Source organism: Salmo salar, chromosome ssa25, assembly GCF_905237065.1.
Source record: "Salmo salar chromosome ssa25, Ssal_v3.1, whole genome shotgun sequence".
Classification (NCBI taxonomy): Eukaryota; Metazoa; Chordata; class Actinopteri; order Salmoniformes; family Salmonidae; genus Salmo; species Salmo salar.
The window spans coordinates 10,419,086-10,692,963 of record NC_059466.1 but is presented as its reverse complement, the minus strand read 5'-3'; the positions used below and the strand labels follow the sequence as shown (position 1 = coordinate 10,692,963).

The 273,878-nt window shown below is 42.4% G+C and overlaps 6 protein-coding genes and 1 long non-coding RNA gene across 18 annotated transcripts; 4 read left to right on the top strand and 3 right to left on the bottom strand.

Annotated features, from left to right (window-relative positions):
- Positions 1-49,032: 49,032 nt before the first annotated feature.
- On the top strand, positions 49,033-78,542 carry LOC106586145 (signal transducer and activator of transcription 4). 2 transcript variants are annotated; one of them, XM_014173049.2, is made up of 22 exons: positions 49,033-49,371; positions 49,892-50,020; positions 50,593-50,728; positions 62,558-62,656; positions 63,060-63,231; positions 63,687-63,772; positions 64,343-64,494; positions 64,881-65,039; positions 65,462-65,554; positions 65,673-65,732; positions 66,009-66,029; positions 66,332-66,425; positions 66,700-66,741; positions 67,888-67,971; positions 70,247-70,345; positions 71,026-71,161; positions 71,459-71,511; positions 71,828-71,922; positions 72,965-73,101; positions 73,456-73,647; positions 73,919-73,964; positions 77,251-78,542. In XM_014173049.2, exons 2-22 carry the CDS (start codon positions 49,893-49,895, stop codon positions 77,252-77,254), a joined length of 2,088 nt encoding a protein of 695 aa, XP_014028524.1. In that variant the 5' UTR covers positions 49,033-49,371; position 49,892; the 3' UTR covers positions 77,255-78,542. The 2 variants fall into 2 exon arrangements, with proteins under 2 accessions (XP_014028524.1, XP_014028522.1); XM_014173047.2 differs by having other exon boundaries at positions 49,035-49,371; positions 66,697-66,741.
- A 4,723-nt stretch (positions 78,543-83,265) lies between these two features.
- Positions 83,266-110,822, top strand: LOC106586142 (signal transducer and activator of transcription 1-alpha/beta). 4 transcript variants are annotated; one of them, XR_006761915.1, is made up of 24 exons: positions 83,266-83,448; positions 88,809-88,936; positions 89,878-90,022; positions 92,066-92,158; positions 92,456-92,545; positions 92,731-92,809; positions 94,731-94,834; positions 94,929-95,080; positions 95,208-95,366; positions 100,415-100,507; positions 101,414-101,473; positions 101,653-101,682; positions 101,773-101,863; positions 103,074-103,115; positions 103,243-103,326; positions 103,485-103,583; positions 103,742-103,877; positions 106,938-106,993; positions 107,083-107,174; positions 107,341-107,480; positions 107,825-108,010; positions 108,253-108,328; positions 108,531-108,657; positions 109,156-110,822. XR_006761915.1 is itself a non-coding variant. In XM_014173036.2 (24 exons), the coding sequence occupies exons 2-24, from the start codon at positions 88,809-88,811 to the stop codon at positions 109,177-109,179; spliced, it is 2,244 nt and encodes a 747-aa protein (XP_014028511.2). In that variant the 5' UTR covers positions 83,266-83,448; the 3' UTR covers positions 109,180-110,822. The 4 variants fall into 4 exon arrangements, 3 of the variants coding, with proteins under 3 accessions (XP_014028511.2, XP_014028512.2, XP_014028514.2); XM_014173036.2 differs by having other exon boundaries at positions 108,573-108,657; XM_014173037.2 differs by lacking the exon at positions 108,531-108,657.
- LOC106586143 (glutaminase kidney isoform, mitochondrial-like) lies at positions 109,884-171,562 on the bottom strand. 7 transcript variants are annotated; one of them, XM_014173040.2, is made up of 18 exons: positions 171,101-171,561; positions 152,162-152,258; positions 149,908-150,029; positions 145,874-146,030; positions 145,369-145,448; positions 144,014-144,177; positions 140,454-140,512; positions 130,528-130,560; positions 130,333-130,391; positions 128,331-128,397; positions 126,889-126,939; positions 126,080-126,256; positions 125,052-125,183; positions 122,330-122,422; positions 113,497-113,558; positions 113,205-113,281; positions 112,929-112,992; positions 109,884-112,683 (listed from the first exon to the last, which is right to left on the bottom strand). In XM_014173040.2, the coding sequence occupies exons 1-18, from the start codon at positions 171,418-171,420 to the stop codon at positions 112,533-112,535; spliced, it is 1,965 nt and encodes a 654-aa protein (XP_014028515.1). In that variant the 5' UTR covers positions 171,421-171,561; the 3' UTR covers positions 109,884-112,532. The 7 variants fall into 7 exon arrangements, with proteins under 7 accessions (XP_014028515.1, XP_014028516.1, XP_014028517.1 ...); XM_014173041.2 differs by having other exon boundaries at positions 130,528-130,557; XM_014173042.2 differs by having other exon boundaries at positions 145,901-146,030; positions 171,101-171,560.
- Positions 171,563-183,093: 11,531 nt separating this feature from the next.
- On the top strand, positions 183,094-205,675 carry LOC106586141 (WD repeat-containing protein 75). Of its 2 annotated transcripts, none has more exons than XM_014173035.2 (20): positions 183,094-183,234; positions 183,745-183,874; positions 184,047-184,112; positions 184,208-184,307; positions 184,761-184,885; positions 185,247-185,317; positions 185,683-185,799; positions 185,921-186,009; positions 190,810-190,968; positions 191,308-191,483; positions 191,774-191,949; positions 192,156-192,307; positions 192,540-192,714; positions 199,869-199,963; positions 200,111-200,206; positions 200,438-200,607; positions 202,447-202,506; positions 202,642-202,788; positions 203,230-203,321; positions 205,387-205,675. In XM_014173035.2, the coding sequence occupies exons 1-20, from the start codon at positions 183,149-183,151 to the stop codon at positions 205,595-205,597; spliced, it is 2,493 nt and encodes an 830-aa protein (XP_014028510.2). In that variant the 5' UTR covers positions 183,094-183,148; the 3' UTR covers positions 205,598-205,675. The 2 variants fall into 2 exon arrangements, with proteins under 2 accessions (XP_014028510.2, XP_014028508.2); XM_014173033.2 differs by having other exon boundaries at positions 192,537-192,714.
- A 7,750-nt stretch (positions 205,676-213,425) lies between these two features.
- On the bottom strand, positions 213,426-223,755 carry LOC106586140 (solute carrier family 40 member 1). The gene is made up of 8 exons (XM_014173032.2): positions 223,440-223,755; positions 223,223-223,290; positions 219,048-219,207; positions 218,636-218,751; positions 216,710-216,836; positions 215,712-215,960; positions 214,832-215,476; positions 213,426-214,553 (listed from the first exon to the last, which is right to left on the bottom strand). The coding sequence occupies exons 1-8, from the start codon at positions 223,471-223,473 to the stop codon at positions 214,231-214,233; spliced, it is 1,722 nt and encodes a 573-aa protein (XP_014028507.1). The 5' UTR covers positions 223,474-223,755; the 3' UTR covers positions 213,426-214,230.
- Positions 223,756-243,094: 19,339 nt separating this feature from the next.
- On the bottom strand, positions 243,095-247,586 carry LOC106586091 (uncharacterized). Its single transcript, XR_001324126.2, has 4 exons — positions 247,544-247,586; positions 245,154-245,227; positions 244,849-245,037; positions 243,095-244,733 (listed from the first exon to the last, which is right to left on the bottom strand). It is a non-coding gene; the product is annotated as an uncharacterized lncRNA (long non-coding RNA).
- A 3,712-nt stretch (positions 247,587-251,298) lies between these two features.
- si:ch211-136m16.8 (putative leucine-rich repeat-containing protein DDB_G0290503) lies at positions 251,299-257,538 on the top strand. Its single transcript, XM_014173031.2, has 6 exons — positions 251,299-251,613; positions 251,948-256,066; positions 256,426-256,633; positions 256,786-256,865; positions 256,976-257,082; positions 257,220-257,538. The coding sequence occupies exons 1-6, from the start codon at positions 251,557-251,559 to the stop codon at positions 257,293-257,295; spliced, it is 4,647 nt and encodes a 1,548-aa protein (XP_014028506.2). The 5' UTR covers positions 251,299-251,556; the 3' UTR covers positions 257,296-257,538.
- Positions 257,539-273,878: the final 16,340 nt, after the last annotated feature.

The following is a 273,878-nucleotide window of genomic DNA, read 5'->3' as shown; positions in this document are numbered from 1 at the left end:
CAGTCAAAAGGGAATATTCCCTGATACCATATGGGATCATTTTAATCATGGCGGTCCTTCATGGGCAAATTTTGTCATCAAATGTTGTCATCAAAGTCTGGCATTCTCTGGACTTATGGTGCTTTCAAGACAACTGGGAACTCAAAGAAAAAAACAAGGTTGAATCATGGCGTTAGTGATCTTCAGGTCGGAGCTCTAGAAAGAGGCCCAAGTTCCTGACTTGGAATTCCGAATTTGGATGACCATTCAAAATGGGGCTTGAATTTTCGAGCTCTCCCCGTAGATTTTGCTGTGTCGTAGTGTCCCCATGAGTGACAGAACACTAAGCCAATCACAGCACAACTAGAGAACATTACCAACCCCTATGCTCCGTATTTTCCGCTGGCTGCCCCACCACCACAGAAAGCACTGAGCTAGGCTGAAACACCTGCCTTTTGGAGCTGCCTTACTGAAGAAAGCCAAAAGAGACCATGTTTGTATGCAGATTTATTAACTCAATGATAAAACATTTTTTTACATTGTTTTGATGCCAAAATAACATGCAAAACAGGCAAAAATCGACGAGGAGAGCTCAAAAATTCAAGCCCCTTGGGTGCTGCCATGGAGTTACATTAGAAGTGCCCATCCAAGAAAGCTCAAGGTCATTGGCCACAGATAAAATTGTGTCAAATCCCGTTATTTCTACAGTAGCTTTGATTGGACTGATGTCAACGCCATACTTTCAAATATTTGTTTTATTTGTTTTTGTAGCTAAACAAGTGCGGCTCAAAACAGGTGGGGCAGAATGACGGGTTGCCACTGTTGCACTTATGTACTTTTCTCACTAAATCAACTATACTCCTCCGCGACAGGTAGCCCAGCGGTTAAGTTTATTGGGCCAGTAACCTAAAGGTTGCGGGTTTGAATCCGCAAGCCGGCAAGGTGGACAAATATGCAGTCCTGCCATTGAGCAAGGAAATTAACCCCCAATAACAACTGGTTCCCGGGCGACCGATGTCATGGATGTTGATTAAGGCAGCCCCCCGCACCTCTGATTCAGAGGGGTTGGATTAAATGCGGAAGACATTTCAGTTGAATGCATTGAGTTGTGCAACTGACTAGGTTTCACCTTTCTTTCATCCAGCCTGGTCTCATAGCAGCCCACAGCATCATGGGTAACATCGATTTGGTAGTGCTGATAGGCATTTTCTGGCATTCGATATGTTTGATAACAGTTTTTTCCACAGGTTGTCACTTTCTAAGTAGGCCTACTGTTATGTCTACACTTTCCAAGTGTTGAGTGACCCAAAGGATTTGAAATATCTCTCTCTTATGTGCTCATGCTTAGACAGGTCGTGGCACTCATTTTTCTCGCCCTTTTCTAACCAAACTACTCTCACCATCTCTTATTTCAGTTGAAGTAATCCCCAGCTAGTGTTGGGTGATGACGGGGAAGGTCACTATGATCTTTAGGTAAAAAAAGGGTTACTCAGTAACCAAATAGCTGCAGCCTGTAGCATGCAGTTATCCTCTTTGAAATCTGATATTACTGACTGATTGAATGAATCCACCCACTTTATCAGTTCAACGTATATTTGTGTTGTAAAGCAAGTGTTTTTATGTACCACACCAATCCCATCAGATACATAGTGCAGAGTACAGACCAGCAGTTGATGTGAATATGAGGAGATGAGGTGGCAGTATTGTTAGGAACTCAACTCTTTTAACTAACACATTTTTGGGCTCTGTTTCCTGCAGATCCTGGACTCCTGAGGAGAGGGGCCAGAGAGCGAGAGAATGCCCACTGTAAAGGATTGGATTGGGTCCTCTTATCAAAGCCAGCCACTGGCAAACAGTTGTTTTCTGTCCCTGTGGTTGAAGTGTGTGCTGATGGATTAAATGTAGAGGCAGTGACTGACTTCATGTTAAGTAAAAAAAAAAAAAAAAGATTGACTCCACACTCAATGAAGAATAAAGATTGTTATTACAAAAGCATACCTTCAGAAAATAACATTTATTGATTTAGAATACTCTTGGGGGCCAATGCTGAGTTCCAAAACAATTTCTAGGGCTAATAGAGGGTAAATAAGACTGTTATAAACACCTTTTGTGACTTCAGTACAAATGGTTACCCAACTATTCATTGCATTTTGTGCTCACTATCGTGTTTTAGTAGATAATTCACTAATCTATGCATGGAAGGAGAGAGAAATGACTGTGAAATATATTAGTGGTGCTCACATTGTCTCGAGTGCATGTAAGAGACATTGAAACCATTTCCGTGAAGGCCGTTTAAACGAGATCAATTTGTGATGTTTTCACTCTTATTAGTTGTTTTATTGCCATGCACTATTCTTTCGCACAATGTATAACACATTTATGTTCCAAAAGGTTTAGGAAAAAGTCTGCAGACCCCAGTGTAAGCAGCGGGAGCTTGCAGATAGCATTTAACAATCAGAATACAATCTATGAGCTATTTAGAATACAAATCAGAAGTGTAAACAGCTGTAAGAGGACTCTTTAGTCATGAATGGGTATTAAAATGAAGTAAGAATGCAGGGGAGATAAAGAGAAGAATGAGCCATGCCTTGGAGAGGTTGAGTCAACAATGGTTGTTTTCCAGTCAGAACTCATCCATTGCCCAGAGCAAGTGAGCAAAGAGAACATGTTTGTCATGATTGAAGCGCTGAAATATCACCTACCTTCACTTTTTAAATACCAGATAGAAAATAAGATACACTCTTTGTTGTTGAATCTTACTTTTGGGTTACCCCCTTAAACCCAAAATAAAGGGTTTAAGGTAGCAAATATGGTTTTTATCTCACATCTGTTGGCCTCCTGAATAGTGCAGTGGTCTAAGGCAATGTATCTCAGTGCTCTCAGCGCCACTACAGACACCCTGGTTCGAATCCAGGCTGTATCACAACCGTCCGTGATTGGGAGTCCCATAGAGCGGCGTACAATTGGTCCGGGTTTGGGCGGCGTAGGCCGTTATTGTAAATAAGAATTTGTTCTTAACTGACTTGCCTAGTTATATAAAGGTTAAAAATATAAAAAAAATCTGTAAGGAATGCCAACTTGTTTCAACATATTGAAATGGGTGGTTCTTCAATAAAAGAAATCTACATTTTATTCATTACACAAGATGGTTGTTCAATGGATATTTGTCTTGAATGCATAGTAGGCCTACATACCCATTTGATTGCTACAAAAAAATGATTTGGAATGCAGTCTGGTTTACAGAGCATTTCATTTTCTTTCGGTTTACTATGTTCCCTTTGCCAACAGGTTGATTTAGCAACATAAAACATCTGTTAAAGAGTTTTGTCGATTTTAATTTTAAATTTCACAGTCCAAATCCTGATATTTGCATTGCCATACCCAAACAAAGAATCAAAGGAAGGCGAGCCCATCAATCTTCCTGTTGTCATGTGATTAAGCCTACAATAGTAAGAATTGTGGATTGTTTTGTGCATAAATCTCAGTTGCATTATTTGTTCCAATATGTTTGAACATAAAGGTATTCTCAATATTCATATTAGAATGCACAACACCATTATCTGAAATGATTTTACAGGGGTACAACTGATCTTTGTCTGTGGAGTCTTGGGGGAGGGGAACCTTTTTTTGCCAGCTTGTAGGAGGTAGTCAGGTTGAGCGATCCCTCATGCTTGTTTTTGCCTGCTGCCTGTGCTTTTGTGCAAAGTTTGTCTCCTGTGAAGTGAGATGAGGTGCATTATGGGGTTGCATCAATAGAACATGACACCTATGGAGAGAGGTTCAGATCTGGGACTTATCCCTGCATGTCACCCATAAACAGTGGTGATGTAGACAATTAGTCATAAAAACAAACAGGTTTTGCTTTACGTAGCTCTAAGTAGCTGGAGTTTATCAGAATTCATTCAATTCCTCATGAAATTGTCATTCTTAAAAATCTTAACAAGTCTTTTCACACTGCATATTCTTAGCCCAAGGCTAGACTGGCCCTGGGGTAGCTTAGCCTGTGTTCACACAAGCATTTGTTAACCATGGACTAAGTTTTTTGCCTGGCTACCCACTTTTCACACTGCATTGTTCTTAGCCCCAGGCTATCATAGCCCCATGCTAGACTAGCCCTGGAATAGTTTAGCCTGTGTTCACGCAACCATTTGTTAACCCTGGGCTAAGCTTTAGCCCTGGGCTAAGGATTCACACTTTTATTCCAAAGCCCTGGGCAAACGTGGACAAACACAACATGCGACCAACAAGCATTTCGCGACACTCGCATTAACATCTGCTAACCATGTGTATGTGACCAATAACATTTGATTTGATTTGCTTGTATCTCTGACACGTGACCAATGTTATAAGTAATGAGACATGTGTTAACACATACCCTTTCGCTTCGAGCCTAGCATTTGATTTCCAACCCTAATGGTTTGTATAAAATTGCCGCCTGTCTGTCTGACCTCAGACACAATTGTTTCACTTTTGAAATTCAATTTCACCCAACACCATAGAATTATGTGCACGAACGAGACAACTTTTCTGATTAAGGCGAAATCATGAAGCAATATTATTATCATGGATATATCCAATAAAATGTCAATACAAAAGCTATGAAAACAGATGAAAATTGAGCGTTTGCAAGGATGAAAGTATTTCGTTTTTTGTCCTCAGATGGAAGGATAAAATAGTGTCATGACTTCCGACGAAGTCGGCGGTCGACGTCACCGGCTATCTAGCCATCGCCGCTCCATTTTCCATTTATCCGTTCGTTTTGTCTTGTTCCCTGCACATCTGGTTTTCATTCCCCAAGCACACTACATGTATTTATTCCTCTGTTCCCCCCTCATGTCTTTGTGTGAGATTGTTTCGTGTTACGTGTCATTTGACGCGCTATTTCTGGTGTGCGTTTATTTCCGTGTTGTATATTCACGAGGTATGTTTATTTGTACTTTATTATTATTGTGACTGCGCGTTTTTGCCCATTGGCATATTGGATGGAGGTTTCGACGCAGTGGCGTCTGTCTGTTGGTTTCTCCTGCCTAAATAAAGTGTGTTCCTGTTCACAACTCTCTGACTCCGCTCCCAGTACGCACTCCATTGACAAATAGTATGAATTTGCTTATCAAACTAACGTATAGAGCACATTACAGACATCACGAGCAAATGCTAATTAAGTGACAGTGCAGCTTTTGTGATTGGACAGTGAGCATTCAAGGCATTGTTCTTGACCTTGTTTCACACTGGCTATTTTGGCACTGTTTCTGGGGCTAACCCCAAAAAATCAGTGCTAACCCTGCACCGGAACAGGTCCAGCTAACCCTGGGCTAAGGGGGATGCTAGCCCACTTTAGAATGTGCAAGTGTGAACACATGCTTAGCCCCAGGCTAAACTCTCCCTTAACCCTGTGCTGTGAATGGGCCTAATGATTCTTCTTGTGTAGAAAAAGTCTTTCTGAAAGCTTCCAGAATGCATGTTTAAATAGTTATGATTAAAGAAAGCCCTAAAAATGTGAACAATAGACCCACTATAGCAACAAAGGGTGTCCTTATCTTAGGAAGGCACCTTCAGAAACTTCCTACTTGGGTGTGGGGTGACTGACTGGATTGGCTTTAGGAAAGTTCATCCAGGGGCATCATTGGTCATTATATCCTGGTTAGCAGGACCGTTGCAGTATCTGAATCACCTGTCTGTCAGAAATAAAACTAATTTGTGTAGTTATGTTTTTTTTATCTTCTTAAACAAACATATTAATTGTACTTTATTCAGACAGTTGTACCACACCAAGTGGAGACGGGTAGGTGTAAGAAAAAGTAGGAAGGAAAGACCTGGGGATTAAAGCCAGGGCTCCGGTGGGGAGAAGCATATGTGTAGTTAGAACTGGGGAGTGTTCACTGCTACACCGCAGACTCCGCATGTGAAGTTCAGTCTTGTCAAGTGTGCAGATTCTCCCCCGCCCAAAAAATAAACAGTATAAATCTAATAAAATGTTATTTGTCACAGGCGTCCGAATACAACAGGTGTAGACTTGCTTGCTTACGAGCCCTTCCCAACAAAGCAGTTAAAAAATAATAGTAAAAATAAAATAGTAACACAAGAGGAATAAAATACACAAGAATTGAGCTATACAGGGAGTACCAGTACCAGATCAATGTGCAGAGGTATGAGGTATTTGAGGTAGGTATTACATGAAGGCAGGGCAAAATGACTAGGCATCAGGATAGATTATAATGCAGTGGCTTGCAAAAGTATTCACCCCCCTTGGCATTTTTCCTATTTGGTTGCCTTACAAACTGGAATTAAAATAGATTTTGGGGGGATTTGTATCATTTGATTTAAACAACATGCCTACCACTTTGAAGATGCAAATTATGTTTTATTGTGAAACAAACAAGAAATAAGACCAAAAAAAATGAAAACTTGAGCATGCATAACTATTCACCCCCCAAAGTCAATAAGCTTGGCACATCTAGCCACTGGGATTTTTGCCCATTCTTCAAGGCAAAAGTGCTCCAGCTCCCTGAAGTTGGATGGGTTCCGCTGGTGTACAGCAATCTTTAAGTCACACCACAGATTCTGAATTGGATTGAGGTCTGAGCTTTGACTAGGACATTCAAAGCCATTTAAATGTTTCCCCTTAAACCATTTGAGTGTTGCTTTAGCAGTATGCTTAGGGTCATTGTCCTGCTGGAAGGTGAACCTCCATCCCAGTCTCAAATCTCTGGAAGACTGAAACAGGTTTCCCTCAAGAATTTCCCTGTATTTAGCATCATCCATCATTCCTTCAATTCTGACCAGTTTCCCAGTCCCTGCCAATGAAAAACATCCCCACAGCATGATGCTGCCACCACATGCTTCACTGTGGGGATGGTGATCACGGGATGATGAGAGGTGTTGGGTTTACACTTAAATTGACACTTAAATTGCACACAGGTGGACTTTATTGAACTAATTATGTGACTTCTGAAGGTAATTGCTTGCACCAGATCTTATTTAGGGGCTCCATAGCAAAGGGGGTGAATACATACTGTATGCACGCACCACTTTTCCATATATATATATATTTATTTTTAAACAACTTATTTTTTTCACTTCACTTCACCAATTTGGGCTATTTTGTGTATGTCCATTACATGATATCCAAATAAAAATCTATTTAAATGACAGGTTGTAATGCTACAAAATAGGAAAAACGCCAAGGGGGATGAATACTTTTGCAAGGCAGTGTATTAGTATAATAAAGAACAGAGTAGCAGCAGCATATGATGAGTGTAAAAGTTTGTGCCTGCGTGTGTGTGCGTGTGTGTGTGTTTGTGTTGTGTATGTGTGTGGGTTTTGTGTGACAGTGTAATGTGTGTGAGTGTGTTTATAGTGTGTATGTCACAGAAAATGTCGTCTTGTTGAAGGGAGGACCAATACGCAGCGGGAATGTGGATGCTCATCTTTTAATTACTTTAGAATAAAGCATTCACGGGAAAAAACAAGAAACACGACAGTACAACAGTCTTGCAGGCTATACTAAACGCAGTGCAAAAACAACTTCCCACAAAACACAAAGACAAACACACCCTACTATATAGGACTCCCAATCAAAGGCAACTCAACACACCTGCCTTCAATTGGGAGTCCAACCCCAATTAACTATACATAGAACCACAGACATAGACCAGTGACAAACCCCATACACATACATCAACTCCCCTCTGCCACATCCTGACCAAACTACAATAACCAAATATCCTCTATACTGGTCAGGACGTGACAGTACCCCCCCCTCAAAGGTGCAGACCCCGGAATGCACCTACACAAAACACAGAAAAACCCCCCAAAACAACAACAAAAAAATCCCCTAAACAACAAGGGAGGGAAGGGAGGGTGGCTGCCGTCAACGACGGCACTGTGCTACACCCCCCCTCCCCAACCCACCTATATAGGAGGCGGCTCAGGTGCGGGACATGGACCTCGCTCCACTTTCGGCGTCGCCCACTTAGGTGGCGTCGATGGCTGGGCCGGAGGACAGGCGGGCCACTCGGGCTTGGCCGGAGGGCAGGCGGGCCACTCGGGCTGGGCCGGAGGGCAGGCGGGTCACTCGGGCTGGGCCGGAGGGCAGGCGGGCCACTCGGGCTGGGCCGGAGGGCAGGCGGGCCACTCGGGCTGGGCCGGAGGGCAGGCCGGCCACTCGGGCTGGGCCGGAGGGCAGGCCGGCCACTCTGGCAGCCCCGGGCAGTCGGGCCACTCTGGCAGCTCCGGCTCAGGATTCACCAGGCTGGGGAGACATGAAGGAGGCCTGGCTCTGGGCGCAGGCCCTGGACTCACCAGGCTGGGGAGACCCGCTGGAGGCCTGGTTTGAGGAGGTGGCACAGGAGAGACCAGGGTGGAGGGATCCACCGGAGGACTGGTCCTTGGAGGAGGCACAGGCTTGACCAGGATGAGGAGACCCACTGGAGGACTGGTCCGTGGAGGAGACACGGGCTTGACCAGGATAGGGAGACCCACTGGAGGACTGGTCCGTGGAGGAGGCACGGGCTTGACCAGGATAGGGAGACCCACTGGAGGACTGGTCCGTGGAGGAGGCACGGGCTTGACCAGGATAGGGAGACCCACTGGAGGACTGGTCCGTGGAGGAGGCACTGGTTTGACCAGGATGGGAAGACATGCAGGAGGCCTGGTTATGGGCGTAGGCACAGGACGTGCAGGGCTGGGAAGACATGCAGGAGGCCTGTTTCTGGGCGCAGGCACAGTCTTCACCAGACAACGAGCACGCACCTCAGGACGAGTATGGAGAGCTGCCTCAGGTGAAATCATTTCATCGACACACTCCGTAGGGCGAATGCCGTGCCTTATGCACCAAACTAGCAGCTCTCTCATCTCTCTCTCCTTTAATCTTCCCATTAATTCCTTCACAGTCTCTGCCTCGTACCCCTCGCTCACCTCCAATGTCAGCCTGGCTGGCTCTGGTTCCGACCTCGGCTCCGCCGACTGTCCCGTGTGCCCCCCCCAAAAAAAATTATTGGGGCTGCCTCTCGTGCTCGTTGCGCTCTCTCTCCTCATAGAATCGCCTCTCCGCTCTCGCCGCTTCAATCTCCCACTGCGGGAGGCGATAATCCCCAGCCTGAGTCCATGGTCCCTCTCCGTCCAGGATTTGTTCCCATGTCCACGAGTCCATAACGCTGTACTCCTGTTGCTCCTTCCTCCTCCGCCGCTTGGTCCTGGTTTGGTGGGTAGTTCTGTCACAGAAAATTTTGTTTTGTTGAAGGGAGGACCAATACGCAGCGGGAATGTGGATGCTCATCTTTTAATTACTTTAGAATAAAGCATACACGGGAAAAAACAAGAAACACGACAGTACAACAGTCTTGCAGGCTATACTAAACGCAGTGCAAAAACAACTACCCACAAAACACAAAGACAAACACACCCTACTATATAGGACTCCCAATCAAAGGCAACTCAACACACCTGCCTTCAATTGGGAGTCCAACCCCAATTAACTATATATAGAACCACAGACATAGACCAGTGACAAACCCCATACACATACATCAACTCCCCTCTGCCACATCCTGACCAAACTACAATAACCAAATATCCTCTATACTGGTCAGGACGTGACAGTGTATATATAGTATTGTGAGTGTGCATAGAATCAGCGCAAGAAAGGGTCAATGCAGATAGTTCAGATAACCATTAATTAACTATTTAGAAGTCTTATGGCTTGGGGGTAGAAGCTGTCTCTGAGCCTGTTGGTCCGAGAATAGATGCCCTAGTACCGTTTGCTGGATGATAGCAGAGTGAACAGTCTATAGCTTGGGTGGCTGGAGTCTGGAAATTTGTCGGGCTTTCCTCTGCAGTGGTGTAAAATACTTAAGTAAAAGTACTATAAAGTACTACTTAAGTAGTTTTTTGAGGTATCTGTACTTTACTTTACTATTTATATTTTTGACAACTTTTACTGTTACTCCAATACATTCCTAAAGAAAATTATGTACTTTTACTCCATACATTTTCCCTGACACCAAAAAGTAGGCCTACTCGTTACATTTTGAATGCTTAGCAGGACAGGAAAATTGTCCAATTCACGCACTTATCAAGAGAACATCCCTGTCATCCCTACAGCCTCTGATCTAGCGGACTCATTAAACACAAATGCTTAATTTTTTATTATGTTACAGTGTGCCCCTGGCTATCCTTTAATTAAAAAAAGAAAATCGTGCTGTCTGGAGGAATTTGAAACGATTTATACTTTTACCTTTGATACTTAAGATTATTTAAAACCAAATACTTTTACTCAAGTAGTATTTTACTTGGTGACTTTCCCTTTTACTTGAGTCATTTTCTATAAAAGTATCTTTACTTTTACTCAAGTATGACAATTGGGTACTTTTTCCACCACTGTTGCTCTGACACCGCCTGATATAGAGGTCCTGGATGACAGGGAACTCGGCCCCAGTGATGTACTAGGTTGTCCGTGTCAGCTCTGTAGCGCTTTGCAATCGAGGAGTGGTTCATTTGCCATACCAAGCAGTGATCGGCTATGGAGAGCGTAATCACACAGTCGTCCGGCATAGCTGGTGCTCTAATGCATGATTCAGTGTAGTTTGCATCGAAGCAAGCATAGAAGACATTTAGCTCATCTGGTAGGCTTGAGTCACTGGGCAGCTCGCAGCTGGGTTTCCCTTTGTAATCCATGATAGTTTGCAAGCCTTGCCACATCCAACGAGCATCAGAGCCAGTGTAGTAGGATTCGATCTTAGCCCTGTATTGACTCTTTGCCTGTTTGATGGTTTATCGCAGGGCGTAGCGGGATTTCTTATAAGCGTCTGGATTAGAGTCCCACTCGTTCAAAGCGGCAGCTCTAGCCTTTAGCTCAGTACAGATGTTGCCTGTAATCCATGGCTTCTGGTTGGAATATGTGCGTACGGTTACTGTGGGGATGACCTCGTCGATGCACTTATTAATGAAGCCTGTGACTGATGTGGTAAACTCCTCAATGCCATCGAATGAATCCCAGAACATATTCCAGTCTTTGCTAGCGAAACAGTCCTGGAGTTTAGCATCCAATTGAGATTTCGTCATCTGTGGATCTGTTGGGGCAGTATGCGAATTGGAGTGGATCCAGGGTGTCTGGGATGATGGTGTTGATGTGTGTTATGACCAGCCTTTCAAAGCACTTCATAATTACAGATGTAAGTGCCACAGGGCGAAAGTCATTTAGGCAGGTTTCCTTGGAGTTCTTATGTACAGGAACAACAGTGGTCAGCTTGAAACATTTTGGGATTACAGACTGGTACAAGGAGAGATTGAAAATGTCTGTGAAGACGCTTGCCAGTTAGTCTGCGCATGTTTTAAGAACACTGTATTCACTGTATTCTGCTGTTTTATGAACAACACCCTTTTTGTGTAAGATCTCTACATAGAGTAATACCACCCAAACTTGTGTAAACAAAAATAGGTTTTGGTTTCACCACCTGTTTAGGGTGAGGCCTGTCTATATAATGCTTAAAATCCAGTTCCTTGTTGCTGCTGGCTTTGGAACAGCCAGACAGACTCTTAGGCGATGTTTACAGCTCATTGGTAATAAACCTAACACACTCAGAGTAACTCATTGTTAAAAAGTATTTTATCATTGTATTTTTCTGTGCTAGCAGTTGCCTACATCAGAACAGGCAGTGAAAGTACAAGTGACGTGATGACTGTGTCCATCCTTTACTACATGCTTATAAGCTGTCATTAGCTTTTCTCATACAGAAATATCAATAGACCTGTATAAAGTCAGCAAACACAACTTTCTCTCTAAAGGCGGGTGAAACAGGAAGTGGTAGGTTTTAGAACATCTCTACCCTGCTGACGTGTGCCCTGACACGGGTTCACTCAGTAGTAGAAATTTGAAAAAAGGCACAAGCCAATAAAAATGTAAATGGGTAAAACTTCCCTTGGGGCTGTTGGGGAAATGCATATCCAATTGGCTCCGAGCCCAAGTACAAGCGACAAGAGCGGTTGAGAAACACATTGTTATGTTGTATAAGGGAAGGGTGTTTTTTTCTGTGTGCCCATGATATGCAACACGGGTTCCCTTTCCTTTGCTCCTAACGGCTAAATTGTGGTTTGCTGTGTGCAATAGCCTTAACAATAATCCAGAGAAGGCGCCAAGTCTTGTTTTTTGAGATCTCTGATACTGTATGTACAGTTTATACTATTTAAACAGACCTGATGCTCTAACCGTTTTGCATGTAGGCCTACACTTTTCAATGTAATCAGAAGTTTCAGTGGTTGATACAATCATTCTAAATGTAGTTCATTTTTTGTGCTCTATATGAGAACTGTTTTAGGTGTCAATGTTCAATGAAAGACGGGTGATTTAGCATATCATTCAATAGCTCCCCTTCAGTCTGAATGCTCCTCCTTCAGTGCTCCTCTTTCCATGGGCAGGGGGAGAGCTCTTTGCGGCACCTATTCATGACAGAAGGCACTGAAAGGGATCACCACAGGCTGCCTTTCAAGCTTTCACTGGTTTGAGACCATCCATTTGGCTTCGGTGGCTTTTAAAGGAGAAGGATGACCCCATCCAACGTATGGGCAGGTCAGCACTGCCTCACTGCCTTGATCTACCTGGATAAGAGGAACTATGGTCCAGATGACAGTAAATAAGGTTTATAGACAGTCTGAGTAGAACAAGTCATAAACCTGCTGTTAATCCAGATTGAATTCAAATCCACTGCATTAGCAATCAGTGAGATATCAACATGTGAATAAGCATCACTATTGAATAAACGTATATCTTTATTATTAATTATAATTATTACAGAATACGCCAAATGATGCTTTACTTATTGAAAAGGGAAGACATATGTTTCAGTAATATATAGAGGACAAAAATAGCTTATAAACATGCGGTGAACATGGATGAAAAACATCAGACAATTACCACATAGTTTTACATTATCCCCCTAGAGTTGATGCGTCAATTTAAATTATATAACCAAAAAAAAAACATCAAAATCAATCAGTTTAAGAGATATCAGTTTATTTGCACTGGATGCGTCCAATTCACCGCAGTGTCGCACTTCCGCATCTGTGGTAAAAGGTGGCAGAGCTAGCGTCTGTCTGTAGCGTCAGAACGGTTTGACCTACAAACTATTATGACCACTCTATGGAAATGGGAGACTCTAACGTGTCAGGAGACTCTCAAGTGAAGTCGGTACCATAGATGGGCCAACTTCTGTTTCGTAGTGTCCGAACTATTTGGGCTACAAATGAATGGGCTCTGCGACCCCACAAGCATCACAGGACTCATCTGAAGGTAAACGGTACTGGTTTAAAAATATGAATGGAAGTATGAAGGTAGTTTTGTGCCTATCCAAAAAAAGGGTTTAAATGTGTAAAAAAAATATATACACAACCGGTCAAAAGTTTTAGAAAACCTACTCTTTATTTTCACTCATTTCTACATTGTACAATAATAGTGAAGACATCAAAACTATGAAATAACATATATGGAATCATGTAGTAAGCAAAAAAGTGTTAAACAAATCAAAATATATTTTATATTTTATACTATTCAAAGTAGTATAAATTTTGCCTTGATGACAGCTTTTGGCATTCTCTCAACCAGCTTCACCTGGAATGCTTTTCCAACAGTCTTGAAGGAGTTCTCACATATGCTGAGTACTTGTTGGCTGCTTTTCCTTCACTCTGCGGTGCGACTCATCCCAAACCATCTCAATTTCGTTGAGGTCGGGGGATTGTGGAGGCCAGGTCATCTGATGCAGCACTTCATCACTCTCCTTCTTGGTAAAATAGCCCTTACACAGCCTGGAGGTGGGTTGCGTCATTGTCCTGTTGAAAAACAAATGATAGTTGTCACACCCTGATCTGTTTCACCTGTCTTTGTGCTTGTCTCCACCCCCTCCAGGTGCTGCCCATCTTCCTCATTATCCCCAGTGTATTTGTACCTGTGTTCTCTGTTTGTCTGTTGCCAGTTCATTTTGTTTCCCCGTGCTCCTGTCTTTCTCTAGTTCCAGTTTTGACCATTCTGCCTGCCCTGAGCCTGCCTGCCATTCTGTACCTTGTCACACCACCCTGGATTACTGACCTCGGCCTGCCCTGACCCTGAGCCTGCCTGCCGTTCTGTACCTTTCGGGGTCTGCTCTGGATTACTGACCACTGCCTGCCCTTGACCTGTCGTTTGCCTGCCCCCCCTGTTTTTGTAATAAACTTTTGTTACTTTGAAACTGTCTGCATCTGGGTCATTTGGGACAATAGTACCACTAAGCCCAAACCAGATTGGATGGTGTATCACTGCAGAATTCTGTGGTAGCCATGCTGGTTAAGTGTGCCTTGAATTCTAAATAAATCACTGATAGTGTCACCAGCAAAGCACCTCCACACCATCACACCTCCTCCTCCATGCTTTACGGTGGAAAATACACATGCGGATATCATCCATTCACCCACACCGCATCTCACAAAGACACGGCGGTTGGAACCAAAAATCGCAAATTTGGACTCCGGACCAAAGGGCAAATTTCCACTGGTCTAATGTCCATTGCTTGTGTTTCTTGGCCCAAGCAAGTCTCTTCTTCTTATTGGTGTCTTTTAGTAGTGGTTTCTTTGCAGCAATTCGACCATGAAGGCCTGATTCAAGCAGTCTCCTCTGAACAGTTGATGTTGAGAACTGTCTATTACTTGAACTCTGTGAAGCATTTATTTGGGCTGCAATTTCTGAGGCTGGTAACTAATGAACTTGTCCTCTGCAGCAGAGGTAACTGCATCTTCCTTTCCTGTGGCGGTCCTCATGAGACTCAGTTTTTACAACTGCACTTGAAGAAACTTTTAAAGTTCTTGAAATGTTCCGTATTTACTGACCTTCATGTTTTAAAGGAATGATGGACTGTTGTTTCGCTTTGCTTATTTGAGCTGTTCTTGCCATAATATGGACTTGGTCTTTTACCAAATAGGTCTATCTTCTGTATACCCACCTACTTTGTCAAAACACAACTGAAGGAAAGAAACTCCACAAATTAACTTTTAAGAAGGAACACCTGTTAATTTAAATGCATTCCAGGTGATTACCTCATGAAGTGAGTAGGTGTTCTAAAACTTTTGACCGGTTGTCACGTGTGTTCCCTCTCCGGTCTCTAGGTCACCAGGCTGCTCGTTATGGCGCACACCTGTCACCATCGTTACGCGCATTATGACACTCACATGGACTACATCACCTCCTTAATTACCTGCCCTATGATATGTCACTCCCGTTGGTTCCTTCCCCAGGTGTCATTGTTTCTATTTCATGTCTGTGTGCTGTTAGAGTTTCTTGTTTTGGATTATGGTCCGTTTATTTCTTAAAACGCTCACTCCCTGAACTTGCTTCCCGACTCTCAGCGCACATCGTTACACCGGTAGTGTGTATATATGTATTTCCAGATTAAAAAAAAATATCTCCTAGATTTAGAAAATACACTTCAATACCTTGTATCTTATGATATATTTTTGGAATGCCATTTTTGCCATTTATGAATGTGTTATTCAATGTGTTTCTATGGGCTTTAGTAGTAACGGCCAAAATCAATATCTTATCAAATCATTTTTTCATATTTTTTTAATACCTAAATGGGTCCTAAAATGCTAAATCAAATAACTAAATGAACCATAGTATGACCATTTTAAAACAATTCCATTTGTTATCTTAGCACCCAACCTCCCCCAACGTCTTAGACTCTAAGGAATTACATCACATCCTCATTAGCTTTGTAAATGTTACGTAGGTGGAGCATTTTTAACATCCTCTCGGCCAAGACACTTAAAGTTGCATAAAATCTGTCGCCTCTGGCATTTGCTTTTAGGCCTGATTTATATGACCACTCAACACATTAGGACTGATGACATTAACTATTTAACTCTGTATATGATCCTTTCTGTCAATGCATGATCCATTCAATGAGTAGATAATTGGAATATACTGTACTAAATCATGGATCTGTACAGAGGGACAAGTCCCAAACAGTAGCTAAGAACAAAGTACCGATGGATGGATATCAGTCCAGCCAGAGGGACACTTTTTACTACTCTCTGGTGCCTTGAAGTCTGAAAGACGACACCGAGGGGCCTTCTTGCAAATACACTGAACAAAAATATAAACACAACATGTTAAGTGTTTCATGAGCTGAAATAAAAGATCCCTGAAATGTTCTATATGCACAAACACCTTATTTCTCTCGAATTGTGTGCACAAATTTGTTTACATCCCTTGTAGAGAGCATTTCTCTTTTGCCAAGATAACCCATCCACCTGACAGGTGTGGCATATCAAAAATCTGATTAAACAGCATGATCATTACACAGGTGCACCTTGTGCTGTGGGACAATAAAAGGCCACTAAAAGGTGCACGTTTGTCACACAACACTATGCCACAGATGTCTTAAGTTTTGAGGGAGTGTGCAATTGGCATGCTGACTGCAGGAACGTCCACCAGAGCTGTTGCCAGAAAATGGAATGTTAATTTCTCTACCATAAACAGCCTCCAACGTCATTTTAGTGAATTTGGCAGTACGTCTAACCGGCCTCACAACTGCAGACCACGTGTATGGCATCGTGTGGGCGGGCGGTTTGCTGATGTCAACATTGTGAACAGAGTGCCCCATGGTGGCAGTGGGGTTATGGTATGTGCAGGCATAAGCTACAGACAACGAAGACAATTGCATTTTATCCCTTTGTTGGAAGTTGTTGTTTGCATATGTAACAGTGTAGGTTCTGTCCCTCTCTTCGCCCCAACCCGGGCTCGAACCAGGGACCCTTGCACACATCAACAACTGACACCCCACGAAGCATCGTTACCCATCGCGCCACAAAAGCCGCGGCCCTTGCAACGCAAGGGGCAACCCTACTTCAAGTCTCAGAGCGAGTGACGTCACCGATTGAAACGCTATTAGCGCGCACCACCGCTAACTAACTAGCCATTTCACATCGGTTACACATAGCTGTGTGTGTGTAGCCTGCAATCCTGTTTGTGCGATCGTTTTGTTTAATTTTGTGTTCAATAAAAGTCACTATGAGCACTCGACCCGCTGCGCCTTGGTCCACTACGTACAACAACCGTTACAGAACTTCCCACCAAGGGACACGTGAAAACAGGGTTACTTAAGTATGACTCTCAATCAGCAACAACGATGTACAGCTGTTCCTGATTGAGAGCCATACCAGGCCAACAAAGAAATACACAACATAGAAAAACATAGAAATACAAACAAGAACATTACCCCAAAACCCCGAAACACATAAATCAAACACCCCTCTTACATAAATACATATCCCATTAAACCCCGAACCACATAAAACAAATACCCCCTGCCACGTCCTGACCAAACTACAATAACCAATAACCCCTTATACTGGTCAGGACGTGACAGCTGTCTTGTGCTTCCAGGGTGCCAGTATAAATAGGTTGCCAGTTGGAGTTTATGTTTGAGTCGGAACAAAAGCAGTTACTCAGATTTATTATTGGTAGTGTTTGTTATTTTAGAAGATTTCGTGCCGGGAAGGTTGACGACGGATGTGACCATTAATTTAGGTGTCCTTTGTAGAAATCAAACTATTAGAAACACACAGGGGAATGATATAACACTTGATTGCTGTATTCCAGGGGAAAAAATCTGATTAAGGGAGTTTCCCATGAGAATATTAAAGTTGGTGGGTTTTAAAACAAAGTAACCAACACTCACTCCCCAGTGGTATAGTTTTGTCACCGTATAGTCTCTGTGGACATATCCTAAAAGATCTCACTCAGGGCCCGTGGGCTATGTATTCTACTGGCTTTAAGTTTATTTTCCCATAGTTTGAGGCACAATTGAATTATTTTCTTTCCAAAGACAGTTAAAGACTTAAGATCCCTTTGCTGATATGGAGTGTTTATTTTCCTTGCTTGCTTCCCGGAATCCTTTGAGGATTGTTTTTGAGTAAATAAAGATCAGGGCCCAGATTCACAAAACCTTCTTAAGAAGAAATGTCTTCTTAACTGCCATTTCTTCCCTTAACTATAGACCTATGAAGAAAGTTAAGCAAAGTTTATATTGCTCACAAAGGTTATTGGAAATGTTCTTTCACTATTTCTTATGTTTCTCCTTAAGAAAAAGTTCAGAAGAAATTTGATTCTTGGAAATAAAGTTATTGGATTTGTTCTTAATTCCAAGATAGCTAAACCCTTGTCGTGAAATCTGGGCAGTGAGAGCGTAAGCTCATGAAAGCAATTGAACACGATTCACTCACAAACTTCATCTGAAAGTTTCAGTATTGATTATTTTAAACCCAAGAACATGTTTTGGAACAGTAATCTCAGTACGAAATATGCTAACATGACTGCCATAGCTAGCTAAATCGGTTGCTTAGCAACAAACATTTTATGAAGATATTTAAGAAGTTTGTAAGAAGATATTTGAGAAGTTCGTGAAATCTTAAGATTTTGTTGAGGAATTGCACTTACGAATTATCTTATGAACTTATTTTTTTTGTTCTTCCGAAGCTTCTTAATTTTTGTGCAAGAAGTGTTTTGTGAATCTGGGCCCTCATGTAAATAATATATTTGGGTTTACCACTCATTGATCAGTGTCCTGTCTACCTTGTCTCTTTTTATGGAAAGCAAACATAGCCCTTTAATGAGTCAGAGCTTTTTCTTTGGTGGGGTAATTGTTTGGAGGTGCAATATGCAGAAGATAAAGCTCACTCAGTAATATTGGCAATATTTGTGTGAAATGTATTTTCTGAAGGAAATCTGTTTTTACTCAGATGTGAGGTGCAAGTATTTTGAGAAGGAAAATAGGACTGTCTGGAAGTTCGCCATAGATGCTTTGTTGAACTCTGCTTAATTAGACTTGTGAGTTTATTGTGGGGATGAAATGATCTTTTATCTAAAACTATCTTTCAACTTGAAGATAAGCAAGTTGACAACAACCACGTATAAACGGATACTGTATAGACTGATTGTCATCTTTCAAGGACCCGGACACTTGAATGTTTGCTTTGAGCTAAGGCAGTGCCAGAGAAATTTTCAGACCACAAGCTTTTCAAAATTCTCAGCAGCAGACGCTCTGGGTTCATCTACCTTGCTGTAAGAGCTGCGTACTTCAGTTATATTTGTCAGTGGTCATTTGTTTACTTTGGTCCTATATCAAGATAAGCCTTGAGTATTTGGTCATTTTTTTACATACAGTGGCAAGAAAAGTATGTGAACCCTTTGGAATTACCTGGATTTCTGCATAAATTGGTCATCAAATTTGATCTGTTCTTCATCTAAGTCACAACAATAGACAAACATAGTATACTTAAACTAATAACACACAAATTATTGTATTTTTCTTGTCTATATTGAATACATAATTTAAACATTCAGTGTTGGTTGGAAAAAGTATGTGAATCCCTAAGCTAATTGGAGTCAACTAACCTGTAGTCCAATCAATGAGACGAGATTGGAGATGTTGGTTAGAGCCCTATAAAACACTCACAAAATGTGAGTTTGCTATTCACAAGAAGCATTGCCTTATGTGAACCATGCCTCGAACAAAAGAGTTCTCAGAAGACCTAAGATTAAGAATTGTTGACTTGCATAAAGCTGGAAAGGGTTACAAAAATATCTCTAATAGCCTTGATGTTCATCAGTCTACGGTAAGACAAATAGTCCATACGCACGCACAGTCCAGTGCGAGTTATTCCAGCCCCTCGCAGATGCCGTGCTAGAGTGGGCATCCAGCCTGGTAGGAGGATGCCTGCGCGTCTGGTCGCCGGTACGCCTCCTAGGACCAGGCTACCCTACTCCCGCTCTACGCACGGCAACCATCAGGCCCCTGCACAGCCCAGTTCGCCCTGTACCAGCCCTCTGCACATACAGGGCTACTAGTTCCATCCAGCCAGGACGGGTTGTGCAAGAGGTGCGTTCAAGACCACCTGTGCGCCTCCATGGCCCGGTGTTTCCAGTTCCTGTCTCTCGTGCTGACCCGGAAGTGCGAACCCCTAGTCTGGCACGTCCAGTACCAGCACCACGCATCAAGCTTCCAGAGAGTCAGCCTAGTCCTACTCAGCCTGTTCCCGCTCCTCGCACTAGCCATGAGGTGCGTGTTCCCAAACTGGCACTTCCAGTACCAGCACCACGCATCAGGCTTCCAGTGCGTAATCCCAGTCCTTTCTCGGCCGATTCCTGCTCCCCACACTAGCCATGAGGTGCGTGTCTCCGGGCTGATACCTCCAGTACCAGCACCACGCATCAGGCTTCCAGTGTGTCAGCTCAGTCCAGAGTATCCGGCGACAGTGTCCAGTCCAGAGTATCCGGCGACAGTGTCCAGTCCAGAGTATCCGGCGACAGTGTCCAGTATCCGGCGACAGTGTCCAGTCCAGAGTATCCGGCGACAGTTCCCCGTCCAGAGTATCCGGCGACAGTTCCCCGTCCAGAGTATCTGGCGACAGTTCCCCGTCCAGAGTATCCGGCGACAGTTCCCCGTCCAGAGTATCCGGCGACAGTTCCCCGTCCAGAGTATCCGGCGACAGTTCCCCGTCCAGAGTATCCGGCGACAGTTTCCCGTCCAGAGTATCCGGCGACAGTTCCCCGTCCAGAGTATCCGGCGACAGTTCCCCGTCCAGAGTATCCGGCGACAGTTCCCCGTCCAGAGTATCCGGCGACAGTTCCCCGTCCAGAGTATCCGGCGACAGTACCCCGTCCAGAGTATCCGGCGACAGTACCCCGTCCAGAGTATCCGGCGACAGTACCCCGTCATGAGTATCCGGTAAGAGTATTAAGCCCGGAACCGAGTGAGACGGCCTACAGTTCGGAACCAAGGGAGACGACCCACTGTGCAGAACCGAGTGAGACGGCCTACAGTTCGGAACCAAAGGAGATGGCCCACTGTGCAGAACCGAGTGAGTCTGCCTGCGACCCGGAACCGAGTGAGTCTGCCTGCGACCCGGAACCGAGTGAGTCTGCCTGTGGTCCGGAACAGAATGAAGTTGACAATAACTGTGAATTGTGTGAGTCTGCTTACAGCTCAGAACTGAATGAGTCTGCCTACGACCCGGAACCGAGTGAATCTGCCTACGGTCCAGAGAAAAAAGAGTTTGCCTACAGTCTGGAGGACAGTAGGCCAGAACCAGAGCCACCTCCAGTATAGGTGGGTTGGGGAGGGGGGGGTGTAGCACAAGTGCCGTCGTTGACGGCAGCCACCCTCCCTTCCCTCCCTTTAACTAGGGGTTTATTTTTATTATTATTATTTTTTTTTAGGTGCATCCGGGGTCTGCACCTTTGAGGGGGGTACTGTCATGTCCTGACCAGTTTAGGTATTATTTGTATTGTAGTTTGGTCAGGACGTGGAAGAGGGTATTTGTTTTGGTTGGTTCGGGGTGGTTGGTTGTGTTTAGGGTGTGTGATTTGTTAGTTCTGGGTGTTGGGTATGTTCTAGGTTGTAGAAAATACATTCTGTCTAGTTTAGTTTTTCTATGTTTGGGTGTGGACTCTCAAATGGAGGCAGGTGTTTCTATTTTCCTCTGATTGAGAGTCCTATATATAGGTATGTGTTTGGGGTTGTGTAACGGCTGTCTTCTGTGGAAATGGACCAAGGTGCAGCAGGTATGTGAATACTCATCTTTAATAAAAATAAAGGAGTAGAGCATCCACTTAACAATACAAACAAAATATAAGACAGGAACAGTTTTGCAGGCACACAATACGCAGTGCAAAAACAACTACCCACAAAACCAAGTGACAAACATACTCCTACATATATGACTCCCAATCAGGAACAACGATCCCCAGCTGTTCCTGATCAGGAGTCACAAGACCAACACAGAACAATCACACACACAAGACTGCCACGTCCTGACCCCAAAACTACAACAACAGCTCCATCTGCTGGTCAGGACGTGACAGGTTGTTAATTGTGGGTAGTTGTCTTTTGCACTGCTAGTAGTTTAGCCTGCGAAACTGTCTCCTGTCATGTTTTGTGCATTTCTTGTTTTTCCGTGGTCAACGTATTTAATAAATATTATGTTGAGCACGCAACCCGCTGCGTATTGGTCCACTTTCTCCGACAGTGATTTATCTTTATCAGACGATGAAGAACGTGACAGCATCATGGTTTGGGGCTGCTTTGCTGCCTCAGGGCCTGGACAGCTTGCTACCAGACAGAAAAAAAGAATTTCCAAGTTTATCAGGACATTTTGCAGGAGAATGTTAGGCTATCTGTCCGCCAATTGAAGCTCAACAGAAGTTGGGTGATGCAGCAGGACAACGACCCAAAACACAGAAGTAAATCAACAGAAGAAAATACGCCTTCTGGAGTGGCCCAGTCATAGTCCTGACCTCAACTCGATTAAGATGCTGTGGCATGACCTCGAGCAGTTCACACCAGACATCCCAAGAATATTGCTGAACTGAAACAGTTTTGTAAAGAGGAATGGTCCAAAATTCCTCCTGACTGTTGTGCCGGTCTGATCCGCAACTACAGAAAACGTTTTCTTGAGGTTATTGCTGCCAAAGGAGGGTCAACCAGTTATTAAATCCAAGGGTTCACATACTTTTTCCACCCTGCACTGTGAATGTTTACACGGTGTGTTAAAGACATGAAAACGTATAATTGTTTGTTAGTTTAAGCAGACTGTGTTTGTCTATTGTTGTGACCTAGATGAAGAGATTGGCAGCGTAGCCTTGGACTAGTAACCAAAAGGTTGCAAGATTGAATCCCCGAGCTGACAAGGTACAAATCTGTCGTTCTGCCCCTGAACAAGGCAGTTAAGCCATCGTTGAAAATAAGAATTTGTTCTTAACTGACTTGCCTAGTTAAATAAAGGTAAAATAAAAAAAAGAGCCGATAGAATTGTATACCAATTTATGCAGAAATCCAGGTATTTCCAAAGGGTTCACATACCTTGTCTTGCCACTGTAGCTACTTCATACAGTATACATCTGTGTCATTCCCACAGTAGAAATATCTGTATCAAAACATTTGTGTGACTGTTTTAAGCACAATGCCCCAAAGGGGTCCTGTTTGGCAATGAATTGCACAGAAATTGTACATATGTAGTTACAGCCATTTTTTTTTTTGTTCATGAAAAAGTGGTTCATTTATATTTCACACTTATTTGTACAAAGGGTGATTGTTCAGAACAGGCTGCCCGCCAACTTACAGTTCCTCAGTGAAACCTCTGGACACTCATCATTCAATCATCGTTCACCTCTCCAACAGAGGTCACAGACGTCGGCTTTCACTCTTCCTTCAAATCAAATCAATGTCTGATCCATCATGGAGGCCCAGGGGCTAGTAGGAATCAATCTGCAGGGTGGTGTCTGTCCACCAGCTAGCTGCTTATATTTGGGACTGAGGCACGTGTGTCTGTATACTAATTGAATTATCAGGGGTAGTTTGCTCCCTTGGGATGTTTCCATCTGGTGTCATATGTATCTGACAGGATTAGGTTATAGATACATCAGAACATGCAGTTGTTGCTCTGTCTTAGTGGAGCTTCTCAGTGCATATCAGGAGTCACAGTCCTTAGACATTATGAAATGAGTGACATTATGATCCCAAGGGGATCTTTAATGTACACTACATGACTAAAAGTATGTGGACACCTGCTCATCGAACATCTCATTCCAACATCATGGGCATTAATATGGACTTGCCTCCACTCTTCTGGGAAGGCTTTCCACTAGATGTTGTAACATTGCTGCAGGGACTTGCTTCCATTCAGCCAAAAGAGCATTAGTGAGGTTGGGCAGTTCAGGGTTCTGCGCAGGCCAGTCAAGTTCTTCCACAGCAATCTCAACAAACCATTTCTGTATGGACCTTGCTTTTGTGCATGGGGCATTGTCATGCTGAAACTGGAAAGGGCCTTCCCCAAACTGTTGCCACAAAGTTGGTAGCACAGAATCATCTAGAATGTCATTGTATACTGTTGCGTTAAGATTTCCCTTCACTGGAACTAAGCAACACGAGAACCATGAAAAACAGCCCCAGACCATTATTCCCCCTGCACCAAACTTTACAGTTGGCACAATTCTTTCAGGCAGGTAGCGTTACCCTGGCATCCGCCAAACCCAGATTCGTCCGTCGGACTACTCCAGAGTCCAATGGCGGGGACCTTTACACCACTCCAGCCGATGCTTGGCATTGTGCATGGTGATCTTAGGCTTGTATGCGGCTGCTCAGCCATGGAAAACCATTTAATAAATCTCCCGACGTATAGGTATTGTGCTGATATTGCTTCCAGAGGCAGTTTGGAACTCGGTAGTGAGTGTTGCAACCGAGGACAGCGGATTTTTACGCACTTCAGCACTCAACAGTCCCATTCTTTGAGCTTGTTTTTTTTATTTTATTTTTTATTTCACCTTTATTTAACCAGGTAGACTAGTTGAGAACAAGTTCTCATTTGCAACTGCGACCTGCCAAGATAAAGCATAGCAATTCGACACATACAACAACACAGAGTTACACATGGAATAAACAAAACATACAGTCAATAATACAGTAGAAAAAATAAAACAAAAAAGTCTATATACAGTGAGTGCAAATGAGGTAAGATAAGGGAGTTAAGGCAATAAATAGGGCATGGTGGCGAAGTAATTACAATATAGCAATTAAACACTGGAATGGTAGATGTGCAGAAGATGAATGCGCAAGTAGAGATACTGGGGTGCAAAGGAGCAAGATAAATAAATAAATACAGTATGGGGATGAGGTAGATAGATGGGCTGTTTACAGATGGGCTATGTACAGATGCAGGGATCTGTGAGCTGCTCTGACAGCTGGTACTTAAAGCTAGTGAGGGAGATATGAGTCTCGAGCTTCAGTGATTTTTGCAGTTCGTTCCAGTCATTGGCAGCAGAGAACTGGAAGGAAAGGTGACCAAAGGAGGAATTGGCTTTGGGGGTGACCAGTGAGATATACCTGCTGGAGCGAGTGCTACGAGTGGGTGCTGCTATGGTGACCAGTGAGCTGAGATAAGGCGGGGCTTCACCTAGCAGAGACTTGTAGATAACCTGTAGCCAGTGGGTTTGGCGACGAGTATGAAGCGAGGGCCAACCAACGAGAGCGTACAGGTCGCAGTGGTGGGTAGTGTATGGCGCTTTGGTGACAAAACGAATAGACTGCATCCAATTTGTTGAGTAGAGTATTGGAAGCTATTTTGTAGATGACATCGCCGAAGTCGAGGATCGGTAGGATGGTCAGTTTTACGAGGGTATGTTTGGCAGCATGAGTGAAGGATGCTTTGTTGCGATATAGGAGGCCAATTCTAGATTTAATTTTGGATTGGAGATGCTTAATGTGAGTCTGAAAGGAGAGTTTACAGTCTAACCAGACACCTAGGTATTTGTAGTTGTCCATGTATTCTAAGTCAGAGCCGTCCAGAGTAGTGATGCTGGACGGGTGGGCAGGTGCGGGCAGTGATCGATTGAATAGCATGCATTTAGTTTTACTTGCATTTAAGAGCAGTTGGAGACCATGGAAGGAGAGTTGTATGGCATTGAAGCTCGTCTGGAGGTTAGTTAACACAGTGTCCAAAGAGGGGCCAGAAGTATACAGAATTGTGTCGTCTGCGTAGAGGTGGATCAGAGAATCACCAGCAGCAAGAGCGACATCATTGATGTATACAGAGAAGAGAGTCGGCCTGAGAATTGTACCCTGTGGCACCTCCATAGAGACTGCCAGAGGTCCGGACAACAGGCCCTCCGATTTGACACACTGAACTCTATCAGAGAAGTAGTTGGTAAACTAGGCGAGGCAATCATTTGAGAAACCAAGGCTGTCGAGTCTGCCAATAAGAATGTGGTGATTGACAGAGTCGAAAGCCTTGGCCAGTTCGATGAATACGGCTGCACAGTAATGTCTCTTATCGATGGCGGTTATGATGTCATTTAGGACCTTGAGCGTGGCTGAGGTGCACCCATGACCAGCTCTGAAACCAGATTGCATTGCGGAGAAGGTACGGTGGGATTCGAAATGGTCGGTAATCTGTTTGTTAACTTGGCTTTCGAAGACCTTAGAAAGACAGGGTAGGATCGATATAGGTCTGTAGCAGTTTGGGTCTAGAGTGTCACCCCCTTTGGAGAGGGGGATGACCGCGGCAGCTTTCCAATCTTTGGGAATCTCAGACGATACGAAAGAGAGGTCGAACAGGCTAGTAATAGGGGTTGCAACAATTTCGGCACATGATTTTAGAAAGAGAGGATCCAGATTGTCTAGCCTGGCTGATTTGTAGTGGTCCAGATTTTGCAGCTCTTTCAGAACATCAGCTATCTGGATTTGGGTGAAGGAGAAATGGTGGGGGCTTTGGCGGGTTGCTGTGGGGGGTGCCGGGGCAGTTGATTGGGGTAGGGGTAGCCAGGTGGGAAGCATGGCCAGCCGTAGAGAAATGCTTATTGAAATTCTCAATTATAGTGGATTTATCGGTGGTAACAGTGTTTCCTAGTCTCAGAGCAGTGGGCATCTGGGAAGAGGTGCTCTTATTCTCCATGGACTTTACAGTGTCCCAGAACTTTTTTGAGTTTGTACTACAGGATGCAAATTTTGGTTTGAAAAAGCTAGCCTTAGCTTTCCTAACTGCCTGTTTATATTTGTTCCTAACTTCCCTGAAAAGTTGCATATCACGGGGGCTATTCGATGCTAATGCAGAACCCCACAGGATGTTTTTGTGCTGGTCAAGGGCAGACAGGTCTGGAGTGAACCAAGGACTATATCTATTCCTAGTTCTACATTTTTTGAATGGGGCATGCATATTTAAGATGGTGAGGAAGGCACTTTTAATGAATAACTAGGCATCCTCTACTGACGGGATGAGGCATTCCAGGATACCCCGGCCAGGTCGATTAGAAAGGCCTGCTCGCAGAAGTGTTTTAGGGAGCGTTTGACAGTGATGAGGGTTGGTCGTTTGGTCACAGACCCATTACGGATGCAACCAATGAGGCAGTGATTGCTGAGATCTTGATTGAAAACAGCAGAGGTGTATTTGGAGGGCTAGTTAGTTAAGATGATATCTATGAGGGTTCCCATGTTTACGGATTTGGGGTTGTACCTGGTAGGTTCATTGATCATTTGTGTGTGATTGAGGGCATCAAGCTTAGATTGTAGGATGGCAGGGGTGTTAAGCATGTCCCAGTTTAGGTCACCTAGTAGCATGAGCTCAGAAGATAGATGGGGGGCATATGGTGTCGAGGGCACAGCTGGGGGCAGAGGGTGGTCTACAGCAAGCGGCAACAGTGAGAGACTTGTTTCTGGAAAGGTGAATTTTTAGAAGTAGAAGCTCGAATTGTTTGGGTCCAGACCTGGATAGTAAGACAGAACTCTGCAGGCTATCTTTGCAGTAGATTGCAACACCGCCCCCTTTGGCAGTTCTATCTTGGCAGAAAATGTTATAGTTAGGGATGGAGATTTCAGGGTTTTTGGTGGTTTTCCTAAGCCAGGATTCAGACACGGCTAAGACATCCGGGTTGGCAGAGTGCGCTAGAGCAGTGAGTAAAACAAACTTAGGGAGTAGGCTTCTAATGTTAACATGCATGAAACCACGGCTTTTACGGTTACAGAAGTCAACAAATGAGAGCACCTGGGGAGTGGGAGTGGAGCTAGGCACTGCAGGACCTGGATTAACCTCTACATCACCAGAGGAACAGAGGAGAAGTAGGATAAGGGTACGGCTAAAGGCTATACGAACTGGCCGTCTAGCACATTCGGAACAGAGAGTAAAAGGAGCAGGTTTCTGGGAACGATAGCATAGATTCAAGGCATAGTGTACAAAGGTAAGGTAGGATGTGAGTACATTGGAGGTAAACCTAGGCATTGAGGAATGATGAGAGAGATATAGTCTCTAGAGACGTATAAACCAGGCGATGTCATCACATATGTAGGAGGTGGAACAACATGGTTGGTTAAGGCATATTGAGCAGGGCTAGAGGCTCTACAGTGAAATAAGACAGTAATCACTAACCAGGACAGTAATGGATGAAGCACATTGATATTAGAGAGAGGCATGCGTAGCCAAGTGAACATGTGGGTCCAGTGAGTGGTTGGGCTGGCTGGAGACACGGCGATTCAGACAGTTAGCAGGCTGGTGCTAACAAGCTAGCAATTAGTCGGCCGGGGCTAACAAGCTAGCAGTTAGCAGACCGGGGCTAACAAGCTAGCAGTTAGCAGACCGGGGCTAACAAGCTAGCAGTTAGCAGACCGGGTTGGCAAGCAAGCTAGCAGTTAGCAGACCGGGGCAAGCAAGCTAGCAGTTAGCAGACCGGGGCAAGCAAGCTAGCAGTTAGCAGACCGGGGCAAGCAAGCTAGCAGTTAGTAGACTGGGGCTAGCAAGTTAGCAGAAGGGCCTTTGGGGGACGTTGCAATGGAGGTAAGTCTGTTTTTGCCTCTTCGTGCGCTGATGTCAATAGACCAGTCGTGGATTAGTAGGGTTCCAAGTAGCTCTAGGTAGCTAGCAGGCCGCGGTTAGCAGAATGGGCCTTCAGCGGACGTCGCGCCTGAAGGGCCTGTTGGAATCCTGAGGCAGATTATGTCGGTATTCCAGTCGTAGAGGATCGGCGGGGTGCCGTGCCCCGTACCGGCAGTAGAAGGGAGTGGGCTTCAGTGGTAGCCCAGGAGCCCTAGCTAGGCTAGCTTCAGGCTAATTGGTGCTTGCTCCGGGATGGAAACGCTAGCCAGGAGTAGTCACCCAGGATTGCGATTAGAAGATCCAGATGAAAATGTTCAGAGTTTGCGGTAGGAATCCGGGGATATGGAGAGAAAAAAATAGGTCTGTTATGCTCTGGTTTGAGTCACGTTGTACGAACTGGCGAGAGCTTTCCGAGCTAAAGGTTAGCCGATGACTGCTAGCAGTGGTTTGCTGACTGATAGCTGGTAGGTTGTTAGCTGGCTAGCTTCAGTTGAGGGATTCCAGATCCAAAGTAAATAGAAATACTTTAGAAAAAAAACAGATCCATGCCACATTGGGTGAGGCGGGTTGCAGGAGAGTATTTAGAAGTTGAGGTTTAGGAAAATATTTTAAAAAGATATGCGAAGAAAAATATATAAAGAAATATATACAAGGGACACGACATGACAAAGACAAAGACATCTGACTGCTACGCCATCTTGGATTTCCATCTTGTGTGGCCTACCACTTCGTGGCTGAGACGTTGTTGCTCCTAGACATTTCCACTTCACAATAATAGCATTTATAGTTGACTGGGTTAGGTCTAGCAGGGAAGACATTTGATGAAATGACTTGTTGGAAAGGTACCATTCTATGACGGTGCCACGTTGAAAGTCACTGAGCTCTTCAGTAAGGCCATTTTACTGCCAATGTTTGTCTGTGGAGATTGCATGGCGGTGTGCTCAATTTTATACACCTGTCAGCAACGGGTGTGGCTGAAATAGCCAAATCCACTAATTTCAAGTGGTGTTCACATACTTTTGTGTATATATAGTGTATTTCAAACAACACTGTTGCTATTGTTGTCTTCTGTGACCTTCAACACCCAGTAGCTCAGTCTGTACATTAGACTTACTCATCTAACAGCGTCTATGTTCCCTGACAGAACTACAAAAATAGTTACTCAACTACAGACTCACCACTTTTGCCTCTACCTCGACCGTCACTCATTTCCAAGCTATTCTCTTAGACATGATTCATTAGATTTAGTACTTTTAGTGCCGACAGGCAAATTTTCATAGTAGGCAAAATAAAGGTTGTTTCTCAGGCTATTTTCTCCAAAGGGATTGTGATGGCATATTCCCTTTGTAACTGAGAAAGTTGACTACAATATTTCACATCATAAAATGAATCAATTTTGTATTGAGTTTTATAGTCTTAGACAACTATTTCCCTCTACGCATTTCTACTGCTGCAAAATGCTAATCTAGTGTTGTTTAACATTGGATCAGTGTGGTAATAAATAATTCTTTCCAAACACAAAGTTTGATATTCAACAGGCCAAAGATACAAAGGCCAGAGGAGCAAACAGGCGTTTTATTTCAACATGCAGTTGTGTGGGAGCATAAACACATTACAACCCTTTTGTGCTCAAACAAGCAGACGAACCCACAGTGAGTTATGCCTCAAGATGGGTGCAGACATGCAGCTTTTCTCTTTTACGGTATTCTCTTTACATAACTCCTACCAAACAGTCAACACCTGTTACGTTGACGACAGTGGTGTGCCATTGTCAGAAAGTGTGAACTCTAACTGAACCTGTCCAGCTTGCTGTTGTTGTCTGTCTGCTTCATCATCACACAACAACTCTGTCTTTACTTCCCCTGTCTGTCTGTCTGTCTGTCTGTCTGCTGAATGAGGTGTGTTCCTCTACATAGATGAGCCAGACGCTGAGAGCCGAGGGGGCTGCTGTGAAATCAATAGACCTCACAGATTGAGTCACTATCTCACAGACTCATCTGCTCACACCAGTCGCACTTCCCTGATCTCGGTTTGCGTGAGAACTAGGAGAACAAGAAAGACGAAGTGAGTGCTCTTGTTTCTGTGTCTGCTGCATGCACCCTGCCGAGCTGACGCCGGATTGTGTCAAACGGTCAAAAACACTGTTCCTCTTGACACATCATTCATTTGTAACCTTGGGACTATAAGGTTATATCTGCGCAAAGCAGAGTTCTGAGAAAATGAGCTTCAAAGTTTTCACATCTCAGAACTGTTTTGCAATGAATTCTTATTTACTCACCTTAAAGGTATCTAAAGTGCAGATATCAAAATCCTAATACATTTGTAAACCAGTTTAAACACTATTTTAAAAACATTAGTTTATCAAGATAGAGTCAGAACACATCATCAAATACATTAAGCTAAAGATATCTGTTTATTTGCATTGGATGCGTCTCAATCCACAGCATCTGCCGATGTCACACTTCCGCATCTGCGGTGAAAGGAGGCAGAGCTAGAGCGGTGTTTGTCAGACCATGAGACATCCTGAAAATGAGTCTTCTCATGAAAACGTCTGTAGCGTCCGAACGGTTTGACCACTCTATGGAAAGGGGAGACACTCACGAACACGATGGTGGTCTCTGTTTCGGTGTGGAAGGATTTGACTGACCTGCACAGAGCCCTGACCTCAACCCCAGAAAAACGCCTTTGGGATGAATTGGAAGGCTGACTGCGAGCCAGGCCTAATCGCCCAACATCAGTGCCCGACCTCACTAATGCTCTTGTGGCTGAATGGAAGCAAATCTCTGCAGCAATGTTCCAACATCTAGTGGAAAGCCTTCCCAGAAGAGTGGAGGTTGTTATAGCAGCCAAGAGGGCACCAATTAATGGCCATAATTTTGGAATGAGATGTAGACGAGCAGGTGTCCACATACTTCTGGTCATGTAGTGTATGTGTACAAGAAAAAACATTATTTTACTGTCTTTTTTTTGCCATTTATGAATGTGCTGTTATTCAATGCGTTTCTCTGGGCTATAGCAGTAAAGGCCAAATTCAATATTTAATCAAATAATGTTATAATGATATTTTCTTATACCTAAAATTCGAAATCTAAAAGCTAAATGATCCATAATATGATCCTCTTAAAACAATTCCATGTCAGCTCAGACCCTTATAGACAGAGACACTGGATAAATATTTAACGCCTTTGAAGTCCCCCTCATTAGTGCATTCCATTGATTTGGTCAGCGTGCATGTGCCGGGGAGGGGGAGGGGGGGGGGGTGAAGTGTGCCTGGTCAGTAGTCAATGGCCAGTGCTTAGCTCAACAGGCCAAAGACAAAGGCCAGAGGCGTAATGGCGACGTCAGGGTGCTTTATGGCTCTGGACAATGCAGGACGGCACATCTGGAGCAGGGCCATACTTAGCTCCGTGTGGCAACCCTCCTACTGAGAGGCTTTACACCATTAGCTGTTCATTGGGCAGAAAAAGGGCATCTCCAAGGGTTATGTTGCTACCAGATGATTGGGGAGTGTTACGTGTCTTTGTTCGACTGAAATTCTTTTAGTATTAGGAATACTCAGTAGACACACATTCGAGGGACTACAGAAATTAGACACTCAGAAAATACACACCGTTCAAGCATTTGTTTTGGACCTGTCTGGTGACAAATGGCTCTGTGATGGTTAGGGAAAGTTGACCCTGGCTGACCCTTTCAGAGATTCTTTGTTTACTCATTGTGTGTCAAGTCATTAGAGCATCTAACACGCTCTCACAGGTGCCTAACCCTAGCCCTCATAAGTACTTGAAGTGATCCGCAAATAAGTAAAACAGTCAACTTTTTTAAGCACATCAATCCTTTACAGATTATATTGCCCTCTAATTTGTAAAAAAAAAAAGACATACTGTCAGACCTCTGGTTTTTGGTTTTGAATTAGTGATATATAACACCACAGGAAAATAGATAATAATTCAAGAGGTGGTTTAGCTCAGATTAATCACAGTAAAGTTGCGTAGGCCTACTATTTCCTGACAGTAGGACCATTGCGGTTGACAGAACTATCATCGTTAAAATACAATTGTTGGTAGAACAAGAACTGGGGTGGTTTTACAGTTGTTGTTTTTTCAATTGTTATTAGTATGTTGTGAATTTGGTAACTGGTAACAGTAACACTTGTAACGCAGCAAGTCTTACATTCAAAACCTTTTATTGTGCTTTCATCTTTCACCACACAACCAGTGATCCAAAATAAGCTTACTGTGAAATATCATGAGAACATTGATTTAATCACCGTAACATAATGATATCTTCTCAATTGATGTTGTTTTAACAACCAGTTAATTCAATAACAAAGAAAATGCTAGATACATGTTTAAAAATTGCCCTGTGAATGTAATAGGCTACAGTACTATAAATGACAGTACATTACACTGTTTTCACATTAGGCAATACACTTGCGCTACCTATCAAAATTGACCCATACATTTGTTTAAATCAAATTTCCATCATTTCTATCCCGTGTGTCACGTTCTGACCTTAGAATGAGGTCATTTTTCCATAGTAGATTGGTCAGGGCGTGACAGGGGGGTGTTTTTGTCTATGTATTTTGGGTTTTCTGTTTTCTATGTGGGTTGTCTAGATTGTCGTTCTATGTAGTATTTTCTATGTTATGGCCGGGTATGGTTTCCAATCAGAGGCAGGTATTTTTCGTTGTCTCTGATTGGAAGCCATACTTAGGCAGCCTGTTTTTCATGGGGTTTTGTGGGTGGTTGTTTTCCGTTTCGTTGTTTGTACCTGACGGGGCTGTTGGTCGTTTTGTTATTTTGCAAAGTGTTTTCATTAAGTAAATATGAGCACTTCACACGCCGCATTTTGGTCTCCTTTAGACGACCCTTATTACACCGTGTGATCAAAGGTGTGATCTTTCACAATCATTGATGCAAAAAATATATGTATTTGTTCAGGTATATTTACAACATAGGTCAACTGTAATCAAATGAAACATAATGTTTTGCAGGCACTAGTTTGCATCAAGCCTTGAGCATTTGGCCGTAGGTTCTCATTGATGTAGCAGTAAATGTCCTCATATGTCATGCAGCTGGCGAAAAACTTTTTGGGATGGTGAATCCAAGCCTGGAGGAGGGTGGCACGCTCATGGGGATGGTGATCATACACCTTCCACCCGTACTGTAATCATGTATTGTATTTTACAGTATTGCGTTGTAATTATATATTGTAGGGGTCATGTGTGGCTCAGTTACTAAGAGCGTGGCACTAGCAGCACCAGGGTGGTGGGTTTGATTCCCAATGGGGTCACATGCAGATATGTGTGGACTCACTGTTGTCATTTAGGATAAAAACGTCTGCTACATAAATGGCATATATTACACTATTACAGTACTGTTATGGCCAATGCAATTTTAGGAAAGCAATGTTTTGTGTGGTACTTAGTTATTTGAAAATGTGCTTAGAATTTTTAAACGACTGCATTTTTGATGACCTCTTTTGAATTTTGTATTAAGCGTTGCTGTAACGGTCGTCGTAGGAAGTGGACCAAAATGCAGCGGGTACGTGAATGCTCATATTTATTTTATTACGAACACTACACAAAAACGAAAAACGAACGACAGCTAACAGTTCTGCAGGCTAAACATAGCAGTGCACGAATACAACTTCCCACAAAGGGACAGGTGAAAACAGGCTACCTAAGTATGACTCTCAATCAGCAACAACGATGTACAGCTGTTCCTGATTGAGAGCCATACCAGGCCAACACAAAGAAATACACAACATAGATAGAACCTAGAATACGACACATAGAACATACCCCAAAAACCCCGGAATACTCTAACCAAATACCCCTCTACATAAACACACACCCCGAACCACATAAAACAAACACCCCCCTGCCACGTCCTGACCAAACTACAATAACAAATGACCCCTTTACTGGTCAGAACGTGACAGTTGCGAAAATGTTCTCCATACCTGTGAAAATTGCACCAAAGCGATTGAAAAAAAATGTACGAGAGCATAAGTCAAAAACACAACTAAATCTTTCACTTAGAAGTGGAACCAACACATTTTTTATTTAAAAGGTATTTAATCAGGCACTTCATTTCTAGTGTAGTTGACTTGGCATTTCTTTTAAACTCTGATTTCAGAGAAACACAGTGTTTTAAAAGGTTCAATGCTGTTTTTGAGTTTTATTCTTTAAGGACAATTATCTGGTTTCAGCTGAAGCAATCTGCTGTCACTTTACATTCTAATTTAAGTTGAATTTATTACCTAGTAAATAAGGTTGTGAGCCTCCCTCTCGGTCACTCTAGGGTTGGACATATGACACATTGACCATAAATCTCTGCCCCAGCGACCCCTTGTCACTCTCTAATGCCTGTGATTGGTTAACAAAGACAGATCAGGGTCAGACCTGGTTGTTTTGACTTCAGTGATAAAATGACTCTGCCTGTTAGAGTTTACCCCTCCCTACCTGCTCCTAGTCACACAAGAAACATGTGCAATACCAGTTGTTAAACTGTCTATTGCATCATCGTGTGTGCCCTGTCCTGTTTTTTTTGTTTGTGTATGCATCCACATACTTCTCGCTTTCTGAACAGAAGCATCAACTACACAGACAACTAAATGAAAAGCTGGCAGGGAAAACTGGTATTTTATGACACCTACGCCTCTGTTGTAAAAGATAATCCTGTCTGTTCATTGAGTGCTTTCCTATTCACCTCAGTTTTTTCATGTAGATTACTTGGAGGGACTGACTGTTACAGCACAAGTTGCCTGTATTCTCCATTGTATCAGATGTGAATTATGTTTTAGGCCTTAAAGAGAAAAGCCACCAGATGGTGCTCAGCACATCCATACCATTTAGTTATTTATTTATATACTGATTTAGTATTTCCATACTTTTTCTAACCTATTCATTTAAGATATGTAATATTAGAAAACTTCATCTCTCTGATTATATGTTTGAGTGCTAGTGTATATGTTTGAGTGCTAACATTATGCGTGTCTTTTTGATGAATGACTGTCATTGTTAAATGTTTTACATCGGATACGATTTTGTAATGTCTTTATCACCATTTTCTATTTCTTTGAATGTCTTAAACTGAAAGTATATATCAGAAACCTTATTGGGTCATGTCACTACAGATTTGTATACTACTTTGTAAACTCCAGAATGAAATGAGAGGAGCTCAAACCCTGATAGAGGGGATAGGGAGAATAGGGGGGAGAGGGTCAAAATAGCATTACACTAAAGAGTAAACAGCTCCTTCATGCTCTCTCCTACGCTCATCCCTCCTGCCACTCTGTTTGGCCACGGACTCCATGCTTTCTCCTGTTTCCTTGTGATGAATCCTTGGACCTCTCCCCTTGTTTTACTGGCCTCTTTTCGCCATAAATCAAGAGAGGAATTGTACCAACTCCAAGATAGAGCTCCTGTTATGCCCTGCAGCCATGACAGGCACTCTGCACTCCAGTGACATAGTATTCCCATGTGTATCTGTGCATGGATCCTTGGGTAGCTGCTGCCAAAATAAACAAAAGATGGCTTGTAATGTTGTGACCAAGTGCCCAAAGGCTAATTTGTAAGAAAAAAGGGACTTTCATTCAAATATGTGTATGAGAGGCCTTGGGAGGCAAATACATAAAATTGATGAGCAATATATGTCTTGACACTAAGTAATGAATTAAATGTTCTCTCTTTCTCTCTTGTTCAATGACAAATACAATGCACATCATATCCAGGCATTTATTGAGGTCCGCTATGTAAGGGACAGCAGAGTTCTACTGAAGTCCACTCATCTAATATTCTAAGTGAGTATACTAGAGAAGACACTGTTGAAGGATTTCACTGTGACACCTTTACAGATGATAGCGTGTAAAACAGTCTGCTGGACAAACCACTTCCTGAATTGGATAGAACATATTGTGCTTTGCCATGTTGTTATTTTTCCCACAACAGAACAATTTTTTTGGTCTCACATAATGCTTTGTCTATGCAATGTAAACAACTACTTTCTACTTCAGGAATTGACATCTAATACACAGGTGGATCTGATAATTGATCAAATTCTAGATTATTTTACTGAATAATTTCCCCTCACTTTTCTCACAAACTGTGTACAATACAAAGGCTACTATCAAATCGCATCTGTTTCTATCTCCTGTTGGGCGAGGGTAGATTCAAAATAAGCTAGTCTGCGCACATTCAAAACATTTAATTTAATCTTTCACTATGTAGTTGAAAATGGATATTAATGTATTTATGGGAGGATAGGGATGATTGCATCAAGTGTCAGAGCTCAACTTCACAATAAATGTTTTTACTTGGTATAAGGGCCATCTAGTGGAAAGACAGCTGTCATTACACAATGGGTGCACCCTACAATGTTTGCTTAGTTATTTTCCTAAATGTTAATGTAATTTTCTCAGAATGAGTGTGAAATGTTTCCAGTCTTGTGTTTTCTATGAACAATTGGGAACCACTCCGATAAAATCCCCAGAGAAAACAAAGCTATGTTGTGACTCTCAAAACAGACACATCAAAATGCGATACTATTAGGTTACAGAGGGACAATAGCTAGTTAGTGGTGAAAAGGTTTGTGAGCAGAAAATTAGATATCAGTTGAATAAACTACCTTAATGGTTGGATTGAATAGCAGATCAGAAACTCAAATACAGTAAATTAGAATTCAAATTGTAATTGATTTACTAGTATTTATTATTAATACTTTTTTAGGGGGTAGATAAGCTTTAATATTGCATGTAGATTGTCGCTTCCATCAATGTAATTGTCTGCATAATTTCCAATCCCCTATATTTTACAATATTACATTTACGTTAGTATTCAGACCCTTTACTCAGTACTTTGTTGAAGCACCTTTGGCAGCGATTACAGCCTTGAATCTTCTTGGGTATGACGCTACTGTCACGACTTCCGCCGAAGTCGGCCCCTCTCCTTGTTTGGGCGGCGTTCGGCGGTCAACGTCACCGGCTTACTAGTCACCACCGATCTATGTTTCCCTGTTCGTTTGGTTTTGTCTTAATTGTACACACCTGTTTATGATTCCCTGATTATGTTCATTATTTAACCCTCTGGCTTTCCTGTTTGTCTTGTCCGTGATTGTTTCCTGTTTTGTGGTTGTTGGAGGTGTTTCTCCCGACCCTGTATTATTGCTGTGGGAGAAGTTTTATTGTGGTTTTGAGTAAACACGTTTTGTTTGCACTCATCCCTGTGTCCTGCGCCTGACTCCGCCCTCATCTCCTGTCTGACTGGTAAAGCCCTGGAGTGGGCCAAAGCCATCTGGTGAAGGGAAGGCCCGACTCTGGATAACTACGAGGACTTCTCCCGCCGCTTTCGGGCAGTATTTGATCATCCACCGGAAGGGAGAGCGGCGGGGGAGCGCTTGTTTCATTTAAGACAGGGGATGAGGAGCGCTCAGGAGTTTGCGCTGGACTTTAGAACTCTGGTGCGGGATGGAATGAGCGGGCCCTGATCGACCACTACAGGTGTAGTTTGCGAGAGGACGTTCGTAGGGAGCTAGCCTGCAGGGACACCACCCTCAACCTGGACCAGCTGGTGGACTTATCTATCCGGCTGGATAACCTGTTGGCCTCCCACGGACGTCCGGATCCGGGTCCGTTGGTTCCATCCCCCAGCTGGTACGAGGGAGACCGGAGGGGGGACCATTCCCTGCACTAGCTGTGGCCACAGAGGGCACACTGCTGGTCGGTGCTGGGGAGGTTCTCCAGGAAGTCGAGGTGGTAGGCGGAACACTGGTGGTTCATCTCAGGTGAGTAGGCACACGACTCACCCAGACCCCCCTGTTGCTCATATGTGGTTATCTATAGGATTTCCGGGGTTTTCCCCGCATTCCCAGCATAAGGCGCTAGTAGATTCAGGCGCAGCTGGGAACTTTATTGATCGGTCCTTGGCCTATAGATTAGGGATTCCTATTGTTCCCGTTGATGTTCCCTTCCTTGTACATGCCCTGGATAGTTGTCCTTTGGGGTCGGGGCTAATTAGGGAGGTCACAGCTCCCATTGCTATGGTAACGCAGGGGAGTCATGAGGAGAGAATTAGTCTCTTTCTGATCGACTCTCCTGCGTTTCCCGTTGTGTTGGGTCTTCCCTGGTTGGCTTCTCATGATCCTACTATTTCGTGTCAACAGAGGGCTCTCAAGGGATGGTCCTGTCAGTGTTCAGGGAGGTGTGTAGGTGTTTCCTTAGGTGCCACTACGGTGGAAAGTCCAAACCAGGTTTCCACCATGCACATTCCCCCCGAATATGCCGATTTGGCAATCGCCTTCTGTAAAAAGAAGGCGACTCAATTACCACCCCATCGACCGGGGGATTGTGCGATAAATCTCCGGGTGGGCGCTGCACTTCCCAGGAGTCACGTGTATCCTCTGTCACAGGAGGAGACGGCGGCTATGGAGACATATGTCACCGAATCTCTGGGACAGGGATACATTCGGCCCTCTCTAACTCGAGTTTCTTTTTTGTGAAGAAGAAAGATGGAGGTTTACGCCCGTGCATTGACTATCGGGCGTAAACCTCCATCTTCACAAAATTGGACCTCAGGAGCGCGTACAACCTGGTGCGTATCCGGGGAGGGGATGAGTGGAAGACGGCATTTAGCACCACTTCTGGGCACTATGAGTACCTCGTCATGCCGTATGGGTTAATGAATGCTCCATCTGTCTTCCAATCCTTTGTGGATGAGATCTTCAGGGACCTGCGCGGACGGGGTGTAGTGGTGTATATAGATGACATTCTAATATACTCTCCTACCCGCGCTGAGCATGTGTCCCTTGTACGCATGGTGCTTGGTCGACTGTTGGAGCATGACCTTTACGTCAAGGCGGAGAAATGTCTGTTCTTTCAACAATCCGTTTCCTTCCTAGGGTACCGTTTGTCCACGTCAGGGGTGGAGATGGAGACTGACCGCATTTCAGCCGTGCGTAATTGGCCGACTCCAACCACAGTAAAGGAGGTGCAGCGGTTTTTAGGGTTCTGCCAACTTCTACCGGAGGTTTATCCGGGGTTTTGGCCAGGTGGCGGCTGGCCAAAATGACCTCCTTGCTGAAGGGGGGACCGGTGCGACTGCGGTGGTCGGCTGAGGCGGACAGGGATTTTGGTAACCTGAAGGCTCTGTTTACCACGGCTCCAGTGCTGGCGCATCCTGATCCCTCTTTAGCGTTCATAGTTGAGGTGGACACGTCCGAGGTTGGAATAGAGGCTGTGCTATCTCAGCGCTCGGGTAAGCCACCAAAACTCCGCCCCTGTGCTTTCTTTTCGAAGAAACTCAGCCCGGCGGAGCGAAACTATGATGTGGGGGATAGGGAGTTGTTGGCTGTTGTTGGGGCTCTGAAGGCGTGGAGACATTGGCTTGAGGGGGCTAGACACCCTTTCCTCATTTGGACTGACAACCGAAATCTGGAGTACATTCGGGCAGTGAGGAGACTGAACCCTCGCCAGGCAAGATGGGCCATGTTTTTCACACGCTTTGTTTTCACCCTTTCCTACAAACCAGGTTCCCAGAACGTGAAGGCAGACGCACTGTCCCGGCTGTATGATACAGTGGAGCGGTCCACGGAGCCGACTCCCATAATTCCAGCTTCTTGCCTGGTGGCACCGGTGGTATGGGAGGTGGATGCGGACATCGAACGGGCGTCACGTGCAGAACCCACTCTCCCCCAGTGTCCCGTTGGGCGCGTGTACTTTCTGTTTGATGTTCGCGTTTGTTTGATCTGTTGGGCCCACACATCACCCTCCTCTGGTCATCCTGGTATAGGTCGGACGGTGCGCTGTCTTGCGGGGAAGTACTGGTGGCCCACGTTAGCTAAGGATGTGAGGGTTTATGTCTCTTCCTGTTCGGTATACGCACAGTGCAAGGGACCTAGACATCTGCCCAGAGGGACATTACAACCCCATCCCGTTCCGCAACGACCGTGGTCACACCTATAGGTGGATTTTGTGATGGATCTTCCCCCGTAAACGGGGTAACACCACGATCCTGGTTGTTGTGGATCGGTTTTCTAAGTCCTGCCGTCCCCTTCCTTTGCCCGGTCTCCCTACGGCTCTACAGACTGCGGAGGCTCTATTCACCCATGTATTCCGGCACTATGGGGTGCCTGAGGACATAGTGTCTGATCGGGGTCCCCAATTTACGTCTAGAGTCTGGAGGGTGTTTATGGAACGCCTGGGGGTCTCGGTCAGCCTTACCTCGGGTTTTCACCCCGAGAGTAACGGGCAGGTGGAAAGAGTCAACCAAGAGGTGGGTAGGTTTCTGCGGTCCTATTGCCAGGACCGGCCAGGGGAGTGGGCGTTGTTTATCCCCTGGACGGAGATGGCCCAAAATTCCCTACGCCACTCGTCTACTAATCTTACCCCTTTTCAGTGTGTGCTAGGTTATCAGCCGGTCCTGGCATCATGGCATCAGAGCCAGATCGAGGCTCCTGCGGTGGATGAATGGTTTCGGCACTTGGAGGAGACATGGAACGCTGCCCATGTACGACTTCAACGAGCCATCAGGCGGCAAAAGGCGAGTGCCGACAGCCACCGCAGTGAGGCCCCGGTTTATGCACCGGGGGATTGGGTCTGGCTCTCGACCCGAAACCTGCCCCTTCACCTGCCCTGCCGTAAGCTGGGTCCGCGGTGTGTGGGGCCATTCAAAGTCCTGAGGAGACTGAACAAGGTTTGTTATAGGTTACAACTCCCCCCTGATTATCATATTAACCCCTCGTTCCATGTGTCTCTCCTCAGGCCGGTGGTGGCTGGTCCGCTCCAGCAGTCTGAGGTGCGGGAGGTTCCTCCGGCCCCTCTGGACATCGAGGGGGCCCCGGCGTATACAGTGCGAGCCATTATGGACTCTGGGCGAGGGGCCTTCAGTACCTCGTGGAGTGGGAGGGGTACGGTCCGGAGGAGCGAAGCTGGGTACCGGCGGATGACATCCTGGACCCATCGTTAATCCAGGAGTTTCACCGCTTCCGTCCGGATCACCCTGCTCCCTGTCCTCCGGGTCGTCCCCGAGGCCGGTGTCGGCACGCTGCTGGAGCCGCGCGTCGGGGGGTACTGTCACGACTTCCGCCGAAGTCGGCCCCTCTCCTTGTTCGGGCGGCGTTCGGCGGTCGACGTCACCGGCTTACTAGTCACCACCGATCTATGTTTCCCTATTCGTTTGGTTTTGTCTTAATTGTACACACCTGTTTATGATTCCCTGATTATGTTCATTATTTAACCCTCTGGCTTTCCTGTTTGTCTTGTCCGTGATTGTTTCCTGTTTTGTGGTTGTTGGAGGTGTTTCTCCCGACCATGTATTATTGCTGTGGGAGAAGTTTTATTGTGGTTTTGAGTAAACACGTTTTGTTTGCACTCATCCCTGTGTCCTGCGCCTGACTCCGCTACTTCTCTAAATTAAATCATTACAGCTACAAGCTTTGTACACCTGTATTTGAAGTTTTTCTCCCATTCTTCTCTGAAGATACTCTCAAGCTATGTCAGGTTGGGAAGCGTCGCTGCACAGCTATTTTTTTTACATTTTAGTCATTTAGCAGACGCTCTTATTCAGAGCGACTTACAGTAGTGAATGCATACATTTCATACATTTAATTTAATTTCATGCATTTTTTTTTTTGTCTCTCCAGAGATGTTCGATCGGGTTCAAGTCCGGGCTCTGGCTGGGCCACTCAAGTTCATTCAGAGACTTGTCCCGAAGCCACTCCTGCGTTGTCTTGGCTGTGTTCTTAGGGTTGCTGTCCTGTTGGAATGTGAACCGTTGCCCCAGTCTAAGGTCCTGAGTGCTCTGGAGCAGATTTTCATCACGGATCTCTCTGTACTTTGCTCTGTTCATCTTTCCCACGATCCTGACTGGTCTCCAAGTCCCTGCCGCTGAAAAATCATCCCCACAGCATGAAGCTGCCATCACCATGTTTCCCTGTAGGAATGGTGCCAGGTTTCCTCTAGAAGTGACGCTTGGCATTCAGGCCAAAGAGTTCAATCTTGGTTTAATCAGACCCGAGAATCTGATAGTCCTTTAGATGCCTTTATGCAAACTCCAAGCGGGCTGTCATGTGCCTTTTTACTGAGGAGTGGCTTCCGTCTGGCCACTCTACCATAAAGCCCTGATTGGTGGAGTGCTACAAAGATGGTTGTCCTTCTCGAAGGTTCTCACATCTCCACTGAGGTACTCTGGAGCTCTGTCAGAGTAACCATCGGGTTCTTGGTCACCTCCCCCATTGCTCAGTTTGGCTGGGCAGCCAGCTCTAGAAAGTGTCTTGGTGGTTCCAAACGTGTTACATTTAAGTATGATGGAGGCCACTGTTCTTGGGTTCCTTCAATGCTGCAGACATTTTCTGCTACCCTTCCCCAGATCTGTGGCTCGGGTTTTGAGCTGACATGCACTGTCAACTGTGGGACCTTATATAGACAGGTGTGTGCCTTTCTAAAACATGTCCAATCAATTGAATTTACCACAGGTGGACTCCAATCAAGTTGTAGAAACATCTCAAGGATGATCAATAGAAACAAGATGCACCTGAGCTCAATTTTGAGTCTCATAGCAAAAGGTCTGAATACTTATGTAAATATGATTTTTTTTTAAAGAAATTAGCAAAAATGTATACAAACCTGTTTTCACTTTGTCATTATGGTCTATTGTATGTAGATTGATGAGGGGGGGAATGATTTGATCCATTTTGGAATAAGGCAGTAACGTAACAATGTGGAAAAAGTCAAGGTCTGAATACTTTTTGAATGCACTGTATTTAACCCCTTTATTTTGGGTAGGCACAACTACCTCCATACACCCATAAATGTTTTAAATGTATACCGGTTACCAGACAAGTCCTGACACTTAGTTTGTACGGTTCGGACGCTACAGATGTTTTTGTGAGAATACCGATTTTTGGGATGTCTCATGGTCTGACAAGCACCGCAGTAGCTCAGCCACCTTCCACCGCAGATGCAGAAGGCCACCATAGGCGTATAGGGAGGATTAAGACGTAGCTCAGCAAAAAAGAGGTATTTCTATCTTAAATTTAAGATTTTGATGGGGATCTTTTTATTATGTTACTTACAGTAGATTCACACACTGGTGCGTCAATAGACTAGTGGTTAATGGCAATGTGTGCCTTGTTGCAAGTGTTGTTACCAGGTTACAGTTTATTAAGATCCACATATCATATCAACCCTGGGACTACGTGGCCCTGTGTAGTTACATGTTTGGCATTATTAACATGGTAATTCACAGATGACTTTCAGCACGTGTAATTACAAAACATATTTGTTTCATAGCGGAACAGGAAAATGTGTAATAACATGAAATAGATCATGAGTAATTATACATGTGCTTGCTGGTGTGCCCACCCTCAGACCTCAATTCACACTGGAGGGAGAGAACGTCACCATGAGCTGCTGTCACAATTTCAAAGAGATCCCATTGTGGTGTGGTACAGTTGGACAACCAGACGGCAAGAACTCATCATGGACTCACTTTACCCAACCAAACTTGGGGGAGATCCTTGGGCGGGACTTTGCTCAAAATGAATTGCAAATACTGCACAAGTGTTGAGACAGCAGATGCAGTTTTGCTTAAGATTAACCTGTTTGGGATAGGGGGCAGTATTTTCACGTCCGGATAAAAAACGTACCCGATTTAATCTGGTTACTACTCCTGCCCAGAAACTAGAATATGCATATAATTAGTAGATTTGGATAGAAAACACTCTAACGTTTGTAAACCTGTTTGAATGGTGTCTGTGAGTATAACAGAACCCATATGGCAGGCCAAAACCTGAGAAGATTCCATACAGGAAGTGCCCTGTCTGACAATTTGTTGTCCTTCGGTTGCATCTCTATCGAAAATACAGCATCTGTGCTGTAACGTGACATTTTCTAAGGCTTCCATTGGCTCTCAGAAGGCGCTAGAAAGTGGAATGGGGTGTCTGCTGTGTGTCAGCCTGGGGACAGTGACACTGGAGATGCGCGGTCACGAGACTACTCCATTTTTTTCTTTCAGCCTTTGAATGAATACAACGTCGCCCGGTTGGAATATTATTGCTATTTTATGAGAAAAATTGCATAAAAATTGATTTTAAACAGCGTTTGACATGCTTCGAAGTACGGTAATGGAATATTTTGATTTTTTTTGTCACGAAATGCGCTCGCGCGTCACCCTTCGGATAGTGACCTGAACGCACGAACAAAACGGAGCTATTTGAATATAACTATGGATTATTTGGAACCAAAACAGCATTTGTTGTTGAAGTCCTGGGAGTGCATTCTGACGAAGAACTGCAAAGGTAATCGAATTTTTCTAATAGTAATTCTGAGTTTAGGTACATATAGCCTACAGTACAAAATAAAAACTCTTATGTTTTAAAAATAATAATAATCGTATTCTGTTACCTAAGACACAATAAACACAATCAAGGGATTATTTGTCCAATAGCATATATGAAATTGATTTATTGGACTGTTAGAATGTTGATGTCCAAAAGATGCGTCATTGGCTCAAAGTAGGGTCCCTTGAGACCTGGGACTTTAGGTGTTAATTAACATGGCATAAGTCATGGCAAAATGTGTAGAATTTCTGGAAGTTTGCTTTAAAACTGCAACAAATGATCTCCACCTGTGCAAATGATTCTCTCCGCCCCATGGTAAAATGTATAGATTTGCAGAAAACTTGCTTGAAAACTGCAACATTTTCTATACGCCCCATGGCAAAATGTGTAGAATGGCAGGAAATTAACTTTAAAACATAAAATCATTGTCAATGGACAATTTAAACATCTCCACCTGTTATGAGAATTCTGTTCCCAATGTTCATAAACTGAACTTAAATTAAACTACTCAGTCTGCACCCCAGAGTTTGTAAGATTCTGGTTAAATGACACAGACGGAGGCCCAGCTTACAATAGTCAACAATGTTTATTCACGAGGGCTCTGAAATTCATACAATGTACACAGCCTTTTATACCTAACATTTGGTCATACCATATGCCATACCCCTTACAAATGCCCCTCCTCTTCTTTAACACTGTCAATGCTTATTTACAAGTCTTCTCCATCACATACATTGCTTATCATATCCTGCCCCATGTTACATAATCTACTGCAAGCCTAAAGGTTTCTCCCCTCCCTGGGTGGGGAGACCTTCCTGTTTATCAGTTTCACAGTAGTCACAAGTTGTCTGCTGTCTGTAAACAGTTTCCCTTTTCCTTGAATGTCTTACTTACATTGCTAAATCATTAAGCTTAAACTTTTACTACACACACACATTAGTACATTCATCTTATAATCACTCGGTTATACATTTTCAGGGTGAAATCATTTAGTCAAACCTTTAATCATATCATTTCCATTACACCACCTTACAAATTATTATAGTTACATTTGACTGTTTTTGGTACAGTAGGCTTGTTGTGTAAGGATCAATGATGGTAGAGACAAGAAGCAGGTACAGGGAGTGAACATTTAATGGCAATGGACATAGAACAGGACAGCTTCTGGACATGAACACATAACAACATTAATGCCGACACAGGGAACAAACGGGAGCAGACAGTTGTAGACGGGGCAATCAACAAAGGGAAGGAGTCCAGGTGAGTCCAATGAGCACTGCTGCGCGTAATGATGCTGACAGGTGTGCGTAATGAAGGGCAGCCTGGCGCCATCGAGCACCAGGGAGGGAGAGCAGGCGTGACAAGTTGTATATTTGGGAATATTTTGCTTATTGTGTTGACTCTCATCATTGACATGCATCTTTATTCCATTTATTTTCAATCACTTTGTTGCTATTTTACAAGTATATGGTGAATTTTCTAAACTCAGTACAAAACTCCAAACTGGTAACACAGCAAGTCTTATATCCAAAACCTTTTAATGTGCATTCATTTTGTTTGGAGATAAATTTCCATTTCGATCCCATGTGTAATCAAAGTGATCATTGCAGACAACTTTCACAATCGTTGATGTAAAAAATAAATGTCTTGTTCAGATATAATTAAAATGTACAGTACCAGTCAAAAGTTTGGACACTAACAGAGTAACTCATTCAAGGTTTTTTTTATTTTTTATTTTACTTTATTTTATACATTTTAGACTAATAGTGACTACATCACAACTATGAAATAACACATATGGAATCATGTAGTAACCAAAAAAGTGTTAAACAAATCAAAATAGATTTTAGATTTTTCAAAGTAGCCACCATTTGCCTTGATGACAGCTTTGCACACTCTTGGCATTCTCTCAACCAGCTTCATGAGGTAGTCACCTGGGATGCATATCAATTAACAGGTGTGCCTTGTTAAAAGTTAATTTGTGGAATTTCATTCCTTCTTAATGCATTTGAGCCAATCAGTTGTGTTGTGACAAGGTAGGGGTGGTATACAGAAGATAGCCCTATTTTGTAAAAGACCAAGTCCATATCATGGCAAGAACAGCTCAAATAAGCAAAGTGAAACAACGGTCCATCAGTACTTTAAGACATGATGGTCAGTCAATCCGGAAAATGTCAAGAACTTCTAAAGTTTCTTCAAGTGCAGTTGTAAAAACCATCTAGCGCAATGATGAAACTGGCTTTCATTAGGATCTAAACAGGGAAGGAACACCCAGAGTTACCTCTGCTGCAGAGGACAAGTTCATTAGAGTTACCAGCCTCATAAATTGCAGCCAAAATAAATGCTTCATGGAATTCAAGTAACAGACACATCTCAACATCAACAGATGAGACTGTGAATCAGGCATTCATGGTCAAATTGCTGCAAAGAAACCACCTCTAAAGGACACCAATAAGAAGAAGAGACTTGCTTGGGCCAAGAAACACGAGCAATGGACATTAGAACGGTGGAAATCTGTCCTTTGGTCTGATGAGACCAAATTTGAGATTTTTGGTTCTAACCGCCGTGTCTTTGTGAGACGCAGAGTAGGTGAACGGATGATCTCCGCATGTCTGGTTCCGACCGTGAAGCATGGAGGAGGAGGTGTGATGGTGTGGGGGTGCTTTGCTGGTGACATGGTCGGTGATTTATTTAGAATTCAAGGCACACTTAACCAGCATGGCTACCACAGCATTCTGCAGCAATACGCCATCCTATCTGGTTTGCATTTAGTGGAATTATCATTTGTTTTTCATCAGGACAATTACCCAACACACCTCCAGCCTGTGTAATGGCTATTTGACCAAGAAGGAGAGTGATGGAGTGCTGCATCAGATGACCTGGCCTCCACAATCACATGACCTTAACCCAATTGAGATGGTTTAGGATGAGTTGGACTGCATAGTGAAGGAAAAGCAGCCAACAAGTGCTCAGCATATGTGGGAACTCCTTCAAGACTGTTGGAAAAGCATTCCAGGTGAAGCTGGTTGAGAGAATGCCAAGAGTGTGCAAAGCTGTCTTCAAGGCAAAGGGTGGCTACTTTGAAGAATATAAAATATAATATATATTTTGATTTGTTTAACACTTTTTTGGTTTCTACATGATTCTATGTGTTATTTCATCGTTTTGATGTCTTAACTATTATTCTACAATATACAAAATAGTAAAAATAAAGAAAAACCCTTGAATGAGTAGGTGTGTCCAAACTTTTGAATGGTACTGTACATTTTACAGGCACAGTCTATTTTACAATAGTTATATTTGGTTTGTTTTTACTCCTGTCCTTCCTCTCACCTCAACCATCTCTTTCTTTCACAAAAGTTCTGAACCTATACGTTTTACATACACAGTATGTTTTACATTAGTAATCTTGTTGTTATTAGTTATTATTCCCAACCTTCAGCTCCATTCAACCCCTCCCATATGTCTCTTTACACCATCCATATTGGATTTCAATTTGCCATATATTTTCAAATGTGCTGTGATGTTTCACCAAAGTTCTGAACCTTTCTATTCTCATAATTTCTACAGATTGTAAATAAAAAATACAACATTTTCTTAAAAGTATTATTATATTAATAATCGATTGACTATGACTTTTCAGATCACCCCGTAGTGCTATCTGCAGAGTTGGATCCAGGTAAAGGTTGCAACTCTTCAGCCATTCCTGGACCTGTGACCAAAAACAAGCTACATATGGACAGTACCAAAACAAATAATCTATTGATTCTTTCTCTTCGCATCAAAATCTGCAGAGCTGGGAATGTTGTGTCCCCCATATATATAACACTCTATTGGTTGCAATAAATATGTAGTTGAAAAGTCGCTATTTATATAACACTCTATTGATTGCAATAAATAAGTAGTTGAAAAGTCGCTAATTATATAACACTCTATTGGTTGCAATAAATAAGTAGTTGAAAGTCGCTAATTATATAACACTCTATTGGTTGCAATAAATAAGTAGTTGAAAAGTCGCTATTTATATAACACTCTATTGGTTGCAATAAATAAGTAGTTGAAAGTCACTAATCATATAACACTCTATTGGTTGCAATAAATAAGTAGTTGAAAAGTCGCTAATTATATAACACTCTATTGGTTGCAATAAATAAGTAGTTGAAAAGTCGCTAATTATATAACACTCTATTGGTTGCAATAAATAAGTAGTTGAAAAGTCGCTAATTAGCTAAAATTGTCCGTGATAAGATTTGGACTCTCAACCTTTGGGTTGCTAGACATTTGTGTTATACAACCACCCATCCACCTGTCTTTTCGCAATCATATGAAATCGAACACATCATAAGAAACGGGTTTATATACAGAACAATACGAAATGTTCTGAGACCGGGTTGCGTGGGAAGGAGTGAAGAAAATCTGTAGGGCAGGCCTATTACGTGACGATCAACGTGAAAGTTACCATCACTGACGATCAACGTGAAAGTCTCTGGTTGGAGTTCACGAAGGCTTCAAGAGGAAACGACTGAAAAAACATTCTCATGACTGGTGTACGGTGGATATTTATGTGATAGAGCGCCGAGTCGAAAGACACAGATAGGCTTTCACAAACAATTATGTTTTGATAGTCAATGACTACAGTTTTTTTTTTAAATCCAGGTCCGCTACAGAAATAAAGGTAAGAAAAGCTAATGCTGCTGTAAAATGGGAATTACAAGAAGTCGGAAGTGATGGTAACACTGCTGATACTCGCTGTTTGTTTGTTACCTATGCATAGTACCTTTGCCCCCACCTACATGTACAGATTACCTCAACTAGCCTGTACCGGTGCCCACGTACCTGTATATAGCCTCGTTATTCTTATTGTGTTACTTTTTATTATTACTTTTTATTTTAGCCAACTTGGTAAATATTTTATTCTCCTTGAACTGTCTTGTAAGTAAGCATTTCACGGTAAAGTCTACACTTGTTGTATTCGGCGCATGTGGCAAATACAGTTTGATTTGATACGTAAATGAAACAATATGCAGCACCGTTTTATAATAGGTAGACTATTCAAAAAGAGCACAATCATAAACTATTACGTATCTGGACAAAAATAAGCGTAATTCTACAAGCACTGCTCCTTCAATGACCCTCTCTGAAGTGTAATTGATTTTGCGTTTTTAATATGCTTTTGTGTTTGCATTGTACCACAGAATGAGTCAATGGAAACAAATTCAACAGCTCGAGTTCAAATACCTGGAGCAGGTGGACTATCTTTATGATGACAACTTCCCTATGGGGATTCGGCAGGTGCTTTCCGACTGGATTGAAAGCCAGGACTGGTGAGTGTCTGTGAATGTGTGTTTGCACACATGTATGCATTTGGTTTGGAGTGTCAAAATACTACACTACAACACTGGAATACTGTGTCTTAATTTCAATAGGTGCATTAACTGGGATGTGTACAATATTTATTTTTTGATGGGTACTTTACAAATATTATCAGGTCCCACAGCTATGTCCCTGATCTCTGTTTCTAAAATGTCTGTTTTATACATAATGTTTATGTTCACCTGGGGAGACTGCAGCTGTAAATTATCTGTCAGCGAAATCTGGTGCAAAACATCACCTTTTTATAACCCCCCCCCCCCCCCTCAATTGCTTAAAAATCACTCATTAACCTGTCTCCTCCCCTTCATCTACACTGATTGAAGTTGATTTAATAAGTGACATTAATATGGGATTATATCTTTCATCTGGATTCACCTGGTCAGTCTATGTCATGGAAAGAGCAGGTGTTTTGTGATGTTTTGAATACTCAGTATATCTTCTACATTTTCTTATTAATCACATTTGGATTAAACACAGTGAAATTGGATACAAAGCTAAGAGAAAGTGTATGTGCCTTTTTCAGGGATATGGCCGCAAACCATGAGTCCATGGCGACAGTTCTCCTCAGCAATCTCCTGTCTCAGTTGGACAGGCAGTGTTCTCAGGAACAGAACTTCCTACAAAGACACAACCTGAAGAACATCAACAAGCAGTTACAGGTGCCGCAACAACCTCCCTTACAATACCATACACCCAGGGCAAAAATCGACACCAAAAAAATTATTGGTAGCACTGGTGCTTCCAACTTAAAATTAGGCGCATAACATTCAGGAGCATCAGAAAAGCGGATTTGTACATTGATTTAGATAAAGCCTTTATTGGGCCTATATGAATTCTAGCTACGTTTGAAGCACATGCTGTGCCCTAGAAACTAATAACCCTTCAAATACATTGTTTATTATAAAAAGCTCAAATGTTGATGCAAATACCTGCATGCTGAAATCCACTGCTCCGATTAGTTTACACTTAATTTTTTTTTTTTTACATAAGCCTATGCAACAAAAACCTATTAAAAACAATCCTGTAGCAATGAGGTTTGTGCAGTAGGCTATAAGCCCAATACATTATCACTGCACATTGGCTATGCTTGAAATGCCCTGCCAATGTTGTTGGCAAGGTAGTTTTTTTAATTCTTTCAAAACTTGAGGTATATGATCACACCGGTAATGGCTCCATTGTATTACTTGAGTGAGCATACATGTAAATAATTATAATTTTTTTCACTGGACTGATGGTGCCTGCATCTGATGGTCAGGTTCAGCGGATGGGGGGAGAGAGCAGCAGAGGGTCCGCCTCTCACCATCCCTCCACTGATAATAACAATGCAAGCCTTTTGATACACTCAACTACTCATTCATTGCAGCTGCAGTTCTGGTTGAAGTGCGAGTGGAAGAAGCACATTTTATGTCTTCAAAAAGTGTTGACAGTGCTGACTAAAAACATTAAAGATGAACTCACTCATAAAAACAGCAGCTATTTGCTGTATTAATTGACGGTCTCTAGTCATAGTTTTAGAAGTTTAGAAATCTCACAGTATACATTTTGCTGTGTGCTCGAGGACGCTGCAGACACTGTAATTTGAGCTAACTGATTGGCCAGCCGTATGCCTATAAGTGCAATTGATTGCTGTGTCCGGGACCGTGGTGTCTGGCACTCAGTGTCAGCGGTACAGCGAATCCTAATTGTACCAAGAATGATTCTGGGTGATATATATAATATACTTTTTTGTAGTCCCACTAGTACTCTCAAAATAAAACTCCAAGTCGCACAGCAAATGACTTAGGAGCATATGCGACCAAAATGGTCGTACTTTAGAGCCCTGCATACACCTAACCTAGTTAAAACCCGACTGAATGCTGCGCTGAATCAGTTTGCCAGCCTACCATACACCATGCATATCCAACATTGATAAGTCTCTCCTTGAAATTGATGCATTGAAGCATTGAGGTGATTTAGTACAACCTAGGGCTGTTGCGGTGACTGTATTACCGCCACACCCCGGCGGTTACGAGGCAGTCAAATTCAACGGTAATTAGGCTTCTCCAACCTCTGGTCATTAGTAGCCTACCAAACTTGCTAACTTCCTGGTACTCAGCGCTCTAGGTTCTCAACAGTCTGTTGTCCCTCTAATCACTCTGACGTCAATGCAAATGCGATGGGAAATCTAATCAAACACACATGAGTGCTCATATTGCTCAACTTTTCAATAGGCTATGCAATTGCGTGAGAAAACAGTGATTGCCTCTGCTAAAAAGAGGATCTGCTTTCTATAGGCTAGGCCTACTATATTTATTTTTCAACTGTCCTAGTATTAAGCACATTGCTTATATTTACCTGAGTATAGCCTACCTGGCTGGCATAAAAATAAACCACGGAGAAAAGCGTCCTCCATTCACTATTTAAGTGCATAGATGACGTATTGTTTTCTGCTGCCCCTGTTTTTCGATAAAGGTGCATGATAATGGTCCATTCTAAAACAAAATTCACAAATATATGATTTAGTATATGTAAAGACAAGATTAAATCAAGAATAGTCTGATGCGTGACTATCACTTGTGAATTATATATCACTTGTAAATGATGCCTAGCATAAGAAACAATGTAGCCTAGCCCATAGGCCTATATGTTTCAATAAGGTTTGTATCACAACTAAAGTGGCCAAATAACTTATTAAAATTAAGCACAGTTAGGCTCTACACCCCTTGTAAAGCGGATAACTGGCATACATAAGCAGCATGTGAGTTTCAAGTTTGGGGAAGATCATTTTCACCATAAAAATGCACATTTATAATAAAAGCATTACGTGCATAATTGCATTTGATAATGGTGTTTTCCGCTAATGGAATATTCACGCGTATAGCCTCCTACCATGTGCTTATAATGTGAAGAAATAGCCTAATAATTTATCAACATTTTATACAACGGGTGGGTCTAATCCTTAATGCTGATTGTTTAAAAGTGCATTCTAACTGGTGTCTATTCCACAAGTTACCACCGGCTAAATCTGACATTTAAATGCCTATTTACTCTGTTCCATCTGACTGCACAATCCACTGTCTCATCAGCCCAGTAAGGGAAGTTATAAAATTGATCTCCACTATAAAAAGCATCTCAACCTTATCTCACATTTCTTTTAGTTTAACAGTGGAGATTTGTATAAACCTTACTGTCTGTCTTTCCGACATTTGAAACATTTTTCAATATTCAAATTCGATCTCCAACTGTCCCATAGTAATGAATGTGTAGGGGACGAGAGAGAGGCAGGCAGCGTTTCTCAGCCAGTCGAAATCATGAATCCACTGGCATCATTTTTATACATACATACATACATACATACATACATACATACATACATACATACATACATACATGCATAAAGAAATGGCAATTAAAAAAAGGTGCAGCTAGTTTGCAGTCTTTCCAGCTTCAGTTTGAAGTTGTTAGCTGTGTTGTTGGCTAGCTCCTCTGAACAACAGTGTCTTAACGAGCGAGCACATTTTCAATGCCAGGCGAAATCGTGCCTCATTAGCTCATTGTTATGGATATATCCAAATAAATGTCACTAGAAAATAGCTGCAACAAATGCAGCTATGGTTATTCTGTCTGCACTGTTTGACATGACTATAAGTTAGCCATAGTTGGCTAGCTAGTAAGCAAGGGATAAGAACGTTGCCAGCCAGAATGGCAATGGAACACATAGAACGAACGAGTGGGTCGCGTCTCTAGCAAACCTAGATTTGTGTCGGGACTATATCTTGTGGAAGGATGAAATGGTATGAATAAATTAATCAAAATAACATTTTTAATCAAAATATGTTCATCATTATTTGAACATGTTGGTAGCCCATTGTATAAAAGCGATAATGCCCTTTATTTCTTGCAGAGAACAGAATAGGTCAACCTTTGTACTATGGGGGACAGTAGATTGACATAGGCTAGTACTTATGCTGTTTGTTAGGCCTACTCATCTTGTTGGCTGACGAAAAGTAAATGTGAACAGTTTTTCCAATATCTTCAATATGCATCTTGGAATTGGATAAGGACGCGAGCAGTTGCCTCCCCGACGTGTCTGTCTTCACTTGTAGCCTGCGAGAAAGACCCGATCACGTGATGGAGCACGCAGCACTGGAGGAGAAGGGCACAACAGCCACTGGCCACAAAAGGCTTTATTTTTTTAAAAAATTTAAGGGTGCATTACGGCCACACAAAGGGGATGCCGCTGTGAAATTCTAGGCATTACCAAGTGCTTGTCAAATTGTGAATGAGAGACTGATGTAGTGTGTACAACCTGCGCAAAAAAAACAAAGCAGAGCTCATGTCTTTCTAGCAACTTTTTTCAAATCATCATGCAGCCTTACAATGTTTTAAAAATCTTAACATATAGTCCAACATTTGTAGAACAATTAAAGTTACATTAACTCTAAATTAAGCATATAACAATACCTATTTCTTAACCATTCAACACAGAATAGCCACGTGTGCACACTCCCTCAAATCGTTTGGCGAAAACATCCTATTTTATTCAGCTTTGTTCAATTGTATTCTTCCTAATATAAAATAATGCCAGGAGATGCTAAATGTGTTTGTTAATTAACGGTCAATTACCGTGAGACTGACAGTTATTTGCTGGACAATCACCGGCTGACAATTTTGTGACCACCAGACCTAGTACAACCAACCCATAACTTCCTGCTAATGGTGGTTGCACTGTGTTGTCCACGGTTAATCAACTACTATTTGAAAAGGTCTGGTCACACATCCCCTAGATGGCAAAGGTCCGGATGGATGTTGTTGTTTATCAGCTTAGTAACAAACTCAACCTATGTGACCCAAACTGTTCAAACCGTTCCTACCCCTCTTGTTGGCGGAGAGAACATTTTGACGTTTTTAAAGCTCATTCCCTGCAATTCTACACATTTTGCCATGTCTTATGTCTGTTATGATATCTGAGTCAATGGGGGTCCTCTCGGGGTCGAAGCCCCTGGGCACGTAATCTGCCCATGATGACTACAATATTTAGATGCCCATCTAGCTAACATGGCCAGTAGTTGATAAACTGGACACTTCTGATAGACAGATATTTTTTTACCTAAGGTCTGTCAGTGAATGACAGAGGAAAACTGCCCATGCCCTACCAAATTTCTAAATTCATCCTTGTGCATTCTACTATAACAACTCTCAGTAGCATTAAGTTAAAGGGATACTTCAGGATTTTGGCAAGGAAGCCCTTTATCTATTTCCCCAGAGTCCGATGAACTCATGGATACCATTTTTATGTTTCTGTGTGCAGTTTGAAGGAAGTTGCTATCTAGCGTAATGGCTGTAAGTCTATGGTAACAGCTGTGCTAACGCTAGTAAGCACTGACTCGCAAAACTACCTCTAACTTACTTCATACTGGATGTAGAAACATACAAATGGTATCCATTACTCCATCTGACTCTGGGGAAGTACACTACCGAAAGTATGTGAACACCTGTTCGTCGAACACCTCATTGCAAAATCATGGGCATTAATATGGAGTTGCCCCCCCCCCTTGCTGCTATAATAGCCTCCACTCTTCTGGGAAGGCTTTCCAGTAGATGTTGGAACATTTGCCGCAGGGACTTGCTTCCATTCAGCCACGAGCATTAATGAGGTCGGGCACTGATGTTGGGCGATTAGGCCTGGCTCGCTGACTGCGTTCCAATTCATCCCAAAGGGGTTAAGGTCAGGGCTCTGTGCAAGCCAGTCAAGTTCTTCCACACCGATCTCTACAAAACCAGTTCGGTACGGACCTCGCTTTGTGCACGGGGGTATTGTCATGCTGAAACAAAAAGGACCTTCCCCAAACTGTTGCCACAAAGTGGAAGGCTCAGAATCGTCTAGAATGTCAGAGTTCCCTTCACTGGAAAGATTTTTACACGCTTCAGCACTCTGTGGTCCCATTCTGTGAGCTTGTGGCTTACAATTTCACAGCTGAACCCTTGCTGCTCCTAGACGTTTCCACTTCACAATAACAGCACTTACTGTTGACCGGGGCACCTCTAGCAGGGCAGAAATTTGACAAACTGACTTTTTGGAAAGGTGGCATGCGATGACGATCCACGTTGAAAGTAATTTGAGCTCTTCAGTAAGACCGTTCTACTGTCAATGTTTGTCCATGGAGATTGCATGGCGGTGTGCTTGAGTTTATACACCTGTCAGCAACGGGTATGGCTGAATCCACTAATTTGAAGGGGTGTCTACATACTTTTGTGTCTGTATAAGTATTAAAAGCCCGACTGAGTTCCAAAAAAACAAAATTCTGCTTCCGGATCCTCTGTTAGTGTGTGTTCAGTATGGATAGGGAAGTGAAAGATGTATTTTTTCTTTTTGTAGCTTTAGGGATTGGCTTACACGTGTATTGGTCTTCCTCATACTGAGCATTCTTTCACTGATAAGTGTTGTCCCAGTCATAATTTGACCTCTTACCCTATTGAGGCGAATCAAAGAAACATGTTCAGAGTCTTACTGAGGTCTCAGGACACTGACTGGTGGTAGTATATTTCTTAGATTCTCTAAGAATTGTACCTTTAAAACACTAACAGGAATAGAAAATGGCTGTTTGAGGTTGATGGGCATGGGGCCATATTTCTGTGTTACACTAACTGATGTAGGAAAGACATACCTCAGCAGAACCTTGTGGTTTCCACACTTCCATTTCATGTGTGTGCTGATCGTGTTATGCTTCTCAGAGGTAGTAGTAGCACGAACATTGAGAGGTTTGACTTGGAGGTGGTGCTTGGCGATGTGCGTTTTGTTGTTTAGGTGTAGTCTATGACGTACAGAGGACAGGCGGAAAATAGCTCTTTCCAGACAATAATTTGTGCTGAGTGTTCCTTGAAGGTATGTAAGCATTATTTGGGGTCTGTTCTTTTGAACTCAGTCAATTTAGGGAATTCTATGGAAATGCATTTTATGAATCGAAAAAACCCTTCTCCAATGTTTCATACCTGAATTGCATTTTGTTGTGATGGCATTGACCCACTGAATGAAGAATGCATTCAACCCACTATGCAAATCTATTAGTACTGGAAATCAAGATTGCAGTGCTTATGTTTCATCTAAAGCGACACTCTTAAAAAAAAAAAAGGTTACAAAATGTTTCAGCATAAGAGAACCATTGCCATTTTTTTTAATTTAATTTTTTTAGATTTGAGTCATTTAGCAGATGCTCTTATCCAGAGCGACATACGGGAGCAATTAGGGTTAAGTGCCAGATATTTCACTTAGACCGCTCGGGGATTCAAACCAGCAAAATCTTGGCTACTGGCCCAATGTTCTTACCCACTAGGCTACCTGCCGCACCAGCCAAGTTCCAGGTAAAACCCTTTTCCCCTTCTAGTTAGAACCCTCTCTGAAAACCAAAAGGATTCTTCAAAGGGTTCTCCTACAGGGACAGCCAAATAACCCTTTTTAGGTTGTAGATAGCCTTTCATACACTCTTAGAGCCGAACACTCGACACTATTTTTCTAAGGGGATTTCTCTTGATCAGCTAACAAAGTCAGAGGGATGATAGATGGGGGTTTTACTGTCTTTCTCTGAATACAGTAGGCTGAATTACACTGCTGCGCTGACGTTGTTTGTTTGTGCTGTAGTTGTCATTGTGATTATTTAAAGGGTATAGTGTGGGTTTTTCAAGACTGAATCACCCTCCTGAAAGAGAAATCAGGTTTCACATGTTCACATCAAAACTTTCCGTTTTGTCACAGAGGCCTTGAGAGAATCTGCGGCATTTTGCAAAACCAGATAAAATATGGAAAGATACGTGTGGTGTTTGAGATACGTTTTGCACAGAACTGGGTTCAGATCACAGAGACCGCTAAAGCTAACGAAAGGAACAAATTAAGGGGTACAGAGGGCAAGTCCATTCATGGTTTTGTTCGTTAGGATACACTGATAGCAAAACAAGCATTTCTTATTGATTTAAGTTCAGCTAATACCTCCCTGTTTCTCTCTTTCTTACATTCTGTGCCTAATGAACACGGCCCATGCAGGCCTGCTCTTTTTACAGTACATGTTTCCTTGTTCAAACTGTCATAGTAGATTTAGGTTTTTTGCTGATGGCAGACCTGATACTTCACACACACACACACCTGATGGCAGACTTTCTCTGTGTGGTGTGTCGGTTGTGGTGGAATTATTCTAATCAAAGACCATTTTACACTTCCTCAAAACAAACTTTATTAATTAATTACTGCAGTAAAGGAGCTTGTCAACGAGCCCAACCAGCAGGACCAAGCCACAGCATTTTATAGCAAAGTCCATCCTCTTGAATGTTCATGATTTCACAGATAAGAGAATATATACAAAGGTACATTGTGCTCTCATGCAACAGACATCAAGATTTACATGGCACCAAATATCTGTCTCTAGTTCATTTACTGCTTGCTTATACAGGAATACTAATGCAACAGACACTACTAGGTCCTTTCCTTTAAATAGACTGGAGGTTGGGTCTCCCTGGCACTGACAGACAGGCACACACACTAATCATGGAATGTTGTCTTTATCACCAAGCTGTCGTAGATCTGTCAACGTTAAATCTGAGGCTTCTCTCTCTTCACACGGATACATAAGAGTTCTAAGAACTTTTTTCTGTTGCCTCCAAAAATAATAAACAAAGAGTACTAGTACGAGATTACATTCTAATATAAGAGTAATGTGATTAACATGATGTTGTAATTCTACGACACGGAGGAGAGCAATGACAGTACAGTGGGTTCAGGTTACTCAAGGATGTACAGCGTCTTGGAAAAACCCCTTTCAAATTAAATACTTCCCTATTGGTTACTACACTGCGTGCACATTTATTAGGCAAGTGAGTATTCTGATCATTGTTTCTATTCACATTTTCGAACTCCAAACCATATAAACTTGAATGCTTATTGGATTTAATCATTTTCAGGTGATATGTATTTGTGTAATGAGGGAGGGTGTGGCGAAAGTGAATAACACCTTATATCAAGGTGTGCGTAATTATTAGGCAGCCTCATTATCTCAGGTAAAATGGGCCCAAAAATAAATTTAACTGACACTGAAAAGCCAAAAATGTAAAATGCCTTTCAGACGGATGCGACACTCTTTAAATAGCTAAACTATTGAGGTGTGACCACCGGACATTCAAACGTGTTGTTGCGAATAGTCAACTGGGGCGCAAAAAACGCATGGGGAAGAAAAGGAGCAAATTAAGTGCAAAAGACTTGAGAAGAATTAAACGTCAAACCCATTATCCTCCAGTGCCACCGTATTCCAGAACTGCAACCCACCTGGCGTGTTCAAAAGTACAAGGTGTCAAGTGCTCAGAGACATGGCCAAGGTCAAGAAGACTGAAACAAGACCACAAGTTGAAGCGTCAAGATTGGGCAAAGAAATACCTGAAGACAGATTTTTCAAAGGTTTTATGGACAGATGAAATGAAAGTGACTCTTGATGGACCAAATGGATGGGCCCGTGGCTGGATCAGTAATGGACACAGGGAACCACTTTGAGTCAGGTGCCAGCAAGGTGAAGGAGGGGTACTGGTATGGGCTGCTATCATTGAGGATGAGGTAGTTGGACCTTTTCAGGTTGACGATGGACTGAAACTCAACTCCCAAACCTACTGCCAGTTTCTGGAAGATTCTTTCGTCAAACAGTGGTACAGGAAGAAGTCCTCAGCATTCTAGAAGGCCATGCTCTTTATGCAGGACAATGCTCCATCACATGCATCCAAGTACTCCACTGCTTGGCTAGCCAGCAAGGGCCTCAAAGATGCCTGAATAATGACCTGGCCCCCTTCCTCACCTGACTTAAATCCTATATTGAGAACTTGTGGGCCCTTCTCAAATGTGAGATTTACAGTGATGGAAGACAATACACCTTTTGTAACAGCAGTTGGGAGGCTGTGGTTGCTGCTTCAGTGCAAATTTATCGTGAACAGATCAAGAAACTGACAGCCTGCATGGATGGAAGGCTCATGGCAGTTATTGAAAATAAGGGTGGCTATATTGGTCACTGAATATTTTTGAAAGGCCAAAAATGTTATATAATTGTCATTTTGTGTTACTTATCTGTTACACTTACTCTAAACATTGAGAATAAACAAGTGAGTTGAGAGAAATTATTTTTATAATTTAGTTGCCTAATAATTCTGCACACATATATTTTCCTGAGAAAGACACAACTCACTTTTCCTTTGTTAAACATTCAGGTTTGAGGTTCAATAACATTTTGGATTGACTGAGAGCATTGTTTGTTCAACAATAAAATTAATCCCAAGGAATACAATTTGCCTAATAATTGTGCACGCAGTGTATACATTCTAAGGAGAAAGTAGGGCAAACCTAAAAGGCTCTGCATGGTCAATCCGGATCTGCGTTTGGCCGTACAGCAGAGCTGTTGTCAAGGAACTGAGTTTGTGTTTATGCGGGAATTCTCGCCCCCACCTACCATCAACCAATCATGTCAATGCGGAGCTATACGGAGCCCTCCGCATTGTTACAACATTTGGGAGGCACGCCATCGCCGTACAAAGCTCGATTTTGGCCTCCGGATGCTCCACAATTGCGTCACACCCTCTGTACGGAGCCTCCGGAACGTGTTGGCGGATCAAGCATAAATCCACTATTAGCCTCCATGTTCTCCCCATGCTCTTTGTGTTTCTGAGAAACCACCATATCTTGAGAGGACACGCTTTCAAAAACCTCTTGGAGTAAATCACTTTATTTAGTTTTCACCTTTTATCCGTTTGAAAAATTTAAGTTTGTTTAAAAGTATTTTTATTGACAGGATGGACATTAAATGAGAGGGAGACAGAGATACCCACTGGGCACACCACGTCATTTCAACATGAACAATATTTGGTTGAGTCGTTGAACAATGAGATTACAACTTATATTCACCCACTCAAAAAGACAGCCAAAAGTTTGTTGAATTTCCAATGTGCTATCACCAACCATCTTAAAAAGGACAACCAAATTCCAATGGAAAAACAATGTCAGATTTTTGGCTTAGTTGTCACCCAAATGCCTAACACTGGGCTTTTTTTTTCCTTTTTTTTAAAGCACATCAAAGTTCAAATGGGAATACGATGTCTTATTTTGTTTATTTATACAACAGATTGTGTTGTCCACTGTGCTTAATCTAATAGCAAAACCAAATGACCTGGATTGCAGTTGAGATTACGTTAAATACATGGTGCAAGTGATCAATGCCGTTCCAGATTCTACGCATTTTACAGCAATTGTGAAGATCTCCACAGACCTGCTACACTCTATGCATGCTATCGTGAACATGCAAGCTTTTATATGATTATATAACATGACTTTTATAGTTTCAGTAACCTCAATATGGCCATGGATGTGTTACTCATTTTAAGGTTGACCATTAGATGACTTAATATTATTGAATTGTGTTTGGTTGACAACGCCAAAAAAAATCACAATTTTTAAGAAGATGTATCTACTGCTGTCCATCTGAGCAACTGGCTTAGTCCTATTCTTTTAAGTTCGATTTTTGGTTGAGGTGGTGACATGAATCAAACTTTAAATGATTCATTTGAAAACAAACTGAAATTATAGCTAGTCAACGGTACAGATGGCACTATGCAAGCGGAAGATATCTCATTCAAATGTTGATATTTGGTTGCGTTGTCAACCAAACACAATTCAATAATATTCAGTAATCTAACGTTCAACCTTAAAATGAGTAACACATCCATGGAACTATTGAGGTTTATTAAAACTATAAAAGTCATGTTATAAAATTCCATATCCTATAATTTTAAATCAGAGCTTGAAACACTAGGCCTATGTGTGGTTAAAAAAAAAATATTTAAACAATAGCTGTTGATGACTTTTAGTCCTAAATAGAATCATTGATATTTGAGTGATAAAGTGATAAAGTATGGTCACATTTAATTTGCTCTGTTAAACCTACCCTTTGGCATGACTTCGATAGCAACAGTAAATATATTTAGTTTTTATGTGTTGATTGCTCCACAATCATTCTCACTATAGTGCATTGGTTTTCGTCAGTGACAAAAATAGCTAAGCAAGGCTGGGTTTGATTATTTATTTATTTATATATTTACACATATACTTCTGATAGTGGATATATATATATATTAAAGATAAAATGTTGAATTTGTACAAGGTTTGTCTGTACTGAAAATTGGTTACCATGATATAATCCTGTGGTTGAAATGTTACCCTCAAAACAACAGTGTAAGTTAAATATGTTGACAAATTACATTGAAACCGTGTTGATTCAACAAGTTTGTGCCCAGTAGAAGTGCGGTGGGACCGGGTTTAGATCGCATGCAGGCAGGGACCTGCATATGTCAAGCGGTGTAGACTGCAGTAGCATAATATTGCAGCGAATTCAGGGGGTTAGCCTGCACCAGAACTCAAACCCAGGTCCAGCGACTGTCAACCCAACACATTAGCAGTTTCGCTAAGAGATTCAAATATCGTGTGTGTGTTTCAGATAAAATACAAAGCCTACCCTCTGCTCATGGCCGCGGTCATCTCAACTAGCCTCAGAGAGGAGCGTCATATCATCGCCACAGCCAGCATACAGGATCAGGTGTGTCACTCTGTTATTATGTCACCAGGAAACCTCCATGATTTTCCCTCATCTCTTTCCTCAAAATACCTGGGAAAACAGAGGCAGTAACAGGAAGAGTTAAGACTAAAGTGCAACAGAAAGGCCTGTGTGTGCATACAGATGTAGCATCTTAATTTGATCACCCTGTTGCTGGAGAACTGCAATGCAGGAAATGTTAAATTTGTAGTGTATTTGAGGTTTAAAAGGCTTCAAAAGTTTGTCATTATTCTTTACGAAAAATGTATCGACCCCCATTAATTATAATCCACATAATAATTCACATCCTGTTGCTGCAGGATTATTTTCCTGCTGTAGGAAACTGGCTCAAATTTAAGATCCTGTGTGTGTGTGTGTGTGGTTAACCTCAATATCTTCTTGACAGGGCCCGTTGGAGAAGTGTCTGCAGAATTCCGTGGCCTTCGAGAGACAGAAGAACATGGACAACAGGGTGGCAGTGATCAGGAGTAATGTGCAGCTGCTGGACCAGGCAGTGAAATGTCTAGAGGACATGCAAGATGACTTTGACTTCCGCTTCAAAACGATCCAGTCTCGAGGTCAGCTATATGGCCAATCTGAAATCAACTTCCAGCTCCTATCCCCTATGGAATCCCCTAAGATCTGAGATGATTTGATAGCTTTCATATAATATCGGATAGCTGTAAGTAATATGGCAATAGCTGTGCCTTGCCCTCTGGTGGCCTGATGTGGTGGAATTATTGAATAACTAAGGGTAAGACTTTTCTTAAGCCCTGCAGGTATAATGCATTGTGATGTGGTTATAATGCATTGTAAGACTTATCGTGAGCATATAGCCTTAAAATTGGCAATTTGGGATTTGAAAAACATGGCGATCGCCCCACCTTTTGTTATATTCTTCAATAATCAATGGCTATACTGCATTAATTTGAAAGTCTCTAAAAATGTACATACAAATCCCAGATTGCCCCTTTAAAGTGTTACCACAGATTGTTTTCCCCCTGCTGTCATATTAGATGTGTTTGTCCCTCAGATCCGGCGGACAGGAACACAGAGCTGATGAAACCGGAAGTGACCCGCCTGCAGGAGATTCTCAACAACCTGGACTTTAAGAGGAAGGTGTGGGGTCACTGTAACATGCATGCATACATTTAGATAAACCAGCAATCAGCTATGTTTGTCAGCTACACCTTTTTACTCGCTATGGTTGTTACTATAAGCTTCCTGTGAAGCGTGTAAACAGTCAAAGCCCTTATCTGGGAGTGAATATGCGTTTATTTGAATTGGTGCCACCATTTGTAACTGTGTTAGGTACTTATGCAATTGCTGTCTGATACAGTTTAAGTCTATACAACTCTATGAATATTTATCTACAGTATTTAGATACGATTGTTAAAGACTTTCCTTTTTGGGGGCCTGCGACATGTGGAGAGCACTGAGGCATCAAGCACAATACTGCAAGTTTGATTTAACACTGCAAAACAGTTCAGTGAGTTACGATATCAAAGAATATTAATTGCATTTGCTTCGGGCTTATACCACTTACATCAATTAGTGGAATACATAATCATATGGATTGGCCCCAGTGGGAATCACACCCACAACCCTGGCGTTGCTCGCACCATGCGCTTGCCAACGGAGCCGCACAGGAGACCGGACCAGCATTGAGATTTTATTGTTCCGCCACAGGAGAACCTGTCTAAAATGAGTGACGTGATAAAAGAGATTGACGATCTGATAGCCTCCCAGCTGAACCCAGAGCTGATGGAGTGGAAACGCAGGCAGCAGATCAACTGTATAGGTGGCCCACTGCTCACTGGACTGGACCAGCTCCAGAACTGGTAAAACGCACATGTGCAGGAATGCACACACACATATACAGTACACACTAGTAAAAGCCCTAATAAAGACACTGAACACACACGCCCTAGTTTGAATCCCAAGAATCAGTCATTTTCAGATCAGCTTTATCACTAAAGGGTTGGGAAATTCCAGTCCTTGAGGGCCTGATTAATATCAGTTTTTCCACAGCCCCAGCTAACACACCTGACTCCAATAATCACCTAATCTTCAGTTTTGAATGCAATTTGATTAATCAGCTGTGTTTGCTAGGGATGGAGAAAAAGCGTGACACCAATCAGGCCCCCGAGACACTGTTCTTAACTCATAACTCTATCTCCTAACTCAATCCTAAAATACAGTAACTTGAGACCTCTCTCTCTCACAGGTTTACTCTGACAGCCCAGTGTCTGTTCCAGATGAAACGTCAGCTGGACAAACTGGGAGAACTTATCCTGAAGGTGACCTATGCGAGCGACCCCATCTCCTTGCAGAGACCGCAGCTGGAGGAGCAGGTCAAATACCTCATCGGCCACCTCATCAAAAGGTACCAACCTCAACAAAACCACACACCTCTGGTCAAATACCTACCTAATCTAACTAAATGCATATATCAGACTACTTTAGAGTCAGCGGCACCAGTTAAAACAAAGCATGAACTGTCTGCCGGTCTCCCTTTGGTTAAATGACTACACTTGTGAATTTAGAAAAGCTTAATGTAAATGGAAGGCCTGCGAACTTTAAGATGCAACTACACTTGTAAATACAAATAATTAATAAAATATCCATCACAAAATAATTATCCAAAAAACTGGACGCATAGGGAAGCATTAATGGTCTTGTTGACAGGGAAATGGACTTGACTTATATTGCCTCCACACAAATCTAGGTGGTGTACACAACTGCTATCATGCTATTGTCGTTCTCTTGTGTGCCATCTTTGTTTCATCCTTTGTGCAATGTCCACAGCTCATTTGTGGTGGAGAAGCAGCCATTGATGCCAACCCACCCCCAGAAACCTCTCATCATCAAGACCGGGGTACAGTTCACCACCAAAGTCAGGTACAGTATGTGTATCAAGATCCAACACAACTTAATTGTATTTATCAATTCGTTGTGTGGGTGCATATTAAATGTGTTTTTAGTTAGTATTTCTGTTTTGATCACATTGTATATCCAGATTGCTGGTCAAACTCCCAGAGGTGGATTATCAACTCAAAGTGAAGACGATATTTGACAAGTGAGTAAGACATCCGCAGAAGCATTTTAATCTCCATCTGTTAGCCAATGTTTGTACACGGGTGACAATGTAACCCAGAAATATGTGGCACATTCACTTTGAAGGGTGAGCGAACCAGTGGTTGCTCTTTGCAAGTTCTGTTACACATACTGTGTGTTAACATGTCACGGATATACTGTGTTCTATAAACAATGTTTCATAGACATTCATTAGCAAGCTGGCACTACAATACTGAGTAATTTTGCTATGTTCTATATTATTTTCCCCTGTGTGTAGGGACCTCCCCCCTGGCAGAGTGTGAGTATACTTGTGTGGGCTGTTCAGTGGGAATTTCCTTCTACTGTTATTTAGGGCAATATCAAGTGACGTGTGTAGGGATGAGGTAGAACAGTGACCAAAAAGAGAGATACGAGAAGCCATTTTTGATTACAAATCAGATGACCCGGTTTTAAGTGAGCAGAATTATCAGTTGCCTGGAATTCTTCTTAAATTTGAGTTGTTTTTAACCTCTGCATGCGTCTTAGCTCTTTTTGTGTGTGTGTGCGCGCGCTTAGTTCAGACTATTAACGATGGCTTTTACCGCATCCCTCTCCATTCAGACATCGTCAGTTCTTCATCCTGACTTCCACCACCAAAGTAATGGACGTGGAGGAATCATCTAATGGCTGTCTATCTGTAGAGTTCAGACACTTGGTAACCTCTCACCTTCACTGTCCCCACTAACATATTCATAATAATGTAAAACTCAATCTGTTAATCCACAGGTTTAGTGGAACATTTTAGTGGACTCAAACTAATTTGGTCCAATGGGGCTGGCTGCAGCAGCCATACTGTACGTTTGCAACTGTTTGCAATGACCCTGTTATATTGCAAAAATGATTTATTATGATCGCCCTGGCCTAGCTGTTCATAAAATGAACTATTCATACAATTTCATTATTAATTTCTGTATATTTATCTTCAGCAGCTGAAAGAGAAGAAATATGTTAACGGTACCAAGGTGAACGAGGTGAGGGGAAATATGACAGTTGAACAATACTTTTTGTTTCTCCCTAAATGATGGTTAAGTGTCAGTGATTCAAGCCTATCAAAAGGTTACACTCTAGCACAGTGAACTTTAGGAAAGCTTGACCTTCGAAACTTGACCTTCAGATTTGTTTGCGGTTGACACTAGTTGCCACAAACTCATAAATGCTGCCTATTTCTTCTTAAAATCTGATTTGAAACCTAACCCTACCATTAACCACACTGCTAACCTTAAGCCTTAAATTAAGCAAATATTTGTTTTTATGAATTTTTGCGATATAACCAAATTTGACTTTGTGGCTGTGGTCACTAGAGCAAACCTTTTTGTTTTCCATGTTAGTTTCTCCCCAAAGCAGTTCTAAAAAGGCTAAGTCTTTAAATGACAACTACAAAAAATATAAATTCTGGTCAACCAGAGGTCATTTAATTAAAGTCATTGGACACTGAGGTCAATTAGGAGTTTAATAATTCCGATTTTATTTAGAGGTCAATTACTTTGCCTGAGGTGATATCTTTAAAAAAAAAAAAACGCAACTCAAACACTTCCATTAAGAAAAGGTAGTTGCTTTCTTAAAACAGTAGAGGGCAACATTACCATGGATTTAAAGTTTTCCCCTCAATTTGAAGTTAAACATTTTTTGTACTCCTTTTCAGGACAATGGTGCGTTTGTGTACGTTTCAAGATGGCACCATAATTTTAACGCAGATGAAAAACCTTGTTAACTCTTTCTGAGTTTTTTAAATCATAAACTCATTTTTGTATATTTAATCTATTTGACTTTTTTTATTTATTCACATGACTCAACAAAACTCAGGTCAACCCTTCCCTCACATGCTTTAAACCTTAGGATACAGAAATTGACTTAGCGGTATTCATTATCAAACTTAGCCCTATTACTCATATACTGAAGAGAAAATATTATTACTTAATTGGAGATAGTTTTCCCAGCCTGTTCTTTGTTTAATAGGACAAATTCCTTATCCTGTTGATAGTTTCACATTGAAATGTATGAAACTTTTTAGTGGGTCACTCACTGAACAAAAAAGGTTTTGTAGTCCTTGGCTATTGTATTTAATGTATTCTGAGGAAAAGGTTTAGGAAAGTGTGTGTGTATTCTGCTGGTTCCAGGGCCCTCTCTCTGTGACGGAGGAGCTCCACTCCCTCAGCTTCGAGGCCCAGTTCAACATACAGGGCATTAACATCGACCTGGAGGTCAGTCAGTCTACACACTCCTTCACACATCCTGTATATGACACAAACACTCCCACACACACATTCTTCATTCTTACAATACTCCACATATAGTCCCTCACACACCCCTCATAACCCCCACATAGTCTTCCTGGCATACATTGTCAGTTATTATTAGTCCTTGTTAAGGAATATGTTATGTAGTTAAGGTCTTAGGAGCATGACTAGATGCTTCCGCAGCACCAACCGGGTCTAAATGCTGAGCCAAGCCTTTATAATCCCACAAGTGCAGGCAATCAAGGTGTTTGTCAGTCAGCCGTGAGGCTGCTTGTTTCTTTGGCGGACATGAGGCCTTTCGTTTGGTTTTTAATCTGTTTGGGCATGCCTGTCTCTCTCTAGTTTTCCCTTTTGTATGTTTGTTTTCGTCACCATCTGAACAAATTATAATCTGCTTGGGCTGGCCGACCAAGAGGTCAAGACGGAGCTGGCCCTGAACTCTGTACTTTTGCTGTCTCCTGGGTACATGCATTCAATACCTGGTCGCGTATGCTTACTTCTCATATTAATGCATACACAGTCAGGTTACAGAACAATTAGGCAAGCCTAGGGCCCCTAGACACAGAGTAGGATGTCTATTCAGTTCCGTAACAGCAAGCATATACTTTCTGTGTGCAGTCAGGTCCATAATTATTGGCCTCCTTGCATGCTCAAGAAAATGGAAACATTTATATTTTATACTAATACAATTGCTCAGAGAAAGATGTTGTTTAACAAGTAATAAACTCTGCAAAAAAAAGAAATGTCCTCTTACTGTCAACTGCATTTATTTTTAGTGAACTTAACATGTGTAAATATTTGTATGAACATAAGATTCAACAACTGGGACAAACTGAACAAGTTTCACAGACATGTGACTAACAGAAATGGAATAATGTGTCCCTTAACAAAGGGGGGGGTCAAAAGTAACAGTCAGTATCTTGTGTGGCCACCAGCAGCATTAAGTACTGCAGTGCAGCTCCTCCTCATGGAGTGCACCAGATTTGCCAGTTCTTGCTGTGAGATGTTACCCCACTCTTCCATCAAGGCACCTGCAAGTTCCCGGACATTTCTGGGGGGAATGGCCCTAGCCCTCACCCTCCGATCCAACAGGTCCCAGACTTGCTCAATGGGATTGATATTTGGGCTCTTCGCTGGCCATGGCAGAACACTGATATTCCTGTCTTGCAGGAAATTGCGCACAGAACGAGCAGTATGGCTGGTGGCATTGTCATGCTGGAGGGTCATGTCAGGATGAGCCTGCAGGAATGGTACCACATGAGGGAGGAGGATGTCTTCCCTGTAACGCACAGCGTTGGGATTGCCTGCAATGACGACAAGCTCAGTCCGATGATGCTGTGACACACCGCCCCAGACCATGATGGACCCTCCACCTCCAAATCGATCCCGCTCCAGAGTACAGGCCTCAGTGTAACTCATTCCTTCAACGATAAACGCGAATCCGACCATCACCCCTGGTGAGACAAATGCGACTCGTCAGTGAAGCACACTTTTTGCCAGTCCTGTCTGGTCCAGCGACGGTGGGTTTGTGCCTGTTGTTGCCGGTGATGTCTGGTGAGGACCTGCCTTACAACAGGCCTACAAGCCCTCAGTCCAGCCTCTCTCAGCCTATTAAGGACAGTCTAAGCACTGATGGAGGGATTGTGCATTCCTGGTGTACATTGGGCAGTTGTTGTCGTTGCCATCCTGTACCTGTCCCGCAGGTGTGATGTTAGGATGTACCGATCCTGTGCAGGTGTTACACGTGGTCTGCCACTGCGAGGACGATCAGCTGTCTGTCCTGTCTCCATGTAGCGCTGTCTTAGGCTTTTCACAGTACAGACATTGCAATTTATTGCCCTGGCCACATCTGCAGTCCTCATGCCTCCTTGCAGCATGCCTAAGGCACGTTCACGCAGACTGTGACCTTAATTGCCTACCGTCGGTAAGCTGTTACTGTCTCAACGACCGTTCCACAGGTGCATGTTCATTAATTGTTAATGGTTCATTGAACAAGCATAGAAAAGTGTTTCAACCCTTTACAATGAAGATCTGTGAAGTTATTTGGATTTGTATTAATTATCTTTGAAAGACAGGGTCCTGTAAAAGGGATGTTTCTTTTCTTTTTTTGCTGAGTATACTAATTATTGCCACCCCTGTTTTCAGTACTCTAGCACTTTAGCCTTGCAAGGATAACGCAGCATTTTTAAAAACTGTTTTATGAGATTGGGAGGGATTGTGTGTGTCTCTCTCTTTGCAGACCTGCTCTTTTCCTCTGGTCGTCATCTCCAATGTTAGCCAGCTGCCTGGAGGCTGGGCCTCCATCATGTGGTACAACATGCTGACTGACGAACCCAGGGTGAGCTGAGGAGACACACTACCATTGTTTTAGGTGTTATTTTTTTATGCTGCTCTCTAACCCTCCCCCTCTGCCTCTCTTGCTCTCTCTCTCAAAATTCTCTCTCAAGGGGCTTTGTTGGCATGGGAAACATATGTTAACATTGCCAAAGCAAGTGAAGTAGATAATATACAAAGTGAAAAACAATAAATGAACAGTTAACATTACACTCATAAGTTCCAAAAAAATAAAGACATTTCAAATGTCGTGTTTGTGTGTGTTTTGATGAAAATATGACTTAACATTTTAACAAACACCATATCCTAAAAACAGGACTGGTCCAAAGAAAATGGACAATATTAAACTAGACTACTCACGACTGCTAAATTGTCATGATAATCAATGATTTCAAGTTTGGTATTGTCTTTTTTTTGATGAGCTGATTCATAGCGAACACTGCATTTCCCCCTGTGTGTGTATATGTTTTTTTTATATATATATATATATATATATATTAACTATGTGCAAATGGTTAAAGTAGAAAAGGGAAAATAAATATGGGTTGTATTTACAACGGTGTTTGTTCTTCACTGGTTGCCCTTTTCTTGTGGCAACAGGTCACAAATCTTGCAGCTATGATGGCATACTGTGTTATTTCACCAAGTGGATATGGGGGTTGTTTTCGAATTCTCTCTCTCTAGAACCTAGACTTCTTTGCCAGTCCTCTGCGGGCCAGTTGGGGCCAGCTCTCTGAAGTGCTGAGTTGGCAGTTCTCGACTTTCACTGGGCGGGGCCTCAACAGAGAGCAGCTGTGCATGCTGGGAGAGAAACTCATGGGTACAGCAGCCTAGTTGTACACATTTCATTAGAGCATAAAACTCTTGGCATACATACACCATTCATTTACCCAGTTCATGAGGAACGGCGCACCGTCGCAAATATTTTCAAGTTTGACAGAACAGCAATGTGAATTATCAGAGATTTGTTTAGAATCTCTGACTTCCAAGTATGAAATCGTTATATATTATCTAAGGATTGTTATTTTTTTTACAATAATAGCTGAATATTCATAGTGTATGAATGTGTACTGGTTAGTTGATAATCAGAATTATATATGACTAATCTTCACTGTAGGTCAGCAAGCCTCCCACAATGAATGTCAGGTATCCTGGTCCACATTCTGCAAGGTAGGTCAAGCAGTCCTACTAATTCCTATAGTCCTACTACTGCAAGTCTTAAACACACAAGGTGGATGATGTCATGTCTTAATAACAAATACTCCCTTTATGTAGAAGCTTTCATATACATACTGTACTGTTTTTCTCCATCTTGACGGACTTTTTCATTTCAGCTCCTAGTGGAGTCCTTCTCCAACAAAATAATCACCTCACTTCCTCTTAGCCTACTTCCAGTGGTCAAATTAAATTGATAAGTTTATGGCATCTTTCAGTAAAAAGTTAAGGGTAATTCTCATCTCTTTCAAATTCCGTCTGCTTTTTCCAGGAGAATATTCCTGGGAAGCCTTTCAGTTTTTGGACGTGGCTGGATTTCATCCTGGAGCTCATCAAGAAGCACCTGCTTCCCATCTGGAATGACAAGTGAGACTTGTGGCCTGTCCTGAAACAACCCCTATCCCCTTCCCCTTAGGCCAGGGCTGGCGCGCCAATTAAGTAAGATTAGGTGGCCGCCTAGGGCCTCAGATTGACGAGGGTGGCATTTTGCTAGCTAAACTCGCCAAGAAGACGCACTTCCAACAACGCATAACACCTCACATAATTCTGCCCCAAAACAATGAACTTTTCTCACCCATTGTCATATGGGCTATTTAGGTGAGTGCTGATTCCACCCAATGATAAGCAGCGCTTACTTTGCCAAAGGCAGGGACTCAAAAATATTTAGCTTGTCAATGCCCAGCTCGCCTAACCAGGGCGCTGTTGGAGAGATGTGGCGCTCTACCAACGAACACTCTGAAGTAGCTTTTGTGTTTTTTTCTGTAGCCTAGACTGGAGAAAAAATTCATGACAATGTCATGTGACAGACACTTTTTACATCATTAAATAGCCTAAATGGCACCCCATATCAAATAAAAAATAAAAGTGCTTTGATGAAAATATGACTTAACATTTTAACAAACACCATATCCTAAAAACAGGACGGGTCCAAATAAAATGGACAATATTAAACTAGACTACTCACGACTGCTAAATTGTCATGATAATCAATGATTTCACATTGGTATTAAGTCTTTTTTGATGAGCTGATTTCATAGCGAACACTGCATTTCCCAGTGTGTAAATATATCAATTATCATTGCAAATTGTCTCCAGATAACTCCTGATGTAACTTGGGTAGCTGATTTTCAGATCTTAAATAGGCAAAATGATTATAGCCTAGTCTTTAAGCTTTTGTCAGGAATAAATCAAGCCAATGCAACTACCTGTTTTACAAACGGTAGTCGTCATAGAACTGTATAGCGGGCCTACACTATTCCAGTTTTGCGGGAATCAGGAAATGAATCATTAGGTTCAGTTCCATTTGAATGGATTTACTCAGAGGTCTTTGGAACAGTGTACTTCATTACATTAGTGGGTGTTACTGCATAATGTAACTGATGGTGTGGTTTGCTTGTGTTTCCTTCAGCTGCATCATGGGCTTTGTCAGTAAGGAGACAGAGAGGGCCTGTTTGAAGGACAAGGAGCCTGGGACATTCCTGCTGCGCTTCAGTGAGAGCCACCTGGGTGGGATCACTTTCACCTGGGTGAAGCAGTCCGACAGTGGTGAGGCCCGCTCGGTTGTCAATTACTGTGGCGACGTGAGAAATTGACCTTAGAGGCTATATGGAACTTTTGCATCTGCTCTTGAGCCAAAAAGGGGTCCCCTTCATGGAGATAAATATTGTCCAGAAAGGACCTCATTAGACATAAAGGGTCACACCTCCCCACACCATTTCCTAAAACAAATGATTTGTGTTGTTTCATAAAATATGAATCCATTTCTTATCTGAACCGTGCGGTCAACATTGAAATCCCAAATTTGACATAAACAATTAGCACCTAAACTTCCAGTGTCTTAAAATGTATTCCGTAAACATCCAACTCTGATTGGCTCTTTGGTTGTGTCTGTGTCAACAGGAGAGGCTAAGTTGGTCTCGGTGGAGCCATACACCAAATCACGCCTCAGCGCTCTCCCGTTCGCCAACATCATCCGGGACTACAAGGTTGTCGCAGACGGAGAGGTCCCTGAGAACCCGCTCAAGTTCCTCTACCCCGACATCCCCAAAGACCAGTCCTTCAGACGACATTACAACAGTCAGCAGAGCAAAGGCAAGACGGTTACCAAGACACGTTTATGATAGAGGGGTTTGACTTGTACTTTAGATATAGGAATTCTGACCACCTAGGTTCCAGCAACTTCTCTGTGAATGAGAGTAAGTATGTTATGGGGGTGCAACATTTTCTCATTGTTTTGTGGGGATGTTTACGTGTGGTACCTAGTTACTGGGGGAGGGGACAAGGGGGCTGGTTGGTACACAACATGCAATTATCAATGGTTGTTTTACTAAAATGCCTATATTCTCTTTTTATCTTCTTGCAGTCTTTCCATATATATCATCTACATGGATCCCCATCTCCACTTTGCAGTACGTACACAACAGTTTGTTATGATCTTCTAATTTGTGCAGACCAGACATTGCATGCAGACCTGTGCCAAAGATGTGTATTTGAAATGTACCAATTGTAGGCTATATTAGATATATAAAGATACTTTTTTGTGTATATATAGTGTGTGGAACACCCCTTCAAATTAGGGAATTTGGCTATTTTAGCCACACCCGTTGCTGACAGGTGTTTAAAATTGAGCACACAGCCATGCAATCTCCATAGCCAAACATTGGCAGTAGAATGGCCTTATCGAAGAGCTCAGTGATTTTTAATGTGGCATCATCATAGGATGCCACCTTTCCAACAAGTCAGTTTGTGAAATTTCTGCCTTGCTAGAGCTGCCACTGTAAGTGCTGTTATTGTGAAGTGGAAACGTCTAGGAGCAACAACCGTGAAGTGGTAGGCCACACAAGCTCACAGAACGGGACCGCCGAGTGCTGAAACGCATAGCGTGTAAAAATCGACTGACTCGGTTGCAACACTCACTACCAAGTTTCAAACTGCATCTGGAAGCAACGTCAGCACAGGAACTGTTCACCGGGAGCTTCATGAAATGGTTTCCATGGCCGAGCAGCCGCACACAAGCCTAAGATCACAATGCCAATCGTTGGCTGGAGTGGTGTAAAGCTTGCCGCCATTGGACTCTGGAGCAGTGGAAATGCGTTCTCTGAAGTGATGAATTACGCTTCACCAGCTGGCAGTCCGACGGTCGAATCTGAGTTTGGCGGATGCCAGGAGAATGCTGCCTGCCCCAATGCATAGTGCAAACTAAAGTTTTGTGGTGGAATAATGGTTCGGGGCTGTTTCATGATTAGGGCTAGGCCTCTTAGTTCCAGTGAAGGGAAATCTTACGCTACAGCATACAATGACATTCTAGACGATTCTGTGTTTCACCTTTGTAGCAACTATTTCAGTATGACAATACCCCCATGCACAAAGTGAGGTCCATACAGAAATGGTTTGTTGAGATCGGTGTGGAAGAACTTGACTGGCCTGCACAGAGCCCTGACCTCAACCACATCGAACACCTTTGGGATTAATTGGAATGCCGACTGCGAGCCAGGCCTAATTGTCCAACATCAGTGCCCTACTTCACCAATGCTCTTGTGGCTAAATGGAAGCAGCAATGTTCCAACATCTAGTGTGAAGCCTTGCCAGAAGAGTTGATGCTGTTATAGCAGCAAAGGCGGGACCAACTCCATATTAATGCCCATTATTTTGGAATGAAATGTTTGACGAGCAGGTGTCTACATACTTTTGGTAATGTAGTGTATGTTAGTCAGGGGAGGACCATCCTCTGAATTTCTGAAAAATGTGAATAGTGAAACATTAGTTAAAACTATACTAAATATATTCATGTCACCAAATAATTTATTGAAACAACGTTTTGCAATAAAGATCTACAGTAGCCTCAACAGCACGCTGTAGGGTGGCACCATGGTGTAGCCGGAGGACAGCTAGTTTCCGTCCTTGTCTCGGTAAATTGACTTCAATACAAAACCTAGGAGGCTCATGGTTCTCATCCGCTTCCATAGACTTACACAGCAATTGTCAACTTCCGGAGGATGTCCTCCAACCTATCAGAGCTCTTGTAGCATGAACTGACATGTTGTCCACCCAATCAAAGGATCAGCAAATAAATCTAGTACTGAAAGCATGAGCTACAGCTAGTTAGCACTACAGTGCATAAAATGTGGTGAGTAGTTGACTCAGACTAGTTGAACAGTTTTGAAATTCATTTCTTAAATAAAGTGAGGGCTAGAGAGCTAGCTTTATTTATTTTAGTATTTTTTTCAGTTAGTTAGCAGATGCAGCTAGCTAGTTTAGCCTACTCAAACACCCGTTTGAAACAGAGGGATGCTATGTTAGCTAGCTATGGCTATCCAACACTGAAACTCTTCTAAGTCTAGGCTTTTGATTTTATTAATTTATTGCCATTGGGGCCGCCAGTGTAACTGCTTACTGACTGTACTGCATGATTTTAGTGGATTTACTAACGTGTTAGATCTAGTAGATGTTTCCTATGACGTTTGCTAATATGGTGACAGCCATGTACAGTAGGCTGTGTGTAGAGGTTAGCAGTTATGATATGAATTTTTTTTAATGTTTTTTTTATTTTTACGCCTGGTCAGACAGCTTATGTTGTGCACTGAAGTCCACAAGCAAAGGGAAAAGATGAGAGGAGGAGAGCACATAGATGCAAGAAGGAATTATACAATGGGCAAAGTGATCCTGCTGGCTGTATGTGGCTGCTATGAAAGTGAACTGTCCGCATGTGATCAGGGGTGTATTCATTCTGCCGATTCTGTTAAACGGAAGCAAATGTAATGAAACTGCGATTAAATGTACCTGAATTTGTCCAATATAAATGATTAGTTGCAACTGTTGGACTAATGATTATACCCTAGATCAGCTAGATGCCGGTAAGTGTGCAAGGCAGTATCGAATGTGCCAGTGTCACCTAGATTACTCAACAATTTCTCTCAACCTGTGCACCTATGTTGTCAACTTTTTTTTTATTCATAGGCTCGGTTGTAGCAACCTCCATGATGGATATAGGGAAATTGATTATCATGTAGTAGCTTAAACCTATCGATGTTACATTGAGCTGGATGACTGACCGTCATCCCGAGTGGCGCAAGGCACTGCCTCTCATTGCTAGTTGCGTCACTACAGACACCCTGGTTCGAATCCAGGCTGTATCACAACCGGCCGTGATTGGGAGTCCCATAGGGCGGTGCACAATTGGCCCAACGTCGTTCGGGTTTGGCCGGTGTAGGCCATTGTAAATAAGAATTTGTTCTTAACTGACTTGCCTAGTTAAATAAAAATATATCTAATATGCTGTAATAGAAATAAGGCCATGCTCATAAAACAAATAATCGTCCTCCCTCATCTTAAATGGTGCTGACCGCCACTGTTAGATATATTATTTTAAATATCCTTTTTTTCTCTAGTCTAAATCATTCCCTTGGCTTATGTCCCTATCGCTTTCTCTCCACTGCTGCCGCCCCCCATTGCCTCCCCCCCACCTAAAGACACACTGCCTAGTCCCATACTGTAGGCCTATCTCTGCAATGATGGATGAGTTGGCTACAGTAGTAGCCAACTCATCCATCATTGCAGAGACGCAGTTGCGCCTCTAAGCCAGTCTCCAAATAACAATGGACTGAACCTGCTGAAAGTCAAAATAATCTTTATCTTTTAGTTGCATTGTCATCAGTTAAGCATTTGTCTGACTTTTACTTCCCTATTGATATACAGATGAGTTCTCCGTACTCCGAGTAACACAAGATGACCTGCAGAGTATGCCAAGTAACTCACTCCTCTACGACTTGTGTTCCACTGAGGGCCACTGGATCTGGCATTTTCTCTTACATCTGATCACAATATATTGATTGCTCTTCTATCCAACTGCTAGTATTGTCTTTGAGCCCATTGTTATGAATACAAATGTATGTTGTAAATGTAAAGTAGATATTACATGCAGTGGTATATCACTTCTCATAAATAGATGTATTTAATTGTGTGTTTTATGAAATGTATTGTATTGTGCTGTTGCTTTCTGTTTGGCTCTGTTAGTCTAAAACTTCTCTATCAAGAACCAAGGTTTGTACAAAGAATAAATGTTTTATCTTATTATTTTTCATTAGTTTAGCTACCAATTTGATATTTTTGCACTTAGTTTAGCTACCAATTTGATATTTTTGCACTAAGAGCCCAAGGCCTCTCAAGTAGGAAAAAGGGTTTAACTACGTAAGATTTCCCCTATTGTCTTTACTACTGAGTATAGCCATGATCAACAGAGGATGGATAAAATATTGTACTGGACAAAGCAATATTTTATCAGATTTTCTCTCCTTGAATAGAAGAGTTCTGACCTATGTGGAATAGTAATTTGTTTTTATTAATTGACTAATGACTGCTTATCAGATTGTAACCCAGGGTTAGATTACTAATTTAACAGGTAGCCAAATTCCCAAGTATTTGGTTTTTTGACATGCTCTTCAGAAGTGCAACGTTTGCTCATATATTGAAATATATTCATATGGCAATACCTGATTCTCATTTTCTCTTGGCATTTGATCTGCTACATTGTTGGCGTCATGTGGCAACTGTACCTCCCTTCTATTGTAGTAAAATGGGAAAGTACCTTGGGCTGTCTAAGTTACTGTTTTCCCTTGAAGTAAGAGGTTGCTTCCTTATTTCAATGATCAGCGGATCTACAGTAGTTTATGTCAAGACTTGTGTAAACACTAATTTACAAGCTTTACTTCGCAAGACAGTGTAGCATGATGTGTTGTGAGCCTACTTTGGGTTTACGGCTTCTTCCAATGGTTTGTGGCACAGGTGGTTATTCACCCAAAAAATCTAACCACTTCATCTGTCATTTAAACAGTAAAGTATGAGAACCCGGAGGATTATCATGAATTACACACGACGAAGGCTGTTCTCAAACGCCTGGATGCGGCACTTGGAGTGCCTAGGTTCGAGTGCCTGTTAAACGGTTGCCAACATACAGTACATAAAAATAAAAAATTGTTTGACATTGACAATCAAACCACTTTTTTTTCTACTTAGCCAGAGTCAGATGAATTCATGGGTACCTTTTTGTATGTCTGCGTGCAATTTCAAAGACGTTGAAGGTCGTTTATGGAACCATTGCTAATGCTAACTAGCGTTAGCCCAATGACAAAGTCTACAGGAGCAGCTAGCGTGCTAAAGTGAATAGTTTGGGCAAAAGCCAGTAGTTCAGAGGTTCTGAAGTTGCTAGCCAAGCGGACTGGTGGTCCATTTTAAGCAACAACAAAAAAAGGTTGATATGCAGACTGGCCAACTAAAGCTAACACACAATCACATCAAGCAGCTGAAATTAGGTGTGCATTTTAATTTGTTTTACCTTTTTTTTTCTATTTCCATTTCTTTGGATATATCTCCATAACAATGATGAATTCGCCTGGCTCAGAAAAGCTGTCAGTCTTGTCTGGACACATTAATACAACGGGCGAGTCTATTCCTGGATGCTGTTTGGTTAAAACCACATTCCAACAATGATCTATTTCACAACCCACTACTGTTGTGAAATAACATAACTAATTTCTGCATAGGTCGGAGAGGCAGGCAGCAAGGTTCAGAGTTAGAGGACTCATCGTGGATATGACCCAATTTAGCATGGACATTGCCATTGAGGGCTTCTGTAACAAACAGTGTAGGTTCCGTCCCTCTGTTCGCCCCAACCCGGGCTCGAACCAGGGACCCTTGCACACATCAACTGACACCCCACGAAGCATCGTTACCCATTGCGCCACAAAAGCCGCGGCCCTTGATTGACTGTCTGCATTGTACCATAATCTTGGCATTAATGTTTTTTAATCATTATCTCTCTTGTAGGCCTCATTCAATCTTGTAGGCCTCGTCCTAATATTTAAATATTTCTTAACTCCATTCTTTTACTTTTCGATTTGTGTGTATTGTTGTGAATTGTTTGATATTACTGCACTGTTGGAGCTAGGAACACAAACATTTCGCTACACCCCAGTAACATCTGCTAAATACAGTGGGGGGAATAAAGTATTTGATCCCCTGCTGATTTTGTATGTTTGCCCACTTACAAAGAAATGATCAGTCTATAATTTTAATGGTAGGTTTATATGAACAGTGAGAGACAGAATAACAACAAAAAAATCCAGAAAAACGCTTGTAAAAAATGTTATAAAAGGATTTGCATTTTAATGAGGGAAATATAAGTATTTGACCCCTCTGCAAAACATGACTTAGTACTTGGTGGCAAAACCCTTGTTGGCAATCACAGAGGTCAGACGTTTCTTGTAGTTGGCCACCAGGTTTGCACACATCTCAGGAGGGATTTTGTCCCACTCCTCTTTGCAGATCTTCTCCAAGTCATTAAGGTTTCGAGGCTGACGTTTGGCAACTCGAACCTTCAGCTCCCTCCACAGATTTTCTATGGGATTAAGGTCTGGAGACTGGCTAGGCCACTCCAGGACCTTAATGTGCTTCTTCTTGAGCCACTCCTTTGTAGCCTTGGCAGTGTGTTTTGGGTCATTGTCATGCTGGAATACCCATCCACGACCCATTTTCAATGCCCTGGCTGAGGGAAGGATGTTCTCATCCAAGATTTCACAGTACATGGCCCCGTCCATCGTCCCTTTGATGCGGTGAAGTTGTCCTGTCCCCTTAGCAGAAAAACACCCCCAAAGCATAATGTTTCCACCTCCATGTTTGACGGTGGAGATGGTGTTCTTGGGGTCATAGGCAGCATTCCTCCTCCTCCTCCAAACACGGCGAGTTGAGTTGATGCCAAAGAGCTCCATTTTGGTCTCATCTGACCACAACACTTTCACCAGTTGTCCTCTGAATCATTCAGATGTTCAGTGGCAAACTTCAGACGGGCATGTATATGTATTCTTGAGCAGGGGGATCTTGCGGGTGCTGCAGGATTTCAGTCCTTCACGGCGTAGTGTGTTACCAACTATGGTCCCAGCTACCTTGAGATCATTGACAAGATCCTCCCGTGTAGTTCTGGGCTGATTCCTCACCGTTCTCATGATCATTGCAACCCCACGAGGTGAGATCTTGCATGGAGCCCCAGGCCGAGGGAGATTGACAGTTCTTTTGTGTTTCTTCCATTTGCGAATAATCGCACCAACTGTTGTCACCTTCTCACCAAGCTGCTTGGCGATGGTCTTGTAGCCCATTCCAGCCTTGTGTAGGTCTACAATCTTGTCCCTGACATCCTTGGAGAGCTCTTTGGTCTTGGCCATGGTGGAGAGTTTGGAATCTGATTGATTGATTGCTTCTGTGGACAGGTGTCTTTTATATAGGTAACAACCTGCGGTTAGGAGCACTTCCTTGGGGCTCCATGCAAGATCACACCATGCAAGATCTCACCTCGTGGGGTTGCAATGATCATGTGCTCCTAATCTCAGCTCGTTACCTGTATAAAAGACACCTGGGAGCCAGAAATCTTTCTGATTGAGAGGGGGTCAAATACTTATTTCCCTCATTAAAATGCAAATCAATTTATACAATTTTTGACATGCGTTTTTCTGGAAATTTCTGTTATTCTGTCTCTCACTGTTCAAATAAACCTACCATTAAAATTATAGACTGATCCTTTCTTTATCAGTGGGCAAACGTACAAAATCAGCAGGGGATCAAATACTTTTTTCCCCCACTGTATGTGTATGTGACCAATAAACGTTGACTTGATTTTGATGGTTTTGCATACGTGATCAAGCTTCTGTGTATGTGTGCAGGGGCAAGGGGCCAGGCTTTTTCCCCTTGACTTGAGGGATAAAGTTTTATTGTATATATTTCAGAAAGTGATCAATATAAGAAACAACTCAATATATAAAATAGGCAGACTAAATCATGATTTATGTGGTTGGCATATTTAGAGACAAAGTGCATTCAAAGTATTCAGACCCCTTGACTTTTTCCACATTTTATGTTAGTCTTATTCTAAAATGTATTAAATACATTTAAAAAAAAATCCTCATCAATCTACACACAGTACCCCATAATGACAATGTGAAAACTTTTTTTTATTTTTTTACATTTTTGGAAATGTATTAAAAATAGAAAACAGATATCTTATTTACATAAGTATTCAGACCCTTTGCTATGAGACTTGAAGATGAACTCAAGTGCATCCTGTTTCTATTGATCATCCTTGAGATGTTTCTACAACTTGATTGGAATTCGCATGGTAAATTCCAATTGACTGGACATGTCTATATAAGGTCCCACAGTTGACAGTGCATGTTAGAGCATAAACCAAGCCATTAGGTCAAAGGAATTGTCCGTAGAGCTCAGAGGCAGGATTGTGTCGAGGCACAGATCTGGGGAAGGTTACCAAAAAATGTCTGCAGCATTGAAGGTCCCCAATAACACAGTGGCCTCCATCATTCTTAAATGGAAGAAGTTTGGAACCACCAAGACTCTCCTTAGAGCTGGCCACCCAGCAAAACTGAACAATCGGGGGAGAAGGGAAAGAGAAAGGGGGATACCTAGTCAGTCAACTGAATGCCTTCAACTGAAATGTCTTCCGCATTTAAACCAAACCCTCTGAATCAGAGAAAGACCTTGGTCAGGGAGGTGACCAAGAAATCGATGGTCACTCTGACAGAGCGCCCGAGTTCCTCTGGAGATGGTAGAACCTTCCAGGTCAACCTCTGCAGCACTCCACCAATCAGGCCTTTATGATAGAGTGGCCAGACGGAAGCCACTCCTAAGTAAAAGGCACATGGCAGCCCACCTGGAGGACCTCAGACTAGGGTGATTGTACACCTTCCCACAGGACAACGACCCTAAGCACACACCCAAGACAATGCAGGAATGGCTTCGGGACAAGTCTCTGAATGTCCTTGAGTGGCCCAGCCAGAGCCCATACTTGAACCCGATCAAACATCTCTGGAGAGACCTGAAAATAGCTGTGCAGACACTCTCCCCATTGAACCTGACAGAGCTTGAGAGGATCTGCAGAGAAGAATGGGAGAAACTCCCCAAATACAGGTGTGCCAAGTTTGTTGCATCATACCCAATAATACTTGAGGCTGTAATCGCTGCCAAAGGTGCTTCAACAAAGTACTGAGTAAAGGGTCTGAATACTTATGTAAATGTGATATTTCCGTTTTTTGTTTTTAATACATTTGCTAACATTTCTACAAACCCGTTTTTGCTTTGTCATTATGGGGTATTGTGTATAGATTGATGCGCGGAAACAATGTAATCCATTTTAGAATAAGGCTGTTACAAAATGAGGCAAATGTAAAGTGGTCTGAATACTTTCCGAATGCACTGTACGTTCCTGAAAAAAATACTGACTTGGAATTTGAGCATGTTAAGTTTCAGGCTGTTTCCTATCAGTGGAACTGCACCATCTACTTTCGCTTTCTCGGAAACCACATGGTTTCTACACAGCCGTTCCATCATTTTCTGCCACTCCCGCCGACAGAACCTGCAGAGCACTTGCAAAGATAAATGAAGATACGACTGTTGAACTTTGCCAAGCAATTGTAATACATGCAGTATAGTCAGCAAGACAGCTTTTTGAGTTATGAATTAGCTTTTTAAAATGTTGAACATTCCATTGCAGTACAGGATGAACTACCCAAAAAATGTGACAATGCTTTTTTTCAATAATATCTTAGGTTTCTATTTACGGTCTGAATGAGTTGCGTTTTAAATTGAAGTTTCTGATTTCATGCTGATAAGGGAGGTTGCCCGATAGAAAGAACAGCGCCAAAACGCGCACTGGATTTTGATTGGTTCTGTACTGAACCTACGCAAAATCTTAGCTGCGATAAGCTATACAGAATTTAAAAGCCTACCTAAATGTTCACACGTTTTCCGAAGCGCAGGGCAGGGGTTGTTAGTGGAGGAACCTTTTCCCATCTATCTTGACTTCACCTTTTTGTACCGTTTTCAACATTAATCAAGGTAGGTACAGCTTACTGTACCTGGTAGTTACTGTAATCAATAAATAACAGTTAAAATACGCCCAAAAAAGCAATTGTGCATGCAGGGAATTTTGTGTAATATATTATTGAAACGGTAAAATATTGTACGTATTTCAAATGATTGTCACAAAATAGATTGTCTGTTCACAGAATTTGGTTCTGTAAGGAAAAATATAATTTCTGCCATTTTCTTGTAATTATTTTTTTGAATAATTTAATTTGAAAATTGTATTAGGTTTCCCTGGCAGCTGCTGGCACATACATTTTTGCATAGCGTCACTTGTGCTGATTAATTTGGCAACAGTGAATAGGCCACCAAATAATTGCATACTGAATCAATGCATGTGCAATAACTACAAGTGTGGTACAGTAGATTACCATATTTGTATCATGTTTTTCTTTTCTTTTTGTCTAGCAATGCTGTTTTCAGAATGTATTTGCTTGAACCGTCATCATAATCGTATAAAGACACTTCAGTTGATTTTACAATGCTTCAAAGATCCAGGTTTAGAAAAATCACACCACCACAACCATAGCTGTTGACTGAATATCATTTGCTTCAGTCAATCAGCATGTGATAATGGTTGTATATTCTTCATTTGGAACAGGAAACTCGAATTAGAAATATATCTTGATAAGAGACACAGGATACTCAATGGTTCAATGCCTAATCTAATCTATAGATGAAAAAACAACAACTGTTCATCAGTGCAGGAAAGGTTGCAGTATTGTCCCTGGACATCGCTTGTAACCAGTGATGGAAAAAGTATCCAATTGTCATACTTGAGTAAAAGTAAAGATACCTTAATAGAAAATGACTCAAGTAAAAGTGAAAGTCACACAGTAAAATACTACTTGAGAAAAAGTTAAAGTATTTGGTTTTAGATATACTTAAGTATCAAAAGTAAAAGTAGAAATCATTTCACATTCCTTATATCAGTGGTTACCAAACTTTTTATAGTCCGTACCCCTTCAAACGTTCAACCTCCAGCTGCGTACCCCCTCTAGCACCAGGGTCAGTGCACTCTCAAATTTGTTTTTTTGCCATCATTGTAAGCCTGCCACGCACACACTACACGGTACATTTATTAAACATAAGAATGAGTGTGAGTTTTTGTCACAACCCGGCTCGTAGGAAGTGACAAATAATAATATAATAATAATCAATCATTTTGCTCTTTATATAACCATCCTACATATAAAACCTTATTTGTTCATCGAAAATTGTGAATAACTTACCACAGGTTAATGAGAAATGTGTGCTTGAAAGGATGCACATAACTCTATAATGTTGGTTTGTATTGGAGAGTCTCAGTCTTAAATAATTTTCCAAACACAGTCTGTGCCTGTATTTAGTTTTCATGCTAGTGAGGGCCGAGAATCCACTCTCACATACAATTGAAGTCGGAAGTTTACATACACTTAGGTTGGAGTCATTAAAACTCGTTTTTCAACCACTCCACAAATTTCTTGTTAACAAACTATAGTTTTGGCAAGTCGGTTAGGACATCTACTTTGTGCATGACACAAGTAATTTTTCCGTCAATTGTTTACAGACAGATTATTTCACTTATAATTCACTGTATCACAATTCCAGTGGGTCAGCAGTTTACATACAGTAAGTTGGCTGTGCCTTTAAACAGCTTGGAAAATTCCAGAAAATGATGTCATGGCTTTAGAAGCATCTATAGGCTAAATTACATCATTTGAGTCAATTGTAGGTTTACCTGTGGATGTATTTCAAGGCCTACCTTCAAACTCAGTGCCTCTTTGTGTGACATCATGGGAAAATCAAAAGAAATCAGCCAAATTGTAGACCTCCACAAGTCTAGTTCATCCTTGGGAGCAATTTCCAAACGCCTTAAGGTACCACCACGTTCATCTGTACAAACAATAGTACGCAAGTATAAGCACCATGGGACCACGCAGCCATCATACCGCCCAGGAAGGAGACGTGTTCTGTCTTCTAGAGATGAACGTACTTTGGTGCGAAAAGTGCAAATCAATCCCAGAACAACAGCAAAGGACCTTGTGAAGATGCTGGAGGAAACAGGTACAAAAGTATCTATATCCACAGTAAAACGAGTCTTATATTGACATAACCTGAAGGGCCGCTCAGCAAGGAAGAAGCCACTGCTCCAAAACCGCCATTAAAAAGCCAGACTGCGGTTTGCAACTGCACATGGGAACAAAGATTGTACTTTTTGGAGCAATTTCCTCTGGTCTGATGAAACAAAAATAGAACTGTTTGGCCATAATGACCATCATTATGTTTGGATTAAAAAGGGGGAGGCTTGCAAACCGAAGAACACCATCCCAACTGTGAAGCACGGGGGTGGCAGCATCATGTTGTGAGGGTGCTTTGCTGCAGGAGGGACTGGTGCACTTCACAAAATAGATGGCTTCATGAGGCAGGAAAATTATGTGGATATATTGAAGCAACATCTCAAGACATTAGTCAGGAAGTTAAAGCTTGGTCACAAATGGGTCTTCCAAATGGACAATGACCCCAAGCATACTTCCAAAGTTGTGGCAAAATGGCTTAATGACAACAAAGTCAAGGTATTGGGGTGGCCATCACAAAGCCCTGACCTCAATCCCATTGAAAATTTGTGGGCAGAACTGAAAAAGCGTGTGCGAGCAAGTAGGCCTACAAACCTGACTCAGTTACACCAGCTCTGTCAGGAGGAATGGGCCAAAATTCACCCAACTTATTGTGGGAAGCTTGTGGAAGCTTAGCGGAAACGTTTGACCCAAGTTAAACAATTTAAATGGAAATGCTACAAAATACTAATTGACTGTATGTAAACTTCTGCCCCACTGGGAATGAGATGAAAGAAATAAAAGCTTGAGCTTGAGTTCATTTGCACACAAAAAATCATACAATGATGGAAAGACCTGTCACGTTTGTTGAAAGGAGGAGCGGACCAAAGTGCAGCGTGTGTGTCGTTCTACATTTTATTTACACTGTGAAACTATGCAATACATATAAATAAACTGAACGAACAAACCGTGACACAGAGTAGAAACATACACTAACTCAGAAACAATCTCCCACAAACCCAGGTGGGAAAAAAAAACCCTACTTAAGTATGATCTCCAATTAGAGACAACGAGGACCAGCTGCCTCTAATTGGAGATCATCCCAAACAAAACCCAACATAGAAATACAAAACTAGAACCTGACAACATAGAAAACTAAACTAGAAAACCCCCCTGTCATGCCCTGACCTACTCTACCATAGAAAATAACAGCTTTCTAAGGTCAGGATGTGACAAGACCTGTGTGTTGTCCTTGTTAATGCAGACAGAAAAGAGCTCCAACTTCTTAATCATAGCCTCAATTTTGTCCCGCACATTGAATATAGTTGCGGAGAGTCCCTTTAATCCTAGATTCAGATCATCACCCAGATAGGCCAGTCGTGTGAGAAACTCATCATCATGCAAGCGGTCAAACAAGTGAAAATTATGGTCAGTAAAGAAAACTTAAATCTCTCAATTCCAAAAAACGTGTCAATACTTTGCCCCTTGATAACCAGTGCACTTCTGTATGTTGTAAAAGCGTTACTGTGTGGCTCAGTTGGTAGAGCATGGTGTTTGCAACGCCAGGGTTGTGGGTTCGATTCCCACGGGGGACCAGTACGGAAAAAGATGTATGGAATGTATGCATTCACAACTGTAAGTCGCTCTGGATAAGAGCATCTGCTAAATTACTAAATTAAAAAAAAAAATGTTACATGGTTGCTGCCCATATCACTGCATAATGCAGAAAATACACTAGAGTTCAGGGGCCTTGCTTTAACAAAGTTAATCATTTTCACTATAGTGTCCAAAATGTCTTTCAAGCTGTCAGGCACTCCCTTGGCAGCAAGAGCCCCTCGGTGGATGCTGCGCCAAGTGGCGTCAGGAGCAACTGCTTGCACGCGCGTTACCACTCCACCATGTCTCCCTGTCATGACTTTTGTGCCATCAGTACAGATACCAACACATCTTGACCACCAAAGTCCATTTGATGTCACAAAGCTGTCCAGTACTTTAAAAATATCCTCTCATGTTGTCCTGTTTTCCAGTGGTTTGCAGAAGAGGATTTCTTCCTTAATTGATCCCCCATAAACGTAACTGACATATACCAGGAGCTGTGCCAGGCCCGCCACATCTGTTGACTCATCCAGCTGTAACGCATATAATTCACTGGCTTATATGCAAAGCAGTAATTGTTTCAAAACATATCCTGCCATGTCACTAATGTGTCGTGAAACGGTGTTGTTTGATGGAGACATTGTCTGTATAGTTTTTTGGGCCTTTTCCCCCAGCATTGTCCCAGCCATATCCGCGGCAGCAGGAAGAATTAAGTCCTCCACAATAGTATGGGGCTTGCCTGTGCTATCCACTCGGTAGCTCACCATATAAGACGCCCCTTCTAGCCCCTTCTTATTAATGGTATCTGTTGCTTTTATATATGTCTTACTACTCGAATGTCATCTTTATTCTCGTGGCTTATTTTTGAAATTGTCATGTTTCGTTTCCAAATGTCTGCGCAAGAGTGAAGGTTTCCGGCGAGAGAGTAACGGTTAATGTGATTGGATGTTAATTATTTCACTAGGCTACCTGTATTTGACATTGTGTTGTTATTTCGCTGAACACTAGATGGTTGAATTTTATTTTTGGCAGTGAAACGAGGCTGCTTAGGCGAGAGAAAAAACCTCACCCAAATGTATAGCCCCGTTGGAAAATATAAATGTACTGTTTGAAAATGTGAAGAATAAAAAAAAATATATTATTTTTTTTTTAAATGTGAATCACATGTTTATTTGGCGTACCCCCAACGGCATTGTGTGTACCCCAGTTTGGGAATACCTGCCTTATGTTAAGCAAACCAGACGGCCATTTTTTTTTTTTTGTTTATTTGGAGTAAAAAGTAATAGTTGTCAAAAATATAAATAGTAAGGTAAAGTACAGATAACCCCCAAAACTACTTAAGTAGTACTTTAAAGTATTTTTTACTTTTACACCACGGCTTTTTTACTTTTACACCACGGCTTAAGTTGTGACACTGTAGGAGAGTGAAATGCACTTCAATTGAATTCCAGTCTAGCTACTTTTATAGCTTGTTTAAACTATATCCCTTTACCGAGTTACACAGAATGCAGTAAAAAGATAATGGAAAACAGTTCAGCCATTATCACATTAGGCAACATTGGTGTAACCCAGCAGCACTATAGAGCAGCTGACTCTTCCTCAACCCTTCAAAAACTAAAGAAGCTTATAGTTGACTGTATGTGCCTATGGAATGGTACAGGGGGAAACAATGATTGCCATGTCTCTGTACCTGGTTCCTAGATGGCCCAGTGGTTCCAGCTGCAGAAATTAGACTCCAAGTACCTGGAGCAGGTGGACCAGCTGTATGATGATACTTTCCCTATGGAGATCCGCCAGTACCTCAGTGCCTGGATAGAGAGCCATGACTGGTGAGTGAGCAGCAGTGGCTGACTAGGTCTGTCATTTACACAGTCAGTATGTGTAGATGTTTTCAAAGGCTGTGTACTGTTCTCATGATTTAATGTGCTGCTGTTTGTTAATCTAGGTAAGGGGTGGGCAACTGGCGGCCCGTGGATCAATCCCCCCAAAAAATATGTAAACTTACTGTTGAGAGTTAGAAAAGTATAAAATGCACAAGGTGCAATTTAAAAATGTGTTTGTGTAAAAGCAGATTCTCTTCTTATTTCTGTCAGTGACAGTCATTCAATTAGCCCATGTCAGCAACAATTTTTGTGGATTGGTCAATTAGCTGGTAAGTTAGCTGGCCGCTAGACTATCTAAACTTGTCACTCTCACTCAAATATCATATTAAAAACTGCAATAACTTCTCTCCAGCCTATGGCAAAATATGTAGAATGTAACGAGTGCGCTGAGAGACGGGAAGCAAGTACAGGGAGTGAGTGTTTTAATAAGTAAAACAAAAAACACACAAACCACAAACAACACACCGACATGAAACAGAGTCAATAACACCTGAGGAAAGAACCAAGGGGATTGACAGATATAGGGAAGATAATCAAAGAGGTGATGGAGTCCAGGTGAGTGTCATGAGGCGCTGGTGCGCTTGACGATGGTAATAGGTGTGCGGGATAATCAGCAGCCTGATGGCCTAGCGGTCAGAGAGGGAGTATACGTGACATAGAATTGCAGGAAATTAATGGGTAGATGAAAGCCTGCGCCAACTACTCTAAGAAGGAAACTGAAAGTAAAAGTAAGAGATGTATCAAGGTTGACACTTTCGTTGTTGTTGATGTACAGTTGTCAAACTCTTCACCTTCTAAGATACTGTGTTTCCGTGGTCTGGTTGCTATCATTTTAAATGATAACGATAGATTTCAAAATCCCGCCCCTTTTGGTTGACGCCCTGCAGGGACACGGTGGCAGCCAGCGTTTCCCTGGCGACGGTCCGTTTCCATGACCTCTTGGGCCAGTTGGACGACCAGTACAGCCGCTTCTCCCTGGAGAACAACTTCCTGTTGCAACACAATGTACGCAAGATTAAACGCAAACTGCAGGTAAGGCCAGGGTGGAATGTGGTATTAATTTGTAAGGGTTGACATTCATTTACAAGGTATAAACATTCAGGCATTGGCTATTGAGTATTAATCCATAAAACTGGTGCTTCGATTCTAAGAATGCTGCTCTGGAGATGTTATTTTATTGTCAGATCAGGGCCAGTCAGGATCGAGGGTATCAACAATGTTTCAAGCTGATGTAATGACACAAATGACGCTACATGACCAAAAGTTTGTGGACACCTGCTCGTCGAACATCTCATTCAAAAATCATGGGCATTAATATGGAGTTGGTCAACCCCTTTGCTGCAATAACCTCCTCCACTCTTCTGGGACGGCTTTCCACTAGATGTTGGAACATTGCTGCGGGGACTTGCTTCCATTCAGCCACAAGCATTAGTGAGGTCGGGCATTGATGTTGGGCAATTAGGCCTGGCTCGCAGTCGGCGTTCCAATTCATCTCAAAGGTTTTCAATGTAGTTGAGGTCAGGGCTCTGTGCAGGCCTGTCAAGTTCTTCCACACCGATCTCGACAAACCATTTCTGTATGGACCTCGCTTTGTGCACGGGGGCATTGTCATGCTGAAATAGGAAAGGGCCTTCCCCAAACTGTTGCCACAATGTTGGAAGCACAAAATGATCTAGAATGTCATTGTATGCTGTAGTGTTAAGATTTCCATTCACTGGAACTAAAGGGCCTAGCCCAAACTATAATAAATAGCCCCAGACCATAATTCCTCCACCAAACTTTACAGTTGGCACTATGCATTAGGGCAGGTAGCGTTCTCCTGGCATCCACCAAACCCAGATTTGTCCTGTCGGACTGCCAGGTGGTGAAGCGTGATTCATCACTCCAGAGAACGCGTTTCCACTGCTCCAGAGTCCAATGGCGGTGAGCTTTACACCACTCCAACCGACGCTTTGCATGCGCATGGTGATCTTAGGCTAGTGTGCGGCTTCTCGGCCATGGAAACCCATTTCATGAAGCTCCCGACGAACAGTTCTTGTGCTTCCAGAGGCAGTTTGAAATTTGGTAGTAAGTGTTGCAACCGAACTTATATCATTTTACGCGTTACTCACTTCAACACTCTGCAGTCCCGTTCTGTGAGCTTGTGTGGCCTACCACTTTGTGGCTGAGCCGTTGTTGCTCCGAGACGTTTCCACTTCACAATAACAGCACTTACAGTTGACCAGGGCAGACATTTGACAAACTGACTTGTTGGAAAGGTGGCATCCTATGACGGTGCCACGTTGAAAGTCACTGAGCTCTTCAGCAAAGCCATTCTACTGCCAATGTTTACTTATGGAGATTGCATGACTGTGTGCTCGATTTTATACACCTGTCAGCAACGGGTGTGGCTGAAATAGCCGAATCCACTAATTTGAAGGGGTGTCCACATACACAAAAGTATCTTGAGGTTCTTTAAGCTAATCATTAACCATTGTATTGCTTGAGTTTTCAAACAGGATACTGGCTATCCAGTCCTTTGTTACATAAGGCTTTGATTTAGCAAGCTTAAAGCAGCTATATGTACGTTTTTGGGCGACCCAACCAAATTCACATAGAAATGTGAGGTATATATCTGTCATTCTCATTGAAAGCAAGTCTTAAGAAGTGGTGGAGCTGTTCTGTGTGCGCTCTTTCTATGCTTCTCATTTACAAGTTTAGTTTTAGCTTATTTTTATTTTGGATTTGTATCCCAGCTTCAAACAGCTGAAAATACAATATTTTTGGTTATTGAAAAGATATTTCACAGCGATTTAGATGGTACAATGATTATCTATACTTACTTGTTTTGCCACAAACTGAAATTAGAATTATAGCAACCAGGAAACAGTGGCACAATTTCTGCATATTGCACCTATAATGTTTTATCTGGTTTGGTTTACAGGTTGTTTATAATCAGCATAGCAGTGACATTTCCTTTTTATAAATTACATTTCCAAGAGCAACTAGCAAGTATATGAAAAATAACAGTGGTCCTGGAACAGAACCTTGAGGAACACCCATTCGACTTTTAAAATTGATTAACTGTCTTCCCAGGACCACTTTCAGGAGGACCCTTTGCACATGGCCATGACTATATGTAAATGTCTGAAAGAGGAGAAGAAAATCCTGGCCGCCTTAAAAAAAGAGGTGAGACACTGATCTTGCCTTTTTCATACTGCCTTATGGAAATGTGGAAGCATAGTCTGTTGCAGTATGTGTACTGAATTGTGATTATGACGCATTCTTTTGTGTTTCCGAGAAAAGTTATTGCATGGACAATTTAGCCATGAACTGATTTTTCAGCAAATTTATTAGCAGAATATTAATTTATAATGTGTTAAACAGCCTCTGATAGGATGTATTTTATGTTCAATCATTGCTGCAACAGAAGTAGCATTTCAGAGTGTGAAAGAAGACCATATTGTCTGTAACTGTTTTTGCCAGGAAAACGTTTGGTCCACACAAATCAACGTGGTGTTGGAGAAACAGAAAGAGTTGGACAACAAAGTCAAAGACCTGAGAAATCAAGTACAGGTGCGCTCATTTGGCCAGTACCATGTGATATTGGTTGTGTTTTTTTGTTGTCATGCAGACTACTACGGCATTGTCTATATGAAAATAGCCAGTTGAACAGTCTGGAAGAGTAGGACAGAAAATGTTTTTCACAAACACCATCGATGTCCATGAAAAACCAATAGTGTGACTTCTGTCCTCTTCAGGATGCAGAGCAGAAAATGAAGTCACTGGAGGACCTACAGGATGATCATGACTTTAAGAAGAAGGCCCTGCAAAGCCGAGGTACAGTATGAGTTATAGCCTCTGAGCCTGGTCCTAGTCTAGTTCAACAGCCTGGGTCTGGGACACGAGACTAGACTGGTCCTAGATCTGTTAATGCTATATGTCAGGGTTCCCCAACTGGCGGCCCACGGGTGGTTTTATTTGGTCCCCCAAGTTATATTGAGCCCCCCAAAAATATATAGAGTGCTTTCGGAATGTTTTGTTACGTTACAGCCTTATTCTCAAATTGATTAAATCGTTTTTCCCCTCAGCAATCTATACACAATACCCCATAATGACAAAGCAAAAATAGGTTTTTAGAAATTTTTGCAAATTTATTACAAATAAAAAACGGAAATATTACATTTACGTAAGTATTCAGACTCAGTACTTTGTTGAAGCACCTTTAGCAGCGATTACAGCCTCAAGTCTTCTTGGGTACATTATTTTCTGCAGATCCTCTCAAGCTCTGTCAGGTTTAATGGGGAGTGTCGCTGCACAGCTATTTTCAGGTCTCTCCAGAGATGTTCGATTGGTTTCTGGCTGGGCCACTCAAGGACATTCAGAGACTTGCCCTGAAGCCACTCCTGTGTTGTCTTGGCAGTGTGCTTAGGATCATTGTCAGCATCATCCCCACAGCATGATGCTGCCACCACCATGCTTCACCGTAGGGATGGTGCCAGGTTTCCTCCAGATGTGACGCTTGGCATTCAGGCCAAAGAGTTCAATCTTGGTTTCATCAGACCAGAGAAACTTGTTTCTCATGGTCTGAGAGTCTTTAAGTGCCTTTTGGCAAACTCCAAGCGGGCTGTCATGTGCCTTTTACTGTGGAGTGGCTGCCGTCTGGCCACTCTACCATAAAGGCCTGATTGGTGGAGTGCTGTAGAGATGGTTGTCCTTCTGGAAGTTTCTCCCATCTCCACAGAGGAACTCTGGCGCTCTGTCAGAATGACCATCGGGTTCTTGGTCACCTCCCTAACCAAGGTCCTTCTCCGATTGCTCAGTTTGGCCGGGCAGCCAACTATAGGAAGAGCCTTTGTGGTTCTAAACTTCTTCCATTTAAGAATAATGGAGGCCAATAGTGTTCTTGGGGACCTTCAAATGCAGACATTTTCTGGTACCCTTCCCCAGATCGGTGCCTCGACACAATCCTGTCTCGGAGCTCTATGGACAATTCCTACGACCTCATGGCTTGGATTTTGCTCTGTCATGCACTGTCAACTGTGGGACCTTATATAGACATGTACAATTTACCACAGGTGGACTTCAATCAAGTTGTAGAAACATCTCAACGATGATCAATGGAAACAGGATGCACCTGAGCTCAATTTTCGAAGTCTCATAGGGTCTGAATACTTGTGTAAATAAGATACTTCTGTTTATTATTTTTAATACTTTTGCTAAAATCTCTAAACTTTTCGCTTTGTCATTATGGGCTATTGTGTGTAGATATCTGAGGAATTTTTATTTATTTAATTCATTTTAGAATAAGGTTGTAAAAGAAAAAAATGTGGAAAATGTCAAGGGGTCTGAATACTTTCCGAAGGCACTAATATCTATATATATATATATTTTTTAAATAAATTAATACAAAAAATATTGGACTTGAAAGACTGTAAAAACACCAGGATATCCGCTCCAAGTGAAGTATTCCTATGCATAATAGAGAAACACGTGATCGTATACAAATGTAAGCAAGGTTTGAAATTATTGTTTGACTAATATTATATCTGTTTGGGCCTCTTGCGGTCATCATCTAGTTGATGATCCCTGGTCTATGCTTTAGCCAATGTGAAGGTACTGAAATAACAACTTACTCCTACTGTACTAAAAACTACTTTCCAGACTGAAATATCTGTGCTGTAAAATTCCAGATCTTTCTATTAATATCATATTGGGAATGCTTAACGCTATATCAGTTGTGACTCTATGTACTTGTCAGTGGAACAAGAGGTAAATGGGATGACACCGGTGGTACAGAAAGAGATCCGTGAAGAGGAGATGGTCATCAGAGCGATGTTCATCAAACTCAACATAACCAGAGAGGTGCGTGTGTGTGCGTCCGTGTGTGTGTGTACGCTGTATGGTTAGCTTGTGGTGTAAGATTACCTTGTGGTGTTTGTTTTCTCCCGACCTGTAGGTGGTGGTGCATCAGATAACTGACATCCTGAACTTGGCCGAGCAGATTCAGTGCACCCTGGTGATGGAGGAGATACCTGAGTGGAAGCACAGACAGCAGATTGCGTGTATCGGTGGTCCACCTAATGCCTGCCTAGACCAGCTACAAACCTGGTCAGCCCTGCCTCCTGTCCACCTTAGCTCCAGCCCCTGCCACTACACATAACCTTAGACCCTGTTCAGATATTTTCAACAGCACACTTTCAACCATAACCCTGTGTGTGTGTGGGGGTGTGTGCAGGTTCACTGCGGTGGCAGAGGGCTTACAGCAGGTACGACAGCAGCTGAAGAAGCTTCAGGAGCTGGAACAAAAGTACACGTACGAGAACGACCCCATCACTCAGGGCAAAAGCACTCTGGAGGAACGCGCTCTCGCCCTGTTCAAGACCCTCATTGTCAAGTGAGACCCCGCTCTATGTCACCTATATCTATGTTCTTGTAGCGATCACATACACATTAGGGTTTAACCAGTATACCGGGACTTACCGACCAAGCTCCTTCCCGATTCCCAAGAAAAATATTGACGGGTTCCGTGAACCGATGCTATACACATTTTATGCAGCACTAATGCAAAATATGCTTTGCGAATTGCTGCATGAATGAACCGGACATATCAATATCTGGCTTCACTCATAGCCTACATTAGACTAGTCCTCACATCGCTAGCAGCCTACCATATTTTGCCTACTCAATGTAAAGTCCCCAATAGAAAACATCCCTTCTATAAATTGCATTGCTGACTATCAATAGTAGGCTACACGCAACCTCTCGACGCAGTTACTGAAGGCTATCTCCATCTCACATTCACAAATCTCCAAGCTATCTTTGTGGCACTGGCAGAGTCTCAAAATATAAACTGCACCTACTCACTGTTATCAAAATGTCTGGTACGTTGTGTCCACAAATGTGCTCGAGGAAATAGACATTGGCAACATTGATCCATAATGTTACAATAACAAAAACGGTGCACGTATGCTATCCTTGTTGCTGAATCGCCACTACTAGGCCTATTTGCATGTCTGTTTAGCGGAGAATCGGATAAGTTGTTCCCTGTGATAAAGTCACCATATTACCACAACCTTACAAAATCCCCCCGATAGCCAGGTGCAAGGGGATGGGAAAGGGCCAACCAGCTGGCTGACATGTAAAACCAATGACATGTTCACTAGGCTGTAGGCTAATAACCTCATCATATTTTTGCTATGTCTCCTGGGCTTCATAACCACGTCTTTATAACAATTCAATAATGATGAGACTGGAGACAGGAATGTGTTCAAAAATGTATCTAGAACGTGTTCGGTCTCAACATATGCATCCCCATGATGCTCTGTGGCACAACCCCAATACACCACATCTCCTCCTTTCCTACTTAAATTGTCCCCATTTTGAACAACAGTCCTGAGAAGGTGACTGTGAGCCCCTAGGTGACGACTGCTGGGTCAGGGTGTCACCCAGTAACAGTTCTGGACCACTCACGACTGGTGGTTCTGTCGGTGTGGCTTTACTCAACATAAACTGATATGTGTGCCTTTTCCAGATGACGTCCCCTGCAGTCTGGACAGTGTAGGACACAGGACCAGTCGGAGCAATGACTGTAGCAGGAACCCACTTTTGTCCGTCGAGGTAGTTCTTAGCTAAGACAGTCTCCAGGATTAAAAGCTCTGCCCTTTGCTCTCAGTTCATAACGTTTGAGATGACTGTCCTGTTGAAGTCGCACTGCCTCCTTTGAGTTCGGAGGTTTGAGTAGGTCGAAGCTTGTGCGTAACTCTCTCTTCTTGAGTAGCGATGCAGGCGAAGCCTTGGTGGTTGCGTGAGGCGTTAGCATTAAGCTGTTCAAACATTGTTGCAGTGTCCCTTGACCCTGAAACACTTTTAAGGCATGTTTCATGGTCTGTACGAACCTCTCTGCCAGCCCATTGGTAGATGGATGGTACGTGGGGCGGACCTGCTGTACGCCATTCACATGTAGGAACGTAGTCATTTCTTAGGACACTAGCTGCGGTCCGTTGTCGCTAACGAGTTGGAGTGGCGATCCGAACTGACTAAACACTTCTCAGCAGTAGTAGGCCTCACCATGGCAACCTCTGGCCACTTGCTGTGAGCATCAAAGACCACAAGAAACATTTTGTCTTCGAATGGACCTGCGAAGTTGACGTGTACGCGTTGCCACGCTTCCTTCGGAAAATCCCACAGATGAAGTTGAGGTACGTTGCGAACCTTCTGACACGAGGAGCATGTTTTTGCTTTCTCCTCAATGCTTCCATCCAATCCAGGCCACCAGAAGTAGCTTTGTGCAATTTCCTTCATGCGAGCCATTCCACAATGACCCGAGTGTAGCTGTTGCAACACTGGTATCCTCAGCGAAGGCGGAATGATAACTCTCCTCCCCCACAGCAGACAACCAGATGTACTGACGGCTCAGTTCTCCTGGAAAGGTACGGTTCAAGTTCTGGAGTATCTCCTGCAGCTTTACTTTTGATGACAATGTCCATTACTTCAAATAACACTGAGTAATTTCTAGTGTTTCTTCGCACTTGTGTTGAAGTGACTGGTGCATTTTCCACTTATCTGAAGTAGAAGATGTCCACTTGGGTGACTCCGGCTTGACCACAGGTATTGGCAACCTGGAAAGTCCATCTGAGTTGCAATGCAGTTTTGACTTGCGGTACTTGATATCGTAGGTGTGTGCTGACATTAACAAAGCCCACGTTTTGCATTCTGCTTACAGAATACCAGAATGCGGTCCAATGATGCTCGTCAGCAAACAATGATCTGTAAGAAGGGTGAACTTCCTCCTGTACAGATACTGGTGAAACTGACGCACTCCAAAAACGATGCCTAGGGTTTCTCGTTCTATCTGTACGTAGATATTTTTGCATTGTTCAATGCTCTCAATATGAAATCGATCGGCTTCTCTTCACCTGAAGGCATGATATGGGACACGACTGCTCCCTCACCATATGGGTTTAGCATCACAAGCTAGTTGGATGGGCAATGACGGGTCGAAGTTTGTCAGTGCTTCAGATTTCAATAGTGTTTCCTTGGTTTTCATGAATGCTTCCTCGCATTGTTCTGTCCATTTCAATGTTTTGTCCTGACAAAACAACTGATGCAGCAGTTTCAGCTTCGTTGCTAAGATTAGGACAGTGACCCCAGGAAAAAACGTAGTTGGCTCACGTTCTTAAGAACTGGGGTGTCCAAAATATCCTTGACCTTGGATGGATCCTTGTGAAGGCCTGTGGCGTCGATGACCTGTCCAACGTATTCAACTGATGATTGGAAGAATGCACATTTGACCGTACGAACTCACAGGCTGCAGTCCTTCAATCTATGCAAGGTCGCATCCAAGTTCTGGAGGTAGTCCTCTTCGTCTTTCCCAGTAACGAGGATATCATCCAGGCAGTATTGTATTCCTGGAAATCCACTCAAGATCTGGTCCATCTCCCTCTGGAACAGTGCTGGCACACTTGAGATTCCAAACGGTAGATGACAGTACCTGAAGACCCCCTTATGTGTCATGACGATCAGCAGTTCCTTTTGACTTTTCATCCATGTGCATCTTAAAGTCGACTTCTGCGAAGTCTATTTGTGCTGAACTTTTGACTTCCAGCTAAACCCGCAAAAAGGTTGTCAATGTGTGGTAGCGGATACTGCTCAGCAGACAACCCAGGGTTAACTGTGACTTTGAAGTCTCCCATATATCCTGATTCCACCATTCTTTTTAAAGGGATACCTCAGGATTGTGGCAATAAGGCCCTTTATCTACTTCCACAGAGTCAGATTAACTTGTGGATACCATTTTTATGTCTCTCTGTCCAGTATGAAGTAAGTTGGAGGTAGTTTCGCGAGCTAGTGCTAGTTAGCGTTAACCATAGACTTCCAGTCATTGCGTTATCTGCTATCATGCTCATTTATTCTAAAGTTTGTCTTCACAGTTTAATAAATGTCCTTTCCTTTACTCACTGTATATTCCTCCCTTTTATCATGTTGTTTTCCCACTCCAACGTCAGTCTCAAATCCTTTTCTGTCATCCCATGACAATTCTATCTCGACTATGCACTTGCCTCTGTTAGCAATACACCGTGCAGCATGGGAAATAACATTTTTAAATATGTTAAAAAAACGACTTCGTCCAGACAGAATAGTTCCCGTAGGTTCAGACTTACACGTCGCCTATCTTTTATGTCTTGTGGGTTTCATAACCACGTCTTTATAACAATTCAGTCATTTTAAGACGGGAGACCGGAGTCAATTCAACCATTTATCTAGAACATGCTCGGTCTCAACTGTTACGTGCCTCCTAAGAGGAGGGAGGTGCAGGAATCAGGAGCAGGAGAGCAAGGAAGTCCCAGTGGCACAATCGTTTATTAAGGAGTCCCAACTCAACAACAACATGGGGGGAAACACGCCCAAACGAAGTCGCCACACATAGGGAAGTAAACGCAACACACCGAGGAGAAACGTCTACTCCTAAACACATACCAAAACGGTACAACTACTGTGAGAAAAGAAAACCCTGTGGTGCAGACAAGCACCCCTAACAGAGTAACCACAGCAAACAATCCCGCACAAAGACTAGCAGGCAGCGGAGGTAAAAAAACCCACCGAAATCAACTAATAGGACACAGGTGTGAACAAAACAGACAGACACAAACGAAAAGGAAAAATGGATCGGTGGCAGCTAGTAGGCCGGCGACGACGACCGCCGAGCACCGCCCGAATAGGGAGAGGAGCCACCTTCGGTGGAAGTCATGACATCAACACATACAATCCCCATAATGCTCTGCGGCACAACCCCAATACACCAACATTTTAGGCCTAGATTTAAACTAGGTTAAATTAACAAATTGTGTTGTGTGGTGACTTTTTGAATGAACTTTGAGTTGATTCAATTGTGACTAATATAAAACAAGAAACCATGAAATTCCTGTCCATATTTATACATTTTTAAAAAATCACTGGTATTATATGATTTTAAATAGCTTTTCCGGTTTGAATGGGAATATAACCGGGATGATTGCAATTTTCTCAGAAATATAAATGTGTAGATTTTCAGGAAAAAATTAAACCCTAATACACATGTTTAGTAAGTTTCTTTGGACAAAAGCGTCTGCTAAGTGGCATTATCTATCATTATTATGTAGCAGAGTTGGTTCAGTGAACTACGCTCGCATGAAAGGTAACCTTGCCTGAGATTTGGGGTGTGATCATTAGTCCAAACCGTTACAAACGGAAAACATTTTGCTGTAAAAACTAGAGTTTCTGCTGGACAAATTCAGGTAGGTTCCTCCCTGTTTGGTTCCGTTTGCTTCCGTTTGGTTCCTAATACATCCCAGAAGACTTGAGTTAACTCCCAGAGTTAATGTCTAGACTAGGCTTTAGTGGAGTGCCATAGGAGTGTGACTATCAGATGATTGAGAGTATGTTTCTGTGGTGTCTGTCTTTCAGTTCTATCGTGGTGGAGAGACAGCCCTGTATGCCCACTCACCCCCAAAGACCTCTGGTGCTGAAGACTGGGGTGCAGTTCACTGTCAAAATCAGGTGGGGGCACCAGTGACACACACACTTCAAACTCAATGTGAAATACTGTATTGATAGTTTGTAGAATCAGCTGGGTTATATGTTTTCAGGTATGCTGAATGTCCCCTCTAGGACCCACATAGGGGTACAGGAGTTCTGGGAGGTGGGCTTGTTGCCTTTGGACTCCAGAGTGGACCAACTTAAACTTTAATCATGTGTTTGACATCTGAAATGATCATGCCCCAGGTTACATGGAAAAACCACATCGATATGGTATATAACCAACACAGTCACAATACCAGAGCTAGTGTTACGTCTTGTAAAATCCAATAGTAAACAGTACTGCGAGGGGCACGTTTTTCCATGCAGGCATTTGTCTATGGAATAGCCTTCCCTTGGAGATCAAGCAAATAAAAAGTAAAAATAGCTTTTAAAAAGCAGGCAACGTTTTTTTTCTTTAGGACAAGGTTGTCTACGTAAGGGAAACCACTCCACTGCCCCTTGTGCTCCCTACTCCTGGTCAGGTGTATTTATTTGAAGGATCAATATGATGTGCAATTAATAGATTGTTTTAATGTGAAATGAATATGGTTGATTTATTATTATTTAATTTTTTTAATTTTCAGGAGAAGTGCAGTGAATAGTGGCAATTTTTAGGATGTCAATATAAATGAATGTATTTATGGTTATTTGTTATTTTGTCTTGTCTTTTAATCATTATATGTGTTATTGTTTTTATCATCGAGGGCCACTTTGGAAACATGCATTTTCAATTAATACTTTCAAGTGATATCCTCTGGTTCCACATTGTGCATTTTGTTGTATATGTCAAAGTAAATTCAATCCAATTCAATAGCAGGGCTGGAGCAAAAGCCTGCAAACCTGAACAACCTTATTTTAACAATCTTGTGTCAATGTTATCCCCAGACTGCTGGTGAAGCTTCAGGAGTTCAACTACCAGTTCAAAGTCAAAGCTCTGTTTGACAAGTAAGTGAATGAGTGTGTGTTATAGAAGTGACCTGCCCTGAGAGTATACTTGATTCTGTAACCTTTTACCTCGAAGGCCCTGTATTAAGATGACGCCGCACGTTCAGAAGTAATGAATTCTATTTTATCAATGACAAGGGTATAAGCTTGAGTCATTGATGTGGGTTGTCTTTCTTTAGGGACGTGACTGAGAGGAATACAGTGAGAGGGTAGGACTTAATTTGCTCTTCATTTTACAACCTATACCTGAAAAAGCCTCGAAGTGATTACATTTCCTCTAAATTGATGTCATTGTCCAGGTTCCGGAAATTCAACATCTTTGGAACTAATTCTAAGGTTATGAACATGGAGGAGTCCAATGGGAGCTTGGCAGCAGAATTCAGACACCTGGTATGAATTGATACAACGTCGTTGTCATATCCTGTATTTAATAATTGTATTATTTGTCAGGGACCATGTACAACATGCCATTGCACCAGATTTAGCTAGATAGCTCGTTTTCATCTGTAGTCCCTGGGCAGAAAACAATCAACATCAATATGTCATTACAATGCTGCAATATAACACACTATCAATATATACAGTGTATATATATAACAATCTAAATATGCACCAATAAACAATATAATTATAATATTACATAACAGTTTAAATGTCCCTTGGTCCTACAGTAGCTGGCATCTTAAGAGTCAGAATGTCTTAATTTTCACATGACTGGTTTGCCTTTAGCCACTTTCTCAGGTTTGCCTTGAAGCTTTCAAAGGTACTGCACTCGGTCACACTGGTTGGCAGGGTGCTCCATAATCCAGACGCTCTGACTGGAAAAAAATTGTCTGGCCAAATTGTAGTGGTCGTTAGTCTGTTACGAACTCTCTTAAGAGAGTGGGTTGTGGTAAGCGTTCTTGTCTTGGGGTCAGGTGACTCGGTTTGGAGTCCCCTAATACTGTACCTACCACTGGTCACAGCAATATACACTGAGTGTACAAAACATTAAGAACACCTTTTTAATATTGAGTTGCCCGCCCTTTTGCCCACAGAACAGATTCAATTTGTCTGGGTATGGACTATACAGGGTGTCGAAAGCATTCCACATGGATGCTGGCCCATGTTGACTCCAATGCTTCCCACAGTTGTGTCAAGTTGGCTGGATGTCCTTTGGGCGGTGGACCACTCTGGATACACACGAGAAAATGTTCAGCGTGAAAAATCCAGCAGCGTTGCAGTTCTTGACACAAACCGGTGCGCCTGGCACCTACTACCATACCCGTTCAAAGGCACTTAACACTTTTGTCTTGCCCATTCACCCTCCATTTACCCTCTGAATGGCACATGCACACAATCCATGGCTCAATTGTCTCAAGGCTTAAAAATCCTTATTTAACCTGTCTCCTCCCCTTCATCTACACTGATTTGAAGTGGATTTAACAAGTGACATCAATAAGGGATCATCGCTTTCACCCGTATTCACCAGGTCAGTCGACGTCATGGAAAGAGCAGGTGTTCATAATGTTTTCTACACTCAGTGTCTACACTGTAAATGTCATACCGATATTTGTGTGCTGCAGGTGGCATCTCAACTCCCAATTATTTTCTTCCCCAGCAACTAAAGGAGCAAAAGGTTACAGGCAACAGAACAAACGACGTAAGGAAATGTAACAATTATTTTCATTTGAATCATTATACGTGTGGTAATGCTGTATCTAAGCTAAGCTACAGTCTTGAATAGCTTATCATCGTTGTCAAAGGAACCTGCATGTGTGTCCACTCAGGGTCCTCTCATAGTGACAGAGGAGCTCCACTCCATCAGCTTTGAGACACAACTCACTCACCCAGGACTCCAGGTCAACCTGGAGGTGAGAACAACAGTCTAGTTTGTGGAGCTTTTACTAAACATGGTATACAGTCATGGTAGCAGTGTTTAGAAATAGTACATACCAAGGTGCCTTACTGTCTACCGATGTCCCTTTTCCCTTCTGACTGTGTGTGTGCGTGAATGTGTATGTGTGTCCAGACGACGTCCCTGCCCATTGTGGTCATCTCCAACATTAGCCAGCTGCCCAGAGCCTGGGCCTCTGTCATGTGGTACAACATGCTGACCAGTGAGTCCAAGGTACCCAACCCCTCTCACCTCACAAAATATTTCCTTTCCTGCTTTCTTCCGTCATGTGATCCACGGGCTGCCAATTTCTGAAGAGCTACTGGATGTGCAGGCGTTTTGTTCCACCCCAGCTCAGCTGATCATCTCTGTCCCTCTCTTTCCTCCTTCAGAATCTGTCGTTCTTCCTGAGCCCTCCCCAGGCCACCTGGAGCCTGTTGTCGAAGGTGCTGAGCTGGCAGTTCTCCTCCGTAACCAAGCGAGGCCTCAACGACGAGCAGCTGAGCATGCTGGGAGACAAGCTCCTGGGTGAGTCTGGGCGAGGGGAGTTCGTATTGTGACTAGGAGTGGTTTTGTGCCACGACACAGCCACCGCTAAGCCGTCTGTGGTATAAAGGTGCGCTTGTTGGTTAGACATACATACAGTTGAAGTCGGAAGTTTACATACACTTAGGTTGGAGTCGTTAAAAGTTGTTTTTCAACCACTCCACAAATTTCTTGTTAACAAACTATGGTTTTGGCAAGTCGGTTAGGTTATCTACTGTGTGCATGACACAAGTAATTTTTCCAACAATTGTTTACAGACAGATTATTTCACTTATAATTCACTGTATCACAATTCCAGTGGGTCAGAAGTTTACATACACTAAGTTGACTGTGCCTTTAAACAGCTTGGAAAATTCCAGAAAATGATATCAGGGCTTTAGAAGCTTCTGATAGGCTAATTGACATCATTTGAGTCAATTGGAGGTGTACCTGTGGATGATTTCAAGGCCTACCTTCAAACTCAGTGCCTCTTTGCTTGACATCATGGGAAAATCAAATAGAAATCAGCCAAGACCTCAGAAAAAAAATTGTAGATCTCCACAAGTCTGGTTCATCCTTGGGAGCAATTTCCAAATGCCTGAAGGTACCACGTTCATCTATACAAACGATAGTATGCAAGTATAAACATCATGGGACCACGCAGCCGCCATACCGCTCAGGAAGGAGACGCGTTCTGTCTCCTAGAGATGAACGTACTTTGGTGCGAAAAGTGCAAATCAATCCCAGAACAACAGCAAAGGACCTTGTGAAGATGCTGGAGGAAACCGGTACAAAAGTATCTATATCCACAGTAAAACGAATCCTATATCGACATAACCTGAAAGGCCGCTCCGCAAGGAAGAAGCCACTGCTCCAAAACCGCCATTAAAAAGCCAGACTACGGTTTGCAACTGCACATTGGGGACAAAGATTGTACTTTTTGGAGCAATTTCATCTGGTCTGATGAAACAAAAATAGAACTGTTTGGCCATAATGACCAGCGTTATGTTCGGAGGAAAAAGGGGGACGGGGGTGGCAGCATCATGTTGTGGGGGTGCTTTGCTACCGGAGGGACTGCTGCACTTCACAAAATAGATGGCATCATGAGGGGGGGAAATTATGTGGATATATTGAAGCAACATCTCAAGACATCAGTCAGGAAGTTAAAGCTTGGTCGCAAATGGGTCTTCCAAATGGACAATGACCCCAAGCATACTTCCAAAGTTGTGGCAAAATGGCTTAAGGACAACAAAGTCAAGGTATTGGAGTGGCCATCACAAAGTCCTGACCTCAATCCCATAGATAATTTGTGGGCAGAACTGAAAAGGTGTGTGCGAGCAAGTAGGCCTACAAACCTGACTCAGTTACACCAGCTCTGTCAGGAGGAATGGGCTAAAATTCACCAAACTTATTGTGGGAAGCTTGTGGAAGGCTACCTGAACGTTTGACCCAAGTTAAACAATTTAAAGGCAATGCTACCAAATACTAATTGAGTGTATGTAAACTCCTGACCCACTGGAATGTGATGAAAGAAATAAAAGCTGAAATAAATCACTCTCTTAACTATGATTCTGACATTTCACATTCTTAAAATAAAGTGGTGATCCTAACTGACCTAAGACAGTGAATTTTTACTATGATTGAATGTCAGGAATTGTGAAAAACTGAGTCTAAATGTATTTGGATAAGGTGTATGTAAACTTCCGACTTCAACTCTCGGTGAGATAGCCAATAGTTTTTTTTGACACTTATGTCTGGCAAGTGAGTTTAGGTGGCCAATTGATTTAGCTAACTAATCTTAGATAATAGCTAACAATGCAATTGTTGCTTAAGATCTATTCACCATATAAAAAAAGGAACATCAACATTCCTCACTTCCCTCAACTCATCTCTGACCACTGGTTGCGTCCCCTCTGACTTCAGAATGGCCCGAGTCGTTCCCCTCCTCAAGAAACCAACACTCGACCCCCTCTGACGTAAAAAAACTATAAACCTGTATCCCTTCTTTCTTTTCTTTCCAAAACACTTGAGCGTGCTGTCTCTGATCAACTCTCTCACTATCTCTCTCAAAACAATCTTCTTTACCCTAACCAGTCAGGCTTCAAGACGGGTCACTCAACCAAGACTGCTCTTCTCTTTGTCACGGAGGCTCTCCACACTGGCAAAGCTGACTCTGTCTCCTCTGTTCTCATCCTCCAAGATCTATCCGCTGTCTTCGACACCGTGAACCATCCGATCCGCCTCTCCACCCTTTCAGGGCTGGGCATCTCAGTCTCTGCACACTATTGGATTGCATCCTACCTGTCAGGCAGCTCCTACCAGGTGACATGGAGAGGATCTGTGTCTGCACCACATACCCTCACTACTGGTATCCCCAGGGCTCGGTTCTAGGCCCTCTCCTCTTCTCCTATACACCAAGTCACTCGGCTCCGTCATATCATTGCTATGCGGATGACACTCCACTACTCCCCCCCCTTCTGACACCCAGGTGGCGACACGTATCTCTGCGTGCCTGGCAGATATCTCAGCTTGGATGTTGGCCCACCACCTCAATTGCAACCTAATCCAGGCAATTGTCATCTCCTGCCATCAAACCCCTGCAACTTATCCAGAACGCTGCAGCCCGCCTGGTTTTCAACCTTCCCAAGTTCTCCAATGTCACCCCGCTCCTTCGCACACTCCCGATGCCTTCCAGTCGAAACTCATATCCACTACAAGACCATGGTGCTTGCCTACGGAGCAGCAAAAGGAACTGCCCTCCTTACTTTCAGGCTATTCTCAAATCCTACACCCCAACACGAGCACTCCGTTTTGCCACCTCTGGTCTTTGGCCCTCCCACTCAGCCCAGTCCAAGCTCCGGCCCCCGTGACCCACCGAGCTAACTTAAGATGAATGCGCTTAACTGTAAGTCACTCTGGCTAAGAGTATCTGCTAAATGACAAAAAATGTCAAGTGTTATGCAAATGTAAACAGCTTATGACGTGTCCATGTAATGCTCATAAGTGTAAGCTAAGGTCATTCCATTAAAGTGAACCAATAATAATAGGACGCTCCTGTGACAGGTCGAGAGGCTGTAGGAAATCCTAATGGGCTCATCCCCTGGACAAGATTCTGCAAGGTGAGCATCACACCTTAAGTTTGGCGTTTTGGCCAACCCCTGTGTGTTTTACTATGAGCTGTGTAGTAAGTGCGTCTTTGCCTGAGCAGAATGTGAATGAGAAGAGCTTTCCATTCTGGCTGTGGATCGATGGAATCCTGGACCTGATCAAGAGACACCTCCTGTGTTTGTGGAATGACGGGTAAGAGCTTTGATTTTCACATTGTCTGAATACGTCTAGAGTACCTCACCAACACACCGCTCAAACTCGCATTTCTTCAGTATGCCTTTCTGAAGCCTAGGTCAACATTGCGTTTTGTGAAAAGTGACTTTATTGTGCTATAATCCATTGAATCTCTGGGATGTAGGTGTATCATGGGCTTTGTCAGTAAGGAGAGAGAGAAGGCCCTGCTGAAGGACAAGGAGCCTGGGACTTTCCTACTGCGTTTCAGCGAGAGCAGCCAGGAGGGTGCCGTCACCTTTACCTGGGTAGAGCACCGCAATGACGGTGTGTGTGTGTGTGTGTGTGTGTGTGTGTGTGTGTGTGTGTGTGTGTGTGTGTGTGTGTGTGTGTGTGTAGCTATTCTGTAACATTTATTTAACCTATATTTAAGTAGGCAAAGTCAGTTAAGAACAAAATCTTATTTACAATGATGGCCTATACATACATACCCATGCACAGACAGACAAAACATGTTTCTGTTGTTTCTTTAACACATTATGAATGTGTGTCCGTCTGTCTCTCCTCGTAGATGGGTTTCCGTTTGTATTATTTTACCAGGTAATCTGACTGCGAACACATTCGCTTATCACATTCTGTGTGTTCATTTATGTATAACTATGAACATGCAGGCGTCCATTTCCACACGGTGGAGCCCTACACTAAGAAGGAGCTGGCCGCCGTCTCCTTCGCTGACATCCTCCACAACTTCAAGGTGATGGCTGCTGAGAACATCCCTGAGAACCCTCTGGTCTACCTCTACCCCAGGATCCCCAAAGACAGCGCCTTAGCACGCTACTACAGCCACCCCACAGAAGGTAACTAACACTCGACCGCAGCCCTAACGTATGTATTTTGAGGAAAGATTGAGTAGTTGAAAAGGTCAAAATGGTGTTGTGGACTTCCAATTCCAGTCAAAGCTATTTATACACAATATTCACTGCATACTTTTTTCATGTTTTGTTGTGCCACAATTTTTCCCATTTGAAATACTGGCCACTGGTAATGTCTTGGTTCTGATTTATGATCCCTAAACGTGTATAACCTTTGACCTTCCCAGCTGCTGAGCCAATGGAGTTGGAGAGTGAGTCTGATGCTGTTTACGTTAAGAGGGAGCTTATCTCTGTGTCTGAATTGTAAGTGGGATTCTTGTTTTGAAACACCTTCTAGTGTTTTCATATAGGCTTTCATTGGTTTTAGATCACACACACACACAGCCCAAAGTACAATGAAAGGTCAAATGAAGGTGTAAATAAATAATGACATCACAAAGGTACAGTAAATGCCAAATTACCTCTAGATTTGAGTTTTATTGATTTGAGTTATTCACGTTCAAAGTTGATATTTTCTGCTGGTTGGGCTTCTCCTCGGCCACTCCAGACTACAGGACACCATGATCCCCATGAGTCCTGAAGTGTACGGAGAGCTGACCAGGATTATTAACCCTGCTGAGATGGATACTGTGGTAGGTTTCAGCCAGCCAGACAGACGGCACCAGCCGCACACATAGAGACGTTGGGAAGATCAAAATTGCATACTCTCTCCTCAAATCCTTCTCAAAACCCATTGGATGAGAAAGCCAGTGTCCCAACTCCCTGACCTTCTCCTCCAATAGGTTTTGAGGAGACAAGGAGAAAGAGGGTGCAATTGTTGTGGTAGGTTACAATAAGGGAAACACCAGCCGACCTATGGTAGGTTTCAACCAGACAGCACATCCGCACACTGAGTGTGGTAGGTTAGAGCCAGACAGAACACATGTCTAATCATCAGAACACAGCTGGACTAGCATCATAGCTGGAGTATGCATTTCCAAACATTTCATGCAAGGGTAGGGATAATTCATGCATTTTTACAATGTGACAGTACACACTCAATGCAATCACAAAAGTGCAGCATTCCACTATTGAGATGCAGCCCATTATTGTCCCTGATTCTGGTATTTCTCATGTCCCTCTCCCTACAGATGTGCAAAGCTTTCCCAAACTAACCTGCCCTCTTCAGGCAGCGCCCCTTGAAAGACGTGTTACCCCCCCGCACCGAACTGATCTGAAGACATCCCAGAAAAAGGATGTTGATTAAGTTGAAGAGATTTGTTGGGTTTCCTTTGTAAATACAACAGTCTGTCGTTTTAATGTACATGCATGAGATTTTGGGGCTTCAAGTCCAGCTGTTTGTATTAAGGAATGTCATTCTGTGTGACTTGTGGGAGAGGATAATATTTTGTGAATGCATATCTAGTGTGTAATAACTTCAGGTGAAATGGTTAAGCTGTTATACAGTGAGCTTCAAAGGTATTGGGACATTTTGACATATTTTTGTTGTTGTTTTAACTCTGTACACCAGCACCATGGGTTTGAAATGATACAATGAGATTAAAGTGCAGTCTGTCAGCTTTAATTCGAGGGTATTGTCATACATATCGAGGGAACCGTTTAGAAATTACAACTCTTTTTGCACATAGTCCCTCCATTTTGGGGGACCAAAAGTTAATGTGACAAATTCCCTTACGTGAATTTAAGTAGTGAAGTTTAGAATTTGGTCCCATAATCCTAGCACGCAATGACTCCAAGCGTGTGACTCTTCACACTTGTATGCATTTGCTGTTTGTTTGATTATTTTGTTCCCAATAGAAATGAATGGTACATGTTTAGACATCACTGTTTTAATTTAAGGACAAAGAGGGCTCAGACATGCCTGAATAGCTTTGCTTTATTTAACCTTGTTTATTAAAATAAATATATCATATATATATATGTGTATATATTCCACTGCCAGGAGAAATCGCACATTTGCACATCAAGTATGCCCTAAAATATGAACAGAAAAGGATATCCGTGTTTAGCAATACATTCAGAACTGTCTTTAGTTGGAACTTTAGACTGGTCTGCAACTACTGGTGACACCTGACTTGAACCATCTGTCCATATGATCTACAGGGGTTCAAACTCAGGTCTCCTGCAAACCACAATATTGTGTTAGCCCTCTGAGCTAAAGCCTAGGCAGCAGACAAGTTATCAGGTCACAGGCAAGGTTACCTTTCACTGAATCACCAATCCATTACAACAGGCATAGTATAACAATAGCAGAACCAATGTCACATTTTGAGACCTTTCCTGTACGTCACGGATACGACAGTGTTATGGAGGTGATTGGTTGGAGGGTTCAAGTCTTGTGTTTCCCGGACTACGGGGAGTGGTGAATGAGGTTGAATTTCTGTGGCAACATGTTCTGTTATCGTTCTCATTCTTTGGCTTTCACTTGAACATTTTTCCATACACAATGTTACCGTCTCAGACGAACAGATCTGGGGAGTTGCTGAAAACCCGGTAATGTTGCCTTACAGAGACCAACAAGTAGTGGTAGAGATGTTATGTACATAGAGGACAGGGTTTTCCAATCCACTTGATATTCCATCTGTGTATTCATTATCTATCTGGATTAGAACGTTGCGTAAGGTTATTGTGGTTACACTCCATTGTGTCAATGAAGCTGTTCTTTATGCTACATAGGTCTTATGGGGAAAATTACTACCACTGTTGTTCATTTATAATTTGATCTATTGTACAGTATTGCTTCATGCGATCTTAACATTCGCATCAATTTAAAAAATAAAAACAGGTTGTAAATTGACTGCAAGTGGTTATGTTTTTGGTATCGCTCATGTCATACTGTGCGTCATTCCTCAACTGGATGGATTTGACATTCATATTGGACCTCATGAGTGGCTATGCACAAAACTGACATACTAAATCACTCAACTGTTTTTGCACCTGTCAATAATACAGGATACAATGCTACTGTGCATATTCAAGTAGCAAAGCATAACATACAAATACAATAAGTCATTCAGGACTTTCCATTCATCTCTTACTCTTTGGAAATTAAATGGAATTCGACTATGCTATAATTCTAATCCTGAATTAAGCCTTGTTTATATTGTGTGATATGGTCCTTTACACACCAGCTGATCTTTACTACTGTGGGAAAATTGATTCCTGCCCACAGGCACACGCTTATTCATAAAAGATGACACCTAAGAGGATGTTTTTGGACAATATTCATGTCAACTGCCATATGTTTATATATTTAACACGTTAGCCCACTCTTTCACACAAACATGTCCAATTGGTTTCCTCCTTTCAGAAAAGTGCTTCCGATGAGGAGTGGGTAGATGGTTTACTTGTAGGCTTTAGTCCTGTTGTATTGGTTTGATAGAAAGTATTCTGTATGACATCAGACAAGTGATGGCAGACTAGTGTTTTATCATGGGGACACAGGTACTCCCGTTCTGTCGGCGGTTCCTGATTTAGCTACCTCCTCTCTACAGACAACCACAACCGCCTGTGTTGTGCGCATTACATACAGTATTTAGCTATAGGGAAGTACAACTCCACTTTTATAAATGAGAAAATACAGAAAAAGGACAAAAGAAATATATATACAAATGAGGGTCTCATCCCAAACAAAGTCAAGTACAGAAAAATTATATTGAAATGAAAGCTGAAGGGCATATAGTTCCTATGCAGTAGGGTTGATAAAAATCAAGACAAGTTTGACCCGAAGTAGTGGAAGCATAGGATGTCTGGTAACATCTGGCATCCTTTACATGTGACTAAGAAGGCTACAGGACCATATATAGTGCCTCTACCCTAGTGGAGGCCCATCATGTCCTACCGTTTATTTGAACTGTCCAACCAGCCATTAAAAGAAGCACTGTAGCTAGAATGGTACAGAGTGACATTAGTGCCAACATAAAATGTCATTTCAGATTCAACATCATATCACTACATAGAGAGTGCCTGATTTGGCCAAGGATTACTGGACATTGTGGCCCTCCAGGAACAAGACCAAACTGCTAGATGATCTATTACATTAAATTACAGTAAGTATTGGTCCTTGATATCATGAAATTCATTAACTTTCAACAGTACATAAATATACAATTTACATGTAGGAGAATATGTATAATAATATCACTTTATATTGTACACCATTGTCACAAAGATTCAATCAGATTGTGCACTTCGATTTGGGACCCTAACACACACTTGGTGATGGAAGAGAGAGACGAAAGATACAGCAAAAGTAAGCAACACGGTCGCAAAAGGAGCAAAGCGTACGACGAAGGTAAAGCAAAAAAGCTTACGGTAAAACAACGGAGTATAAAAAATATATATAAAAAAAAAAAAACATGTTCAATCAAACACACAGTTCAGAAATACGACATCATACAAAGTCGACAAAAGTCACTCCAAAAAGCGCATCCCACCACAAAAACAGCAGTCTAGTATAGATGATATAAAAACAGTGTGGCGCCATCTGCTGGCTCGCGAGGCTACACTACAGCAGGCCGTCCAGGTTGTTCTCCGTCGTCTCCTTGACCTTCTTGGGGATCTCTTGTGGGTTGTACTTGTTTTGATAGTCCTGGAGGATGGTGACCACGTCGTGATGGCCAAAGTGCAAGGCCTCCTCCATTGGAGTGTTGTCCCACCTATAGGGAAAGATAACGAGCGTGACTGACTGGGGTTAGACTGGCCTACAAAGGCATAGTTCTGGGAGCTAACACTAGTTGTTGTGAAAATGACAGGGTACAAACAAAAGTGTTATTTTGGAGTGGGAGTACACTTGTATTGTAGACGCTTACTATCACTCGAGAGACGGTATCATATACTTGTCTACCCACACAAAAAGAAACACCTAAAAAAACAAGGCAGACAGACAAGTTTGTTGGCTTACCTATCCCTGGGAACAGGGTTCACCTTGCACGCCTCTAAGAGGAAGCGCACCACCTCTGCATGTCCTGAAAGTAGAGCAGATGGCGGAGTTACGTAAGAAACAAAAAACACACACACTGCAGCAAAGACGTCACACACTTCGCAATGCAGCTGCCAAGGGACAGCAAATTAACCCCTACGAAACAGAGGGGGCTGAGTCTGCCAATCCCTCCCAGAGGACCCTGACATACACAATTTGTCCCCGTGTGTGACAGGAAAGGGAGGCTGTGAGACGCACCTTCTGCTGCTGCAACATGTAGAGCTGTCCTGGAGTCATAGTCCCTCTGCTCCATGTCCATGGAGGAGAGGGCAAACCTGCAGACACACCGACAGAAAGGTCAGCAGTGTCACAGAGATGGAAGATAACGGGCAGAGAAAGAAGACAGAAGTTATTCAGAGATACAAAAGAAGACGGATCATTACGAACAAAGGTATAATTACTCAAGTATTATGAATTTAACATGATTTTGAACATGAACGTGTGTGTCAGTGTGTGTGTCATCTGTGTGTAAGAGAGCTGCGTACTGTACCTCCTTAGTGCTGAGACGTCTCCGGTGTAGGCGGCAAACAGGAGATTGATGACAGACTTGACCTGGAGAGAAGGAGGAAAGCAGTTTGTGGAAACAGGCAAACACACACGCATGGGGTGGGGGATATGTGCCCTACCACAGTCCTTAACCAGCTAAAAGAGAAGCGGAATCTGCCAAACATCAATCAGGACTTCTGGATCCCAATCAACTCCTTACAAAAACCCCATGGCAATGGCAGTATTATTAATTATGTAGAATGTAATGCAATGTAAGACTTGCCAGGAGGCCTTTTTACCCCCTTATGTCTAAGCATCTCTCATTGTGACTGACTGAATAGCATCTATTCATTCTTTTGAGAAATGGCAGCGTGAAAATAGGCTACATCCTATATCATAAGCCTTGAGACATTGAACACGATCATATATGACCTGTTAACTTTGGTGTTGTCAAAACATGACTCAAGGCTCCTTAAGAATCATCTTATTAACTGGGTGGCAGAATAGAGAACCTTCGCTAATAAAGCTGTCAATATTTAATATTGTCCCAAAATATATATGTATTTTTAAAATTCTACTAGCTATTTGTGTGCAGTGAGACCACTGTGAGCAGTTAGTAAGACCAATAGGTATGTTTGTGAGTAGTGAGTGTATTAGGAGTGATTTAGGAGTTAAGAGTGAGTTCTCTAGCCCCAGGCAAACCGTGAGTCCTGGCTCAAGCTGTAGGCTACAGGGGATATTGACAGATTTATTAGCCAAGGTTCTCTATTCTGCCACCCAGTCAATAAGATACTTCTTAAGGAGCCTTGAGTCATGTTTGAGGAGCTACCAGTATTGACTACAGACCAGATACTATGGTTGGATTATGGCAGTGTTTTCTAAAGAGTTGATTGGAGAAATAAAAAAGGTAGAGATTCACATATTGGGAGTAACACTATGGCACTAGCATAGAAATAGAATACAATTTGAGCGTATTCTCTTGTGGTCCATTTACTAACTTGAAGCTTTAGCAGACTATGTGTGGCTTATCTGCTGCATTGCAGGCTATGGGTCTGTGGTAGCTTTCTCTAATCTAATCATCAACCACTAGAGGGTGCTGAAACATTCCTGAAGGCATAGTGACATTGCCTTCAGTAAATGGTCTCATGTTTTTCCCATTTGGGTGGCGGTGGTATTGTGGGTAGAGCTTCAAAGCGTCAAAGTCTAATCATGTGAACTACTGTTTGGATCGGAGTTCGATGCTTTAGATACTCAACTGTGCTGGAGTGAATTAAAAGAGTGAATAAAAAAAGTAAAAAAATAAAACAGTCAACAGTGCTGGGGTATCAAAAGCATAAAACCCTTGATTCACATTCACAACAAACCAGTAAACCAATCAATTAATGCATTAATCAGTTAATGACAATATGGAGTTATTACCAATTTAGATGTTGTTTTTTTTGCTTGGGGAGGAACAGTTGTACAGTATTTCTGTAACATCTCAGAATCATTTTGATGATGCTGCAGAATTCAGAGACAACTGCCCAAAACAGAACATATCGGAGCTCCACATCACAGTAAAACACCAATCAGAACAGAATAAAGCAGGGCAAAACTCAGCATAGCTGTAAGTAGCATAGCTGGCAGAACTGAACCATGTAGAATAGAGTAGAGCAAAGGCATTTAGCAGACCAGTGTCACAACTCGGTAGCAGAAAATAACTACTTAGACAGCAGAGCGCAAAGCAGAGTCGTTCCATATCATTTCAGCAAGCCCTGACACCCATCATCTCAGAATGTTCTGAAATCGTATTTTTTTTGTAGTTAGAAGCAGATAAAATGTGCATTTCTGCAACATTATTTTCTTAAAATGGAATTTGATCTGAGAAATTAAGCTAATTGATTGCAACCAATTTGGCCCTTTCAGATTTATAGGATTCATATAATATTCAATAAATATAGTAACTAACATCCAATTTGGACTCAACTTCTTCTTACTATTGAGTAAGACATGAGGAAACTAATACAATGGTTAAAAGCCACCCACGGACCCCCCACACCAATCCCACCCCAACAACCAGTATACAGTATCAGTTCTGTCTGACAAGTAAGTATGGAGCTGCGGCTTGAAGTATTGCTTCTTCATCTTATGTGATGTATTCCTGTGAATCTAAATATCCCCCCCCCTCCCCTCCCCGTTCAAAGAAATTAGCCATTGAAGTCACTTGCATTATTTACCACAAAAAGATAGCATCCTTTTCCAACCCACAGTCATCAACAAACATGGGCTATGTAGGCTAGTTTTGATATAAACACAAAAGTACACACCCAATGTGTGGCAGAGAATCTCTGAACCACGCTGTTCATATGGGGCCAGGAAGGCGGTTTGGACCGAGATTCTTTTGACTATTAAGAGGCTAGACACGGACATGCCACTTAGACACGCCCAGTCTGAAAATTGTGCCAATGGGGGAAATGTAACACCATTGGCATTTGACCAAAATTGCCACTGCCATAGAAATATAAGTAAATCGTATAATTCTATGGCAGTGACTACATCTCCCCCACACAGGTATTATAATGTGTGCTTGAATCCAATCTGGCCTATATCAGCCCAGCCCTACACAGACACAGGTCACTGTAGGTTAGAACACACTGCAACACACAACAAGCGAGCACAGCATGTCAAGGGTAGTCCAGCACATTCCCATAAAAAATGTCTAGACTGTATACAAAAGTGTATACAATTCAACCTATTAAAACAGAACTGGCTCAAAAGAGGCCAATTTTGATTACTAAATAACTTAACTACTTTGATAGTTATTACCCCCCTTATCACCCTGAAGCCGAAAACAGTGACTTTTCAGTCACGTTTGTTATATGTGTGATGGATGTTCCTTGACAGACTGAAAAAGAATGGCTACAACAGAAATACAAATCACTAACCATACTATACAGACAGACATAGTACAGCAAGGAACACAGTTGCCAGCAAAGAGAGCACACTTGACTTAACTCACCAAGTAAAAACTGGTTCAGAACAATGACCGGAGCGCGAGCATACAGACCAAGCTCACACAGATCAAGCACAATGCATTCTGGGGTCTCTTCTGATTGGTTCCATCAACTCTGAAAGGATGCACTGCACTGCATACCACACAAGACCCCTCCCCAAATCACCCACCCCCCTCACCTTTCTTTTACCTGCTCAGGTTGAACTGTGACCAGAAGAGTCAAAGCTAGCCACAGAAACTGCACTTTCAAAGTATTTATCACACAGACATGATCAGGTACAGTATTTACTTGGGAATTATATGGTAAAATGGTAATTACATAAGAATAACCAACTAGTTAACATTAAATTACTGATTGTTACAGATTGTTTAAGATTCATTAAAACCTCTAGGCACCGTTTAGTACATACCAGATACAAAATTACCAATTGTGTTGAAAGTAAGTATCAAAAACTACCCATTGATACCACAATTTCCTAGTAAGCGAATACCAGTGGAAACAATATAACAAAGTGCTATCACAAAATCTGTTAACTAATAAAACAACAGGGCTAAACCACTTAGTTTCAATTGTGGTAATTTGACAAACAGGTATTTGTTGGTTATAGTACTTTATTGGTTTATAACATGGGGCAGCAAGGCAACATGGTTTCAACAAGTACTTCACCTGTCATTGCAACACACTTCTAGCATTACAACTACTGAAGCTCTTTGCTTGTATTTGCAATACTGGCCTCTTGTAGAACTACAAGGTTCTACATGACAAATACCTAGTGTTCTCATCCAAACCAAGAGTCAGTGTCTTTACTATGAGGAGAAAGCAACACCCTTTTATGCCCAAGACACCAAAACCAGTTTGAGTTAGAGTAATAAATCAAAATTCCAGGTAGATCCGGTTAAGATCTGAGGAGCTCACGAGAAGTTCACATTAAATGCACTGATACACATTCTCAATAAGTTATCAGTGTAGGCTGCTGGTGTGTTTAGTGTATAAGACTTGGAGGGCTATAGCTGTTTTCCCCAAGGCACAGATATGGAATGAAACAGAAAATAAACATGCAAGGAGGACTAAAATGAACTTTAAAATATCAAGGGGGGGATTCAAACACATTTATTAAATCATACAAAAATATGCCATTTGAAAGAAACAGTAAAATAATGACATTGTGGGAAACAAACATGTTGCTGTGAAATCATAAATTGTAATGAAAATACTGGTACGGCATTCAAAAAAACCCTTGTGTAAAATTTGATTGGGGTTATTAGTCACATTTTGCAGTAGAGTAGAAAGGTTCAGTAAGCCACATAACTTCCTCCTGTAGCCTCTAACGACAACCTAACTCCTAAGTCTTGCAAGCTTTCAGCCCCTGCATTCTCCATATTATGTCAACATGGGCAAGACATTAGAAAACCCACTCAAATGTGTTTCAGAAAACACAAGTAGCAGAAAACAAAAATATACATTTTCAGTACAAATAAATAGGATTGATTTAACATAACTTATTATTTGGTAAATTAGCATTAGCAAGCAAGTTAACATTAGCTGCTAGGCTAGCTACAGCTAGCTTCACTCCACAGTGACAGAGGCTTGTGAATGCTTTGCACCACACACTGACTGACATCTCAAAGGCCTACACTTAAAAAAAAACATCCTTAGTGAAATAGTAGTCCTAGTTCCAAATCACAATTTTAAATGAAGTCGAAGCATATAGACATGACAAAACAACAAAAATATATTTTAAGTAAAAGTCTGATACTAAAAAAAGCTAAAAACAAACTAAAAGTATATGGGATAGGGTGGGGTCAAGTCAGTCAATTCAGGAATTCCAATTCAATTAATAAATTCCAATTCAATAATTGAAAAACAGGGCATCTATGTTCAATAATTTGTCAACAAACTGAAAGGGAAGCCATGTATCTTTCAAATTCTTTCCATTTACGAATTTCACATTTAAATCACTTCCTGAATTGACTTCAATTCAAATTGACCTCAACCTTGGCCGGTATGGGACCCATAGACTTACATGGACCCACGAGAAGAGCACATTCATGACGAAGTCATGGGTAACATAGAGCTACTACAGTGTATACCAATTCAACAGTTCCGTTTCAAGCATGATTGGATAAAAACATTGAAAGAAAAACAGCAGCCCCAGCAGCAGGACACCCAAGGCCTTGACTGACGTACATGTGCAAATGTGGCCAACGTTTGTGAAATAAGTTGATTCCCTTGCCGTTCTGCGCTGCTGTTGAGTTTCATCAAGCTTACTGCAAGATAACAATCCCCCCAAAACACACGCACGTCAGGCAAATACAGTCTTTGGGAAAAAACTGTAGATACTGTACAGTGCATATGGAAATAAACATGATGCATTCTTAAGCTACAGTATAGATAAGAGGACTGGTTTCCCCTTCCTCTTTAAGGGTAGCTAAGCGTCATTCACAGTAATAATACGGATTAAATATAATTGGTAACAATGTGTGATCCCACTTTCTCTCAACGGTATACTGACTTGTACAATACATATTCGTACATATACGTATGACCTATATAACCATGATATGCCATCCGACATATACATACTGCAACTGCCTATGGAATAGATCCAGCAGGATTCTACTAGGCTATGTCATGAAAACTAAAGGCTTGTGCGGTGTCATGTCTGTCTGGGCCAGGGTCAATGTCCCCTCAGCATGCGTCACAGCTTAGATCAACACGGTACACACACACACACCTCAAATACAAAAAGGCGCCCACACACACAAAAGGGGGTGGAATGAATCACCTTTCACGTCCTTGATGAAAAGCTTTGGTCCACTCAACAGCAGTTGAGAAATCGGCTCATGTGAGATGCGTTGCTGGTATGTGAAAGGTAAAGCACTGGTATGCGAGTTAGAATGGTCCGACTGATATTGTGTCCGTGTCATGCCTGATAAGTGCCTTATCGTTATAGGCTCAGTTTGCTCTTCTAAAAGCATACTACAAGCTCTATGCAGACGCGAATATCGAAGTGTCGCAATGTCGTTTTCATCACAAAAGGGGCGGCTCCTTGTAAAAAGGTCTGGCGTTCGGTGTACTGTTTTACTACCTGAAAATTGAGACATGCAGTATCATTACTTCTGCAGCCGTGGGGGCAGTATTATTGCTTGATTCCTTGATCTGATATATATATATATATATGCGATTCATCAAAGTAGACTATTTTGCATTGATAACCAAATATAAGCTCAGCAACTGTTCAAAAAGTAAACCAAAAAAAGAATCCACCCAAAACGGTATTTGTTTAGAAATAATAACTAGTGATTACAGGCTACTGTGAAATGGTAGAACCTGCTGTAGCCAACTTGCTAGCCATGTGCTTTTTTACTCCATGACCAAAACATGCTTTTCTATTTTTAACTGATATGGGAATGAATACACAAGCACTATATCAAACGGGGATAATGTTTTAGGTTACACCAGCAAGTAGAAGAATATTTGCCAGGGCATATTTCTAAATGATAAATCTGATTATTTCACATGGAGATGTGGGAAGCTAAAAAGACTAGCTAGCTTGCTATGTTTTAGCCAGGTTAAAGCCAGCTAGCTCCTATAAGCAAGGGAAGGCTACTGTTCCTTGTTTTCCAAAAAATGAAAAGACCAAAATAAAAAAATAAAAAATAAAGGGAGGGACCGGAAAGGATATCCTGTTGCCAAAAGGTGTCCTCTACTCCACCCACACACATAGATCAACCGAGTTACGCTTGTAGTAACCTTAAGAGCCTGTCAACGCATACAAATATAATGACATTATATTTCTATGTGTCAAAGCACAACACTCCACATCTTCCCTTGGCTTTTGGCTTGAGAAAACCTACAAAACAAAAACATTACAATGGGCCTAATACCCACACTGGCATGTTTGACAGATACAGGACTTCAAACCTGTCAGTAGATATTGAAGCACACATGAAATGATGAATCAAGTCTACATGCAAAGCCTCAATCTGAGCCAGGCAATCCCTTCAGGCCCCTAAAGTCTGACATTCTAGACAGGCAGCCGGAAGGGCTTCCCTCAGCTCTGCAGGGACACCAAGAACACAAGGGATGCATTTCAAACTCATAAAAGACACACCCTCGTCCACTTACCCTCGCCTTATTCCCTAGGGGGAATCCCCACAGCCATATTTGTCATCGGTCCAAATGATTAGCCAAGCAAAGGAAGTTTGCAACGTAAGCCCCTCAGCCCTCGTTTTTAATAGAGTTTGCGAGTGTACAATTATGTTCGCGTCAGGGTCTGAGACACCCCATAATTCAATTCGCGATGATTGTACATCCGCTAAGAAAAGTCCGCCAAAACTTAAAACCTCAACGTCAATATGGAGTCAACATACAAGTGTAAGTAAAAACGAATGTAAAGAAGTTACAAATTGTGCTACACAAACATGTCTCGTAAAAGTAATGATGTTTTTGTTTGGTTATCTTTTGGAAATTGTAGAAATAAAATATTTTCCTTCTTCAGAAGATCCAGCTAGACATGCTAACGTTATTTAGCTAATTCATTTGTTAGCTATGATACAGTAGGCATATTTTAATAATTATGTAGTTAATATAAGTAGACATGCACTCATAATTGGCTGTCGCGCATATAAAGCACCCACAAGCTGATGTGGGTGAATGAAAACCCAATCGTTGCGGGATGAACGAGTGAACGAATTTCCGGGCAAGGGCGGTCCATTTAAAAATCATGCCTTCCTCCCTCGCCCTGCAAGTGTATACTTGTCAGACGTCATGGGCGTGTCTGTTAAATGTTTGGATTGCAGCCACGGACACACAAATAAAAAATAAAAAAATTACAGTAACCCAGGTAGGATCAATTATCATTCATCACCAGTACATAATGTGACATTACATTATGTTAAAAAAAAATAAAAAAAAATTATAGAAATAAATAATCCTCTTGATAATTTATATAAATATATGAAGTCATATATGGGTGTAGAAAGGGGACAGGAGAAGGTGGGAGGTAGGGAGGTGAGGGGGGGTCCTAGTTGCGCTCCCCGACACTCTCCATCCTATAGACTACAGTGGTGGAGCTGTCCTCGTGGCAATCAGTGGGCACCACCTTTTTCCACAGAGAGTCTTTGAGAGCTAGCTCTTGCTGAAGGCTCTCGTAATCCATTGGTCCGAAGGTAAACTGCTGTTTCAAGCAACATGGGATAACAGATTAGTCGGGTCTGCCTGCACATGCCACGAGTGCGGCAGCTCTAGGGATGTGTGTGTGTGTGTGTGACTATCTATGCGTGGTTGGTAATGTGTTAAGTTCTGTAACTATGTAATGGAGAATGTGTCGGCCTTTCTTTATTGTGTCTATGACTGCTTGGCGTGTGTCTATGTCTGGTTTGCTCTGACAGAGATGCCACTTGCCTCTCAACATACTGATTAAAACACTATTAGACCAAAAGGAAAGGATAATTCAAAATGAATCCTAACCTTTCATTAATATTTGTTAACCAAGCATGCCAAAGCTTACTGACCTTGAGATTAAACAAAATTAAAATGACAATCCCCTCCAAAAGGGCAAACCAGATAAACAAGTGAATTCCCCAAAAAATATCTAAAATTATCAAACATCCACAAACATAATCCAAATGTCAATAAATTAGAGTGTACTGTAGCTATCTAAATAACTAGGGCAACAAATTTTCTTTAGGAACTCTCATTAGCGGCCCTTAAGGTATTTGGCTACAGCCAATTTAGCACCATTAAAATCAGGCACATTCTGTCATTCTGGGAAGGTGTGGTAACAATGGAAGAGGGGTGCGTCTGTGTGTGGAGGGGATGGTTGTTTCTATGTGTACTCACCCTCTGGTCGCCTCCCTCCCTGCGAGGATCGTGCTTCTTGGCAAAGTGCCTCAGGTTGTCGTAGTTGTGGAAGTTAAAGAGAGACACCAGGTCCTGAAACGCATAGAATGAGAGAGGGTCATGTTCAGAGGGAGGGAGGGAGACACAGAGAGAAAAAGACAGACAGAGTGACAGACAGAGAGAGCGAGTGAGACAGAGGGTGAAAGAAACAGAAAGAGAGAGCTCGGACTAAAAATCTAAACTCGAGTGTATCAGAATAGCGGTGGGGCCCGGGATTCGATCCTCATGCGGACATGTCCGTACATGTCATGTGCTGAAGGCGGTGACGCTAACCATTTGTCTAGTGGCAATGCCAGGTCACATGAGTAGGTAGAGTTAACACCAGAATTAGTACCAGCTAGAGAACACCTGGCCTTGATGGACCCTCCTTCCAGCCAATGACGCATCAGCATTCTAACAGTCTAATAAACACATTTCATATATGCTATCGGAAGAATAATAATTTGGTTGTGTTTATGAAGGTCTTACGTAATATTAGAATACTAAAAAACTATTACTTCAAATAATAATTGTATGAGCTTATGTTACTCTAGTCTATAAATAAAAACGAAAAACCACTAATTCAAGAGTTAAATCCATCATAACGGAATCATTATAATTTCGTTTTTGCAGGTTTAAAGAAACATTGTGATAATAAGAAAATGTATATAAAAAAAAAAAACAATAGCATATTTTAATGTATTATGTTACTAGTCTTTGCTTAGTAGCCAGAGCAATGCTGCCTCACAAGTGGCCATATGCTGAAAGTATGGACAACCCAGACATTCTTGTAAAAAGTGATATTTGGAAATATTTATTTATTTGACAACGGTAATTGTCATAAACGGCAGAATATGCCTTTCTGAAACTATATAGAAATCAAAATGTTTTACCTGCATGTGACTCTGAAGGATGATTTGATAAGGTGATGGTCCTTTCCCTGCATCTGTCATTTCTAAGCTATGTCCATCTCTTCATGTACAATTTTACAACTGATAATATTGTCACTCAGACTATTGTCAATTTAATCTTATCTTTAGGCTAACTCTTATTACGTATGAAATTAGTTTCGGTATAGTTGATGAGCCGGCTGTGCAGGCTGACTGGCATCGTTTGCTTCCCCGCGCTCATCAACTTGGATAGAGTCAAGGATATGTTTTGCATTATTCTAAAGGCCTACTGCAACAGCATGTTTTCATTTCCCTTACAATAAATTGGATTAGCAATAGAGTAATAGTAAATAAAACAGTAACAGCTTCTTTTTACAAAGTAAAACATGAAAGAGAATGATATCAACCCGCAAGGCGCGCATTCAAATTATCTGGTATAAACATGAGCGCCAAGGCTGATAAATAAGCATAAAACTCATCATTACACTATTGTTGTTCCAAATTAAAATCAACCTCTTCTCCCTCCTTGTCGTTCAGCTAGGCCTAATTTTGAATTCAATTGGGAAGTAAAGTGCACAATTAATCGCCCATTCATCCATTTGTCCATTCAGTGAGGAGAGAGAGACTCATTAGCACGTGGCTGAGTAAAGGCTCTAAATCATTTTCTGTTTGTGATTAATAAAAATAAAAAAAATAATAATAAATTACAAAAAAATAAATAAATTATCGGACAAATGAGCAATACAAAACAAACATTTTGAAACAAATAAAAAATAAATCAGGGAAGGAGCAGGAGGTTTCTTTTCTTTAAAAAATAAATAAAATCAAAACATCAGTGGCCGTTGGCCTATGGCAGTTCTAGTGTTAAAGAACATTGCGTTCTTGAACTACATGTTGACAGTGATCCCTGCATTGTTTTCCAGCCATGCGATCTAATCAATCATCACTTTGTTATTAAGGAGCAGACTAGCGTGGGGCCTCTCTCTTCGGCTCAGAGCTGTATCTGTATGTAACCTCACCGCCAATGACTGGGCCTCAATGAGAAAGCACCTACTAGTTCACTATGGGATATCACAAGTAAACATACATCTTCATACAGTATGTACCATTCATAAATCTTGTTATGCAACACAAGTCATACTGCATACCATTGTGTGAAATGCCATAACCAGCTTAGTTGGCGCAAACAGAAACTAGCATCCATCCAATTTTTTTTATACTTGTTTGAGTAGAGTAGACAGTAGAGAGTAGAGTATTACTTTATTGATCCCAACTTGGGAAATTGTTTTATGCGTCTGTGTCTATGTACTCGTCTGCACAATGAGTTTCTTTGCAGGAACAATAAAGTTTGAATTGTAGCATGAAGAATAGCTTAGGTTCCGAATCAAACTGTATGCATTCACTTCCCCCGTGACGCAGCAAAATAGAGGAGTCAGACAGTGACTTATGAATTAATAATGCCTGGCGGGGAAGGGATAAATGACTAGGGGGGAGAGGAGAGAGATGACGAAGCTACTTGGGCCCGGAAATGCACTAAATAAGGTGTTTCTGTGAGGCCTTGTCAGATGCTCCAGGAGGACTAGTTGGCTAGGCTAGCTCATTTCTGATGGTAGAAGAATTAATATGCAGTGGCGGCTCAGGGAGCGGGAGATAAGAAAGGGCGATATATAATAAGATGTAGAAATATGATCATGTGTGAGGGTGGTAGTAGTAATGTGTGTGTGTGTGTGTGGGGGGGGCTGAGTATGTCTATGCGGAGGTGTCAATGTGTGTTTGTCAGTGTGTCCCCGTACCGTGCAGAACTGAATGCCTCTGACACTGTTGCCCAGCTTGTCCAGTGGGGGAGACCAGCACATGATGCCCATGACGTTGGGCACCACCAGAAGGATGCCCCCTGCCACGCCCGACTTGGCTGGCAAGCCCACCTAGAGACACAAAGATGCAGGGAGAGGTTACCCACAACTCTGTGGACATCAGGGCCCAAAATGTAAGAAGTGCATTATCTAGGATAAGCTCCTCTTATTCATTATGATCTAAGACAAAAGTGATCCAATATTAACAATCATACTCAGACTCAAGGTGAATACAGGCCCAGGGCATTATACACACTAAGAGTAAGTGACAGACAGACACACAGAGTGAAAGCAATGAAGGAAAGCACAGCAGGGATCAACTAGATTCAGCCGCTGGGCCAATTCTTTTCTTGAGAGGATGGTCTGGGGAATAATTTGTAGACTGCAAATTGACCGCAAGAAGCCCAAACAGATATAAAATTTGACTAATACATAACCATTTCAAACCATGTTTACATTTGTATATGATCACGTGTCTCCCTATTATGCGTGGGAATACTTGATTGGATAATCGCGCAACATCTGATTGGATAATCCTCCATGGGGGCTATAGGTAGACCATTGACCTGGTTTGTTCTGGCAAGGACAGGGACTGGAGCCCAGTGGAGGGCAATTGGGGACATTGTGGGGCAGAGACAGGCTGGATGGGACTAAAAGGGTCATATTGGGCAGGAGGAAAAGGCAGATTTTGTCAGAGAGTGGCAGTATTAGGCAGAATAAGCTGTGCTTTAACTGGACCACAAAAGTCAATGTTGTGGACTGACACTCAAGGTGCATCTCAATAGTGTAAAATGGCTTCCTTTTCTTGTCTCCTCTTTCATCTGCACTTTTCTGAAGAAAAAAAAACAGGCCAGGTGAAAGCAATTTTTTTTGTCAGAGCAGATAAAGAACGGGAGACTGTGGAACATTTATATACAGCAGTGTTGTGGTGCTATATGAGCTATGGCGGTGAGGGACAGTATACTCACGTGGAAGGCGAACTGGCCAGAGAAGTCGTACATGCCGCAGGAGTGCATGAGGCTCAGCGTGTCACGCACTGCCTCCGGGCTCAGCACGCGCTCACCCGTGATTGGACAGAAGCCGCCGTTGGCCAGGGTGGCCGCCATGACACTGGCGCTCTCGCAGGTCACCTCGATGGAGCATAGCTGGAGGGACACAGACAGTTACAACACAAATGTAAGATCAAGCCAAACAGTTATAGTGATAGAAATATATTAATATAGAACTGTGAGTCTAGGGCATTGCGTACTCAATTCTTCTCCTGTCACAATATTGCCCCCAATCTGGATGAAAACATACTACAGTATAATCAAAATAGAGTGTATGCATAGAAAATTAAAACAATATACTATAATCAAAGTATATGCATTTACATGGAGTATAATGTACCCAGTACAACTACTCCTCTCTCTTGTCCTTCTATGGTTTTAGGAAAGGCTCCAGGTTATGCGAGTTCTCAGTGGGCCAAGGCAAACATTACCAAAGGACCAGCATGACCGGAGCCTATAGGTCAGTGGGCTGCCAACGCGACACCAGAGAAGAAGGCTGTCAACACCTAAAGGGATGTGACGTCAACACAGCTATCCCATTACACACATGCGTGCGCATACACACATTTCCCTTCTCAGCCAGAGAAGCACATGAACAAAGTCAGTCACCAGACCCAAAAAGAGAGAGGGGGAGGATTCACAATCCAGCCATTGCAATAAGCCTGTCCTCCCCATTTCTCCCTCCACTGGCAGTGTGTAGTTGTTGTGGGCTGTCTGTCTGTATGTACCTGGAAGTAGAAATCCAGAATGGACGTCATGTCTGTCCCCTCAGGAAAACACTGCAGAGAGAGAGAGAGGGGGGGAATAGAAAATGAGGAATGAACAGACAGATTACATCCATGCAATATATTTTGACATGACTGACGTGCTGTTCTGTATTTCAGCAATCTTAGATTATACATTGGACAGAGATAGAGAGCGAGATGGCTTAAGTTCAGTTACTCCTTATTAAGGAAAGATAGAGTAGCTCCTAAATCAAAATAAATACAGTTGAAGTCAGAAATGTACATACACCTTAGCCAAATACATTTAAAACTCAGCTTTTCACAATTCCTGTCATTTAATCCTAGTAAAAATTCCCTGTCTTAGGTCAGAAGGATCGCCACTTTATTTTAAGAATGTGAAATGTCAGAATAATAGTAGAGAGTGATTTATTTTAGCTTTTATTTATTTCACCACATTCCCAGTGGGTCAGAAGTTTACATACACTCAATTAGTATTTGGTAGCATTGCCTATAAATTGTTTAACTTGGGTCAAACGTTTCAGGTAGCCTTCCACAAGCTTCCCACAATAAGTTGGGTGAATTTTGGCCCATTCCTCCTGACAGAGCTGGTGTAACTGAGTCAGGTTTGTAGGCCTCCTTGCTCGCACACGCCTTTTCAGTTCTGCCCACAAATTTTCTATAGGATTGAAGTGATGGCCACTCCCAATTCCTTGACTTTGTTGTCCTTAAGCCATTTTGCCATGATGTCAAGCAAAGAGGCACTGAAGCTGAAGGCCTTCAAATACATCCACAGGTACACCTCCAATTGACTCAAATCATGTCAATTAGCCTATCAGAAGCTTCTAAAGCCATGACATAATTTTATGGAATTTTCCAAGCTGTTTAAAGGCACAGTCAACTTAGTGAATGTAAACTTCTGACCCACTGGAATTGTGATACAGTGAATTATAAGTGAAATAATCTGTCTGTAAACAATTGTTGGAAAAACTACTTGTGTAATGCACACAGTAGATGTCCTAACCGACTTGCCAAAACTATAGTTTGTTAACAAGACATTTGTGGAGTGGTTGAAAAACGAGTTTTAATGACTCCAGCCTAAGTTTATGTAAACTTCCGACTTCAACTGTAAATAATTTCCACCTACTAGCACTGACTTTGCTGCTAGCTAATTAATTTTTTTAAATGTACTTTCTATGATTGAGATATGTGGCTTTCTGATTGAGATATGTGGCTTTCCCCCTGGCTACAGTATCTTAAGATGAATGCACTAACTGTAAGTCGCTCTGGATAAGAGTGTCTGCTAAATGACTCAAATTTAAACGTAAAGGCAGCTCTCCGACTTAGCGAGTTGTACAATGCGAACAGCAAACAGTGCCAAGTAAGAGAACAGGGAGGATAAGAGGAAGTGGAAAGATGAGAGGGAGAGATAGCATCACGGTTCTGACCTTCTTTTCTTTCAGGTAGTAACCGATAGCGAAATTCCTGTCTCCTGACTCACGCTCCGACTGGAACCTGGGTAACAAAGAACACATCAAGAGTTAAGTCTACACCCATGTGAATTGGTGTGTTTTCTTCCACCACATTCCTTCATTGCGTCAAAATTAAAAGCCCTCTTCCAAATGAGATCATGAGCCTACTGTGATTAACTTCTGTAAACATCCAGACTTTAGACTGCATGCTTGCAGTCTAAACAATGATGAATCATGGAAAGGAGAAGGAGGCCACACAAAGGGGCTGCATCTGAAATGGTGTCCTATTACCTATTTACTGCATTACTTTTGACCAGGGCCCACACAGTGCACTGTATACAGTGCATTCGGAAAGTATTCAGACCCCTTGACTTTTTCCACATTTTGTAACCTTACAGCCTTATTCTAAAGTGGATTAAATAAATGTTTTTACCCATCAATCTACACACAAAACCCCATAATGACATAATGAAAACAGGTTAATTTTTTTTAAACAAATGTATTAAAAATTAAAAACAGAAATACCTTATTTACATAAGTATTCAGACCCTTTGCTATGAGACTCAATTTTGTTCAGCTGCATCCTGTTTCCATTGATCATCCTTGAAATGTTTCTACAACTTTATAGGAGTCCACCTGTGGTAAACTCAATTAATTGACCATGATTTTGGAAAGGCACACACACCCGTCTATATAAGGTACCACAGTTGACAGTGCACGTCAGAGCAAAAACCAAGCCATAAGGTCGAAGGAATTGTCCGTAGAGCTCTGAGACAGGATTGTGTCGAGGCACAGATCTGGGGAAGGGTACGAGAAATGTTTTGCAGCATTGAAGGTCCCCAAGAACACAGTGGCCTCCATCATTCTTAAATGGAAGAAGTTTGGAACCACCACAACTTTTCCTAGAGCTGGCTGCCCGGCCAAAGTGAGCAATCGGCGGAGAAGGGCCTTGGTCAGAGAGGTGACCAAGAACCCAATGGTCAGTCTGACAGTGCTCCAGAGTTCATCTGTGGAGACAGGAGAACCTTCCAGAAGGACAACCATCTCTGCAGCATTCCACCAATTAGGCCTTTAATGGTAGAGTGGCCAGACGGAAACCACTTCTCAGTAAAAGGCGCATGACAGGCAGCTCGGAGTTTGCCCAAAGGCACTTAAAGGACTCGCAGGCCATGAGAAACAAGAATCTCTGGTATGATGAAACCAAGATTGACATTTTTGATCTGAATGCAAAGCGTCACATCTGAAGGAAACCTGGCACCATCTCTACGGTAAAGCATGGTGGTGGCAGCATCATGCTGTGGGAATGTTTTTCAGAGGCAGGGACTGGGAGACTAGTTAGGATTGAGGGAAAGATGAACGGAGAAAAGTCCAGAGAGATCCTTGATGAGAACCTGCTCCAGAGTGCTTAGGACCTCATACTGGGGCGAAGGTTCACCTACCAACAGGACAACGACCCTAAGCACATAGCCAACAAAATGCAGGAGTAGCTTCGGGACAAGTCTCTGAATGCCCTTGAGTGGCCTAGCCAGAGCCCGGACTTGGACATGATCAAACTTCTCTTGAGAGACCTGAAAATTGCTGTGCAGCGACACTCCCCATCCAACCTGACAGACCTTGAGAGGATCTGTAGAGAAGAATGGGAGAAACTCACCAAATACAGGTGTGCCAAGCTTGCAGCTTCATACCCAAGAAGATTCAAGGCTGTAATCGCTGCCAAAAGTGCTTCAACAAAGTACTGAGTAAAGGGTCTGAATACTTATGTAAATTAGATATTTCAGTAATACATTTTATTTGTAATAAATGTGCAAACATTTCTAACAATCAGTTTTTGCTTTGTCATTATGGGGTATTGTGTGTAGATTGATGAGGGGGAAAGAATGTTTTAATACATTTTAGAATAAGGCTGTAACGTAACAAAATGTGGAAAAAGTCAAGGTCTGAATGCACTGTAGGGAATAGGGTGCCACTCTCTACTTACGTGGCGTTGCTGAAGCCTACATACTCATTTCCTGCCATCTTATTCAGGAAGTTCATGACCTGGAAATGAAACAACGAAATCAGTTAAAACTTTTTTTCTAACATACATTACCTAAAACAACCACAAAATACCCCATACAACTCCAAACAGCTGCCACAATGCACAAAAAGTTGTATTAAACTTGAGTTTACTTACATAGTCAAACTTCTCAGCATTGCTCGCTCCCTGCTGAAAAGTAATAGAAAAGGTATTAAGTCAAGTTTGTTGGACAAAGAGAAAATATTTACAGCAGAATGAAAGTAAATACATAAGCCTTGGCTTAAATAATAATGCTGTCATACACAAAAACGAATGATCAGTTTGATGCATTATAAATGCAAAGTTAACTGAGCTTCGGTGAAACCTAGACAAACATACACAATTCAACATGGATGAAGAGAATCTGACGGGTGTTAAATAGTTAAAGAGAGAAGTATAATGAATTTATAGAGTCAATAGACAGTTAATGAGTGGGCTTTGGTTGGAATCAAATTAATGAAGATGATCCGTCATAGTCACATTTTGTATTTTTGTATATAAATGTAACACTAGGTCTGGCACAATTACATATAACCGTGTAACCGACGGTCATGGTTACCATATAACCAATGGTTATGGATGAATTATAACCATCATAACCATTAAAAAATAGAATATATCAGTTATAGTTATCAGAATATACACGTTCTTTAAAAAAAATGTTTTGGGGGGCGCATTTGTGCGGTTGAGTCCGTTTCTGCCATAACAACTTTTTTGCCCCTTGCTGAAGCAAGAAAGGTGTTGTAGCAAACGATGAATAAATGTTCTTGGAACATCTAACCCTGGCAATAGGTCATACTTGCATAACTCTGATGAAAGAGATAAATGTGCGCAATTGTTCTGCATGGAATAATCGGAAATGGGTAGTTCTGACAATGCTCTTCAACAGGTGATGATATTAAAACCAAAATAGTTAACATTTATTTAATAATCCTTTGAAAGTGGCACGTAGCTACCTGTCAATGGTTTTAGCGGATCCTGGGGTCTCCTTTCACCCTAGCAGCCAAGTTGTACACTCGGCACCATATTGTGACGTTTTATTGATAACCTATTTGCCTGGTAAACTCATGGGTACACTCGTAATAGCTGCCTGGTATTGTGACGCAATAATTTCCATGGTAATGTAGAATGTTCATTGAATTTATGTTAAAGATGCACTATGCAAAAGTCGCTCCGCCATTTCCTGATTGCTACAATTCTAATAGTTCTCCTAATTTCAGTTTATGTGACAAAACAAGCAAATATAGTGTATAGTAAAAGACGCAAAAACAAAAACTAAAGAACGGGAAGCATAGAAATAACTCACAGTAGCACAGATCTACCACTTCTTTATGAATTTGGTAGGGTCGCCTAAAAGGTTACATATTGCAGCTTTAAATGTGGCTCATGCAATGGATATTTTGTAATGTCAGTTGAATCAACAAATCACACTTCCTATTTGAACGGTTATTACAGAGACTGCAGTCATTTGGCTGTCCAATTATTTTCATCCAAAATTCCATGTCCGTCACAGCCCTATTTAACACTTATTTTAGTGCCGTGCAGTGTGTGTGTGTGTGTGTGTGTGTGTGTGTGTGTGTGTGTATTATAGGCTAACACGTGTCCTGTGAACAGCTCTGTTGATAGCCTGGGAGACTAAACAGAAGAGCGGGAGGTAGAGAGGGAGCAAAGGAAGGCGCAAGGGAGGAAAAAAATTAAACGATCTTCCTTGTCACTTGATCTAGTATGCTCTTATTTCTTTACTATTACTGGCTTTGCTAGACATTGTCAAAACAAAAAAGGCATGCATGTCTATTGACTTCAGCCTGCTTCATATATTCAGAGAAAAATACTTTGCTTCCAGACAGCATTCTAACATATGTATCGGTACACATAACCAAGTAAAACAAAAAATTACAGTGGTATGTTGAAAGAGATGCTAAATGGGGCTATCGATGCATCTTTTCTATCCGGGCTTGTTCAATGGGAGGGAGAAAAGGAAGAAAAATGACCAACGTCATTTACCAACGACATGGCAGTGGTGGTCATAATATCCCACCGTTCCTAAGTCTGCAAAATATGCAACAACATACACAAAAAAAAGACACACGAAGCCATCAAAACCATGGTTACATAGTCGGGGTGTGGCCCCGGTGGCGTTGTCATGGACACACAGTGGGGTGTGTAAGCCCAACATATTTCCTGTGAGTGGTGTAATCAGCTCTACACTATGCTATATGATGCACATGCGGGTACATACTGAGAGAGACAGGGCATTGAGAGGGACACAGACATAGTTATCTATTAAGTGACACATAGACGACAAGTAAAGACAAAACCACTGGATTTTTCGATGTTTCACAGGCAAAATGTATGAACAGAAAGAACCCACCCACATATGACCTTGTCAATGAATGGAGGAGAATGCAGCTTGCTCAGGAGTAGCTGTTATACTCGCAGTGCCTGTGTAATGTTGTGGAAAAAACTCACATGGGAATAAAATGGACACCCAGACAGAGTAACAACACCTTTCAAATCAACTCCATGCGTGGCTTAACCCAATAAAAACATGTACCTTTCAGTGTGTGTGTGTGTGTGTGTGTGTGTATAGTATGTGGTGTGTGCTCCTGTTTCCATGTACAGGTATGTGAAGGCGTAGCCTCTCCGTGGGGGGGTGTGTGCATACTCTGTATACACTTAGCTGCTTGGTAGGCCAACATGCGGGTCTCGATTTCCATAGCCGATTCGTGTCCATCAGTCACACACCACGAAGTCTGGTAGGACATACACGAGCACTTGGAAAAGTAATGGACATCTCCATCTGTTTATCATTTGGTGCATAATATTTCAACGAAAGGGGGGGGGGGGGTCAGTATAATGGATGAGTTGTTTCACGAAATGGCGCCGGAGGCTTGACCAATTGTGCACATAATATTTCTGCCACCGTCTCTTATGACCGAAAAGAGCTTCTGGGTATCAGGACAGCGATTACTCTGCTCGTACTGGACGAACATTTTTTCTTTAACGAATCAGACGCAAAGGATTTACTTCAGGCACCCGACAAGGCCCAAATCCCCGTCATTCGCATGAAGAAGAGACAGCGATATCGGGGACGTAGGTCAGGGTGCCTTGTAAAGTTCCGAAGGCGAGTGGGTAATCTGCCTCTACTATCAGTCCTATTAGCCAACGTGCAATCATTGGATAATAAAATGGATGAGCTCCAATCAAGACCATCCTACCAACAGGACATTAAAAACTGTAATATCTTATGTTTCACTGAGTCGTGGCTGAACGACGACATGGATAACATACAGCTGGCTGGGTATTCGGTGCATCGGCAAGATAGCACAGCTGCCTCCGGTAAGACAAGGTGTGGCTGTCTGTGTCTATTTGTAAATAACAGCTAGAAATCTAATATTAAGGAAGTCTCAAGGTTTTTCTCGCCTGAGGTAGAGTATCTCATGAGAAGCTGTAGACCACACTATTTACCAAGACAGTTTATCTATATTTGTCACCACAAACCGATGCTGGCACTAAGACCGCACTCAACAAGCTGTATAAGGCCATAAGCAAACAAGAAAATGCTCATCCAGAGGTGGCGCTCCTAATGGCAGGGGACTTTAATGCAGGGAAACTTAACCTCTTGGGGCTAGGTGGGACGCTAGCGTGCCACCTGTGGTGCACTCCATCAACAGCAGGTGCATTTCAAGAGCGGCAAATTTGAATCCAAATAAATGTCAAAATTCAAATTTTTCAAAAATACAACTATGTTACACCATTTGAAAGATAAACATCTCCTTAATCTAACCACGTTTTACGATTTCAAAAAGGTTTTACGGCGAAAGCATAAATTTAGAGTATGTTAGGACAGTACATTTACAAGAGTTGTGTGTAATGTTTTGTCAAGTCAAAGACAGGGTCACCAAAACCATAAAACCAGCTAAAATGATACACTAACCTTTTACAATCTCCATCAGATGACACTCCTAGGACATTATGTTAGACAATGCATGCATTTTTAGTTCTATCAAGTTCATATTTATATACAAAAACAGCGTTTTACTATGGCATTGATGTTGAGGAAATCGTTTCCCTCCAATAACCGGCAGTCAAGTCAGCGTCAGAAATTAAATAATTAAAATTAGAAAACATTGTTAAAATATTATATTGTCATTTAAAGAATTATAGATTTACATCTTTTGAACGCAATCAACTTGCCAGATTTAAAAATAACCTTACTGGGAAATCACACTTTGCAATAATCTGAGCACTGTGCCCAGAAAAATACGCGTTGCGATACAGACTAGACGTCATGTTGGGGAGATCTAAAATCGAAAATACTATGTAAATAATCCATTACCTTTGATTCTCTTCATCAGATGTCACTTCCAGGTATCACAGGTCCATAACGAATGTAGTTTTGTTCAAAAAAGCTCATCATTTATGTCCAAAAATCTCCGTCTCGTTAGCACATGATGTAAGCCAGCCGGACTTCTCGTCATGAACGAGGGAAAAAATATATTTCCGTTCGTTCAAACATGTCAAACGTTGTATAGCATAAATCATTAGGGCCTTTTTTAACCAGAACATGAATAATATTCAAGGTGGACGAATGCATAGCCTTTTATAACGTATTGGAACGAGGGTACCCAACATGAAGTAGCGCGCCAGGTGTCTAATGGGACATCACCGTTCCATGGCTCTTGTTCGGTCAGATCTCCCTCCAGAAGACTCAAAACACTTTGTAAAGGCTGGTGACATCTAGTGGAAGCAATAGGAAGTGCCAAAATATTCCTAAACCCCTGTGTCTTTCAATGGGATAGCTTTAAAGTCAATACAACACATCAGGTATCCACTTCCTGTCAGAAAATGTCTCAGGGTTTTGCCTGCCAAATGAGTTCTGTTATACTCACAGACACCATTCAAACAGTTTTGGAAACTTTAGAGTGTTTTCTATCCATATATAATAAGTATATGCATATTCTAGTTACTGGGTAGGATTAGTAACCAGATTAAATCGGGTACATTTTTTTTATCCAGACGTGCAAATGCTGCCCCCTAGACCCAACAGGTTAAATCCGGTTGACCCATTTTCTACCAGCATGTTACATGTGCAACCAGAGAGAAGAAAAAAAATCAAAAATCAAATCAAAAACTCTAGACCACCTTCACTCCACACACAGAGACGCGTACAAAGCTCTCACTCGCCCTCCATTTGGCAAATCTGACCATATCTCTATCCTCCTGATTCCGAAAGCAGGAAGTAACAGTGACCCGCTCAATATAGAAGTGATCAGATGACGCAGATGCTAAGCTACAGGACTGTTTTGCTAGCCCAGACTGGAATATGTTCCCGGGATTCATCCGATGGCATTGAGGAGTACACCACATCAGTCACTGGCTTCATAAATAAGTGCATCGATGACGTCGTCCCCACAGTGACCGTACATACATACCCCAACCAGAAGCCATGAATTACAGGGAACATTTGCACTGAGGTAAAGGGTAGAGCTGCCGCTTTCAAGGAACGGGACTCTAACCCGGAAGCTTATAAGAAATCCCGCTATGCCCTCCGACAAACCATCAAACAGACAAAGCATCAATACAGGACTAAGATCAAATCGTACTACACCGGCTCCGACGCTCGTCGGATGTGGCAGGGCTTTCAAAATATTACGAACTACAAAAGGGAAGCACAGCTGCGAGCTTCCCAGTGACACAAGCGTACTAGACGAGCTAAATGACTTTGAAGCTCGCTTCGAGGCAAGCAACACTGAAGCATGCATGAGAGCATAGCTGTTCCGGACGACTGTGTGATCACGCTCTCAGCAGCCGATGTAAATAAGACCTTTAAACAGGTCATCATTCACAAGGCCGCAGGGCCAGACGGATTACCAGGACGTGTACTCCAAGCATGCGCTGACAAGCGTCATCACTGACATTTTCAACCTGTCACTGACTGAGTCTTTAAAACCAACATGTTTCAAGCAGTACACCACAGTCCCTGTGCCCAAGAATGCTAAGGTAACCTGCCTAAATGACTACCGACCCATAGCACTCACGTGTGTAGCCATGAAGTACTTTGAAAGGCTGGTCATGGCTCACATCAACACCATTATCCCAGAAACCCTAGACCACCTCCAATTTGCATACCGCCCCAACAGATCCACAGACGATGCAATCTCTATTGCACTCCACACTGCCCTTTCCCACCTGGACAAAAGGAACACCTACGTGAGAATGGTATTCATTGACTACACCTCAGCGTTCAACACCATAGTGCCCTCAAAGCTCATCACTAAGCTAAGGACCCTGGGACTAAACACCTCCCTCTGCAACTGGATCCTGGACTTCCTGACGGGCTGCCTCCAGGTGGTAGGGGTAGGTAACACATCCGCCACGCTGATCCAAAACACGGGGGCCCCTCAGGTGTGCGTGCTCAGTCCCCTCCTGTATTCCCTGTTCACTCTTGACAGCAAGGCCAAGCACAACTCCAACACCATCATTAAGTTTGCAGATGACAACAGTGGTAGACCTGATCACCGACAACAATGAGACAGCCTATAGGGAGGAGGTCAGAGACCTGACAGTGTGGTGCCAGGATAACAACCTCTCCCTCAACATGATCAAGACAAAGGCGCTGATTGTGGACTATTGTAAAAGGAGGACCGAGCACGCCCCCCATTCTCATCAACGGGGCTGTGGTGGAGCAGGTTGAGAGCTTCAAGTTCCTTGGTGTCCACATCACCAGCAAGCGATCATGGTCCAAACACACCAAGACAGTCGTGAAGAGGGCACGACAACGCCTATTCCCACTCAGGAGACTGAAAAGATTTGCCATGGGTCCTCAGATCCTCAAAAGGTTATACAGCTGCACCATCGAGTGCATCCTGACTGGTTGCATCACCGCCTGGTACGGCAACTGCTCAGCCTCCCTCTGCAAGGCACTACAGAGGGTAGTGCGTACGGCCCAGTACATCACTGTGGCCAAGCTTCCTGCCATCCGGGGCCTCTATACCAGGTGGTGTCAGAGGAAGGCCCTAAAAATTGCCAAAGACTCAAGCCACCCTAGTCATAGACTGTTCTCTCTGCTACCGCACGGCAAACGACACCGGAGTGCGAAGTCTAAGTCCAAAAGGCTTCTTAACAGCTTCTACTCCCAAGCAATAAGACACATGAATAGCTAATCAAATGGTACCCGGACTCTTTCTGACAGTGAGTGGCGGGTCAACAACAAGCCTGCTCCCAGATCTGTTTGTGCTTTCTTGCCAACTCCTATAGTCGATGTCACGCAAATGACCATAGGAGATGGGGAGACCGCACAAACAGATCAGACCAAACAACATACGTGTCCTATAGTCCCAGAAAAAGTAGCCTAATCCTCAGAGGAGCTCCTAGAACAATGGTCAATTCCACAACAAAACAAGCCTCACATTAATGTTCAACGAGTCTCAACAAGCAACGAGAACAGACAATCACTTCTGTGATGTTTGCATTTACTCTGTTCCTATTGGTCCATCCTCTCCAAAGAGCAGACAGATGAGGTGACACCCTCCTGTCCTCAGGAGTCGAGAGACGACAACAATGAGAAGATGAGAGAGACAGTTTATTAGGTCTAGACAGGTGTGGAGAGGCACAGAAGACTGGGGTTAAGCTAATGACTACACAACTAGAAAAAAAGGGTTCCAAAAGAGTTCCTCAGCTGTCCCCATAGGAGAACCCTATATTTTGGGTTTCATGTAGAACCCTCTGTGGAAATGGTTTTACATGGAACCCAAAAGGACTCTTCCCTCGAACCAAAAAGGGTTATCCTAAGGGGACAGCTGAAGTATCATTTAAGGTTCCTAGTATCTTTTTTTGTAATAGTGTAGCAAACCTCTTAGAGGGACACCAAAAGCTAGCACTAGCTTCTCCGATTGACCAGCTCAGGATCAATGCCTGTTTAAAGAGGAAAAATTGTTTCCATGAAGAAAAGAGAGTGAACCAAATAAGTAGATGGAATAAGTTTAGCGGCTTTTGAAATATATTTGACAAGTCATGCTTATTTAATGGAATTAAATTGGTGCGTGAGTAAATTCGTTATGCATTTTATTTAATCACACGCGCATATCATACAGATGCAGCGCCTTTGAGTGAAAAATCTGTCAGACAGCACGATAGTTGCTGCTCTAGGTCCTCAAACAGCTCTTTCCTTGCTGCTGGAGTGAAAGGTGCTTTTATAAACCCAATCATTGCGTAACAACTCTAAAGGCAATCACCTTTAGAGTTGACTATTATTAGTCAAGGCAATCACCTTTAGAGTTGACTATTATTAGTCAAGGCAATCACCTTTAGAGTTGACTATTATTAGTCAAGGCAATCACCTTTAGACTATTATTATTTCTCAACTAGTAATTATTCGCCTGTGCATAGGTAACAGAAGGCAGGTTTCATTCACGCGTCACACGACTTTGCAATGAGCTGGAGGCAGTATGCATTTTGAAAACATGTACTTAATTGTTTGAAACCTGAACGTTTTACTACATATTATGTATCCGACCATATCCGTGGCATTTGGAAGTCTTCCATATGCCATTGAAAGCAGTAGCCTATTTGTCTCATGTTCTATTCGTTTTCAAATCAACTTTATTTAATTGTCCAGTAGCCAAAGGCACAATCCTAGTCATATTAGCAACCCATGCTAGTCTTTGCATCTTTAGATCTCCCCTCTTTCTACATTTCTAATGGATATTTTCATCTCTGTGGTTTCCCACTGATTGCATAATGGAATGAACATCCGCGCCTAGCCTACTGCCTTGTCTGCATTGCTGCGCTTATAATGTGAAGATAATAGTTTATCAACATTTTAAGCTAAATGTTCTGATCTGTTGTATCAGCCTCATTGCTTTTTAACGTTGTTTTATGGAGCCTACTGGTTGTATTACTTTGGGATCTATAGTCCCACAACTGTCCCAGAGTCAGTTTGGAATAGGCTATTTCTTTCTTGCCAAGCTGACCAATAAAATAGGTCAACTTTTCTACCATAGGGGACAGTAGATTGACAGACTAGTGATTTGACTATTCGTTACTCGTCTTGTTGGCTGAGGAAAAGTACATGTGGACAGTTACTCTTCAAAGTGCGCATCGGAATTCGGTAAGAAGGATGCACGTCGTTGCATCCTCGAGTTGCATGTTCTGTTAAGATTAATTACCCTAATCTAAATGGGATTTCTGTACTTCTGAGCACCGTGGGTAGACGGCCTAACCAAGTTACGCACCCAATGCATATGGGGTCTGATAAATTGAAATGCTGCCAGGCAAATGTCCAGTGCCGCAATTTACTAACGAAAACCCTGCTTGGCGGGCTCAGCTAAAGCGCTCCATGATCACGCTGACATAGCTTTGTCTGTTTGTGTGTGTGTGTCTGCCTTTCTGTCTGTCTGTATGTGTGTGTGTGTGTGTGTGTGTCTTTCTGTTTGTCCATCCAGGTTATTAACACCGGGGGCGGCAAAATCATGTCCCAGTGTGCCTGCCCTAAATCCCTCTCAGGGAGGATTACGACAGGCCTTAATCGCCATGGCAATCACCTAGCAGTCAACTTCATGCCTCTCTGTTAAGTCAAGAGGTGTTCTCTCAGACAAACATACGATGATGATGACAAACTAGGTTAACCCCCCTTGAGGCATTCCAAACATTATCTGTCTACCACACTGACCCTGACTCTGTTTATCAATATCGCAAGCAATAACAGACTAAGCTAATTTTGTACATACCTACAGTAAAAAAGAGAAACAATCTACCAAATCTATTCATTTATAATGTTTATTACTTCTCCCTGCCATTATCATTCACCTAATTGCTAACACATGATGGGGTCCCTGGGTCGCCGGTGTGCCATGACTGGGGCCCCTGGGCAAGAAAAGGTTGAAGACCCCAGTGTTAGATCGCGGCGCTCGTCACTAATCAAATATCGACGCTGGGACAGAGTGAACAAGGCAAATGTACCTTATCTGGGCCGGAGGTCATTGGTATGAACTATGAATGAGATACAGTAAAAATACACAGAAACACAAGTGGATTCTTACCTTTATCAGTGAGGTGCAAACAATAGCGCCGGCGTTCACCATGGGGTTGTGGGGCTTATCTGGAATAAAAAAATGGAAAAAAATATACACCAACTTAAAATATTGATTACAAGTCTCAAAGACCTAAAGTGGGAAGGATTCCTTGCAGAGCCTTTTCAAAAATGTACTAAGGTATCGGTTATAAATGCTTGCTACGAAGAATGTCGGAGTGACGTGGCTTTCATTGTAAAATGATATACAAATTCATAGAACCATATCAAACACAGACCACTGTCGACACTAGAAAATCCATAAATAATTTAGCAAACCTTTTTTAAATGTATTGTAATGAAATGGATATGCAAATGTCATTTGGCATAGAGCGCTGAGAACAGACGCAAGCCTGCACTTGAATCAATCAGGTTTGTTATTCAAACATGACAGACCAACACTTTCTCTCTGACTACTTAGATACTAATGAGATTTGTCAGGGTTAGGGGCAAAGTGAAATGAACACTAAACAAACAATATGATCTGGGTCCTGCTCAATGTCCAAATGTCAAGGCTACTTCTCTCGCTGCAGTGAGTCTTAACCTCCTTACATAACGGTCACCAAATTGACATAGCTATCCTGGCACCTGCACCAGGCCCACATGGCCCACGCAGACAGGGGATGATAAAGACCAGGGCCCGTATCCACAAAGTGTCTGAAAGTAGAAGTGCTGATCTAGGATCTGTCCATATAAAAATCGCATTTATTATGATCTAAAAGGCTAAACTGATCATAGATCAGCACTCTTACTCTGAGAAGCTTTGAGGATATGGGCCCAGACTGCTCCGCAGATGTGCACCAGCGCTAAGGATTATGGGGTTTCAGTGACTGTGAACGCAACCCTGAGACAGTTAGTGCCTTCAGATAGTATTCATACCCCTTGAATAATTCCACATTTTGTTGTTACTGCTTGAATTAAAAATGGATACAATTTATATTTTTACCACCCATTTACACACAATACCCCATAATGACAAAGTACATTTTTTGTTGTTTAAAATTTTGCAAATGTATTGAGAATGAAATAAAGAAACACCTCCTGAGTCAATACTTTGTAGAAGCACCTTTGGCAGCGATTACAGCAGTGAATCTTTCTGGGTAAGTCTCAAAGAGCTTTCCACACCTGGATTGTGCAATATTTTCACATTAATCTTTTCAAAATTCTTCAAGCTCTGTCAAAATTGATTGTTGATCATTGCTAGACAACCATTTGTAGGTCTTGCAATAGATGTTCAATTAGATTTAAGTCAAAACTAACTCAGACACTCAGGAACATTCAATGTCTACTTGGTAAGCAACTCCAGTATATATTTAGCCTTGTGTTTCAGGTTATTGTCCTGATGAAAGGTGAATTAATCTCAGTGTCTGTTGGAAAGCAGACTGAACCAGGTTTTCCTTTAAGATGTTGCTACTGAAAAACTCCCCAGTCCTTAACGATTACAAGCACACCCATAACATGATGCAGCCACCACTATGCTTGAAAATATGGAGAGAGGTACTCAGTAAAATGTTGTATTGGAATTGCCCCAAACATAGCATTTTGTATTCAGGACAAAAGGTTAATTGCTTTGCTACTTAAAAAAACAAAACAGTTTTACTATAGAGCCTTGTCGCAAACAGGATGCATTTTTAGGAATATCTGACAATTAGGTTAGTATTGTGGAGTAACTACAATGTTGTTGATCCATCTTCACATGTATCCTATCACAGCCATTAAACTCTGTAACCGTTTTAAAGTCACCATTGGCCTCATGGTGAAATCCCTAAGCGGTTTCCTTCCTCTCCGGCAACTGAGTTAGGAAGGACGTCTGTATCTTTGTAATGACTGGGTGTATTGATACAGCATCCAAAGTGTAATTAATAACCTCACCATGCTCAAAGGGATATTCAATGTATGTAATAAGTGCCCTTCTTTGTGAAGCATTTGAAAACCTCCCTAGTCTTTGTGGTTGAATCCGTGTTTAAAATTCACTGCTTCACTGAGGGACCTTACAGATAATTGCGTGTGGGGTACAGAGATGAAGTAGTAAAAAAAATCATTTTAAACACTATTATTGGACACAGAGTGAGTCCATGCAACTTATTATGTGACTTGTTAAGCACATTTTTATTCTGGTATTTACACATTTTTATAATTTTTTATCCATAACAAAGGGGTTGAATACTTACTGACTCAAGACATTTCAGCTTTTCATTTTGAAATAATTTGTAAAAACAATTCAGGCTATAACACAAAACGTGGAAAAGGTCAAGGGGTGTTAATCCTTTCTGAAGGCACTGTAGAGTACGTCATTACATACTGTATCTTTCTTATGACGAGTGCAAATTTAACAGAGTTGTCAAAATGTCAGTAGGAACTAAATGGGAGAAAACGTATTGAAATGGAGGAGGTAATACCTGAACATATCCAATAAAAATGTAGCGTTTTTTAATGTTTGCTCTGATTTACCAGCACAGGCATATCCCATTTCTTGGGGTGAGGAGGACAGTGAAATGTATCCTCCATTTGGTAGTCAAATGTGTTGAGGGAATGAAGGTCACCTATACTTTGACTACATAATGTGTGTGTAGGAAAACATTGAGGTTTCCATATGGCCAGCTAGGACACACACACACCTTTGGGACTCTTGACAGGTTCTCTTTCTTCTATTCCTGGGTCACCATTGATCTTTCTATTGGTATTCTGAGAGGGAGCTAGACGTAGAATCATAGGTGGAAAAGCAAGCAGGAGGACACTGAGCCCCCCCCGACTCCTCATCATACGTCAGCCCACCCCTACTGAGCAGAGGGAGGGAATGGCCTCTGAATCATTCAAGTTTCACCCTGTCGCCATAGCAACAGTTGTCGAAAAGGCCAAGTTGGATTGAAAATAGACTAAGGCGGTTGGGGTTGGTGTGTTGCAAGTAAGGGCCTCTCCCCACTCTTTTTATTGGCGATGTCAACATTTACAACTAAGCCTTGTATTCCGTGGTGGATGTGTCATCAGCTGGAGAGACCTTAGAAAGCAGTGGCATCTATAACCGTGTTGGATGGATGATGACGCTCGAGGCATCGATGTGTAGACAGAGGGGACTGGGGAAAGAGACATCACTTGTGGGCTATTCATCAAAAGCACTTAAGAGGAGAAATAATCAAACAAAGGGGATGGCGAGAGGACAGGGGCGTTCAAAGGCAAAGTGGCTATGGCGTACGTTGATCTATGACCTAGCTACGTCATACTGCTCAGAAAAATATATTTATTTATTTATTTTAGATGTCTGGACACAGGTGGGAAAAAAACTGTCCACTGCAACACAGTGATGCTGTACCTGCCTATTTACCTGACCTGTAATGATTTGAAATAACATTTGATGACAGGGATACAGAATTTAACGGTGTGATTTGGATTCAACATTATTGTGATTTGGATTCAAACTGGTCCCTGGCGTGATCTGAGGGGCTTTCCCCATTCTGGTCATTCTAGTCTAATTCTGTGCCCCAGCAGGATCAGCTCTGAGAAACAAAGCTGTGTGTGTCCCTCCCAGCTCACCGTCCTCGTCCAGGAAGAGCTTGTTGAAGCGCAGGCCGCTGGGCTCCTTCCCGATGAAGCGGTGCACGTACTCGGTGCCGTGGTCGTGCACCGCGATGGCGTACTTCAGCGGCTTCACACACGACTGCAGGCAGAAGGGGACCTTAGTGTCGCCTACCGTGTGTCTGAGGAGAAACAAAAGCAGGCTTAAGTACAGGTTAATCAAGTCCTGCTTCACTGTTCTTTAAGGCTTCCTACACATCACAAACCAGGTGCACCTTAATTGACTTTACGTGTCATCACGTCACATGATAAACTGATGTGAGAGAAGCTCTGTTAAGGTAATAATGACACTGATATCACAAGAACGGCTTGAGGACAGTTAGAAATTGTTCATAAAAATATCATTTCAATGCAGATATTGGCCTCAACTCTGCCAAGAACCGCTGTGTGCATGCAGGAACTATTCAACTGGGGAGGTGTTCTTGCTGAGGCTGAATACTAAAGCAGTGTGCAATATCTGGAGCGCATCATGTGGGGGAGTAGTGAGCGAGTTAACATATTGTTACAGAAGGTCACTATGACCAGACATCGTCCCTCATGGGGCGTCATTAAAGGAGATGGGGAGGGGAGACACTGAAAAGTGAGAAGCTCAGAAGGGGGTGGAAGAGAGTGAAAAAGAGGTAGGAGGAGAAAGACTGTGGCGGATGGAATACAGACAGAACAAAAAGAGACAGGATAGAAGGAAAGAAAGATGAAGAACAGAAATAGAGAAACAGAGAGGACGAGGTAGGTTGAAAGAGAGAGGGAATAGATAGACGGAGAAAGACAGTAAGAACGACAGAGAAAGAAAAGGAGAGATGCTAAGGGGCATCCAGATAACTGCCCCTCCCTATTTAGTGCATCATGGTGTTTCAACATGCTGTAAATCAGAAATCATGAAAACCAAACATAACAAAACACCTCATTCCAATGTTATCTTTACAACTTTCTATCCTACAGCAAACATCATAAAGCGGAGAGATAGTGTCATTTACAGACATATAAACACACAAACACCCCCTAAGATTGGTTGTTATTTTACGATATCTATTATCAATGAGTACACCAGAACTAAACTGCGGACCCCACATCGTAATGTTTGGCTTCTACTGGAAGTTTAGCTGGCCCTTATCCCAGTTCAGATGGCCTTGAGATATCCTATCACTGGGTAAATTTGCAGATGTTAAATAGCGGAAGCGTGTGCATTTTCAGTGTTGCCAACTGTTGACCAACTTACCAACTGTTGGTCTTAAAGATAATAATAATAACCTTGTCTCAATCACATGATAAAAACTTCATGAGTACATAATGGTGTGGTGAGGCGCGAGTCTAACCTTTGTCCATCCACGGTACACAGAGACACGGCCCACAGGTCTGGGCTAAATTTGGCAAGCTGGGGAATGTAGTCTGCAACCTGCGGTGGAGAGAAAAATACTTCCAACACCTGTTTCGTGTAAGACTGCCAACTCCCTTGACAAAAATACATACAGTCTTAGGGGGAAAAAAAGGTGCCGTCTAGAATCTAAAAACGGTTCTTTGGCTGTTCCCATAGGAGAACCCTTTTTGGTTCCAGGTAAGAACACTGAGTTAATGTAAAACCCTTTCCACAAAAGGGTTAGGCATGGAACCAAAAAGGGTTCTCCTATGGGGACATCCGAAGAACCCTTTTTTCTAAGCGTGTACAGGTAAGCGAACACAGAAGAAAAGGATACATAAGAAAACTCCAGCTACACACAAGAGCTATCATTGACGATACCACAGAGGAGGTGGAAGACAAAAGGAAAAAAAAGGTGAAAGAGGCAGACTACAGGAACAACGAGAAGGATGGCGTCCACCCACCTCCCCCAGGATGGGCTGATTACCAACCTGGCCTTCGGTCAGATTTTTGGCACTCTCGTAGAGCTCGTCGATGTGAGAAGAGAAGGACTGGAAGTCGGGGATGACAAACTTCTTGCGGAAGGCCTGGGTGAGCAAGACTATGTTGCTCTGGACACACCTGGAGGCAGGAGGGTGGTAGAGGTTATTTGGACATTGCATGACTTGAGTCCCTCTTAGCTCAGGTAGTTCGCGTGGAGCTAACATAGCCATGGTGAGCAACAAAATAGACACTAAACTGACAAACTGTTTTTTTATCATGATGAGTTCTGACTTCTAAACTTGAAAATATAAAATATCCTCATTCATGTCACTGAGGGAGAGAGAGGAATGTAGAATGTTTACATTCTGTCAGAACATGTTATTGTTAGACATCAGGGATATATGGGAAGGAAAAGGACCACAGTCTGGGACAAGTCAGGAATTTGGGCCGAGGTCAGGTCAGATGGATGTGAGAAAGAACATGCTTCACTAAAGTCCTGTATAGCAACAGAGATGTACTGGCTGTTCAGATGTGTAAGGAGGAGACTCAGTATAGGAGGAACATTTAAATACCAGTGATGGTGTAAATACGTATTTGTCTTATGCAGCTGTGACCCAGTGGGTGAGTTTGTGAGTTTGTACTCTTTATTTAGAACCTAACAATAGCCTGGGGCCACAGGATGAAATACTAATTGATAGTCAAACAAAAACACATGAACGCGTCGCATGCACACACACAAAAACATTATGGGTAAGTGCATACATTCCATGACTGTAAAGCAACAACCACACCAGTAGGAGGGGAAAAACTCCAGCAGTCCCAACATAGGCCTAATATAAGTATTCCCAGATGCTCTCAGTTAACACCATGGTCACGTGCCTGGTTAACTTAAGATAAACAAAACTCACTTACTGTAGCTTTGTGAGTGCTACATGAACGTTCATAAAAGATGCTTATCTCAATGACCACGGTATATGGCCTACTAAAAAGAAAAAGTGAGGTGGCAACTAGGGCATGTTTATCATTTTATTTTTTAGTTCATTTGACCCTCATCTAACTCAGTTAAGAACAAATTATTGTTTACAATGACGGCCTACACCGGCCAAATCCGGACGACGTGCGCCGCCCTATGGGACTCCCAATCACGGCCGGTTGTGATGCAGTCTGGATTCGAACCAGGGTGTCTGTAGTGACGCCTCTAGCACTGAGATGCAGTGCCTTATTCCTAAAGATCCTTGGGACCTTGCCTCGCTCTTCCATCCTTGAAGAACAAATAGATAACCATACTGTATCTAAAAAGGTTTGAATGCATGGTTTCTTGTAGGATACTGTTTTTAAAGTGCCGCCAGGCCACAGGAGAGCGTTTCTAGCCAATATTAGCATTTAACACATTGAAGGGTATAACACCCAGGTGTGTCCAGGAGACAGAGACATCCCATAGTTCCATCGCCATCCCTCTGCTGCAATCATTTACATACACGTCCCTCAGGGAGCTAGAGGCCTTGGAGACTCAGCGAGCAGGCTGCAGTTACAGAAATGTTCTAGGGACAAACTATTTTTGGGGGGTGGTGGTAAATAACGGAAGGGTTGTCTTTAGGGAACCAAGCAGCACTTCTTCTAGATGCAGATGAAAACAGGAAGACTGGCATGGGCATAACTGGGCACGGCGTGTAGATATGGAGACCAGTTTGGCTCCGGACAGAGGGAATAGTTTCAGTGCGACTGTATAGCAGTGTCATCACTCGTTTCCACCTTGCCCCGGTGTCTTAAAAATAGCTGGCCATCGCCACACACATAGATATTTGACATTTCATTTGTGGTGATGGATGACGCTGTGCAGAAAAGCAGGCAGCAAACACATGACACGGCACCAGCCGAGCAATCGTGAGCTCTGCACAAGACATTACCATCTGCAATGTTCAGAATGCAACCCTGGGTCGTATTCATTAGGCAACAAACGTTAGAAACATGGAGGGACTACCTGAACTTCTCCAATAAAGAAATGTTTTCCGTTACAAAACGGTTTGATACAGTGTTCCCTAATGAATACAACCCTGATGTTGCAAGCACCGCACGCCAATCAAATGAGTCATTTGAGCCTTCGGCCAAACACTGCAGTACATAGACTTTCTGTGGTTTGGCTCTGCTACTCCAGGAGGTCCTGGGTCCTGGAGCCCTGTCTAGTCTACCGTCCATCAGCAACGGAACGAGTGGACAGAGCCTATGGTTTTACACAGTGCCCTGTCAATGTTAACCTGGCCAGCCTACTACCACCCACAATGTATTCAGCGGGTGACAACAGAGAGAATGAAAGTGCTAGGTCAGTGGTTCCCAAACCCCTCTTTTTTTTTTTACTCAGTCCGGCTTTCATCGTACTCTTGAAAGTTGTAATAGTAGAATGCACAAGGTGACATTTCGAAATTGGATCGTGCATCGTCAGTTCCTCTTGTCACGTCAGTCATTGCAAACCTTAGAGCTATTTATAACTTGTCAGAAATGATGTTAGGTAAGATGAGGAAGGGAGAACGAATGAGTGTACTCATGCACTGCTAAGTCATTTCCCTTCGCCACAGCTTAGAAATAAGACGCACCGCGTTGGCCGCTAATGGCAACTGTCAGGCCCAGTGTGTGCATGTGCGTGGCTGTAAACAAGCTTGTTTGTCTTTGAGTAAGATGGGGGACAGGTGTGTGTGGGGGGGTACACGCTTGGGCTGGGAATTGCCAGGGACCTCACGATCCGATATTATCTCGATACTGCGATTCTATATGGATTGCCATTCGATACCGCAAGTTCCTTGCGATTTGATGTTCCAAACATATTGCTCACTGTACCAGTCAAGGGTTTTACTTTGTAGAATAATAGTGAAGACATCAAAACGATGACATAACACATGCTGCAGAGAGCACATGATGTCCTGTGTCATGGCGCTATACGTGAGCCTGACGCTTTCTGCCTGAACGACACGACATCCGATTGGCTCTGGTGGGGTCTCTGTCTGATAGAACCTGTTCTGGAAGGATTTGGGGTAACGCTCTCTGTAAGCCACCCCGTTATAATGCATTATGAATGCACTTTAGATGGCCTATTATCATACCACGTTCACTATGGCATAGCGGATGATAAGACCTCCGTAAGCATTCATAACAGCTCAGGGCTCATCTTCACAGCCTTTTGTGGCCAAAAGACAACAACTGCATTCATATAGCATTACTCAGAGGTGGTAATATACATTATAGACATGCTATAAGCATTCATAATAGCTCATCATGGCTCATTGTAAGAAATTCTAACAATGCATAAATACCTATAATGTATTTAAAATGCATAAATACCTATAATGTATTTACAATGCATAAATACCTATAATGTATTTAAAATGCATAAATACCTATAATGTATTTAAAATGCATAAATACCTATAATGTATTTAAAACGCATTTTAAAACATGTGGCTCATAGAAACAAAGTGACATCACCGGGATTAGTTAGTTTGCCTTGAGGTGACAAGGTTCAGGACAGGATGTCAACAATTAGGTTCGATCTGGGCCGTGTGACATTGTGGCAGGAAGTAGATCACTGGGTCTCCTCTAGCTTGGCACAGGCGGGCGAGACGTGAATAATGGATTCCATCTTAACCCAGAGAAGAGACGGGCTGAATGATTCATGAGCTAGAGCTGTTATGATGAGGAAAACACACAGGAACTGGAGCTCTGTCTGCACAGACACTACGACTCGCAGTCATGATTCAATCATCCCTCATTAGGGCTTTCACACTACTGAGACGAGCCGAGCTAAACTGAGCTGGTCAGGTTAAGCATCCACCATAGTTGCTTGAACAGTGCTGAAAGAGACCATGTGAAAAGAAAATATCCAAGCCAGCCTTGTTCGGGTGGGTACAATATTGTGAAAAGAGTAATACATGGCCAACAGCATATTCACGCCCCACTCTCTATCGATCCATATATCGTTAACACTACTGAGCGTCTCTGATTGGCATCGGGGAACAACACTTACTTCTTGAAGAGCTGTCTGTCCAGCATGACTCCGTCCGAGGTGTTCTTCAGGGTGACTTTAAGGGTGTCCATGCATTCCTTCAGCCGGGGATCTCCTGTGCGTAATCCTGTGGCCTTTAGTGCCTGCAGAGGGAGAGGGGGGTGGGGGTCACACAACTCTGGTTTAGCCATGGTGGGCCCGCACTGAGCAGTCACAGAAACTCTAGGTTAGCCTTGGTGGGCCCAAAGCGGGGAAGGAAAAAAATAATCCTTGGTGTTGAAAGGCGTATGAAAAGCAGCCATTCCTGGTCTCTCCTCGTTTATTAGCACTGATCAGACCTGATTAGCTCTCTGTGATCGTGAAGGAAAGGAATCAAGGAAAGGAAGCTATTCAAGCGGCCTGGGAGAACAGTTACAGGAGACGGGAAAAGTTCCTAAAAAATAAATAAAACTGTATATAGCCCGAGACTGTATATAGCCCGAGACTGTATATAGCCCGAGACTGTATATAGCCCGAGACTGTATATAGCCCGAGACTGTATATAGCCCGAGACTGTATATAGCCCGAGACTGTATATAGCCCGAGTTTGTGCCATCATGGCAACTCGTCACTGATTGTCACGCCAAATAGCAACGAAGTTGGCAAGAGCACAACCAGACCTGGGACCTAGGGACCAATATTATCAGCCGATATTGGCCTTTTACTGATATCGGCCGATTATTCCACCGATAATCGATAAATAGAATAAAGGCAAATATGTTCCTTTTTTTCCAACTTCATTGTTACAGTTCGGATGCTCAAACACGAGGTTACCACATGATTACGGGAAGTCGCTTTCTCAGCAAAACCTCTCACAGACCTAGCCTGGTTCAAAATCCACATGTGCTTCAGGGAAGAGTACAGAGCTGTGAAGTAGCAGAGTCACGAAGCTGTGTTTCTGCCGTAAAACCCAGGGGCTAATATTTGACTGTGTGTACATGTTTGTAGTCACCTAGTGTTCCTAATATTGTGTCAGAATCGGTGTGTGTGTTTGGGTGCGTGAGTGTGTTTAATCATATGCTGGTCCTCAGATCTTCTCCTATGCCATTACATATGCCGCCGCGTTGGGAAAAACTGTCAGGAAAATAGTTTCCTCTCCATAAGATTTGTTTCATGAAATTGTGAGAAATAAAAATCTATGGCTATAAATATAGGCAAATATGATTCTTGGCATCATAACAACGATAGTCAGACTGCAAGTTCCAACAGAATCACCTATATTCACAACAGCCCTATTTTCCTGACAGTTTTTCCCTTGGCACACAGCAGAAACGTTTGGAGTTTTAGAACTAGATGTTCATGCACTTGTTTGAGGACGTTACAGCAGATCATCACACCCACCAGCGGGGAGAGCCCGCTGTAGCTGTTATCCCAATCATCTACAGTATGGCTAAATTGGTTCAAACAACTCATTGATATACTATGAGGCTATGACTCAATCCAAGCTGGGCACAGTTCTTAACCCAATATCCCTGGTTAAGAAGATGGGCACAGTTCCTAGTTCCCTAAAAAAAAAAAAAGGGATTGTGTAGGAGACACAGGAGAACGTTGGAGAATGTTCTACCACAAAAAACAACAACGTGTGCAAGGTTTTGTTACGCACTCCTCCTACCCAGGGAAGGGTGTTAAAAAAAAGCAGTGAAGAGGACACTGGTGATAAATAGACCAATAAGATCAGATAAGCTGGAGTAATAAAGCACGGTGTGTGTGTGTGTGTGTGTGTGTGTGTGTGTGTGTGTGTGTGTGTCTCAACAACCTTTTGGCAGCGCCTCAATCTGTGATGTGTGACACAGAGGACAAATGGCTAAATGTCGTGATAGGGCCGGAGGGGGGGAAAATAGATTTCACACCCTTCAACCACCTCCCCATCACTCTGTCTGAGGACTCACTTCTATTATCTCTAGACAGGAGACAGGGCAGCAGCAGTGATCCAACTCATTCATTATCACGGCGAGTTTATTTCATATGGCAATAATATGATCGTGTGGATGGCGACAATGGAAAACTGTGTGGGTGGTGCCGAAGTATGTAGCATGATCAGTGTAACCTTAAGTAGTTTTAATGTTATTAAAATGTCATTACGATAGTGACTGTCGCTCTGAATATGATGTTGTAAATATAATAATGCTGATAACAACAATGATAATATTGATGAAGATGGTTACAGCATCAAATAATCTGAGAACAACGGTGTCTAATAATGAAAATGGATTAGGATGGTGTGTGTATGGCTCACTGTGAGAAATTTGTGGACGGGGATCTTCTCCTGGCCCTCTGCGATGGTGTAGAAGAGCAGGTCCTCCAGACTGGGCAGGATGCCTGCCTTCCTTCTCCTGTAGGGGAGGAACACACAGGAACACAAGATGTCAGAGAGCAGTACCTTTAGTAACACCTTTAGAAATACAGGGTGGTTGTCACTTCCATAACAGAACTATAATTCATAGAAAGGACATATCCCCTTCAGACCACTGCAATTGAGCTGGTACATCATTGAAATGTAAATTGATGTACCGAATTACTACCACAAAGATGGCCGCCGGAGCAACCACCGAATGTCAACTTACATGGAAATGTCTTTTCTATTATCTATATTTCTATGATTCCAATAGGTTTCCTATGGAAGATTGACAATATAATTTAAAACAACTGATATTCCCCATTCAAGTCAACATGCTCTGATCCATTTGAATGTAGAAATGTCAATTTTACTCCCATTTTAGTAAATGAATCAGCCAAACACGACACCCATCCTGCATTGAAGAGCATGCTGTGTCAACACAAACACTAGGGTCCGGCATCTCTGTTTTGAACTGTTTCGTTCCGGAACCTATTTGCCAGGATGCAGTACCTCTCGTGATGAGATATATATTTATTTTACTGTTCGCAATGAAAAAAGTCTAATAAAAGCAATCAGAGTTCATGTGAGTTGCCTCTAATTCCCCTGCCCCGTTTTATCAACATCCAAATAGGCCTATTGAGCAAAAAGCATTGTTTTACAGAGTAAAACAAAAGAGAGATAGGTTTTTGGCACGGGCACACATTGGCCATCGCCGGTGAGTGAGCTGATCATCATTGGGTGAGTCAGTGAAACTGGAAAGTTTGTTTTTAGGACTATCCTTTCCTCCTATTTAACAATGTGTGTGTCTCCACACACCTAGGTCTAGGCTACTGACGGATTCAAGACAGGTTCGTTTTTATTGATCTCAGATTCTCAATTTGACAGTGTCATTTCAAATCATTTGTGCGCTATTAAAAAGAAGATTCTGCTAAAAGACTCCAGTCATGGAAAATGACGACCCTCAGACGACTTGTTGGAAGATTTGGCTAAACCAGACATAACAGTTCCACTAGAATTTGAGTTACATGAACCAAAGGAAATGGAAGAAAGAAAAAAAAAGAGCAGAAGGTCTGTCAACCAGTTTGTTTGTGTGTTTCCAGAGCCATTCTCGCCAGGTTAAATAAAGGGTTTATCTAGCGGCTGTTGATGTGGTATTATCACATTTGGGGAGGGATTTCTGAAGCTCGTGTTGGAAGGCCTGAATGTGTGGGAGCGTCGTTAAATAAAGTGGTTACCTAACCCTGTTGATGTTCTATCCCTGTTATCACATTAGAGCGGGCTTACGGTTGCCTGCACTGGCAAAGCAGAGTGGGATTGCCACCTGTAGCTCAGCGACTGACTGTGTATGGCAGTGGCACAGTTACCAGGAGCAACAGACGAGTCTGCCACTTTCACGGCGTCCGTCAAAACACAGTCACTTGCCAGCCGAGCTACCACCGTTTAAATACAGTCTCGAAAAGGGTGTCTGTACTTCAAAGTCATTACTGCTGGTCACAGTTGAGGTAATGTTTTTTTTTACATGGCAGTTATGAGTACTTCCTGTAGTTTCTGGGTGTCTGAGAATAAGTCACATCTGGTTTTCAGGGCATGGCTAGTGTTGCAAGGTGATGGGGGGGGTTGGGATTCTTTGGATCAAATTTCTGACATCCCTTCTGGATGTCTGATCCATAGGTATGCAGTGCAGTGAGAAACTGGGAAATACATCACACAAATGTCACAGATAAGAGGTAAACAGGGGGGGGGGCAGGATGTAAGGTAGAGGAGAACGAGGAAGCGAGAAAAACGATATCTACCTGTGAGAGACAAAAATAGTAATATACTTACAGACACAAATGTAAAGCAAGCAGGACGATGGAGAGAAAGAGGGGGAAAGAAAACAGGCAAAAACAAATGAGACATTAACACACAAAACAGGAACCCAACTCTTTGTCATGCTCCTGGGAATAACCATTGGTGTCATCATCATATTCTCCCTAGAGGTACCACTAGTTATGGATACCCCACCACTGGAGAGAAACATCCATGCCCTGGAAGAGTTAGAAAAAAGCAGAAACCTGAGAATCCTCAGGAAGGCCTATGTTATGGGTCAATTGTGGCTACCAAAACATACAGGAGGTAAATACAGTTAAACAAATATTCTCTCTATGCATGCTATTAGTGGAAATAACACATTGAGCAATTATTGAGTTTTGAGTCATAAAGTTCCATGCATCATCCTCATTAGACTAAGAAATTAGTATTGAGTAAAGAATGAGAAGAGGGAGAGAGAGACAAAAAAGAGAAAAGAGCGGGAGACGAAAAAAGAACAGAGCGAGAGAAAAGCGAGACAGAAAGAGGGAGGACAACTGCACTGAGCCTGCTGGTTTTAATTACATTTCCTGCTGTCTGCAGTGGGGTGACTAAGGACACACTCGCCTCTGTAGGTCAGACTGACACACACAGTATCCAGCCTACTTTCTCAGCATTGGCTCCCACTGAGTACAAAACACAAAGCAGATCGAGTCACACACATCCCCACTGAGAGTATAGGCTACACACACACACACACTGTCCAGTTCTCTCCCTCACTCAGAGTTTACACACAGCATGCTGTTCAGCACACACAGCCTACCATCCCCACTGATCTGGGATTGCCAGTTGCCAATGGAGCTCGCCAGCTTGTATAAAAAAAATTGCGGAAATTAGTAAGCAGCCATTCCTACGGGGGAAATTAAATTGGGAAAGAACAGGGTTTTGGGATAAACGGCAAAAATAAGGTCTGAGGTTAACACATGCTTAGGAGATCTTATACATTTCGTTCTATTAGAGGGGCTTCCCGAGTGGCGCAGTGGTCTAAGGCACTGCATCGCAGCGCTAGCTGTGCCACTAAAGATTCTGGGTTTGAGTCCAAGCTCTGTCGCAGCCGGCCACGACCGGGAGACCCATGGCGTGGCGCACCATTGGCCCAGCGTCGTCTGGGTTCGGGGAGGGTTTGGCCAGCAGGGATGTCCTTGTCCCATCGTGCACTAGCGACTCCTGTGGTGGGCCGGGCGCAGTGCACGCTGACACGGTCGCCAGGTGTACAGTGTTTCCTCCGACACATTGGTGCGGCTGGCTTCCGGGTTAAGTGGGCATTGTGTCAAGAAGCAGTGCAGCTTGGTTGGGTTGTGTTTCGGAGGACGCACGGCTCTTGACCTTCGCCTCTCCCGTGTCCGTACGGGAGTTGCAGCGTTGAGACAAGACTAACTACCAATTTGATACCACGAAATTGTGGAGAAAAAGGGCTAAAAATGTTTTGATAATATCAGTCAGTTAACATGACCTTTATGAATTCTTTGTGGGGGTTTTTATTACATAAATGCTTACAAATTCACCAAAAAAGTGACGTTAGCTGATAAAAGATTATCTCAGAACGAAGCGTATGAGATCTCCTAAGCCTCTGTTTACCTTATTTTTGGCGTTTATCTCAAAACCCTACAAAAACTCCATTCATTTCGTGGTATCCAATTGGCTTTGTCCAACCAACCATGGCGGAGCTAGTGCCAACAAAAAGACATAAACTATTGCTCCCTACGCTACACACTCCAGCAGCGTCAGAGTGCAGCAGCCACATTCCTGGAATGCCCCCGCCAGTCCCGCCCCCCCTGATGGGATTAATAAAGACAACATCCTGGTCTCGTTCACACGCCACTAACCACACCACAGAGCCAACTCAGTCCAGACCCACCGGCTACAAACTACCAGGCAGACATACATTATTATATCATCTACTGCAGAATCCAGAACCCTTACAATGGTGGGACTGGCACACAACTGCTACAAGGAAGGCACTGATTGCCCTTGCTCAGAAGATATGGTAACTGTCCTTTCATCAGCCTTTGACTAAAAACCAGCATGGCTCAAATGCTACATCTCAGATGGATCTCTTCCCACCAGCAGAAAAAAAAACTTGCCGAGTCACAATATCAAGATAGTAATTCACGTTGACTGAACATACAACAGTTTTGTCTCAGTTTGCCCCAGGTTTACGCCAAATCTATAATAGTGTTCCAAGGTTTGTTTGATTTCTAATTCAATTGATGTTTGTTGACAACCGAATCGCGTATCAATCAAGACTTAACGTTTATCTGAAGTCTTTGCCCCAGATGGCTGCGTCTTCCTAAGAAGACAATCCAACGGTTTCTTGCACCTCAGCAGTTAAGAACCCTAACACAGCATCGCCAATAGATCAGCCAGAGACATCCAAACCATCAGATTGCTGAGTCACAAAGACACAGATGCCAGAAATAGCCAAGAGCTGGCTCACGTCAAGGTGACTATGGTCATGTTTTAGTTGAAGAATTCCATTAGAGGATTAAAATACAGTGTGTGGAGAATTCATTTATGATCATTCAGGATGGGATTCAGACAATCATTTCACAGGGTTCACTAGGGAGGTTTGCCGCCATCGACTACAGGTACAAATTGAGTAACTAAATCTGGCACATTTACAGAAATCATGATCGATGTGCATTATCCCTGTCAAATAAATCTAAAAGAGTAAAAAAGTCATCTTAAGTGGCAGGTCACTGACTCCAGGTCCAAAGCACTGAATCCTGTTGGGGTAATGCCATCCAGTCGTAGGTTGATCCTAGATCAGCACGTAGGGGGATGTTCTGCTTGGAGCAAGTCCAACAGGGCTGCGCCAGACAGACACAGTATTGACTTTGCCCAATGCCAAGGATACGCCCAGTAATAAATGCTAATGAAAATATTGTTTCTCTCGGTCTCTCTCTCTCAAATGCATGGGTATTAGGCTATGGGCTAAACAGTTTTTTTTTTAAATTATAATTTATATACGGACACTCCTTAACCATCTTGTGTCTAGCTGTTTAAAAATAAACTTTGCCTATATTCCCTTTGTTCTCCATTCGATAAGCAATGAATGTGACTGAAGGCTACGCTTCATTGTTTTATGCATGGCTTTCTCCTGAGCAAACAATGAATGTAACGGATTTCCATCTCAAAAAGTTATTTGAATAGCCTAGAAACGTAAGGTAGCCAGAGGACTAAGAATGAGAAAGAACAAATAATATCAATAGCCTATAGAAAAATCAAATGACAAGTTTAATCAAGTTTACCATTAAAAAAATATACGTGTCAAATGTTGAGCTTAAATTTCACAGGCGAAACCCCACATCACATGGAATTGCAAGTTCACATGTGTAAAACAATCACTTGAAAATCAAAATTGCAGTTTCACATGTAAGAAAACTGTGGTTGAAATAATGTTATTCTCACATGTGAAAAGGTGGCGTTAACATATTGCAGTAGCAATATTTGAGAGTGGTTGCAGTCCTCCAGCCTCATCCCTCAGCTTTTTACTGAAACTGGTGGGGAGAACACTTTGTTAATGTTTCAATTAAGGATCGCTGCTTTAAAACACCTTCAATAGGGTAGTGTTATTACATCCTCTAGTTGGGACCACTTCCCCTCAGTGACGTGCAGTCAGGGTAGGGAGTGCTTACCCTGTGATAATCTAAAAAAGAAATGCTGTTATGAACAGCCAAATATAATAATTTATGTTTTTTCCTCAATGATTATAGCGTTTTTTATGCTATATAAATTTTAAAAAACATCAAAAACTGCATCAAAAACCTTAGGAAATTCTCCTGGGTATTCACGCTTTCATTTCCAGCCATTCAAATGCATTCGAATTGATAATGCCGCAGCCGTTCCTGAGTCCAGTTACTGTTAATGGACAGGGTCAGCATAGGCCTCGCTCTTTTGCCTAGCTTTATTTAGCCGATTTCATATTTTGCGCATGCGTATTGCCCAAACATGTTGTGTTGGTATTGCGTGGGATAAACTGTGCATATTAGGGCGTGTCTACACCATTTGGCATTCGCATCCATTTAACTGAACAAAGCTAGCATAAATAACCTGACAAATGGTCATTATTGCACCTGAAATGTTCTCAGTTGGAATAATGTAACTCATCGCTAAGGAGGGTTTGAAGAAGTGATGGGGGACAAAAATCGATACAGCTACATATAGTGATCTTTTTCTTGGACAACATATCGATATTTGACACAAAGTATTGATTTAAAAAAAGTATCTCACACACACAACCGTTGACAAGTTTGGGGTCACTTTTTTTTTTTAAAGACTGGTGTTATATAGTACCAGTCAAAAGTTTGGACACACCCACTCATTCGAAGTTTAAAAAAAATATATATATTTTCTACATTGTAGAATAATAGTGAAGACACCAAAACTATGAAATAACACATTTGGAATCATGTCGTAACCAAAATAAAAGTATACTGCTCAAAAAAATAAAGGGAACACTTAAACAACACATCCTAGATCTGAATGAAAGAAATAATCTTATTAAATACTTTTTTCTTTACATAGTTGAATGTGCTGACAACAAAATCACACAAAAATAATCCATGGAAATCCAATTTATCAACCCATGGAGGTCTGGATTTGGAGTCACACTCAAAATGAAAATGGAAAACCACACTACAGGCTGATCCAACTTTGATGTAATGTCCTTAAAACAAGTCAAAATGAGGCTCAGTAGTGTGTGTGGCCTCCATGTGCCTGTATGACCTCCCTACAACGCCTGGGCATGCTCCTGATGAGGTGGCAGATGGTCTCCTGAGGGACCTCCTCCCAGACCTGGACTAAAGCATCCGCCAACTCCTGGACAGTCTGTGGTGCAACGTGGCGTTGGTGGATGGAGCGAGACATGATGTCCCAGATGTACTCAATTGGATTCAGGTCTGGGGAACGGGCGGGCCAGTCCATAGCATCAATGCCTTCCTCTTGCAGGAACTGCTGACACACTCCAGCCACATGAGGTCTAGCATTGTCTTGCATTAGGGGGAACCCAGGGCCAACCGCACCAGCATATGGTCTCACAAGGGGTCTGAGGATCTCATCTCGGTACCTAATGGCAGTCAGGCTACCTCTGGCGAGCACATGGAGGGCTGTGCGGCACCCCAAAGAAATGCCACCCCACACCATGACTGACCCACCGCCAAACCGGTCATGCTGGAGGATGTTGCAGGCAGCAGAACGTTCTCCACGGCGTCTCCAGACTCTGTCACGTGCTCAGTGTGAACCTGCTTTCATCTGTGAAGAGCACAGGGCGCCAGTGGCCAATTTGCCAATCTTGGTGTTCTCTGGCAAATGCCAAACGTCCTGCACGGTGTTGGGCTGTAAGCACAACCCCCACCTGTGGACGTCGGGCCCTCATACCACCCTCATGGAGTCTGTTTCTGACCGTTTGAGCAGACACATGCACATTTGTGGCCTGCTGGAGGTCATTTTGCAGGGCTCTGGCAGTGCTTCTCCTGCTCCTCCTGCTCCTCCTCCATGCTCTGGACACTACGCTGACAGACACACCAAACCTTCTTGCCACAGCTCGCATTGATGTGCCATCCTGGATGAGCTGCACTACCTGAGCCACTTGTGTGGGTTGTAGACTCCGTCTCATGCTACCACTAGAGTGAAAGCACCGCCAGCATTCAAAAGTGACCAAAACATCAGCCAGGAATCATAGGAACTGAGAAGTGGTCTGTGGTCCCCACCTGCAGAACCACTCCTTTATTGGGGGTGTCTTGCTAATTGCCTATAATTTCCACCTGTTGTCTATTCCATTTGCACAACAGCATGTGAAATGTATTGTCAATCAGTGTTGCTTCCTAAGTGGACAGTTTGATTTCACAGAAGTGTGATTGACTTGGAGTTACATTGTGTTGTTTAAGTGTTCCCTTTATTTTTTTGAGCAGTGTATTAAACAAATAAAAATATTTTAGATACTTCAAAGTAGCCACCCTTTGCCTTGATGACAGCTTTGCACATTCTTTGCACACGCCCCAGTCTGACAACTCCAAGCGGACTGTCATGTGCCTTTTACTGAGGAGTGGCTTCCGTCTGGTCACTACCATAAAGGCCGGATTGGTGGAGTCCTGCAGAGATGGTTGTCCTTCTAGAAGGTTCTCCCATCTCCACAGCGGAACTCTGGAGCTCTGTCAGAGTGATCATCGGATTCTTTGTCACCTCTCTGATCAAGGCCCTTCTCCCCTGATTGCTCAGTTTGGCCGGGCGGCCAGCTCTAGGAAGAGTCTTGGTGGTACCAAACCTCTTCCATTTAAGAATGATGGAGGCCACTGTGTTCTTGGGGACCTTCAATAATGCAGAAATGTTTCAGTATACTTCTCCAGATCTGTGCCTCGACAATCCTGTCTCAGAGCTCTACGGACAATTCCTTCGACCTCATGGCTTGGATTTTGCTCTGACATGCACTGTCAACTGTGGGACCTTATATAGACATGTTCAATTTACCACAGGTGGACTTCAATCAAGTTGTAGAAACATCTCAAGGATGATCAATGGAAAAGGATGCACCTGAGCTCAATTTTGAGTCTCATAGCAAAAGCTCTGAATACATATGTAAATAAGGGATCTGTTTTTATTTTTAAATAAATTTGCTAATATTTCTAAAAACCTGTTTTTGCTTTGTCATTATGGGGTAGTGTGTGTAGATTGATGAGGAAAAACATTAATTTAATACATTTTAGAATAAGACTAACGTAACAAAATGTGGAAAAAGACAAGAGGTCTGAATAGTTTCCGAACGCACAATATGCAAATTCTACCAATTAAATGTGTCCATATATTGCTATTTTAGTGGCATCTATCAGTTGTATCTGTGGATGCTATGGCTGAGCTGAGTAGAGCAATATTTCATTTTGTCGGATGATATGAAATATGCCGACATTGAAGGCTATCGCTTGTGTATCTTGGCTACATTGCTATTTACCAAGGATGTAACGATTCATAGGACCCTGATTCAAAATGTTTAAGATATGACTGCATCGGTCCGTGGACTCCAAACCGATCAAAATGTAGCATGCAAAAGGTCAGAAAATGGATTCAATTACTTTCTTCCTACCTTACGAAAATACCTAATATTTTGTGACAACTGATGCGTCTTCTTCCGTGTCGAACTAAGCATGTAACTGTGTTGACAGTCATTGATCTACAAGTAATTTTGCCTGCCGAACAACCCTAGTCAAACTGTGCACTGTGCCCAGCATCACGCGCTGACCAAACGCATGGTAGGCGGCCTGTTCCTGATCTTGCACATCTGCGCTGCACCTTCAGCATTCAAATGCTAAAATGGCTTGCGTGATTTTAGGCTTTATTAGTTGAGTCACAACGTATGTAATTTGTTAGGTCATTGTCATCAATGCGCTGTTGAAAACTCTGTTTTACAGGGGAATAAAAGTAAGCTCTCATCTGGCTATACCTACTGAATGGGCTTACAATATAATTTATTTAGATTCTTCAGGTTCACCATCAGCATTAGTCTTGGTAATAATCAGTGTATATGGTCATTTTTTGATATAGAGGGTAACGTTGATAATTTCATAACCACTAATCACTTTTGCGAGGCAATTTGCATAGCCGAAGCTGGAGGAGAAAAGAAGCTTGCTGAAAACTACCAAACTGTCAAAACCATTCGATTTTCAGATGGGGGTGAAATCCCACGTTGTGATAGATAGCCAATGAATGAATGAATGACTGAATATATATATATGTCATAGCTAATTTGTAAACAATATTGATACACTACTAGCTCAAACACTTAATGTGCAAAAATTACAAGTTCATTAGTGGTTAATGGTAATTTCAGAATCAAAGTGGGGGGGACAAAAAACAGCCTACATTGCTGCCCCCCCCCCTAATTTGATAGTGCTTACCCAGCCACCGACCTAATCGCAAGTCACTGCTTCCTGTCTGAGAGGGGAAGCAGTGACTTGCGACCCACAGAGAGCTAGCCACTGTAGCCAGACAGACCAAAGCAATGAACGAGAAAATGGATGACCACCAAAAGAGATGAACAGGCCAGTGAGACATGAGGAAAGAATGTCAGAAGAAAAACAGACAGGGCAGAGATTTTAGCAATGGTAATTTCTTAAAACACACTACAATGTTGTTTGCAATATGTCCGTTTTTTTTCTCCCCCACAACAGACAATTAACTTACACAGTAGGAAGCAAAACAAACAAAAGATCGAAACGACAAAAACCACGACTCGACGACTAAGTGCAAACGCAGAGGCCCGGTTACCAGGAAACGGAAGGTGTTTTGCTTTTAATTTGACCAGCGAGCGGTCACTTGGAAGTAAACGCATTCAACCATCTGCCTTACGTGAGGGGACCTCTGCTCCAAAATATGGGAGGTAAAAAAAGCAGGGGAAAGTAGAAAGTGCTAGGGCGGAGGACGTGTCCTTTCTCGGAACAGGGGCCCAGGTTATTTTACACAGGCACTGCACTAAGTGCCTCTCTCCCCCCTCGAGCATGGCTGAGGGCAGGGTGTGTTCACACCGGACTGGCATGCTTCACTTCCTCCCTGGGTCCTGCTTGGTTCCTGCCTGGTTCTTCCTGCAGTACTATGGGCCACAGGCCATCGCTTCCACCATCCACACACCTACACCTCACTCTGACTCACCAAGCTCACGTGTTACAGCAAGTATTGGAGATTGCCGATTGTGTTTTCGATGCTTTATGAAATTAGATATATATAAGGAAACAATGACAAACTGTCTGGCATTAATATCCTAAAAGCTTTTTTTAGCTGTTATTTGTCTGACTCAGAAGTTGACAATGTTACGTAAAACTCAGACTCTCGGTAATTGTACCAGAGATCAATCTCCTACCCAACAGATGGGCGATGTTTTAACGACAGATGTTAGGTCAATAATGTCGGCGTCTAGATTAGGCTACAGTGGATGGATGGCCTGCTAATCGACCGGGCCTGAGAAACTATTCCAGTGTGTTTGCCCATCTGAGGACGAGGTTGCCTGGGCGCAGGCTCGAGTGTTTATTCTTTTAGAGTGAATGAGAGTGAATGAGAGAGAGAGAGAGAGAGACACTGTATTCTAGAATTAGAACTGCTGATGCAGGCATTCTGCTTTAAGGCTACACACAAACAGCGGTCTGAGAAAACCTCTTCCACACAGCAAACACCTGCAGTAGAAATGCAGTGGATTAAAACGCACTCCACGTCTAAAAACGGGAGACGTGGACAAGCTTTCTGACGTGGTCACAGACAGATGAGGGAAGTGCATGTAAACTTTACTGTAGGGCCGGGATGATACCAGTATCGCGATACTCGTTGGTATCGTGTCAAGGAAACAAAACACGAAGCGGGTTTAACTTCTTTAGGAAAACAGCCCTAATGTTGGAAACAAACATTATGTTGTCATCCAGAGTCGCAATTATTTATTTTCCAAGCCATACCACACAATATTTTACATACAGCAGGTTTTTAAAAAGGACAAAAGTGTTCGGTCTGCTTTGTGTTTTAATTTTTCCCATGGAAAAAAAGATTGCTATACTGGTATCGTCCTGGCCCTATATTACTGCATATCATACTTTCCATACTTCTGTGGCCAATATTACTTTTCCTTTGAGCTGGCCCAGGCAAAGGCCAACTGGGGCAAACAATTTCAACAAACCCTAAATAGCCACCATGTGTCCTAATACACACGTTGTTATTATGGAACATGTCATTCCTCCAATAGAAGACTTTGGGCATTGTAACATTGCATTTGCTCAAATCCACTATGAGCAATACAGAACAAAAACGGGCGGCAATGGCCACTCTGCCAACACTCCTTCCTCGCATCATTTCCCTCCATTATGGCTTCCCCATTAATGCCACAATCCTCTATTCTTACTCCTGTTCTCTGGGGCTTTCACCTCTTCCTTCCCTCTTTCACTGACGCGGGTCCCCGGGCACCTGCGGAGATCGGGTTCCAAAAGCTAGGACTCAGAAGCGGCTGGGTAAGACAGCGCTCACCACCGCCACACTCCACTGTAAATAACTCTGCTCACCTGACCCAGCCTGCCACACCTCACTTAATGCTATAATGACTGGTTTCATTTCCAGTCTAAGCCTCTGACTTCACCACTATTGTATTGTGAGTTTATCATGACAAATTGCTCTCAGAGATGTTTCCCAATTTGGGCTGTAGCTGAGAATAGTTTGTGTTGGGAAAGAAATAATTGTGCATCCTGTGTAGTAGGCACGTGTTTGGATGCTTGCATGTTTTAATGGATGTACAGAATGTGTCTGTGCAAATGTTTTGTCTGTGTTTTTATGGGTTGTATGTGATTTTACACTATGCCAACTTAACTGGTTTATTACTTCCAGTAGAAGGCATGCAGGGTGACTCAGAGCTAACGGCTTTATCCCCTCATCTTTAGTACTGTAATAGCTTCCGGTCCTGTAGCATAAATCTAGCTTCCTACCAAGCCTAATCCCTTACTATAAATGGGACACGGGTCACATCATGGCGGAAGGAACCAGGGGAAGCAAACGTAAACACAAACATATTAAGCACTGTATGAGCTGTAGGCTAGATGGCAACCAGGCTAGCTGGCCTCTAACTGCGTAGCTATCCACCGAGTCTGTTGGAGGAAAAAAAAAAGAGGGGAAGAGAAGGAAAAAAAAAGAAAAGGAGGGAGGGAGCCTCTGGGGATGCCAACAAAGGCCAGTCTAGTCTTCACACTCAGTTGCCTCTCACACAATGAGCAGTGTGTGTGTAGGCCCGCTGTCATACACACTCCTCTCATTAGGCGAAAGAGCAGCAGTCCACCAGTCAAACCACCCCCCACCCCCGACCCGGCTAGTCTACAGCATCCTGGGAGAACTGATACTACGCTAATGACCTCCACACGGCACTACACAGAACCGTATTGCTCAGTCAAGCAATCTCCACCAGAGTACATTTATGGAACAAAAAATGTTCACTGCTCAAGAGGATTATTCGACTTGATTCAATAGTCTGAAGAATCTCCTGTAGGCCCGGTCATTCCGAGTAGTTTTTGTGGATCTCTTTGAGAGAGCACACAGAGGAACCTGGAGGAGGTTTGTTCTATTTAAAACTTACTTAGGCATGTTCCACCAATGTTCAGGTTGACTTATTTGAGCACCCGGGAAGTTAGTGACCTTAACTACTCACCCAGCTAGCGTGTATATGCCGGCATAAGTGTATCCTCTACAAGTATGTATACTGCACAAGTGTTTATACTGCACAGATATTACATAAGTGTGTGGGTACGGCACAAGTTTGTGTAGCACAAGAGTGTATACGGCAAATTATGAACGCCTACACAAATGTGTATTCCACATAAGTGTGCATTTTGCAGATAGCCCCAGTAAGACTGCCATTCTGCTCCAAGGCTCTTATCCTGTACCAATGCTCTGTAGTGGACAAATACTTAGCCAGGCTGATAAGGAAATATTACACTGACCTTTCTGGTGCTACAAACAGTACTGGGAGAAATACAAAATGTTGGATGTTTGTCTCGTCATAAGAAATAGCCCTTACACTGATAGGAGAATGAAACCATTAGATAAGCATAGCAAATTGTAACCAACAAGTGTTGCTTTTATTTAATCAATTTTAAAATAAGGCTGTAACGTAACAAAATGTGGAAAAAGGGAAGGGGTCTGAATACTTTCGGAATGCACAGTGTCTTGCTAAAGTATTCACCCCCCTTGGAGTTTTTCCTATTTTGTTGCATTACAACCTGTAATTTAAATTGATTTTTATTTGGATTGCATGTAATGGACATACACAAAATAGTCGAAATTGGTGAAGTGAAAAAAATTACTTGTGTCAAAAAAAATTCTAAGCGGAAAAGTGGTGCGTGCATATGTATTCACCCCATTTGCTATGAAGCCCCTAAATAAGATCTGGTGCAACCAATCACCTTCAGAAGTCACATAATTAGTTAAATAAAGTCCACATGTGTGCAATCTAAGTGTCACATGATCTGTCACATGATCTCAGTATATATACACACACACACCTGTTTTGAAAGGCCCCAGAGTCTGCAACACCACTAAACCAGGGGCACCATGAAGACCAAGGAGCTCTCCAAACAGGTCAGGGACAAAGTTGTGGAGAAGTACAGATCAGGGTTGGGTTATAAAAAAATATCTGAAACTTTGAACATCCCACGGAGCACCATTAAATCCATTATTAAAAGATTGAAAGAATATGGCACCATAACAAACCTGCCAAGAGAGGGCCGCCCACCAAAACTCACAGACCAAGCAAGGAGGGCATTAATCAGAGAGGCATCAAAGAGACCAAATAAAACCCTGAAGGAGCTGCAAAGCTCCACAGCGGAGATTGGAGTATCTGTCCATAGGACCACTTTAAGCCATACACTCCACAGAGCTGGGCTTTACGGAAGAGTGGCCAGAAAAAAAGCCATTGCTTAAAGAAAAAAAAATAAGCAAACACGTTTGGTGTTCGCCAAAAGGCATGTGGGAGACTCCCCAAACATATGGAAGAAGGTACTCTGGTCAGATGAGACTAAAATTGAGCTTTTTGGCCATCCCATCACCTCTCATCACCCCAAGATTAACATCCCCACAGTGAAGCATGGTGGTAGCAGCATCATGCTGTGGGGGATGTTTTTCCATCGGCAGGGACTGGGAAACCGTTCAGAATTGAAGGAATGATGGATGGCACTAAATACTGGAAAATTCTTGAGGGAAACCCGTTTCAGTCTTCCAGAGATTTGAGACTGGGACGGAGGTTCACCTTCCAACAGGACAATGACCCTAAGCATACTGATAAAGCGACACTCACGTGGTTCAAGGGGAAACATTTAAATGCCTTGGAATGGCCTAGTCAAAGCCCAGACCTCAATCCAATTGAGAATCTGTGGTATGACTTAAAGATTGCTGTACACCAGCGGAACCCATCCAACTTGAAGGAGCTGGAGCAGTTTTGCCTTGAAGAATGGGCAAAAATCCCAGTGGCTAGATGCGCCAAACTTATAGACATACCCCAAGAGACTTGCAGCTGTAATTGCTGCAAAAGGTGGCTCTACAAAGTATTGACTTTGGGGGGGTGAATAGTTATATACGCTCAAGTTTTCCATTTTTGTCTTATTTCTTGTCTGTTTCACAATGAAACATATTTTCCATCTTTAAATTGGTAGGCATGTTGTGTAAATCAAAATGATACAAACCCTCAAATAAATTTAAATTCCAGGTTGTAAGGCAACAAAATAGGAAAAATGCCAAAGGGGGTGAATACTTTGACAAGCCACTGTACTTTATAAAATAGTTTAACCTGCCAGTGTCTAGTCTTGCCTTCTATGAGCTGAATCCTCACATGAGATCTGCGCGCCATCTTTACCCAGATGCTGCTGTTGCTGACAGCTAATCACCCCATCCGCCTGCAACATGCACCACACACACACTCTTCTCATCTGCTCTTTCTTTCGCATCTCAGTAACCCATTTTTGTTACATAAATGCAATGTGCCGAGTCTAGGGAGTTTGTGAATCTGCATTTACATGCATTGCCTGTGACGCAGTGGATTTTAGTCAAATCCATGAACTACAGGACAATTGGAAGTTGCTGCGGCTACGATAAAAATTAATAAAGCATTGGCATTGGGGTAAAATGCCACCATTGAGGCCTGCGGTTTTCTGCCTTCATTAGAAAACGAAGTACTGTCCTTGTAAGCCACATGTGACGCACATGTTGAGGCTGTGAGAGAGATGTCTGTCTGTGGAGCAAGCAATCCCCTTTAAAAGGACTAGTGAGCATCACTGACTCATTGCATCACTGACTCATTGCATCACTGACTCATTGCATCACTGACTCATTGCACTCCTGATTCAGAGGGGTTGGGTTAAATGCGGAAGACACACTTCAGTTGAAGGCATTCAGTTGTACAACTGACTAGGTATCCCACTTTCCCTTTCCCATTTTCTCTGTCAGAGTGACAGAGACAAACTCTGCCACTTCAGTTTCATGCACCGCAAACCAGCTTCTCAACCCCATCAACAGAGCTCACATTACACATTCTTTTGGGGGTAGAGCTCTAAAAATAGTTAGTCTGAGGTCTGAACCGATGTTATATTTGTAACAGTTAAAGTATTTTTATGGCCCTAGTTCAGGGGTCTCCAACCTTTTCTAGCATGAGAGCTAATTAAAAAATAAGCACATTCTTCTCCTCTACCCTGAAACTCTTCCCCTTGTCCTAGGGTACAATATATGCATTTTCTGTCAATATACCTGGTAACATAATGGTTAATAAACAACTCTAAGGGGGCCCCATAAAATTAGCAGTTCTTTGTTTTATTTTTCCTGCCATTTTATTAATTACTCCCAATATAAACAACAAAAACTGATGTTCTGCATCATGTCAATGCTTAAATCACATCAGAAGACCAACTTTGAGGTAAAAAAAAAAAACGACCACAGATTTTTTTTCTTTAAGTCCCCTTTAATTGTGCATTAACTAGACTAGGCTATACGACTAATGCCAAACAGTTACCTTACTTTACAAGCGAAAAACTATTCAAGCATTGTAACGTGCTACTTGACCGTGTGTAATAAACAGTCACTAACTTCTTGACTGCACCCTCTTTACTGTATAAGTCGTAGAACGGCATTTGCTTTAGTTCCTCCTTTTCTTTCCAGATTTCAATAACATCCTTGTCTCACGAGGTCTCCTCAGTAGGATCCAACTGTACATGTAAAGCCTGCTCTATGTACTGCAGCTGTGAACAGTTGGAGCAGTGAGGAGCATGCTCATATAAGTTCACTATAAAACATCCACATAGCACTAACGTCATACCTTTCTCACATCATATCCCTCATGACCCCCCCCCCCCTGCTAGTACTAATACCATGAAAACATACATCTCTTTCTCTCCCTCCCTCCCCCTCTCTCTCTCTCTCTCTCTCTCTCTCCCTCCCTCCCTCCCCCTCCCCTGGGCCTCTATGCAGTCCATAGTCTAAGTAAACGAGGACTGTGTGCATTGATTTCCTGGGGATGAGTCTGGAACATGACCTAGGCCACGGGTAGGGTTCCCTGCCTGAGGTGGAACGGACCTCTCAATGGGCACATCCCCTCACTGTGTTACAGCAGCAGCAACTGTAGGCGAGCGTGTGTGTGTGTGTGTCTGTATTTAGGCCAGGCAATGCCCATATTTACAACACTCCTATGCAAGTGTGTGTGTGTGTCACCTGACACTGGCACTCAATAGATCAGGCGTTTATACTGTTCTTACGCCACCAGCAGCCCATCCCAGCCCACCCCCAACATGCTTATCAAACACACACCTTGTGTGTCTGCCCTCTCAACACACACACACACACACACACACACACACACACACACACACACACACAAAGAAATGAGGCCACTGATTAAAACGCATCACACACTGGCTTACAGGCATTAAGAAAAAAAAAAGTTCTTAAGATTAGGCATTAACTTATTTATAACCCTATACAAACGGTCAATCAAGAACACCTTGTGCCCTCTCCTCCCAGTCGAAACTTCAAATGGAGTGTCTACTTCGAGATAAGTACATTACAGTTCCTCTTTGGCTATAGATAAACTATGGTGCCAAGTAATCTTTCATATGAGCAACTGTTGTTTCACAAGTTGTTGGTGAGTCATTTAAAAAGGTTAAGTATTAAGTGAAAAGTGTAGCGGAAAGAAGAACAGCAGATTGACGCCAGTGTTGCCGTAGGCTACAATGCATTCTTTAGTAGTGAGTCATGCTGGAAAAGGCGTTGCATAGGGATCCATGGGGGAGGCATCTGCAAAGATGAGCTAAGTCTGTCAGCTAATACTCGAAAGCCACTTTCCACTATGACTCCCATTCTACATGTCGAAGTATGTGTATTTCCACTCTTTATGAAAGCGTCATAATTCAAATGTACCTGTATCAGGAGTAGGCCTTGCCTATCATGTCACTTGTTTGCAATCAGGCGTCATGGAAAAACACAATTTTTCTGTTTTGGCAGTAAGATAAACAACTTTTTCTTTCTATGGGCTGTGTTTATTGAAAGGGAATGACAATTGACATTCCTAAGGTGCCATGTTGACAAAGTCAAAGCCAATCTTGGACTGGAGCCATTTGATAACAGCTATGTAGCTATGTTGTAGTCTTGGGTCTCTCTTTATGTAATGTTGTCTCTCTGGTTGTGATGCGTGTTTTGTCCTATATTTTTATTTAATGTGTTTTTATTTTTAATCCCAGCCCCCCCATCCCCGCAGGAGGCCTTTTGCCGTTTGGTAGGCCGCCATTGTAAATAAGAATTTGTTCTTAAACTGACTTGCCTAATTAAATAAAGGTGACTTTTTTTTTTTAAATACAAAAACAAACGTACACTTCCCACGAGGGAAACAAACGTGCGCTCTTACAGAGGCCTTATCGAGGTAAGCATGCTACACTGTAAGAACTGAAAAAGTGGATACACGTTCGACAACGTTTGTTATTTGATGTAGAATTAACGAGCCCCTAAGTTATTTTACCACCAAAGTGTATTACATGTTTATAAGGACAGTATGGCGGCAGGCAGCCTAGCGGTTATAACATTGGACCAGTAACCAAAAGGTCGCTGGTTCGAATACTTGAGCCGACAAGGTGAAAATAAATCTGTCGATATACCCTTGAGCAATGCACTTAACCCTCATTTGCTCCAGGGACACCGTACTACTATGGCGGACACTTTTTAAAAAAAAACATTTAGTTACACCTTCAATAACGTCGGCAAAATATTTGTATGCGACCAATAATGTAACGTTATTTGATTAGAGTGGCTTAGCCCAGGATCGTGACTGGCTAGCTAATGGAATAATTAGCCTACGCTTTGTAATAAATGAAATATAAAGCCACCATTAGGCGCGCCTTGTTCTAAAAAATAGCAGGCTACGGGCAAATATTCATAGGCTAGTTTAGACTATGACAAATTCTACAATTTGTGGATAATGTGGAGCCCACCCACATGCCTTCAACTTACTTCTCCGTCGCTGCTTCTTTGGCAGTCTCATCTTTCTTCTCCTGGTCGGTCACCGGTATAGCACTTTCGGTCACAGGTATAGCAGCACCTTCGGTCTTCGTGCAGTAGGTCCGGGTCCCAGGTGCGGCGCAAAGCAAAGGGCGGTGGACACCGGCATGGAGAAGCTTCAATTTGAAGCTGACTTTGACATCAAGAGAGGCGTTGCTGGAGCAGTAGTGGATTGGTAACGACGTTTTATTTCTTGTAATACCTGTCAAAGGGCGCTTTAGGTTGGATTGAAACAACTCCTTCAGCACTGCCGAAAACCTAAACTGTAACATTTCAATCCTTTCGAGCAAGTTGAGGAGAATTTCTGCCTGAAAAATCCTAAAACCCGAAATTGAAAGATAGGCAAGTCACTGTACCACGTTAACATTCAGAGTGGGCGATGACTAGCACTGTAATGTACTGGCGTTGTAAAATGAATAAAACCCCTTATTTTACGCCCCCCAAATATCCTATTGGTGGAAGTGTCTTTATGGCGGATTGGCTGGTCTTGGTTTCTATCATAATTTTGTCCTGCATCATTTCCTCTGACGAATTGCTGTTCCCTAGCGGCGGGGAATATTTTAATTATTCAACGGCGTTGATGAAAGTTATTGCGCGTGCCGAATACCGATTTATTTCCCAGAATGTATGTGAAACTTTAATCACACAATTCATAAAAATACTGTTCAAAACAAGGATGACGTCCCATGTGGAGGTCATTCAGTTAGTATAGAAAATGTTACGGTAGCTAGGTCTAGCGTAGCTTTAATTGCTCTTTTAATTGTAACTTAATTTATGGATATCTTGAATGACTTTCAATAAAACATAGATGATGAATGGAAACAAATGTACATTATCTAATGATAGGCTTACATTATTAGACTACGCTCAGGAGTAAAACATAAAAGCTCAGCTATTATCCTTCAGCCATGGAGCAGTAGCAAATCATTCTAATCAAGTTGTGACAACAAACCCTTGTCTACTGGGAGAGACAGATTGATGCAGACTCTCGTTCCCCCAGCTGGACACATACAGTGTCAGTTCCCATCCTTAACCTTGGAATGTGGCATACTTAGATTGACATTTTAAATTGGACAATACTCTGTCAGCACCAAAATATCTTAGGAATTTATTGGACAGTCTTGTTAGCTCACTGTTAAAGTGCTGTGTGAGAAACAGAGAAGAGGCTTCTATATTGTTCAGTCAGCCCTCTCATAGAAGGAAAGGTTGACTTCTATTTCACTGTACTTGTGCCGGTGACAATAAAACTTGACTGAATAATGAACAGTATGACCTTGATGACCATCCTATACATCACACATTCTCTCAAATTACGTGACATTGGCTGGATCAGTCCCACGGGATCACATTCCTGATGATGTATTATATAGCTTTGCCTCTTGCTGTGATGGCAAGGCAGCACCACTGGAAAACACTACATGCAGATGAGGTGCCCAAATTAGGAAACTGGATTGCTGACCGTTTTAGGGCAACGCCTCTTATCACTGATGGCTGTAGAAGAGAAAAGGGGAAGGATGGCGAGAAGGAGAGGCACTTTACTTTCAAATAAGGTGTTACTGTATTCTCTCCCCCCACCACACACCTTTCTCACTCTTTCTTCAGTGTGCAATAAAGTGCACTTCCTGTCTAGCTACTATCAGTTGATCAGCTGATATAGTGAAAGTTAGTGTTGGAGTTAAGTTCTCACAGTGCCAACTCATCACTGGGTTAGAGTCTCATACTATGTGGGCTGGAACACTGCATGAACCATTATTCACCACCATAAGGGTGTATATTTTACTACCTTATAAAACCTAAGATCAACTAACCCATTTCTGTCAATGGAGAGAGTAAGGGAGACGATTTAAAGGGGTTTCCTTTTGAAAGAGTACTCTCACACTGACACTATGAGCTCATTTGCTTCTGTGGTTACAGAGTTCTGAGGCATGCGTCACATCCGTTCCTTTTCTAGAAATATCTCACTCCTTTGCCATTAAATTCTTTCCGAGGGTGCCACTAACTGGTATGTATGTGATTAGAGACAAAAGGGTGCCCCCTCTCCTTTAGAATAGGTACTGCAATTACTTTAAATGTAGATATTGTAATGGTCTCGCACTGCCATCTCACAGGGAAATGTGCATATATCTATAAGCACACTGTTATAACCCTGATTCGGATGACCATCCTACCCATGCTAGATTACGGTGATGTAATTTATAGATCGGCAGGTAAGGGTGCTCTCGAGCGCTAGGTGTTCTTTACCATTCGGCCATCAGATTTGACACCAATGTTCCTTATATGACACATCACTGCACTCTATAAACTGGTCATCTCTGTATACCCATCGCAAGACCCACTGGTTGATGCTTATTCATAAGACGCTCTTGGGCCTCACTCCCCCCTATCTGAGATATCTACTGCAGGCCTCATCCTCCACATACAACACCCGTTCTGCCAGTCACATTCTGTTAAAGGTTGCCAAAGCACATACATCCCTGGGTCGCTCCTCTTTTCAGTTCGCTGCAGCTAGCGACTGGAACGAGCTGCAAAAAACTCAAAATCTCTTCATTCAAAGACTCAATCATGGACACTTACTGACCGTTGTGGCTGCTTTATGTGATGTATTGTTGTATCTACCGTCTTGCCCTTTGTGCTGTTGTCTGTGCCAAATAATATTTGTACCATGTTTTGTGCTGCTACCATGTTGTGCTGCTACCATGCTGTGTTGTCATGTGTTGCTGTCTTGCTATGTTGTCTTAGGTCGCTCTTTATGTAGTGTTGTCTTGTCGTGATGCGTTTTGTCCTATATTTATTTTTAATCCCAGCCCCCATAGTCGATCTTTTGGTAGGCCGTCATTGTAAATAAGAATTTGTTCTTAACGGACTTGCGTAGTTAAATAAATATAATGCTACAATGGTTTTTGTAGCAACTATACTACCACTACTACCCCCCAGCTAGTCAAATAGTGTCAATTCCCATCCTGACATTTTAAAATTGGACAATACTCTGTCAGCACCAAAATATCTTAAGAATGTACAATACAGTCTTGTTGGCTCACTGTTAAAGTGCTGTGTGAGAAATAAAAAGAGGCCTCCTGTACTCCCTGTTCACCCATGACTGTGTGGCCAAGCACAACTCCACCACCATCATTAAGTTTGCAGATGACAACGGTGGTAGGCCTGATCACCGACAACGATGAGACAGCCTATAGGGAGGAGGTCAGAAACCTGGCAGTGTGGTGACGGGACAACCGCTCCCTCAACGTGATCAAGACAAAGGAGATGATCGTGGACTACAGGAAAAGGAGGGCTGAGCACACCCCCATTCTCATCAATGGAGCTGTAGTGGACCAGGTTGAGAGCTTCAAGTTCCTTGGTCATCACATCACCAATAAACTATCATGGTCCAAACACACAAAGACAGTAGTGAAGAGGGTACGACCACACCTATTCCCCCTCAGGAGACTGAAAATATTTGGCATGGGTCCTCAGATCCTCAAAAGGTTCTACAACTGCACCATCGAGAGCATCCTAACTAGAACATAACATAGAAAAACTAAATTAGAAAACCCCGCTGTCACGCCCTGACCTACCATAGAAAATAACAACTTACTATGGTCAGGACGTTACATGGTGTCTCCCTGGGCATATGTGCATTCAAAAGTCCACAAATGTGAATAATTAGTATTGTATTATTCATTTAAATTTTAATATTCTACATAATTTACAAATGTATGTAAGAAACCCTTGAGCATCTTGTTTTTGAAGGAGGACTCAAAAACATACAGAACATATTTTATCTCCTAATGTAGATGCTGCGATACTGTAACAATTGTGCCTATAAGCTAAGGCACACCCTCAATTTATGAGAAGTTCATTTGAGTGTATTGATGTACCCGTTTCACTGACTGCAGAGGTCTGGTTCTGGGAAGTTGGAGTGCAGTGGTTCTTGTTGACCTTTGTTTGTTACCCAGCTTTCAGTCATTTGTACAGTGGGAGAAATCGCACACAAAATGCATAGCACTAGTGTTTACCATCATACTATCTATATATTTTTATGACTCATGTATCTTTGGGTAGAGTCCACAGAGAAAGTTGGATCTTGCTCCCTTTTCACCAGTCGTTGGAGGCCCAGAATGACCTACCTCAATGCCAAGTGCATTGTCTCAGGACAACGGAGTCATGGAGGAAGATGAAGAGCTAGCCTTATTGCATTTGGTTAGTAGTTCCCTAGTTAATGACTTGACCTGGGCGTCATAATGCAGAATCCGTTGACTTCATTGCAATCTGGAGCATCTTCTGACCCAAATTCTTGAAGAAGCCCTTTGGAGACAGTCTTGAAAAACTTACATTTTCCAGAGATTCTGGGGGTAGGCTTGAGTTGGTTCAAGGCCTGGGGTGCCACAGAACTGACAAAATCATATTTGTTAGAACTGTTGATGTTTCACCAATGTCAAAGGATTCCAGTAATGTGACAGGACTAATCTTCGACAACAATCTAACAATCAGTAAAAGGATCAAAGAGGTGTAGTCATTGCTTGTGGCGTCAAATGGCAGATTTGGGGAAGATGCATCATTGGCATTGTCTCGGTTGCTTGAAGTCATATTTGTGGCAGAGTCCATGGCAGATGGTTGCAGAGAGACTAGACATCTCCACATCTTTGTCATCAATCTTGGATTCCACTTCTCCTAAAACATCAATATCCAAAGTTCCACAATTGGGTCTGCTACTGCCAGTCAGAGAGGGCCTAGGCAATGATTTGTCACTAGACCAACGCCTAGTGGTCATGTGAGCCTGACTTCCAGAGTCAGGTGTTCCAGCATCAGTTGGGGAAGACCCATTGATTCTTTTAATCAACTCTGCTAATTGCTCTGTTGAATCAGATGCTACTGACCAGGCATCTATGACCTGATTGACCATTATATTGGTGAACAAGCTCTGTGTCACAGTAAACCTATGAGGATATAATGGAAATGGCAGAACTGCTAATGATAAGACAATAACTTTCAACAGGCCACTCATTGGGGACTGTAGTGCCTGGCCGAGAATTCAAAATCCTTCTGGGAACCTCTGGCTTTGGCAGAGTTGATGGACAGGGAGGTCTGTGGATGACGTGTGATGTGTCCCCAGGTCATGCCTACTGTCTGTACTCACCATGTCAACATCCTCCAACATGGAGCCCACGATGGAACAAGTCAATAGACCTACCTCAGACTTGGACACTCCTCTGGATTGCCAATAGAATCTGACCTATTAAGGGTTTGGAATGAGTTGCCATGCTGTTCTGGCTGCCTTCATATTCACTGCTACTTAGTTGTGTAGGAGTTCTGCACACAGATTCAGCATGTTTGGGGGCCTCAGACACATTGTCTAGGAGGAACAGTTGTTGCTGGGCAAAGAAATTCCTTGACCTTGGTGAACACACAGTTGAAAAGGTTAACAGTGCCTGGCCAAATTTTCTTTCACATTGGCCCTGTTGTGAACATTGACAGGAAGGCTTGAAGCTGACAGGGGTCTCTAACTGGCCAGACACTACAACAGACAATTTAGTCATCTGGGTGAAGCGCAAGGTCTTTAGCGAGGGTTATGACAGTGTTGGAGGCTGCAGAATGGGTGTGAAGAAGTAGATGGTGTTACAGGTCTTTTGAAAGATTGACATCTATAGCATCACCATTATTATTTGACTCTGCACAAATCCCTGCACTTCTACCATGAAGGCTCATATTTAGAATGTCAAGCAACCCTGATTGAAGGATTCCACCCACCACATGAAGCTTTAGTTCGAAACGCCTCAGTGAAGATTTTATCAAAGGCTGCGGATACTTTCCCTTCATTATTGTTGATCTCACCATGCAAAGAGGCCTGTGTATTGACAGCACAGCCATCAAGAGGTGAATATGATCTGGATGCAGCAAGGAAGTGAATCCGAGAAACAACATAATCCAAAAGCTTAGACGGGTCTTCTACGTCGCTTTTTATGCATTCCTCCATGGATTCCTCAGCGGATACAGAGTGAGGATCTGACTAATGAGCTCCTTGGTGCAGGTTTGAAGGTCTGGTTTCCAGAGAGTCACTGCTACAAGACACCTGATAATCTAAACTCACTAGGAGCCTGTTTGGGAGTCTCATCATCTTTACAGACTGTTGGCAGGGAGTGAGAAACCACCTCAGCATTTCTCAAAATCTGTGATGTATAATATGAGCAGCAGAAAGGGTGCTCACTTTGAAATTCTGAGATTGTTCAGGTCATACAGGCACATGACTGACAGTAGTCACCACATCTGTCACAAATATGTCCAGTAATTTAGAAGCTTCAGAGTCTCCCAGTAAGCTTTTTGTAGAGTGGTTGACAGATCTCAGGTCTTCACTTACTGCCATTCTAGCCTTTGTCTGGAACCACAGAACGGGCAGTTCCTTAATATTTATAACTGGAAGACTTTGGGTAGATTCACAGACTGATCTTTTAGCTGTGCTGTCCTGCAGACCAAGTGAAGGAGTTCAGAGGGACATTGCTCACTGTCAAACTACTAAGATGTAAGGGGGAACAAGAACTGGTGAAATCATTCAAGTCAGACATGATGTCATCCACAAAAATAATGGCCTCCAGAGACACTTCAGAATCACTCCCTTCAACAGAAGATGAGTATTCCTCCGTCACCTCAATATTATACAAAAGCAGAACCTGGCAGGCAAGCTCTTTTGTGGTGTCAAGGAGAACTTGGTCTTGTAAATACTTTGAGAGCCAAGAGAGGTTGAGCTGACATTGTCCTTTTTGTTCATTCATGGATGAGGACACGCTGGGCGTTATGAAATGATCAAGTGGTTTACAAGAAAGAGTGATAAGTCAGCCTCACCATTACTGGAATGACCGACATCCGGGCACAAAGTTGTAGCCTTTGTTAAAATAATATATTTTGTGGGCTTCACAAATGTACATAAGAGATCCCGTTTTTCTGGACAGGTAAGAAGCCTCTTCAGCGTATTCTTCATGTGGTCGTTACAACCATTAGTGCTAGACCAGATCTTTGATGGTTTTCAATAAATATCTGCTCACTCTGTGCTGGAGAGCAGGATGTTCTGATGGACTGTGTAAGATTACCTTTTGTTTCCAACATGGACACTTATCAACTCAGAGGCCTCAAGGTCAATTACAGCAGACCTGCTTTCCATAAGGTCGCCAATCTCTCCTATACTAGGAGTTGGACTAGATGACAGAACCAGAACATGTACAACCCCTGAATCTTTTGACAGTCTTCTTGATTGTTTCAGTGGCCTTGGTCTGAAATTCCTCAGTGAGTAGTGTCCATACTTTGTTGACAGACTAATGCTAGATTTGGCACCTTTGATATTGCACTCGGTTTTATCATCTCAAAACTTTTACGAGATGCGAAGAGCTTCATATTGTCAGCACCACCACAAAGCAGTTCCCTCTTCTCGGGATCATTTTCCTCCTTATCGCTGCAGATCAAAGTGTCACTGAGGGCTGTCATGACATGTTAAATATGTAATATCCACTTTAACATCATCCTCTCTGAAAACACTCTGCTCCATGCACTGTTCATTAGTTAGCATCTGAAAGGTCAAGAAAACACCAGCTCCTCAACCACCTTGGTGCTGGAGAAACCACCACTGGCAAAAATGAAAGGGGACATTCACCCAGAGATGGGAGTTGATGGCCACCGAGATTATGGCGTTCGCCTTTGACACGTCACCCGGGATAGAGTTGAGTGTCTAACTGGCCTTCTCTTGGGATGCCAAGGACATTCAGTGACTTTGAATGAATCCTCAACACTACGGAGGAAACTGTCCTCAGTGATCCCCAAAAAGTCACTGAGAGACTCAGATGATTTACTGAACACTCATCTCCCAGTGTCCTTCGCAACACTTTCTGAAACCTTTGAGAATACAAATACAGCATGACATCTTCAATAGACACTGTAGTCACATTAATACATCATTCAATAATATTGGTCATTATGAGAAAAATGTATTACAGATAAAACATTTTCCCAAAATTGGCATCTGAATAGTTAAGTGAAACATAGTCCCCATTAGGTTACAGAACTATTGAACATACCCATTAGGAGAGGAGCTTAATGTGGGCATAAGAGACCTTGAGATGGACTTGTCGCTGCTGTAACGTGTACGCTAAGAAACAGGACGCAAGTACAGTGAGTGAATTTAATAAATATCGGCACATAGCCCAAAACAAGAGTAGCGTACAGACATGAAACACAGAGTCAATAATGCCTGGGAAAAGAACCAAAGGTAGTGACAGATATAGTGGAGGTAATCAGGAAGGTGATAGAGTCCAGGTGAGTCTCATGAATCGCAGGTACGTGTAACGATGGTGGCAGGTGTGCGTAATAATGAATAAACTGGCGACGACGAGCGCCGGAGAGGGGGAGCGGGAGTAGACGTGACAGCTGCCCCTTTTGCAGACCTTCAGGCTTGTGCTAGATGATCTCCTTTCAGAGACTTAACAGATACTGGAGATATCCGTACAAAACATAGAATTGCAGGGATTATGACCTCCAGGATGGCCTTGGATATAAACCGTACAATCTCCATGCACATTTCTGCAAGCAGTGCCTTTATCACATGTGGGACAGAATCAATGTAGATAGATTACTCATAGCCGGGCTCTGCAACCAAGCTCCTCAAAGAGATACTCATCCTTAAAGAGGAACTATGCAGAAAATCACTCTGTCATTTCCAGGTTGGTAAGATTCTAATAGTTCGCCTAATTTCAGTTTATGTGACAAAACAAGCAAGTATAGTGAGTCATTGTACCATCTAAACCGCTGTGAAATATATTTTCCTTAACCAAAAATATTATATATTCAGCTGTTTGAGCTGGTGTACAAAACCGAAATTAAAACACGCAAAATCAAAACTTATCAACGGGAAGCATAGAAATAGCGCACATAGAATATATCTACCACTTCTTAGACTTGCTTTCAATGAGAATGACAGCTCTATTACACACATTTCTATGTGGATTTGGTCAGGTTGCACAAAAAGTTACATATTGCCGTTTTAAGAGTATATTGACGCACCTGTGTCAATGTAATAAAAAAATAAAAAATCCCTATCAAAATTCATCAGTTTGGCCTCCCGAGTGGTGTAGTGGTCTAAGGCACTGTACCGCAATGCTAGCTGTGCCACATGAGATCCTGGTTCTGGTGCATGCACACTGACACGGTCGCCAGGTGTACGGTGTTTCCTCTGACACATTGGTGTGACTGGCTTCCGGGTTAAGCGGGCATTGTGTCAAGAAACAGTGTGGCTTGGTTGGGTTGTGTTTCGGAGGACGCACAGCTCTCGACCTTTGCCTCTCCCGAGTCCGTACGGGAGTTGCAACTACCAATTGGATACCACGAAATTGTGGAGAAAAAGGGGTAAAAGTAATATATATATATATATATATATATATATATATATATATATATTATTCCATCAGTTAAAGCTAGATAACTGTTTTTGCATGGGCTGCGTCTCAATCCATCTCATTCGCCTATGTTGGCCTTCCGCATCTGTGGTGGAAAGTGGCAGAGCTACAGCGCTCTTTGTCAGACCAGGAGACATTCTGAAAATCGGTCATCTCACGAAGACATCTGTAGCGTCCGAAATGGTTTGTCCTACAAACTAACGACCCCCACAAGTGTCACGGGATTCATCTGAAGGAAACCATACATACTGTATGAATGGAAGTATTGAGGTAGTTTTGTGCCAACAAAAAGAAGGGGTTAAATATATATATACAGTATCTCCTAGATATAGGACAGACACTTCAAAACCTTATACCTTATGATTTATATTTGGACTATCTTTTTTGCCATTGATGAATGTATTATTCAATGCTTTTCTATGGGCTATAGTAGTAAAGGCCAAATTCAATATTTTATCAAATAATAAAGGCTTACTTTAAGAGATTAAGGGACTTACAGGGTCCATCCTGCCAACTCTTAACTGCCTCCATTGCATCATTTTTTTTACCACAAGAAAGCACACCAACACACATAACATTTAAAAACTCATTCACATGACATTGCATACTAATACTCCAACAGAAGTTTGGACATAGTCCTCAGTAATTTTCTTTCAGACACAGGATGATAATCGGGTTGAAAGCATGTCAAGAGCCCTGGTCTGACAGGCCTTTGAGACACTCACTCTGGATCTTTTCATAACATTGCCACTGGTGAGATATCCCCTGAGCTTCCATCCCAGTGAATTCCACATATGTGAAGGGACCTGTGTGAAAAGCACAATTAAAGAAAAACAGAATCCCAAAATCTTTGACATAGTCCCAAAATGTTTTGTGTCACAGCAATCAAGTTTTCAAGATATAGTGCATTCGGGAAGTATTCAGACCCCTTGACTTGTTCCACATTTTGTTACGTTACAGCCTTATGCCCCATGTGCAGCCCTCACCTGCCCACTGTCCCGAGACACCTCCCCTATGGCGAACTCCACCCGCTGCCGGTTCCACAGCGACCCTGGTCCCATCTCTCCGTGGACTATTTCACAGACCTTCCCCCATTGGAGGGGCACACCACCATCCTGGTCGTTTGGACCGGTTTTCCAAAGCCTATCCTTTGATTCCTCTCCCTATGGCCTTGCAGACCGCGGAGGCTCTCTTCTCTCACGTCATACGGCACTATGGGATCCCAGAGGACATCGTGTCTGACCATGGTCCTCAGTTCACCTCCCGTGTCTGGAAGGCCTTCATGGAACGACTGAGGGTCACAGTCAGCCTCACCTCCGGGTACCGTCCCCAATCAAATGGGCAGGTGGAACGAGTAAATCAGGAACACCAGCCTTCGCTTTGGCTCCCCCTCCTGTCCAGCTCAGGCGTTCAGCGTCACCAGCCTTCTAGCTGCTGCCGAATCTACTGCTAGCAAACACCCTTCACTCCTCAACCCCAGACTTGTATCGTCATCATTACACACACCCGGTTCCAATCCCCACTCTATCACTGTATTAATACTCCCTCTGCCATTAGTCTTTGTCGATCATTGTAAATGTTACTTGTTTTCCTGAGTACTTTATATTTTGCACTTTGGGTTCGCTCTCTGCCTTTTTGTTTATGAAGATATATTTTGTTTCATCCCGATCTATGGTGCTTAAATAAATGTAGTAATTCTAAACCTGCGACTACTCCTCTCGACACCAGTGACTCTCATGAGGACCGCCACAGGAAAAGAAGACCCAGAGTTACTTCTGCTGCAGAGGATAAGTTCATTAGAGTTACCAGCCTCAGAAATTGCAGCCCAAATAAATGCTTCACAGAGTTCAAATAACAGACACATCTCAACATCAACTGTTCAGAGGAGACTGTGTGAATCAGGCCTTCATGGTCAAATTGCTGCAAAGAAACCACTTGCTAAAGGACACCAATAATAAGAAGAGACTTGCTTGGGCCAAGAAACACGAGTAATGGACATTATACAGGTGAAAATCTGTCCTTTGGTCTGATGAGTCCAATTTTTAGTTCCAACCACCGTGTCTTTGTCAGATGCAGAGTAAGTGAACGGATGATATCCGCATGTGTGGTTCCAACCATGAAGCATGGAGGAGGAGGTGTGATGGTGTGGGGGTGCTTTGCTGGTGACATTTAGTGATTTATTTAGAGTTCAATGCACACTTAACCAGCATGGCTACCAGTGTGCAAAGCTGTCATCAAGGCAAAGTGTGGCTACCTTGAAGAATCTCAAATATAAAATATATTTGTATTTGTTTAAGACTTTTTTGGTTACTACATGATTACATATGTGTTATTTCATAGTTTTGATGTCTTCATTATTATTCTACAATGTAGAAAATAGTAAAAAAATAAAGAAAAACCCTTGAACGAAGGGTGTCCAAACTTTTGACAGCTACTGTATATACATATACATATGCAGTAATTTATGTAGAACGCTTGAGGGCGACTAAGCACCAGTTCTGAATAAACAAGAACAGAAGATAGCCACGTGTGGTTCAGATGCGAAGGTTCATAGTTGAAATTCGGAAAGATGGTGGAGCACGCAGAAATCCGCGTGGTTCACCGTGGTGGCAGCAAAATAAACTTTAGGGAGCCAGTTATTACAAATGATTCCAGGTACGTATGTATTGATTGCAGCAGACCTGAACTAAATATATGTCACAAGTATGGATGCAAATTGTAGTCATGGTTAGCTTCTGTGGCTAGCTAAGTTGTTACTGTGTTAACATGAGATAGCTATCAGTATTCCAAACGTCAGAGAAACATGTATTTTACTTCAGAATTCTAGAACGCCACGGATTCAAGGTTAGCTATCTGGCTACTGAACTATGAATCAGCATGTAACGTTAGCATACGTTACCGGTATGTTTTTTTTAAACCTTTATTTAACTCGGCAAGTCAGTTAAGAACCAATTCTTATTTACAATGACGGCCTACCTGCCTTGTTCAGGGGCAGAACAACAGATTTTTACCTTGTCAGCTCGGGGATTCGATCTAGCAACCTTTCGGTTACTGGCTCAATGCTCTAACCACTAGGCTACCTGCCGCCCCAATCTAGCTAACGTTACATTGAATCTGGAATAACCGTAGTCTGTAAACTGATTTCAATCCGGTCGTTTTCGGCAGGTTCCTTTTGTGTGCCGCGGGGGAGTCCGTGAACGTGTACAGTACCAGCACAGAGGAATACGTCCATGGTTTGCAGGGACACACAGACCTGGTGACAGGCGTTGTCCTCAACCCTTCAAACCATCTGCAGGTTTGTCAATACAGTTGCTACATATACGTGTCTGCAAACTTTGTCTGATCAGCAACATGTTTATGTCTAAAGAAACATGGTTGGGTGTGGCTCCGATGGTTGGGTGTCTGAGGAGTGTTTGCCCATTGCGATGTTTTGAGTGTAGAAGTGACATTGTCGCACTCTCTTGCAGGTATACTCGTGCTCAGCAGATGGCACTGTCCGATTGTGGGACTTCACGGATGGCATCCTCATCAAGGTACTGCCACAGCAGCATTCTTTACCAAAGTCAGTTTTAATCACTGCTTCCTGTTTGCTTCATGTGCTTAAATGACTTACTATGATACTTTTCAGACCTTCATTATCGGGTACCCAATCTACTCCATTTACATCTCGGAAAAACATGGAGGAGTTGTTTTTGTCGTCGTTCCCATGGCAAATTACAAAAGCTCTGGTAAGTATAGCTACACTTTGAAAAGGTTATGTGAACGCTTCTACAGCCGTTACACAGTAGGTAATGTAAAGCACAGCACAGAGAATTTTCGACCAACCTTGGCGATACTTCCTCAAATCCCGACTTGTCTAAACTTCCATGTCTAGTTGCAAGGGGTTTGTTAGAATTTAGAAAATGATCCGTTATTACATTTTAAATCCATTGAGTAATCCAACAATGTGTACGCTGCTATCTTGTCTGTTTCATATCGTCTCTCATTGATTGAGACAACTGGGTGTCCACCCCAAAGTGCCAAATGTCATGTTGACACTCACCTCGTTCAATGAGAAAATCTGAAATAGACAAGATGGCGTTGTTCTTTTAAGTCAAAGGTGGTTTCTATGTAATTGCTCAACAAAATGGTGCAGAATGTTGAAGAGGGTGACCTCTGACCCATATGTGGTGTGTCTTCAGAGCTGTTCCAGCTGGTGGCTGTTCATCTGCCCCGCAGTGGGGACCAGGAAGTGGAAGCGCGAGAGCTGTCGATCGTGCTCTGTGATGTCAGCCCCCACCCTGGGGCTGCCTCCTTTGGCAGAGAGGTACATGTAATAGGCCTATACTTCATGTACCAGGTACTCCAGTAGCGAACAAGTCTCTGGCAGCAAACGACTTAGCCAAGGGTAACACTTAAACCATAATGATTGCTTTTGCAGGAGACGTTACAACAATCTTTATGCACACTCTTGTCATAGTTTGCACATTGTTGATTTTAGCAAAAGACATGACATGTTTTATTATCGCCTTCAATATTGACACCAGGTTTTTACTTGAAACCTTGGGTGTACTCCTAGGAAACAAACAGGCTGAAACGGGGAGGGACCCTCCTGAACACCATTTACAACAATGTGCACTAATGAATATAATGCACCTCCTTGTTTCTTCCTCCACTCTTTCTCACAGGGTGAATACATAGCTGCTGTCAAAGGTTTACAGCTCGAGGTATTTTTCTTCAAAAAGCAGAAGTCCTACAGGTAAACACCATTCTCGCACATCGGGAGGCTGTCCCCTTCAATGACAGTAGGCATGAATGGTAATTTGTGGTTTTGTCTCTCTGGCTAGTGTTTGAGCAACACAAGTCCAACCACACTGAACGGCAGCTTATCTGTTGGATGAGTGGCCTTTCTGCTCGTCTGTAGTCAGGAGTGGGAGTTCAGCCAGCCCTCTCCATTATTTTGGGCTACCCCTTATCTGTAAAAGGGAACTAATAAGCATCATAAGGATTCATTACATTACAGTATTTTTGACATTGTCCATTATTGACATTGCCCAAATAACATTGCTCATGACTTTGTCATAGTACTCATTCAATTGTATTGTTTGTTTCTGTGCCCCACAGGTTTTCCCTGAAGCCAGGGATGAAGAAAGGGGCCAAGAATGCCTTCACCTGTGTTTCGTGCCACCCTAAAGAGGACTGTATTGCCACAGGTCACGCAGATGGCAAGATTCGCATGTGGTGAGTGATGTTCGAAGAACTTAGAGACCATGCCCAAAACATGGCCTCACCAAAGACCAAATCTAGGGGAAACGCTTGATTGGCATCACTCACAGTCAATGTTCTTTCCCTGTCTTCATAGGAGAAACTTCAACCAGAAGAAGGAGTACACATACTCCACCTTGCACTGGCACCACGGTGCTGTCAACACACTGTGCTTCACCCCAGAAGGTAATATAACCACTGAACCCATAACTGTTGAATTATACCTAGACATATCATCTCTGATCACTCTATGCCAGGGTTCCCCAATAGGTGGCGGGTGATATATATATATATATATATTACATACAGTTGAAGTCGAAAGTTTACAACACTTAGGTTGGAGTCATTTAAAACTCATTTTTCAACCACTCCACACATTTCTTGTTAACAAACTATAGTTTTGGCAAGTCGGTTAGGACATCTACTTTGTGCATGACACAAGTAATCTTTCCAACAATTGTTTAGACAGATTATTTCACTTATAATTAATTCACTGTATCACAATTCCAGTGGGTCAGAAATTTACATCCACTAAGTTGACTGCCTTTAAACAGCTGGGAAAATTCCAGAAAATGATGTCATGGCTTTATAGGCTAATTGACATCATTTGAGTCAATTGGAGGTGTACCTGTGGATGTATTTCAAGGCCTACCTTCCAACTCAGTGCCTCTATGCTTGACATCATGGGAAAATCAAAAGAAATCAGCCATCTGTACAAACAATGTTACGCAAGTATAAACACCATGGGACCACACAGCCGTCATACCGCTCAGGAAGGAGACGCGTTCTGTCTCTTAGAGATGAACGTTCTTTGGTGCAAAAAGTGCAAATCAATCCCAGAACAACAGCAAAGGACCTTGTGAAGATGCTGGAGGAAACGGGTACAAAAGTATCTATATCCACAGTAAAACGAATCCTATATCGACATAACCGGAAAGGCCGCTCAGCAAGAAAGAAGCCACTGCTCCAAAACCGCCATAAAAAGCCAGACTACTGTTTGCAACTGCACATGGGGACAAAGATCATACTTTTTGGAGCAATGTCCTCTGGTCTGATGGGGGAAAAAAATAGAACTGTTTGGCCATAATGACCATTATTTTTGGCGGAAAAAGGGGGAAGCTTGCAAGCCGAAGAACACCATCCCAACCGTGAAGCATGGGGGTGGCTGCATCATGTTGTGGGGGTGCTTTGCTGCAGGAGGGACTTGTGCACTTCACAAAACAGAAGGCATCATGAAGGAGGAAAATGTATGTGGATATATTGAAGCAACATCTCAAGACATCAGTCAGAAAGTTAAAGCTTGGTCGCAAATGGGTCTTCCAAATCGACAATGACCCCAAGCATACTTCCAAAGTTGTGGCAAAATGGCTTAAGGACAACAAAGTCAAGGTATTGGAGTGGCCATCACAAATCTCTGACCTCAATCCCATAGAAAATTTGTGGGCAGAACAGTAAAAGTGTGTGCAAGCAAGGAGGCCTACAAACCTGACTCAGTTACAATTTAAAGGCAATACACTAAATTAGTGTTTGGTAGCATGTAAACTTCTGACCCACTGGGAATGTGATGAAAGAAGTAAAAGCTGAAATAAATCATTCTCTACTATTATTCTGACACTTCACATTCTTAAAATTAAGTGATGGTCCTTCTGACCTAAAACAGGGAATTTTTACTAGGATTAAATGTCAGGAATTGTGAAAAACTGAGTTTAAATGTATTTGGCTAAGGTGTATGTAAACTTCCGACTTCATCTGTAAATGAAAACCTAATTCTTTGATTATGTTTTACTGGTAATGGGGACGTACGTAAATGCCAACAAATACGTTTTTGGTCAGTGTGTGACCTTTATTTAAACTAGGCAAGTCCGTTAAGAACAAATTCTTATTTACAATGACGGCCTAACCCAGACGATGCTGGGCCAATTGTGCGCCGCCCTATGGGACTACCAATCACGGCCGGATGTGATACAGCCTGGATTCGAACCAGGTACAATAGTGACGTCTCTCGCACTGAGATGCAGTGCCTTAGACCGCTGCGTCTGTGTGTTAACTATTTAACTGTACTAAAATGTTAAATATTGGTATCGGTTTTTTTTGGGCAAGGAAAATATTGGATATCGGTATCGGCCAAAAATGTCATATTGGTGCATCACTATAATTCAACCATGAAGGCCTGATTTCACGGTCTCCTCTGAGCAGTTGATGTTGAGATGTGACTGTTACTTGAACTCTGACGCATTTATTTGGGCTCCAATCTGAGGTGCAGTTAACTCTAATGAACTTATCCTCTGCAGAGGTAACTCCGGTCTCCGCCTTTCCTGTGGTGGTCCTCATGAGAGACAGTTTCATCATAGCACTTGATGGTTTTTGCGACTGCACTCTTGAACGTTCTTGACATTTTCCAGATTGACTGACCTTCATGTCTTTAAGTAATGATAGACTGTCGTTTCTCTTTGCTTATTTGAGCTGTTCTTGCCATTATATGGACTTGGTTTTTAACCAAATAGGGCTATCTTCTGTATGCCACCCCTACCTTGTCACAACACTACTGATTGGCTCAAACGCATTAAGAAGTAAAGATATTCCACAAATGTAATTTTAACAAGGCACACCTGTTAATTGAAATGCATTCCAGGTGACTACCTCATGAAGCTGGTTGAGAGAATGACAAGAGTGTGCAAAGCTGTCAAGGCAAATGGTGGCTACTTTGAAGAATCTCAAATATTTTGATTTAACACTTTTGTTTACTACATGATTCCATATGTGTTATTTCATAGTTTTGATGTCTTCACTGTTCTACAATGTAGAAAATAGTAAAAATAAAGAAATCCTTGAATGAGTAGGTGTCCAAACTTTTGACTGGTACTGTGTGTGTGCACACAGTGCATTTGGAAAGTATTCAGACCATTCCCTTTTTCCACATTTTGTTACATTACAGCCATATTCTAAAATGGATTACATTATTTTTTCCCCCCTCAAGCTACACACAATACCCCATAATGACAAAGCAAAAACAGGTTTTTAGAAATGTTTGCAAATGTTTTAATAATAAAAACATACCTTATGTAAATAAGTATTCAGACGCTTTGCTATGAGACTCAAAATTGAGCTCCGGTGCTTCCTGTTTCCATTGATCATCATTGAGCTGTTTCTACAACTTGGAGTCCACCTATGGTGTATTCAATTACATTTACATTAGTATTCAGACCCTTTACTCTGCACTTTGTTGAAGCACTTACAAGCTTGGCACAACTGTATTTGGGGAGTTTCTCCCATTCCTCTCTGCAGATCCTCTCAAACTCTGTCAGGTTGGATGGGGAGCGTTGCTGCACAGCTATTTTCAGGTCTCTCCAGAGATGTTTTGATCAGGTTCAAGTCCAGGCTCTGGCTGGGCCACTCAAGGACATCCTGCATTTTCTTGGCTGTTTGCTTAGGGTTGTTGTCCTGTTGCAAGGTGAACCTTCGCCCCAGTCTGAGGTCCTAACCTGCTCCAGAGCGCTTTTTATCAAGGATCTCTGTGTACTTTGCTCTGTTCATCTTTCCCTCGATCCTGACTAGTCTCCCTTTCGCTGAAAAACATCCCCACAGCATGATGCTGCCACCATGCTTCATCGTAGGGATGGTATTGGCCAGCTGAGCGGTGCCTGTTTTCCTCCAGATGTGGCACTTGGCATTCAGGCCAAAGAGTTCAATCTTGGTTTCATCAGACCAGAGAATCTTGTTTCTCATGGTCTGCAAGTCCTTTAAGGTGCCTTTTTGCAAACTCCCTGACCAAGGCCTTTTCTCCCCTGATTGCTTAGTTTGGCCCGTGCTGCCAGCTTTAGGAAGTCTTGGTGGTTCCAAACTTCTTAAATTTTTAAGAATGATGGAGGCCACTGTTCTTGCGGACCTTCAATGCTGCAGTAATGTTTTGGTACCCTTCCCTAGACGTGTGCCTCAACACAATCCTGTCTCGAAGCTCTACGGACAATTCCTTCGACCTCATGGTTTGGTTTTTGCTCTAACATGCACTGTCAACTGTGGGACCTTTTATATAGACCGGTGTGTGCCTTTTTACAAATCATGTCCAATCATTTCAATTTACCACAGGTGGACTCCAATCAAGTTGTAGAAACATCTCAAGGATGATCAATGGAAACAGGATGCACCTGAGCTCAATTTTGTGTCTCATAGCAAAGGGTCTGAATACATATGTAAATAAAATGTTAGTTTTTTTAAATAAATTTGCACAGATTTCTTAACCTGTTTTTGATTTGTCATTATGAGGTATTGTGTGTAGATTGATGAAAAAATGTAATTTCATACATTTTAGAATAAGGCTAACAACATTTGGAAAAAGGGAAGGGTTCTGAATACTTACATACATACATATTTCGTTGATGGACATAAGACTAAAATCAGCAGGAAATGAGCTGAAAGTGATTTTAATTTAGGAAATCTGTTCCTAAGTATTCTGACACATAATGGAGGCATTCTAGCCACTCCCTACTGCTTCAAGTCCCCAAGACACGTCTCTGAACTATGGGGGACCGAGGCTTCTGCTCCCTTGTGCCTCTCCTATGAAATGCTCTCCCTGACCATCTGAGAGCCACTCGATCACTGCATTTTTTTAAATGGCCTTAACCCACTTCTATATACTCTTTCATAGTTCCAATCTAAAATGTATTTAGTGCCTAGCCCGCTATGGCTATTTTACCTGCCTTGATTCTAAATGTATATATTTTGAGAACAAATGAAAAGCGCTATACAAATTGTTGTATGCGTTCGTATCCCAATGTAATCAAGGTTTGAAATGATTTGTTTTTGTCATAATTTGCGATCAAATTTGGAGTGTACAAGTTATTCATGACGTTCCACGCCCCCGACCATCCACTCAAGAAAAAATCTTCCCGCGGCTGAATGTAGTTGGGGACCACTGCTCTATGCCAACTGTTTTCATGGTGGAAGGATTCTGACCAGTGGCGTGACTCTTTGCTTCCTTTTCTGTAGGCACTAATCTTCTGAGCGGGGGCATAGAGTCCGTGCTAGTCCATTGGCATTACACACAGGAGAACCAGAAAGACTTCTTGCCGCGCCTGGGCGCTGCCATCACACACTTGGCCGTGTCACCTGACGGTTCCTTGTTCTGCACCTCGCACTCTGACAACAGTAAGGACTATTACAGCCTGTTACAAGAATTTCACGGTTCATCTCTCCTCTCTCCCTTGAAGTAATCACTAATCTGACATGACTGGATTGGTCATTGCTGTGTGCCGAATCCATGCTTGCACCTATCCAATCATGTTAGATCAGTGATTCTTCAAGGAAGGATGCTTAAATCTGTTCAGAGTCCTAAGTCTCACATTTACAAGGGACAGTGGCCATATGTATTCATTCTATGCATGTTCCTTTTGTCAACTGCTAGAAAGATTTTAGGAATATTCAATCTGTAGACCTAACCCTTTCTGGGTTTTTTTCCCCTCCCTTTTTCTCGGTCCCCCTCTCAAGAGATCACAATCATTCAGAGTTGTGTCAAAGTGTCGGCCGTCATCCAGGGGCTGGTTAAAGGCGATGGTGTGTGGACAAACCTAATTATCGACCCGCGCAGTAAAGCTTTGGTGCTCAACGGGAAACCAGGGCACCTGCAGTTCTACTCTCTCCACCGCGACAAGCAACTCTACAACGTAAGCACGTCTTTTTATCTACAGGAACTGTCAATTAAAAACCACCAAACACTGTCCTTGTAAACTTGGGCCAGGCAGCTACCTAGGAATGTCCTTGAACTTTGTCACATGACTTGTAGAAATGGAATGACTAGAATGGGTATTTATATCATTTTATTTCTATGGCCTGAGTCTTGAAGGTCTGGCTTCGCTCATTTGTCATGAACAAAAAATGTAACTATTTGATAATGAATAAATTCTTATTGAGTAAGTTAATGAAAATTATTTTACTATTTCTCTTCTACCTTCAGTTGGACATAGTACAGCAGGAGTACATCCACGAGGAGGGTCTGGACCAGTTTGAGGTGGTCAAAGCGGCATTCGACGCCCGCGGCGACTGGCTTGCTACCGTGGAGGAGAGGAGAAAAAAAGGCGCTGAGCTGGAGATCAATTTGAAGCTGTGGGAGTACGACAAGCTAACTCAGGGGTACTATTTATTTTTAAGCCTGGTTGCATGTTGTACGTGTCTTCATATCAACATGTTGTGGCATTGTTTTCATGCTCGTCAATAACAAACCCCTTAGTTATTGCTGTTCACACATTTGGCTGTAACGCTGCTCCATTTGTGATATGTTTAAGTATGTGGTTTCCATCTTTCACCCACTCTCCACCCTACCTCGTCCCCCTCTGTAGTTTTGTGCTGAACACCACAGTGACAGCTCCCCACGAGGACCGGATTACAGCCATGTTTTTCAGCCCCTCCCCAGAGACCACCATGCTGGTGACCACTAGCCTCGACGGCCACTTCAAAGCCTGGCTGCTGGCAGACCACTCAGACACCAAGGGTAAGTAGTCCCGAGGTGGTTCTTTCTATGGGTTTGGATTTTTGGTTTGGATTGTTGAGCCTGATGGCCAGGATTTGACAAGTCTTCCTATATAATAGGTCTTTGAGACCTGCTAGTTATTATTCACCGACACATGATTTGCCAAATCAAGGTACCAATGAGCCAAATCAAACTGGTGCTCTAACGTTGTCCCTGGCTTTTCCTTTCTCTGTATGCGTATGGCGACCAGCAGAGGGCTTTTGGGCATGTGACTTTGTGGGTGGGTATCATCTTCTGAAGCCCGGTTGCTGCTCCTTCTCGGCTGACGGCTCCCTTTTGGCCGTGGGCTTCCAGGAGGTGGTGACCGTGTGGAGCCCCGCTTCCTGGGAGCTACTCACCACTCTGTCCCAGCCCCCAGGGGCCATCAGGTCAGAACACACACACACACACACACACACACACACACACACACACACACACACTTACAAACATTCACACACTGATACAAGTATACACAAACACACACGACCATTGAAACGAGCAGTCGTTTCAACAACTTTGCTAACATAAAACTAATGTTAGCAGATATAGCAGTCTGTCAACAAACAAGATGGCCTAACGCTAGAAAAGCCTAGGCTTCGTTGGACCACCGGCATTTTTAATTAGTTTATGTACAAACGAAAAAAACACAAACGCCACAATTCAAGTGTTAAAATCTATTAAATAAACACCATAGCAAAGCTCATTCATTATTTATTCGTTAAGGGCAAGTCTTCAGGAACAGTATGCATTTCAAAAGGACAGAGTGGCATAATGTATTCTGAGTCCAAGTATATTACTATGCTTTGGAGTGTTGCAGTGCACACCGGGAGCGCATGAAATCGTGGTAATTCTGCCAAAAAAGTTAGATTTTGAAATAGAGCTGAAGGGGTCATTTGTAAGAGTTGTTTGGCAAGGAGAGGTGATTTAGAAATGGCACAACCTGCTCTTTCTGATACAGTATAGTCTTACCTGCTTTTGACTCTGTAGAATAATGTCCCTTTTTGCTGCTGCAATTCATGTCTATTCCAAGCTGTGCTGTTCATCAGATTCTTCATATACAACTGAATATATTCTTTCCCATTAGACTATTGTTAATTTAGTCTTGTCTGTAGGCTAACTCTGTGTGAAATTTAGTTTCGATGTAGTTTAGGTTTAGTGTCAACGGGCCATCAGCTGGACAGGCTGACTACCAGTGAAATAACTGGCTGTAAATCACATGTCCTCTTAACTGCTTATAACACTTTCTGTTGGTGATATTACAATTCTAACAACGACTGTGTGTTATATAGACTTACTTAGGAAAAGTCAAGGACAGGAGGACATGACTTAAACTTAAGTCCATTTTGAGTCAATTAAACTCTTGACTCTCCTAGTGTTAAACCAACCGTTATGACTCGTGATATGAACTTAGGTTCACATTTCCGTTGTTTACTTGTGTAACACCCTCTGTGGTACTTACAGTTCCTTCAGAAAGTATTCGTACCCCTTTACTATTTCCACATTTTGTGCTACAGGCTGAATTTAAAATTGATTAAATTGCGATTTTTGTGTCACTGGCCTACACACAATAGCCCATAATGTGTAATTATGTTTTTAGAAATGTTTACAAATTTAATCAAATGACAAAGTTAAATGTCTTGAGTCAAAGCATTTAACCCCTTTATGGCAAGCCTAAAGTTCAGGAGTACACATTTGCTTAACTCAAATAAGTTGCATGGACTCACTGTGTGCAATAATAGTGTGTAACATGATTTTTGAATGACTACCTCATCCCTACCCCACACATACAATTAAGGTCCCTCTGTCGAGCAGTGAATTTCAAACACAGATTCAACCACAAAGACCAGGGATGTTTTCCAATGCCTCGCAAAGAAGGGCACCTATTGGTAATGGGTAAAAGAAAGAGAGAAAAAACAGATATTGGATATCTTTTTCAACATGATGAAGTTATTAATTACACTTTGGATGGTATATAAATACACGGAGTCACTGCAAAGATACAGGCGTCCTTCCTAACTCAGTTGCCGGAGAGGAAGGAAACCGCTCAGGGATTTCACCATGAGGCCAATGATGACTTTAGTTAGAGTTTTTAATAGCGGCGATGGGAAAAAACTGAGGATGGATCAACATTGTACAGTCGTGGCCAAAGTTTTGAGAATGACACAGATACTCATTTTCACAAAGTCTGCTGCTTCAGGGTCTTAAGATATTTTTGTCAGATGTTACTATGGAATACTGAAGTATAATTATAAGCATTTCATAAGTGTCAAAGGCTTTTATTGACAATTACATGAAGTTGATGCAAAGAGTCAATATTTGCAGTGTTGACCCTTCTTTTTCAAGACCTCTGCAATCTGCCCTGGCATGCTGTCAATTAACTTCTGGGCCACATCCTGACTGATGGCAGCCCATTCTTGCATAATCAATGCTTGGAGTTTGTCAGAATTTGGGGGGTTTTGTTTGTCCACCTGCCTCTTGAGGATTGACCACAAGTTCTCAATGGGATTAAGGTCTGGGGAGTTTCCTGGCCATGGACCCAAAATATTGATGTTTTGTTCTCCGAGCCACTTAGTTATCACTTTTGCCTTATGGCAAGGTGCTCCATCATGCTGGAAAAGGCATTGTTCGTCACTAAACGGTTCCTGGATGGTTGGGAGAAGTTGCTCTCGGAGGATGTGTTGGTACCATTCTTTATTCGTGACTGTGTTCTTAGGCAAAATTGTGAGTGAGCCCACTCCCTTGGCTGAGAAGCAACCCCACACATGAATGGTCTCAGGATGCTTTACTGTTGGCATGACACAGGACTGATGGTAGCGCTCACCTTGTCTTCTCCGGGCAAGCTTTTTTCCGGATGCCCCAAACAATCGGAAAGGGGATTCATCAGAGAAAATGACTTTACCCCAGTCCTCAGCAGTCCAATCCCTGTACCTTTTGCAGAATATCCGTCTGTCCCTGATGTTTTTCCTGGAGAGAAGTGGCTTCTTTGCTGCCCTTCTTGACACCAGGCCATCCTCCAAAAGTCTTCGCCTCACTGTGCGTGCAGATGCACTCATACCCGCCTGCTGCCATTCTTGCTCTGTACTGGTGGTGCCCCGATCCTGCAGCTGAATCAACTTTAGGAGACGGTCCTGGCGCTTGCTGGACTTTCTTGGGCGCCCTGAAGCCTTCTTCACAACAATTGAACCACTCTCCTTGAAGTTCTTGATGATCTGATAAATGGTTGATTTAGGTGCAATCTTACTGGCAGCAATATCCTTGCCTGTTAAGCCCTTTTTGTGCAAAGCAATGATGGCGGCACGTGTTTCCTTGCAGGTAACCATGGTTGCCAGAGGAAGAACAATGATTCCAAGCACCACCCTCCTTTTTAAGCTTCCAGTCTGTTATTCGAACTCAATCAGCATGACAGAGTGATCTTCAGACTTGTCCTCGTCAACACTCACACCTGTGTTAACGAGAGAATCACTGACATGATGTCAGCTGGTCCTTTTGTGGCAGGGCTGAAATGCAGCGGAAATATTTGGGGGGGATTCAGTTCATTTGCATGGCAAAGAGGGACTTTGCAATTAATTGCAATTCATCTGATCACTCTTCATAACATTCTGGAGTATATGCAAATTGCCATCATACAAACTGAGGCAGCAGACTTTGTGAAAATTAATATTTGTCATTGTCAAACTTTTGGCCACGACTGTAGTTACTCTACAATACTAACCTAATTGACACAGTGAAAAGAAGGAAGCAAGTATAGAATATTTATATTCCAGAACATGCATCCTGTTTGCAACAAGGCACTAAAGTGTAAACCTGCAAAAAAAATTGTGTTTGGGGCAAATCTAACAAAACACATCACTGAGTTTCACTCTTCATATTTTCAAGCATGGTGGCTGCATCGTGTAATGGGTATGCTTGTCATCAGCAAGGACTCTAGAGTTTTCTAGTAAAAAAATGGTCTGCTTTCCAACAAACACTGGGAGACATTCCCCTTTTAGTAGGATAATAACCTAGAACACAAGAGTAAATATACACTGGAATTGCTTACCAAGACAACATTGAATGTGGCCTAGTTACAGTTTTGACTTAAATTGGCTAGAAAATCTATGGCAAGACTTAGCTGAAAATGGCTGTCTAGCAACCAACTTGACAGAGCTTGAAGAATTGTGATAAGAATGTGCAAATATTGTACAATCTCTTAGACTTAGCCAGAAAGACATACACAGCTGTAATCGCTGCCAAGGGTGTTTGTAACATTTTATTTTTTATTTTATTTTACCAGGTAAGTTGACTGAGAACACATTCTCATTTACAGCAACGACCTGGAGAATAATTTCAGGGGAGAGGAGGGGGATGAATGAGAAAATTGTAAGCTGGGGATGATTAGATGGCCATGATGGTATGAGGGCCAGATTGGGAATTTAGCCAGGACACCGGGGTTAACACCCCTACTCTTACGATAAGTGCAATGGGATCTTTAATGACCTCAGAGAGTCAGGACACCCATTTAACGTCCCATCCGAAAGACGTATGTCAACATGTATTGACTCGGGTGTGAATACTTATGAGATTTCTGTATTTCATTTTCAATAAATGTGCAAAGATTTCTAAACATATTTTCACTTTTTCAATATGGGCCATTGAGTGAAAAAAAAAAAAAGATCTAATCCATTTTGAATTCAAGCTGTAACAACATTGTGGAATAAGTTGAGGGGTATGAATACTTTCTGAAGGAACTGTAAGTCTAATATTTGCACCAAACGAGTGCACTTCATGGCAACAGATCGGGAACATACAAAAAACGAAGTTATATTGGCCAGCCATGTCAACTTGGGAGACAGAATATGCTGCGCAATGTTAAGTGTCAGCCTCTACTACAATATCTTGCCAAGTCAGCCCTCCCCCCCTTAGGTCAGTGAGTGCAAACAATTTGTATTTGGTGTGTTGTCTTATTCAATTGCATGCCAAAGCTTCTTAGCTGCAGCCTGAAAATGACGACAAACTGGTCTTAGTGCTGGTATTCACAATGGCCCCAAGCCATTGCATACAGTGATAGTCAACTATACATCACTCTCAATTCTTTTACATCTTTTACCTAAAATGAGGATGTAATTTGCTCCCTTTCTGATTTTCTCTATTTTTGCATAATTTTGATACTGAATTATCAGCTCTTCAACCAAAACTTAATATTAGATAAGGGAACGTGAGTTTACAAATAACAAAACAAATTGATACTTATTTTATACTGAACAAAAATATAAACGCAACATGCAGCAATTGCAACGATTTTACTGAGTTACAGTTCATATAAGGAAATCAGTCAATTAAATTCATTAGGCCCTAATCTATGGATTTCACATGACTGGGCAGGAATGCAGCCACCGGTGGGCCTGGGAGGGCATGGGCCCACCCACTTGGGAGCCAGGCCCAGCCAATCAGAATGAGTTTGACATGGGCACACCTGGTTGTGAGGCCGGTTGGACGTAGTGCCAAATTCTCTAAAATGATATTGGAGGCGGCTTAGGGTAGAGAGATTAATATAACATTCTCTGGCAACAGCTCTGATGGACATTCCTGCAGTCAGCATGCCAATTGCTCGCTCCCTCAACTTGAGACATCTGTGGCCTTGTGTTGTGACAACTGCACATTTTAATGGCCTTTTATTGTCCCCAGCGCAAGGTGCATCTGTGTAATGATCATGCTGTTTAATCAGCTTCTTGATATGCCACAGGTGGATGTATTATCTTGGCAAAGGAGAAATGTTCACTAACAGGGATATAAACACAGTTGTGCAACCAAAATTGAGAAGCTTATTGTGCGTATGGAAAAATGCTGGGATGTTTTTCAGCTCATGAAACATGGGACCAACACTTTACATGTTGTGTTTATATTTTTGTTCAGTGTATTTATTTATTTATTTAAATAAGTTATGCAACACCCAATTCCACTGTGTGAATTTCCCCCTTACACTCAATAAGTGGTTGTGCAACCTTTTGCTGCAATGACTGCAACCAAATGCTTCCTGTAGATGTTGATCAGTCTCTCACATTGCTGTGGAGGAATTTTGGCCCACTCTTGCTTACAGAACTTCTTTAACTCTGTGACATTTGTGGGTTTTCAAGCATGAACTGTTAATTTCAAGTCCTGCCACTAGATCTCAATTGGGATTAGGTCTGGACTTTGACTAGGCCATTCCAAAACTTCAAAATTGTTGCTTTTTAACCATTTTCATGTAGACTTGATTGTGTGTTTTGGATCATTGTCTTGCTGCATTACCCAGCTGTGCTTCAGCTCACTGTTGGATGGCCTGACATTCTCCTGTGGAATTCTCTGATACAGAGCAGAACTCATGGTTTCTTCTATTAAGCCAAGTCGTCCAAGTCCTGAGGTAGCAAAGCATCTCCAAAACATCACACTACCACCACCATGCTTGACCGTTGCTATGAGGTTCGTACTGTAGAATGCTGTGTTTGGTTTTCGCCAGACATAATGGGACCCATCTCTTCCAAAAAAGTTGACTCAAGTTTGCCAAAAAGAAACTGGCTGATCATCAAGACTCTTGGAAGAATGTTCTATGGACAGATGAGTCAAAAGTATAACTTTTTGGATGACATGGGTCCCATTATGCCTGGCGATAACACCGCGTTCCACAATAAGAACCTTATACCAACAGTCAAGCATCAAATAAAATTGTTGTTCACATACACATGTTTAGCAGATGTTATTGTAGGTGTAGCAAAATGCTAGTGGCAGCTCTGCTTCTCTGCATTGTGGTGGTAGTGTGATGTTTTGGAGATGCTTTGCTTCCTCAGGACTTGGACGACATGCCTTAATAGAAGGAACCCTGAATTCTGCTCTGTATCAGAGAATTCTACAGGAGAATGTCAGGCCTTCCGTCTGTGAGCTGAAGCTGAAGCGCAGCTGGGTCATGCAGAAAGACAATGATGGAAAACACAAGTCTACATGATTTGAAAATGGCTAAAACACAATTTTGAAGTTCTGGAATGGCCTAGTCAGTCAAGACCTAATCCCAATTGAAATGATGTGGCAGGACTTGAAACAAGCAGTTTATGCTTGAAAACCCACAAATGTTGCTGAGTTAAAGAAGTTCTGCATGGAAGAGTGGGCCAAAATGTATCTGATAACATTCAGTATGCAAAAGTAGAGAATTAGAAAGGGGGCAAATACTTTCTCACAGCACTGAATAGGGATATCTCTGCCTCGTATGTACTCAGAGGGATGTAGGCAATTGCTGGTACAGATGGCTGTGGAAGTCAAGCACTGGGACTCTGCACTGTTATTCCAGCTGCTCATAGTCCGTTGTGTAACCACCTATGGATTTTTCTGTTTGGTGTTTACATGTGGTCTGAACTGAAATGATTTCAGGTGACTGCATTTGTAGTTGGAGCTCTGGTGTGGAAAAGCTTCTTGCCACTAATCCTGTGAAATATGTTTTTAGGGTGGGTGGTGGTATGGTCAGGTGGACTTTGACAGTACGGTAAGAGACGGGTGACATGGTTTGAAGGTTAAGACTCTTTTGATCCAACAGGGACCTTTGTTTTGGACGGTTAAGCTGTTCCAAGTACCTGTTGGGGACCAGCACCAAGAGCCAACTCTGCTGCTGGAACCTCCTCACCTGCTCACGTAAGACAGTGGCCCTCTGACATGTGTGCTCGTGTGCAACTGTCCTATAAGCAACACATCCATGACTAAAAAATTAAACTAATCTGTTCAATCCGTAAACTTTTCTCTTTCTACATTTGTTTCTCTCTTTCCTTCTCTCTCTCTCAGTGGAGTGGAGTACCCCCATGGACGTAAGCCTGCTCCAGACCGACCCGCTGTCTGAGAACATGGCTGCCTTCTGTAGTCAATCTGGCAGCTCTGACTGTGAGTGCTACCTAGTGTCTGGTTCTAGCTGCCAGTACCAACATAACTATTTTGCCTCATTTGGTTTAGATTACTTTTGCCACACCCACTCCAAGGGCCCAAAGCGTAGCCAATTGCACATGGCAGGGTCCCCTTAGGTATTGTATAATATGTGCTGTAGCCATGCCGTACGGTAGACCCAACCAAGTCTAAATGGGCTTCACTCCTCAATATGCTCTCTGCTCCCACCAGTGTTTGTGTTCAAGCCCAGCGAGCCACGGCCCCTCTACTCCCAGAAGGCTTTGTGCACGGGCAAGGTGCAGCATGCAGTCTTCGCGCCGCGCGACCAGATGCTGGAGAGCTGCGAGGAGCGTACCCAGTGGCTCAACAGATCCCAGCTCTACTTCCTCACCCAACACATGGTGAATATATATACACTGCTGAAAAAAATAAAGGGAACACTTAAACAACACATCCTAGATCTGAATGAAAGAAATAATCTTATTAAATACTTTTTTCTTTACATAGTTGAATGTGCTGACAACAAAATCACACAAAAATAATCAATGGAAATCCAATTTATCAACCCATGGAGGTCTGGATTTGGAGTCACACTCAAAATGAAAGTGGAAAACCACACTACAGGCTGATCCAACTTTGATGTAATGTCCTTAAAACAAGTCAAAATGAGTCTCAGTAGTGTGTGTGGCCTCCACGTGCCTGTATGACCTCCCTACAACACCTGGGCATGCTCCTGATGAGGTGGTGGATGGTCTCCTGAGGGATCTCCTCCCAGACCTGGACTAAAGCATCCGCCAACTCCTGGACAGTCTGTGGTGCAACGTGGCGTTGGTTGATGGAGCGAGACATGATGTCCCAGATGTGCTCAATTGGATTCAGGTCTGGGGAACGGGCGGGCCAGTCCATAGCATCAATGCCTTCCTCTTGCAGGAACTGCTGACACACTACAGCCACATGAGGTCTAGCATTGTCTTGCATTAGGAGGAACCCAGGGCCAACCGCACCAGCATATGGTCTCACAAGGGGTCTGAGGATCTCATCTCGGTACCTAATGGCAGTCAGGCTACCTCTGGCGAGCACATGGAGGGCTGTGCGGCCCCCCAAAGAAATGCCACCCCACACCATGACTGACCCACCGCCAAACCGGTCATGCTGGAGGATATTGCAGGCAGCAGCACGTTCTCCACGGCGTCTCCAGACTCTGTCACATCTGTCACGTGCTCAGTGTGAACCTGCTTTCATCTGTGAAGAGCACAGGGCGCCTGTGGCGAATTTGCCAATCTTGGTGTTCTCTGGCAAATGCCAAACGTCCTGCACGGTGTTGGGCTGTAAGCACAACCCCCACCTGTGGACGGCGGGTCCTCATACCACCCTCATGGAGTCTGTTTCTGACCGTTTGAGCAGACACATGCACATTTGTAGCCTGCTGGAGGTCATTTCGTAGGGCTCTGGCAGTGCTCCTGCTCCTCCTTGCACAAAGGCGGAGGTAGCGGTCCTGCTGCTGGGTTGTTGCCCTCCTACGACCTCCTCCACGTCTCCTGATGTACTGGCCTGTCTCCTGGTAGCGCCTCCATGCTCTGGACACTACGCTGACAGACACAGCAAACCTTCTTGCCACAGCTCGCATTGATGTGCCATCCTGGATGAGCTGCACTACCTGAGCCACTTGTGTGGGTTGTAGACTCCGTCTCATGCTACCACTAGAGTGAAAGCATCGCCAGCATTCAAAAGTGACCAAAACATCAGCCAGGAATCATAGGAACTGAGAAGTGGTCTGTGGTCACCACCTGCTGAACCACTCCTTTATTGGGGGTGTCTTGCTAATTGCCTATAATTTCCACCTGTTGTCTATTCCATTTGCACAACAGCATGTGAAATTTATTGTCAATCAGTGTTGCTTCCTAAGTGGAGAGTTTGATTTCACAGAAGTGTGATTGACTTGGAGTTACATTGTGTTGTTTAAGTGTTCCCTTTATTTTTTTGAGCATATAATATACACGGTCTCCAGACTCATGGTGTCCTTTCCTCGTCTCCTTTCCTTTGTCACCGCTAGTAATTGAAAGGACTGGACACCCAACATGTTCTGTTCATTTCTAACCTTGAAGTTCCTCCAAACTACTAAATGACATTGAAAGTAAAGGAACTGTTAATCTGGGGGTGTTGGAGCATGCTTGAGTTTGACTTCTTATTCCACTGGCAGGTAACTAACCACAGAGGTTCTGTCTGACATCCATTTGTAGGATTTGTTGACTTTTAGCACCAAGACTGAAGAGGACAGACTGTTGGCATCCAGTAAACAGGTACAATCCCACTTTGTTCCAAAACGGTTGCGGAAAACGTACTGTCATTCATTTTAGCAAATTTTTTTTTTTCTGTGACAATGTATAGCATTCTCTGCATCAGTTCTGACTCTTTGTTTTCGGGGTGTTTTTCAGCTCATGGTAGACGACAGTGTTGCCGTGACGCCGTTCTACCTGTTGTTAGGGAAACACAGACGGCAGCAACTGGACAAGCAGGAAGCGCTGACCAATCCCATGGCAGAAAGGACTCAGCTCCCACAGGGCTCCATTGCCATCAAGGAGGTGTGTTTGTGTGTGTATTCATGCAATGTTCACTGGCTGTTAATTTGTTGAACTGTAAATAAATCTTGTGTTTCTACATTCTGCAGTGTTGGTCCTCAAAGTTCATGTTTAGCTTTGCTAGAATGCTTAAATAATGCATGTGCCAAGTATTTGTATACTTCCAAGCAGTGAACTACTGAATATACTGAGCTCACATTAGATGCTAGGTGAGACGAATTGGTCAGCAAACATTCCCAGAATGTATCAGAAAGTTAATCCAATAAATGTTTTATTGTCTAATAATTGTAAAGGTAAACGGGGAACACTTACTTGATTCTCTCAAGAACCCAGCTTAACTTTTTAGACCAGGTTATTGAGCATTGCCCTGAAGGGCATAGTCAGTGAGCAATACGCATCAGGACCTCTGCATAACTCACTCCTCTCTCACTCTCTCTCCCTCAGCTGCTGCACACCCCAGCCCACGTCCTGCCTTCAGCCTCGTTCCTCTGCGCCATGTTTGTCCGCTCCCTGCTCATCTCCAGCTCTTCTGCCAGGTGAGTCCAGTAACTAGTAGTTTGTTTATTGTTCCAGACAAGATAATGGTTTGTGGCATACAGTAAAAAAAATAACAAAAAATAAAAAACAGTATGTTGACATAGAATCACAATGAATAGGTTAATCTACATTCCCCTGAAAAAAATGGAGAGGTCAAAGTAGTATGGTGACGATGACCTTACACCCTAGCACAGTGTTTTCCATCCATAGTCTTTGAGTAACCCCCAACAGTACACATTTTATCAGTGTGTGTGTGTGTCGGGATGTAAGTATGAGTGTGTGGGTAGAGTTCAGTTCGTGGACTCCCCCAGGTCATTGTTTTTAAGTAAGAATTTGTTCTGTCAATATAATCTTAAACCTAAAAGGTTATATACAGTGCGTTTGGAAAGTATTCAGACCCCTTGACTTTTTCCACAGTTTGTTACGTTACAGCCTTGTTCTAAAATGTATCTACAATCTATGCACAATACCCCATAATGACAAAGCAAAACATTTTTTATTAAAAATGGAAATATCTCACTTGCATAAGTATTCAGACCCTTTACTCAGTACTTTGTTGTAGCACCTTTGGCAGCGAATACAGCCTTGATTCTTCTTGGCTATGACCCTACAAGCTTGGCACATCTGTATTTGGGGAGTTTCTGCAGATCCTCTCAAGCTCTGTCAGATTGGATGGGGAGCGTTGCTGCACAGAGCTATTTTCAGGTCTCTCCAGAGATGTTCGATCAGGTTCAAGTCCGGGCTCTGGCTGCACCACTCAAGGACATTCAGAGACTTGTCCCGAAGCTAATCCTCCATTTTCTTGGCTGTGTGCTTAGGGTTGTTGTCCTGTTGCAAGGTGAATCTTCGCCCCAGTCTGAGGTCCTGAGCGCTTAGGAGCAGGTTTTCATCAAGGATCTCTCTGTACTTTGCTCCATTCATCTTTCCTTTGATCCTGACTAGTCTCCCAGTCCATGCTGCTTTAAAACATCCCCATAGCATGATGCTGCCACCACCATGCTTCACCGTAGGGATGGTGCCAGGTTTCTTCCAGACATTATGCTTGGCATTCAGACAAAATAGTTCAATCTTGGTTTCATCAGACCAGATAATCTTGTTTCTCATGATCTGTCATGTGCCTTACTGAGGAGTGGCTTCCGTCTGGCCGCTCTACCATAAAGGCCTGATTGGTGGAGTGCTGCAGAGATGGTTGTCCTTCTGGAAGGTTCTCCCATCTCCACAGAGTAACTTTGGAGCTCTGTCATTGACCATCGGGTTCTTTGTCACCTCCCTGACCAAGGCCCTTCTCCCCCTATTTATTGCTCAGTTTGGCCGGGCAGCCAGCTCTAGGAAGCTTTTTGGTGGGTCCAAACTTCCATTTAAGAATGATGGAGGCGACTGTGTCCTTAGGGACCTTCAGTGCTGCAGAAATGTTTTGGTACCCTTCTCCAGATCTTTGCCTTGACACAATCCTGTCTCTGAGCTCTACGGACAATTCCTTCAACCTCATGTCTTGGTTTTTGCTCTGACATGCACTGTCAACTGTGGGACCTTTTTTTTTAGACAGGTTTGTGCCTTTCCAAATGATCTCCAATTGAATTTACAACAGGTGGAATAGAAACATCTCAAGGATGATCACTGGAAACAGGATGCACCTGAGCTAAATTGAGTCTCGTAGCAAAGGGTTTGAATACTTATGTAAATAAAACAGATACTTTATTTTTTATAAATGTGCAAATATTTCTAAGCCTGTTTTTCGCTTTGTCATCATGGGATATTGTGTGTAGATTGCTGAGGATTTTAGTATTTTTTTTTTAGAATATTACATTAGTCTTAATGTGGAAAAGTCAAGGGGTCTTAATACTTTCCGAAGGCACTGTAGGTGCAGTAACAAATGCTACATCTCACTTCCTTGAGAATGCGGGCTGATATGCGCTTTGGGTCAGAAAATTCCCTCCATATGCTAGACAGTACTGTGGGAAATCAAATTTTATGTTGACTGTTTTAATATTTTGGAATACTTGCTTAGTCATATTTGGTCACAAGCCCCCCACTTACACGTGTTTTTTTTGTAAATTGCTGAAGAGAGGAAAAAGAACATGAAGAAGAGGAAATGGAGAGAGAGAAAGAGGAAGAGAGCTCCGAAGGGGAAGCAGACCCCCGTCTGGGGGAATCGGCAGCATGGGGCACACCCGAGGAGTTTGGGGCACCAGCTCTCACCAAAGCCCAGGAGAGGGAACTGAGGAAAGTTAAAACATTTGACCACAGCTGGCTCAGCAGCCTCCTGGACTGTTAAGCTTGACTAAGCCCAAACACACACACACTTTTCCAAAGGCTGTATTTTCATGTAATAAAATATATTTCTGTTTTCAAATGTGCTGTATCATGCTTGTTTCTGGCATTGCCCCAAGAATGTTTCAGTTTTGCTGGATTAAAACAAAACTATTTTAAAGTAAAAAAATATCATTTTGTATTATGTCTAGCTCCGTACTGTAGTTTGTTTTGCAGAGTGATTCACTTATCAAAGTCCATCTAGTGCAATCAATTGTATTCATACTGTGTGTCAAGGTTGCTGCCATATACATTTTCCAGTTTGCCTATACAGTACCTTCATGGATGAACCCATCATGGGGGTCTGGTAGCCTAGCAGTTAAGAGCAGAACGGTCGCTAATTCCAATCCCCGAGCCTACTGTGAAAAGTCTGTGCCCTAGAGCAAGGCACTTAACCCAAATTGCTCCTATAAGTGCCTGCTAAATGACTGTAAATGTACGGTGACTTCAGAAAGTATTCATACCCCTTGACTTATTCTACATTTACAGCCTGAATTCAAAATGGATTAAATAGATTTTCTCGCCCATCTACACACAATACCCCATAATGACAGTGAAAAACTTTTCTTTTTTTTTGCAAATGTATTCAAATAAATCCAGAAATATCTAATTAGTGCATTCGGAAAGTATTCAGACCCCGTCACTTTTCGCACATTTTGTTACGTTACAGCCTTATTCTACAATGTGTGTGTGTGTAAAATCAAACTACACACAACACCCCATAATGACAAGCAAAAACAGGTTTTTAGAAATTATTGCAAATGTATTAAAAATAAACATCTTATTTACATAATTATTCAGACCCTTTGCTATGAGACTCAATTGAGCTCAGGTGCATCCTGTTTCCATTGATCATCCTTGATGTTTATACAACTGGATTGGAGTCCACCTAAATTCAGTGGATTGGACATGATTTGGAAAGGCACACATCTGTCTATATTAGGTCCCACAGTGCAAGTCAGAGCGAAAACCGATCCATGAGGTCCAAGGAATTGTCTGTAGAGCTCCGAGACAGGATTGTGTCGAGGCACACGTCTATGGAAAGGTACCAACAACAAAAAAGGTCACCAAGAACAGTGGCCTCCATCCATTCTTAAATGAAAGAAGTTTGGAACCGCCAAGATTCTTCCTAGAGCTGGCCGCCCAGCCACACTGAGCAATCGGGGGAGAAGGGCCTTGGTCAGGGAGGTGACCAAGAACCTGATGGTCACTCTGAATGAGCTCCAGAGTTCCTCTGTGGAGATGGGAGAACCTTCCAGAAGGACAACCATCTCGCAGAACTCTACCAATCGGGCCTTTATGGTAGAGTGGCCAGACGGAAGCCACTCCACAGTAAAAGGCACATGACAGCCCGCTTGGAGTTTGCCTAAAGGCACCTGAAGGACTCAGACCATGAGAAACAACATTCTCTGGTCTGATGAAACCAAGATTGAACTCTTTGGCTTGAATGCCAGGCGTCACGTCTGGAGGAAACCTGGCACCATCTCTACGGTGAAGCGTGGTGTTGGCAGCATCATTTTGTGGGGATATTTTTCAGTGGCAGGGACTGGGAGACTACGAGGGAAAGATGAAAGGAGCAAAGTACAGAGAGATCCTTGATGAAAACCTACTCCACACTTCACTGGGGTTCACCTTCTAACAGGACAAAGACCCTAAGCACACAGCCAAGACAACGCAGGAGTTGCTTCGGGACAAGTCTCTGAATGTCCTTGAGTGGCCCAGCCAGAACCCGATCATACATCTCTGGAGAGACCTGAAAATAGCTGTGCAGCGACGCTCCCCATCCATCCTGACAGAGCTTGAGAGGATCTGCAGAGAAGAATGGCAGAAATTCCCGAAATACAGGTGTGCCAAGCTTTTAGCATCCTACCCAAGAAGACTCCAGGCTGTAATCGCTGCTAAAGGTGCTTCAACAAAGTACTGATTAAAGGGTTCGAATATGTATGTAAATGTGATATTTCAGTTTTTTTATACATTTGCAAAAAACAGTTTTTGCTTTGTCATTATGTGGTATTCTGTGTAGATTGATTAGGAAAACAACAATTGTAATACATTTTAGAATAAGGCTGTAATGTAATAAAATGTGGAAAAAGTCTGGTCTGAATACTTTCCAAATGCACTGTAAGTATTCACACCCTGAGTCAATACATGTTAGAATAACCTTTGGCAACGATTACAGATGTGAGTCTTTCTGGGTAAGTCTCTGAGAGCTTTGCACACAACATTTGCCCATTTATTATTTTCAAAATTCTTCAAGCTCTGTCAAATTGGTTGTTGATCGTCGCTAGACAACCATTTTCAAGTCTTGCTTCATACCTGCATTAACTCGGCCACTCAGGAACATTCACTGTCATCTTGGTAAGCAACTCCAGTGTATATTTGGCCTTGTGTTTTAGGTTATTGTTCTGCTGAAAGGTACATTTTTCTGGAGGAAAACATACTAAACCAGGTTTTTCTCTATAATTTTGACTGTGCTTAGCTCCATTTAGTTTAGTTTATTTTTTATCTTGAAAAACACCCCAGTCCTTAACAATTACAAGCACACCCATAACATGATGCAGCCACCACTATGCTTGAAAATATGGAGAGTGGTACTCATTAATGTGTGTTATTGGATTTGCCCCAAACATAATAATTTGTATTAAGCACAAAAAGTTTAATTGCTTTGCCAAATTATTTGCAGTATTTCTATAGTGCCTTGTTGCAAACAAAATGCATGTTTAGAAATATATTTTTATTCTGTACAGGCTTCCTTTTAACTCTGTCAATTAGTTTAGTAGTGTGGAGTAACTACAATGTTGTTGATCCATCCTCAGTTTCCTATCACAGCCATGTAACTGTTTTAAAGTCACCATTGGCCTCATGGTGAAATCCATGAGTTTGCTTCCTCTCCGGCAACTGAGTAAGGAAGGACGCCTGTATCTTTGTTGTGACTGGGTGTATTGATACGCCATCCAAAGTGTAATTAATAACTTCACCGTGCTCAAAGGGATATTTCATGAATTATTTATTTATTACCCATCTACCAATAGGTTCACTTCTTTGCAAGGCATTGAAAAACCTCTGGTCATTGTGGTTGAATCTGTTTGAAGTTCACTGCTCGACAGATGGGACCTTATAGATCATTATATGTGTGGGGTACAGAGATGAGGTTGTCATTCAAAAATCCTGTTAAACAATATTATTGCACACATAGTGAGTCCATGCAACTTATGTGACTTGTTAAGCACATTTTTACTCCTGAACTTATTTAGGCTTGACACAACGAAGGGGTTGAATACTTATCGACTCAAGACATTTCAATGTTCATTTTTCATTAATTAGTAAATAATTCTAAAAACATAATTCCAGTTTGGCATTATGGGGTGTTGTGTGTAGGCCAGTGACCAACAATCCCAATTTAATCCATTTTAAATTCAGGCTGTAACACAACAAAATGTGGAAAAAGTCAAGAGGGTGTAAATACTTTCTCGAAAGCACTGCAGTTCCTAGGTCAGTTCTTCAAGAGGAAGAATGAGCTAAATGCCTCGACTAGGCACCGAAAGAGAGTTTACATTTATTTTCTGTTCCTCCAGTTCAATAAGACAAAGCGTGTCAATATTAGGCAAGTGTTCTTAATGTCTGGTATTCTCAGTGTGTAATAGGTCACGGAAATGACAAGTGTACCGTTAGCAGGAAATATAAAGAAAACAAGAGGATTTGTATCTGTTGGGGGAGAGTGTCACTACAATGAACCAGGCTTCTTGGAGAGCTTGTGAGCATTTGGGGAAAGCCAGCCAACACCTACTGGCCACAGTCTTATCACTCATGTTGTGTGAAACCAGGTCACTCTTTGTCTTTTGCCCCTGAGCACACAGGTCCAGATCATACAGCTCAGTCAGTCTTCTGGGGCAAAACAATTGTGACTAACCCCTCTATGGAATGGGACCCTTAACAGTGGTGGCCTGGCTCGAGAACAGGTGACTAGCAACTGAGGTAGCCTCTCAAAATGGCTGCCGTCTTCTTGTACAGTACAATGACTTGGGTTCCTGTGATTCATAAAAAAAAAAAACACTAACGAGACAGAATGTATAAACATTTTATTTTTAATTCAGAGCTCATGCAATACAAGCTGTATAAACGTCCTCCACTATAATGGAGTGTGAAGTGATTCTTGCATATTACATTTAAACAAAGATTATATCAAACAATGGTTTTAATGTATTTTACAATGATGGGAGATTATAGACAGTATGGTCCATTGGCATGTTGTACTCATGATTTTCTTGGTTTATGCATGACAGCATTGATTTCTACACACGAGGCAGAGAACAATTTTACAAGCAAATTGTTCAGAAAACTTCTCAATTAGCATCAACTGTTAACACTAGTATATAAAAACATTTTAAAGTTGTAAAAAAAGACTTCCAACATTTAAAGACGACAACATAATCTGATAATGTCATAAACAAATTATTTTACATCCAGTACAGTGTATGTATTGATTGACGGCTATTGTTACTTCTATGAAAAAGATATGGCCTTGTATGAAATATTCCTGAATAAATGTTCTGAACAAATGCTCTGTTCTGGAAAATGTGCTTACTTTACATTTTGGGGGTAATCCATGCCAAACATTAACATTGAGCTCAGTTCCTGGCATTTCTCTATAGAACACCAGCTGTAGTTCCCCAAACCTGCAGACCTGTCTGACTCCACATCAGCCTACAGGAGCCTTTAGCACAACCGCCCAGGGCTAAAGAAAGGCCTCACTGTTCTCTTCAAGTGCCGTGTCTATTCTCTCCAACCATAATATTTTCATTACCAAATCACCTCCGTGGCATAGGTCAGCAATGGTTTTCATAGGCAGAGGTAATAACCATGAAGTCTGTGCGTATTACATCGAGTCGAAGCATGTTTTAAAAATAAAGCTTCTGCAAACCTTCACAGTGGTGTTGGAGAGCTCCAAGAGCTACAAACCTACAGTTTTGCCTGGCTACAGCACGGTTGGTGTAATTGCAGTTAGTGGCCAGCTAAGACAACCTGAAGATGATGACTTTCTACTGTGGCAAAGGAACACACTGGTGGGGAGGTCTGCTGGACGGGGAAGAAGGAAACCTGAGGTAAACTTGGCAGGATTTTGAAAGCCGCCCACAGGAAAAAGGGTGGTATGGTTTTCCATGCTCACACCTGGTGTCTGGGTTTAGGATTGTGCTGTGTGCGATTTTGAGGCAAAGATTAGCGTAATGAGTAAATGCAAAGTCCTTCAGCTCAGCCTTGTGCAAAATGCAGTAGCAATGCCTGAAGGTGTTTTCGTTATTATGGACATAGTAGAATCAGTTAAAGTGCCTGTGTAACAATCACGATTAAAAATCACCTTTGAAGACAGATAAATCAATGATGACAAACAACTACAGTATAACAATTGCAAGGGGGTTAGAGATCTGTACACGAGGTGTCTACAAAAGCGTTAATGAGCCTATACGAGTTTCATTTTCACTTCACATCAAAAAAATTATTGGAATGCTCATAGAGAAAACAACAGGTTTACCCTCACTTCCTTTTAAGCTGTATAAGAATGTCCACTTTGGTCATTGAGAGCGTTGTTAATGTGAATGCATAGTTTTCTAGTTGTTCGCTATAACTAGCATATCAGCACCACCATGGCTGAGAGACAATACTGATGATACATTGAGAATAGTATATATATATATATATAGTACCAGTCAAAGGTTTTGGTACACCTACTCATTCCAGGAGTTTTTATTTTTACTATTTTCTACATTGTATAATAATAGTGAAGACATCAAAACTATGAAATAACACATATGGAATCATGTAGTAACCAAAAAAGTGTCAAACAAATCAAAATATATTTTATATTTGAGATTCTTCAAAGTAGCCACCCTTTGCCTTGATGCCAGCTTTGCACACTTGGCATTCTCTCAACCAGCTTCATGAGGAATGCTTTTCCAACAGTCTTGAAGGAGTTCCCACATATGCTGAGCAATTGTTGTCTGCTTTTGGTTCACTCTGCGGTCCAACTCATCCCAAACCATCTAAATTGGGTTGAGGTCGGGTGATTGTGGAGGCCAGGTCATCACTTAACAGGTGTGCCTTGTTAAAAGTTAATTCGTGGAATTTCTTTCCTTCTTAATGTATTATAGCCAATCAGCTGTGTTGTGACAAGGTAGGGGTGGTATACAAAAGATAGCCCTTTTTGGTAAAGAACCAAGTCCATATTATGGCAAGAACAGCTTAAATAGACAAAAAGAAGGTCAGTCAATCTGGAAAATTTCAAGAACTTTGAAAGTTTCTTCAAGAGCAGTCGCAAACACCATCAAGCGCTTTGATGAAACTGTCTCTCATGAGGACCGCCACAGGAAAGGAAGACCCAGAGTTACCTCTGCTGCAGAGGATAAGTTCATTAGAGCTACCAGCCTCAGATTGGAGACCAAATAAATGCTTCACAGAGTTCAACAGACACATCTCAACATCAACTGTTCAAAGGAGACTACATGAATCAGGCCTTCATGGTTGAATTTCTGCAAAGAAACCACTACTAAAGGACACCAATAAAACTTGCTTGGGCCAAGAAACACGAGCAATGAACATAAGACCAGTGGAAATCTGTCCAAATTTGAGATTTTTGGTTCCAACCGCCGTGTCTTTGTGAGACGCAGAGTAGGTGAATGGATGATCTCTGTATGTGTGGTTCCCACCGTGAAGCATGGAGGAGGAGGTGTGATGGTGCTTAGCTGGTGACACTGTCTGTGATTTATTTAGAATTCAAGGCACACTTAACCTGCATGGCTACCACAGCATTCGGTAGCGATACGCCATGCCATCTGGTTTGCGCTTAGTAAGACTATCATTGACCCAGAACACACCTCCAGGCTGTGTAAGGGCTATTTGACCAAGAAGGAGAGTGATGGAGTGCTGCATCAGATGACTTGGCCCCCACAATCACCTGACCTCAACCCAGTTGAGATGGTTTGGGATGAGTGAAGGAAGTGCACAGCATATGTGGGAACTCCTTCAAGACTGTTGGAAAAGCATTCCAAATCAAGAAAAACCCTTAAATGAGTAACTGTGTCTAAACTTTTGACTGGTACTCTTTGTGAATACAGAACAAAAATATAAATGCAACATGCAACAATTTCAAAGACTTTGCTGAGTTACGGTTCATAGAAGGAAATCAGTCAATAAAAAAAATGATTAGGCCCTAATCTATTTATTTCACATAACTGAGCAGGGGCACAGCCATGAGTGGGCATAGGCCCACCCACTTGGGAGCCAGCCAATCAGAATTTGTTTTTCCACAAAAGGGCTTTATTACAGACAGACACTCATCCGCACCCCACCTCACCCCCTCTGACGATCCCGCAAGTGAAGAAGCCGGATGTGGAGGTCCTGGGCAGGCGTGGTTACACGTGGTCTGCGGTTGTGGCGTACTGCCATATTCTCTAAAACAACGTTGAAGGCGGCTTATGGTAGAGAAATTAACATTAAATTATCTGACAACAGCTCTGGTGGACATTCCTAAAGTCAGCATGGCAATTGCACACTCCCTCCAAACTTGAGACATCTGTGGCATTGTGTTTTGACAAAACTGCACATTTTAGAGTGGACTTGTATTGTCCCAAGCACAAGGTGCACCTGTGTAATGATCATACTGTTAAATCAGCTTCTTGATATGCCACAACTGTCAGGTGGATGGATTATCTTGGAAAAAGAGAAATGCTCACTAACAGGGATGAAAACAAATTTGTGCATTTTTGTGCATATGGAAAATGTCTGGGATATTTTTTTTCAGCTCATGAAACATGGGACCAACACTTTACATGTTGCGTTTATATTTTTGTTCAGTCTATCTATCTATCTGTATCTGCACTCCTTGAATAAATAATTTGCATAACCCTTATAACCATGTATTAAAGAGACTTTATCCCATGCTCGTTAAGCAAAATAAGTAAGAACCTGTTTCTCACTGGTAAAACCGGTAATCTAAATCATTGTCAATTACTAAAGCTTAAGTAACTTAGACGTTTGAAATGCTAACATGAATGGCTATAGTAACAATGAACTACTGAGAAACAAATGTGGAAATGAAAATCCCGCGGCTGATGCAGAGCTGTAATGAGATGCAAACACCACTAGAATCACAGAACATACTTAAGTAGTATGCAGCTGTAACCGTAGTAACTGCAAGAAATACCTGCATTTTTCCTCTCTCATTTACTGTAGCTTTAGCTGCAGCCCCTTGAATAACAAGACAGCTAGATTGAAATATTGGAAGTAGGGAGAAGCAATGTTTATTTTTTGACACCTTTTCTATAAGGCCTCATTCAAGCTGAGCTTTTTGTCTGTGAGGGGCTGCTTTTCTGTGTCTGTGGCCGCACTGCTCTTCCCCCTTCCGCAAAACGGCTAATGCTATATCACAATGGCAAAGGACAGCCCGTGCTAGGGTTAGGTGCAAAAGTAGATACATTAGCGCTGTGGGGGCTAGACGCAAGCATGTTTAGGTTGATAGCTAGCGGGCAGGAGGAGGAGTGGACAATAGTGTGCCCCGCAGGCTGCAGGTAGAGCTATTAGCAGGGACAGCGTCTCTTTAATGGGCTACACGGTGGTGGGAAGCGAGGAGGGAGAGTCCGGGAGGGCCTGGGCCTTCTGCTCTGGCGAGCAGCAGAGGAAGAGGCGCCGCCCGAGGCTCTTGAAGGCAAACCTGAAGTACATGATGTGGCCAATGGCCACAAAGGAGACGGAGAGGATGACGAGAAGGCCGAAGGCCTCAGGGTTGGGCGCCAGAATCACCATGATAAAGTGCAACAGGTCCAGGAGGTAGTTCATGGAGTTCTGGACACCATTAATCACCCCCCTCTCCGACTCGATCACATTCTCTTGGATGAGCTGGGTCACGGTCAAGTCAAAGGACCATAGACCTACAGAGGGGAAAACATGAGCACAGCAGTCATTTAGAATGGCATTTTTACGACCACATAAAAATGATATAGGAACAGGCAATCACCGCTATGACTGTAATTATCAGCTGATATTGGAATCAAAGGTTGACAATATTGCTCTGTGGAGACATTAACACCGGATCTGAAGCCGACTTCCCTCCCTGCTGGTGCCTGCCTTTTGTAACAAAGTTCATACGCTAACTGTTAACACATGACATAGCAGCACTTTTCCCAGTGTGGACTTTTGAGTTACTCACCAATTCTAGCAGCAATAACCCCTGAAAACAGCAGGCTGACTGACAGGTAGGACTGCAGAGGTGGCAGTTCTTCAGCAGGCAGTGCGGTCGAACCGTTGACCAGCAGACCATCGATGTTTAACATGCTAGCCGGATGGTCGGCCTCTGGTAAGTTGCCGCCGTTTCCGGTCAGGTGGCTGTAGATGTCCTGGAAGGGCGAAACGCTGAGGTCGAAGGGGCTGCCCGGTGCGAAGACGGACGCCACGCACAGAATTAAGCAGGAGAGTTGCACCACACCTGAGATGAAGCCTGTGCGGATTAGGCCACACTTCTTGCGAACCCAGGTGAAGGCCACCGTGCCACAGATGCCTGACACGGCTGAGGCACCCATCAGCAGGCTGAGCACAGAGCCGTTGAGGCCCTGGGTGTAGGCGTAGCCCGTGGTGATGCAGTCAAATCCAAGCACCGTCATGTAGAGGAAGGACAGCGACATGCCTGCGAAAAAGATGGACTGGTTGTAGTAGGCCACCCAGCCGTCGCGGATGGTGCGCAGGGGCTCTGTTATCTGGTAGCAGCAGCTAGTCTTCTTGGGAGAGTCGGCCTTGACGACAGCCATCTCGTTCATGAGCTGGGAGCCCTCTACTGTGCCCTTGCCGTTTTCTAGCTCTACAGACCACAGGAGGAAGAACAGACATACATGAGTGACTGTTTTGGGGCCACAAGACCGTACACAGATAGAGAAATACTAAATGATGAGATCTAAGTGAGGGCCAGCCCAACTAACCACCTCAACAACAGATGTATATTTGACCAAAGAAATTGCAAGATCTTACAAGAAGACTTATGTTCATTGACATTAATACATGTCTGTCAGTGATGTTCATTGAGGGCTAGAACATACCGTTCGGGAAGTTAAGTTGTTTCAGTTCCTGGTCATCATCATCTTTTTTGCCAGCCTTCAAGGCCAGTGCTGGGGTTTTCTGGTAGACCTTCCATAGCAGACCGTACTCAAGGCACATAGAGCACAGGTTCCAGCCCGCAATAAAGCCGCAGCCAATGAAGTTCGAGCCGAAAGCCATGATCTGGCCCACCAGCATGGGAGCTAGGATGTTGGTCAGCTGGTCGATGATCCGCACTGTGGCGTTCATGTCTATTAAAAGAAGAGCATAATTACATTACTGTCCATTGTCCACAGGAAACGTAAATTCATATTTTACTTTACCCTGTCTAAGCTTGGGTGGTATACCATATACCAGGGTATTTTGAAATAACGACGGTATGATTTTCAATACTGTGAAAAATAATCATAACATTTTTGGGGTTTGGGGCATCCTAGAGGGCATCCTAGAACCCTGTCTTAAGTTACACGTTCTCCTGAATTACAATATTTGCTGACAGAAGAAGTTCAAGGAGTCAAACATGGCTTCTAATTTGTATCTGCTTTCCTTATGACCTTATCTGAAAGGACTTGATTGACAGCTTTAAGTAGAGAAGCTGCTTTAAGTGACTGTGACATGATAGGACAGGTTTTTCCACTAATTCATGTCAAGGATTTTTATAGGTTTCCTTAAGGTTATACAGTGCAATACACTTCAGGTTAATTGACTTCACTGGTGCAGACAAGCAACATGTAGCACACAGCTCTGGTCATTCAGGAACTGTTAGTCTTTATGGCGTGTATGGCCTCATTCCTTTGAGATTATCTGTGCGGAAGTGTTGCATTTTTACTGTAAAAAAATCTGATTTATAGCTTTAGTGAACCAAGGTGAAATGGACAGTTCTAAAAGAAAAATTAGTGATTTAGCTGTGATTGGGTTCAAAGGTCACGCCACTGCAAGGCGATAAAGGTCCGTTCACATGAGCCCTATTGATTTGGGCTGGTTTCCCATGGAGACTGACCTGCCAACTTGCTGCTGTCCTGTCCAGCCACAACCACCACCCAGTCTCTCTGGATGGTAATTGACATGGCAGTACTGGCCAAATTAGCAATGTTGGCTATGGAGATGACCAGGATATAGCAGCATGTCTGAAAACCAAGAAAACTATACATTTTTGTTTGCTTTGGTAAAAACAAAACATAAAAACATTTTTAAGGTGTACAAATTTACTTTCTACAATGGAAATGTTGGCCTCGACATGTGTTCTTACACACAACAACAACAATGAGCAAAGCATATCATTTAATCTAGAAACCGCTTACAACCATAATCCAGCGTGAGACTGAAATAAACAGGCCTGCTGTTTTTTTTTGTGTACATTATAATTGCAGCTGTTCTGACCAGAGATGGACTGGCTCAACTGGCCAGGCAGCATTTCGCTCCCTCACATGACGGCCCTAGAAGAACCTGCTGACTACACAGTCGTGAACAAGACACTCAATCTTCTGTTTCACCACCACCTTCAGAAAACTCACAGCCCCCCCCCCTTAAAATCCAAAGGCCCCTTCACAAATGCGTGATTTGTCCCACAATACACTGACTACACCACGTGAGAGACACTTTGTTCATGATCCTGATAGTGTAGCAGCCAGCAGATTGTAACATTCGCTATTGCAACAGTCTTCTTCTATCAACCATAAAAACAAGGCGCTATAGTAATCAACGGATATTCCTAACTTTGAACAAGCATATCTCCTGTCCCGTTTGAGCTACAGTCATGACATTTTGTGCATATATGCATGTCCTCACGAGCAACACATTTCCCGTAAGGACCTATAAGCTGAGCCCATTACATTTCCCGCAAATGGAGACTTTTTGTCCCCCACCAAACTTTGAACAAGCATATCTCCTGGGGCCTCATTTATAACAGTTGCGTAAATTTCACACTACATTTCTGCGTGCGCCACTTCTGAAAAGTCTGCGTACGTCATTTTTTTTATTGAGAGTTACAAATTTGCCGCATGACATACATACGGATGTTTCCCGTTATAAATCAGACAGGTCGTATAAAACGGTGTGCGAATGAATGCTACAGCCCACACTTCTATGCAAAAGACAAATTGTTGTTACATTTTTTATTTATCAATAGATTAGTGGGTTTCTTTGTTCTGCCTTGGTGTAGGCTCTGAGATGAAATAGTACAATGATGTCGCGCTCCTACTGCACACCAACACTGTAGCTTACCTAAACTGTCAAATATTTTATATAAGCTACTGGTCTATTTACTCTGTTGGCAGAATGCAATTTAAAAAAAAAAATTATAATAAGGACTGTTAGTTTCTATAGAAGAAAACAATTTGTATATACACATGCATCTCCTCATGAGAAACAAGTCTCCCATAAGGCTCTTTAAGCTCTGCCCATTCACAAAAGGTGAACATATTTAAAGGGCGTGTAGACTATATATACAGGCACTGTAATTCCATACAGATACAGTTGACAATTAAAGGAAAACTATTTTGGTATTTGTTTCATTAGTCCATTGTTGATATAGTCCCAAAATGTTTTGCGTTTCAGCAATCAAGTTTTCAAGAGATATAACTTATACAGAAACACAGCCAGTCTGATGTTGACAATGTTTTTTTTCTCTTTTGCATTAATCCACGTAAAGTAAATTTGAATAATATGACTAATTGGCCCAAGGAGGGGGCGCTGCATCATTCATGCGGGACGACATGTTTACTGTTGCCTTGTTCAATGTGTAGGCTAGGCTACTGTCCAGAAGCTGAACTGATATGTAAAGGTTGTTGAAATGACACACTTGAATTTCACATCATAGTAGACTTAGGTTAGAACATTGTACTTGTCAAATGGGTAAAATGCTTTCGCTGCAAATGACCACTTAATGATCATGACAGTATGAAAAGTCTAGGAAATGCAATCTTACCAGAATCCATCCATTGTATAACTCTGCAATCTGTTCTTTGAGCTGGAAAACCACCATCAACAGGATCCCACACAGTATGACAGCAAAGTTCTGGACAACCAGCGAAGTCTGGGCCACTATCAATGGGAGGATAAGCATTAGAGACATAGTCACAAACAATTTATTTATGTCTGAGTAAATCACTTAATTGGAGACTTCCCTCAAGACACAATGGGTTCATTGAATGGTCTCGAATAGAGAATTATGCCAATTTCCATCTAAATTAACCCATTCCCCAAAAACTCTAATCCCAAGCAATTAAAATGAATGATCAAGTAATGTTTTGACTATGTATATTGTTCATTCCTGTTCAGTGTATTCAGTTCTGTTCAGAAACACTGACTTTAAAGTAGGCCTAATTATGGCTGCATACCTTTGAGTCTTGGGTTTTTGTCAACCCAGTCACCGATAATGGCTCCAAGGAGCAGCACTGACCCCGCCACCACCAGTCCGTACACAGCCGTGAGCAGAAGGCTGTTGCCATACAGCCCCACCAGAAATACGGCTACAGCAAAGTTCCACATACGATCGCCCTACAAAGACACGCATGTTAACTTTTGTTGTTTCAGCCAGCTGTTAAAATGCACGGCACACTAGGCTATAGCTGATGAATGATGCTTGCAGAAACATGATCCTTGTCTACTACTAAGCAGGGCCGGCGCCAGAACGAATCAGTTGGATGGGCATTTGATTTCAGTAGGGGGCACATTTAAAAAAAAAAAAGGTTTTTATAGTAAATACATGTAATTTAACTGTCAACAAAATATTACTTTTTAAATGTGGCAAGAACACTTTTTTTTAAATGACTTCATAATTTCACAATCAGAGTTCGTATCGACAGATGTAGCCTATTGAATATCATTGTAGAGTAGGCCTATGCATAAAATGCATCGTCCAATTGCAACGTCTGCCTATGCCCACACATATTATCTCAAGAAAATGTTTATATTTTTAATACCCTCAAACACCAAGTTAGGCATTGCCTATCTAATTTTAAAATAGGCCATCATCAGTCATCACTGTCAATTGCAAAGGACAATTCTTCACGTTTTACCGGTGAAATGTCCAAACTGCATGCCAATCATTTGATCTCAATCAGTTTAATGGGAATATGCATTTAGATCTTCTTGAATTACTGTTTTGTGAGCAAATTAAAGCAGATGGTATTAACAAAATGTTAGCCTTTCTTGTAGGCCTTCCTATGTATCCGCTGCTAAGGTCACTTTCTATCACTCTAAATTTCAAGCTTCTACCGCTAACCCTAGGAAACTCTTTTCCACCTTCTCCTCCCTCCTTAATCCTCCACCCCTCCCCCTCATTCCTTCCTCTCTGCGGACAACTTTGTCTACCACTTTGAACAGTAGGTTGACGACATCCAGTCCTCACTCACTCAGCCTATTGTGTCCACTGGTCCTACTGACACAGAACTATCCCACGCCTTGACCACTTACAAAACTATATACCTGTATCCCTTCTTTCTTTTCTTTCCAAAACACTTGAGCGTGCTGTCTCTGATCAACTCTCAGAACAATCTTCTTGACCCCAACCAGTCAGGCTTCAAGACGGGTCACTCAGCCGAGACCGCTCTCCTCTGTGTCGCGGAGGCTCTCCGCACTGCCAAAGCCGACTCTCGCTCCTCTGTTCTCATCCTCCTAGATTTACCCGCTGCCTTCGACACTGTGAACCATTAGTTCCCCCTCTCCACTCACTCAGGGCTGGGCGTCCCAGGCTCTGCACACTCTTGGATTGCATCCTACTTAGCAGGCCGGTCCTACCAGGTGACGTAGAGAGGATCTGTTTCTGTACTAGGCTTGGGCAGTATGCTGTATACTGGAGTATTTGTAAATAGCCACGGGATGGTTTTTCAATACCTGCAGATCACATTCTTCATTTCACCTGTCACATTATTTTACATTATGAAGCTTATTGTAGTTCCCCAGAACAGTTGAGCCAGTCATGTGTTTGTTTGTACAGCGGGAGAAAGAAGGCACCAGGTGAGTCCAGCTGTGTATTGACAGGGGTTGCGTTTTATAAGGAAAGTCAACAGTGTTATTTATTCTTCAATAGAGTGACGTGCAGGGATGTGCAACTATAGATTTCCTTCACAGAAAAGACATTGCAACGCATTCGGCAGAAAATAGCTTCATTTTCAGAAGTGCAACGCTATTTGGATGGCAGCCACAAGTAAATTAGTTTACAAAGAATAAGCAAGGTATTTTTTTGCAAAGAATTATGCATGGCCATCATATTTCTAATGTTCATCATAGAAAGAATGTAGCCAGCTACATTTCCTAATATTTTGCTTAAAGTTAATCTTGCATTTTATTGGAGAAAAGTTGGCTGGCTACACTGAGAAAAGAATGCTTGTTCGTTAATTCTCATCCAAGTGGAGAAGTGCAACTGAAGCACAACATTTGTCAAGATGCCAAAATTACAATAGGAAGCATTTTACATCTGCATTTACAAAACACAGCAAGATATTTCTTATGTGTTTTGTCTTTTTTCCTTAAAGGACATCACCATAACCAAGTGGTCCCATATCGTTTTGGGTCCCACTGCGCAAGAGTGGGTCCGTGGAGTTTTATGAACATCAAGGCAGACGCGGTGAATTTGGATCCTAGATTTCGTCGGTGGATCAGTTTGTCTGCATATGCATTAGAGGTGGTACGTTTCTGTAAACTAAGCACACAGACAGCAGGGCGAGTTCAAGTGCGTCATACATGAGCCCAAACTTTTGAGGACAGCCGGTTTAGCAACCCCTGGTAGTCTTTTTTGTCTGTGGCTGTTTTTGTTACAGCTCGAAGTGATCAGGTTTTCATGGAATTATTGTGGTAATTATACTGAACAAAACATGTAAAGTGTTGGTCCCATGTTTCATGAGCTGAAATAAAAGATCCCATAATTTTCCATACGCAATTTTTTTTTATTTCTCTCAAATGTTGAGCACAAATTTGTTTACATCCCTGTTAGTGAACATTTCTCATTTGCCAAGATAATCCATCCACCTGACAGGTGTGGCATATCAAGAAACTGATTAAACAGCATGATCATTACACTGGTGCACCTTAAAAGGCCACTAAAATGTGCAGTTTTGTTACACAACACAATGCCACAGATGTCTCAAGTTGAGGGAGCGTGCAATTGGTATGCTGACTGCAGGAATGTCCACCAGAGCTACTGCCAGAGAAATGAATGTTAATTTCTCTACCATATGCCGCCTCCAACGCCATTTTAGAGAATTTAGTAGTACGTCCAACCGGCCTCAACCACAAACCACGTGTAACCACGCCAGCTTAGGACCTCCACATCTGGCTTCTTCACCTGCGGGATCGTTTGAGATCAACCACCTGGACACCCGATGAATCTGAGGAGTATTTCTGTCTGTAATAAATCCCTTTTGTGGGGGAAAAACTAATTCTGATTGGCTGGGCCTGGCTCCCGAGTCATATGAAATCCATAGAATAGGACCTAATGAATTTATTTCAATTGACTGATTTCATTATATGAACTGTAACTCAGTAACATCATTTTAATTGTTGCGTTTATATTTTTTTGTTCCGTGTAAATGTCATTTATTTAGAATGTATCTGAATTAATTCTCCAGAAATATTTTTACCAGCTCCGTGTATTCTCAAATTGATAAAAAGTGAGGGAACACCGGCTGCCCTGCTCCCCGCGCTAAGGCACCATTTCATCCCTGTTCAATTCGCAAGTGGCTGAAACTGTCACCGGAGAAAGCATCCGAGCGAGTGAAACAGCTCCCCTCTGTGTAACTATGTGTAGCCAATGTATCTGATGCTGTCTGGACAAAAATAAGTATGACATGCCATATAAGTATGATACCAAGCTGTTCTCAGAGCATTTCGTATTATTTTGTACGTAAATCCAAGACACTCCATTTAGTATGATATGTTACGTTTCGTATGGGATGTATTTACATGTATTATGTTGTGTCTAGTCTATCAGACCAGGCCGGGGCTACAAATACTGAGACTGATGAGCCCTGTTTCGCTCGCTCAGATGCGTCTTTGTGTCGGCGCGCATCTCCTCAAATAAATTATGAATATTTAAATGTTTTATCAGGATGGACAAGGAGGTACGGTAGGGCCCCCTAAACTCGCCCATAATACCGACCTTGCAACTGAGCCTAAAGTGATCATACACTATATAAATTAATAACGGTCTACTGCCAAGGACTGTTACACAAAATAAACATTACCTAAACAAATGCATGCACCTGATTTACAAATACCATAACAGAACAACTATTGTATGCATGGACTATTACACGCTATATCGAACCATCCATGGGTCCACCGATCAAGCATTTTTTTTAGCAACACTTTTTGTCAAGCCAGACTAAGCGCGCGCAAGATGCGCCCCACTGGATGGGAAAAAGCCTACAGCTCCTTCAATTGTGTACCTATTCTTAAACATAAATGGGCTAAAACATTTTGTCAAATGGCCCTCCACCATGAGCAATAAGGTGATGGCCTACCTACTCCTTATTTTACTTTAAATGGTTTATCTTGGCTTCGTTTCACTTACCCATGTCGAGAGGCCATGTCCCAGGTAAATCAGGAACTTTGGTGATGTGAAGAACTCCTGGACAGATTCTGCAAGGAAAAGGATGTTTACGACTCGTTGTTATTAATATCATATGGCCACCTGTGTGGTCAATACATTCGGCAGCCACAATTTATTGATCAAATATGCCATTTAAATGAGTCCTTGTAAAATAACTGAAAACATAAAATTGACCTACCACAGCAACGTTTCTTAGATCCAGCGTTATCCATTGTAATACTTTGCCGGAAATAATTAACGTTTGCCCAATATTTATTTATCTTCGTAATGCAAGGCTATCGATGGGAGACGCTCTGTGCATAAAATGTTCGGCAAACGCACGCCAAAGCTCCCCTTTCTCCTTTCCAAACTTAGCTATCACTGTAGCTGAAGTTGGAAACAGATATCTTAGCCGAAAAGCCCTTTTAGTTCAAATGCAAAACAATAAAATCTCCCGAACAGCTACAGCAACCTTCTCTCGTCTTTTCTGCACTGCCAACAGCGTTTATGTCACTGGTCAATATACAGTAGCCCGAAGGAATACGTCACAGTCACATGACTCGAGCCTCACAGCCTATACAGATGCATTCAAAACAAACAAAACAAAGCCCTTGTGGCGAACTATTATTTACGATGCATTGTTGCAATAGATCTGACATTATCCATGGTTTTGGTGGTTGTTAGAATGTTATTCATTCTAATAATAACTGCTTATATCGGGAGGGAGGGGGGATGGGGAGGTAGTTAGTAACTATGTTCAGTACCAGTAAAAAGTATGGACACACATATATATATATATATATATATATATATATATATATATATATATATATATATATATACCACAGGCGGTTGGTGGCACCTTTATTGGGGAGGACTGACTCGTGGTAATGGTTGGAGTGGAAATGTGGAAGTTTGGCAAATACATCAAACACATGGTTTCCATGAGTTTGATGCCATTCCATTTACTCAATTCCCGCCATAATTATGAGACGTCCTCCCCCCAGCATCCTCCACTGATAAATATATATATACATACACAGTACCAGTCAAAAGTTTGGACACAGCTACTCATTTAATTAAGGGTTTTTCTTTATTTGTACTATTTTCTACATTGTAGAATAATAGTGAAGACATTAAAACTATGAAATAACACATATGGAATCATGTAGTAACCAAAAAAGTGATGAACAAATCAAAATATATTTCAAAGTAGTCCCACATTGTCTTGATGACAGCTTTGCACACTCTTGGTAATCTCTCAACCAGCTTCATGAGAAATGTTTTTCCAACAGTCTTGAAGGAGTTCCCTCATATGCTGAGCACTTGTTGGCTGCTTTTCCTTCACTCTGCGGTCCAACTCATCCTAAACCATCTCAATTGGGTTGTCGGGTGATTGGAGGCCAGGTCATCTGATGCAGCACCCTCCCTCTCCTTCTTGGTCAAATAGCCCTTACACAGCCTGGAGGTGTGTTGGATCATTGTCCTGTTGAAAAACAAATAATAGTCCCACTAAACGCAAACCAGATGGGATGGTGTATCGCTGCAGGATGCTGTGGTAGCCATGCTGGTTAAGTGTGCCTTGAATTCTAAATAAATTACTGACAGTGTCACCAGCAAAGCACCCCCACACCATCACACCTCCTCCGCCATGCTTCACGGTGGGAACCACACATGCGGAGATCATCTGTTCACCTACTCTGCATCTCACAAAGACACGGCAGTTGGAACTAAACATCTCAAATTTGGACTCATCACACGAAAGGACAGATTTCCACTGGTCTAATGTCTAATTGCTCGTGTTTCTTGGCCCAATAAAGTCTCTTCTTATTATTGGTGTCATTTAGTAGTGGTTTCTTTGTAGCAATTCGACCATGAAGGCCTGATTCACACAGTCTCCTCTGAACAGTTGATGTTGAGATGTGTCTGTTACTTGAACTCTGTGAAGCATTTATTTAGGCTGCCATTGAGGTGCAGTTAACTCTAATAACCTTGACCTCTGCAGCAGAGGTAACTCTGGGTCTTGCTTTCTTGTGGCAGTACTCATGAGAGCCAGTTTCATCATAGCGCTTTATGATTGCTGCAACTGCACTTAAAATTTTCCAAATTGACTGACCTTCATGTCTTAAAGTAATGATGGACTGTCATTTCTCTTATTTAAGCAGTTCTTGCCATAATATGGACCTGGTCTTTTACCAAATAGGGCTATCTTCTGTATACCACCCCTACCTTGTCACAACACAATTGATTGGCTCAAACGCATTACGAAGGAAATAAATTCCACAAATGAACTTTTAACAAGGCACACCTGTTAATTGAAATGCATTCCAGGTGACTACCTCATGAAGCTGGTTGAGAGAATGCCAAGAGTGTGCAAAGCTGTCATCAAGGCAAAGGGTGGCTACTTTGAAGAATCTCAAATATGATTATTATTAGTTTATTTGTTTAAACTTTTTTGGTTACTACATGATCCCATATGTGTTATTTCATAGTTGTGATCTTTTCACTTTTATTCTACAATGTAGAAAATAGTAAAAAATAAAGAAAAACCCTTGAATGAGTGTCCAAACCTTTGACTGGTACTGTATGTAATGTTAATTTTTTTATTGCAGGGGCAAGTGTTACTGATGTGGACTACCCCTATCAGACAGTTCGAAATAACAAAAGTTTATTACAAAAACAGGGGGCAGGCAAATGACAGGTCAAGGGCAGGCAGAGGTCAGTAATCCAGGGCAGAGTCCTTAAGGTACAAAACGGCAGGCAGGCTCAGGATCAGGGCAGGTAAGAGGAGACAGACGGCTGTGAGACAGAGGTTTAATTATTGATACATGAAACGTGGGACGTATACGGAGGGTGCAGGGCAACAGAAGACAAACAGCAGAGGGGCTAAGGATAATGGAGATGGGGAAAGTGCCAACAAACAGGGGGAAAGTTTGCGGGACTCTACCCAGAGGACCAGATCCCGAGTGGACAGCCATACCCTCTGCCCAAGATGAAAGCGGGGAGCCGGGGTCCGGTGGCGGTCTGCTTGTCGAGGATACCTGGAGGTGGTCTTGAGAAGAGCGGACCGAGCTCTCTTCCAGGTACGCTGACAGGGGCGGACGAACATCTGGGCCGAGGGTATGTTCACCTCTTCTTCTGGGAAGAGCGGAGGCTGATAACTCACGGAGCAGCGGCCAAGCAGGGAAGGGTGATCCGGGCGTACTCCACCCACATGAGTTGCTGGCTCCAGGTGGTGGGGTTGGCTGACACGAAGCACCAAAGAGTTGTCTCCAGGTCCTGATTGGCACGCTCTGACTGGCCGTTGGATTCAGGATGAAACCCAGAGGACAGGCTGGCCGATGACCCAATGAGTGTGCAGAACACCTTCCAGAACCGGGACGAGAACTGAGGACCACGATCGGAGACCATGTCCACCAGAAGTCCATGGATCCAGAAGACATGCTGCACCATCAGTTGGGACATCTCCTTGGCAGAAGGTAGTTTGGGGAGGGGATTGAAATGGGCGATTTGGAAAACCTGTCCACCACCTTGAGGATAGTGGTATTGCCATCAGACGAAGGGAGACCAGTGACCAAGTCCAAGGATATATGGTGAGGGACAGGAAGAGGTTAAATGAGGCCAGCCAGAGCTTGCAGAGGATTCTTGTTCTGAGTACTGACAGTGCAGGCGGCGATGAACACATCAGGGACCACGGTGGGGCACCAAAAGTGTTGTCGCACAAAGGCCAGGGTCCGATGGGAGCCAGGGTGACAGGTAAGCCTGGAGGAATGATCACATTCCAGGACCGGGGAGCGGGCAGCCAGGCATGCGGTAGGATGGATGGTCTCAGGGTATGAGGGTGTAGAGGCGGGGCTAAAATGGCGTGAAAGCGCATCCGGCTTAACATTCTTAGACCCCGAGCGGTAGGAGATGTTGAAGTTGAACAACAGGGCCCATTGAATTTGCCTGGAGTTGAGACGCTTGGTGGTGTGAAGATATTCCAGGTTCTTGTGGTCCGTCCACACTATGAATGGAAGTTCCAACCCCTCTAACCAGTGTCTCCACTCCTCCAATGCCATCTTCACTGCGAGTAGTTCCCGATTCCCCACATCATAATTCCTCTCCGTGGCATTAAGACAATGGGAGAAGAAGGCGCAAGGATGCAGCTTAAGGTCCAGGACAGAACGCTGGGACAGGATGGCCCCCATTCTGACATCCGACGTGTCTACCTCCACAACGGACTGACGGGATGGATCTGGATGGATCAATATGGGAGCTGTGGTGAAGCGGTGCTTAAGATCCAGGAACGCTCAGTCAGCAGCTGGGGACCACGTGAACGGGAACTTGGGAGAGGTGAGTGCTGACTGAGGGGAAGCCAAGGTGCTGTAACCCCGGATAAAACGGCGATAGAAATGGGCAAATCCTAAGAAGCATTGCAGCTGCACTCTGGACGTGGGTTGGGGCCAATCCACCACCGCTCTCACCTTTCCGGGATCCATCTGCACATTCCCAGCAGCGATGATGTATCCAAGGAAGGAGATGGTGGAGCGATGGAATTCGCATTTTTCACCTTTGACAAAAAGATGGTTCTCCAGGAGATGCTGGAGGACCTGTCGGACGTGGAGAACGTGTTCTTGAGCCGGGCGGGAAAAGACGAGGATGTCGTCGAGGTAGACGAACATGAACCGGTTCAACATGTTGCAGAGAATGTCAACCAAGGCCTGGAACACAGCAGGAGCATTGGTCAGACTGAATGGCATCACCAGGTATTCATAGTGTCCGCTAGCAGTGTTGAAGGCTGTCTTCCATTCACCACCTTCCCGTATCCGAACCAGGTGGTAGGCCTTTCTCAGGTCCAACTTAGAGAAGATAGTGACCCCATGGAGCGGCTCGAAAGCCGAGGCGATGAGTGGTAGAGGGTAGCGGTTCTTAACCGTGATGCCATTGAGGCCTCCGGTAATCGATGCAGGGTTTTGTCCTTTTTCTCCACAAAGAAGGACCCTGCGCCGGCGAGGCAGAAGGACGGATACCCCCTGCAGCCAGGGAGTCCTCGATATACGTCTCCATAGCCTTGGTCTCCGGACACGAGAGTGAATACAGAAGGTTGATCCTGCAGTCATTGGGTCAATGCGGAGGAAGCGAAGTGGTCCAGGCCTTGCTGAAAACCTCCCGAAGGTCCGGATACTCAGCGGGAATGGCGTAGAGGTCCGAGGCTTCTTCCGAGCCCACAGGAAGACGTCCTGGGGCAGGCCGCACCAACTCCAGGCAATGGGCGTGGCAGAACGGGCTCCAGCCCATGATAGTCCAGTTGATAAGGGGATTGTGGTGCTGGAGCCAAGAAAACCCCAATACCACGGGAACCTGAGGAGACTTGATGAGCATAAACATTTACATTTACATTTTAGTCATTTAGCAGACGCTCTTATCCAGAGCGACTTACAGTAGTGAATGCATACATTTTTTTTCTCCGTACTGTATAGACTCACTGTGGTTCCAGGACACACACAGGTGGATAGGAGTAGTATTGTGGGTGATCCTGTCTATAGAGTGCCCATCCAGTTCTCTAACGTCCATGGGAATGGAGAGGGGCTGAGTGGGGATGCCCAGCTCAGACACCAGGGTGGCATCCATGAAACTCGCATCAGCCCCAGAGTCAATGAGAACCCGGAGAAATTTGGCTCACCTGAGTACATGTACCTACTGATGAGCCTGGTCTTTTAATGGACAGGTAGACACATAATTGCAGTTCTGCAATACAGACAACTCTGAGTGTTAAGTCTGTGTAAGCGTTCAGCTGGAGACAGCCTAGCTCTGCCGAGTTGTATCGGCTCCGGAAACGGTGAGTCGGCAGACCTCGGAGACTATTGGGGAATCAGACCTCCTCTCCCTCCTACATTCCCATAGCCGCCCATCGATCTGGATGGTCAAGGTGATGAGCGAGTCGAGATCCGTAGGCAGCTCCCGGGCTGCGAGTTGGTCCTTAACAGTGTCAAGAGGTTCAGAATGGCAGGCAGGCTCAGGGTCAGGGTCAGGGCAGGCAGAATGGTTTAAAAAAATGGGAGAACTAGAAAACAGGAACTAACGAGAAACAGGAGTACGGGAAAACGCTGGTACGCTTGACGAGACAAGGAGAACTGGCAACAGACAAACAGAAAACACAGGTATAAATGCACATGGGATAATGGGGAAAATGGGTGACACCTGGAGGGGTGTGGAGACAAGCACAAGACAGGTGAAACAGATCAGGGTGTGACAGCCCCAGATAAATTAATAAAGTTAAATGCACAGTTGGCTACAATGTATCCATGTCTTTACCTGTCAGGAAGTAAACAGACAAAAAGACGATGAACATTCAGTTGCTTGTGGTATGATTGCATCCTCATGACATAAGCCTACCGTGACAGTCATTATGTTGTGTAGCATGTGTAAGTAGTCTTTATGGAGTGTTAAAAACAGCCCTGCATGTTTCTGTTCTATGCATGCATGCGTATAAAATTGATCAGTATGTATTAGCAGCAATAGTGGCCTAGACAGAACCCACATTCTCTCCAAGAACACTATCACGTTTTGTCCAGGCAATCTCATTGTCATAAACTGATGATTTTAGTCAAGATGCCATATTCTGTGGGGTTATTCTGCAGTCTCTGGTCATAAACTGATTATATTGTCAAGATTTCATGGAAACCACATTGCTGATAAGCACTAGCCAATCACAGGGATAGAGGGTGATCAATCCAGACCCTGTCATCTTTGAGAAGAGTTTAGAAATACTGTGAGTTGCAGATCTGGCGTCCCACAGTCTTCTGTTTTATGATTGACCAATGTGTCGAGGTACAACCCAAAACATTTTTTATTTCAATGATTTCCTATTTGGAAAAGGATTCAGCTCTGGGTGGCTTATCTCTACCTTAAGACTGAATCCCATTATAGTCTAGATTAATTGAAAAAAAATAAACATGCATTATACGTACGTATACGTAAATTATTGATGTACTATTGAATGTGAAAATACTTCAAGAAGTTGAGTTTTGAGTTATAGAAAATGTTGTGGCTGGTCAGTATATACATACACAGTATGCATAAACGTATACCTACTCAGGCTTTTTCTGTGACAATAGTTCCTTGTACTGTATCTCTTTTTTTAACCTTTTTTAAAATCTTTTACCTCGACCTGGGCAGGAGCTCACCGGAGCTGAGTACCGGCACTCTTATAGAATATTAGCTCAAATGTATTTTGGAGCTCCTCCACTTAAATACAAACAGTACCGGCATCCAAAATGAGTACCGGCACCAAGTCAAGCACTGTGCATTTGTGACAGCCAGACTGTGCCAAACCATAAGAAACAAAGTGTGGCTGTCACCCAATACTCTGTACCTTTTGCAACACTGGCTATATGATGTGAACTTCACTGTATACAGTCCAAAAGTCCATATACTTTGTTCATACATTTTCCACAAAATCTTTTTGGATCATCCTACATCATTTGAATTTATGGGTTTTTATGTCGTCATACCTGCATAGAAATACAAATTAATTTGTGGCACATTTCTGCATGATTGGGTGGACTGTTTCGGCATTCAACAAAGCTTCACTCTTAATTTGTCAATCTCTTTGGCAAGACAGCATCAACGGAGTTGGCAAAAGCCATATTGTAATATCCCCGACATACAATCTCCAAAAGTTCTGAATAGTCCCATAGTTTGGTCAAGACGTCGCAGACACCGACATCTTGCTTCCGGACAAGCTAAACACCTTCTTCACCCACTTTGGGGATAAATCAGTGCCACTACCATAGACTGTGAGCTCTCCTTCTCCGTGGCCGACGTGAGTAAGACGTTTAAGCGTGTTAACCCTCGCAAGGCTGCCGGCCCAGACAGCATCCCTAGCCACGTCTTCAAAGTTTGCGCAGACCAGCTGGCTGGAGTGTTTACAGACATATTCAATCTTTCCCTATCCCAGTCTGCTGCCCCTACTTGCTTCAAGATATCCACCATTGTTCCTGTACCCAAGAAAGCAAAGATACATGAACTAAATGACTATCGCCCCATAGGACTCACTTCTGTCATCATGAAGTGCTTTAAGAGGCTAGTTAAGGATTATATCACCTCTACCTTAACTGACACCCTAGACCCACTTCAGTTTGCTTACTGCCCCAATAGATCCACAGACGATGCAATCGCCATCGCACTGCCCTATTCCATCTGGACAAGAGGAATACCTATGTAAGAATGCTGTTCATTGACTATAGTTCAGCATTCACACCATAGTACCCTCCAAGCACATCATTCATCTTGGGGCCCTGGGTCTGAACCCCGCCCTGTGCAACTGGGTCCTGGACCTCCTGACAGGCCACGACCCAGGTGGTGAAGGTAGGAAACATCACCTCCACTTTGCTGATTCTCAACACTGGGGCCCCAAAAGGGTGCGTGCTCAGCACCCTCCTGTACTCCCTGTTCACCCATGACTGTGTGGCCACGCACGCCTCCAACTCAATCATCAAGTTTGCAGACGACACAACAGTAGTAGGCCTGATTACCAACAATGACGAGACAGCCTACAGGGAGAAGGTTAGGGCCCTGGGAGTGTGGTGCCAGGAAAATAACCTCTCACTCAATGTCGACAACACAAAGGAGCTGATTGTGGACTTCAGGAAACCAGAGTGAGCACGCCCCTATCCACATCGACAAGACCGCAGTGGAGCAGGTGGAAAGCTAAGTTCCTCGGCATACACATCACTGACGATTTGAAATGGTCCTGGTCCACCCACACAGACAGTGTGGTGAAGAAGGTGCAAAAGCACCTCTTCGACCTCAGGAGGCTGAAGACATTTGGCTTGGCACCTAAAACTCTCACAAACTTTTACAGATGCACAATTGAGAGCATCCTGTTGGGCTGTATCACCACCTGGTACGGCAACTGTACCGCCTGCAACCGCAGGGGGCTCCAGAGGGTGGTGCTGTCTGCCCAATGCATCACCGGGGACAAACCACCTGCCCTCCAGGACACCTAAAGCACCCGATGTCACAGGAAGGCCAAAAAGATCATCAAGGACAACAACCACCCGAGCCATCACCTGTTCACCCCACTATCATCCAGAAGGCGAGGTCAGTACAGGTGCATCAAAGCTGGGACAAAGAAACTGGAAAAAAATATATATCTCAAGGCCATCAGACTGTTCAATAGCCATCACTAGGCGGCTTCCACCCGGTTACGTAACCCTGCACCTTAGAGGCTGCTGCCCTATGTACATAGACTTTAAATCACTCGCTACTTTAATAATGGAACACTAGTCACTTTAATAATGTTTACATATTTTTGTTGTACTCATCTAATATGTATATACTGTATTCTAGTCTACTGTATTTTAGTCTATGCCACTCCGACATTGCTCATCGTAATAGTTATATATTCCTTAACTTCTATGGGCTAGGTGGGACGTGACCGTCCCACCTGCGGGACACACTATTCAACAGCCAGTGAAATAGCATGGTGCGAAATACAAAACAGCAAAAATCTCATAATTTCATTTTCTCAAACAATCAACTATTTTACACCATTTTAAAGATAAACTTCTCGTTAATCTAACCACATTCTCCGATTTCAAAAAGGCTTTACGGCGAAAGCATAAAATTAGATTATGTTAGGACATAAACTTCACAAGAAAAAACACATAGCCATTTTCCAAGCAAGGACATGCATCACAAAAACCAAAAATACAGCTAAAATATTCACTATCCTTTGATGATCTTCATCAGATGGCACTCATAGGACTTCATGTTACACAATACATTTATGTTTTGCTCGATAAAGTTCATATTTATATCCAAAAACCCCATTTTACATTGGCGCGTGATGTTCAGAAAATATTTTGCCTCCAAAACTGCCGGTGAATCAGCACAACAATTTACAAAAATACTCATCATAAATGCTGATAAAATATTAAATTGTTATTCAAAGAATTATAGATAAACATCTCCTTATTGCAACCGCTGTGACAGATTTCAAAAAAGCTTCACGGGGAAAGCACACTTTGCAATAATCTGAGTATGGCGCTCAGAAAAATACATCAGGCAATACAGATACCCGCCATTTTGGAGTAATCTAAAATCATAAATAGCATTATAAATATTCACTTACCTTTGATGATCTTCATCAGAAGGCACTTCCAGGAATCCCAGGTCCACAATTTATAAATGTTGTTTTGTTTGATAAAGTCCATAATTTATGTCCAAATACCTCCTTGTTGTTTGCGCGTTCAGTAAGCTACTCCAAATGTAGGAAGCGCGCCGAAAATTTCACGCCGAAAAGTCAAAAAAAGTTATATTTACGTTCGTAGAAACATGTCAAATGTTGTATAGCATCAATCTTTAGGGCCTTTTTAACATAAAACTTCAATAATATTCCAACTGGATGATTCCAATGTCTTGAAAAACTTTATGGAACACAGCTACCTCATCATGTAAATGCGTGCCAATGAACTCATGTCATTTTCTGAGTCACCAACTTCCCGGCCTTCTTGTTCGCTCTCTGTTCACTGCAAAAGCCTGAAACAAGGTTCTAAAGACTGTTGACATCTAGTGGAAGCCTTAGGAAGTGCAAAATGAACCCTAAGTCACTGTGTGTTAGATAGGCAATGACTTGAAAAGACTACAAGCATCAGATTTCCCACTTCCTGGTTGGATTTTTCTCCGGTTTTTGCCTACCATATGAGTTCTGTTGTACTCACAGACATCATTCAAACAGTTTTAGAAACTTCAGAGTGTTTTCTATCCAAATCTACTAATAATATGCAAATATTTAACTCTGGGCCCGAGTATTAGGCAGTTTACTCTGGGCACGCTTTTCATCCAAAAATGAAAATACTGCCCCCTATACCTTAAAACGTTAATTACATTCTTTTACTTTTAGGTTTGTGTGTATTGTTGTGAACTGTTATATATTACTGCACTGATGGAGCTAGAAACACAAGCATTTCGCTACACCCTCATAACATCTGCTAAACATTTGTATGTGACCAAAACCATTTGATTTGATTTGATTTGTATTGCTGTTTTTGTGTGACAATGTATTACCACAAAGATATTTGGAAAAATGGCTGCTGTTTTATTGTCCCTAATAAGATCCCGATATATTGTCAATGAAAAAGACCTGAGTGGAAAATTTGCGATGGAGTTTTTATAGGAGGAGTTGAAGTGGTCAAAGGAATCAAGGACTATGCTCTTGTTTGCACTTGACATTGTTTATCCTCTTAGTATTCCTGCCATAAATCAGCATATTTCTCTGTGCAAATGTTTCTAATCAGCGACCTACTTTCTGAAAACAGCCCAATTCTCCATGATGTTTTATTGTGTAACTCTAATAGTACTCTTTGTAATTAATAAAATCATGATGTTGAAACTCAGCCTGTCATTGCTCCAATGGGAGACATTTTGGTTGAGGGCCTAGACCTAGATTCTATGCAAATGCTGATCTGATGAAACAATTAAGCCAGTTCAGTCCTCTTATATTCTTCAGTAGTTACAGTATACAACGAATCAAAACATTAGAGAGTCAGTTTATCAGTGATATCTTCCTTTCAACTGTCCTTAAAATTATGGCCTCCCTATCTCTCTTGCCATACTGTGTACAATAACATACTTGGTTTTATCAAAATTAGTAGCATGAGTAACATAACATTGTTTTTTCAGAAAGCTTCAAGTTTTCAATATAAGGTATTTATGGTCAAACACTTGGTTACATCTTCGACCACCAGTAACAAGCACGCTGCTCAGTCTCATTGTGTGGGGTATATAGGACTCCAACCTCACACTGTGTTTACAAGCAATTACTTTTGTGCTGTGCGGTCACAGAAGGAATCCCTCACATAGATTGATCTATTCATGGTTAAGTCAGAGGGGGGAGAGATTTTACCTGGCCCTATTGAAGCGGTAAAAACATCTGACCTATCCTTATTAGTGGGCTGTTATTGTCGGCTGGCTGAGGTGTATATGATCAGTGGTCAGGCTTTTGCTGTGTCATTTTGTGGTCGCATGACTTGGAGGTACGCCTCACTGAGATCTTCTCCCAGGCTAACAGTGGAACAACATCTCTGTTTACATCTAAATTCACACCCCTGGTAGGAACACAAAGAAACTATGACTTGTGAGTGTCTTCAATCGTTCTGCTTCACACTTCACAATCGACTCAGAGCAGGTTATTGTGACAAGTAAGAGTGTCGTCCCTTATATTTGAAACATGTTTGTACAATTTATTCACTTTTCTCTCCCTCTCTTCATGTCTGAATGTTTGTAGTTGGTGACCTCGGTACTGCATGTCTTACTCATTGCAGCCCTCGCTGTATAATTCTATCCTTCCCTCTTTTTTAAGTTGCTGAAGTTACATCTTTACACACCTATTCCACCATTTATGTTGGTTGAGTGATCAGACAGCACTTGGAGTTAAACAGACAAGTCATCCTAACCTCTAATAAAGGATATATCCAAGGAAATACAAAAACATACAAAAATATCAGAGTTCAGCAGACACGTGAAGCCAAACTGTTTGTCTGTCACATTACTGGCAGCTGAGAGTGTGGGTTGTGTGCAGGGGCGGAATGGCAAATGCCAGATGTGCTGTTAGCCCAGTGGGCCTATCTAAATTGTATTTGTTTTTTTGCACCAAATTATCTGGCTAATAATGGGGGCCTCGAGGAAAAAAAATTGCCAGTGTGGGGGCATCGAGGAACAAAATGGGCCGGTATGGGGTCCTCAAAGAAAATAATGGTCTGGTGTATTAAAAATGCAAGGGCCGATTTTTGGTCCCAGTCCACCCCTGGTTGCTTGCCTGGCCTCTCATGCTTTTACATGTGGATCAAAATTAACATTTGTCTGTAAGTAATGACAGAGCAAACAATCACAATCAGCCATTTTTGAGTAAGCAGCACAGCAAAAGCAGACCACCTATTGCTGTTTGCGCATGAGTTGACTTTGAACTAAGGGGCTATTTACATTAGTAATATATGTCTAGTGAGAGCTACAACTGTGAAAATAAAGGAAACACTTGAGGAAATGAGGGATACAAAGTATATCAAAAGCAGGTGCTTCAACACAGGTGTAGTTCCTGAGTTAATTAATATCCCATCATGCTTAGGGTCATTTATTAAAAATGCCCAGTTGCCCATTATTTTGGCTACCATGACTAAAAGAGATCTCAGTGATTTTGAAAGAGGGGTCTCAAGGAGCATAGGGGATTTAAAGGGTGTGTGTGCGTTAGTGGTGCACGGGTCAACTGCTTGTTCACCCGCACCTGCCCGCAATTGCTAATAACCCCTAATGACCTATCCACAGCCGCCTGACTATATGTGATTAAATGAAAATCTGAGGCCCGCACCTGACCAACTAATATAGAAAATGGCTTAAGGCTACAGTCAGAGATGATGTAACTATTTTTTTTGGCAAGGGGTGCCGGATTTTTTCCCTCGATTTAGATGTCTCTGCTTATAATTTCCTACATTTTGGTAGGCTATTCGTTAGTCAACTTGTCTAATTAGATACATGTAGCTTCTCTTCTGTCATTATATGTTGCCCTAGAAGACTAAATAAACCCTTGATAACCAGGATCATGCTATAAATCGTTAGAATGAAGGCTTCATTCTAGTTGATGTAGGTAAAGATTTTTCTGTCCTCTGTTTTTTTCACGGAGGAAAGACGTTTAGGGACCAGGGAGAAAATGCAATAACAAAATAAAACGGGAACAATTTTCCATGCAAAATGTAAAAATTGGAAGGAAATGGAATGCTGTGAAAATGACCCAACATGCTTTCGGATTTCAGTCCGGCTTGGATGCATATTTTATGTGGTTGAAATACAGTGCCTTCAGAAAGTATTTTACATCCCTTTACTTTTTCCACATTTTGTTGTGTTATTGCCTGAATTTAAAATGTATTACATTTTTTTGGTCACTGGCCTACCATAACAAAGATACAGGCGTCCTTCCTAACTCAGTTGCCGGAGAGGAAGGAAACCGCTCAGGGATTTCACAATGGGGCCAATGGTGACTAAAACAGTTACAGAGTTAAATGGATGTGATAGGAGAAAACTGAGGATGGATCAACAACATTGTAGTTACTCCACAATACTAACCTAATTGCCAGAGTGAAAAGAAGTAAACCTGTACAGAATACAAATATTCCAAAATATGCATCCTGTTTGCAACAAGCTACTAATGTAACACTGCAAAAATGTGGCAAAGCAATTAACTTTTTGTCCTGAATACAAAGTGTTATGTTTAGGGCAAATCCAATACAACACATTACGGAGTACCACTCTCCATATTTTCAAGCATAGTGGTGGCTGCATCATGTTATGGGTATGCTTGTCATCGTTAAGGACTGGGGAGTTTTTCAGTATAAAAAATAAACGGAATAAAGCTAAGCACAGACAAAATCCTAGAAGAAAACCTGGTTCAGTCTGCTATCCACCAGACACTGGGAGATGAATTCACCTTTCAGCAGGACAATAACCTAAAACACAAGGCCAAATCTACGCTGGAGTTACTTACCGAAATAACAGTGAATATTCCTGGCAGAGTTACAGTTTTAACTTAAATCTACTTGAAAATCTATGGCAAGACCTGAAAATGGTTGTCTAGCAATGATCAACAACCAATTTTACAGAGCTTGAAGAATTTAGAAAATGTCAAATGTTGGTCAATAATGATGGTCAAATAATGGTGAAATGTTGCACAATCCAGGTGCGCAAAGCTCTTATAGACTTACCCATAAAGACTCACAGCTGTAATCACTGCGAAAGGTGCTTCTACAAAGTATTGACTGACGGGTGTGAATATTTATGTAAATGAGATATTTCTGTACTTAATTTTCAATACATTTGCAAAAATGTTTCATTTTCAATCATTTAAAAAATATGTTTTCACTTTATCATTATGGGGTATTGTGTGTAGATTTATAAACAGTGATTAAGAAAATCAATATAATTAATTTTGAATTCAGGCTGTAACACAAAACAAAATGTGGAATAAGTCAAGGGGTATGAATACTTTCTGAAGGCACTGTGCTTACAACTTTTATGATGCTAAAAAAGATTGCACCTCTACAGCAGTATCTAACTGCACATTCGCACTCTCTCAAAGATGCTGAAGGAAAGTGTAGTAGATTGGCAGATTATCTGGTTAATTGACACCACCTTGTGGTACCACTGTGTAGTGCCATTTGTGACCAGATACAGTGGGGGAAAAAAGTATTTGATCCCCTGCTGATTTTGTACGTTTGCCCATTTACAAAGAAATTATCAGTCTATAATTTTAATAGTAGGTTTATTTGAACAGTGAGAGACAGAATAACAACAAAAAAATCCAGAAAAACGCATGTCAAAAATGTTATCAAATGATTTGCATTTTAATGAGGGAAATAAGTATTTGACCCCTCTGCAAAACATGACTTAGTACTTGGTGGCAAAACCCTTGTTGGCAATCACAGAGGTCAGACGCTTCTTGTAGTTGGCCACCAGGTTTGCACACATCTCAGGAGGGATTTTGTCCCACTCCTCTTTGCAGATCTTCTCCAAGTCATTAAGATTTCGAGGCTGACGTTTGGCAACTCGAACCTTCAGCTCCCTCCACAGATTTTCTATGGGATTAAGGTCTGGAGACTGGCTAGGCCACTCCAAGACCTTAATGTGCTTCTTCTTGAGCTACTCCTTTGTTGCCTTGGCTGTGTGTTTTGGGTCATTGTCATGCTGGAATACCCATCCACAACCTATTTTCAATGCCCTGGCTGAGGGAAGGAAGTTCTCACCCAAGATTTGACGGTACATGGTCCCGTCCATCGTCCCTTTGATGCGGTGAAGTTGTCCTGTCCCCTTAGCAGAAAAACACCCCCAAAGCATAATGTTTCCACCTCCATGTTTGACGGTGGGGATGGTATTCTTGGGGTCATAGGCAGCATTCCTCCTCCTCCAAACATGGCGAGTTGAGTTGATGCCAAAGAGCTTCATTTTGGTCTCATCTGACCACAACACTTTCACCCAGTTGTCCTCTGAGTCATTCAGATGTTCATTGGCAAACTTCAGACGGGCATGTATATATGCTTTCTTGAGCAGGGGGACCTTGCGGGCGCTGCAGGATTTCAGTCCTTCACGGCGTAGTGTGTTACCAATTGTTTTCTTGGTGACTATGGTCCCAGCTGCCTTGAGATCATTGACAAGATCCTCCAGTGTAGTTCTGGGCTGATTCCTCACCGTTCTCATGATCATTGCAACCCCACGAGGTGAGATCTTGCATGGAGCCCCAGGCCGAGGGAGATTGACAGTTCTTTTGCGTTTCTTCCATTTGCGAATAATCACACCAACTGTTGTCACCTTCTCACCAAGCTGCTTGGCGATGGTCTTGTAGCCCATTCCAGCCTTGTGTAGGTCTACAATCTTGTCGTTGACATCCTTGGAGAGCTCTTTGGTCTTGGCCATGGTGGAGAGTTTGGAATCTGATTGATTGATTGCTTCTGTGGACAGGTGAGAGGGGGTCAAATACTTATTTCCCTCATTAAAATGCAAATCAATTTATAACATTTTTGACATGCGTTTTTCTGGATTTTTTTGTTGTTATTCTGTCTCTCACTGTTCAAATAAACCTACCATTAAAATTATAGACTGATCATTTCTTTGTCAGTGGGCAAACGTACAAAATCAGCAGGGATCAAATACTTTTTTCCCTCACTGTACATGTGATATGAGTAATGTAAGATATGTCAACATTATTTTTTCTAGTTTTTTCTAGCCACCGTGCTTCTACACCTGCATTGCTTGCTATTTGGGGTTTTAGGCTGGGTTTCTGTACAGCACTTTATGACATCAGCTGATGTAAGAAGGGCTTTATAAATACATTTGATTGATTTATTATTTAAAGTGGCATTGTTTTAAAGTGCCTGGTGATCCATTTATTAAAGTGGCCAGTGGTCTCAATGTAGGCAGCAGCCTCTCTGAGTTAGTGATTGCTGTTTAGAAGTCTGATGGCTTTGAGATAGAAGCTGTTTTTCAGTCTCTCGGTCCCAGCTTTGATGGACCTGTACTGACCTCGCCTTCTGGATGGTAGCGGTGTGAACAGGCAGTGGCTCGGGAGGTTGTTATCCTTGATGATCTTTTTGGCCTTCCTGTGACATCGGGTGCTGTAGGTGTCATGGAGGGCAGGTAGTTTGCCACCGGTGATGCGTTGTGCAGACTGCACCACCCTCTGGAGAGCCTTGCGGTTGAGGGCTGTGCAGTTGTCATACCCGACAGGATGCTCTCGATTGTGCATCTGTAAAGGTTTGTCAGGGTTTTGGGTGACAAGCCAAATTTCTTCAGCCTCCGAGGTTGAAGAGGGGCTGTCGCGCCTTCTTCACCACACTGTCTGTGTGTGTGGACCATTTCAGTTTGTCTGTGATGTGTACGCCGAGGAACTTAAAACTTTCCACCTTCTCCACTGCTGTCCCGTCGATGTGGATAGGGGGAGTGCTCCCTCTGCTGTTTCCTGAAGTCCACAATCATCTTCTTTGTTTTGTTGACGTTGAGTGAGAGGTTGTTTTCCTGACACCACACTCCGAGTGCCCTCACCTCGTACCTGTAGGCTGTCTTGTTGTTGTTGGTAATCAAGCCCATTACTGTGTCATCTGCAAACTTGATGATTGAGTTGGAGGCGTGTATGGCCACACAGTCGTGGGTGAACAGGGAGTACAGGAGGGGGCTGAGCACGCACCCTTGTGGGGCCCCAGTGTTGAGGGTCAGCGAAGTGGAGATGTTGTTTCCTACCGTCACCACCTGGGGGCGGCCTGTCAGAAAATTCAGGACCCAATTGCACAGGGCAGGTTGAGACCCAGGGCCTCCAGCTTGATGATGAGCTTGGAAAGCACTATGGTGTTGAATGCTGAGCTGTAGTCAATGAACAGCATTCTTACATACAGTTGAAGTCAGAAGTTTACATACACTTAGGTTGGAGTCATTAAAACTCATTTTTCAACCACTCCACAAATTTCTTGTTAAAAAACTATAGTTTTGGCAAGTCGGTTAGGACATGTACTTTGTGCATGACACAAGTCATTTTTCCAACAATTGATAAGAGACAGATTATTTCACTTCTAATTCAATGTATCACAATTCCAGTGGGTCAGAAGTTTACATACACTAAGTTGACTGTGCCTTTTAAACAGCTTGGAAAATTCCAGAAAATGATGTCATGGCTTTAGAAGCTTCTGATAGGCTAATTGACATGATTTGAGTCAATTGGAGGTGTACCTGTGGAAGTATTTCAAGGCCTACCTTCAAACTCAGTGCCTCTTTGCTTGACATCATTGGAAAATCAAAAGAAATCAGCCAAGACCTCCACAAGTCTGGTTCATCATTGGGAGACATTTTCAAACCCCTGAAGGTACCACGTTCATCTGTACAAACAATAGTACGCAAGTATAAACACCATGGGACTATTACAAGCTGCACACCCAGGGCTCACTGTACAGTCGTGGCCAAAGTTTTGAGAATGACACAAATATTAATTTCTACAAAGTTTGCTGCTTTAGTGTCTTTAGATATTTTTGTCAGATGTTACTATGGAATACTGAAGTACAATTACAAGCATTTCATAAGTGTCAAAGGCTTTTATTGACAATTACATGAAGTTGATGCAAAGAGTCAATATTTGCAGTGTTGACCCTTCTTTTTCAAGACCTCTGCAATCCACCCTGGCATGCTGTCAATTAACTTCTGGGCCACATCCTGACTGATGGCAGCCCATTCTTGCATAATCAATGCTTGGAGTTTGTCAGAATTTGGGGGGTTTTGTTTGCCCACCCACCTCTTGAGGATTGACCACAAGTTCTCAATGGGATTAAGGTCTGGGGAGTTTCCTGGCCATGGACCCAAAATATCGATGTTTTGTTCCCCGAGCCTCTTAGTTATCACTTTGCCTTATGGCAAGGTGCTCCATCATGCTGGAAAGGCATTGTTTGTCAGCAAACTGTTCCTGGATGGTTGGGAGAAGTTGCTCTTGGAGGATGTGTTGGTACCATTCTTTATTCGTGACTGTGTTCTTAGGCAAAATTGTGAATGAGCCCACTCCCTTGGCTGAGAAGCAACCCCACACATGAATGGTCTCAGGACGCTTTACTATTGGAATGACACAGGACTGATGGTAGTTCTCACCTTGTCTTCTCCGGACAAGTTTTTTTCCGGATGCCCCAAACAATCGGAAAGGGGATTCATCAAAGAAAATGACTTTACCCCAGTCCTCAGCAGTCCAATCCCTGTACCTTTTGCAAAATATCAGTCTGTCCCTGATGTTTTTCCTGGAGAGAAGTGGATTCTTTGCTGCCCTTCTTGACACCAGGCCATCCTCCAAAAGTCTTCGCCTCACTGTGCGTGCAGGTGCACTCACACCTGCCTGCTGCCATTCCTGAGCAAGCTCTGTACTGGTGGTGCCCCGATCCTGCAGCTGAATCAACTTTAGGAGGCGGTCCTGGCGCTTGCTGGACTTTCTTGGGCGCCCTGAAGCCTTCTTCACAACAATTGAACTGCTCTCCTTGAAGTTCTTGATGATTAAATAAATGGTTGATTTAGGTGCAATCTTACTGGCAGCAATATCCTTGCCTGTGAAGCCCTTTTTGTGCAAAGCAATGATGACGGCATGTGTTTCCTTGCAGGTAACCATGGTTGCCAGAGGAAGAACAATGATTCCAAGCACCACCCTCCTTTTTAAGCTTCCAGTCTGTTATTCGAACTCAATCAGCATGACAGAGTGATCTCCAGCCTTGTCCTCGTCAACACTCACACCTGTGTTTAAGAGAGAATCACTGACATGATGTCAGGTGGCTCTTTTGTGGCAGGGCTGAAATGCAGTGGAAATGTTTTTTGGGGAATCAGCTCATTTGCATGGCAAAGAGGGACTTTGCAATTAATTGCAATTCATCTGATCACTCTTCATAACATTCTGGAGTATATGCAAATTGCCATCATACAAACTGAGGCGGCAGACTTTGGGAAAACTCATCTTTGTGTCATTCTCAAAACTTTTGGCCACGACTGTACTCGACAGGGGACGGCAGCAAGCAGACTGCTGTCCTCGCACTCCATCTCCCAGATCTCCATCCACAAGGGGGCGGTGTTCATGTGCCAGGTTTCCTATATGGGGAAAGATGTGGTGGTGGAGAGGATGTCGGACAAGTTCACTATATTAGGTAAGGGACAGCTCTCGCACCTGGTTTGGGGTCAATTTCAATTTAATTTAATTTAAATAGAATTGAACACAACCATGTCTTTCTTACAGAAACCCTCTCATTCTTTGTGCTTTTCCTCTTCCTTTTGACTCAGTGTATTTGTAATAATTGTATTCAAATTACTTGTCCTGTCCTCCCTTACTTTTCTTCAGCTCCCCCTGAGGTCTCAGAGATTCAGCTCACATAGGCGGGTGATGACTCCGGTAATATTAACTGAAGTTCTTGTTTTTTTTTAAATGCAATACACATGACAGTACATTTATATCAGGATTGCAGTCCATGCCATTTCAACTCCACAAATTGCCCTTTTAACAGTCATGACAATATAGCAGCCATTTTTATCCAAAGCAACTTAAAACAGTGAGTGGTAAAACATGTTTTGGGTGTGTATGATCCCTGCGGGAATTGAACACACAACCTCGTCGTTGCCAGCGACACACTGTTACAAACTGCCCAATAGGCACATAACGTCATTATGACGTCTGACAATTGTCATATTCTGGTCACGACGTCATGACAGTTTTAGACGTCTTTTTTGAGACGTCTTTATTTATGACCAAAATATGACCAGAAATCAGCAGGGATGGAAATTAAGCTAGACCGAGGCTAGTACTTTTCAGACTGGGCTAATAGACAACGGGCCAAACTAGCCTGACACAGCAGTGAAAATGTTGACTTTACAAACATTGCATGCCACATATTTAGGACCTGAATGTAGAAATTGTGTCTGCTGACCAGTGCCCAAAATCCTTATGTTACATCCCTGCATGTCAGTCCCTTTCAGATAATCCACCTACCACTGTTGGTCCTCCTCAGTGACCTTACGGCTAAGTGTTTTAACTTTCCTCTTGAGAATTAGAATCTGAAGAACAGCCATATAGCTCATCGCAATATTATACCTCTTCGGGCAAATGGTACTCTTGACTGTCCCGATCACCTAGTTGAGCATTCCAGATATTTCCTCCATCCCAGCAGAAATGGCCCATCTACATAGTAGGATTTTAGATGTAGAGATAGACCAAAGACAGTCTATTTTACCGTTACTATAGTCAAGTCTGTGGGTTATTGTATTTTAATATAGATGTTACCATTTTAGTAATCAACTTAGTTACACAGATACGTTACTTTTACTAGCTGTCTTTCAGATGGGCGGACCGGAAACCCAGTGACAACACTCGGGTCTGCAGCTGCCATTTTCCGGTGGGAAAGATAAATAGCCCTGTATTTACCAGAAAAGGTAGCTCATCCATCATGGCAGAAGAGGAATATCCAGACTGTTGATTGGGAAACAAGAACAAACAATGAGGCATGATGATTGGGTGTTAAGTATGATAAACTATGCGTTTTCTGTCCAGATAAAGATGGTGTTACACCATTGAAAAGACCTACCACCAGATGTCTTATCCATATTTTTTGAAACAGCACTGTTGGTTAGGGGCTCGTAAGTAACCATTTCACTGTAAGGCGCATGTGACTAATAAAATGTTATTTGAAATGTCTCTTTGTTTTCCAGTCCATCTGATGCATGGACACCCTGTGCCAGTGTGTTCCGGTTGTGGAGACTACTGCAAATCAAGCCTGTGGACAAACAGGTCAGTAACTCATCAAATATGATACAATATTGAGTAAAACATTGAATTTGTAGATGCATTAAAATAGACTTTGAGTCGTTACATGCGGAATATCAGGCTCACCCCATGAGAAGCAGTTCATGATCAACGCCACCCTCAGCAAGGAGATTTCCTGGAATGTGATGTACTCTCTCACTCTGGGGGCAAGACATCATTTCAACATCACAGATATAAATTCCACTGTGCCCATGATAAAATGAAATGTGAATTGTGTTATACTACTGAATGAAACTGAGGAGATGCACTCAGACCAGCCTTTGTGATTGAATTTACTTTTAACTAGATTACTAAAGCTGGCTGCTTTGAGCAAAACTTGAATGTAATATAACCTAGTCTACGAGCCTATTGTTTGAGTAGGATCTTTATTCATTGTTCACTTGTTTTTCAACAATGTCAGGTACAGGCAGGGATGACTGAGGCCTCCAGCAAGGAAGAGACACAGGGACTAAGAAAGAATTTGAACATCACAGATTTAAATTCCCACTGTGCCCATGATAAAGTTAACTACATTTGTTTAGTTGGCTGCTTTGAGCAAAACTTATAAGTAATATAACCAGTGACGATTTTAGCATGTAAATCTTGGTGGAGCAAACCAAAAATAATGTGGGATGCATGCCAGCAATGCAACAACACAACACTAAACAATACATTAATTGCACTATAACGGTGACAAACGATGCCCACAAACTGTTAGGGCCAACATAAAGCTGTCCCAACAGCAGAGTCCCATCAGCAGTCCCCACACCTTACCACCGCTACAGTTCATTCAGCCTCATTTACTGCCTTTTAAAAAAACAGAGCAGATATGGCTGACTTGCTTAAACTGTGGTTTCTACTGACAATTGAAATGTACACAAACTATGGCATAAGGGGACGACAAGCGGATAAGAGGCAATCTGTAATTTCGATTAAGACATTAATGAGCGAGAGACGACGGGCGTAGTCAATATAACTCTTTGTTCAGCACTTTTGAAATGTACAGCGACAGAATTCAGACCATGGGCTGTTCTTACATATAAACAGACAATGAAAGCTCTTACAATATCGATGATTACATTTCTCTAAAACAAGTTATAGGCAAACGAGCACACACCGGCCACTAACGATGTGTTTACAATACCACGTTGGTGAAAATAGACCAAATTATTACGGTGAGGCACATGGACTACAAACAGCTTCCTACACAATAGAGGTCGACCGATTATGCTTTTTCAACACCGATACCGATTATTGGAGGACCAAAAAATGCGGATACTGATTAATCGACCGACGTGTGTGTGTGTGTGTGTGTGTGTGTGTGTGTGTGTGTGTGTGTGTGTGTGTGTGTAATGACAATTACAACAATACTGAATGAACAATGAACACTTTTATTTTAACTTAATATAATACATAAAAAAATCTTTAGTCTCAAATAAATAATGAAACATGCTCAATTTGGTTTAAATAATGCAAAAACACAGTGTTGGAGAAGAAAAGTGCAATATGTGCCATGTAAAAAAGCTAACGTTTAAGTTCCTTGCTCAGAACATATGAATATTCCCAGTTAAGAAGTTTTAGGTTGTAGTTATTATAGGAATTACGACGCGTCGACTATTTCTCTCTATAGCATTTGTATTTCATATACCTTTGACTTCAAGCCTATGTTCTAATAGGTACTTTAGTATTGCCAGCCTAATCTCGGGAGTTGATAGGCTTGAAGTCATAAATAGCGCTGTGATTCAAGCATTGCTACAAGCTGCTGGCAAACGCAGTATAATGCTTACGAGCCTGCTGCTGCCTACCACCGCTCAGTCAGACTGCTCTATCAAATATCAAATCATAGACTTAATGAGAATATAATAAACACAGAAATACGAGCCTTTGGTCATTAATATGGTCAAATACGGAAACTATCATTTCGAAAACAAAATGTTTATTCTTTCAGTGAAATACGGAACCGTTCCGTATTTTATCGAATGGGTGGCAACCCTAAGTCTAAATATTGCTGTTACATTGCACAACCTTCAATGTTATGTCACAATTATGTACATTTTCGCAACAAGCCAGGCGGCCCAAACTGTTGCATCTACCCTGACTCTGCTTGCAATGAATGCAAGAGAAGTGCCACAATTTCCCTAGTTAATATTGCCTGCGAACATGAATTTCTTAACTAAATATGCAGGTTTAAAAATGTATACTTCTGTGTATTGATTTTAATAAAGGCATTGATTTTTATGGTTAGGTACATTCGTGTAACGATTGTGCTTTTTTCGCGAATGCGCTTTTGTTAAATCACCCGTTTGGCAAAATAGGCTGTGATTCGATGATAAATTAACAGGCACCACATTGATTATATGCAACGCAGGACAAGCTAGTTAACCTAGTAATATCATCAACCATGTGTAGTTAACTAGTGATTATGTGAAGATTGATTGTTTTTTATAAGATAAGTTTAATGCTAGCTAGCAACCTACCTTGGCTCCTTGCTGCACTTGCGTAACAGGTGGTCAGCCTGCCACGCAGTCTCCTCGTGGATTGCAATGTAGTCTGCCATAATCGGCATCCAAAAATGACGATTACCGATTGTTAATTGGCCCTAATTAAATCGGTCATGACGATTAATTGGTCAACCTCTACTACACAACATACACTTAGTATTACTTTAGCTACAGTATACATATCTATCTGGCATCCTATATAATTTATGAAGCCGCAAAATACATTTTTGGACTCACGTTGTGATGTGCTTGAACAGGAAAGTGGTGCAGCGGTCCTTCGTGGGCAAATTTTGTCATCAAAGAGAAAGATGCCGGATTTACAATACAGGTTTGAATGACCATTCAAAACGTATTTTCCCAGTAGTAGCTTGTTTTTCCCAGAGTTCCCAGTTGTCTTGAACTCAGTTAGCCACTGATTCCTTCCCAAACCACTCATTGTTGAATTTGCGATTTCCAACTTGTTGTGAAATGTTTGTGCAATGGCCAATGAGAACCAATACGTTTTATCTCTAATTTCTCTTCATATGACAAGGATTGAAAAGGATTTGATTGTTGACGTGATTCATGGCGACGACTGCTAGCTTGCGAGCTAAGATTTTTAAAGTATGATGTTGACATGGAGGCTTCTTTGCAACGCTTGCAGTTAGCCACTGATTCCTTCCAAACGACTCATTGTTGAATTTGCGATTTCCAACTTGTTGTGTAATCTTTATCTACAACGGCAGATGAGCACCGATACGTTTTATCTATAATTTCTCTTATTTATCTTCATATGACAAGGATTAAAATGATTGTGGACTTGATGACAACTGATGATGAATGCTAACTAAGACTTTGAAAGTAAGATGTTGACATGAGTCCAATCAAAGCTACTGTAGATAGAATGACATCAAATCACGTTATATCTGTGGCCAATGATCTTGAGCCTTCTTGGATGAGCACTTCTAATATAACTCTATGGCAGCACCCAAGGGGCTAAAATTGTTGAGCTCTAACCTTAGAATTGGAGATGATGTACTGTCCCATGAGTGACAGAAAACTGAGCCAATCAGGCACAAAATTCTGTATTTTCTGCTGGCTAGCCCCACCACCACAGAAAGCACTGAGCTAGGCTGAAACACCTGCATTTTAGAGCTGCCTTACTCAAGAAAGCAAAAAAGAGACCATGTTTGTATGGGGCTTTATTAACTCAATGACATTTTTTTTTTTACATTGTTTGCAAACTAATTTGTGACACGTATTAATGTCAAAATAACAAGCAAAACAGGCAATATTTAAAAAAATTACCTGAAAGTGTGGGACTTAAAATAGGTGGGTGCCGACCCTGAACGACGGGTCGCCACTGAATATAACATATTCTGGGAGCCGTGTGTGTGTGTGTGTGTGTGTGTGTATGAACAATGTGGAACCTTTTTGGACCATTGGCTTCCCTGAAAATAAGCACTGACAGGAGGAGCAATATGAGTCTAAGAGGTCGTCATGCTAATGGTGATGGAGGCTTTTGTGGTCCACACAACAAAGAAGCAGGTGTCCCATCCAGTGACGTGGAGCTGACCTTGGACCTGGTGCCAGTAAGGATGGTTTTCACGGAGGCGGTAAGACCCTCCCTCCTTGATATAGAAATCCTTCGACTTCACTGCCTCTTCAATGGTAAGTCTTATGGAGTCTAGTTGATAGGTAATCGATTAGCCGGACTGTTCCCCGGACTCCGCGTGTAGGGATTTGTACAATGCTTGAACAAGACTATTGAACTTGACATTGGTGTGTCTTTATTCCTTTATCCAACATATCATACTGAAACAGTAAGGTCCCTTGCTTGCACCATAGGGACACTTGACCTCCACCACTGCTGTGATGCCCACCAGACCATCCGGTGAGGCTCCCAGGATCCCAAACTCCGTGACCCAAAGCCATGACTCCTGCACATCCATCCCTGTAGACATTTTGAATGCCTTGATGCCCTCCTTTTCATTATATGTGCCCCACTTTATAGATGACACCCCATCCAATGACTGAACACCTTGAAATGCATTTGTTGTAAGAAATGTGCTATATAAATACGTTTGATTTGATTCATGACATTACAGCTGTAGAATATGAGGACAAGTACAGTTTTTCCACAAACCTTTAATGAAGGACTTGGGATTTTATGACATATCAATTATATATTGGGAAGGATCCCATAAATCAAGACTGTGTGAATGCATGTACCACGCCGAATAAATAAATACTGTGCCTTTGAAGATTTGTCTCTGGTCATGAAACTACAATACAGACTGGATGTCTAACAAAGTCAATTTTGAATGTCAATAGGTTTTTAGATTCATTCTACAACTGAGTTATCACTCATCAAATTCTGGTAATCTGGTTAATGATTATATCATTGATTAATTGGCTCTTTCCTTGTAGAACGTTGACAGCTGTATAGAAGACATTGTATTGCTAAGATGCTCAAACTTAACTTAATAGCTACACTCACTGACACAGGATAAACTTTATCGCTCATGCTGGCCCACACCAAACCAGTAAGTTGCCTTTCACTAAAGCTGCACTTCTCAACATGGCCAGACTTATAGTGGTCTTCTCCCCTTTTAATGCTCTTATGCTCATTCTTGAAAAATGCCAGGTCTGAAATAGACACCAAAGTCAACATCCTGTACAAACAATTATTTAGGCTAAGTAAAATAATTATTTTTTAAATATTCTACTAACTAGAGCGCAGTCAGTGGCTAGCTAGACAGAAAAAGGGGACAGATTCATGGCTTGGGCACAGATCGCGCTGGTGATGTGTAGCTGACAGTGTCTGATAGAGATGAGGTTCAGGAGCTTCCTGCAGGAATATGTAGTCTTGCTGAGGTCTTCTCTGTTGCTAATTTCCATTTAGAATTTTGGAGAGTAAATTGAGGCGAATATATTTCGAACTCACCTTGTCCGTGCGAGAATTACATGGTCAAAACAATCGGAACCGTTACCGGGTTTTACCACTAACGTTGGGTTGTATGTGTATTATGATGCAACCACAGTGCCTGACTATTGCGCTTCCTGCAATGATGCGTGTGCGACGTGCCTAAACCGGAGAGGAGAGGAGAGAGGGTTATCGCCATATTAAACGTCTTATTTTGGGGAGGAGGTCAATGACAGCGGCAAATTTGGTTAAGAAGAAATGCAATTGCTAATATTCTACATGATGCTTATTTGATCAAATATACGTTTCGTAATGGTTAGTTTGTTAAAAAATGCACTTATATAAATGGACGCACGTGGCATTTCGACAACTTTGAAGAACAAATAACTTTGTATTAGAGTTGTGCTAGTCTTCACACGCCTATCTGCCCTCTCATTGGCTAGAGTGGTCCCACCTGATCTCGCCTGTCTTTCATATTTGAGGACATATATTTCCATTGTTAGAGAAGTCACTCGACCATCTTGTCAATATAATAGATCATCTTTGCCTAAACTAGTCATGTGAGTTTCCTAGTTCAGAGTTGCATTTGAACGCGACGTTATCATCTTCCTGCTGTATACATGTATCACATTAGTTGAAACCAAGACTGTTGTCATGGCAGTTTAGGATAATTAACGTGACAGGTTAGGATAATTAAGTTGAGGTTAGGAAAAGGTGTAGGGTTAGCTAAAATTGTCCCTGATGTGACTCGAACATATTTAACCACAGCCAGGCCTGCCCTGAGAACAGTCTTGGTTTCCACTAACGCGATGACGCGTATACCGGACATCTCAGCGTCAGGAACTACATAAGAGCTGTTACCAAAATTCTCATTTACATTTGCTCGCGTTTAGATCTCTGTAAAAGTTAATAGGTCTATTTGACAATTGACTAATGGGAATATTTTTTTTGTCCTCGTTTGACAAAATAATTAATAGGCCTATCAAGAAGAAGTAGGCTACCTCAGGTTGCAGTTACTTTGTTGTAGCCTACTCTGAAGAGAAGTTTATTATCTTATTGAAAAAAGCCACAGAAACACCAAAAGATGGACTCACCAGCAAGCCCCCTATCTCGTGCTGGGAGGACTTTCTGGACAGTTTGGGTGAGTTTCTGCGCTGAAATAATTTATTACAGGAGACTGTTTTTATAGCCTACCTGATTGGTTTATTATTTCCTATTGTTACAATTACAATAGATATATTTTAGACTACTTAATAATTTGTTGATGAACAATTAGTTTGAATTGAGAACTTCCCCAAGGAGGAGAAAAACACAATGACTGCATTAACTCTATTTCACTGTACCTGGATTGATGTAATGTGATCATATGTTATCATATATGGACAAGGAAGTAAATAACATTAACATAGAGTAATACTCTCTCTCTCTCGTTCTCTCTCTTTCACACACACACACACACACACATACACACACAGAATTACTTTACGGAAGTTGTGGGAAGGTATCTAAGCCCAGAGCCCATTAACAATGACACAAGCTCAAAACAGGAAGCCACTGCTGTACAACAAACAGACGACCATGGAGATGGTGCGAAAAATGAGATAAAGGAAACTGAGGTCACTTTTGAAACAGGCTCTGTGGTTAAGAAACCAAGACCCGTCGTTGCCTGGGAACAGTGCAATGTCATCATTGGTCCAGGCCTCGGCAGAGAAAATGTGCAATACACTGGACAATCCAACAGAGGGAGTGATAGCAAAGCATCCCAGGAGGGGGATGATATAAAACAAGAGCAGGTGGACCGAACAGAAAATAAAGACACAATCCAGCATGTTACCAAAGAAGAGTTAAGTATTGGGAAAGGGGTCCAATCAGTGGTAGTCACTGGGACCCAGATCTTATTCAGAGAGCCGACATCTGAAAGGTCAAAGGGCCAGGGAGCACAAGGACACACTGACAGTTACAACTGTGCTGAAGCAAATAGATTAAGAGGTGCAGTGGCAGCAAGAAAAGAGGAGGAAGAAGAAATCCCTGAAGAAGTCACTGAAGAATTCCCCTGTGGTGAAGAAGGAACCAAAACAGAAGAACATGAAAACAATAGAGATAGAGAAATACATTTTGATATAGAGTCCCCAAACCTTACATCAGCCTGTGCTGAACCTGCCACAGTTTTGGATAAGAATGGAGAGAAGGAAAATAAGGACAGATTAATGAAACACGATGTGCAAAGTACAGAGGATGAAACCATGGTAAGATTAAATGAAAAAGATGGAGAGGAAGAAACGGCAGTACTCTTCATGGAGACAGACAAAGAAGGGTGGAAAGTAGAAGAAATAGTAGAATTCTCAGCGGGAGGGGAGAATAGCAATGATCTGTGTGTAATCAAAGACAAAATGAGTCGAGATGGTAATGAAGTGAAGAATGGCATAGACATGGAAGAACTTAGCAGGAAGGAGGAGAGAGAGGAAGAGACTAGAGCAATAGAAGAGATGGACAGAAGAGAACAGGAAGAGATATCGGACAGGGGCTTTGGACCGTACAATGATTTCCAAGTCTCAGAAAACAATAACAAACATGAATATGATGACAATCGTTTGAAGTTTGATGAAGGAACTATAGAGACGTTTGATCAAGAAAATGACCCCAGCCCACAACTGCTTTGTGGAGGATTATCGGACGAAGATGGAACATTGGGAAGAGGCCAGGACATCTTTGTTTCAGAGGCAGAGTTGGAATTGCCAATGGCCTATGACAAAAGAGTCTTTGTGTCAAATGATGAGGTAACTGTTGTTAGAGAGGAGCAGAGAATGGAGTGCAACATTGAAAGAATTGACAGCACAGTGTTAGAGGAAAGAAAAGAAAAGGTATCGGAGGATGGATCCAAAGTGTTTGAGGACGGGGGCAGTAACAAGATAGAAGACGTTGCAATCAGTATTCGGACGAAGACGGATACAGAGGCAGAGGATGTGAAAGATCAAGTGACTGGACTGGACACTTTCTTTTATCAGGAGAGAAACGTTGTAGTGGAGAAAAATAAACCACAGGAAGAAAAGATCTCAGAAGAAGACGAAGACCCCCTTAATGAAGTGGAGGGAAAACTTATTTCAGTGGTTGACAATAGAGTGGAAATCGGAGGCGTGGCAAAATACATTTCCCCTGGGCTATGTGAGGACCTTGTTGTGGCTCAGGAGCCACAATGTGTAGCGTGTGAAGAAACTCCAGAGGAAATTCCTGAAATCAACAATGGCAAAGAGTTAGACGAGAATACGGCACCGAAGATCCTGGAAGTTGGCGACGATCAAGTCAACACCACCCATTTACAAGAAGTACACACCAAAAGTGATACCAAAGAGTTAGGTGTAGAGAACACTGTAACTAGTTTTAAATCTGACAATTCACCAGGGAGTGAACTCATGGAAGGGAAAGAAGATCCGAAAACTGTTGAAGGATTATTTGAAAGTGAGGATATTGAGAAAGCCTCTGATACAGTAGTAGACGAGCACACAGTCGCGAAAGCAGCGCAATCACTGTGGGAAACGGAGAGAACAGATTCTGTATTACTGAATGAAACAGATACTCAAATACTAGAGGACCTAGCGAAGACAAAGGCTGAATCACATGAACCGATGGAGATTGAGTTAGGACTGTCAGAGGAAGCAGCAGAGACACATGTTTGTTTATCAGATGAGACACTGAGAACAGAGGCTGGATTATACAAAGAGACAGAGGAGATAAAGGCAGAGTTTAGAGAGGGCTGGATGGAGTCGAAGGCAGGGGAGACAGTGGGGACAGAATTTGAATCAGTGAAGGAGACACAGGCAGAAATACCAGAAGTGAGGACTGGGGTTGTGCCATCAGAGGACAAAGATGAGACAGAGTCTGGATCAGTGCAGGAATCAGCAGATAACAATTTTGGATTACTAAGGGAAACTGTGGAGGAAGGGTTACAAAAGGGGGCAGAGGTAGACACACCAGAGGTGAGGACAGTGACAGTGCTGTCAATGGAGACAAACACAGAGGAATTAGTGGAATCTGAGGCTTGGGACATGTTGGAAACAGAATCTGGATTAGTGAAAAAACATGAGGCAGAAATACCAGATGTGAGAACTGAAACGGCATCATCAGAAAGAACTGTGACGACAGAAGCAGGATTATCAAAGAACATGACGTTGTACCCATCATCAATTCATACAGAGGCTGTGTTTCTCACAGAGACAAAGGATGTGTTATCTAATGAGTCACTGGAAACAGACAATAGATTATCAGACAAATCATCTGAGGCTGGGACTAAATTACAGGGAATGGTAGAGGCTGGATTACCAGATTTGACAGAAATAGAGGCCGGATTATTTGAGGAAATGGTTTGTGGGGAAGTTGTACTATCACACGAAACAGAAGATGAATTATCAGAGGAAAAATATCATATAAAAGCTACATTAATGAAAGAATTAGTGGAGCCAGGGGCTGGGGAAACATTGGAGACTGAAAAGGGAAACATGAAGGAGACAGACGCAGCAATACTTGATATGAGGATCGAGGAATCGCCATCAGCGGAAACAGAGTCTGGAATAGTTGACACGGAGGCCAGAATGTTTTGGGAAACAACAGCGATTGAGTCTGAATTATTGGAGGAATTATCTGAGACTGAGTCTGGATCACAGAAGGACAAAGAGACACAGAGGATTGAGACAGAGCCATCGGTGGAGACGGACGTCGAGGAATTAGTGGAATCTGAGGCTGGGGATACGGTGGAGACAGAAGTTGGATTAGTGAGGACAGTAGCTGAATTACCAGAGGAAGTTAGGCCAAAGATAGAGCTATTAGAAAAAACGAATAGAAGAGGTGCTGATTCATCAGAGGACACAGATGAGACAGAGGACAGATTTTCAGAGGAGATGGAGACTGATTTAGTAGAGACCAAGTATGGGTTACAGAAGAACATAGAAGAAGACATACTACATGTGAGAACAGAGACTGTGCTGTCGGTGGAAACAGTAGAAATGGATACTGACTCATCAGACAAATCACTGGAGTCCAGATCACTTGAAATATCAGAGGCTGGATTATCTGAAGAATCAGTGGACAGTGAGGCTGGATTAAAAGATATTTACACAGAAATACCAGATGTGGAGAAAGAGTCTGGATTATCAGAGGAGACCGTAGATGCTGGATTATCAGAGAAAACAGATGTGTCAGACACAGAATTAGTGAAAAATACAAAGTCTCTAATAATGCTAGAGGCTGAACTTTCAGATGCGACAGAGGCTGTGTTAAAAGAGAAGGGAGAAGACAACACGGCAAACAAATCACTGGAAATTGAGGTAGGATTATTTCGGGAAACCGATGAGACCGAGGCTTTGGTAACAGAGGAAGTTATGAAGACAGGGCCTGTTTTATCGAAGCAGACAGATTTTGGATCACAGGGTCAATTACTGGAGATCGAGGATAGAATAATAGAGAAATCCCAGGTTGGGTGGTCTGGGGAAACTGTGGAAACAGATGCAGGATTACCAGAGGAAAACAGAGGGGAGGGTGCAAAAGCAGGATTCCGTTCCCCATCAGGAACCAAAAATGTAGACCCAAGTCTTCAGCTTCAGGTAATAATAATACTTTCTCTATTAAAGGGATACTTCAGGATTTTGGAAATGAGGCCAAAATTCACAACTTCCTCATTTTTTCAAATGGTATCCACAAGTTCATCTGACTCTGGGGAAGTAGATAAAGGGCCTCATTGAGAAAATCCTGAAGTATCCTATTAAAAGAATGCAATCAAATACATACGATTGTGATGTCTAATCGTAAGAGATAAAGCAAACATTAGTCTCTTTCATATATTTTATTGGATTTGTTTCCCTTATTTTTATGTTATCGAAATTAAGCTTGATAGCTTCATCTAAAACGATGTTATGAATTTGAAAACTTGTCAGCAAATCAGTTGTTTATCATACCATCGCAGTTTGACGCCTCCGCTTTGGACTTCACTGCTCAAAAGTCTCGCATTGCCCTCAAGAATCCACATGCCCGTCCACCCAGGGATCCCCGTACTCTTCTACAGATGCCATCTTTGACCCCCTCCCCTTCAAAACCCACCATACACGTGCCAGTCAGAGGCCCAACAGGGATACCAATGAGGGGCATGGGCGGCATCGGAATCAAACTGCCTGGTAAGTTGAACAGAGAAATTTAATGTACATGTGTTCCTACATTCTGTTATCGTTGGTGACACAATGTTCTATGACAGATGATGGATGATGCCCAGATTTAAGTGTGAATGGATATCTTTCTTTGTTGTTTGTGTTGCTATGATGTTATTCAGGACTCGGTGCAGGGCCCCCCATCTTAAGAAAGATCGGAAAGGGGGTGAGAGGTGAAAATAACACAGAAAATATCCCTCAGGTACCAATCAGATACTTGCACTTTTTTGAGCTCAACCTTTTGAATAGGTCTAGTAGTATGTTTATTATTCTGACTCTTAATTTGATTTGGCAATGTCATATATTCAACAGAAATCTGAGATAGAGCAAGATGTAAGGGATGAATCTCCCAAGACAGAAGAGACGCAAAACAAGCAAGAGGAGCGCAAAACTAAATGGACACCGCCTAGACATCCAGGGTAGGGAATCAATTGAAACTATTTTCTACAAGATTCTCTTAATTTCTTGTTTGAAATCACTTTTAGATGGAGATATTCCCTATATGAATGTCACTCTCTTTTTATTATAACACCTTTGTTCAATATATATCCACCAGATTTGGAAATCCCCTGATGATGAATGAGCTGAAGAACAAGCTGAAGAAGACTACAAAAGAGAGCGGAGATGATTGACAGGACCTTTTTTCTCATTGGTGAACCATGGTCTATGAACAATGGGCTTTAATTTATCATAAGTATCTCAAATTTTTTTTTAACTATCTTTGTCTATTTCTTTTGAATATCTTTGTATGAACATTTTCAAAAAAATTATATATTTTTGTTTTGGACAGTGTTTACTTGTTCCAGAGGGTTTTTAAAAACTGGTGTGATACAAAAAAAGGTGACTGCTCAAGGCATTAAATTGATTCAAGAAGACTATTTGTGACATTTGTTTATTTCTTCATCAGTGGGTTTGTTTCAGCAAAAATACATCTCTTATGCATTACTTCCGTACAAATTATTTCTATTGCTACTGTAGTTACCTACAGGGAAACCAGCTATAGCGTCTTGATATTTGGGCTAGCCTATAATTGCCTATACTGATTTGTCTTATAAAGCTTTTATATAAACCTTAAGATTCATTATAAAAAAAAAAGTTAATATTTTGGGAGGGCTTGCCTGTTTGCTTATTTTTGCATTAATATATGTCACATATCAGTTTGCAAACAATGTAAAAAAAAAAAAATGTCATTGAGTTAATAAAGCTGCATACAAACATGGTCTTTTTTTTTTCTTTCTTAAGTAAGGTAGCTCCTAAATGCAGGTGTTTCAGCCTAGCTCAGTGCTTTCTGTGGTGGTGGGGCTAGCCAGCAGAAAATACAGAGCGTTGCGCCTGATTGGCTCTGTTTTCTGTCACTCATGGGACAGTACATCATCCCCAATTCTAAGGTTAGAGCTCAACAATTTTAGCCCCTTGGGTGCTGCCATAGAGTTATATTAGAAGTGCTCATCCAAGAAGGCTCAAGATCGTTGGCCTCAGATAGAATGACATCGTATCACATATCTACAATAGCTTTGATTGGACTGATGTCAACATCATACTTTCAAAGTCTTAGCTAGCAGTCATCGTCAATTGTCATCAAGTAGACAATCATTTTTAATCCTTGTCATATGAAGATAAATAATGAAGAGAAATTATAGATAAAACGTATCGGTGCTCATCTGCCGTTGTACATAAAGATTACACAAGTTGGAAATCGCAAATTCAGCAATGAGTCGTTTGAATCCAGAGAGAAAATTGAGTTATGTTGAAATCAACGTCCCACAGAAGGAGTGCTTGATGACAGCATTGGATGTGCTGTGTGGTTTGCAGCGAGAGGAACCGGCTTCCTCACAGAAGGCAACAAACCGAGGGGGGTTCACTTCATCTGCCAAGGTACAATATCACTGATGTGTTTGTCTTGTCCTTTGTAGATCACATGGGTAAAGTAATAAGGAACATACCATTTAGATGTGAATAAAGTCTGTTTCTTTTTTGAGGAAATTATGCTAGCTTGGGTGTGGTGTAAATTCGATCAACAGTATGTAGGCCTAATCGAACCACTACTCTGTTTGCAGGTGGTTTTGACAGGTATTGGTGCCGATGAGCAGATGGCAGGGTACTCCAGACACAGAGTCCACTTCAAGACCTCTGGGCATGAGGGTCTGGTCCAAGCGCTGGCCATGGAGCTGGGCAGAATTTCTACAAGGAATCTTATTGGAGATGACAGAATCATAGCGGACCATGGGAAGGAGGCTAGGCAAGTACTGAATAGGACACTAAGCAATAATATTTGTTTTCGTTTTAGTGATTAATGCCCATTTATTACCACCAATTTAAATGTTGATTTGAGTCACACCAGTCTGTCATCACTGTTGGCCCAGTTTCTGTTCTTCTTCAGTGGCACGCAGATATTACATTATTAAAAAAAATCGGAACACAGAAAGAGGCCATGAGTAACTTGATCAACATTTGTCATAAGAAACTAGCTCCCTGGTATACAGAAAATACCCGAGCTCTGAAGCAAGCTTCCAGAAAATTGGAACGGAAATGGCGCCACACCAAACTGGAAGTTTTCCGACTAGCTTGGAAAGACAGTACAGTGCAGTATCGAAGAGCCCTCACTGCTGAACGATCATCCTATTTTTCCAATTTAATTGAGGAAAATAAGAACAATCCAAAATGTATTTTTGATACTGTCGCAAAGCTAACTAAAAAGCAGCAGAGAGGATGGCTTTCACTTCAGCAGTGATCATTTCATGAACTTCTTTGAGGAAAAGATCATGATCATTAGAAAGCAAATTATGGACCCCTCTTTAAATCTGTGTATTCCTCCAAAGCTCAGTTGTCCTGAGTCTGCACAACTCTGCCAGGACCTAGGATCAAGGGAGACACTCAAGTGTTTTAGTACTATATCTCTTGACACAATGATGGAAATAATCATGGCCTCTAAACCTTCAAGCTGCATACTGGACCCTATTCCAACTAAACTACTGAAAGAGCTGCTTCCTGTGCTTGGCCCTCCTATGTTGAACGGCTGGATGTGTACCAAACTCACTAAAAGTGGCAGTAATAAAGCCTCTCTTGAAAAAGCCAAACCTTGACCCAGAAAATATAAAAAACTATCGGCCTATATCGAATCTCCCATTCCTCTCAAACATTTTTGAAAAAGCTGTTGCGCAGCAACTCACTGCCTTCCTGAAGACAAACAATGTATACGAAACGCTTCAGTCTGGTTTTAGACCCCATCATAGCACTGAGACAGCACTTGTGAAGGTGGTAAATGACCTTTTAATGGCGTCAGACCGAGGCTCTGCATCTGTCCTCGTGCTCCTAGACCTTAGTGCTGGTTTTGATACCATCGATCACCACATTCTTTTGGAGAGATTGGAAACCCAAATTGGTCTACACGGACAAGTTCTGGCCTGGTTTAGATCTTATCTGTCAGAAAGATATGTTTGTCTCTGTGGATGGTTTGTCCTCTGACAAATTAACTGTAAGTTTCGGTGTTCCTCAAGGTTCCGTTTTAGGACCACTATTGTTTTCACTATTTATTTTACCTCTTGGTGATATCATTCGAAAACATAATGTTAACTTTCACTGCTATGTGGATGACACACAGCTGTACATTTTGATGAAACATGGTGAAGCCCCAAAATTGCCCTCGCTGGAAGCCTGTGTTTCAGACATAAGGAAGTGGAGGGCTGCAAATGTTCTACTTTTAAACTCGGACAAAACAGAGATGCTTGTTCTAGGTCCCAAGAAACAAAGAGATCTTCTGTTGAATCTGGCAATTAATCTTGATGGTTATACAGTCGTCTCAAATAAAACTGTGAAGGACCTCGGCGTTACTCTGGACCCTGATCTCTCTTTTGACAAACATATCAAGACTGTTTCAAGGACAGCTTTTTTCCATCGACGTAACATTGCAAAAATCAGAAACTTTCTGTCCAAAAATGATGCAGAAAAATGTATCCATGCTTTTGTCACTTCTAGATTAGACTACTGCAACGCTCTACTTTCCGGCTACCTGGAAAAGCACTAAATAAACTGCTAGAATCTTGACTAGAACCAAAATAAATGATCATATTACTCCAGGTTTTACTGCTTACCTACAAAGCATTACATGGGCTTGCTCCTACCTATCTTTCCGATTTGGTCCTGCCGTACATACCTACACGTACGCTACGGTCACAAGACGCAGGCCTGCTAACTGTCCCTAGAATTTCTAAGCAAACAGCTGGAGGCAGGGCTTTCTCCTATAGAGCTCCATTTTTATGGAATGGTCTGCCTACCAATGTGAGAGATGCAGACTCAGTCTCAACTTTTAAGTCTTTATAGAAGACTCATCTCTTCAGTAGGTCCTATGATTGAGTGTAGTCTGGCCCAGGAGTGTGAAGGTGAACGGAAAGGCTCTGGAGCAACGAACCGCCCTTGCTGTCTCTGCCTGGCCAGTTCCCCTCTCTCCACTGGGATTCTCTGCCTCTCACCCTATTACAGGAGCTGAGTCACTGGCTTACTGGTGCTCTTCCATGCCGTCCCTAGGATGGGTGCGTCACTTGAGTGGGTTGAGTCACTGACGTGATCTTCCTGTCTGGGTTGGCGTCCCCCCCTGGGTAGTGCCGTGGCGGAGATCTTTGTGGGCTATACTCGGCCTTGTCTCAGGATGGTAAGTTGGTGGTTGAAGATATCCCTCTAGTGGTGTAGGGGCTGTGCATTGGCAAAGTGGGTGGGGTTATATCCTGCCTGTTTGTCCCTGTCCGGGGGTATCGTCGGACAGGGCCACAGTGTCTCCCGACCCCTCCTTTCTCAGCCTCCAGTATTTATGCTGCAGTAGTTTATGTGTTGGGGGCTAGGGTCACTCTGTTATATCTGGAGTATTTCTCCTGTCTTATCCGGTGTCCTGTGTGAATTTAAGTATGCTCTCTCTAATTCTTTCTTTTTTTCTCTCTCTTGGAGGACCTGAGCCCTAGGACCATGCCTCAGGACTACCTGGCCGTGCTGCTGCTCCAGTTTCAACTGTTCTGCCTACGGCTATGGAACCCTGACCTGTTCACCGGACGTGCTACCTGTCCCAGACCAGCTGTTTTCAACTCTCTAGAGACAGCAGGAGCGGTAGAGATACTCTGAATGATCGGCTATGAAAAGCCAACTGACATTTTCTCCTGAGGTGCTGACGTGTTGCACCCCCGACAACCACTGTGATTATTATAATTTGACCCTGCTGGTCATCTATGAACATTTGAACATCTTGGCCATCTTTTGTTATAATCTCCACCCGGCACAGCCAGAAGAGGACTGGCCACCCCTCATAGCCTGGTTCCTCTCTAGGTTTCTTCCTAGGTTCTGGCCTTTCTAGGGAGTTTTTCCTAGCCACTGTGCTTCTACACCTGAATTGCTTGCTGTTTGGGGTTTTAGGCTGGGTTTCTGTACAGCACTTTGAGATATCAGCTGATGTAAGAAGGGCTTTATAAATACATTTGATTTGATTTTGATCAAAAATAATGGCACCGATTCACCTATAGGGTTAGGGTTAAAAAGGGAATTAATATTATTTTATACTAATACAATTGCTCAGAGAAAGAGTTTTTGTTTAACCCTTTACACTTGTGGGAATTGGCCTATATGGATAGGGTTACATTTAAATGTTTCTTACAGAAGAAATATGAAAAACATATGCATAACCATCATAGCAATTGAAAGGGAATAGTTTAGAGATAATGGGAAAATGATTAGACCAAAGGTGAGTACACAGCCGTTCACCTGACAAGTCTGAATCCAAACATTACACTGTTGATTTTATGTGCATTTTTCAATTTACTGTGCTTTTCGCCGCGTTTGTTGATGACGAAATCGGAAAATACTCTGGATACATTCAGTAACTTTAAGACTATTACTGTAAAATGTTGGATAGATGCAACATGAGACAAAACATTTACAAGGGTTTGAGTGAGAGGACTAACTGGTGTCTCCAAGTGGACACACACCTCTCCAAAGTGGGCACAGTTCCTAAGTCATTTCAATGCACTTGATTTACTCAAGGAAAGAGTTAAACTAAAAGGTACTTTTTTTTTATAGCTCTATCAGCGTTGCCATTCAGGAACTGAAGCAAGCGCACTTGCTATATTTATTTGTTGGTTTTGTATAGGCTTCCCTATTTGGACGAGGATGTGGTATGTTTCCTGAATGCCCTGCCAGTGTCGGGAGAAACTGCTACTGAGGCTGGCTGCCAAGTAGCAGGGCCTGGGGGCCTCTGCTCTACTCCTTAAGAGAGCCATGCAGTTTGGTTCCCACATCGCAAAGATTGAAAACAGCCACGGGAAGGCGTCAGACAAGTGCAAGAGACTCCTCACAACTTAGGTCAGCAGAACATTTAATCAGGAATTGTATCTTTTTTCACTTTATTTACATAAGCCAACTAAGTCATGCTTTTAATTCGGGTCACAGTGAGCCACAGTATCAACAGACACGTTTTAATTCATTTGAATACATTTACTCTTGGTATGTTTTTGTAATATTCAAAGTTGCTGTTTTCTTCACATTGTCAATCTCACACATGCATCTGAGTAAGCTACATTGTGTAAGACTTCACATCTTGAAGATCTTCTCTGAAGTACCAGTCACATTAAACATAGGAAGGAAGGTTTCCCACATCAAAACGGACAGAAATCTGATGAATATAGACAGGCTTTCTGAAGATGGAAAATGAAATGTGTGCTTAGAGAATGCATTGTTTTTACGGCCGTGAATGTTGACGATCAATCTTAAATAGTACCTTGAAATGAGCCTTGACAAAAAAGTTTCAGATCCATCAAGTTATAAATTGATTACCAGCACAAATTAAGGAAATTACAAACTGTTTACCTTCTTTCCATCAATAAAAGCATCCTCCAATAAAGGCTTTTCTTGGAAAACAAGTAGAAACAAGGACACTGCAAAACAACTTAATAATGAGGGCGGCCACATTCCATACAGATGAATACGTACACACTGTAGAAAATTAGGAGGGTTTTTTGTCAAGTAAAATGTTTGCTCTTATCAGCGAATAGATTACTCGATCCTAGTTTGATCCCTTATAACATTAGCCAAAGGTTTATCTGTGACTTCTGTCTTTTTAATGTTGCAATTATAAACCTTCCCGAAGCAAAACAAGTCATAGCTAGGGAGTTGGTTATATTGTAGGGAGGGACAGTAAAGTGTTAGAATGCACTTACTGCTCTTCTAGATTTTGTCTCAAAGGGAAGGGGTTTCTCCTTCATATAGAGCACCTGAAGGTCTTCATTCACCTCAAAAATACCATGCTTCTGTGTCTCTATGGGAGCAAAGACAGATTTTGTTCTTTAAAAAAGTTGTCTACATGTAGGCCTATATGTAATAATGTAATATTATTACATGTAATAAATCATTCACAAATGTTATCCAGGTGGAAATATGCTTCAAACAAGTAATGTGTGATTGATGCAAAGTTGTAAAGGTTTAAGTGTACATCATCTCTCGTGGACAGACTACGTAAACATAAATGGTGCCGTAGATCTGTCACGATACAACGGGATGCGTGAGATAACGAGCAGCATTAGTTCCAGAGCGGATTTAATGCCATTGCTCTTAGGACCTGCATTCGCCTGTAAACATTTCCCGTACAAGTCAGATGAGTATTTCCACCTACACGATGGGATTGAAGTTTGACGTCGTCAGCTAGAGGAAGTCTCTGAGGAAACAAAGGTGAGGTTTGGATTGACTTAAAATGTACGAGTGAGCTGTCGCAAGCCACTGAAAATACTTATCTACTTATTGACTCAAGACATTTCATTATTTTTATTAATTTGTAAAAAAATCTCTAAAAACAGAATTCCCCTTTTTATATTATGGGGTATTGTGTGTAGTAGATCAGTGACACAACATTTACATTTAATAATTGTTTAATTCGGGCTGAAACACAACAAAATGTGGAAAAAGTCAAGGGGTGTGAGTACTTTCTGAAGGCACTGTATTCGTACCTTAGCCACAGGGTGTTTTAGCCACAAGGGAACATGTAATGAGCATTAAAGGTAAACTAAGTCTGCAATAGAATATAAATATCGACAGACCCTAAAGTAGCTTTCCTATACTTCAGGAGTAGGGTTGCAAAGGGACGGTATATTATTGGAAATTATTAGTAAACTCCCAGAATATATCACAAGACATCTAGTGGCCCTTTTGGGTACTTCAGATTATCACAGGTGTCTGTAATTATCTCTGGCCCTCTGTCAGGTGTAACATGAAATAATTAAATTAGATGATAAAAACATAAAATTACAAAGCTGTAAAACATTATCCTAAATATAAACCATCTACGTTGTGAATACCATTGGTGTTTAATATGAGTATCCTTTTTTCTTTAACATATTTTTCTATGTCAATATTTTTTGTTAATGTTTTTGTTAATGTTTTGGTGTCAAAATGGTGGCAATTGTGAAAAAAGTCAATAGTTGGACGAGTTGCATAGGTAATTGAAAATAGTGCCATTGTTGATTTAGATGCTTTTTTCATTAATTAGGCAATTTTTCTCTTGAACCATATGGTTTATCTACTAGAAACTCAAGGACAATATGGACACAGATATATATATAAAAAGTAAAGTTATTCAAGTATATATTAACAAAATTAATATAGATTCCGGTGACTTTGGTAAATTATTGGTAGCTTTGCAACCCTATTCAGGAGGGATCCTGGCCCTGCTGGAGCTGATGCGTAGCGCAAGCCCAGCACTGCAGTGTATGGCTGCTGCCTTGGTGGTGTCACATTTGAGAAGACGCTTGTGTTTGAGGCCCTAGGGCCTCGTTTATCAAAGGTGCATGTGCAAAAAAATACACTAAACCTTGATAAATGAGGCCCCTGATGCGCTACAGTGCCATGCCGGTGCTAGCCAATCTCCTTGGCAGCCAGCAGGCGTGCTCCACTTCCGCTGTTCCTGGTCAGGAACAGCGACCAGTACCAGTCTCTCATAGCCCAGCAGGTTAGTACTGTTTAACCAATGTCGTGTTTGCGTGTTTGACCATTCATTTGTGTGTGTGACGGTCCATGTGTGTATCTAGGGTGGTTGGCTCCATTGGTGGGGCTCCTGGGCTCGGACATACAGGATGTTCTGGTGAACACCGTGTGGTGCATCAAGTCCTTATGTGTCCATAGCCCCGGCAACCAGGTGGATGTGGCTCTGGCTGGGGGATTCCACAGCTTGTGGAGTTCCTGACCGTCAAATCAGGTACATTGTTAAATCTTGAGAAATATGATGATGATGTTGATAAAGAACATGATGATGATGATGATGATGATGACAGCGTTGGCTCTCTGGCCGTGTGTCTCCAGAGTTGTTGCAGGAGGAGGGGTGCGCGGCTCTGGCTGAGCTGGCTCTGGGAGAACTGGAGGCCATTGCCGATCACAACACTGCCATACAGGCCCACTTCTCTGAAGAAGTCGGCTTCCATGTACCTCCTACGACTCTTAAAGGTAGGACCTGATCAAGTAAAATCATTGGTTTCCATTTTAGCATTTAAATCTTGGTGGGAAAACAAACTTTTTTTTAATGCATGCCAGCAAAGCCACTACACAACATTAAACAATACATTAATTGCACTATAACTGTGACAAACGGTGCCCACAAACTGTTAGGGCCTACATAAAGCTGTCCCAACACCTTATCACTGCTACACCTGGCTATCAGCGGAGCCTTGTCTGGCAGCGAAACAGTTCATTCAACCTCATTTACTTCCTTTAAAAAAAACATGGCTGACTTGCTTAAACAAATGTGGTTTCTATTGACAATTGAGATGTACAAACTATAGCATAAGGGACGACGAGCGTATGAGGCAATCCGTAATTTTGATTAAGACATTAATGAGCGAGCTAGGGCGGATGTAGCCAATATAACTATTTGTTAAGCATTTTTTAAATGTACAGCGACAGAATTCAGAGCATGTGCCGTTCTGTGACAGAAAAATTATGGATTCACGTTATTTGTTGGATATGTAACAATTATTCACCTAAATAGTGAGATATTTCTGTCCTGCTAGTGCTGAGTTTTATGGTGTCCACTCTAGCTTCCTGGTGATAAAACCTACAGCTGGCATTCCAGTGACAGGATGTGGGGTGGTTGTAACTGGGATAGAGAGGAGTAGAACAAAGGCCTCAATGGTACTTAGACATCCTGGCCTTGGAAATTAGGCCAGGGTCGGGGGTTAAGATAACACCAGGGGCAGATAAATTCAGGATGAGGCCAAAGTGGCTTATGGTGCCCCCCAATCTATATGGGAGGGGTGGAACCAAGCATTCTGGGTATTGGCTATATAAACTGTGCATTGTCTGTATGATTCGGTCAGTCAAGACTGATGGGCTAACAGTCTCATTATTGCAATAATTAATCGATATTAAATAAAGATGATTGTTTGAAGAAATGACCAAGTCTCTCTCAGTACTTAATTTCCACAACAGTTCTTACACTATTCTCCCTGTACACCAAGTCAGAACCGTGGGATAAATAAAAGGTGCATATGAGCAGACAATGAAAGCTCTTACAATATTCAATGATTACATTTATCTAAAACAGGCTATAGGCTACATGTGCGCCACCAAGTCAGAACGGTAAGTGAAATTAAGAGGGGGGAAAGGGACCAAATTATTAGGGTGAGGCACATGGGCTAAAATCAGCTTACTACGCAACATACACTTAGTATTGTATACATATCTCCCTGGTATATTACATAATTTATGAAGCATTATACAATACATTTTTGGACTCACCTTGCTGTGTTCACTTGAACAGGAAGGTGGTGCAGCGGTCCTTCGTGAGCAAAGTCTGGCATTCTCTGGATTGATGGTGCTTTCAAGATGACTGGGAACTCTGGAAAAAAACAAGGTTTTTCATGATGACATCGGAGCTCTAGAAAGAGGCCCAAATTCCCGATTTGCAATACCGAGTTGGATGACCGTTCAATTCCGAGTTCCCAGTTGTCTTGAACTCACTGAAGTCAGATTTCCCAGTTCTGAGTTTCCAGTTGTTTTGAGTGGCAGAAGTAATTTGTAATGTAATGTTTATGTCCAATGGCCCCTGAGTACTGAGTACTGTCATGACGTTGGCCTGAGGGGGGAGGTTTATGACCCCCATAAATACCTTTCCCCTTTTTCCTCTCTCTACCGATGTGACTATTGAAAATCCCTTTGTTAACATTGAGAGAGAGTCTGGGAACATCAAAAGGGTAGGGGAACAGAACCATATTTCGGTAATCCAACCAGCTGAAAATATGCGTTGGTACTAAATGATACTCAACTCAGTGGCCCTGCCCATGTGAACAGACATTGGTTATAAACTATGAAACACGCCCTTCTCACCCCTACTATATAAGCCCTGTTACGAAAATGTAACTTCCCGTGAGGTCCCCACGTTGAAAGGACAACCTTAGAGAACCTAACGAAATTAGCATCGAATTTCAATGTGAAGGTGACGATCTACACGCCGGAAGGATGAATTTCGACTATACCAGCCAGAATATAGCATGAGCATATAGCATGGCAACTTGGTATGAACTTTAAACTCTTATTCACTAAATAAGTGATACCTCCTAGCCGTCGCATTAGCACAGCAACTGTAGACGTTGGCTAGGAGAGGACAGACAGAGTATCTCTTCTACCATAAGACGACGGTACTACCAAGTATCCATTCTACCATCAGACATTCTTCAAAGGACAACCCAGCCTCCTATGTATTTATTTTACTAGGCAAGTCAGTTAATTAAGAACAAATTCTTATTTTCAATGACAGCCTAGGAACAGTGGGTTAACTGCCTGTTTGGGGCAGAATGACAGATTTGTACCTTGTCAGCTCAGGGATTTCAACTTGCAACTTTTTGGTTACGAGTCCAACACTCCAACCACTAGGCTACCCTGCCTCCCCAACCGATCGAAGCGCAGCTCAGAGTAAATATTTATTGCATTTTCCTTTTTCAAATGGGCAGTAAATTAGAATACATAAGATACTGTATTTACGATAGCATAGCTTCTCCCTTTGTTACTCAGTCTTCCCGCTCTTTCACTCAAACCCAACCCCCTTTCCTTTGTGTAACCAGCCGTCATGTTGGCTCCATCCACCAGGGACGTTTTCTTTATGACATAATTTGTAATCAATGTATGATCCATTCTGTGTATATGTCATTCTGTGTGATTAGTTAGGTATTTAGTAAACAAATAATTAAACCAAATTTTGTATTGCTGATTTAACTTGTTAGCCAGGGTTCGTGAAGATAACCAAAAATGTACAACTTTCAGATGAGACTAAATAAGGTGAGGATTAAATATTGACTGCTACTGACGTAAAAGATTACCAGGTCTTTAAGAGTTTATTTGGAAGATAACAGCTTTATAAACATTCTTTTGTGGTGCCCTGACTTTCTAGTTAATTATTTACCTGAGTAGCTTAATCAGGTAATATTAATTACAGAGAAATGATTTTATAGAATAGCATGTCATATGACTTAATCCGGCATAGCCAAAGACATGACAGTACCGATACATTTTATCTATAATTTCTCTTCATTATTTCTCTTCATATGACAAGGATTAAAAAGCATTAGCCAGTAGATTGTAGACTTGATTCATGATGATGACTGCTAGCTAAGATTTTGAAAGTATGATGTTGACATGATCGGTCCAATCAAAGCTACTGTAGATATAATGTGATTTGACAATTTTATCTGTGGCCAATGACCTTGAGCCTTCTTGGATGGGTACTTCTAATGTAACTCTATGGCAGCACCCAAGGAGCTTGAATTTTCGAGCTCTACCCTTAGATTTGGCGGTGACGTAGTGTCCCCATGAGTGACAGAACACTGAGCCAATCCCAGCACAACTAGAAAACATTACCCAATCACAGCGCAACTAGAGAACATTACCAACCCCTGCGCTCTGTATTTTCCGCTGGCTGCTCAACCACCACGGAAAGCACTGAGCTGGGCTGAAACAGTTGCATTTTGGAGCTGCATTACTCCAGAAAGCAAAACAAAGACCATGTTTGTATGTGGCTTTAACTCAATGATTATTTTTTTATATAGTTTACAAATTGATATGTGACACATATTAATGTCAAAATAACATGAAAAACAGGCAACCCCCCCCCAAAAAAAAAGACCTGCCCTGAATGATGGGTGATGGGATGTTTGTCAATATGAATACTACTGTGCTTCACACTCTCATGCTCCAAGTGCATTCTCAGAGGACGCTCTCTTGAATACGTTCAAGAGAGGACAAGTGTGGAGAACGCATAAAACCTTACATTTGAGAAGCACTTGTACCTCACGCTGCATCTGCCCATTCACTGAAACGTCTTCCAGCTAGGACAATGGCAACAATAGAAATGAAACAAGCAATTGTTTTACTTCATAATTATCAGCTAGATATATGTGAATCACTGTAATCTAGCTAGCCAGCTAGCTACTTAAACAAGCAAAAATGACCTAAAACTAATGTTAAGCAAGGTACAGTAGATGTCAATTATTCGTGGGTACAAAATGATATTTGACACACATTAATGTCAAAATAACATGCAAAACAGGCAACCCCCTAGCTAATAATTATTTGTGGCTAGCCAGTTAGCCCTATTGACTTACCCATTCACTGAACCTTCCTTCTTCTAGTCAGGACAATGGCAGTAGAGATGAAACAACATATACACAAAGCAAATGTTTTATTTCATTCCTATCAGCTAGCTATACGGGAATCGTAATAATGTAGCTAACCAGATAGTATAACAGGCAAAAATGATCTAAAACCAATGTTATCCAAGGTAGATGTCAATTATTTGTGGGTAGCTAGCTAACAATTATTTGTGGCTAGCTAACAATAGTAGCTAGACAGTTAGCTCTATTGACTTACTATGGGCTTGTAACCTATGCACTCTACGGTGGATATTGTAGGCAGGTAGCCATGCCCAAATTAACATATCATGTATTTATTAACACTCTGGTAGCACTTGAGTATGTACTTTAAGTTGTGTCCCCTCGGCAGTGTTCAGGGTTGAGTTCAGTCGGGCACACAGTATCAAACCGTTTTACCACAGAAAATGAAAATCTATTATTATGATAAATTCAGGTAGTACCTCCCTATTTTAATTTGTTTCGAAACGTTTTCGCCCTACTAAATATGACCCAGGTGTTCCAGGTGGAGGTGAGGTAGCAGGGTGCCGTCTCTCTGTGGACCTTGGTAGGACACACTATGAAATGGCAGAGCACATCGGCTACAACTTCATCCTGGAGCTCATCCTCTCCTCCTCGCGACAGGGTGCAATATGTCGGTACATTCCTTAAACTCCAATTCTAACACTTTTGTTTCAAATGCCACCCCTCTGTACTTGCCAGGATTTTCACGCAAAATAAGTCTCTTACACCAAGGTCATCTTTCTTAATAGAGGACTCCCCGGCAAAGCAAAGGTTAAATGACACTCATCAGTTCATGGACAGAGTTGGCTTGTTAACAAGCTAACGTCAAGCTTTTCCAGACAACATTTAATTCGCTCAGGGGGATGCCCTCTCTAGGGATCGATGAAACAAAACACAGAGCGTCGTAAAACAACGTTACTTCCATGTGCCGTTGACAGGTGATGCAGATTAATGATTGACTGTACTGTGGACATGCACCCTGAGATTTGCGCTGGAGCGAGGCCTGCCTCGGTCACCGCAAGTCAAGCCACCTCCTGGCCACAGACGGCTTTCCTCTGCTAGACTCATCACCCCCAGCCAGAGCACAGGAAGGCATGTAGTCAGGAATGTCTACGTTGAAAAGAAGAGGAGCACAATCCTAAACAATACAGACTGTTACAAATGTTTCAATATCCTAAAGTTGATTAGGAAGAACTGGGGTATCAATTGAAATGGGATGGGTGTTCACTGTTTTGTTGTGTTTCCGAATGCTTTCTTCTGACTCCCTGAATAGATGTGTTCCTGTTTTTTTCCCTGTAACATGGCAACAGCCTCTAGTCTTCCCTCAGGTCCTCTGTCTGTCACACACGTCTACAGAGAATCTGTATAGCAGCATCTGAAATAGTAGCTGTCCAGACAAGACAACAGATGGTTCTTTCATTCCAGCCTTCTTTTTCACAATAAATGTATTGTTCTGTTAATTAGAAACAAAATTAGGTTAACGATGTGGAAATGGTAACTTACATTTCTATGTGAATTTGGTCAGGTTGTCCAAAAAGTTACATATTACACCTTTTAATGTACAGCTTGAATTATAGGTAACACTTTACTTGAACCCTCTTACACAAGTTCTACATAACACCATCCTAGTAATGACAGAACAGTCATGACAGGTGATGTCATCTTATTGGCCTAGCGACTAACTTTACAAAATGCTAACCCCTTGTTATTAGGGTCAGGTAATTGGCAAGGCATTACACTAGCGAACTAGCTTACCCTGATCATATTTTCCTTGACAGTTTCATGAGCTGACAGCTGGCATCAACTTATGCCCTCATCCTGTCATCTTCACACTGATGGTCACCACTGCTGGCCGATATGCAACAAAGGCATCACTCACATCCCACAACTGCCACCAATTGTCAAATGTTGTGTGGAGGTGTTAGATATGGTCAGGTCAGAGAGGGCCCTTACGTAGCCCTTATGAAATAATTCAAGTCAAGATTTACCTACGATTCATGTTTGTAAAGTGTAACCAAATAGTATTGTGTTTCAGGCTGCCAGGCAGTTATAGTGCAATCTGAGCCACCTGGACGGGATGTGTAAAGAAAACAGAGTTCCACCACTGGTTCGTCTACTACTGGTGTCCCGGACAACTAAGAGAACCCTCCTCAGTGTTATACGAGCCCTGGGCATCCTGTGTATTGGTACGTACAGTTGAAGTCGAAAGTTTACATACACTTAGGTTGGAGTCATTAAAACTCGTTTTTCAACCACTCCACAAATTTCTTGTAAACAAACTTTAGTTTTGGCAAGTCATTTAGGACATCTACTTGTGCATGACACAAGTCATTTTTGCAACAATTATTTACAGACAGATTATTTCACTCATAATTCACTGTATTGCCATAATGACCATTGTTATGTTTGGAAGAAAAAGGGGGAGGCTTGCAAGCCAGAGAACACCATTCCAACCGTGAAGCACGGGGGTGACAGCATCATGCTGTGGGGGTGCTTTGCTGCAGGAGGGACTAGTGCACTTCACAAAATAGATGGCATCATAAGGTATGAAAATGATGTGGACGTATTGAAGCAACATCTTAAAACATCAGTCAGGAAGTTAAAGCTTGGTCACAAATGGATCTTCCAAATGACAATGACCCCAAGCATACTTCCAAAGTTGTGGCAAAATGGCTTAAGGACAACAAAGTCAAGGTATTGGAGTAGCCATCACAAAACCCTGACCTCAATCCTATAGAGAATTTGTGGGCAGAACTGAAAAAGTGTGTGTGAGCAAGGAGGCCTACAAACCTGACTCAGTTACACCAGCTCTGTCAGGAGGAATGGGCCAAAATTCACCCAACTTATTGTGGGAAGCTTGTGGAAGGCTACCTGAAACATTTGACCCAAGTTAAACAATTTAAAGGCAATGCTACCAAATACAAATTGAGTGTATGTAAACTTCTGACCCACTGGGAATGTGATGAAGAAATACAAGCTGAAATAAATAATTTTCTCTACTATTATTCTGACATTTCACATTCTTAAAATAAAGTGGTGATCCTAACTGACCTAAGACAGGGAAGTTTTACTAGGATTAAATGTCAGGAATTGTGAAAAACTGAGTTTAAATGTATTTGGCTAAGGTGTATGTAAACTTCCGACTTCAACTGTACATCCTCAGCAAGGCTCAATCTTTTTTTGAGAAACAGTACATTCACTCAAAGGTTTGCAGAAGTCATACATTGTTATCAATGGGAGATTTGAGCAAACCGTTTGTCATGTTATTACTTGACTATTTTCCCCATTACTGTTGTAACAGTGCTAAAGTAGTAACATCGCTTTCAGAATTGACTTGGAAACAGGTCACAGTATACAAGCTAATAATATACCATGACTTCTGGTTCATACTGTACATCACAGGAGGTTGGTGGCACCTTAATTGGGGAGAACAGGCTTGTGGTAATGACTGGAGCAGAATCAGTGGAATGGTATCAAATACATCAAACACATGGTTTCCAGGTGTTTGATGCCATTCCATTTGTTCCGTTCTGGCCATTTTATTATGAGCCTTT

Excerpts from the sequence above, each read along its gene's own strand:
- LOC106586145 (XM_014173047.2), top strand. The coding sequence starts at position 49,893 with ATGAGTCAATGGAAACAAATTCAACAGCTCGAGTTCAAATACCTGGAG. Across the intron at positions 66,030-66,331 it reads GACCTCCCCCCTGGCAGAGT|ACATCGTCAGTTCTTCATCC; the intron begins GTGAGTATACTT and ends CTCTCCATTCAG. Across the intron at positions 73,648-73,918 it reads CAACAGTCAGCAGAGCAAAG|TCTTTCCATATATATCATCT; the intron begins GCAAGACGGTTA and ends ATCTTCTTGCAG.
- LOC106586142 (XM_014173036.2), top strand. The coding sequence starts at position 88,809 with ATGGCCCAGTGGTTCCAGCTGCAGAAATTAGACTCCAAGTACCTGGAG. Across the intron at positions 94,835-94,928 it reads AACTCAACATAACCAGAGAG|GTGGTGGTGCATCAGATAAC; the intron begins GTGCGTGTGTGT and ends CCCGACCTGTAG. Across the intron at positions 108,658-109,155 it reads CTGCTGAGATGGATACTGTG|ATGTGCAAAGCTTTCCCAAA; the intron begins GTAGGTTTCAGC and ends CTCTCCCTACAG.
- LOC106586143 (XM_014173040.2), bottom strand. The coding sequence starts at position 171,420 with ATGTTACAGTTTAGGTTTTCGGCAGTGCTGAAGGAGTTGTTTCAATCC. Across the intron at positions 112,993-113,204 it reads ACATGTTGCAGCAGCAGAAG|GACATGCAGAGGTGGTGCGC; the intron begins GTGCGTCTCACA and ends CTCTACTTTCAG. Across the intron at positions 112,684-112,928 it reads AACCCTGTTCCCAGGGATAG|GTGGGACAACACTCCAATGG; the intron begins GTAAGCCAACAA and ends CTTTCCCTATAG.
- LOC106586141 (XM_014173033.2), top strand. The coding sequence starts at position 183,149 with ATGGTGGAGCACGCAGAAATCCGCGTGGTTCACCGTGGTGGCAGCAAA. Across the intron at positions 184,308-184,760 it reads GGCAAATTACAAAAGCTCTG|AGCTGTTCCAGCTGGTGGCT; the intron begins GTAAGTATAGCT and ends GTGTGTCTTCAG. Across the intron at positions 191,950-192,155 it reads TACGACAAGCTAACTCAGGG|TTTTGTGCTGAACACCACAG; the intron begins GTACTATTTATT and ends CCCCCTCTGTAG.
- LOC106586140 (XM_014173032.2), bottom strand. The coding sequence starts at position 223,473 with ATGGATAACGCTGGATCTAAGAAACGTTGCTGTG. Across the intron at positions 218,752-219,047 it reads CAAAAACCCAAGACTCAAAG|TGGCCCAGACTTCGCTGGTT; the intron begins GTATGCAGCCAT and ends TCCCATTGATAG. Across the intron at positions 216,837-218,635 it reads TATACAATGGATGGATTCTG|ACATGCTGCTATATCCTGGT; the intron begins GTAAGATTGCAT and ends CTTGGTTTTCAG.
- si:ch211-136m16.8 (XM_014173031.2), top strand. The coding sequence starts at position 251,557 with ATGGACTCACCAGCAAGCCCCCTATCTCGTGCTGGGAGGACTTTCTGG. Across the intron at positions 256,634-256,785 it reads CATCGGAATCAAACTGCCTG|GACTCGGTGCAGGGCCCCCC; the intron begins GTAAGTTGAACA and ends GATGTTATTCAG. Across the intron at positions 256,866-256,975 it reads ACACAGAAAATATCCCTCAG|AAATCTGAGATAGAGCAAGA; the intron begins GTACCAATCAGA and ends TATATTCAACAG.